The sequence below is a fragment of the Aquarana catesbeiana genome, linkage group LG03 (assembly GCF_042186555.1).
Source record: "Aquarana catesbeiana isolate 2022-GZ linkage group LG03, ASM4218655v1, whole genome shotgun sequence".
NCBI classification, from domain to species: Eukaryota; Metazoa; Chordata; class Amphibia; order Anura; family Ranidae; genus Aquarana; species Aquarana catesbeiana.
In genome coordinates, this window is record NC_133326.1 from 132338836 (window position 1) to 132613119 (window position 274284).

The 274284-nt window shown below is 43.3% G+C and overlaps 1 protein-coding gene across 10 annotated transcripts; it reads left to right on the top strand.

The window, feature by feature from the left end:
• The first annotated feature begins 69102 nt into the window (after positions 1–69102).
• Positions 69103–242842, top strand: SBF1 (SET binding factor 1). Of its 10 annotated transcripts, XR_012242804.1 has the most exons (45): positions 69103–69274; positions 150119–150204; positions 161902–162033; positions 163278–163400; positions 165916–166026; positions 166192–166215; positions 171463–171568; positions 172128–172260; positions 176712–176820; positions 180797–180910; positions 187245–187322; positions 187808–187921; positions 188020–188148; positions 188243–188341; positions 192426–192630; positions 192835–192947; positions 195188–195337; positions 195497–195565; positions 195764–195919; positions 196370–196620; positions 196706–196878; positions 199378–199451; positions 200563–200758; positions 201026–201153; positions 201891–202066; positions 202427–202501; positions 205820–205959; positions 207883–208087; positions 209051–209247; positions 210444–210575; positions 219825–219902; positions 220470–220526; positions 220829–221010; positions 222334–222510; positions 222696–222797; positions 222918–223103; positions 223267–223393; positions 223498–223628; positions 224005–224232; positions 224505–224612; positions 224793–225007; positions 230935–231022; positions 235724–235855; positions 235956–239429; positions 239470–242842. XR_012242804.1 is itself a non-coding variant. In XM_073619267.1 (44 exons), exons 1-44 carry the CDS (start codon positions 69220–69222, stop codon positions 236052–236054), a joined length of 5763 nt encoding a protein of 1920 aa, XP_073475368.1. In that variant the 5' UTR covers positions 69103–69219; the 3' UTR covers positions 236055–242842. The 10 variants fall into 10 exon arrangements, 9 of the variants coding, with proteins under 9 accessions (XP_073475368.1, XP_073475370.1, XP_073475371.1 ...); XM_073619267.1 differs by having other exon boundaries at positions 235956–242842; XM_073619269.1 differs by lacking the exon at positions 220470–220526 and having other exon boundaries at positions 69104–69274; positions 235956–242842.
• Positions 242843–274284: the final 31442 nt, after the last annotated feature.

Here is a 274284-nt window from a genome sequence, read left to right on the forward strand (position 1 = left end):
TCCCTTTATTTAAGGATGCTTTTCTTCTTTTTGTTCCCCACTTGTTGTTGTTGTTTTTCTATTTTTCTATATGGGTTGTAGCTCCAAGTTAAGGTAAGCTTCAGCCCTTCCAACCCATGGCCATCCCATTGAAGGCTACATTGGAACTTTATGTGGTCTATTGCAGTGTACTATCTTTACATATCCACACAGACTGCCTATCTATGTGGCGCTACTGTCTACTATGAGGATACCTCCGGGAACCTAATTGCCATGGCTAGCATATGAGGACAACCTCGGGCCTATTGGTACTAACTTCCTTATTGCTTTGTATGTTTGGGTATTGCCATGCTCTAGTCACCTTGAGGGTGGGAATCTCTCCTTCCCTATCTATGCCATTGCTGCTGACCGGATACTAAGGTGGTTAAATATGATTTGATATCATGGAATGTACGGGGGTTGATCGATGGAGTGAAACGGGTGGTTCTGTTTACTGCACTAAAACCATTCTCCAATGAAGTGGTGTGTTTACAGGAAACTCATTTTCAATCCAACACCGTTTCATTGCTTCGACACCGAGGCTTTTTGACACAGTTTCACTCCATTCATATTAACTATTCCAGGGGGGGTCAGCATTCTTGTTTCCAATAATGTCCTGTTTCACTTGATACGATCCCAGGTCGATACCCAAGGCCGATATATATTCTTGCTGTGTAAACTTGCAGGGGTAGTGTGTATTATAGCTAATGTATACATTCCTCCACCCTTCTCTCCAGAGTGTCTGAGCTTCCTGGTCCAATTTATGGCTTCTCATTCTAATGTACCCATATGGGCTGTGGGAGATTTTAACAATCTTCTAGATAAAAGTAAAGATAAATTCATACCACAAGGGGTCAGACCCACGGTTTCTGTGGGCCCCACCCCATTTACCAGACTGGTCTCGGAACTAGGGTTGTGTGATGTGTGGAGGAATAGACACCCAGACGGGAAATGTTATTCTTGTTATTCTGCTTCACATAGGGGTTTATCACGATAGAGCGGTGCTTGAGTATTCCTCTGGCATTGTCAATGGTGCACCTGGTTGAATACTTTCCAAGGACTATCTCTGACCATTCACTGATGAGAGTACAAATCTCTATTGCGAAAACCACTGATACTAAATTATGGAAAGTCAATCCCTTACAGGTTTTCAGTACTTATTTTAGGGAACTATATGAATCCAAGGCTACTCCCACGGAGAATGAGAATGAGCTTGTACACTTCTTGGATCAGTGCACTTTGCCAACACTGTCTGTGAAGGGTTGTAAACTGCTCAATGAACCCATCACCACTGAAGAACTAAATGAGGCCGTTGCCACTATGGCTAACAGTAAGTCCCCGGGGACCGACGGACTGCCTGAGGAGTTGTATAAACGCTATGGTGAATCCCTTTTACCTACACAATTGGCAATTCTGAATGATGCAGTTCGCAGGGATGCATTACCGGCTTGTATGAGAGAGGCCATCATAGTGGTGCTGCCTAAGCCGGGTAAGGACCCCTTGCTTCCTGATTCTTACAGACCGATCTCACTAAGCCTGGGCTTTTACACCTTGATCAGTCGGGCTTCATTCCTGCTCAGTCAACGGCATTGAATGTTAGACAGCTATTTTTAAACATACAGCTGCCGGTAGATAACCCAGGCAAAAGGGCAGTGTTCTCACTTGACGCTGCCAGAGCTTTTGAGAGCGTTGAGTGGAGATACCTATGGGCGGTCCTGTGCAAATTTAAAGTTGGGAAATCCTTTCTTGCCTGGATTCATTTGCTATATATGGCTCCCAGTGCACAAATCTGCATTAAGGGGGTGCTATTTGAGGCTTTCTCATTACACAGAGGGACTAGGCAGGGATGCCCGCTGTCCCCCTTGCTCTTCGCCCTGGCGCTGGAACCTCTGGCAGCCTTGGTAAGAGCATCCCTTGAGGTGGTGGGCTTCGTAGAGGGGAGAGGGTAGGCAAACTCTCCCTCTATGCTGATGACACCCTGATATACCTTGGAGATACCATGGGGTCCCTTGCAGCTTTCATGCGACTTATTGAAATATTTGGGCGGTATTCAGGCTTTGCCATTAACTCACTTCGCTATTTCCATTGGATCCTTTACCTAGCCCTCTCCCTCAAATAGCTTTGCAGTTGGATGTGGTTACTTCATTTAAGTACTTGGGGATTACTGTGATGAGGGAGGCTGGAGATTATATAGCACTGAACCTTAAACCCATCCTGCAAAAATTCAAGCAAAAGAGCACCAGTTGGTGTAGATTACCCCTTTCTGTTACGGCAGGGCCAACCTCATTAAAATGGTCTGGTCCCCCCAGTTGCTGTATGCTCTACACAATGCCCCTGTATGGATCCTAAAATATTGGTTTGACTGCATAGACTCACAGTACAGGGAATTGCTTTGGAAATATGGTGTACCGAGTATTAAACTGACTACCTTACAATATCCCAAAGACCAGGAAGGGATGGCGGTTCCTCATTCTCTCACATACTTCATGGCCGCCCAGTTGCAGCATTTGACTGGCTGGGACCTCCCTATTGCGACGGACTTCTTGACAACCTTACTGATACAATCTTTAGTGGAGTTCTCGGCCTTGTCTCAGCTGGAAATGGGCCTGCTGGAATTACCTTCCCACTTCCCAACGGTACAGTTGTTGTTAAAACTATGGACAGAACTAAAGCGCAGGGTGGGTCTTACTGGCTTTCTCCCATGTACTACCTATATTGTGTAATAGGTTCTACAAAGAACTGGCTAAACTTGTAAATTGTTCAACCTGGATAACTGCTGGAGTTAAATACTTATGACAACTTTTTGTGGGGCAAGAAGAGAAATCCTTTGACCAACTGTGAATAGAATACCCCTTGCTCCGCAATAGGTACTATATGTACATGCAACTGCGTTATGCCCTCAGGGTGCAGAGTATGACATCTAGGTTACAGGTCGAAGATTCTACATTCCTTCAGGATATTTTCTCCACCTCTGGTAAGAAGGGGATTATATCTAGGATATATGCTCTGTTGTTGTATATTCAAGCCCCAGATTTGTTACCTTGTAGAGAGAAGTGGAAGATGGATGTGGGCCCCATGGATGAAGATACATGGGAACAGATCTTGGTGAATGGCCCCCTGGTGTCAGCAGCACACAAATTATCTCACCTCTTCATCCACCATCGTGCATACCGTAGACCGGTTCAATTATATAAGTGTGGCAGACGAGATTCTCCCATATGCCCGAAGTGGAAAGCACATCAAGGTACTCTAATCCATATGCTATGGCGATGCCCCAAACTGGTGAGATATTGGCAAGATGTGATTCAAATGATAAATAATATATATCAGGCTCAACTTGACTTTAACCCAGTTACGTGTCTGTTGGGGGGACTGATGGAGGACCTCTACTATCTATCCACTCATATAGCGCACCTTGACTTGGAGTAAAAACCCTTTTTATTTTCTTTACCGTTATGTGTTCTCTTTACATGAGGTTTAGATTCTTATTGTACCCATCACTGTTTGGAAAGTGTAGACTCTCTGCAAATAAGTTCATCCTTCATGTAGAGTAAAACTTATTTCTGAATATCTAATAATTGCCTAGGGCAGTCTATACTTGAATGTTTGTAACCTATATTTTTTTGTACAATAAAATTTTTCTCTGATTAAAAAAAAAAAGAATGACAGGCAGGAAGACATCTGCATGTCCCCAGACTGTATAAACGTTCCTGGAATTTACCCTACAAATTGCCAAAGAGAAGCAGTGCATGTATTGTTTTCCACTCCCTGGTCTATTCTTAAAGCAAAGAAGAAAGGATCGGCCCCACCGTACTTAGATTTTCCGCTAAGCTGCAGTGTCTTTCTGTGTGACAATGTGACAACAATTGTAAAGAAAAACACTGCTCCAGGTGACACACAGACAGCCTTGTATTATCCACATGTGGGTGCTCGCCACTGCAACACTGTATAACCTGAAGAAATGGTCAAACACCACTGCCGATCCATATGAACCATTTATTGTATAATCTTCAAAGGCAGACAGCACATAAAAGGATACAAAGTAGCTGCTGTTGACGCATTTTACACAAAGTTGTGCTTAATCATTATGATTAAGCACAACTTTGTGTGAAACTCGTCAACAGCAACTACTTTGTTTCCTTTTATGTGCTGTCTGCCTTATATTATAGATTATACAATAAATGGGTCATACGGACAGGCATTTGACAATGTAACAACCCCTGGGGCAGGCATGTCCAAAGTCCGGCCTGTGGGCCGATTGCAGCCCTAGTTTCGGTTTAATACAGTTCCACTGGTAATTTGGATATATATTTTTTGTGGCCCCCAACGAATCCCCGAGCGCTGTATTTATCGTTCAGTTTGGCAGCCTCAGAGGGGACAGGGAGGGGAGGCGGGGCGAGTGCCATCAGATTACATACAGGAGAATCTCCGGTTTACTAGACAGCCTCTGTAATAGGAAGTCCGGTCTTCTTGGCTGGCATTGGACAATTTTTCTGACTATCATAGGGGGTGGGACTTTGTATTAAAGAGGTCGCCAAGTAAACAGGAGATTCTCCGGTATGTAATCTGGTGGCGCTCGTCCCGCCCCCTCCCTGTCCCCTCCGAGGTTGCAGATGGGCATGGATCAGGCTGCACTGATGGCAATGATGAGGCTGCATTCATGGCACTTGTGAGGCTCCATTCACGTCAATGGTGAGGCTGCATTCAGAGGCTGCATTCATGTCAATGGTGAGGCTGCATTCATGTCAATGGTGAGGCTGCATTCAGAGGCTGAATTCATGGCAATGGTGAGGCTGCATTCATGGCACTTGTGAGGCTGCATTCATGGCAATGGTGAGGCTGCAGTCATGGCAATAGTGAGGCTGCATTCTGGGTACTTGTAAGGCTGTATTCATGGCAATGGGGAGGCTGCATTTATGGCAATGGTGAGGCTGCAGATGGGCACTGATTAGGCTACATTGATGGGCATTGACCCTTATTTTGCTTCACAGTTCTTTATTTAAAATTATTTTTTTTTTCCTGAAACTTCCCTCTTAAAGTGAAGGTGCGTGTTATACGCCAATAAATACGGTATATCCAAATAGCACGCCCGAGCTCATCCTTAGACTCTTCACCACACACAGCCACAAAGGCAAGAGAATTCTTGTTGGGCAGTGCATTAGTTTGTATTTATTTTTAATGGTTCAAAGCAGTGGCGGCTGGTGTTTTTTGGGGGGGCAGCAAACAACCCCCCGGCCGTTGGTGGAGCGGCACTACCCACTAACGGCACTTTTGGGGTGTCTCCTCTCTCCTCCTCCTGGCTCTAGATGTCCTCTCTCCTCCTCCTGATGCTAGGCGTCCAAAAGGATCGCCCGACTTTTTGGCCAATTGGGAAACAGGTTTCATACCTGCTTCCCGATTGGCCGGGAGGAGGATCATTCGCTGTTGCAACACACCTGGGTGGGTTCCAGACGCAATGCTCTGCATCCCGAGTCCACCCTATTTTGAAGCCTATTAGAGCCTATGGCTCTAATCAGGTTCTTCACAAATAACTCTGGTCGCTCTAATTCATATGCCCGGTGACCTGAAAGGGGCCAAACATATGAATAGAGGACGGCCGTTGATAGATTCATGCTATTCATTAATCTATCCACTGCATATAGGGAGTGGCGAGAATAGGGGGGGGTGCCGCCCCTGGTTCAAAGAACGTCAGGCAAAATGGTCAGCTCTCACGCGTGTTCACTTCATCAAATCTGGCCCTCTTTGAAAAAAAGTTTGGTCACCCCTGCCCTAGGGTAACCTTCACTTGAGAAAGTATATTGGGCAGTTGGATATTAAACAAATACAAAAGCAATATATGTCCATTGCTAAATAAAATTTGTCGCTAATAAACAAGATCTCAGATATGCATTAATTCACTGATTTCAGTAATATTTTGTTACAGGTTGTTTGTTCACTCAGGAATGACCCAATTCTTTTAAACCTGAAGTCCACGTAGGTATACACCAATCAGCCATAACTTAATATTGAGTAGGTCCCCCTTTTGCCGCCAGTACAGCCGTGACCCATGGAGGCATTTACCCCACTAGACTTCCGAAGGTATACTGTGTTATCTGGCACCAAGTTGTCAGTAGCAGATCCTATAAATCCTTTAAGTTGCAAGGTAGGGCCTCATTTTCAGACTTGTTTTTCCAGCACATCCCACACATGCTTGTTTGGATCGAGATCTGGAGAATTTGACGGCCAAGTCAACACCTTAAACTCATTATTGTGTTTTTCTGTTTAAATTTTTTTTTTTTAAGTTTCAAGAGAGTATGACAAACCATGGTTTGCCCACGCAGGGGCAATATTGAACAGGTACATACAAAAAACAGCATATGTACGTAGACTGATTAACATAACTGTATACTGTTACCAGGACCCAAAAGGGCCAGGGTAGAGGTAAAGTATCACAAGCTATACTGTATTGTACCCTAAAGGAAATCAGGCTTTGTCTAATAGTCTTCACATCAGGAATGAAGAGAAAAAGAAAGAGACAGAGGAGGAATAAAAAGGAGAAAGAAAAAAAGTGTGAGAGAGAGGCCCCAGGAGGGGGCGAGTACCATGGATGCGGGACCTGCACAAGCGAAGTTTACAGTCGACCATATCAAGTTTGGGGCAGGGACGGGCAGGAGTAAGTTATCCAAGGGTCCCAGACTTTCAAGAATTTTGCATGCAAATCCTTCAAAATACTGGACATCTAGGCTCGTCAACCATCAGGGTGGTCATCCTGGTTTTCACTCCCACAATCAATGGTTAAAAATCACGCCCGGCCTCCATTTTTAAACATTGAATATCCTTTGGAGCCTATGTGGGAATAGTTTGGGAGGCGATTGCCTGGCTGGAGAGTACCTGTTGATTCTATGGACCGAGAGGTGAGGACATTGCTTTGAACCGGTTCCACTCTTCTGTGTCCAGTACCTGAGCAGCATCCGATCCACACTCCATAGGATCCCAAGCCTGTTTGACCCCTTTGTCGTATGACACTTGGGGTCCACCGCAGCTGGTAAGAGTATTTATTTACCTCCGAAGTGTCATTGAAAATGACTACAGACAAGCCTCACAACACTTTCTTATAATTGAAGTCACCCTCACGGGAAGAACACATTATTCTACACCTCTGTGGACTTTATGTTACACACACTTATGCCCTGTACACACGGTCGGACATTGATTGGACATTCCGACAACAAAATCCATGAATTTTTTCCGACGGATGTTGGCTCAAACTTGTCTTGCATACACACGGTCACACAAAGTTGTCGGAAAATTCGGTCATTCTGAACGCTGTGACGTAAAACACGTACGTCGGGACTATAAACGGGGTAGTAGCCAATAGCTTTCATCTCTTTATTTATTCTGAGCATGCGTGGCACTTTGTGCGTCGGATTTGTGTACACACGATTGGAAATTCCGACAACGGATTTTGTTGTCGGAAAATTTTATAGCAAGCTCTCAAACTTTGTGTGTCGGAAAATCCGATGGAAAATGTGCGATGGAGCCTACACACAAGGTCCTATCACACATTTTCCGTTGGAAAATCCAACCGTGTGTACGGGGCATTACTGTGTTGCATACAGTTTTGTTGATTTATATTTTGTTTCATTACATTTGTTTTAAGTTTTCACTTTATGATTCACTTCATATTCTACAGTAGCGCTACGCTGTCACTTTATTATTCATCTAGAACCTTGTATGTTTGAGTGTTGGCAGCTTTTTAAAATTTATTTCACTTATTTACTATTGAATTTTTAGCACAGTCATTTCCCACACACTTACTGGGCTATAATTCACTTGACAGATATAAAAAGGTATGAGGCCAATTTCCGCTGGTGTGTGAAAAGACCCGGTATAGAGCAATGTAAAAGAGCCAGTCAGGCATATACATATATACACATACATATACTGTATGTAAGACATCCCCACTCTGACCACAATTCCAAAAAAAATTTGTCACTGCCACAAGGGTAAGCTTGGGCAAGCCTTGCCGGGACACAGTACCACCGCAGGAGCACTTTATATGCAGCCTCGATAGTGTTAGTATTGAATGAGCGTTTCGCTATCGTCGTTCAAGCCTTACTCCAGTCCTCCCTCTCAATACCCGAACCAAGATCCCGCTCCCATTGTGTCATATAGGAAAGGGTTGACAAATATGACCTACCATTAAGGGTGGCGTAAAGCATCAAAATAAGACCGGGGGCCCCCGGGGAGTGTAAACAAATATGCTCAAAATACATCTTATGAAAAGTAGGCAGTACGACGGAGAAATAAAATCCAGTTGCGCAAATGCAAATAATGGAAATGTTCCTGCCTAGGGATCTCGTGTGTCTCCCAGAGGGCCTCCTATGATTGAAACGAGCGCATAGTTAAAAAATGATGCACACCAGTAAAGCCATTGGAAGTCCACCAAGAGAAATATGTAACATAGATAAATGAGAAATCTGGGCTCCCAAATAATATTTAGCCAGGTTAGGGGGTCCCAGGACACCTTGCAACCTATGGGTATAGAGCGTTGATCTTGGTACTCTGGGGCGTTTATGAGCCCATATGAACTGAAGGACTTCTGTTCTGTAAAAGACGGAGATAAAAAGATGGAACGTGTATAGGGAGGGTCCAAACGAAATAAAGAACTTTTGGCAAGATAGTCTACTTGACTGCATGGATCCGGCCTATACAACAGAGAGAGAGGAATTGGCAAGAATGGAGAAGAGCGGTCAAGGAGCGTAGCAAGGGATAGTAGTTCGCCAAAAACAAGGTGGAATAGGAGGAAGTAAGTTTAATCCCCAAGTAATCTATTGAGTGGGGTGCCCAGCGATAGGGAAATTGTGTCAGTAAATGCGTGACCAGGTCAGCAGGGAGGGTGATACTCAGCACCGTTGTTTTGGAGAGATTTAGATGGAGTCCAGAGATAGCTGAGAAATGATCCAACATCGCATGCAAATTGGGAAGAGTATTAATAGGATTAGTAAAGACCAGGAGGGCATCGTCCGCATAAAAATTTGCTTTGTAATGGTTGCCCGCATAAGGAACACCGGTCATATTGGGATTATCCCAGAGGGCCATGGCTAATGCAAAAATGCAGAGTGCTGGTGACAGTGGACAGCCCTGCCGCGTAGCCTGGAAAATCATAAAAGGCGAGGAGAGGAACCCGGCATATTTAACAGAAGCCGATGGGAACGAATATAGGGCTTTAATCCAGGCCAGAAAGTCACTGCCAAATCCCCACCGCGTAAGTGTAAATTCTAAATAATCCCAGGAAAGCGAATCGAACACCATGTATGTGTCAAGAGACAATAAAAAGCCTGGTATTTTACGTTGATGTAAAATATGGATTAGATGAATAACCTTGCGGATATTGTCTCCTGCCTGCCTGCCTGCCTGGGACGAAAGCTCACCTGGTCTCTGTGTATGAGAGTTTGGAGGTATTTGTTGACGTGGGTGCTGAGGACCTTCCCCAGAATCTTCAGATCCACGTTCAACAAAAAGATGGGTCTGAACATCTGCGGCCCAGAGGCCTCGTCGGTTGTTTTAGAAATCATAGAGATAAAAGCTTTCGGGGAAGGGCTGAGAACCTTGTTTCATTGAGTTAAAATATGCAGTGAGGTGTGGGGTCAGGAGGGTAGCAAACGTCTTATAATAGAGTGCCGAAAACCCATCCAGACCAGGGGCCTTGGAGGGCTTTAGCGACTTAATGGCCCGGGCAGTGGTGGTGTGTCCATAAGGGCGCACGGGCGCCGCCCCCTCTCTCCAGCCACCCCCTCTTTCACCAATAGATAGATTCATGCTTCCCGCTTGCAGTTCACCCAGCTGTGTTAGAAAAGCAAATGAATATTTGCTTTCTTAACACTGAACCGCCTCTCCGCCAATCAGGTGCTCGGGTCTGTTACCTGTCACCTGATTGGCTGAAACTGCAGGCGCTGTGATTGGACGCCTATCAGTGCAGGTATTTGATGGGCACAGTGGCAGCATTTGATGGCACAGTGGCTGGGTTTGATGGGCACAGTGGCTGTGTTTGATGGGCACAGTGGCTGCGTTTGATGGGCACAGTGAGGCTGCAATTGATGGGGGGTTTTTTCAGAATTTTTTAGTTTGTTTGCGCCCCCCCCAAAAATGTTGAGCACCAGCCGCCACTGGGTCCAGGCAATCTCATGCTCAGAAAAATCCACATTAAAGAGATCACAGGCCGCTGTAGATAAAGAGGGGAGACCTAGATGCTGAAAGAAGCTCTTGGCACATTCTAGATCAAACGGGTTTGGCTTCCCATATAATGAAAACAAAAATTTGCAAACTCTCCCATGACCTTCGTTGGGTCAGAGGTAAGACCACCATTCCTGGCACATACCTTAAAGGGCCTGTGTATGTGACCCACAGAGTTGAGCTTCCTGGCCAACATAGGTCCAGGTTTATTGGCACTTGTGTAAAATTTATGCCTGGACCAGCACAAGGCCTTTTCAGCCTGCTCAGTGACAAGGAGGTCAAGATCAGTGGCCAAGGTGTCACGGGCCTTACGGTTGGCTACTCATTCCTTCCAGGCCTCGTCCGCCAGAGCCAGGAGAGAAGTCAACTCCCGTACCCTCTTTTCCCTGTCTCGTTTTCTAGAGGTAGTGATGTGGATCAGGTGACCCCTAATAGTGACCTTGTGAGCCTCCCATAGAGATACAGCTGAAGACACTGAACCCAGATTGTCAGAAAAGTAAGATTGAATATGAGAGTGTATCTGAAGACAGGGAGCCTGAGTGGTGAGCAGGGATTCATTCAGCCTCCACTGATAGGTAGGGCGAGAGAGATTTACAAGGTTCATCAGCAAGACCAAGAGGTCGTGGTCCGACCAGGTAGAAGTAGGGATAGAGATCCTATCCACTAATGACAGATGTCAGAAATGAGTGAATATGTGGTCGATTCTACAGGAGCTCTGATTTGGATTCGAATAAAAGGCATATTCCCGGGAACCAGGGTGGAGTTCCCGCCAGACATTCGCTAGGCCATAGTTCCGCAGGAGAGAGCATACGTTCTTTTCTGATGAGGTATCATAGGATGGAGCCGCCCCCCCCCCCCACTCAAGGAGCATCTGTCAAGGGAAGAGTTAAGCTCTAGGTTTGAATCTCCCATAAGGAGTAGAACACCCTTCCGGTGTCGCAAGATGACTTGCAGTAAGTGAGAATAAGAATCTATGTTGAAACCTATTTGGAGCAATTGTGTTCTTCAAACTATTTTTGCAGTGTGGCAGGGTGCATTATCCTGCTGAAAGAGGCCAATGCCATCAAGGAATACAATTTCCATGAAGGGGTGTAGTTTCTCAGCAACAAGGTTTAGGGAGAACATTGCCCTTACCTGCAAAATACCTTAGCTGGCTTGCCTTCTTCTCATACTGAATCTTGGTACCGTCTTTTCCCCCAGTAGGCAACGCACATGCATCTGGCCATCCATGTGATATAAAAGAAAACATGATTCATCAGACCAGGCCATCTTCTTCCATTTCTCTGTGGTCCAGTTTATATGCTCACTTGCCCATTGTAGAGGCTTTGGGCTGTGGACCCAGGTCAGCATGGGCACCCTGACAGGTCTGCCGTTATGCAGCCCCATACACAGCAAACTGAGGTGCCCATTTTTTCTGCTTTCAACACATCGATTTTAGGGACAACATGTTTACTTGCTGCCTAATAAATCCAACTGACTTTCAGATGCCATTGTAACAAGATAAGCAGTTATTCACGTGTCAATGGTCATAAAGTTAGGGCTGATTGGTGTATAAAGACAAGGATTAGTCCAGGATATTAAATATCAAAATGCTTTTTAACAACTAGTCTAGCTGTACTGTATGCATAGTTGGCAACATTGTAAAAAAAAATGTGGGACACTTTTATGGCTGTAGGTGGAGCCGTACAATAATTAGGGGGCGGGCATTCGTTTGTAGACGTGGCTTAGGAAAAAATACAAGTGCGGCACAAAGCGCGCTGCGGCAAAAAATGGGCGTGGTTTGCGCAACATAGTGGGCGTGGCTTAAATGGGCGTGGCTCAAGAGGGTGTGGTTAGAGTCTGAGATGAATGAGGGATGGAGAGGGAGAGAGGGGGAGGGGGGTTAGAGGGGGAGAGGGATTAGAGGGGGAGAGGGGGAGAGGGATTAGAGGGGGAGAGGGATTAGAGGGGAGGAGGGATTAGAGGGGGAGAAGGAAATGACGGACAGCAGCCCCAGATCCTACACAATAAAAATATGTGTATTCTAGAAAGTTTAACAATCAGCAGATAAAGATACTCCAAACACCTGGTGTTAGCACTTCAATCATCCCGGCACCATGGTTGTTATGGTGTCAGGATGATTGAAGTGCATTATTTCTATTATTACATTGTAATATAAAATGAAATCATTCAACTCACCATAGTGCAGAATCAGTGGGATCCCTGAGCTTGTCACTAGCCACTTCGCCTGCCACCAGCCGTCTGTCCTTGCGTCAGATGTCCCAGCAAAGTCCATCCTTGCATCAGGTGCCCCCAGCAGAGCACCCCTTACATCAGATGTCCCCAGCGGAGCCCCCCTCACACCAGGAGTCCCCAGCGGAGCCCCCCTCACACCAGGAGTCCCCAGCGGAGCCCCCTTACATCAGGTGTCCCCGGTGGAGCTCCCCCTCACATCAGGTGTCCCCGGCGGAGCTCCCCCTCACATCAGGTGTCCCCGACGGAGCCCCCCCTCACAACAGGTGTCCCCGGCGGAGCTCCCCCTCACATCAGGTGTCCCCAGCGGAGCTCCCCCTCACATCAGGTGTCCCCAGCGGAGCTCCCCCTCACATCAGGTGTCCCCTGCGGAGCTCCCACTCACATCAGGTGTCCCCGGCGGAGCTCCCCCTCACATCAGGTGTCCCCGGCGGAGCTCCCCCTCACATCAGGTGTCCCCGGCGGAGCCCCCCCTCACATCAGGTGTCCCCAGCAGAGCCCCCCTCACATCAGGTGTCCCCAGCGGAGCTCCCCCTCACATCAGGTGTCCCCAGCGGAGCTCCCCCTCACATCAGGTGTCTCCAGCGGAGCTCCCCCTCACATCAGGTGTCCCCGACGGAGCTCCCCCTCACATCAGGTGTCCCCGGCGGAGCTCCCCCTCACATCAGGTGTCCCCGGCAGAGCCCCCCCTCACATCAGGTGTCCCCGGTAGAGCCCCCCCTCACATCAGGTGTCCCCGGTAGAGCCCCCCCTCACATCAGGTGTCCCTGGCAGAGCCCCCCCTCACATTAGGTGTCCCCAGTGGAGCCCCCTCACATCAGGTGTCCCCAGTGGAGCCCCCCTTGCATCAGGTGTTTGTCCCCAAAGGAGCCCCCCCTCACATCAGGTGTCCCCGGTAGAGCCCCCCCTCACATCAGGTGTCCCCAGTAGAGCCCCCCCTCACATCAGGTGTCCCCGGCAGAGCCCCCCCTCACATTAGGTGTCCCAAGTGGAGCCCCCCTCACATCAGGTGTCCCCAGTGGAGCCCCCCTTGCATCAGGTGTTTGTCCCCAAAGGAGCCCCCCCTCACATCAGGAGTCCCACAGCGGTGCACCCCCCACCTCAGAGGTGTCCTAGTAGTCACGTGTCCGCAGCATGGCTAGTATCAGGCAGGAAGACGGCTGGGGGGGCTAGACGGAGCTCCTGCGTCGCCGCCCACCCTCCGCCCCGCTCTGCCTCACCCCGCCTACCCCCCCGCCCCGCTGCCAGTCTGATATGGAAAGGGACGGGGGGGAAGGCGGGGTGAGGCGGAGTGGGGCGGCGACGCAGGAGCTCCGTCTAGCCCCCCCCCAGCCGTCTTCCTGAACTTCATCAAAATGTCACAATCTCCACACATGCGAATTGGATGCGGAGAAACCTGTAATCCAATAGTGTGAACCCAGCCTTAAGTTGCTTAAAGGACAACATTAGAAATGCAAAATTCCCTTAAATAACATGTATGTGTTAACCTGCCTGTGAAGTGGCATATCTGTATGATGTGTACAACCTGCTATATACAAATAAAAATTTAAAAAATGCTGTTTAAATTAAAGGTAAATGACAGCTTTGGCCACTTATTCTGTTTGTAAACAAATAGGCTGGGGATTCCCTTCATCCATACGAGACTTCTATCCTAGATAAGAGTATGGTATGGATATTAAGAGGGAACACCATGTACAAAAGCAAGAAAATAAATACGTGGTGCCCCCAAATCTGTACAAGACCCTAATTTGAGATTGTAGCTTGGCTGCCCAAGAAAGCTGGCAGACAGCCGTGAACCCCCCAAATAATATGAAGCCACATGCCCATAACGTGGCAGGGGTACCTTGCTAAGGGGACCCCGTGGCAAAGCACTTTGCCCCTATGTTGATGGGAACAAAGGCCAGGGTTGTGGGGGTCTACAGGCAGGAGCTTATTGGAATCTGGAAGCACCCTTTACTATAAGGGGACCCCCAGATGCTGCCCTCCCTCATGTGAATGAGTAAGAAGTATATAGAACCCCTACTCATTCACACAAAAAAGTAAAAAGTACTATAATATCTGGATAGAGATACAACTCCACTGTTTGGTACCATAAAGGTCTCACTTGGTCGACCACTTTGATGTAGTTTCTCACACCTACTTATGGACTGTCCATGGGTTCATAGGGAAACTTATCATTTTCCATCTATTATTATTGTCACCAATTTTCTTAATTGTATACTGCATATGTTAACAGTTCTATTTTGTAATAATTTGTGCTACCCTACAATGTCTTATCTTGTTGTTCAAAATCTTAATAAAAAAGGTTGACAAAAAAAGTGAAAAGTAAATACACATAACTAGAGTTCTTTAATATGTACTTTATTTTAAAAAAAAAAATAATTAATGTAAATCTATCATCTATCACATCCTCCAGTAATCAAGATGAACAATGCCCCTTGACAAGAAAAAACTCCCATCAACATGATCTGCTTCTGTCGCTCACTCACTGCCAAATGACATGCCCTGGACCCCGCTGCTACAAAAAAACAAGTAGGCGGAGTCTTTCGGGTGATGTCATTGATCAAATATCAACATGAGTAACAAACAAATGGCCCCTGCCCCCACCTATAACTGGCCTTCACAGCAAGGAGCACATGGGAGGGCAAACGCATGAAAGACAAAAACAGAACATTCCATAGCTCAACTCACCAACCAGTCTGCCAACCGACCAAGTGAACCTGTCCAACAGTCTATGCTAAAAACAGGGGTTTAGTTAGCACACATTTGCAAACTCATGCGTAAGCTGCAAGGCCTCTTCACAGCACCCTGTGTATTGATTGCAGTCCTAACGCTACTGAATTTATAAGCGTATCCACATTGGAAGCACATGCATTAAATGGATAGATTAGGGGCAGGTGGGCCTGGAGGCAGCTCAATTCCCCCTTAAAAGAACAGGAGCACATTGGACACCCATCAATAGCAAGGAGCACATGGAAGGGCAAACGCATGAAAGACAAAAACAGAACATTCCATAGTTCAGCTTACCAACCAGTCTGCCAACCGACCAAATTAACCAGTCTGTGTTAAAAAACCTTTCATGTGCTCCTTGCTGTGAAGGCCAGTTGTAGGTGGGTCAGGGGCCATTTGTTTATTACTGGTGTAAATATGGTCTGGGGACACACTGGGCCCTTTGCTGCCACTGTGCTATTGCTGGGTGCCCAGTGTGCTCCTGTTCCTTTAAGAGGGATTGGGCTGCCTCCAGGCCCACCTGCCCCTCATCTATCCATTTAATGCATGTGCTTCCATTATGGAGACGCTTATAAATTCAGTAGTGTTAGGACTGCAAGCATACACAGGGTGCCGTGAAGAGGCCTTGCAGCTTACACATGGTTTGCAAATGCGTGCTAACTGAACCCCTGTTTTTAACCCAGACTGCTGGACAGGTTAATTTGGTCGGTTGGCAGACTGGTTGGTGAGTTAAGCTATGGAATGTTTTGTTTTTGTCTTTCAAATATGAACATGACCATATTTAATCATTGACATTGCCTGAATATGACCATTTGGTCAGTGATATCAGCACTAACCATGTTGCTTTGAAGATTTCTGACCAGCAAATGAATGGGGCTGGATAACATCACTGGTTAAGAACATGGCAGGTGCTAATACCTACTGCCTCCCTAACAACCATTGACAGGATACTGTCATATATAGCAGAAGAAAAAAATGCCACTACAGTATCTCACAAAAGTGAGTACACCCTCACATTTTTGTAAATATTTTATTATATCTTTTCATGTGACAACACTGAAGAAATTACACTTTGCTACCATGTAAAGTAGTGAGTGTACAGCTTGTGTATAACAGTGTATATTTGCTGTCCCCTCAAAATAACTTAACACACAGCCATTAATGGCTAAACCACTGCCAACAAAAGTGAGTACACCCCTAAGTGAAAAATGTCCAAATTGGGCCCAAAGTGTCAATATTTTGTGTGGCCACCATTATTTTCCAGCACTGCCTGAACCCTCTTGAGCATGGAGTTTGTCAGAGCTTCACAGGTTGCCACTGGAGTCCTCTTCCACTTCTCCATGATGACATCATGGAGCTGGTGGATGTTAGAGACCTTGCACTCCTCCACCTTCTGTTTGAGGATGCCCCACAGATGCTCAATAGGGTTTAGGTCTGGAGACATGCTTGGCCAGTCCATCACATTTACCCTCAGCTTCTTTAGCAAGGCAGTGGTCGTCTTGGAGGTGTGTTTGTGGTAGTTATCATGTTGGAATACTGCCCTGCGGTCCAGTCTCCGAAGGGAGAGGATCATGCTCTGCTTCAGTATGTCTTAGTACATGTTGGCATTCATGGTTCCCTCAATGAACTGTAGCTCCCCAGTGCCGGCAGCACTCATTCAGCCCCAGACCATGACACTTCCACCACCATGCTTGACTGTAGGCAAGACACACTTGTCTTTGTACTCCGCACCTGGTTGCCGCCACACATGCTTGACACCATCTGAACCAAATAAGTTTATATTGGTCCCATTAGACCACAGGACATGGTTCCAATAATCCATGTCCTTAGTTTACTTGTGTTCAGCAAACTGCTTGTGGGCTTTCTTGTGCATCATCTTCCTTCTGGGACGACAGCCATGCAGACCAATTTGATGTAGTGTGCATCATATGGTCTGAGCACTGACAGGCTGACCCCCCACCCCTTCAACCTCTTCAGCAATGCTGGCAGCACTCATACATCTATTTCCCAAAGACAACTTCTGGATATGACGCTGAGCACATGCACTCAACTTTTTGGTCAACCATAGCGAGGCCTGTTCTGAGTGAAACCTGTCCTGGTAAACCGCTGTATGGTCTTGGCTACCGTGCTGCAGCTCAGTTTCAGGGTCTGGGCAATCTTCTTATGGCCTAAGCCATCTTTATGTAGAGCAACAATTCTTTTTTTCAGATCCTCAGAGAGTTCTTTGCCATGAGGTGCCATGTTGAACTTCCAGGGACCAGTATGAGAGAGTGAAAGTGATAACATCAAATTTAACACACCTGGTCCCCATTCACACCTGAGGCCTTGTAACACTAATGAGTCACATGATACCGCGGTGGGAAAATGGCTAATTGGACCCAATTTGGACATTTTCACTCAGGGGTGTACTCACTTTTGTTGCCAGTGGGTTTAGACATTAATGGCTGTGTGTTGAGTTATCTTGAGGGGACAGACAATTTACACTGTTATAAAAGCTGTACACTCACTACTTTACATTGTAGCAAAGTGTCATTTCTTCGGTGTTGTCACATGAAAAGATATAATAAAATATTTACAAAAATGTGAAGGGTGTACTCACTTTTGTGAGATACTGTATATATGATGTGACATGAAGTTAACCTGCAGTGCAAAGAAGAGTTAAAGTGTGCAAACCTGGTCCACTTAGGAGCAGGTGGTGGTTAGAGGACAGGAATCCTCTCATGTATCACGCACTGGGTGATCCGGGCTCCCATGTAACATGGGCCAAGGATGTTCCTTTGGATTCCACAAGCCCTAACATGGATCAGGATAAATCACAGGGTCCTGTGTGAGGAGTACTCTGTGGTCAGCAGAATGACTCAGAATGGCATTGGGCCTGTATTTGTGCACATGAAGAGGGTGTGAGTGTGGGCACCAGAACTAATGGGTGGCCCTTCAGCTTTGTCTGCAAGTGGGGGCTCAGCTACACAATGCTGGACATGTGTATGAAAAATGGGCAGCCTGCTTTCAATGTGACTGTGGTGGAATCTCAAGACTGGATGAACAGCAAATGATATACCAGGGAAAATAGTTCACATGTTTGTATTTCAACTTTGTATTTAACTGCCCCTCTGAAGTTCAGTTTTAATCTTGCATGCTTTTCAAAGCTAATTACAAATAATTTAATCTTCCATGTCTCAAACTCTTATCAGTTTTTCATTTCATCCCACTACACTGCCTGGTGAGTTTAAGCAAAGGGCTGGGAATCTTGTTGTTTAACCACATCCAGTTACAGTAAAATGCACTGTGAAAATATACTACTGACCTTGCCTTCTTACTAGGAAAGAAAGCTGGGATTTTAGAAGGAAAGAATATGATTACAGGTGGAGAGCATCAAACTGAATGTCTGCAATGTGTTCTCTAGGCAACCTGGTGCCCTGGCACCACAAAAGGAATGTAAGTACAAAATGAAATAAGAGGGACTTGAGGCCTCCAAAGAGGCCAAGGGACTTTGAGGGTGCTCAATAGACAAAATAAATGGTAGCAAGAATAAAAAAATATATATACTTTATTAATAAATCTTATTAAAAAATCTTTTTTTAAAAAAAAAAAAGGACAGACATGAAACAAATAAAACTAATATGTTTCCAAGACAAGTCTATACAGATGTGATACAGAGCTTAATGTATAGACTTGTCTTGGAAACATATTAGTTTTGTTTGTTTCATGTCTGTCCTTTTTTTTTTTTAAAAAAAAGATTTTTAATAAGATTTATTAATAAAGTATATATATATTTTTTTATTCTTGCTACCCTTTATTTTGTCTACTGAGCACCCTCAAAGTCCCTTGGCCTCTTTGGAGGCCTCAAGTCCCTCTTTTTTCATTTTGTATTTAATATTGGGATGTGGTGTTCTTGTTTGATTCCTCCCCTCTATCCTAATGATAGAAAAGGAATGTAAGCACACCAAGTTTAAAAAAAAAAAAGTCAGAAAGGAAAGAAGAATAAATCAAGAGTATAATAATTAAAAGAAAATTGTTAAGTGTAACTAAAAATTATAGGTGATAAAAGACCAAAACTCAAGCAGTAATTCAACATTTAATCAGCTTTATATTACAGAACACATTGTCACTGATACACAACAAGTGTGTATGTGGCCAGTGTATGCTTGTAAAGATATTTGGCATAGCGTACTAAATATTTTAACTAAACACACGTCATACATTGCGTAGGCTATCTTTAATTGCGTTATACAAACAAAGTCCTGTTGTCCCAGTTCTCTACTTTACGGCAGGTTAGTACCACTGTAATAAAAGAATTAACTAGAATTCTTTGACCATGGTGATTTTTCTTACTGTTAAAAATAATAGATTTCAATGCAGAAAAGCACTATTTTACAATGAAAGTCTTCATATTTAAAAGCACTTTGCCAGAATGGTACTTTATTGAAAACATAAGCATAGTACAATAACATCAAATGACAGGGTGGTACGGATAGTCACAGCAGTATACAGTCACAGTAGTGCATGGCAAAGCCAAGAATGAGCAAACAATATAAAATAAGGGTAGACCCCAAAAAATTAAATATGAGGAGCATAAACGAACAAAACCCAAACATCAGATGAAGGAGGAAAAACACCATTACTGGGCCGTCCATGGCTGCCAAATCCTATCATACTTCTTAGGACAATTTCTGTTAATATATGTCAGTTTATACATAGGCAGTACAGCATTAATTGAACTCTCCCACAAAGCCACCAAGGGGGACTGGGGGTGCATTCCACTTACATAGTATTTATGTAACAATTTAGTGCAGTGAGGCCTTTGTGCATCGCCCTGGATACCCAGTAATGCTAACTCTGGAGACACTGGGAAAGACAGCTGAAGACGAACGTTAATAAGTTCAAAGACATCTGTCCAGAACTGCGCCACCCTAGGGGAACTCCAGAACACATGAAAGTATGTATCAACAGCTGCTTGACAACACAAGCAATCAGGAGACCTCTGAGACCACAGATTCTGGTGATAGGGGACTCAATTCTTAGAAGGACAAAGAGGGCAATCTGTGACAAAGACCTGAAGCGCCGAACTATATATTGTCTACCGGGTGCTCGGGTTCGGCACATCACGAATCTGGTGGAGAGATTACTGGGAGGGGCTGGGGAAGACCCGGCTGTCATGGTGCACCTTGGCACCAATGACAAAGTCAGAGATAGATGGAGTGTCCTAAAAAACGATTTTTGGGACTTAGAAGTTAAATTGAGGAAAAGGACCTCCAAGGTAGTTTTCTCAGAAATACTACCGATACTTCGAGCCACACCAGAAAGGCAGAGGGAGTTTAGGGAAGTAAATAAGTGGCTGAGGAGCTGGTGTAGAAAGGAGAGGTTTGGGTACCTGGAGAACTGGGCCGACTTCTCAATCGGTTACCATCTCTATAGAAGGGACGGACTGCACCTAAATGAGGAGGCTGGGAGTGAAGATGGCTGAAAAGTTAGATGGGCTTTTAAACTAGGCGACGGGGGGAAGGGTCCAGAGGTAGAGATAGTAAGGGCGGAACAAACTCCAGAGGGTAGTATTGGGGGCATTAGTGGTAGGTTGACTAAAGCACTTCAACCCGAGGTAAGCACAGTAACAAGTCCTATTTGCAACCTCAGAACACCCAATAAGGAGATAGTATGCGACCGGTCTAAACTACGTGGCATGTTCACCAATGCCAGGAGTCTGGCGGACAGGATGGGAGAACTAGAGCTACTGTTGTATGAGGAGGATTTAGATTTTGTAGGAATTTCAGAGACTTGGTTCAACAGCTCCCATGATTGGCTAGAAACCCCTCAAGGATATTCCCTATATCGCAGGGATAAAAAAGGGGAAGGGTTATGACTGTATATCAAAAATGATGTACAAGTGAATGCGAGAGACGACATCACTAACGGAGCAAGGGAGGAGGCGGAATCCTTATGGGTAGAGCAACAAAGGGAGGAAACTAAGGGGAAAGTAATACTGGGAGTATGCTATAGACCCCCTAACCAGAGGGAGGAGGCGGAAGCGGACCTCCTATCACAATTTGGATTAGCGGCAAGGATGGGAAGTGTCAATATAATGGGGATTTTAATTATCCAGACATAGACTGGGTGGAAGAAAGCTTGCATTCATCTAAGGCTCGCCAGGTCCTAAATGTCTTGCAGGTCAATTTCATGGGTCAGATGGTAAATGCACCAACTAGAAACAAAGCGTTACTAAACCTACTGATTACCAACCAGACAGAGCTGATCATGGATGTGGAAATATGGGGCAATTTAGGAAACAGCGATCACAGGTCAATTAGTTTCAGTATAAATCACACAAATAGGAAACATAAGGGGAATACAAAGACACTAAATTTCAAAACAGCTAATTTCCCTAAACTACGATCCTTGCTAGAAGATACTGAATGGGATAAAATCTTAGGAACAAAGAACACGAAGGAAAAATGGGTATGCTTTAAGAGCATATTAAATAAGGGTATTAGCCAGTGCATCCTAATGGAAAATACATTTAAAAGAGCTAATAAAAGTCCTGGGTGGCTTAACTCCAAGGTAAGAATACATATAAAAGCAAAGGAAAAGGCCTTCAAAAAATACAAAGCTGAGGGATCATCATCAGCATTCCAACTTTACAAAGAATGCAACAAGAAATGTAAGGGTGCAATCAGGGTAGATAAGATAGAACATGAAAGGCACATAGCGGAGGAGAGTAAAAAAAATCCCAAGAAATTGTTTAAGTACGTAAATAGTAAGAAAGGGAGGTCAGATCATATTGGTCCCATAAAGAATGATGAAAGGAATCTGGTTACTAAGGATGGAGAGATTGTGAAGGTATTACATTTATTCTTCTTTTCTCCTTCTTCTCTCCTCTTCACGAGGGAATTGGGGGGCTTCAGTAACCAAAACGTCACAGGAAGTACCCTCATGGCTAACAGAGGATAGAATTAGAACTAGACTTGAAAAACTTAACATTAATAAGTCACCGGGATCAGATGGCTTGCACCCGAGGGTCCTTAAGGAACTCAGTCAAGTAATTGCCAGACCATTGTTCCTAATTTTTACAAACAGTCTACTGACTGGAATGGTACCAGCTGATTAGAGAAAAGCTATGTAACACCAATATTTAAAGCGGAGTTCCACCCGTTTTTTAGTTTATTAAAAGTCAGCAGCTACAAAAAGTGCAGCTGCTGACTTTTAATAAACAGACACTCCCCTGTCCCATGGTCCAACGATGCGGCCGCCCAGAACCTTACTCCTCTCCCCCTCCTCTCCGCGGCACCGTCATAGCAACTGTGGGCACCCGGCCGTGACCGCTTACGACTTCACGGCTGGGTGCGCACTGCGCATGCAGTAAAATAATGCATTTGGGTGGCAAAAATATGAATGCAATCTATACACTGGGGGGAGAACCTCTGGGGGAATCTAGGATGGAAAAGGACCTGGGGGCCCTATTAGATGACAGGCTCAGCAGTGGCATGCAATGCCAAGCTGCTGCAAGCAAAGCAAACAGAATATTGGCATACATTAAAGGGGATTAACTCCAGAGATAAAACGAAAATTCTCCCACTCTACAAGACCCTGGTCCGCCCGCACCTGGAGGATGCAATCCAGTTCTGGGCACCAGTCCTCAGGAAGGATGTGCTTGAACTGTTGAGAGTCCAGAGAAGGGCAACAAAACTAATAAAGGGACTGGAGGACATTAGTTATGAGGAAAGGTTACAAGCACTGAACTTATTCTCTCTGGAGAAGAGACGCTTGAGAGGGGATATGATTTCAATGTACAAATACCGTACTGGTGACCCCACAATAGGGATAAAACTTTTCAGCAAAAGGGAATTTAATAAGACACGTGGCCATTCACTAAAATTAGAAAGCAGTTTAATCTTAAACTGCGTACAGATTTCTTTACTGTAAGAGCGGTAAGGATGTGGAATTCTCTTCCACAGACAGTGGTTTCAGCAGGGAGCATCGATAATTTCAAAAAACTATTAGATAAGCACCTGAACGACCACATTATACAGGGATATATAATGTAATACTGATATAAAATCACACACATAGGTTGGACTTGATGGACTTGTGTCTTTTTTCAACCTCGCCTACTATGTAACTATGAGGGTAGATTCTGTGCAATCTCTGGGCAGTGTAGTACACCCTATGCAAATATTTGTTTTGAATGAACTTGTCGCTAAAGGAGATAACTAATTTGGGGCTGTCCTCGAAACAGTCCTCCCGGTCTTCCCAGTCCAGGGTGGGGATGTCAGCCCTCCACTCCTCCCACAGCCTCTCCATCTTGGGAGACTCAATACTAAGTAAAGTCAAGTAAAGAGAGGAAAGTGGCTTTGGTAAAGACTCTTGAGCAAGGAGGTCCTCAATGGGATCCATCGCCAATGTGTGTGTGTGTGTGTGTGTGGGGGGGGGGGGGGGGGGGTATGTGAGAACTGAGCCCAGATAACATGACATAGGTTAAGGTAGCCAAAATACATCCATTTCGGTAACCCAAATTTGGTAGAGAGATCCCAAAAGGATAATATAAGGCACCAGCAGTCATGATATCCCGGAGTGTCTTAATTGCATAATGGTGTCATTTTTAATGTATGAACTTCATGATATACACACATTTTGTATTCCTTTTGACACTTTTTTGTTTATGAAATGCAATATAGCTGAGATATTGTATTGTGTTGTACAGTTTTACTAAAAAGGTAAACAGTAAATACCTCCAGAAGGCAAATGGTTATACTGACTACAGTCCTATTTGGCTAAACGCCTCCTGTACTGAACTGGCCAAACTGCACTTTGGGGCTATGTGGAAAGCATATGGGGTTACACACCTTAAGCAAATATTTCAGAATGGGGTGCTCCGGACCTTCACGGCTTTAGAGACAGAGTACAACTTGCCATCTTCAATGCAGTTTTATTACATACAACTCCAACATGCAGTTACAACACAAAGTAGGTCCTCGGAATGGTATCTATCACCGACCCCAGTGTTTAGTCTCATTAGGAATGTTGACTCATCTAGGGTTTTTATTTCACGATGTTATGCCATACTGTTACAATCCTATTTGAAGCAGCTTCCCCTGAGAGTGCGGGAAAAATGGGAGAGGGATGTGGGCCAGTTGGATAGGGAGCAATGGGAGGAGGTAATTCAGGTGGTGGGCACTTTCTCACTGAATGTATCACAAAGACTTACTCAGCTGTATATATTGTTGCGGATATACTATACGCCTCACAGTTGATGAACTTGCAATCTGAGTCCACATGCACATGTTGTAGACGTGATCATGAAGACCTCATTCATCTCTTATGGCGGTGCCCCAAATTGCACACTTATTGGGCTGGATTGGTGAATACTGTTAATTCAGTATTTAAAGTTTCCTTACCTCTGGACCCAACAGCTTGTCTAGAGTTCTATTCTAGGCCCGGAAATTGATTATGATTTACTGGAAGTCGGAGGATCCCTCAACGATATGGGAATGGATTCACAATACTGGGGAGGTATTACGCATGGAGAAGCTTATATATCAACATAGGGGAAGCACACTTATATACGAGAGATTATGGGCACCGTGGTTGGATGTTCTGGGGCTTGCCCCGGGGGATCTAATCATGGATAGATTACTTGGATTAAATCCTGCCTGAAAACCAGTCTACAAGGGTTAATGTAAAAGTTTTACTGGTACTTTCTGCCATTTATTATTGCTGTATAATTGTGTTATATGGATGCATTGCAATGTACCATATTGTAGCGTTGACACTGTATGTATATATATAATAAAAACTTTTTGTTGGATAAAAAAAATAAATAATAGTAAACAGTGCTAAAAATTCATTGTTATTAAAGTGCTGTCACAAATAATTTCCAAATTGTTCTAAAATCAAAATTATTTTAAATTCAAGATTATTCCTTCTGCTAAGTGCTTAAGCAAAACAATGTGCAATTAACAAATTCAGTTACAAAGTGCTCCAATCAAATAAATGTTTGTCCATTTTACTGTGTGCCCAAAACAAAGTGTGTTTAAAATGCTTATAAAGTGTCCAAATCTAATGTGGCTTCCTGAGGGTGTCTGGTGTTTGACACAATGTGTAGGGGCAGGACTTCTTGTCTGACATCACTTCTGCAGTCTGGAGCGCACTCTGGCTCCAGGAAGTAAGCAGAGCAGGGACCCTTCCCTGCACAATTTGGTTGGCTGGTTTTACTGAGTGCCAACACAGGCACAATATGTTGTTAGTGCATTTCTGTGTTTTCTTATGGACTATAAGATAAGATATATGATCTAAATAAAGAGGTATGCGATGATGATGATGATGTGCTGCAGCACTAACGTGGGTTTACTGTCCTGTGGCTGAGCAATTTCTGTGGTTGTTGGAGGAAGATTTTTCTGCCATAGAAGATAGATTATGTTTGATCTGTTTATTTTACAATAAGAGGTCAAATATCTCCAGTGAGTGAGCACTTTGGAGGGGGGTGGAGGAGCACGTGTGTAATGTGGAAAAATTGGCAAATTGGTTTTAACCACAAAAACTGCATTTGTTACACACAAGATGTCCTCAGGAAGCTATTTTTAGAGTCAGACTTTTTTGGACACTTTATATGTCCTTTTGATAGGCATTTATTCTGCTTTAGCTTTGCTGCGTTTTGGAGGTATTGCAGGTATGAGATATCAACACACACACACAGGACATGTGCCAAGCTTCATTAAAGCTTCAAAAAAAGCATCACCGAAGCATCATCAAAGCATTGCAGAAGCATCGCTGAAGCATCAAAAACACATAAAAAAAGCATGTTGAAGTGGTAGGCGTTTTCATTTGTGTTGAAGTTGAAGCGCTTCAGTGGTGCTTTCATGATGCTTTGGTGGTGCTTCAGTGATGCTTCAGTGGTGCTTTTTTGAAGCTTTAATGAAGCTTGGCAAATGCCCTGTGAGTGTGTGTTGAGATCTCATATCTAATTATCCCAGGAATCCCCCTGAGGAAGTCACATGACCCTGTGACATAATGGGGCATATGGTCAGACGAGACGCTGAGATTATTTTCGAAGCGACACAGAATTGTTGCAGTGTGGTGGATTTTTATAAATTCTATATGCTGTACATAGTTGGTGCACTGGAGCACCTGGCAAATGTGAGTTTGATATCATCTTTTTAATAAAAGTTAGTTATTTTAAAAAGGATATAAGCACTATTTGGAGGTCCTTTCTTTTTACATATACCGAGCAATGGTGGAGAAAAACTGACAGGATGCAAAGGAGGAAAGCACGTTTAATTAGTCCAAGGTGACTAAAAGGCTAATTTTGACCAAACTTAAAGTGATTGTAAGGGTAATTTTTTTAAATAACAAACATATACTTACCTCCACTGTGCAGCTCGTTTTGCACAGAGTGGCCCCGAACCTGCTCTTCTGGGGTCCCCCTCGGCGACTCTCAGATAACCTAAAGGGAGAAGCGATCTTCAGGGGGATTACCTTGCGGGCGTGTTCCCGAGTCCAGCATTCGACTTCCATAGAGGCCGAATGCAGGACTCGGCCTGCCCCCCAGCGCCCGCGTCATTGGATTTGATTGACAGCAGCAGGAGGCAATGGTTGTGATGCTATCAATCTATCCAATCAAGAGCCGGGAGCCCGTGGAGAGAGAGACAGCGCGTCCCCGCCGCCTGAATGAAGGGGTTCAGGTAAGTACGGGGGGGCCAGGGGGCCGGTGACTGCCAAGTGTTTTTCACCTTAATGCATAGGATGCATTAAGGTAAAAAAAACACAAGCCTTTACAACCCCTTTAATTGTGAGGTCACACATCATGAGGTGACATACCTAATGGGGGAGCCCTGAGGTGAATTAATATGAGGACTTTCGAAAATTCAGCAAGTCTTATCCTTATTTTGACTTTCACTTGATTGCACTGAAGTACTGGATCTACTTTAAGAAATAATATTGTTCACTCACTGATAATTATTATTGATCTTTGTGATTTACACATTAAGAGCGATGTGAAAATATTTATATTTTATGTTGTTTGATATCTCACAGCTATATTAGAGCAGCAATTCTTTTAGATATTATTTTGCATATTTGTATTGGGAGTGTGTTCCTTGCTGCCTGCTTTTGTATATTTTAGTTGCTTGCAAGATTTTATTTGAAGACACATGTTGATATCACATACCTGCAATTGCTCCAAAACAAAGCGTAGCTAGATCTGAATAAAATCCTCTCAAATGCTTCAGGTGCTTCAAGCGAGCTTTGTCATAGACTTCTATGGAGGCTTTGAAGCACCACTAAAGCGACATAGGGTATAATTTTTGAAGCAAAACAAAACAAACACAACGCGCGAACAGGACTGTAAGCTAACCATTTTATTTCGTGACAGGAGCTTTGATTGACATTCAGAGTGCTTTCAAAAAGCGTGTCCAGTGCCATGTTTTGAAGTGTAAGGGCTAGGTTACACTTGTTTCAAAACATGGCTTCGGACACGCTTTTTTAAAGCTCCCTGAATACCAGTCAATACACCTGTCACTAAATACAATGGTTAGCTTACAGTCCTCTTTACACCTTGCATTTGCTTTGCTTAGCTTCAAAAATTATACTCCATGTCGCTTAAGTGGTGCTTCAATGTGTCTTCAAAGCCTCCATAGAAGTCTATGACAAAATTCGCTTGAAGCACCTGAAGCTTTGGAGAGGCTTTAATTCAGCTTTAGCCTTGCTTTGTTTTGGAGGTATTGCAGGTATAAGATATCAACACACACAGGGCATCTGCCATGCTTCATTAAAGAGCAAGAAAAAAGATTACAAAATTAAAACATACGGAACTATGGTCAGAGTTTGCAGACTTCCCACCAGGTTCGCTGAATGTCTGCTGAACCAAACTTTGCCCGGTTTGCTCATCCCTATCCATGTGTACTAGCCTTAAACGTCAACTCCACTCAAAAAGGATATTTCTATTTTGGGTGAGCAGAAGTGGATTGAATCACCCATTTGATTAATATCCCTATTAGATACTCCAGTGGTAAAAACAAGATCCCCTTAATAATTTATCCCAAACCCTCCCAAACACTATAAGAAAAATGCCAAGCTTTCAAAATTGGATTCTCCAGCTATTGGTTAATTCTTGATTGTGGAAATCTATTGTGGGAGAATGACATCATTATTAAGATGCGTAACATTGGGAATTCTGGTGGGAATATTTCCACTGGGTTTCTAATGCCCCATACACACGATCGGAAATTCCGCCAGCAAAAGTCTGATGTGAGCTTTTGGTCGGAAATTTCGACCATGTGTATGCTCCATTGGACTTTTGCTGGAGGAATTTCTGCCAGCAAAAGATTGAGAGCAGGTTCTCTATTTTTCCAACTGAAAAAGTTCCTATCGGAATTTCCAATCATCTGTAGCAATTCCGACAAATTCCTACGCATGCTCGGAAACAATTCGACGCATGCTCAGAAGCATTGAACTTAATTTTCTCGACTCGTCATAGTGTTGTATACTTGACGGTCGAAAGTGCAGAGAACTTGTTGTGTGACCGTGTGTATGCAAGGCAAGCTTGAGCGGAATTCCGTCGGAAAAACCATCCAAGGTTTTTCCGACGAAAATTCCGATCGTGTGTACGGGGCATTAGAAATATAAGAAACCAGTATGCAATTCAAAGTGACCACAGCCATGTAAAACTGAAGTACCAGTTTAGCTAAAGCTTAAGAAGCTATGTTTAGGAGTAGGCACCCCATAGGCACCAGAGATCAGTTTTCGAAAGATAATATCTGTGTATCTGTAAATCACCATATCTCTCTCTCTGATAACATACTATATACGGTATATACAGGTTTTTAAGGCCTAAGATCAGTCGTATTACTGAACAATTACTTTAAGATGGCTGAAAAGACTGTGCATTTGATTCCATTGTAAGCAGTATAAAAATTGGAAGCGGAAGTACTACAGAAAATAAGTAATAAATTACAGATTTACTGGAGGTCTATTGTTACTGTTAATAATAAACAATTATTTCTTTATAATGAACCTGGAATATTTTACAAACTTTCCAGAGGCCATTAGTCAAAGGAAATAGGAAAACTAAATGTGTCATCATAAGTAATACTCTATTTTGAGGAACTTTAGACGATTTGCCTTGTTTCTCTAACCCGCTTTCTGAATAGTTTTTAATGCATATTGTTGACTGCAGTATACAGTAGTTTTAAAGCTGTACGGTCTAAAAGGTTTAAAAGAGCTAAAGCCACTTTCACACGGTATGTGTTTTGCAGATGCGCATTTCACGATTTTAATGTGCTTTTAATGTGTTTTTGGTGCATTTTCTGTGATCCAGTACACTTGTGAAACTTGGACATGTAACTCAAAAAACACACCGAAAACGCACCTCTTTTGAAAAGCACACCAAAGATGCAGTTTGTAGGTCTTTTCAAAATGCAGTGCAAATGTAGTGCAGCAATGTGAACATTTACAGGGGAAAAGTTTCACATGCTTTTGTAGTGCTGGAAATGTGTGTTTTAGCATGGCAAAAGTGCACCAGTGTGAAAGGGGCCTAAGTCTTACAACCCAAAAAGGTGTCCATCTCTATTAAATGATATGTTCATAAACTGTCTGGTGTTGGATGGATTTGGTAAAAATCTAATGTGGCTACCCACAACGGTTCAAGTAAACATGAAAGGGATGATGGGCTCCCTACCCAGCAAGATCCAATTGGCATGGGTATCCAATGGGAATTTAATATGGCAGTGGATTATGACATGGAATGATTGTTGCTCATTGGCCCAATAAGGAAGAATTTTAGTGTTTTCCCTGTGTTGACCTAGGTTTCCCTCCATGTATTTTGGTTTTCCTCCCACATTCCATAGACATGCTGGTAAATGAATTGGCTCATGCCTACACTGACCCTAGTATGTATATACTAATTGGTTATGCATATGGGTTATTACATTCTGCATGCCAGCCCAAAGCAGAGCAATTGAGGAGTGTTGAGGAAAGACCTATTGATCAATGTTATCAAAAAAATTTCCCCCAAAAAATCTATGGAAAAAGGCTTTCAAGCATATCAGACAGTGCCCAAAGAGGGCAGGTATGGCTGAACAAATATTTACATACATACATACATACATACAGTATATATATATATATATATATATATATATATATATATATATATATAGTACATACATAGTATTTTATTATTGATGTTCTTTACTAGCTCACCAAGCAAAGTGAATCATTTCCTTTCGACCTCAGCTTGGAACAAGCTTGTTCTGACTTGTGCAGATTGATTCGTTCACCCCTCGCCAGATCTTGCATGTGTGTCTGGTCAACTGCACTGAAAACAAATCCAGCACTATCCATGAAACCTCAAGAGCTAGCCATGCACACAAGGCATTTAGTCTGCAAATGTAAACACTTTCAAACAGTTTTCACAAAGGATAAATACGATAAAGGCAAACGATCAACATCCTTGCCACAGAAAATGTATATAAATGTATCACCCTCTTCTAGTTAGGCTGCTAGGTTAAATTTAGTTTTTGGCTTCACGGTAGCGAATGGAGATCTGATTGATTGCTTTGGTTTGTTCAAAGTTTCCTGAGCTGAGGGTTTGATTCCTCTCATCTGCCTCTGAAAGGCATTTTAAGAGTATAGGGCAGGGAGATTCAAATGACCAGCATCACTTACAATTCTACTTCCTCCACTCCTCTTCCCTTCTCTGTCGGGATCCCCCAAGGTTCTGTTCTTGGACCCCTTTTATTTTCAATCTACACCTCTTCCCTGGGTCAGCTTTCAATATCATTTCTATGCTGACGACACACAAATCTATCTCTCCACCCCTCAACTCACTCCATCAGTCTCCTCACGCATCACTAACTTACTAACCGACATATCTGTATGGATGTCACACCACTTCCTCAAACTCAACTTGTCCAAAACCGAGCTTATAATATTTCCTCCCCCACGTGCCTCTTCCCCTGACTTCTCTGTCAAGAGCAATGGCAAAACCATCCACCCATCCCCACATGTCAGGGTGCTAGGTGTTATCCTGAACTCTGAACTCTCCTTTCGGCCCCACATCCAATCACTTTCCAAAGCTTGCCGCCTCAACCTCCGCAACATCTCTAAACTACTTTCCTTTCTAACCAATGAAACCACAAAGCTCCTGATTCACTCCCTGGTTATCTCTCGCCTCGACTACTGCAACTCCCTCCTCATTGGCTTACCTTTAAATAGATTACCCCCCTTCAGTCCATCATGAATGCTGCTGCCAGACTCATCCACCTTACAAACCGCTCAGTGTACCTGTAAAGGAAGCTGTTATAAAAATCCTATTTTCTTTATCGTACATCACGGGACACAGAGCATCACAGTAATTACTGTATGGGATGTCCCAAAGCAATGCCATGTGAGGGGAGGGAGACACAAAAAAACAATGCCGACCGCCGTCAGACGTGAGGACCTATACTGCTGTCTGCAAAACACTGTGCCTGACCTGAATAATGACCTGATGGATCCACCTACAAATGGTCGATTTTGACGCTGCTTGCCCTCTTCTGGGGCCTTCTGGTAACACAAACAAAGTGTCCGTTTTTCGTATTTGAGCAGTTGCTTCCAGATAGAAATTAACCGCTCTTACTACATGAAGGGAGTGTAGTAAATTTTCCTCTGCAGAACACAGTTCTGGAAAAAACGAAGGTAGAGAAATATCCTGGTTCATATGAAAACTGGATACTACCTTATGTAAAAAGGACGGGCGAGGACGTAACACCACTTTATCCTTATGAACGATCAAGTATGGCTCTCTACAAGAGAAAGCTGCCAACTCAGAAACCCTTCTAGCGGAGGTTATCGCAACCAAAAACACCAATTTCCTTGTCACAAAGACCAATGGAGCATCACATATTGGTTCAAAAGGAGACTCCTGAAGGACTGACAGGACCAGGTTCAATTCCCATGGGCACAGAGGTGATTTAACCGGTGGATTTATACGCAATACTCCCTGTATAAAGGCCCAAACTAAGGAATGCGAAGCCAGAGGTTTTTGGAAAAAAACTGACCAGGCCGAGACTTGACCCTTGATAGTACTCAAGGCTAGTTTCATCTCTACTAACTATAGGAAGGCAAGAATTCTACTTATGACATACTTGCAAGGATGCCAACCCTTGTTTTTGCACCAGAAGACATAGGCCTTCCAGATCCTATAGTAAATGGCCCTAGAGGCCGGCTTCCTTGCATTAATCAGGGTAGTTACCACTGAGCCTGAAAGCCCCCGACGTCCTAGAACGAGGGCCTCAACAGCCAAACCATCAAATTTAGCGTTTGTAAGGCAGGATGGAACACTGGCCCTTGTGAAAGCAGATCCGGGTGGGACGGAAGAGTCCAAGGATCCCGTACTGCCATTCCCATGATCTCCGCATACCAAGACCTCCAGGGCCAAGCTGGAGCAACTAGGATTACTAGCTTCCATTCCCCTTTTAACCTGCGTAGAAGATGTGGAAGCATGCGAACTGGAGGAAATGCATAAATATAAAAAGTGAGAATTGATCCCAAGGAGTTACTAGGGCATCCGTTCCACAAGCGAGTGGGTCCCTTGTCCTTGACACAAAGCTGTCCAGCTTTCTGTTGAACCTAGACGCTAATAGGTCCACGTCCGGAGTACCCCACTTCTGACATATGGCCAGAAAAATGTCGGGATGCAGAGACCATTCTCCTGGAAGCAATTGCTGGCGACTCAAGAAATTTGCCTGCCAATTTTCCACTCCTGGGATAAACACCGCAGACAGGCAAGGAACATGCTCTAATGCCCAAGCCAGAATATGGCTTACTATTTTTGGGTGGCATGACTCTTGGTGCTGCCTTGATGATTGGTATAGGCTACGGCCGTGGCATTGTCCAACTGAATCCGGACAGGATAGTTCCACAATCTGCTTGTCCAGGCCCTTAGGGCCAGACGTGTTGCCCGAATTTCTAGAATGTTGATGGGCGAGGCCCTTTCGGACTCCGACCACTTCCCCGGACAGTGTTCCCTTCTAAGATTGCTCCCCAGCCCAAGAGGCTGGCATCGGTCGTCACTAGCCTCCAGGAAACCGGTATGAAGGTTTTGCCCTTCAGCAAGTTCTTGGCTAACAACCACCAATTGAGACTCTGGCGCACGCTTGGAGTAAGGCACATTGGGCAATCCAAATCCTGGCTTTTCCTGCTCCAAACAGATAGAATACTGTTTTGCAGTAGCATTGAATGGAATCGGTCATAGGGAACTGCTTCAAATGAAGCTACCATTTTCCCTAACAACCTCATGCAAAGGCGAACGAAAGGACTCTCCCTTGTCCTGACCGTTTGAGCCAGTTCTCTTATAGCACAAAATTTTGCCTGGGGTAAAAACAGTCTCTTGTGGGTTGTGTCTATAACTAGACCCAAATACTCCAGCCTTTTTACTGGCCGTAGGGATGATTTTTCTAGGTTGAGAATCCAACCTAAATGCTCCAGATATTTGACCGTGCTTGCCACATTCTGATCTAGCCCTGTTACGGACTGATCTATCAGCAGCAGGTCGTCTAGGTATGCCACTATCGTTATACCCTGGGCTCTTAATCTCGCCAAAGGTGGAGCCAGGACCTTTATAAATACCCGAGGTGCTGTGGCCAACCCACAAACTAAAAATGTTGCTTTTCTACTGCGAATCGCAGAAATTTCTGATGAGCGGGGAATATTGGAACATGGAGATAAGCATCCTTGATGTCTATTGACGCTAGGAGTTCTCCTCCCTGAAGAGTGGACACTACTGAGCGAATTGATTCCATGCGAAACGAGCGAATGTTTAGGAACTGGTTCAGCCCCTTGACATCTAAAATGGGTCGGACATCTCTATTTGGTTTTGGCACAGTAAAGAGGTTTGAATAAAACCTTAACCCCTGTTCTCCTAAGGGAGTTTCTATGATCACCCCTTGAGACAGCAGCCGGTCTAGTGCCTGGAATAAAGACCTTCTATTTATTATGTCCTTGGGAATGTTCGATCTTAGGAAGCAATACAGTGGAAACTCCCGAAACTCTAGCTTGTATCCCAGAGACACTGTGGAGATAACCCATCTGTCCTGGATTTCCTCCCACCAGGCTCCTAAAAACTGTCAAAGCCTTCTCCCCACTCGATCGAGTGGGGGCGCCCCTTCATAAGGAGGCCTTGGGACTTTGCTTTGCAGATTTCTGCCCCCAGGACTTTTTCTGGCCCTGTGTTTGGTTCTGAGGCCTTCCTCTTGGGGTTGACGGCGGAGGCCGTCGTAACTGCCTGGAGACTGTTGTCCCTGGTGACGGAGAAGCCGAACATTTGAAAGAGGGCAGCCTACTCTCTCTTTTCACTGGAAGAAGGGTACTCTTTCCACCCAAGATTTTCTGGATGTATTTATCCAAGTCATCCCCAAACAACCGTTCCCCATGAAAGGGAAAACCAGTCAGTAGCTTCTTAGAAGGCAACCCTGCTGACCAATGCTTAAGCCACAGAACCCTCTGCATGTGTACTAACAGAAGGACAAGGCGAGACGTCTGATGAATAGAATCTTTAATAGCGTCAAATGCAAAACAAAGGGCCCTAGGCAGTTCTGCCAGGTCCAGGACCTCTTCCCCTTTGACGACTTGTTTCACTTTGTCTTTAAGGGATTGACAAACGCCGATTGCTGCTACTGCAAGCTGTGCCACTGCACCGGCCATGGCAAATGAGGCTTTAAGCAATAACTCCAGCCTCTTATCCACTGGGTCTTTAAATACCTGAACATTGTCTACTGGACAAGTAAGACTTTGATTCAGAGAGGAAAACACAGCATCTACTGCTGGCACACTCCATTTCTTAGTAAATTTCTCCTCCATAGGATAGATCTGAGAGAATCTCTTAGAAGGGATAAAATGCCTATCTGGATGATCCCAGTCAGCATAAATAACCTGTTCCAGCAATGGGTGCATAGGAAAAGCGTGTGAACCTTGAGGAGGTTTAAGAGAACCCAAAGATGAGAAAGGAGCTTCAGTCGTCTCTGCTAAGGGTAATTTATTTCAGTGAGTGATTGAATTAGCAACCTTTGCAACTGTGAAGTTGAGAAAGACTCCTCTGGGACAGAGTCCTCAAATGGGGAACCATCCTCTTGCCCCCCTACAGGGCCCCCCAGGGGCACATCCGAATCCTGTACCCACTCCTGATCCGCAGATGACTGGTCCAGGACAGGGGAAGGGGACCTATTGCGCTTCCTCCCAGCCTGGGAGGAGCATGCGAACAAACTAGCTATCTTCCCCTCCAAACCAGCCAAGGCTGTAGCCAGATTATCCTTGGTGATGTATGCAGAGGCTGGAGTGTTGGAGGTAGCGTCAATGCCTGATGGATCCAATGGCTCAGCCTGGTCAGCCACTTCAGTACTGTCAGGGGAGGATGATACTGTGGAGGCATGACTAGGGTGCTCAGACCCTGACCTCTGTGCTTTTGTGCCCCTTCTCCCTGTTTTTGACCCTTTCTTTTGGGAATACATAGTCCTAAGCATACAGCAGAAGTGCCAGTAGCCAACACACAGAGCTTACATGCCCCTGGAACAGTGTCTGTGTCCCTCCGTCAGCCACCACTCTGTACACACCGCTATAGCTTTATGAGAAGCTGCCAGTCCGCGCCTGCGCCGTGAGAAACCGTGCATGCAGATCCACGTGCACGCTGGCGCTGTCGAGTCCCACCCCCCATGACGTCCTCTCTATTCATATAATATGAAGGAGGGAATGCTTGCGCCTGCACACGCGGCGATTTCACATCGGGAATCCCGGGGGGGGGGTGATGGGAGTCACTGGGGGGAGTATACTGATGGCTTGGATTCTCCCCCCCTTCTTCCCCCCTCGAGCGGCTGACGATAGGAGGATGGGAGAGCAGACTCCTCTACAGTATTGCTTGACACAATCATCCAAGAGGCAAGCATGGAATGTTTAACACTAGGTATGTCATATACACCCTCTAGTGGTTGAAAAAAAAACAGGCAAGACAACATCTACTCAATAAGAAAGACGTCCATAGGAATCTCCCAGGATCTTGTTTAACTTACCATTCTCGCCACAGGGTACTTACTGGAATACTCACAGTGACCCAATCTTCACCCATCACGACGGGTAGGCGTCATGCCAGACCTTCAAGGACGGGGTTCCCTTTGTATGTAGGGTCCACTGCCTTGAACCTGTACAGCGCCCTGCCAGAGCAAACCTGTGGTATAGCAATGTGACCAAGGTGTTGGATCCCAGGGCCCAGCTCTCTTAAGTGAAGCGTTACAGGCAAAACCTCGTTCTTCCGTACCGAGGCTCGGGTACCATCCACTTTGGCCTTTGTTTCTGGCTCTTTGAATGGATCCGAATGCGCAGTTCCTTGACCCTGACAGGACCATATAAGGAGCATTCTTAGCACAAACTTTAACCGTGACCAACAGCTTAGACACTGGCGAAAAACTAAGGTACTCCCTGTGTGTGAGGGGTTATATAGGGCAGGGGGCTTCCTGTCTTTGATTATGCCAGTGTCCATCACCTGAAGGTGGCTTATAACCCATACAGTAATTGCTGTGGTGCTCTGTGTCCCGTGATGTACGATAAAGAAAAATAATTGCAGGCTACTTACAGACTAAGCTTAAAATGACATATCTAAGATTTCAGTCTTGCAGATAACCTAATTGATAAAACAAGTAAGTCATTATAATTGCAGTTTCAGGGACCTACCTTCAGTTGTTTCACTAAGCTGTGTGGTCATCAGCATCAGTAGTCAGCCATAAGGGGCCCTGACTGGCTGGCTGGAGGTCATTATTCATTTGTCCATCCACTTGATTGTCCTCTTTCTTTGTCATAATTTTCCAGTCGTCCTTTTAAGTATTCAGTCAGACCCTTGCAAAATTGTGTCAGACACTGGTATTACAATACTACTTCATATAGGTGTACCCAATATTTTTACAGCATCTCTTCCACTAATGAGAAAACTTATCTCCACAACATAGGCGTGTGCACAGGGTGTGCCAGGTGTGCCTGGGCACACCCTAATCACCCTGTGTGACGCATATTCCCCCTGTTTAAACCCATGCTATTTCACCAAAGCCCTCTAACGGGGATCCTAAATAATTTGTGAAAAAATGTAAAAAAAAAAAAATTGTAAAAAATAATAAAAAATAAAAACTACGGACACCATCCATTGCCCTACTGACACCAATATCTGCCAAACTGAAACTATCCACTGCTCTACTGACACTGGCAGTATATACTGTATACACATATGCACACACACATATGTGTTTGAGCTTTGAGATTGCAATAGGCTGTGCACACCTATGCTCCACAGTCTGTTGATCACAAATAGTCTGCACTTAAAGCGGAACTTCACCTGGTTTTGACAGGTACCGGCTCCCACTTCCTATAGGATCACCTTCTCGTCATATCACATGCCTGACGAAGGGGTACTGCGTGACTCTTTCGTTTGTGATGTGATCATACTTTAATAAAGCAATTTGGACTCAATTTAAAGATCCGTGGTGTGCTGGCAAATATTTACACCGCAGCCTTCTGAGCGTCACATCACAGAAAGTTGAGGGACATTCATAAAGCGGAGCGCGGCTTGTGCGTGCGTAGTGGGAAGCCGGCTGTGAACCTGCAAGCAACCACAGCCGGCTTTCCAAAGTAAACATGCTGGTGCCTGGACCCAAAGCCCGCCAGTACCCCGGAACAGGTAAGTGTCCTTTTGTTAAACAGTATTTATAGCTGCTGACTTTTAATTTTAGTTTCTAATGTTAAGAACTGATCTAAAGTGGTTGTAAAGGCATTCTATGCATGAAGGTAAAAACAATCTGTGTGCAGCAGCCCCCCAGCCCCCCTTAATACTTACCTAAGCCCCCTTTCGATCCAGAAATGTCCACGGGAGCTTTGCCTCTTCGCACACTCTCACTCCTAATTTGTCTTTTGGCAGCATCGGGAGCCATTGGCTCCCGCTGCTGTCAATCAAAGCCGGTGAACCAATTAGGAGATGGAGGGGGCAGGGCTGAGCTGCAGCTCTGTGTGTGAATTGACACACAGAGCCGCGGGTCAGGAGCATGCCTGCTTGGGTGCCCCCACAGCAAGCTGCTTGCTGTGGGGGCACCAGGCAGGAGGGAGGAGCGCAGGGGTGGGACCTGTGAAGAGGTGGATCTGGGCTGCTCTGTGTAAAGCAACAGAGCAGGTAAGTATAACATATTTGGGGTTTTTTTGTTGTTAAAGAGGTTGTATACCCACAAATGAAAAAAAAAACCTGTAAGGCAAAGGCATAATGAGCTAGTATGCACCGCTTACTAGCTCATTATGAAATACTTAACTTAGAATGAAGTGTCGGCATTGCATCCCGGTCACCGCCGAGGGAGCTGACATTTTCCTCCGGGTTTTCTTCCGGGTTCGCAGCTCCGGCGCTGTGAGTGGCCATGTAGGTTTAGGAGATATTCATTTTACCTACAGGTAAGCCTTATTATAGGCTTACCTGTAGGTAAAAATGGGGTATACAACCACTTTAAACAAGGCTTTAATATAACTTTAAGGTAGAACTAATGGCAAAATGTATTTTTTCATTTTGGATAGACTAAGGAAAGGTTATAATCCCTGTCAGTCTTTTTTTTTTTTTTTTTGCCATCTGGGTCTCATTGGGGAGATTTGCCTTTCGCTTCCTGTCCCAATGCCCCAACAGGAAGTTAGAGGAAATCCCTTTAAAGTGAGGGAATTCCTGCTTGTCACCGGGGCCACCAAAACTAGTGTCCCCTTTGGAAGGTTTCCCATATGTTGCTGTTCTTCGGAAAACCCAAAATTAATGAGTTTTTTCATTTTCACTTTCAGTAATAATGGTAAACAGGACAATTAGAGAGGGTGAATTTCCCTAGCGTGGAAACAGACAACAATAAAGACTTGACAGGTGTTCTAATCCCTCTCCACTCTTTCCAAAATAAAATTTAAAAAACATTTGCCCTTAGTTATACTTTAAGCCTAAAGCATAGGATTGTCATGGGTATTCTTTAGGTTAAATAAAGACAAATAGAATACATAGGTTAGGCTATGCTTTTAAGTTTTTTTTAGAACACAGGACAGCTAATATTAAGCTTTGCTGCATTGTCATTATGACATGGGTTCATGAAAGTGCTTTTTATCACAGCATAAAAGAGATCTGGGATTTGTAATTTAATAGTGCCGTATTTCTTGGTTATGTAAAGTAAATGGTAAAAAACAATATAATGCATTGTTGCGTAACAACATATATGCAGTTATTGAGGCTTAAATAACTGACAAGACTGGCTAATACAGGAAATAGCTATACATCATCTGTCATAAGGGAGATTACCCTTATTCTATGGGCAACATGAGGTTTCACCTTCAGACTTATTTTCTATTCAGACCTTTATGCAAAGCATCATGAGGTTAATCCTTCATTGTTCATCTGGATTTTTCATGGTCCATTAAACACCAATTTCATTGATAGAGATGGCTGTTGTGTCCACCTCTTGTGTACATGTTTTATTTGAACTAACCTCCCAATAGACACAATTACATGTGCTGCTTAATACATTATGTGATCTCAAAATAGTTCTGTTTTTGCTTAGTTGAGCGAGTGAGTCTATTACTGTTATCCCTTCAAGAAGATGGATGTTAAAGACCTCAACAGTTCTTCTATCAAAGATGCGATTTTAATACGGCTGGCGAGAAATGTGACGTTGCCCTTGGAGGACGCGATATGGTTCAAAGATACTCTAGACCAGGGTCTCCAAGCTTCCTTAAGAAAGGGCCAGTTTAATGCTTTTCAGACTTTAGGGGGGCCGGACTGTGGTCATTGAGAGTAGAAAATGCCCCAGCATCCACGGGAGTCCACAATGTCTCAGGGTTGGTGGTCAGTGGGGTTATAAGCATGTTGTCAAGAGGAGGAGGAATAGTGCCCCATCATTGATGTTTGTGGCAGGAACAGTGAACTATCCTTGTTTTCAGTGAGAGGATTGACTCCCCATTATTGGTGTCAGAGGGAGGAATAATGCCCCACTGTTGGTGTCAGTGAGAGGAATGATGCCCCATTATTCGTGTCAGTGGGAGGAATAATGCCCCACGATTGTTGTCAGTGACAGAAATGGTGTCTGATCGTTGGTGTCAATAGAAGGAATAGTGTCTCAAGGACTGGACAAAGGCAAGCAAAGGGCCACATCCGGCCCTCGTCCGCAGTTTGGAGACCACTGCTCTAGACAGATCTTAATTAAAAAAAATTTCTGTGATGACCGTTGCCACATACAAACTGATCTGGGTAAATCCAAGATTTTTGCTCTGCTGCAAAATGTCAAGTTTACATCAGCTTTCATGGAGGAAGCCTCAGTTGACATCTTTAAGCATCTGGCAAGGGTGACGTAAAGGTCTGCAGCAAGCAAGAGAGCCCTCTGGTTAAAACCATGGCTAGCGGATCGAGCCTTTAAGCATGGCAGGTGTAAAATACCCTACAAGGGTCACTCTTTAATTGGCAATAAACCGGAGATGACGACTTACTGATATTTTACTTTCCTGATGAGCTCTATTGCAGCATAGTATCCTGCCCTGTAGAATTCAGCTAGTGTGTCTGGGGATGGGTACAAATGTATAGATAAATGGTCCTATGGGGTAGGGGGGAGGAGTCTAACCATGAGTATGCTGCCACGGCGCTCACCAGGTAAGGAAGTCTATGGAAAGTATGAAAAAATGTTTCGGTTTTGTTGTGTATTAAAAATTCTCTGTAAACCCTTACTATTAAAGTGGTTCCAAAGGCAGAAGAGTTTTTACTTTAATGCATTCTATGCATTAAGGTAAAAAAACTTTCTGGGTCCAGTCCAGCCCCCCTAATACCTACCCGAGCCCCATTTTGAACCAACGATGTGCATGAGAGCAGCAGCTCTCCCGGTTCTCTCTCTCCTCATTGGCTTACATAACCAGTGAGACAATAAGATGTAAGCAGGGGCCCAAGCCATGCTCTGTGTGTGAATGGACAATGTCCACTCACAGGAATTTGGCTCGGAATTGAGCCTGCTCGAGTGCCCCCATAGCAAGAAGCTTAGTATTGGGGGCACTCGGCAGGGGGGAGGAGTCAGGACTGCTGGCGGGGGACCCAAAAAGAAGAGGATCGGGGCTTCTCTTTGCAAAACAATTGCACAGAGCGGGTAAGTATAACATGTTTGTTACTTTAAAAAAAATAAAAATAAATACAACCTTTAGAATCACAGAAACCTTCTTTAGAAATGAATTAATAACAATTATATGAATAAAAAAGATACACTCAAAAAAAAATTGATATCAGAAGCCCCCATCACATCTGAAGTTCCTCCTTGACATCAAATCCTCCCCATCATATCAGAGCCCCCCCTCTTCACATCAGAGCCTCCCTTTACATAAGAAGCCTCCCCATAACGTTAGAGCCTCCTTTAACATCAGAGTTCCCTTTTCACATGAGAAATCCCCCCTTTACATCAGAAGTCTCCCTATCCCCTCCTTTACAACAGAGTTTTTCGTTTACATCAGAACTCTCCCCATTCACATCAAAAGCCGCTCCAAAAAGCGGTGCAAAAGCGCTGCTTAAACAGCGGTAAAGGGCCGCTAAAATGAGCTGCGCTTTTCCGCGAAAGAGATTGCGGCCTCAGTGTAAAAGAGGTCTTAGTGAATGTGGTGGAAAATCACTTTTCAAAGAATACCTTATCACGTGCAAGGAAAATAAAGAGAAAGCAAAACAAAAAAGGGTCTGTTTGCTTGCACACAAGTCTTAGTAGAGCGTTACCACTGGATCATCATATACTTCCTTCTGTTGCAACATAATGTCAATTTAAAAAAAAAACAATAAAATAATATTCAAATTTTACAATTAAAATGTTACCAGAAGCAGAGAATGGGCTATATAACAAGAATGGGGCTATGAAAATGTAGGTCAGTTAAATGGGAGGAGAAACTGTCCAGAGCTGGTGAGGGCAAGGCAGATGGCATATTTTGTGTACAACACGTACAACGAGCCGAGAGAAATGAAGTTCTATAGCCAGTGTGGCTCTTCTGCTTGATTCCGAGCATGTGTGGAATTTTGTGCGTCCGAATTGTGTACACACGTTCGGAATTTCCAACAACGGATTTTGTTGTCGGAAAATTTGAGATCCAGATCTCAAATTTTGTGTGTGACGGAAATTCCGATGAAAAATTTCTGATGGAGCCTACACACGGTCGGTATTTCCGACAAGCTCCCATCGAACATTTTCCGTCGGAAAATCCGACCGTGTGTACAGGGCATTAGAGGAATATTGTTCCTCTGCGGCCTCCGTAAGTGTCATGAGGCGAGCTTTGGTCCAATTGGACACAGCCCTGACGGCCATCCTTAGTATTAGCAGTGCTAATAAAAAGCAGACTCCTGCTGGGGTTGGTGCGTATCTTGCGAGTGGCTAGAGTAGGGAAAGGAGCCATGCTGATGAGGGGACAGAGAGTTAGCCCTAGGGAAACGTTCCTGCTTGAGGAGGGATTAAGGACCAATGCTTCCTTCATCATCCTCTGATCTTCAGTGGTGTGTATTGGGACTTTCACCACTACCCTGCCTGTCAGCCACCCCTCTGTAGGTTCCGCCCTGGTAACCTAACTTATACCTAAGTACTTCCATGCTGCTGGACTCTGTCAAGGTATCACCAACCTCTCTAAAAGCAGAAATACTTGCTTCTCAACTGTGTTGCCAGTGTCACTGTGTTTGTGGATACCATATTGTTTGGAACTGTTACCTCAAGTGTGTGCTGCAGTTGCCATTATACTAGTGTTAGTGATATGCAGATCACTGTTGTCCTGTTGACTGTTCATCTACAACCCTACAATAGAAGAATCATTGAATCATTCAGGACTCTGTGGGGATATTTACTAAAGCTGGCGCACTCAGAATCTGGTGCAGCTGTGCATGGGAGCCAATAAGTTTCTAACCTCAGCTTGTTCAATTAAGCTATGACAATAAAACCTGGAAGCTGATTAGTTTCTGTGCAGAGCTGCACCAGATTTTGCACTCTCAAGTATTAGTAAATCCCTGTCAGGGCTGGGCTCAGCCCTTCCTTCTCTGAGCTGGCCGCTCAGCTGTCGGCTAATTTCCAGCTCCTATCTCTCCACAGTGACTCACCTGTTGATGATATCCCACTTGTCAGTCCTGCCTAGTTAAGCCGTCCAGTCCAGATGATCTCTGCCTTCGCCTTGGTCACATCTCTAGAGACGCTCTTCCTGTTAAAGACTTGCTTGGCTGACATTCCTTCTGGCTCCAGATCCTGCTTGCTCTTCTACTACGCTGTTCTCTGGCTCCCTGACGTTTTGGTTTGTCTGACTATCCTTTCCGGTTCCTCTGGCTATGTTTTGACTACATTTACTCTGCTTACCCTTTTATTATTATTATTGTGATTTAACTGTACTTCTGTCTCAGTCATGGTTTCTGACAGTAGGCGAAGACCATGAATTCAAAAGATGCAGTCAGTCCACTTGTTGGTAATATTTTTTCCAGATTGGATGAGCAGGATCACCGCATGGATCAGTTTGCCATGGCGTTACAAACGCTCCTGAGTCGCACGGTTTACCTGGAATCTCCCACTGTGGCTGCTCCGGTACAACCTGCTGTTGCAACCCTGCTGCTGCTCCAGTCTGTGTGCAGGCACCCGCCTCAAGTATTACCTCTATAAGTAGTATGTCTGGTTCCGCTCCGCTTCTCCAGCGATTTGGGGGTGATCCAGTTCAATGCAGAGGGTTTCTCAACCAGGTTGAGATATACTTTGAGATACTGCCCCAGGTGTTTCCCACAGATAGAAGCAAAGTAGGTTTCGTGATATTTTTGCTTTCTGAGAGAGCCTTGGCCTGGGCAAACCCTCTATGGGAGACGCTAAAAACCTGTTGTCTTGAGTTACCCTGAGTTTGTGACTTCTTTTAAAAGGGTATTTGAGGTTCCTGGATGCTCCACTTCTGCTGCCAAGTGCTTCATGTCCATCAAACAGAGTACGAGAACTGTTGCCGATTACGCCATTGAATTCCGTACTCTGACAGCAGAGGTTGCGTGGAACAATGAGGCCCTCGTGGCTGCTTTTTCTCATGGTCTCCCGGATAGCAGTCCAAGATATACCCACTGAGCTGGAGAAGTTCATCACGTTTGCCATCCTCATTGACTCCAGACTCAGAGAAAAACTCTCTTTTAAGGAGCGCTTGCAGAAGCCTCCTGTACATTTGTCTCCGAGCTTTGCAGTCCCACCCTTGCCTCCCTCACCTCCCATGCCTCCTAGTACCGTGTCGGTCAGTGAAGATGAACCCATGCACTTGGGCTTCATGCGTCTCATGCATCATGCAGATGAGAGAACCCTTAGGAGGAGGGAGAGATTGTGCCTTTATTGTGGCCAGGCAGGTCACTTTTTGAAGTCTTGTCCTACCCGTCCAGGGAACGCCCGAACCTTGAGGTCCTGTCACGGATAAGCCCCTGGTTTCGGTTGCTCTTTCTTGGGCTGACTCGTCCATCTATATACAGGCACTAATCGACTCTGGGGCTGCAGGCCTGTTCATTGATGCTGCCTTTGTATCGAAGCACTCGATTCCGCTGCAGCTGCGTGACACTCCACTTGCCATTGAGGCTCTTGACGGGAGACCTCTACAGCCTGCCCCTGTGACTCATGAGACTTTTCCGTTGTCCATGGCCGTAGGGGCTCTTCACCATGAGATAATCCAATTCCAAGTTATTTCCTCACCTAAGTTTCCGCTGATTATTGGTTATCCTTGGTTACAGAGGCACAACCCCTCTTTTGATTGGCTCTGTGCTGAGGTTCTCTCCTGGTCGCTACAATTCAGTAAGACATGCTTCCAGAAGGTAGCCAAGGTCCTGTGCACCTCTTCATTCTCCTCCCTGCCGGAAGAGTACCGCGATGTTAGCAATGTCTTTGACAAAAGTCAAGCCAGTAGTTTGCCTCCACACCGGTCGTATGATTGCGCAATTGACCTTCAACCTGGTGCCATACCCCCTCATGGCTGGGTTTACCCTTTGTCGGTCTTGGAGGATAAGGCCATGGATGAGTATGTTGCAGACGCACTTTCTCGAGATTTCATCCGCAAATCTTCGTCTCCTGCTGGTGCTGGTTTCTTCTTTGTGAAAAAGAAGAGTGGTGAACTGAGACCTTGTATTGATTATAGGGGTCTCAATTGTTTCATGATTAAGAATGCCTATCCGATTCCATTGATTACAGAGTTATTTGACTGCCTTTAACTGTACTTCTGTCTCAGTCTGATTCATGGTTTCTGACAAGCCCTCCTGTGTGTCATTCCTCCTCTTTGGGTACCCATTTCCTGGACCCACCCAATCCCTGGCCCCACCCACATGTGCTAGTTCATATATCCTGTTCATTACTGAGCTGAAAAAGTGCATGGGGAAGCATCGCTGATTGAGCACCATGCCTCCCTATAACCATATGTAGTGCTGGTAGATTTTTATTCTACCGCTGATAGGTAAATCTAGTGGGTCACTTGTTAGAGGAAGTCAGATTTGCCTCTGTTCCAGCTTGGCTGAGTTGCATGTGGTTCCACACTGTGCCGGTGGGTGTCGTAGTCACCATGGGCCAGTGTTGGAAAAGCAACGTGTTGAAGTGTATGAGTGCTCCTCTGTCCCGGGAGTTCGTTTTCAGCCACCTGCTGGCCCTCCTGGCCGACAGGTATGTGTTAAGAGTACCACCTCGTGGTCCTCCGTCTGGGGCCTACCACAGCAGCAGAGGAACGGTCCTGAGCTGTCTATCCTGAGTGAAGAAGCTGGACAACCGAGAAGATCCCAGGGGAGGACCCGTCATGGAAGGATCATGCAGAGTGCTGGTCTGGAGAGGGGCCTGGTGACTCGGTTGGAGGACGTATCTTTAAGTAATCTTACTGCATAGTACTGCCGGGTTGGCTTAAAGGTTCAAGTACTGGGTCTGACATTCATCGTAAACCAATACATCCTGTGGCAGAGGATTGTACGGGTTTCATTCCAAACAAGTCTGTGGCAGAGACTTTTGTTCGTGCTACGTACTGGCTGCTAGGCAAGTGAGAGATGTCTATCCAGGCGGGCAAAGATTAAATCCCACAAAAAGGGGAGACTATTCAACTACAAGTGTTCAATTCCAAAGAATGTTCTGAAGAATGGTATTTGAGCTTCCCTACAGCTTTCCTTCTGCCGCTTTCCTGCTACTTCCTTTATTTGTTCATTAAAACATTGGAAAAATATACTCGAGTGTTCAGTGCTTGCATCGTCCAGAGGTAAACTCAGCGGAACCCTAGACCCGGTGCCGGTGAAACAGAGGTATCGAGAGTGAAGGTAACAGCCCGCTTTAAACCAGCAGCACCACCGAGAGTTATTGCTACGCATACATAATCATCCCTTTTTATGTATGGTATGTAATAGTGTAAATAACAGATTTGAGCAATGTCTATGTATCTTGTTTTGGGCAGTGTTTCTGGATTTCGATCTGACTGGGAACTCCCTCTGCACGTTAAAGAGGAACTGCGGTCTGCTCACATAATTTGTAATGAAAACATCTTTGCCATTCTGAAGCTTCCCTCCAATCACTTTGCATATTATTTTATATATACTGTGATTCTGTACTTGCCAAATATGCTGCAGAAATCTCCCTCCACTGAGTCTGGCTGCAACCATTTTAACTGTGGGCAGCTGAAGCTGCTGCCTGTTCACGTCCTGGATTTACACAGACACACAGAGGCACACCTCCAGCTCTGCAGCTCTCATTGGCCCTCTTATGACTCACCTCCTCTCCCTTCCTGGCAAACGCTCAGGAAAGTGAGAGAGAGAGAGCTATGCATGATGTCGAAAGCCTAGGCTTTTTACCAGACAAGAAAGAGGAAGTGGGCTGTATAAGGTATTTAAATATTTAAATATGTTTTACTATCCAAAGTTAAAACAAGGGCAGAAGATTTAATAGATGGAAAGCTGAAAAAATGACTGAAGTTCAAGCTTTTCGATAACCTATGTGGTCTTGTCATTGAGGCTGCGAGTCATAGGAAGGGGTGGCATGTAGGTTTGTACAAATAGCCCCGTCCAAGCCTCTAATTTATTCAGTATATGTGTACAATATAAACCATTATGGACAATATCAACCATCCAGTAAAATATATAATAGACATGTAGTTCCTAGTTTTTACCACAGTGTGTCACTGTTGTACTAAAAGTGATCTCTGAATTCGTTTGCATATCCAGTGAGCTAAAAACAATAAATTATACATAGATAAAATAATTATACTTTACACTTTGTATTAACTTTGCTCCTATAAATTAACACTAATACATTTTCATTCAGTTTGTTTATAAGTAAAGATACACAGTTTTCCTACCTAAAGATTTTCATTTTAATTACAGTATAAGGCTGGGTTCACTCTGCAGACGGATGCGGCTGACAGCAGGGGGTTCGGTACACCCCTGTTCTCTGTTTCAGGGATGAATCAGGCCTGAATTTTTGCCTGAATTCGGACCTGAAATGGAGCCAAAGACGTACAGGACTCTTGTGCAATCCACTCTATAACCGTTCTGGTGATGTGTGAACCGGCTCCATAGAGAGCCGCATAATCTCCTGACGTCCGAATTGGATGCAGAGAAATCCACATCCAATTCGCAATAGTGAGAACCAAGCCTAAAAGAACATTTTCCATTTTTAAAGCTGGAGTTTAGTTTTTGTTTTTTTTTTTTTTTTTTGGGGGGGGGGGGGGGGGGGATACAGCAGCAAACACATGCAGGTGGATGTATCTGGCAAAAATATTTCATTTAATTCCCCCTTCATAGCTGCCATACATTGCCCTGATCGGCTGTTTTCCGGTGCTGCGTGGGTTAACAGCCACTACTAAGAAAGTTTGTGCCACTGTGTGTGTTTCTCCCACTTCTGCCCTCTCCGCCATTCATATTGTTCATATTTCTATTCTCCCACAATGCATCAAGTTCACTGAATGGATGGTGGAGCAGGTAAATGACAGGATCTCCGCTGCCCATCCACAGAATGCGATGCACTGTGGTAGAATAGTAATACAAGCAATATGAATGGTGGAGGGACAGAAGGGGGGCAGGTGAGCGGACTAACTTCTCTTAATAGCAGCTGTGTCTGTTAACTCCACAACTTCCAACTTTTGAACTTGACAAAGAGGGACAGTTTGTAAAGGGGTTGAATGTGAGTTGCAGGAAAGAAAACCACTCAATTCCCCCATCAACACAATCAGAGCTGTACCAGCCAGGAGAACACAGTGATTACTGCTAGTGGGTATAATAGCTGCTAGCAAGAATAACATGTAAAATTCAACAGGCTGGTTATATCCAAGTTCATCTATTGATCAACTTGAATACATTCATCCTGCCCATAAATGATTCGAATCTCAGCCCGTCCCTGCTGCACCAGCCAATATTTAAACTGTCTATGGCCAGCTTAAACTGTATGTAAACCCTCACATATACCCAGTGAAGTGAACGGCCACAGATGATACACAGAGATGAAACAAACCTCCCTACACAAGTTTTACATGTATATCTGTTGTCTTCAGCTTTATATATTCTTTAGAAAGTGAACATCGTGTTAGAATTTTTACTTCCTCTTTAAGCAGTGGGAGGGGAGTCTTGGCATACAGTGTGTGACAGCTGATTTGAGGAAAGGCACCCCCCCCCCCCCTTTCACATAGGCAGAGGAAGAAAGAAACGTGCAGAGCTGTGCTGTGAATAAACCAGCTCTCTGCTAATCTATTTATAGCAACCTCCCTGACACACATTTTCAGCTGCTTTTATCCCCATGTCGGAGAACTTGTCAGAAGTTATCATGCTGATAACAGAAAAAAGGAGCAGCAGAAAGACATGGGACTTGGGAGAGAGATAAGAAAACACTACAGATATATGTGCTCAGGTCAAATTTAATGAATCGGGTTTACATCCACTCTCATGGTGCTGGAAAACAGACACTCAGAGCAGTATCCAATGGCTATTAAAGTGGAGTTCCACCCAAAAATGGAACTTCCGCTTTACGTAATCCCCCCCCTCTGGTGTCCCCCTTCGGTGTCACATTTGGCACTTTTCAGGGGGGAGGGGAGAGCTGTACTTGTATAATACCTGTATAAGCCAGGTATTTGCTCCCACTTCCGGGCATAGAGATCCGCGGGTACCCGCGGATATCTACACCATATCCGGCGCTTCCTCCGTCCCCCCGGCTGTCTTCTGGAAGACACACAGGTCCCAGAAGACAGCAGGGAACTATGGGATTGCGCAGCGCGACTCGCGTATGCGCAGTAGGGAACCAGGCTGTGAAGTCACAAGGCTTCACTTCCTGATTCCCTTACCGAAGTCGGCGGCGCCTCCACCTGAGAGCCGAGGGACAGATCGGCTTTGGGTGCCGACATCGCGGGCGCCCTGGACAGGTAAGTGTCCATATTTTAAAAGATGCAGTATTTGTAGCTGCTGACTTTAAAAAAAAAGAAAATCGTCAGGACCTCCGTTTTAAGGAGGCACTGCAGGGAAGATTTTTACAAGAAGCAGCAGCCTGAAGCTACTGTAATATAAAACCATTACAAATTACAAATGTATTTGGTGCTATAAATAAATAACAAGGAAAACGATGGGGTAAAGTTTTGATCATGGGGGTATTATAGAAAATGCATGTAGAAGTGTGGCAGAAGTTCAGAGACAGGAAGAGGACAGGCATCCCTGCAGTGAAGACGTCTCCAGGATCCAGCTGCCTGCATAGCAAGGGACATACTTCATTACAGGTGATATATATGACTTAAGCTCTGGGGATTTTTGTTTTTTTCAGCTTAACTTCAGTGTTAAGACAGTTGGCCACAAATCTTCAACACAGGAGGGTAGATTTCATGTAAATAAAGGAGGAGCTCACATTTCTGACATTTCACCCAGCTATTTAATGGGGACAATTTTAATTAGACCTTTCATCTCTGCTTTTTCTAGCACAAACATAACATAAAGAATGTTTATCTGTGATGAAAATTGCTCGTTTTAAAAATAAAATTGTGCTTAACGTGATATTAAACCCAACCTTTTTACTTTCCCCTTTACTGAAGCATATAAAGCGATATTCAAGCCTTGTTTTGTTTTTTTATAAATGACAAACATGTTATACTTACCTGCTCTGTGCAGTGGTATTGCACAGACCGGATCCTCCCCTTCTCGGGTCCCACACAGACGCTCCTGAATCCTCCCTCCTGCTAGGTGCCCCCACAGCAAGCAGCTTGCTGTGGGGACACCCAAGCAGGTGCACTTCCCGAGCCTCGACTCTGTGTGTCCATTCACACACGGAGCCGTGGCTCGGCCCCGCCCCTCCATCTCCTGATTGGCTCACTGGCTGTGATTGACAGCAGCCAGAGCCAATGGCTCTGGCTACTGCCAACAGCCACTCAGCAGTGTGAGTCTCCGAAGAGGCAAGGCTCTCGTGGACATCCCTGGATCGTGATGGGGCTCAGATAAGTATTAGGGGGGCTGCTGCACACAGAATGTTTTTTACCTTCATGCATATAATTCATGAAGGTAAAAAACGTTGTGCCTTTACAACCACTTTAATATGTGTTAATCATTAGTACCCGGAAAATCTTCTACAACTATGCCTTTATCGAGATATACAGTACATGTTGGTTTCAGGCAATGGCATCCCTCATACACGTGCAGTTCACTCTGTATTCATGACACACTGCCTGTGCCATGATTGCAGAGATAGCTGTGCTGTGATGGCGACTCCCGTGCGCATGCGTGGGAGCGGTTTCATCTTGGCCTCGCCATTCAAGTGGCCAGGGGGCGTGAACATGGAAGGAAGACGGGGCGAAGATGGAAGCACTGCATATACTCTTACCAAATACCCCTGACAAAAGTGCTTAAACCAGAAACGCGTCGGGTACCGGAGACCACTCTTTACCGGAGCGTAAAATTAATTATGCAAATCATGTAACCTGTCGTGTTTTTGGTCTTTTCTTTTTTTCTTCTTTTTTTGATTTTTTATATTCTTTGATATGTCTTTTTAAGCCAACAATCATTTTATGATCAAACGATTTTATGTATACTTAATAAATATATTTTCTAATCTACCCATGTGTGGTTGTTGCCTACAAAGTCCCAACGAAGGGGGATTTTCTTTTCTTGTTAAGATGGAAGCACTAAGAGCAATGAAGGCTTAGTGATTTGGCAGGTAAGTCTCTGTCATAATGTGATAATATGCTGTGCCTACTCTCACATTATGGCATAAACCACCCTTAAAGAGGAGATTCATACTGCTTTAAGCGTGAGAAATAAATACTGGAAGGCTTTCTTTTCCTCTTCTGATACTTGGCATGGCTTGTCATGACCACCCTTTCTCAGCTGGGATGCTGGAAATTGTTAGAAAGCCTAAAAGCTGCTTGTGAGTCAGAGCTCTGCGGGGTGTTTGTGGAGTGATATATTCCTCGTACCAGAAGAAGAAATCTCTGCCTCTTGACATTTTATACATCATGTGCAAATTACTTGCTGACATTTGTATAAAAAAAATATGGAATCCTACTAAATTGTAGATACTTCTACACAAATGTCATGAGAAGAATATGTAGTGAGAATGGTTCACTGCTCACCTCCTTACGGTTCCCTGTAAAGCGAGCAATGGGGCAATTAAAGGTTTAAGATACTAAACCAGTATGGGCTCTATTCATTTTTTTGCTTAGATTTAAAACCGAATTCTAGGCAGATACAAAATCAGCACACAATAATGCAGTTCTATAAATGAAAAATACCACGCTAGATACCAAAAAAAGGAAAAACAACTAAAAATAAAAGCAGCAGCTAAAAAATGTGAGATACACACAATTACAAATATAAAGTTAAATAAAGCAGCATTAAGAAAAATAAAAAATAATAAAAGAATATATAATAGCGATGTGAATAAAGTCAAGAACAGACACACACAATGAATGTGTGTGAACTCCACACACAGCAACCTATGTGTTAGCAAAAATAAATATAATCCATATATTGCACACTGGTAATATTCTTGTGAACACCTCTCAAGAATATGTGCACCTCCACCACATAGACTGTGTGCTTACCAAAAGGCAAGCTCTAATGAGCCTGCGGCTAAATACCCAGCCAGGGCCTCTGTCCGGAAGAGTGTTGAATATCCATAGGAATTGATTGGGAAGAATCTTGAACTAAGCACCAGACCACCAGGGAAACTCAAACATCAACCGCCAGGGGAATAGATCAAGTGTTACCCAAAAAATGTAAAGAGACTCACCATAGTGTAAAAACGTACCATATAGGTTTATTAGGGTTAAGAGATTGCACTTACAGAAATGCTGGTAATAATGGTCAAGAAAAGAGACGGCCGGCTTGCGAACACACGTCCACAGTGTTACAGCACGATGACGTCAGCATGTCAAACCTCCCGACGCGTGTTTCGTCACAATCTGACGTCGTCTAAGGGGAACGGGCGACGCACATCACGAGGCTTAGGAGGCGAGGACCCAGTCCTCCTCTTGGGGAGGAAATAAAGAAATACATTCGGAATTATAAAACTTTATTTGATAAAAACACAACATATCTAAAAATTTTAGAAGGCAAAGAGAAAATTGGAAACGTAAAAAAGGGGGTTAAACAATACAGAATTGCTAAGATCTCAGCGAGGATAGAAAAAATTGTATTTATACCAGAACAAAGGGACAACCTGTAATAATTTAATAGCAAATAATCCGCTGGTTTATATGGTGGCAAACATATCTAAATGAGGCACCAATCACAGGCTCTCCCATGTTTGAATGAGGCATCAAAATCAGGCTCACATGGGATAAAAAGGCCCTTTCAAGATCAGTAGGGATACGTGTCTCCCGGAATTAGACAAAAATTGTAACTAGGGGGACACGGAAATTGGTTCAACCATGCCTCTAGTGGTAAGAGTACGGTACTTAACGCACAATGTGTGATGAAAACGATAAAATAAATATATATATAACACACTGGGAAAATCACATAAAGAGGCAAGAAGTAATTAAGTTAGCATGTAAAAAATGAATTCAAATGAAGGTCTTCGGTCAAAAAAAATGGGATTGAAGATATATTATAGTATATTTGGGAAAAATGTGGCCATCCAAGACTCACACCAAGTTCACAACGGTATTTATGTTGATAATACCACACACCCAATTTAACATTCAATATATAAATATTTATGCCAGTGTCTATATCAGTGTAATCACACCATCAAGAATTGTCAATAAATGCATTCGGATCCACATCCACATTAAGCCCAAAAGAAACATAGCACTTAATCCTATGTATCCAGGACATTTCTAATCTGGAAATGCCACGCACCAAAGAGCTCCCTCTCCATTGGGGACTAAACTTGTAAATCCCTAAAAAAATTGTTTGTGCGGGATTTTTATCATGAGCTGTTAAATAATGTTTTGAAACTGAGTGTTTAAGGAAACCATTTTTTATATCAGTAATATGCTCATTGAGTCTCACCGAGAGGGGGCGTTTGGTCCTGCCCACATATTGAAGTCCACAAGGACATTGGAGCAGGTAAACCACCCCCTCGGTGGAACAAGTAATGAACAGTTTGATCAGTTTGATTTTATATTCAATGGAGGTGCTAGATGAAATTAACTTTTGTGTTCTTCTATGTCTGCAACCATTAAGAGAGCACATCCTACACCTCCTACATTGGTAGAAGCCAATTAAATCCTGAAAAAAACCCTCTTCATAGATGGAGGGTTGAGAATGTTAGGTGACACTCTATCTTTAAGGGAAGGGGCTCCCTTGTAAATAACCTGAGGTTTATCGGGTAAAACTGCTTTTAAAGTATGATCGTTGCCCAGAATGTGCCAGTGTTTATTAATTAGCTTCTTAACATTCATGTGTTGCATGGAATAAGTAGTAATAAAGGGGACTGAGGGTACTCTATCTGTGTGGGCGGGCTTCTGTTTAAGCAAATCTCCTCTATCCATACCCGCAACTTCTTCAAGGGTATTCCTCAGCAAATCTTTTGAATAGCCCTTTTCTGCAAAATGCATGGGCAGAGTCTCTGCTTGCATTAAGAACTCTCTCTCATTTGTACAATGCCATGAATACGTTCTACATCCATGAATACGTCAATAAGACTTTAAAAGTATTTTTAAAAAGGAAAGCAGTATAAGTACCTGAATTTGATTTGGGAACAGCCTCTTGCAGTCCCTGTGCTGCAGAGCTTAGAGAGGGGGAGAGAGAAGCAGCATGAGCAGCCAGTCAGATTTACTGCAATACAAGGAGCATGCTGATAGTAGGAGAGAATAGAGTGGCAGAGAGATGAGCTCATCAGTGTGCTGCTTCTCCTTTCCCTGTTCAGTCACAGGGTGGGGGTAGGCAGGAAACCTGTAAATGAAAGTGAAACTGCTGCAGAGATAGTTCAGGTTCCCTCCTCTGCAAAGAAAGGTTGTGCTGTGTGGCAAAGCTGTGTATCTATCAGGATTGGATGGACAGAAATGCAAACATTTAGGTAGGTAAAACAGTTCACTTATTTTGTATTTGTATTTGTGTTTTTAGCTGTTTGTCTGGAGTTCAGCTTTAACCACTTGCTGACCACCCTGTAGCACTTTTACTGCCCTGGGTATATATATACTTGATTCTGCACTTCTGCCTGCAGGGGGCATGCGAGTGCCGCTGGCGGGCCGTATTTGCTGTAATAATTTACAGTAAAGCCAATCTGTGGGTCCCGGGGACTCAATGTCCTCCAGCACTCAGCAATTGTCTGTAAAACACAGAGAACTGAGATATGTAAACAAGGCATATCTCAGTTCTGACAGGGGAGAAGGGACCGATCCTGTGTCTCTGCAAAGCAGAGACTAGAATCAATCTGTTCCCCTTGTGAAAGCAGCACACTGTGTACACAAAAGCACTGGTTAGGCACACATTTAACTCTTGGATCGCCCTAGATGTTTAACCCCTCCCCAGCCAGTGTCATTGGTACAGTGACAGTGCATATTTTTAGCACTGATCACTGTATTAGTGTCACTGGTTCCTGCAATGTGTCAAAAGTGTCAGTTAGTGTCCGATAGTCCACCGCAATATCGCGGTCCCACTATAAGTCATCAATCGCCGCCATTAGTCGTATAAAAAAAATAACAATTCCATAAATATATTCCATAGTTTGTAGACGCTATAACGTTAACGTAAACCAATCACTATATGCTTATTGGGATTTTCTTTTTGCCAAAAACATGTAGCAGAATACATATTGGCCTAAATATATGAAGAAATTAAATTTTTTTTAAATTTTTTATTTTATTGAATGTGTTTTTTAGCAGAAAGTAAAAAATATTGTTTTTATTTCAAAATTGTTGGCTTTTTTGTTTATAGTGCAACAAATAAAAAAAACAGTGGTGATCAAATATCACCAAAAGAAAGCTCTATTTGTGGAAAAAAATTCATACATTTTATTTGTGTACAGTGACGCACAACCGCGCAATTGTCAGTTAAAGTGACGCGGTGCCACATCGCAAAGAATGGCCTGGTCATGAAGGTGGGTAAATCTTCCGGAGGTCAAATGGTTAAAACTGTAGATTTTATGGCTTGACATTTCATTTGAGAGCACAAGCAACTGTGACAGTTTTATTCACGCCATGCCTTTAACCACTTCAGCCCCAGGAGATTTTTACCCCCTTCCTGACCAGAGCACTTTTTGCGATTCGGCACTGCGTCACTTTAACTGAAGATTGCGCGGCTATGCAACTTTGCGCCCAAACAAAATTGATGTTTTTTTTTTTTGCCACAAATAGAGCTTTCTTTTGGTGGTATTTGATCACCTCTGCGGTTTTTATTGTTTGCGATATAAACAAAAAAAGAGCGACAATTTTGAAAAAAAAAATAGCTATATTTTTTACTTTTTGCTATAATAAATATCCCCCAAAAATATATAAAAAAAAAAAATTTCCTCAGTTTAGGCTGATATGTATTCTTCTACATATTTTTGGTAAAAAAAAATTGCAATAAGCGTATATTAATTGGTTTGCGCAAAAGTTATAGCTACAAAATAGGGGATAGTTTTATGGCATTTTTATTATTATTTTTTTTTTTTTATTAGTAATGGCGGCGATCTTCGATTTTTATTGTGACTGCGACATTATGGCGGACACATCGGACACTTTTGACTCTATTTTGGGACCATTGTCATTTATACAGTGATCAGTGCTATAAAAATGCACTGATTACTGTATAAATGACACTGGCAGGGAAGGGGTTAAACACTAGGGGTTAAGTGTGTCCTAGGGAGTGATTCTAACTGTGGGGGGGATGGGCTACAACTCACATGACAGCGATCACTGCTCTCGATGACAGGAAGCAGTGATCTTTGCCATGTCACTAGGCAGAATGGGGAAATGCCTTGTTTACATAGACACTTCCCCGTTCTGCGGCTCCATGACACAATCGCCAGGAGACTGGCGGACATCGAGTCCGCCGGTCCCATGGGCAAGGTCACGCTGTATGCGGCGGGCGTGTGCGCGCCTGCTAGCCCCACCAATTAAATGGGACGTACAAGTAAGCCCATTTGTCCACCGCTGCCATTGTGCCAACGTATATCAGCGTACAGTGGTCGGCAAGTGGTCAATGTAACTGTTTTAGGAAATGGTTAAATTGATTCATTTAGTTCCGCGTTAAGGGCAACTTGGCACATAGCCTGGTCCCTTTCACATTCTACTGCAAACAATACTGATGGCTTTGTATCCATGGCACTCCTTAGAGGCTTGCTCAAATTTCATGTAGGGTGTGTAGTGAATTGGTGAATGGCGCCACCACACAGTCACTGTAAGATAGAGATTTTCACCAGCACACCTTGGCATCTAGATCTTCATGTGATGCCTGTTACTTTATGTGAATAAAGGACAGGGTTATCACTATACTAAAGTGTCCTGGTGTAGATCCTTACTGTATTTTATCATAAAAACAAAAGACCCCAAAATATGAACTTTACTTGGTGATTATATTGGGCTGTACCCTAAGACCTCCTCTTTAAAGCACAGCTCCGCCCAAAAGGTAAAGGTCCGCTTGTTTGCACCCCCCTCCCCCCCTCCACTGCCACATCTGGCACTTTTTTTGGGGGGGGGGGGGGCAGGGGGTACCTGGTTTGGCCCCCCTCCTTCCCCCACAGTTTTCTGGGACACATCACAGGTCCCAGAAGACTATGGGACCCTTTACAAGGCGCAGCACTACAAAGCTCCTAATCCACTCCCTGGTTATCTCTCACCTCGACTACTGCAACTCCCTCCTCATTGGCTTACCTCTACATAGACTATCCCCCCTTCAGTCCATCATGAATGCTGCTGCCAGACTCATCCACCTTACAAACCACTCAGTGTCTGCTACCCCTCTATGCCAATTCCTCTGTCTGTCCTCATGTTGTAAAGCGCTGCACAAACTGCTGGCTCTATATAAATCCTGTATAATAATAATAATCAGTAAGTATAAGCAGCACATGTTACATACTTTACACTTCTTAGGCACACCGTTAACCCCTTGATTGCCCCTTAACCCCTTCCCAGCCAGTGTCATTATTACAGTGTACAGTACTATGACTGATCACTGTATTAGTGTCACTAGCGATGTCAGTATCAGTTAGTGACCCTCCCAGCCAATGCCTGTTAGCGCCAGATTGCCCACCACACTATCACAGTCACACTATAAGTTGCTGATCAACACAATTACCAGTTCTTTAGCTGCTTAAAGGTGTTATAAAGGCAAAAAGGTTTTCTTTTTATCTTAATGCATTCTATGCATTAAGATAAAAAGCCTCCTGTGTGTGTAGCAGCCTCCCCAGCACCCCCCAACACTTACCCTGAGCCCCAGCTCTCTCCAGCGATGTCCACTATTCCCTTGGCCGTCCAGGTCCTCCTGGTTGCCTGGGGCACAGCCACGCCTCCATTGGCTCCCGCGGCTGTCATTCAAAGCCAGTTAGCCAATCAGGGGAGAGAGAGGGCGGGGCCAAATGGCAGCTGCATGTCTGAATGGACACACAGGGCTGCAGCTCAGTTCGGGTGCCCCCATAGCAAGCTGCTGGTCTATGGGGGCACTCATCCGGAGGGAGGTGCCAGGAGCAGCGAAGAGGGACCCTAGAAGAAGAGGATCCAGGCTGCTCTGTGCAAAACCAACTGCACAGAGGAGGTAAGTATAACATGTTTATGTATTTTTTTTTTTTAAAGTGAGACTTTACAATCACTTTAAAAAAGAAGTACGGGATTTTTTTTTATCCCAGATTCATACTTACCTAGATGGATGCAGCATTGGACCGATGCTGCATCTATCCCCCGCCGCCTCTTCACTGAGAACCAAGCATGGCTCAATTCTCTCAGCTCCCCCGAGCAGAGAGCTGCTGCCTGTCAGTCAGCACATCCCCTGCTCTACTCCTCCATGCTCACTGGAGCACTGAGCTGTGGAGGGGCGGGGAGCGGCAGTCTCAGTGGCTCGCTGAGAGGCTGAGACGCCTATCAGTTCAGGCACCTGGCGGATCCAGACTTCCGAAGTCGGGATGACACGGTGCCTGGACTGATCCTGGTGACATCAGCAGAGAGCGGACTTCAGACCACTCTCTGCTGAAAATGGGTCACAGGAGTGCAAAACGAATTGCACTCCTGTGACCCATAGAAGAATGAACTCAGGCTGGACTTCTCCTTTAAATTCCAGTATATATACTATCATGTACCTGGTGACAGAGCCTGATATGATGAGGAAGGCCTCTCTCACACCTCTGACTCGGGGCCCCTGATAGTGTAAACAGAAGGCGCAGGAGTGTAGAGTGGTACGAGTGGCTGTAAGTCTTGCTAGCAGAGCAGGTGTCCACAGCAGGCAGGGGTACTCACCAGTGGTCTCCAGTAAAACAGGCAGGCTGGGTGGCAGCTGATGAGCAGTAAACTGAAGCAGGCCCTGTACTGGCAACAGCAAGCAGGCGAGGCCATAGGCGTGTGCACAGGGTGTGCCAGGTGTGCCACTGTCAGTATATACAGTATGCACATACATGCATATGTGTTTGAGCTTTGGGGTGCACACCCTAATGCAATAGGCTGTGTACACCTATGGGCGAGGCATATACTGGTAGCAGACAGTGGATAAGCAGACACAGCCGGATGGCAGGCAGATGCTGGTGACAGCAGGAGGAATAGCAGAGTCAGGCAGACCAGGTCATACACTGACAAGACATATCAGGTACATAGGCACAGGCAAAAGCATGGTCAAGGTACAAGCCAGGTCAGTTGTAGATCAGTGGAGCAGCAGCAAATTGGTAGGCAGAAGTGGTGGTCAGAAGACAAGCGGAGGCCAGTACAGGCAGAGTTCAGGTAGTAGTCAAGACGAGCTGGGTCAGCAACTGGAGTCAGGACACAGGATCACAGGTTCTCAAGACACACACAAGGCTAAAGACAAAACAGCACTGAACATGAGCACTCACTTAGTTTAAATAGCCCATTTGGCGCAACCATCTATCACGGGTGCACGTGAGCATGCCAATGCGCGCACGTGCATTCTCATATGCTTGAGCATGTGCCCAGTTTCTATGTCCACAAGAAGGAATGTAGATTAGCCTGTGAAGATGCACAGAAGTCCGCCCAGAGAAGCCATCTTGTCTACTGGCATGCCAATCCTGACAATATACAAAGACATGTAGCAGAATACATTTTGGTCTTAATTTATGAAGAAATTTGATTTTTTTATTAGATATGTTTTATAACAGAAAGTAGAATATATATATATATACCGTATATATATATATATATATATATATATATATATATATATATATATATATATATATATATATACAGGTGTGCTCATAAGTTTACATACCCTGGCAGAATTTATGATTTCTTGGCCATTTTTTAGAGAATATGAATGATAACACAAAAACTTTTCTTTCACTTATGGTTAGTGTTTGGCTGAAGCCATGTATTATCAATGAACTGTGCTTACTCTTTTTAAATCATAATGACAACAGAAACTACCCAAATGACCCTGATCAAAAGTTTACATACCCCAATACTGTGTATTGCCCCCTTAAACATCAATGACAACTTGAAGTCTTTTGTGGTATTTCTAGATGAGGCTCTTTATCTTCTCAGATGGTAAAGCTGCCCATTCCTCTTAGCAAAAAGCCTCCAGTTCCTGTAAATTCTTGGGCTGTCTTGCATAACTGAGGTCAGGAGACTGAGATGGCCACTCCAGAACTTTCACTTTATTCTGCTGTAGCCAATGACAGGTTGACTTGGCCTTGTGTTTTGGATCATTGTCATGTTGGAATGTCCAGGTATGTCCCATGCGCAGCTTCCTGGCTGATGAATGCAAATGTTCCTCCAGTATTTTTTGATAACATACTGCATTAATCTTGCCATCAATTTTGATTAAATTTCCTGTGTCTTTGAAGTTCACACATCCCCAAAACATCACCGATCCACCTCCGTGTTTCACAGTAGGAATGATGTAACTTTCATCATAGGCCTTGTTGACTCTCCAAATGTAGCGTTTATGGTTGTGGCCAAAAAGCTCAATTTTGGTCTCATCACTCCAAATAACTTTGTGCAAGAAGGTTTGGGGCTTGTCTCTGTGTTGTTTGGCGTATTGTAAGCGGGATACTTTGTGGCATTTGGGTAGTAATGGCTTTCTTCCGGTGACTCGACCATGCAGCCCACCTTTCTTCAAGTGCCTCCTTATTGTGCATCTTGAAACAGCCACACCACATGTTTTCAGAGAGTCCTGTATTTCATATGAAGTTATTTGTGGGTTTTTCTTTGTATCCTAAATAAATTTCCTGGCAGTTGTGGCTGAAATTTTAGTTGGTCTACCTGACCGTGGTTTGGTTTCAACAGAACCCCTCATTTTCCACTTCTTTATTAGAGTTTGGCATTCTCAATTCCTTGGATATCTTTTTATATCCCTTTCCTGTTTTATACAGTTCAACTACCTTTTCCCGCAGATCCTTTGACAATTCTTTTGCTTTCACCATGACTCAGAATCCCGAAACCTTCAGTGCAGCACTGGATGAAAGATGCAAGGGTCTGTCAGGAGTCCAGAAACTCTTTGACCTTTTATACACACACACACTAATTACAAGCAAACAGATCACAGGTGAGGATGGTTACTTTTAATAGCCATTCAAGCCCCTTGAACTTGTGTGCATGTTATCAGGCCAAAATCACCAGGGTATGTAAACTTTTGATCAGTGTCATTTGGGTAGTTTCTGTTGTCATTATGATTTAAAAAGAGTAAACACAGTTGATTGATAATAAATGGCTTCAGCCAAACACTAACCATGAGTGAAAGAAATGTTTTTGTGTTATCATTCATATTCTCTGGAAAAATAGCCAAGAAATCATAAATTCTGCCAGGGTATGTAAACTTATGAGCACAACTGTATATATATTTAATTTTCAGTCTTTTATATTTGTTTATATAATAAAAGAAAAACCCAGTGGTGATCAAATACAACCAAAAAAAAAAGCTCTGTTTTGTGAAAAAAATAAATTTAAATTTAATTTGCTTTCAGTGTCGTATGACCTCGCAATTGTCAGTTAAAGTAGCACAGTGCTGAATAGCAAAAAATTGCCTGGTCATGAAGAGGGGTAAACCCTTTAGAGTTAAGCAGTTACAATAATTCCAGAACTACTTTGTATGTAAACATATTAAGCACATTACAGTTCAGATGGACCGAACGACATCATCAGGGTGTGCTGGACTATAAAATATTTCTATTTGCTTTGTCAGTACATATTTAGACAGTAAGATAAAATAACGTAGCAAAAAAAGACTTTAATGTGAATCTAACCCGATATCTTGTGACTGCATTCTACAGAGGCATTTCTAAAAAGCCGAGGCTGTTACTGGAAGTGAGGACTCCTGGCAGCCATTCCCATGTCAGGGCACCATGTGTACATAGCCCTGGAATATGCATGCTTTGGTCACACTGGAAACGCTTCACAAGGACATGCAGCTACACGTGACATTGTCACAAGGATTTAAAGGTGAACTCCAGGAATTATTCGAATTGCATACTTATGTTGGTCCAGCTTGGCATAATATAAGTACGCATGTCTAATTTCTAATGGGCCGCTGGGAAAGCAAGAAATCACTGTAGTAGTCAACATTACTACACTAATAGCCAAAATCTTTCAGGTCCTGTGCTGAGTGGCTACTTCTCTCCAACTGACCACAGCGGGTCGCTCACTTACCTTGTACTTATTTTAATAAATACAAAGTATTCTATGATTGGATGAAGTTTGGAGGATGGGCAGTGACTTTACGGTCTCCACCTCATCCAATCAAAGAATGCTTTCTAATTTGAAAAACAAATACAAAGGCTTTTATTAATGGTGGTGGTGCAGATTGAGCGCCCCCCTGTGTTCAGTGTTTAGAGGGGAAGTGGTTCGCACAGAACTCGAGCAGAACCTGGAAGATTGCAGTTATCACTGTAGTAGCACTGACTACTACAGTGATTTCCATCTTCCCTAAAGGCCCAACAGTTATGAGTAATGCACAGGGGCGTAGTAGAGCTGCACGATTCTGGGAAAAATTTGAATCACAATTTTTTTGCTTGGAATAAAGATCACGATTCTCTCATGATTCTCGTGACGTAACATCAGCTTTCACATTATACAAAAAAATTGGACTAACTTTACTGTTTTTTTTTTAATTCATTAAAGTGTATTTTTTCCAAAAAAATTGCATTTGAAAGACTGCTGCACAAATACAGTGTGACATAAAATATTGCATCAACCACCATTTTATTCTCTAGGGTCTCTGCTAAAAAAATATACATAATGTTTGGGAGTTCTAAGTAATTTTCTAGCAAAAAATAATGATTTTAACTTGAAACCAACAAGTGTCGGAAAAAGGTTTAGTCTTTAAGTGGTTAAACTTCCCTTATTTACAGACTGAAGTTCATTCCTTTGATCTAAAGAACAAATTGTTACAATGTTTATAGTTAGCTCAGCGGCTGAGGAATGTTGTGAAACTTGGCAGACTGCCTGTTTTTTTTTTGACAGCTGTCAACTTCAGCAGAGAACTCTGCATATAATCAGGAGAATGCTTTGTTAAGATCGCGAGGGAGAAAGAATTGTGATCTTGATTCTTAATGATTAATTGTGTAGCTCTAGGGCGTAGTTACAGGGGTCGCTTAATGGGCATTGTTAGGGGGCATTGATTAGCACTGATAGGTGGCACTTATAGGCAGCACTGATGGGCATTGATAGGTGACATTGATGGGCACTGATAGGCAGCACTGATAGGTGGCACTGATGGGGCTGCACTGAATCAGTGCACTGATGATCAGAGCCCTGATTATCAGTGTAAACAATGTACTAACATATGAATATAAATATAGCGCTCGCAAACACAATGGGTGAAAAACAATAGATGATGAACAAAACAAAGTCCAAATAAAGTGACTAAAAGTGCTCCAATCCAAAGTAAAGGAAATATAAGGTGCTTCAGAAATATTCAGGTGTGCAACACCCCCTCATGTATCCCCACTCACCAGATCAGAACGACCCCCAGCTTTTCAGTCTGGTGGGTCACTTAAAGCTTGGTAAAGATATCCTGGGATGGCGGATATGGTGTCAGATCATCAGGTCCAGAATTCCTTTATGAAGTTTGTCAGCCAGAGAACAGATACCCAGAAGTAAAAAAGAATGAAACTGATTATGAAGTACAATTAAAAAAGGTTTTGTTGTAAAAGGGAGTGGGTACTTACAAAAAGTAAGATCAAACAAGCCTCAAACATGAAGCTGTGAGTGTAAAAACGCTGTTCCTGGCGTGCGTTCCACGGGACCGTAAGTGACGTCAAATAGCGTCAACCGGAAATAGCGTCAACGTTTCGCCCTCCCACAGGGCATCATGAATGTACTAACAGTCTTGCTGGCTAACGGCTCTCCTTTCCTCACACATACACAGCGTGGGAAGAAAGGACTACAGATAACTGGCAAGTCTGTTTACATGTAATCAGCTGATCACATGGTAAAGGGCCGTTGTGGTTGGCCCTTTACCGTGATCTGTGGTCAGCTGTGTCACAGAGTATGCTGGATGCATGCCCCAGGCAGCACGTGGGATGTAGGGTTCAGGGAGGATGTCCATGGACGCCCTCGCAGAACTGGAAGCCCAGGGCTCGGATGGAAGGGGGGAGTCAGGGGGGGGCCCTTCATGGTTTCTTGCACCGGGGGCCCTGAAAGTTCTAGTTACGCCTCTGGTAATGCACACATACATTGTACCAAGCGGGACCAATATAAGTATACAATACAAATAATTCCTGAAATTAACTTTAACCCAAGCCCAGGCAAGAGGATGGTCTGTAATGTATATTGTATGTGCCGCACACATACAGTACGTCACTTGGTGGTCGATGTTTATGTACGGAGAACTTGGAATTGTTACTCAGAATTTGTCATTCCAAACTCGGATTTTGGAACTCGAAATTTTGCATTTGTAATCCGAAAATTGGAATTTTGAATTCAGAACTGGGAAATCAGAAATTGTAAATTGGAACTTGGAATTTTGGAATTCACAACTTGGAATTTGAAATTGGGGATTTGGAATTGGGAAATTGAAACTCGGAACTTGGAGTTTGGAATTCAGAACTTGGAATTCGGCGTTTGTAACTTGCAGTTTAGAATTCCGAACTCAGAACTAAAAACTTGGAACTTTGATTCCAAAACTTGGAACTTGAAATTGGGAATTTGGAATTCGGAAACTGAAACTCAGAACTCAGAATTTGGAATTCAGAACTCGGAATTTGGAATTATAAAATTGGAACTTGGAACTAGGAATTTGGAATGTTGGACCATTGGAGCTTAGATGAGTATCTGTCCCTTTAGTTCCACTTTAAGGACTAGTTTACACCAGATGCAGTCCAGTGTGTTTTTAATCTGCATCAAAAAGGCATGCACAGTGTTTTCTATGTATTCCAGTGGCCCTAGTTCACACCAGTGCAGTGTGTTTAAGTGCAATCAATCAAAGTATGTGGCAAAACGCATTGGAAACGCACCAGAATGCATATAAACATAGCAGAATAGCATTGGAACACACGTCTGGAATTAAGATGAAGAAAAAAAGGGGGGAAAAGCATCAAAAACATACTGGAATCAAAAACGCATGTAAATGCACATGCAGAAACATATCCAGAACGCAGAAATTATGTGTGTACCTGAAGATCTTAGGCTTCCCCCTCGGTAACTCAGAATTTGGAATTTGAAACTCAGAATTCAGAACTTGGAGCTAAGAGATTCGGAATTTGGAACTCAAAATTTTTGATTTGGAATTGTAAACTGTCACACAGTGACCAGTGGCTGTGTCCAAACAGCTGCTGCATCCCTGGGACACGAATGGGACAGCCTGCACACGGATGCATGGATCACATCTGCAGTCCCTGTATGCAAAGATAGCACTCAGCATAGATGTACACAGAGCTACGCCCCTGCGTTTGAGGCCAACGCATTGCACAGTGTACTTTCTTCTCCTCTAACTTTATTGAACTATCAAAACGACATTTCACTCATTTCTATGCACAGCAGCTCAGTTCAGGTGAGTGTTAAAAATTTGTGAAAACAAAAAAATGAAATATATAAAATATGAAATAAGGATTCAGTATCTATGAAAATAAAAATGAATCTTAAAAAACATAAAAGAGTTCTCAAAGTGTAATAAAAAATTCCAGCAAGATGAAATGATTTCAGCAAGATAGGATGATCCAAAAAGTTCCATCACCAAGGAGATGAGAGTTTCCATGTGATTATCAGATTATTACCGAGTGATTATTACATGGAAACTCTCATCTCACCTGTATTGTAATCACCCCTCCAGTACTCATTTATTTTATTTTGTTTTCACTGAATACCATTTTGATGCATTTGTGGTTCATTTGGGACAAGCATGGCTTTTGTATTTGTATTCTTATATTTACTATGAAGATATCCAATGGTTTTGTCACTGCTGTTCATGTATTCTAATTAGTTAGCGCAGTATACCACCTTACTTTACAGCAGCTCAGGGATACTAAAAGGAAAGACAGAATGGAATGCCCATAGACTTTAAAGCGGAGGGCCACCCTAACATAAAAAATTGCATTAATATTCTTAAAAAAATAAAAATTTGAAAAATTTTTTTTTTAACTTACCTGAAACCCCTGTTGCTAGGCAGTCTTCCTAATCTGCCTCTTCCTATTCTGAGGCGCTTGCTCCTCTTCGGCGAGCGGCCCTGTTGCCTTCTGGGGCTTGTGTGTTCCCCAGAAAACAATGGGGCCATTCACAAAGCGCCGTGCAACTCGCACATGCGCAGTAGGAAACAGGCAGTGAAGCCGCAAGGCTCCACTGCCTGTTTCCCTTCGTTAAGATGGAGGCGCCGGCAGCCGATCCGATGGACGGATCGGCCTCGGTGGGCCAACATCGCGGGCTCGCTGGACAGGTAAGTGTCCTTATTAAAAGTCAGCAGGTACAGTGGCCGGAACACCCGCGGCCGGAACACCCCTTTAACAGGAAAATGGAATTCCCATAGGGAATAATGGAACAAAATATATCAATTAGTGACAGACATATAAAATGAACATCGCCACTGATATTTATATTTCAATATTTTTATTGAAAAAAAAAAACTTCAAAGTTTAGAATAACCAGACACATTGCCAGAATGGCATCAATTTTTCAAATCGCCACATCACAATACAGAGAAATAAAAGGTATGGCCATAATACATATCTATCATCTATTACAATAACAGTAACAGAACGTACTGTTATTGTAAAAAAAAACGAATGGGGTTTAACAGTCATCTCCCAGCTGTGGTGTGGAGTACCCCTGTATGAAGGGATGGTAGAGATCCAGGGTCATGGGAAGTCCTGGTTGCGATCCCTGGGACAATCTCAGGACTCACAGTCGTATGAGGCCCCATATGTGATCGACTGTATGGTGTATAAAATTTCTGGAAGAGAAAACAAGTAATGTAGAGAAGAAAAGAGAGAAGAGAGGGAGAAACGAGGGAAAAGAGGGAGATGAGGAGAGCGAGGGTCATCCTGGAGTTTACTACAGCGTTGAAATGTAATCGATCCACGGGTCCCATATCTTGTTAAATTTCTTGGTTTTATTACAAAGAATATGGGTGAGTTTGTCATTAATCATAATCCAATTGAGTTTACGTTTAATCTGGTCAAGAGGAATTACAGACTGTTTCCAGTGTCTAGCGATTGTGATTCTCGCGGCCAACAATATATAGTTTTACCGATTTTTTGTGTGTTTCGTCAGGTAGTTTGTGAAAGAGAGCGGCTTCTGGAGATCTGCAAATGTTTACCCCCATCACTGAGTTGATTAAATTGAAAATCCGAATCCAAAATCTAGTTACGAGGGGGCATTGCCACCAGATATGGTGCATCGTCCCCAACTGTCCGCATCGTCGGTAGAAGTTTGGCGAAGTACAAGGATGCATCTTAGCTACCCTAGAAGGTACCAAGTACCAACATAGGAGCCCTTATAAGAGTGGTCCCCAGGGGCGTTGCTAGGTCTACAAAAGATCTGGGGCTAGAGCCCATAGCAGCGTAGTAAAGAAAGTCATACGCTTGTGTGGGCATACACATGTATATACAGTAATATACGTGTGTGTGTGTGTGTGTGCATATATCCCCAGAGAGCCCCCCTACTAACATCAGGGTCCCCAGAGAGCCCCCCACTTACATCAGGGTCCCCAGAGAGCCCCCCTTTACATCAGAGTCCCCAGAGAGCCTTCCCTTTACATCAGGGTATCCAGAGAGCCCCCCTCTTTAATCAGGGTCCCCAGAGAGCCCTCCCTTTACATCAGGGTCCCCAGAGAGCCCCCCTTACATCAGGGTCCCCAGAGAGCCCCCCTTACATCAGGGTCCCCAGAGAGCCCCCCCTTACATCAGGGTCCCCAGAGAGCCCCCCTTACATCAGGGTCCCCAGAGAGCCCCCCTTACATCAGGGTCCCCAGAGAGCCCCCCTTACATCAAGGTCCCCAGAGAGCCCCCCCTTACATCAGGGTCCCCAGAGAGCCTCCCCTCCCCTTGGGGACTCCTGCAGAGACTCGGGGCTATGGGCCCCAGATTCGGGGCTATAGCCCCAAAAGCCACCCCCTAGCAACGCCACTGGTGGTCCCCATAAGAGTGGTATTAATGGAAATTTTGGATAGCTGATAAGCAATATCTTGCCATTCAGTCAGATCAAAGGTAAGGTTCAAATCCCTTTCCCACTGGTCCATATAGGCAAGTTTTGAATCTGGCTCAGTAAAAGAAGTATATATCACAGATATCTGGCACGACATGTCAATTCAAATGTTGTAAGTGTAAGGGGGGCCTCCCCACTGATATTTAAAAGTAGATTTTCTGAAGATAACATTCTGTCACTAATTGAAATATTTTCTTTCCATTACTCTCTATGGGCATTCCATTTTGTTCCATTATTCTCTATGAACATTCCATTCTGTCATTCCCTTTAGTATGTCCCCAGCTCAGTTGGCCATTGCAACTTTCCTCCAAGATTCACCTATTTTTTTAATAATTGAAAGCTATGTGAATCCCAAGAGCAAAGATGGCTAAATAGCCCCCTGTGTGTTTCACATTACATGACATGCATGCATTCTACACGAAAACTGTTTCCTATTCCAGTGCTCAGTCGGCGGTTTCCGGGAAATCTCAGCACTGATGAGCAAGGCTGGCCCCTGACACTTGGCAGCCCCTCTTATCATCTCACACGTCACCGCCCCCTAAGCCACGCCCAATAACACTGTTACCGAAGCAGCGGCTCGCACATGACAGCGCCCAGAAACGGCCACGCCCCCTAATTAGCTTATTGCGCGACCTCCCCCCACCCCATTCTTTCGCTAGCCCCGCCTTACTGCCATCTCTAAGTACATGTTCGGGGAAGTCCTCACCATTGACGTCACGTTCTACGCCCTCCTCCTGACCCCGGCCCGCCCCCTTACGTCACGCCAGTAGACCCCACCCGGTCAGTCCTGATTCGTGCATGCGCAATACCGGGCCGGTGCTGGCAGGAAAGATGGCGGCGGCGGGAGGAGTCCGGGGTTGAGAGAGCGGCCCGGGGAACGGGGACATGGCGAGATTGGCAGATTACTTCCTGCTGGTGGGGTATGACCTGAACAAGAGAGGTGAGGATGGGCGGGGCTGAGAGTGGGGGGAAAGAATGTACACCCGAGGGTGGAGGAGGGATACCTGGAGGATGGAGGAGGAGAGGGGCTGACAGAGCCCAGCACCATCCTCCGCTATACAATCACATACATATATCTGTGTATATATCTATATAAATCACAATCTGTATATAGAGGGCTGATGTGTGTCCCCAGCTAGTGCCATACAATGCACAAGGCTCAGATTGTCTCCTCCATGTCATTCCTGGTACATGGAGTATGTATGCCCACTGTGATCTTATTCCTGGTACATGGAGTATGTATTCTCACTGTGATCTTATTCCTGGTACATGGAGTATGTGTGCCCGCTATGATTACATTCCTGGTACATGGAGTATGTATGCCGCTGTGATCTTATTCCTGGTACATGGAGTATGTATGCCCGCTGTGATTACATTCCTGGTAAATGGGGTATGTATTCTCACTGTGATCTCATTCCTGGTACATGGAGTATGTATTCTCACTATGATCTTATTCCTGGTACATGGGGTATGTATTCTCACTGTGATCTTATTCCTGGTACATGGAGTATGTATGCCCACTGTGATCTTATTCCTGGTACATGGAGTATGTATGCCCACTGTGATCTTATTCCTGGTACATGGAGTATGTATGCCCACTGTGATCTTATTCCTGGTACATGGTGTATGTGTGCCCGCTATGATTACATTCCTGGTACATGGAGTATGTATGCCCACCGTGATCTTATTCCTGGTACATGGAGTATGTGTGCTCGCTGTGATTACATTCCTGGTACATGGAGTATGTATTCTCACTGTGATTACATTCCTGGTACATGGAGTATGTATGCCTGCTGTGATTACATTCCTGGTACATGGAGTATGTATTCCCACTGTGATTACATTCCTGGTACATGGAGTATGTATTCCCACTATGATCACATTCCTGGTACATGGAGTATGTATGCCAGCTGTGATCTTATTCCTGGTACATGGAGTATGTATGCCCGCTGTGATCACATTCCTGGTACATGGAGTATGTATGCCAGCTGTGATCTTATTCCTGGTACATGGAGTATGTATGCCCGCTGTGATCACATTCCTGGTACATGGAGTATGGATGCCCGCTGTGATCTTATTCCTGGTACATGTATGCCCGCTGTGATCACATTTCTGGTTGGTACATGGAGTATGTATGCCCGCTGTGATCACATTTCTGGTTGGTACATGGAGTATGTATGCCCGCTGTGATCACATTTCTGGTTGGTACATGGAGTATGTATGCCCGCTGTGATCACATTTCTGGTTGGTACATGGAGTATGTATGCCCGCTGTGATCACATTCCTGGTACATGGAGTATGTATGCCCGCTGTGATCTTATTCCTGGTACATGTATGCCCGCTGTGATCACATTTCTGGTTGGTACATGGAGTATGTATGCCCGCTGTGATCACATTTCTGGTTGGTACGTGGAGTATGTATGACCGCTGTGATCACATTTCTGGTTGGTACGTGGAGTATGTATGACCGCTGTGATCTCATTCCTGGTACATGGAGTATGTATGCCCGCTGTGATCATATTTCTGGTTGGTACATGGAGTATGTATGACCGCTGTGATCTCATTCCTGGTACATGGAGTATGTATGCCCGCTGTGATCACATTTCTGGTTGGTGCATGGAGTATGTATGCCCGGTGTGATCACATTTCTGGTTGGTACGTGGAGTATGTATGCCCGCTGTGATCATATTTCTGGTTGGTACATGGAGTATGTATGACCGCTGTGATCTCATTCCTGGTACATGGAGTATGTATGCTCGCTGTGATCACATTTCTGGTTGGCACGTGGAGTATGTATGCCCGCTGTGATCACATTTCTGGTTGGTACTTGGAGTATGTATGCCCGCTGTGATCTGGCCAGCAGCTCCAGGCTATATGAAAATGTATGAAAACCCCAATTGATGCCATTATATATCACTGAATATGTTTATAGCTAAGAAAATCGGGTTCTGTTAATGGTTTTTTACCTCTAGATGCCATCAGTGACAGCACTTCCTGTTGTAGACTGACAACGCAGCGTTTTCATCCTGCCATGTGATCTTCAGCTGGGACCATGCATGCCTCCTGCAGACCAAATTGTCAGCTCTGCAGCCAAGCAAAGGAGTGCATTAGAGGCTGACAACGCCAAGCCATTGCTAAGTAATAAGGAACAGTCAGCCCACCGTGTGATCTCCTTCACTGGGTCTGCCTATCTGGTTTGCACATGCCTCCCGCAGACTCGACAGTCAGCTCTGCAGTGAAGTGAAGCAGCTTGCACGGCAGGCTGACAACACTGCTGCTAATTACAAGGCAGTGGCTTAGCATTGTCAGCCTCCAGCAGGAAGTGCTGTCACTGGCAGGATCTACAGGTAAAAAACTTTGCAACAGGAAATGTCATTTGCTTAACCTCATATCTGCAGAGGCAAAAGGATGAGCTTTAAAGCCCACATACTGCACTTATGTGTCATTGGGCGGCCCATGTTATGTGCCGAGAGCGCTCTCCCAGCACAAAGACAGCTCTTGGTCCAGATTACAGATCAGTGACTGGCTTCTGATCATGTGACCACTGTGACAGCGGTCCGATGATTGTCGATCCTCCCACCCAGGGGCATTCTGAGATGGGAGCTAAAGCAGGCCTTTAGAGCTTGTTTACACAACCCATGTGGTTATATGCGTTGGTAATGTATGTTAGCAGTCCATTTTTTATATATTTTTTTATTTTCTTCTGAGTTGCTTTTGTGTTGTGTTCACGTGCGTTCCAATGGTCGCATGATTGCCAATTCTTCCTGCCCACGGTCATTCACGACTGTTAAATGCTGTTGTGGGCGGGGTTTAAAAGGGGTTAAAAAAACTACAGTGAGGCATAATGAAAAACATACTTAAAAAAAGGTTGTGGATGTACTTTAATATTCCACATATTGGTGGGGGGAGGGTAAACCCCGAATACCCCACAATATTGACTGTTATTCATGTATTCCTGTGAAATGTAACCTCGCAGTTGGATCCGTGCTGAAAGCATTCACACAAGCGTCATATGCTGATAGGTTTAGTGCTTGATGTGTTTTACCCTAGTTAACACTGAATGCGACTTTGAAATCGTACGCCTTCACTTGAAATCGCACGATTTCAAAGCTGCATGTCAGTGTGACTTCAGGTGCGACTTGGCTGACATCTGTGTGACTTCATGCACAGATATCTATGCAAGTCGCACTTGAAATCGCTAAAAGTAGTGCAGGATCTACTTTTTCAAATCAGCTTTGCACCGTTCCATTGGCGACAATAGGGTGCGACTTGTCATGCAATTCGACCTGTCAGATCGCATAAGTCGCACCGGGGTGAATGAGGACTTAAAGCAGAACTTTACCTGGATGCAGGGCATAAGCTTTATTGCTTGCCCTATCCCCCGCTCCAGAACTGTGCTCTTCTGTCTGAAGCTCCGGTCTGTGGGCGGTCCCTTGGCCTTATCTCATACAGTGCAGGGCTATTAACCCTTAAGCCTGAAATGCCTTAACACGGCAGCAGAACTGGATTGTTTGCATGGATGGAGGGACCCTTCTAGGGCCAGGAATAAAGTATTAGACCCCATTCACATGGGGCGTACTATAGCGTATGCTCGTGCAAGGACCCATGAGGATGCCCAGGCGTTCCATGCATCCCTATCTCAGCAGTCCTATTCAAGTCAGTTGGCACTCAGTGGCAGCACGGACACGGCTACTACTCTGTACAGACAGTATGCGCTTGAGGCAGTGCACTGGCAGGGATGTCAAATTGGGAGCAGCGGTTGTGTCCAAATATACTTGAATAGGACAGGATGCACACAAAAACCTATATGCAATAGTGCGCCCCAGGTGAATGAGGCTTGGCGCCTTATCCCTGCCACCTCTAGGCTAAAACAGCATTTAACCTTGCAAGATACATTTATCTAATTCCCGGAATTGAGCTTTTAATTATGGGAACCCGACAAGAGCAGTACTGTAGAATGTGGTTATAAACATGTATGACTTCTGGACATGTGTGTCCTGTGCAGACACCATGGGTTTGATTTACTAAAGGCAAATATACTGTACACTGCAAGTGCACTTGCTCCAGAGCTTAGTAAATGAGGTAAAGCGCCACATTGCAAAGAATACCCAATCACACGTAAATAAAAAAACAGCATTTTTTGTAGCACATGATTGGATGATAGAAATCAGCAGAGCTCTCCCTCGTTTCAGGTCTTCTTCCTCTCATTTCAGATCCTCTTCTTCCTCTCATTTCAGATCCTCTTCTTCCTCTCATTTCAGATCCTCTTCTTCCTCTCATTTCAGATCCTCTTCTTCCTCTCATTTCAGATCCTCTTCTTCCTCTCATTTCAGATCCTCTTCTTCCTCTCATTTCAGATCCTCTTCTTCCTCTCATTTCAGATCCTCTTCTTCCTCTCATTTCAGATCCTCTTCTTCTCCTCGTTTCAGATCCTCTTCTTCTCCTCGTTTCAGATCCTCTTCGCCTCGTTTCAGACCTTCGTCCCCTCGTTTCAGACCTTCGTCCCCTCGTTTCAGACCTTCGTCCCCTCGTTTCAGTCCTTGGTGCCCTCGTTTCAGTCCTTGGTGCCCTCGTTTCAGTCCTTGGTGCCCTCGTTGCAGTCCTTCCTCCCCTCAGATCTAGAGCAAGTGCACAGTATATTTGCCTTTAGTAAATACACCTCCCCATCTCTTCGCCTTGGGGTTGTCTGGAGCTCTCCCTTTGATCACTCATCCTGGGGGTGTCTGTTCATTTCACACAATCAGTATGATTTTCTATTACTTTGGCTTTCTTTTGTGTTGCATTTTCTCGCTTTTGAGCTAATTGGGATTAGCTTCTGCCTAGCACCAGGCCTTCTTGGTATTAAAGTTTATCTGCAGGTATCCCCCCCCTTTCTAAGGAAGGGTTAGAATCTCTGTCAAGTTTTTATTGCTGTCTCTGTAACCTTTTGGGGAGCTTTATACTCTTACCGATATCACAAGTAACAACCATCTAAACTTGTATTTACACTTGAGCATGTTTATGTGATTTTGGAGTGTATTTTGCACCAGGTCTGTTTAGGCTTGAGAGATTGTGTTTCAGCAAATGGAAAGCTAGTCACTAGGAGGAGGCGATTGTTTGGCTCAAACTGTCGCCATAAGGCCCCATTCACACTTGTGCAACCTGAAAGTCGCACGACTTTGCAGCGACTTGAAGCAATGACTGTGTAATCTTGAGGTATATGGACATCAGGTTGCATCAAAGTCTGACCAAAATAGTACAAGGACTACTTTGAAGTCTGTGTGACTTGAAGTCGCACAGATATGAATGGTACTCATTGGAAATCATGGGGTACAACTTGTCATGCGACTTTGCAGTCCCAAGTCGCAGGACAAGTTGCACAGTGGCAAGTGTGAATGGGGTCTAAATATGTTCAGGCCAAAACTACAGCATCATGCCCCAAAAACGTTTTCTGAATGTTGAGTGACAGATGGATTGGTCATAATAGAATAACATGGAAATCTGGTGTTGAGTATTAAAGATTACTCGGGTGTAATAGGGGCTTGGGTCTCATTCACATGTGCGGCCAGGGGGGCTGTAGAAGACTTGCAGTTGTACCACTCCCCGACTGCTTACATAAACAAGGGCATGCAGCCGCTCAGGGCTGTGCACATGTCACAATGAATTCTTTGCCTGAATGGGTTGCATTCAAGGGATTGGGGCTGTGGTGTAGTGGGTTGGCATTTTCAGGGTTAAAATGGGCAGTGAGGAGGTGACATATTGCCTCCTCCTCCTGTCAAATGCCTCTGAAAAATCGATTTACCTCTGTTTCCCTTCTGTTGTAAAGATCTCTCACTTCCTGTTGAGTCAGGAGACAGGAAGTAAAGAAAAATCTCCCCAAAGGGACACAGCAAAAGGAAAAAATAAATGAAAGGGGTTTTACCCATTCTTTACTCTGTGCTTTACCACTGGGGGAGGAAAGCAATTTAGGAGACAGATGGCGATTTTCACAAGCTCCAGCATGGGGAGATTTGTGGAATTTGGGAAGCGTGAGGGGGTTTATCTTTCCATATACGTATACTATACACATTGTGTTGTTATAGTAGTTATTCTGACATGTTCGTTCATTCCGCAGTCTTCCTGTGTCTACGTCTCCCTCATTCCTGGCCTTAATGTTTAGGTTTGCTGAGGCCTCACGCCTCCCTGTGTTCCCTGTTCTGTGTGTTGACAGCCTCTGGCAGTTACCTTGCTGGAACACGGCGAATTTCACTTCTCCAAACATACTTCATACTTTCAGCTTCCTGTCTAATCAGGTGCTCTGGGCTGTAAGGTAATAACAATGCAAAACAGTTTCCAAGAGTCTTGTTTGTTAAAATGCGGCTTAATAGTGACACTAGAAGGACTCACTGCTGCCTACCAGGGTTTCAGATTTTTTTATGGGCTCTGGACTGTGGTCTGAGGAGGACGGTAATGCTGCACAGTGCTCTAGATGGTGTTCTGAGGAGGCCTGTAATGCTGCAGAGTGCTCTAGATGGTGGTCTGAGGAGGCCTGTAATGCTGCACAGTGCTCTGTATTGTGGTCTGAGGAGGCCTGTAATGCTGAACAGTGCTCTGGGCGGTGGTTTGAGGAGGCCTGTAATGCTGCACAGTGCTCTGGGCGGTGGTCTGAGGAGGCCTGTAATGCTGCACAGTGCTCTGGGATGTGGACGGTCTTCGTGAGTAGTGGGACTCTCGTTGGGACTCGGTAGGCCTGTAATTCACAGTGCTGCTCTGGTCTCTGGTAGTCATCTTTGTTTGAGAACTCGGAGGCCTGTAATTCTGGCTACACTTAGTTGCTTGCTTGCTTAGTTGGCCCAGGAGGGTAAACGTCCCTGCCTCAAGTTTTCGTTCCTTAACGAAAACTGAATTGATCTTCATCAGTTTTCGCGAGTGGACGAAAATGTGCTGTACTTTTCATTAAGTTTTCATCACTGTAAAAATGGCGCTGACAAAAATTTTGTCAAATGATTTCGTTGTGGAAATTAACACTGGCACTGGGAGACACAATGCTGATCCTGGCGCATGGCACTGTCTTGTGTTTTTTTTCTTAAACACAAGATATTTCACTACAGTGCTACTTGCGTTACTACCCTCTGCGCTGTAAAAAATGACTGCATGCCGGACTTCTTTTCAGCACAAACCAGGGCAAGTCTGGTGTGAACTAACACCATTGGAAACATGCCATTTTGCTTTGTCTGTGCCTTTAGAACTACACTGGAAATAGTGTGCATTAAGGTGAAAAACCGTGAGGGTTTACAACCCCTTTATACACAATGTGGGAGGGATATTGCATGTAAATTAATGGAGGCTTTGCCTCCCTTTTATTCTAAGACACAGGCTGGAGGGGTGTGGCCCCACACCATGTTCTTTCCACAAAATAATAAGGATTGAAAGTGATTGTAAACCTTCCTGTTTTGTATTTTTAAAAAACAAACATATCATACTTGCCTCCACTGTGCAGTTCGTTTTGCACGGTGTGGCCCCGATCACCCTCTTCTGGGGTCCCTCGGCGGTTTTCGCGGCTCCTCGCATCAGATAACCCCCAAGGAGAAGAGCTCTCCCAAGAGGTTACCATGCGGGTGCGCTCCCAAGTCCAGTATTTGCATCCATAGACACGAATGCTGGACTTGGCCCTGCCCCCATCATTGGATTTGATTGACAGCAGCGTTAGCCAATGGCTGCAATGCTATCAATTTATCAATCAAGAGCTGGGACCCAGTGCAGAGAGGGAGAACGGGGGGGCTGTAGGGCCAGTTACTGCCAGAAGTTTCTTCACCTTAATGCATAGGATGCATTAAGGTGAAAAAAACTCTATTCATTTCAAATATATATTTGCATGATAGTTTAACCACTTGCTGCCACCCACCGTCAAATGACGGCTGGGCGGCGCCACTCTCGTTCTGGGTGGACATCATATGCGGTCTCCCAGAACCACCGCTCTCGTGCGCCCCGGGGGCGCACAAGTGCCAGCAATCAGTGGCCATCAGTGATGCCAGTCAGTGCTGGCTATCAGTGCTGTCCATCAATAGGGGTGCAACGGATCAAAAAACTTACGGTTCGGATCATTCCTCGGATCAGGAGTCACGGTTCGGATCATTTTCGGATCAACAAAAAAAAAAATCTCCCCCACTGTAATATCCACAATCTCCCTATTGGCAGGGTGTGGCAGAGTATTGGCAGAGTATTGCAGGGTATTGGCGGGTATATTGGCAGGGTATTGTAGACTATTGGCAGGGTATGGCAGAGTATTGGCAGGGTATGGCAGAGTATTGGCAGGGTATGGCAGAGTATTGGCAGGGTATGGCAGAGTATTGGCAGGGTATGGCAGAGTATTGGCAGGGTATGGCAGAGTATTGGCAGGGTATGGCAGAGTATTGGCAGGGTATGGCAGAGTATTGGCAGGGTATGGCAGAGTATTGGCAGGGTATGGCAGAGTATTGGCAGGGTATGGCAGAGTATTGGCAGGGTATGGCAGAGTATTGGCAGGGTATGGCAGAGTATTGGCAGGGTATGGCAGAGTATTGGCAGGGTATGGCAGAGTATTGGCAGGGTATGGCAGAGTATTGGCAGGGTATGGCAGAGTATTGGCAGGGCATTGCAGAGTATTTGCAGGGCATTGCAGAGTATTTGCAGGGCATTGCAGAGTATTTGCAGGGCATTGCAGAGTATTTGCAGGGCATTGCAGAGTATTTGCAGGGCATTGCAGAGTATTTGCAGGGCATTGCAGAGTATTTGCAGGGCATTGCAGAGTATTTGCAGGGCATTGCAGAGTATTTGCAGGGCATTGCAGAGTATTTGCAGGGCATTGCAGAGTATTTGCAGGGCATTGCAGAGTATTTGCAGGGCATTGCAGAGTATTTGCAGGGCATTGCAGAGTATTTGCAGGGCATTGCAGAGTATTTGCAGGGCATTGCAGAGTATTTGCAGGGCATTGCAGAGTATTTGCAGGGCATTGCAGAGTATTTGCAGGGCATTGCAGAGTATTTGCAGGGCATTGCAGAGTATTGGCAGGGCATTGCAGCAGGGCATTGCAGAGTATTGGCAGGGCATTGCAGCAGGGCATTGCAGAGTATTGGCAGGGCATTGCAGAGTATTGGCAGGGCATTGCAGAGTATTGGCAGGGCATTGCAGAGTATTGGCAGGGTATTGCAGAGTATTGGCACTGCTGCCATCCGATCTTTCCCCTCCACTGTACAGATCAGTACACAGAGGGGAAAGAGGAACCGGAGTCATGACATGACGCCGGTTTGTTACAAGTGATCGCTCCGTCATTTGACGGAGCGATCATGTGCTAAACGGCCGTCGGGTGTACCAAGATGGCCGCCGCTCCGGAGCTAGGCCAAAGCCGCGGCCTTTCCTCTGGCCGAAGCCACAGAGCGGATCGCGGGTGTCCCGTACGGATCAACCTCCGCGGATCGGATCAACCTCCACGGATCGGATCACGGATCGATGGCGATCCGTTGCACCCCTATCCATCAATGCTCATCACTGCTGCCCATCAATGTCACCCATCAGTGCCATCACCTACATACATAAATTAGAAGGGACAATATAAACTAAACAGTGTGATTTAATATCACTTTAACTGGAGTAGACAAAGGCATAGTGGAGACCTAGCTGTGTATTCTGGCAGGGGGTGCCCAGCTAACAAGACTTGATTATAAGTGATGGGATTGGGGCCAAAATCTAAAAAAAAATGCTGCGGCAGGCTGTAAAATTTTAAATAAAATGAAAATTTGAGATGGATATTTGTTCTTAGTTATGATTTACATGTGGTCTCCTACACACCTCTGAAGGTGCTTGTTCCATTAATTTGATCTTAAGACCTCAATCACATGGGTGTACTATAGCGCACACTTGTGCGGGGGGCCACGTTTGCTCGCATAGGGATGCACAGGGGTTCCGTGTATTTCCGTGGCTAAGTGATGTTGCTCCTAATTTGACAGCCACGCAAATGCGTGGTCCTGAACACATAGCTGTCAAAGTGGGAGCACCGGCTGTGTTTGTGCAGCCTCTACATCCTAAATAAAATGAATGGGACTGCCTGCATGGGGAAGCACAGAACTCCTGTGCATCCTTTTGAGGGCAAACAGTCTTGCATGGGTGTATGCTATAGTACATTGATGTAGCAAGGCCTAATACTGGACTGTTTTCTGACACCAGGGCTCTTAAAAATAACTAATCAGATTCCAGCTGCCATGTTATAAAGCGCTGCGCAAACTGTTGGCGCTATATAAATCCTGTATAATACTAACAATTTTGCAAATTAGAAAATTCAACTTTTCTTTTCATCTGCTCCATTTGACCTTTTTTATCAAAGCATCTGAAACAGAAAAGCAAAAAACAAAGTTAGTCTTGTCCAGGCAAGCAATTGATTATCACTCTCATTCTTCTGCATTCAGAGACTGGAAGGGGAGCATTAGGCTGCCATGGCAACAAGGATAGATTTTCTGTCATAATCTTCAAATATGTAAAAGTATGGCGTAACTTTGGAATGGCTACCGGTAGAAGATGGTGACCTGCTGCAGAACACACAGAATTTACACATCGCCCTTCTTGATTTCTAGTAAACGATTCTTAAATTACACTCTTTTTTTTTTTTTTTTTTTTCTAAAAAATGCCAGTTGCTTGACTGTTATGGTTGTCTACAGAATACAATCACTGACCTGTAACAAGGATCTCTAATAATAAGCAGTGCACAGTGCCAAATAGAAAAGTATATATCAAGTGATAACAATAAAATCGGAACTAAGGCTGAAAATACTCCCTTCTGCTCGACGATCTGACATCCACGAGGTTCCTCTCCCCGTCTTCTTCTGGGTGCCAGGCTTTTAATCAACTTGTATGACCAATGTGGGATGATGTCACCCCTTCCCTTGCACAGTAGTTCATTCATCCCAGCACAGACACTGTGCCAAGAAAGTGCCCTGAGCTGCACATGGACAACTATAAGGGCTTGTTCACACTAGTGGTTTGGGGGGACAGTAAACCCTGCGGTTAAGGCACACTTTTACTGCCCTCCCAACCAATACCCCCTTTAGCTGCAGAAGCAGTGTCCATTGGATGTACACATGCTGTGTTTGTAATGCTTTGCTTCATGGCCAGGGCAGGAATTATACCCCCTGTCGCTTTCAGCAGGTGTAGCGCCCATACATGACCCATTCAAGTGAATGCCACTCTGCAAGTGGTTGTGGCACGCTGATCCAGGGTTCAGGGGGTCAAAGCAGGCATTGAGGAGGTGCCTGTCAAATGCACTCTGTAGAGCAGTCTAGATGTGGATTGCTCTTCTTGCTCTTCAACACTATTGTGAATGAGCCCTAAAGAAGGCGGTGAAGAGGCAGATAAGTTTGAGATTGCAGAAGAGACGTGGCATGCCTGCTCGCGGTTTGTTATTTATACTTTAGTTCCCCTTGAAGGTGTATGTAAAGAAAATCTTTTTTTTAGTTTTGAATACAGTAAGGAAAGGTTAGACCCTCAGTCAAGTTTTATGGCTGTGTTCCCACTTTGGAGATTCATCACTTTATTTGTCTTGGTGACTAATTGCTGAGACAAAGCAATGGAAATCCAGAATTGTAGAGTTGTCACCAGAACCAGAGGTGGGGATACGTCTTCCAATGGGGACACCTGTTCCAGTGACAGCTGTATAATGGGGAAATTCCCCTTTTTTTGGGGGGGGGGGGGTCGCCTCTTACTTCCTGTTGTGTCTCCAGGACATGAAGTGAGGGGAATTCTTACCAACAGCAACACAATTAAAATACAACTTAGTGCTCTAAACAAGTACCAAATCCAGTTACTGTGATACTCTGGGATGCTCAAGCCTCATAAATAAACAAAAAACTTAACCCTCCCCAACTGAGCCAAATCTTCCCTCCTTCCTTTGTATCTCACACACTCCCCTCCAAGACACTGCAGCTCACAGTGGGAGGGTTTCATTAACACAGCAGTGCTGTCCATCCAGAAATCAGAGGGCAGAGCTAGGTGTGGCCTGGTGCTGTTTAGGCTTGTGAATCAGCAGTGACAATGCTGACGGCCACGTCCCTTGCTATATCTTCTCCTCCCACTGTAGTGCATGTCGACAGACTATGTGTGAATGACAACTATGCTCCGAAAGCTGTCCATTCCTGTGTAAAAGGAGCCTAAGGCCCGGTTCACACTAGTGTGGGCCGTGCATCCTGTGTTTACTCGGGCACGGTAGCCCATTCATTTGAAAGCATTTAAGTCGTAAACACTTTTTCTGCTTATGGCTCCCGTCCCATAAAAAAAACCTTGATTCAAGTTCGGTAATTGGAGTTGTCAAAAAAAAAAAAAAAAAGTTTTTTTTTTTTGGACACTGCGCTGGTCCTGAGGAGCTGCGGGCAGGAGCTTTTAGGCGAGGCCCTGGCTTTGGCGTAGTCCGCAGCGTCCGGCCTCGCGGGCTAGGCCGAAGCCGTGGCCTCACCTAAAAACTCCTGCCCACAGCTCCTCAGGACCGGCGCAGTGTCAGCGCCGGTCCTGGGGAGCTGCAGGCAGGAGTTTTTAGGCGAGGCCGTGGCTTCGGCCTAGTCTGCGGCGTCCGGCCTCGCCTAAAAACTCCTGCCCGCAGCTCCTCAGGACCGGCACAGTGTCCAAAAAAAAAAAAAAAAACTCGATTCGAATCGTGAATCGAGTTTTTTTTTTTTTTTTTTTTTAAATCGCAGATTTTTTTTTATTTTGAGAAAATCGCCCAGCCCTAGTTGAATGTAGTCAGTGTGAGAGGTAGGGTCACAGTGCAATGGAGTGAACATCAAGTTCTGCTACAAATTGCGACAGAGATGCAGCGTCCGGCCTCGCGGACTAGGCAGAGGCTGCGGCCTTGCCGAAAAACTCCTGCCCGTAGCTCCTCAGGACCGGCGAAGTGAAAAAAAAAAATCTAAAAAAATCGATTTTGCTTAAATTTTGAATCGATTTAACCTCTCAACTCGATTCAAGATTTAAATCGATTTTTCCCCCAGCCCTACATTCAACTGCCCGCACACTAGGTGGCGCTTCTGATGTGCGCGCACCTGGCCCATGTTACTGTTGAGGTATCGGACCATTCACAGAACTTTTTGGACACACCTCGTATGTAACTATGTTGGGGTCAAAGGTCATGCTTGGAGTCGAAGTCAGGGTCAGTGTATTTTAAGTAGGATTAAAGGGGGGGGGGGGGGGGATTTTTAATCTAGTATCAGTTGCAGTGTGTTTTAAGTAGGGATGCACCGATACCATTTTTTTTTTTGTACTCGCTGATACCAATTACCGATACCTACCGCAACTGTTTTGTTTTAAATTCAGCTGTCAGCAATGGTACAAAGCATTGAAAAGTTATTTACAAATGAAATAAATAGATTTTTTTAAATGTTGCTACTTTTCAATGTGAAATGTGTGAATATAAGTTAATGTATATGTGTAAAATATTCACTAACAAAGCAAACAAACAAAAATGTTAATTGTTTATTGTTTATAAAATAGACGTGAACAAAAAAAAAGAAAAAAAACGGAAAATAATTAAATGGAAGAGAATAGGGAGTTAATTACGCCTGATTAGAGTAAATTAAGGGTTAATAAGGGGTTAAACAGAGGAACATTTGTTCATCCCTTTGATCTGCAAATGAAGAAACGGAAAGATTCAAAAAGAAACAATGGAGGTTATTTACTAAAGGCAAATCCACTTTGCACTACAAGTGCAAAGTGCACTTGAAATTGCACTGAAAGTGCACTTGGAAGTGCAGTTGCTGTAGATCTGAGGGAAGGAAAATCAAAAACAGCATTTTAGCTTGCACATGATTGGATGATAAAATCAGCAGAGCTTCCCCTCATTTCAGATCTACCCCTCAGATTTACAGCGACTGCACTTTCGTAAATAACCCCCAATGTTTCTTTTTTATTTTAGTGTTTCAGCGGCTGAGCAATGTTGTTAATTAACATTGCCAACTGCTTTTTTTTGACAACTCCAATTACCGAACTTCTTTAACACTTCAGCTGTCAACAGGGGAGACCCACTGACAGCTCAAAGAACCGAGCCTGAAAGTATCGGTTTCCGGTATCAGTGCATTTGCAGGAGTACCGATACTTGTGCAAATACTCGGTATCGGCACCAATACGAGTATTGGTGCAACCCTAGTTTTAAGTATAGTGAAAAAAAAAAAAAGCAAAACGTGCTCTATGGTTCCTGGTCCCTACTGTGGATACAAATTGTGTTCAAGCATTAAGATTTTGTTTTACTTTTATGATGAAGGAGTTAAAATTTGGAAGGAGAATATAAACATATAAAATAAGGTATGGGATTAAACTAACTCACCCATTTTAATGTGTGGAACCTAATATAGGGCTGTAGGGATCTGAATAGTGAGAATGCAGACAATATATTCGTAGTGATGTATTGATTATTTATTGTATTGTTTGCTGTATGGGCCCCTGAGAATTTGAAGATTCTGGGCAGATTAGATGACTTGATATGCTTTGATGCCATTGAAAAGATCTAAAAATATAGATTGCGTTTTTCTCTTCACTTTCTCTTTCCAAACTGGTTATTCCTCTTGCATTGCTCTTGGTATTAAAGGTATGCATCGCGCTTCTTCTTGTATGTTAAAATTAATGCTTTCCTGACCACCTTGGTTGGTGCCATAAATACCATTATTTGTTGAGGACATCAGTTGAAACACAGCAGGTCGAGGAGAAGCACCTTAAGGTGGTTGTAAACCCCCCGATTGTCACTTTTACCTATAGGTAAGCCTAGAATAAGGCTTACCTATAGGTAGTGGAAATATCTCCTAAATGTGCACTGTTTAGGAGATATTTACCTTGTAGTGCGCCGATGATGTCATGGGCGCAATGTGCTGTGAAGAAACGGACCTCCGTGCCGTTTCTTCACTCACAAGTGCCATGACTGACGGAGTCCGCTGCCCCAGGAACAAAAGGGGTGAGGATGCGGGAACAGTGTGGGCTTCATTTGCAGGTCAGTGCCACATAATGGGCTATTATGCGATGCATAGTAGCCCATTATACGTTTAATTTGCAGGGAAAAAAAGAGGAAGTAAAACTCATCAGGGTTTACTTCCTCTTTAATTGGGAAGTAATTTACCTATAAAGCTGGGTACACACTATAAGAAATTTGTTCGCCCGATTTCCTTATGGTGTGTACCCAGCTTTACTTTATGGCCATGCTTTCTTTTGGATTCCTAAAGGCCAGTCCAACTGAAACTGATATCCTATTTTGGGTTCATAGCAGCCCGTGTGACTTCTTATATTTCTCCTGGTGAGATCTCCGACTGTCGCTTCCTATCTCTGCCCATCTGTTTCAGCTCTTTATTATAATGGATTCTCTTTCACTGCTGTGCTTTCCATTTAGTTTATATTATGGAGCATGCAGCAACAGAAGGACAAGTATTATTTGTAATGCCTTGGTATGGACGGATAGACCAAGATCAAGAGGGTTCTTGCCATGAGTGCCCTGAGAGATGAAAGATGTCATTAGATAAATCAGCCTACTGGGTTATTACCTTTTTGTAGAATAATTATTTTATATTATTACATAAGTGCCATATGTTTGATAATGTATACAGTATCTCACAAAAGTGAGTACACCCCTCACGTTTTTGTAAAGTTTTTATTATATCTTTTCATGTGACAACACTGAAGAAATGACACTTTGCTACAATATAAAGTAGTGAGTGTACAGCTTGTATATATATTTGTTGTTCCCTCAAAATAACTCAACACACAGCCATTAATGTCTAAACCTCTGGCAACAAAAGTGAGTACACCCCTAAGTAAAAATGTCCAAATTGGGCCCAATTAACCATTTTTCCTCCCCAATGTCATGTGACTCGTTAGTGTTACAAGGTCTCAGGTGTGAATGGGGAGCAGATGTGTAAAATTTGGTGTTATTGCTCTCACTCTCTCATACTGGTCACTGGAAATTCAACACGGCACCTCATGGCAAAGAACTCTCTGAGGGTCTGAAAAAAAAGAGTTGTTGCTCTACATAAAGATGGCCTAGGCTATAAGAAGATGGTGTTAAGTCTGTCTTGCCTACAGTCAAGCATGGTGGTGGGAGTGTCATGGTCTGGGGCTGCATGAGTGCTGCTGGCACTGGTGATCTACAGTTCATTGAGGGAACTATGAATGCCAACATGTACTGTGACATACTGAAGCAGAGCATGATCCCCTCCCTTCGGAGACTGGGCCGCAGGGCAGTATTCCAACATAACGACCCTAAACACACCTCCAAGATGACCACTGCCTTACTAAAGAAGTTGAGGGTAAAGGTGATGGACTGGCCAAGCATGTCTCCAGACCTAAACCCTATTGAGGAGCTGTGGGGCATCCATAAAAGGTGGAGGAGTGCAAGGTCCGACTCCTTAACATCCACCATCACGGAGGAGTGGTAGAGGACTCCAGTGGCAACCTGTAAAGCTCTAGTGAACTCCATGCCCAAGAGGGTAAGGCAGTGCTGGAAAATAATGGTGGCCACACAAAATATTGACACTTTGGGCCCAATTTGGACATTTGTATTTTAGGCAAGGCAGTAGGTGAAATTGAATACAACAAAACAAACACTCTTGCGCATAAATATGTAAGCCAGACACTTCAAAGTTCAGGATGGACGGTAGCTTTCAGCCTTGTTGCCCTCAAGGATAGGAATATCCTAGCAATCAAACAAAAAACAAAAGAGAGAGGGAGCACCGGCCTTGTGCATTATCCTTAAAAAAGTTTATCAAAAAAGAACACATAAAAACTACTACTCACAAGGGTAGATTAAAATCACGCTTTAAATGATCTTTAGGCTAGTGGTGATCTATCCACTGATGGCAATCTCCAGATCCTACGGACTGCCATCAGTGGATAGATCACCACTAGCCTAAAGATCATTTAATGCGTGATTTTCATCTACCCTTGTGAGTAGTAGTTTTTATGTGTTCTTTTTTAGTAAACTTTTTTTAAGGATAATGCACAAGGCCGGTGCGCCCTCTCTCTTTTGTTTTTAGTAGATTTGATTGGCTATAGGTACAATGTAATCTGAAATTTATTTTGAAAGCAAACTATAATTGTTTTGTGTCAGTTTAATTAAAGTGGTTGTAAACTGTCAATTTTTAAAATATTTTAAAAAAATAACAAATGTGTCTATACTTACCTGATGGAATTAAAGTGGAAAACCTTAAAGTGATTTAAACGATCACCTTGTAAAACAACCTATTTAGTTTAAAATAGAAATGAAAGGCAAAACATTTTTGTATAGATATAAATAAACATTATAAATACCCTTTTTCTCCTTTTTTTTTTTTTTTTCTTTTTTTTTTTTTTTTTTATAAATTATCACATTCCCTCTGTTCTCAGCTGCATAAGAGCTGGGGGAAGGAGAAGCATCAGCACATTGAGCTTTCTAGTGAATGGCTCTGCAGGGGGGGTGGGTCAGGACAAGTCTGATCTTTGGAGGAGAGTACACTATAGCATAGCTAGAGAACTGACCACGGTGTGCTCTCCTGCATAGTATGGTCAGTTTCTAATAGGAAAGCAGAGGAACTAGCAGGAACACCCGGTATTGCACACAAAGGAAGCAATACAAAAAGAAAAAGATATTTGCTCATACAAGTACATGGTACAGCAGCCACATTATCAGGAATATGAAATGTTGTGGGTAACAAACACTTTAAGGCTTTACAACCACTTTTCCAAAGGGCAGATAAGAGAAAAGCGTGCCGGAAAAATGCAAGCACTTTTACCATGAATTCGCATTTTTTTGACCATTTTACCATGATCTACTGTGCTTATGGTGTGTTTTCCATAGGTTATCTGACTTAAAAACTGCATCAAAAATATAACATGGGTGCCAAAAATGGCAGACAATAAATTCATTTAAATTGATAATATGAATTAAAAAGTCAAATATAATACAATTTTTATATATAAAAATATAAATATTTTTTAAAAACCGTAGTTTTCGGCCAAGTGCATCCTGCGTTTTTGATTTTGCCACCAAAATTTCCATTCGGTGCACCTTTTAGTGGTAATCCCTGATATGATATAAATTCCGGTTGTTAATGCTGAACTCCAGCTTTAAACCTGGTACACACAGGCTGAAAATCGACTGGTTCAACAGAAACTGGCGGACATTCGGCCCATATGTACAGCAGCCTGTCCGCTAGAAGCTGGCCGAACATCTGGCTTCTGTTGAAGGGGCATGCTGGAAAAACAGTAGCCGATCTGCATCCAATCTCTGACCAGTGTGTTTTTGGTGTGGGGAAGTCCCCCTGGCAGGACACAATAGCTTAGCGGGGAAAGCACTGTATGAACATTGCATAGTTAATACAGCGAGCGCCTCAGTTTTTTTTTTTTTTTTTTTTTTTTATTTAGCCGATGGGTTGAATTAAAAAAACCTGTCAGCAAGTACTGGGCTTTACTTTTAGTCTTGTGTAGTTGCACAGGCTCCTCCCCCTTTTTTACATTTTTTTAAAACTTTTTTTTATTGCTTATTCTATTTTCTTTGCATACTGTGAGTTTTTATTTAAAATTTCTTAATCATGTTAATGAGAGCAGCAACCAGGGGAGGCAAAATATAAGAGGATTAAACTTCAGCTTTAACACAGAGCACAGAGTAGGCAAACCATGGAAAGCTCCATTTTGATAGGGCGACAGAAGTCAAAGCCCATATTACTCTCTGTTCCTCTGTCAGTACAAGCAAAGTGTCCCCGTGTTGTATGTAGTCACTGTGTGTGTCTGCACCCTTCTCTGAGACTACAGCGTGATGTGCGCAGTTTGGTGTCACATGGTTCAAATCCTCAGTGATGTAATACCACCTGGAAATGGTGCCAAGAATATGGGGAAATGTAGTATCCCCAGTTGTTCAGGGGACTTCCGGAATGCAAGTTGAAGAGCAGATGAAACCCACCCACCACATCCTTTTAGATTTACAGCAATAGTGCTGACCAGTGGCTTAAAATGCAGTTTTATTACAATCTACAAAGGTGAGGCACATTTTATACATGACATTAATGTAAATGGAGTTGAGTAGAGCTAGTTCATTAAAGCGGAGTTCCACCCGGAAGTGGAACTTCTGCTTTAAGCACTCCTTGTACCTGTACCTGGTGGTACAGGTACTTCCTGTCCCACTTCCTGCTTCCGTCACTTGGCTGCCTAGGTGGCGACTCCTCTCCCCCAGGCGGCCCCTCTCTCTCTCTGCAATCTTCTGGGACACGTCACAGGTCCCAGAAGATTGCCTGGCCACCAGGAGAGCGCAGAGTGACTCGCACTTGTGCAGTGCGCGCCCGGCTGTGAAGTTGCAAGCTATCACAGCTGGGTGCCCATGGTAGTTATGATGGCACCGCGGAGAGGAAGGGGAGAGGAGCGAGGCTTCAGGCAGCCGCATCACTGGACCCTAGGACAGGTGGGTGTGTTTATTAAAAGGCAGCAGCTACACTTTTTGTAGCTGCTGACTTTTAATAAACTTACAAAACAATGGAACTCCATATAGATTACAGAAGGATAGACCTTAGTTGTACTTTAAAGTGTTAGTTTACCTTTATGTTTAAAAGGTACTGTACTTACCTCCGGTGTTGCCGAACTGTCAGCACTGCAGCCGCTCCATCGGTTTGGGGGATTTGAAATCGCCGCTCATCTCTCTTCTCCATTAGCACTTCCAGGACAGAACAGATGGATTCCAATTGGTCAGGGGAAGGGCTGTAAAGGGTATTCAGTGTTCACCTTTTACATTTGTTCTGTGAGGGTGAATTAACCCTTTAGGCCTGGTTCACACCTATGCATTTTTTAGTGTGTTTTCAGTTTTGCAGAAACACACTACAGTCCATTTAACATGGTTTCCTATAGGTCACATTCACATCTGTGCATTTTTTTGGAAAGGGCCAGGGACCATCAGGTTGTGTTTTTGGTTCCATAGACTTAAAGGGATTGAAAACGTGTATTGAAAAACGCAAAATGCATTAACCGCAATCTGCATAGGTGTGAACCAGGCCTAAAGAAGAATACTGGATATTTCTGCCTAATGGATAATTGGTGGTGTCTTGCAGTGCAAGGCTTCATTCAGACGGATGTTGACATTTTGTTCTGCATGCAGGCTGTGTTTGTTAATACTCCTGCATCTGTTCCGAGCTGCACACAGGCAGGCTATAGAGGTGGATGCAGGAGAAGCTGCTGATTGGGTACAGCCATGTGTCACCATTTGACATGTGTGTAGGAACGGGTGCATGGATCTTTATGGGTGTCAGTGTCCATCTAAATGAAGCCTAACCCAGAAACCCTTTTTTGACTCAATTACTTGCCATCATATGGTGAAAATCTCATAGTATTAGCATACCAATTTAATGATGCATGTTTTTTATCTGTAAACGACTGACAATTTAGATGATTTATTTAGATTCTGCCCAATTACTAATGTGGTACGTAATGTCAACTTCGTGATTAAAGACTTGGAATGCAAGATACTTTAAAAATATAATCATGGCCTTTACCATGATGACTACCTTAGTAGGCTGCTACCTTTTTGTGTAGTACATCTAATTAGTTTTACAGGGATGTTCGTAGCATACATTACTGTCGTCAGGCATGCAGCTGTCACCAAAAATAGCTCTGGTCCCGTTTCTGGTTTGGTGTGCTATGCTGGCGACGTGTGTGTACTAAACAAGCCAATCCCTTTGAAACAAACTGGATGCAGTTAGAAATCGGTGAGTTTATAAAGGGATGTAAGAGTTTCTGCTGAGTTTTCTGTGTTTCCTAAAAAAAGAAAAAAAAACTGTGTCCTGTCCACACCACAAAATTGTAACGCACCAATTTATGAGGCTGCAGTTACATTGGCCATTGCAGTCCCAGCTCAGTCATTTTACGTACACAACTACTATGACTACATACACAGGATGCATTTGTACAGTGAAAAGTGATACTATCTAGTTGTGGTGACTGCATCTTTTAACATGAAGTTCCTGGTTGCTATACCGATCATTTGTATTCTTGTTTTTTTCAGTGCTTGATGTTTTGTTCTGTAATGAAATGATCATTGTGTGGCCTTGTGTTTATATCCTGTGTATGCTTAGCTGCGTGAGGCAGAATGCCTTTTATAGTAGAGGATCTTTCTGGCTGGGACCCAAATTGCACCTGTGAATCAGGTTTAGACCAGGGTTCGGGATATGATTTGAGCAATTCATTGAGTTTTACAAGCATATAGTTTTTACCTTTAAACATGTGATCTCAGAAAGTTTCAGGCCAACCAATAAGATATGCACACTAGGCCACCTTGAGACTGTTGCTGCTTACATCTGAGGACACCATGTTGTACGCTGTCTACTTGATGCTTTTCTTGTTCAATATATTTTGTTAAAGTTTTACAGTACAAAGCAAGAAATGTAAACCAGTGTGTGTACATTTTATAATTGCATAGCATAAATGAGGTCTTCATTGTGAAAGAGAGATTCCAAGGTATCTTTTGACCTTTTCATAAGAGGTGAGAATGGGAGTATCAATGGTAGATAAAACCGTTCAGCCATGAAAACTGTGACAAATGTTAGTCTTTAACCTCTTTGCGCCAGCGCCTCCCGGTCCTTTATGAGGTTTCCGATGCCGGGCGGTGGGGTTTATGATTATGTGACTGCTGCAATTGGCTGTCACGGCAATCACATGGACAGAAAGCTACTGATCGCAAGAAGCAAATGGGAGCTTTCCGTTAGCCGCCAGTAACTGTGTGGGGGGCACGCACTCTTGGCACAGCTGTGTCTACAAATTGGTGCGCAAATATGCAGGTGCTCGATGCCAAGGCCCACCTGCCAAGAGCTTGCATACTTGCGTACTGCTGGTGCCTAGGGATTAAAGTGGACCCTAAACATAACTAGTCTTAAAAATACTCAGCACCCCCCCCCTCGCCCCCAACACTTATGCAAACTAACCTGTGTAAATAAGATGTATATGCTTACTTATTTTCAGCCTGCTCCCGTCTGGGCACGTGATCTGGCACCCCCATGTCGCTGTAATGGAGAGGAGGGATTGCAGACAAAGGCTTGGGTCAAAGACTTTAGAAGCCATTGTCAAGTGCTCTCTCCTCTCCCCTGCAGCCACCACTGCCTGACACAGGGGATCCCATGACCGAATTGTAGTCCATTTTATTTTTGAAATCTTTAATTTTTTTATTATTATTATTTAAGGTACTTATATAGCGCCCTCAATTTAGGCAACACTTTACATATACATTGTACATTCACATCATTTATATTATTATTTATTGTTTTTATATTCTTTTAACGTGTTGTAATCTTTTAAAACCTTCTTGTTGTTGGGAGTCTCTATATATCGACCAGGCTGACCAGACATTATGGAATTTTTCTTTGTCTTGATCAGGGGCTACTAATCCATCCATTTGCCTTTTGTCATTAAGTATCTCTAGCTATTCCGTTAATGTAGGCTCTCCAGAAGATTTCCAGTATCTAGGAATCGCTTTGCAAGCAGTGAAAATAAAATATTTTAACATAGACCCCTTGGCCACTAAAAGCGATTATGGAGGGGCAGTTAAAGATTAAATCACCAGCTCTGTCTGTAAAAATGCATCCCCAAACCTACAGAAAACCTCTAGTGTGCTTTACTGTTGCCTTCAGATCATCCATGATCATCCATGGAGCATTCTCCAGCCCGACAGCAGACAAACTGCCTCCTGTTAGAGCCACAAATTTCCACATATTTTTCATGAGCCCAGAGCCATTTTCTAACCCCCTCCTCGTGTTTTGTGTGTAGCTGAATTGTCTGGTTGGTTTTCCACATTGGGTGGATGACTTTTAGTTTGCAAATCTTCCATAAAGACAATTTTGTTAGGGCGTTTTTGTACTGTAGATGAGTATATTCGGGTATGAGCTAATAGCAGTGCTGGAAATCATCTGATTTTGAAGATTAAGTATGAAGTATTATTCATTTGCTGCACAGTTTCAATGGCCAACCACTGTGTTTCCGGTCCTCAACCTTGCCCATTACTTGGTTCCTTTGAAGAAGAGCTTTAGAAATACCTGTGTACCACAAAATTTACATTTGGGCAAACTTTGGTAATGTAGGATGACCACCTTGTATCTTTTGTTACGCTCACCTTTGCTATGTGCAAGATTTGCTACATATACAGGCAGCTACCTCATCTTTTTTTAGTATGGTTGTTCCTTAGCCATTTGTATTACTTCTACACAACTGTTTCTATTTCAGTTGATCAGTTTGGGCCAACCTTTGTGTTATGCCATAGATTGTTGGCATCAGTTTGTTGTATTTGCGTAGCCAAGCACTGCTGAATGTTCACATGATTTATTAACTAGGAAGTCTTTACTGTGTTTTGGGTTTCTTCTAAAGTTGAACTCCAGACAGCTAAAGAGGCATACATTAATGCAGCTCCTTCATTAAATATTGTGTTTTTTTTTTTTTTTAAGTTTTAGTACCTGAATTTGACTGGTATATTACTCTTTTGCAGTTTGCTGGAAGGTCTATACCAGGGATATGCAATTAGTGGACCTCCAGCTGTTGCAGAATTAAAAAGTCCCATGAGGCATAGGAAGACTCAGACAGCCACAAGCATGACCCCCAGAGGCAGAGCATGATGGGACTTGTAGTTTTGCAACAGCTGGCGGTCTGCTAATTGCATATCCCTGGTCTATACAAAAGACTCGGCAAGGGGAGAGAGATGCACACTAGGAGCAGTTAGGTGTGCTGCAGTGCATAGAGCTTTGCTGATTGGAGGGACAAGCAGAGTGTCAGAGGGATGCGCTGCTTCTCTTTTCACTATCCAATCACAGGACTGGGTTGGGGGAGAAGGCCTGTAAGTTAAAGTGAAACTTCAGCATAGAAAGATCGGGTCCCCTACCCCGATAGATAGGGCTGTGCAATGTCACAGAGCTGTGTATGTTTCAGTACTGGGTGAACAGAAATGAAATTCCTTTGGCAGGTGAAACACTTCTATTGTATGTATTTCATTTGTGTATTTAACCGTTTCCTTTTGTATTGCCTCACTTTTGCAAAAGTAATGTTTTGAATATAGCTAAAATATATTTCTATTGAAACACTAGTACAGAAAACATAACCAAATAAGTCAAATATGTTACTAAGCTAATGTAAAATGCCTTAGGGCCGATTCAGGTGTGTTAAGGAGCAGTAAACTGCAGGTTTTTCCAGAACGTACAGCATTGTGTCTGGGTGCCATTTATTTAGAATGACACCCCAACACCCGATGAGAATAGTGGGCAACACCCAAGCCTAGCATTAGAAAAAAAAGTCATGTTGTGTGCCTTAAGGCAATGCACTTTAACCTTTGACAAATCATAACAAAAGTGTGATGCTCTGTACTGTATGTTATCATAGTATGCAGCCATGTGGACTTGTATGATGACATTTCCATTCGGTGGGTGCCTTGGCCCTGTGTCCTAAAACTAACAAGGAACCTACTTGGTGAACCATTGGTTTCAGTGTTGTTCAAGCTTTGGCATAGTACACCCTGTGAATGTATGTATACCCTGACGCCTCTGATGCTGCAAAAGGTGGGGACCCTTCACATGATGGACGCCGTGGCCATTTTTATTGATTATGTGAAGCGCTTATTGTTTGACTTACACGTGAGTGTGCATTTTTAAATAAAGGATACCATTGATTTTAGAACGTATTGCACTATGATACTTTTGTGAGGTCAACCACAACAGCATTGGAAGGGGATGTGTTCCGATTAATCTTCAAGAATCGTTATCGCGATCTTGACTAAAGTGTTTCACAATTCTTTCTATGCAAAGAATTCTCTCTGCTCTTCTTAAGCCATAGCCATCAAAAGAAAGGAAGAGAAAAACTGGGCAGTCTGCCAAGAATCAAAACACTTTTTATCAGTTGAACTTAAGTATAAACATTGTAACAATTTGTCAATGGAATAGACTTTGTGTGTAAGTGGAAAAAAGTTTAACCACTTAAAGCGGAGCGCCGCCGACAAATACTGCAGCTGCTGACTTTTAAAACATGGACACTTACCTGTCCAGGGAGCCCGCGATGTCAGCACCCGAGGCCGAAGCGTCTCTCCGTCCTCGGGTGCTGCCTCCTCCATCTTCGGTAAGGGAATCAGGAAGTGAAGCCGTGCGGCTTCACTTCCTGGTTCCCTACTGCGCATGCGCGAGTCGCGCCACGCAATACGAATGCTCCCTGCTGCCTCTGGGACCCGTGTGTTTCCCAGCAGGCAGCGGGGAGGGAGCAGGAAGTGGCGTAAATAACCGCAGATTCTGCGGCTATCTACGCCGGAAGTGGGTACAGATACCTGTAATATACAGGTATCTGTACCCCCCTCCCCCCTGAAAGGTGCCAACTGTGTCACCGGAGGGGGGAGGAACCTGATGAGTGGAAGTTCCACTTTTGGGTGGAACTCCACTTTAAACACTAAACCTTTTTCTGACATTTGTTGGTTTCAAGTTAAAATAATTTAAATTACTTAGAACCTCCAAACATTATATATATATTTTTTTAGTAGACACCCTAGAGCAGGGGTCTCCAAACTGTGGCCCGAGGGCCAGATGTGGCCCTTTGCTAGCCTTAATCCAGCCTTTTGGCACTATTCCTCCCACTGACACCAACAATGGGGCACTATTTCTTCCACTGATACCAATGATGGGATACTATTCCTCCTACTAAGAGGGGCACTACTCCTCCTATTGACCACCAACCCTGAGGCCATATTTATTCTTACTGATGCCGGACCCAGGACATTTCTACCCCCAATTCGGTCCTCCTAAAGTCTGAAGGACAATAAACTGGCTCTTTGTTTGAAAAGTTTGGAGACCCCTGCCCTAGAGAATAAAATGGTGCTTGTTGCAATATTTTATGTAACACTGTATTTGCGCAGCGGTCTTTCAAATGCAATTTTTTTGGAAAAAAATTACTTTAATGAATAAAAAAACTAACCAGTAAAGTTAGCCCATATTTTTTTTTGTATAATGTGAAAGATTTTACGTTGCGGGAATTGTGAGAGAATTGTGATCTTTTTATTCTAAACAAAAAAAATCATGATTCTCATTTTGGCCAGAATCGTGCAGCTCTAGGATGTGTGCTTTGTTGCTGGTGATTGGAGATCTACACGGTTGTCCTTAAGGTACTTGCTTTCTAATCCCTGCTGGAGTTTTCTATGTGAAGTGGTTACAGTTCCTTTGGATTGAGGATTCCATCTGATGCCTACCAAGTGAGTTTGACCACTATAATTTGAGGGTCCACTCCTTCCGGTAAGAGGAATTGCCGGATCACAGTGGTGTTGTGTGGTTCCATCTGTCACACTGAGGCTGGTGCTGGGATATTTCTTTCTTCTGGCTTGTTCTCTATAAGGACTTTATGTCATGTTATACATTCCTACTTATATCATGCGCTGCATGTTATTGTGATATATTATTTATTTGTAATCAACAAATGTAATGTTAGCTGCTGATTTATATTCTTTATGTAGTTAGCACAGATTAGTTTTTGTTATAGATATTCTGTGGGCGTACTTGATGTTTTCACTCTGTTCATCAGGGAGGTGCTCCTTGTGATTGTCTAAGCTGGCATGTATTTGCTAAATTTGTGTATACTTTCTGTAACAATTAGCCTGGTCTTCTTGTAATGTACTGCAAGTTAAGCGCAAACATTTTTTATGGAAACTGGAATGATGCTAAGCCATCGTAGCCATGTTTTACATGATTTGTTTATTACAAATTAATTGGAACCCGAAAACAGTATAAGGACAGACTTTGCTCCTCTTACAGTGAGGGAAAAAGTATTCGATCCCCTGCTAATGTTTTTTTTAAAAAAATCAAAACAGATTTTTTTTTTTTAAAAATCAAAACAGATTTTTTTTTTACATTTTTCTTCTTTAATTTTTTTCTTTTAAATTTTTTTTTAATTTAAATCAGATTTTTTTTGATTTTTATCAAATTTATTTTAATAAAATGCCTTTGGAGCAAAAATCTATCCAAAGAGTTTTCTATTTAAGATACATTAGTAATTTAGTTTATTCAGCATGAAATGGAGCTTAGTTATGTAGCATGAGGCTGTATATTCTGCAAGATTTCCATTTTTGGTAAACTCATTCATTGAATCCAACATAACATGCTCTGCATTGATGCATTCACACAATTTCATTGTAACCATGAGATAATCCAAAGTTCAGGAATATTCATTTATTCCATTGTTTTATAAATCATTGTACACTACAAACTGTATGATTGAATCGGTTCTGATATTGCTGTTTTACTAACCTGACAGCTTATTCTAAATATGAAACCTTCATTTTGTTTGCAAATATTAAAGATTCTAACTACTAGCAAGAATAAGCTTACATTTAAAGAGCACCTGTCATTTCAGAGCCATCATGACAGCGCCTGTTAGCGGGGGCATCCACTCACCTGCTGCCACCACGTCCCTCGCCTTGTTGTGTCACTGCCGCATCACCAGCCGTCCCATTAAAGTGAATGGGACTGTCAGTGAGACAACAGCGGGTCAGAGGAGGAGCCACTGCAGGACAGAGATGACAGTTGCTCTTTAAAAATTATGATTTAAGTCGAGTTGATTTAAATCAAGCCTTTTTACTAGTGATTTAAATCGACTTGTTTTAAATAAAATCCAGTGAGAGACAGAATAACAACAAAAATATCCAGAAAAATTCATTTAAAAAAGTTATAAATTGCTTTGAAATTTGACCCCTTCGCAAAACATGACTTAGTACTTGGTGGAAAAACCCTTGTTGGCAATCAGAGGTCAGACGTTTCTTGTAGTTGGCCACCAGGTTTGCACACATCTCAGGAGGAATTTTGTTCCACTCCTCTTTGCAGATCGATCCTCTCCGAGTCATTAAGGTTTTGAGACTGACATTTGCTAACTCGAACCTTCAGCTCCCTCCACATATTTTCTATGGTATTAAGGTCTGGAGACTGGCTAGCCCACTCCAGGACCTTAATGTGCTTCTTCTTGAGCCACTCCTTTGTTGCCTTGGCTGTGTGTTTTTGGGTAATTGTCATGCTAGAATACCCATCCACGACCCATTTTCAATGCCCTGGCTGAGGGAGGGAGGTTCTCATCCAAGATGTTATGGTACATGGCCCCGTCCATCCTTTCCTTTTCATGCGGTGAAGTTGTCCTGTCCCCTTAGCAGAAAAACACCTCCAAAGCATAATGTTTTCACCTTTATGTTTGATGGAGGGCATGGTGTTCTTGGGGTCATAGACAGCAATCGTCCTCCTCCAAACACAACGAGTTGCGTTGATGCCAAAGAGCTCAATTTTAATCTCATCTGACCACAACACTTTCACCTAGTTCTCCTCTGAATCATTCAGATGTTCATTAGCAAACTTCAGACGGGCCTGTACATGTGCTTTCCTAAGCAGGGGGACCTTACGGGCGCTGCAGCATTTCAGTCCTTCACAGTATAGTGTGTTACCAATTGTTTTCTTGGTGACTATGGTCCCAGCTGCCTTAAGGATCATTGACAAGATTCTCCCTTTTAGTTCTGTGCTGATTTCTCACCGTTCTCATGATCGTTGAAACTTGAGGTGAGATCTTGCATGGATCCCCAGACCAAGGGAGATTGACCTTTATTTTGTGTTTCTTCCATTTGCGAATAATTGTACCAACTGTTGTCACCCTCTCACCAAGCATCTTGGCGATGGTCTTGTAGCCCATTCCAGCTTCATGTATGTCTACAATCTTGTCCCTGACATCCTTGGACAGCTCCTTGGTCTTGGTCATGGTGGAGAGATTGGAATCTGATTGATTGCTTCTGGGGACAGATGTTTTTTATACAGGTAACGAGCTGAGATTAGGAGCACTCCCTTTAAGGAAGTGCTCCTAATCTCAGCTCGTTACCTGTATAGAAGACACCTGGGAGCCAAAAATCTTGCTAAATTTGATAGGGGATGAAACACTTATTTCACTCATTAAAATGCAAATCAATTGATAACTTTTTGACCTTTTTTCTGGATATCTTTGTTCTGTCTCTTTGTTAAAATAAACCTACCATTAAAATTATAGACTGATCATTTCTTTGTCAGTGGGCAAACATACAAAATCAGCAGGGTATCAAATACTTTTTTCCCCTCACTGTATAAGAATGCCTATTCTAAAGGCAGGAGAGTAGATGGTGCCATTTTAAAACTTCAGGAATTACTTTACAGCAGGTGTGTATTTATAGAAACGGTAAGAACTAGTAAGAACCATGTCTTGTTTTGCATTGTGTCTTTGATGGAAGCTGCCATCTTGGCAGAGGGGTCGAGTTTTGCTTCATGTAAAGCCCATGAATTGTGGTATGTTGACTAATGGGGCATAGTCAAACAGCAGCAGGGGAGATGGAGGTACACAGATTTGCAGAATGAATGAAGCAATAAGCAGCACAGTAGTAATCTCACCAAATTTCCCTCAAATTATTGTGACACTAGACATCTGAGGCAGCAGTGACACTGATGCAGTGCGGATTTCTGTGCTTTTCCTGCATTGAATCAAAATTGCACTCCGTTTGTGCGAACAGCTCTGGGTATTTGTTAAGTTAATGACACCCCAAAATCAGTTCACAAAACGCACTGTGATTTGCAGATTTGTGAACGCCCATGTGATGGGATTCCAGTGTGGCAAAAATAAATAAAAAAAAAAAGAGTCCTGCACCATTTTGGTGCGGATGTGGTGCGCTTTGAGCCACTGCTGCAGAATCACATGTGCTTTGCGCAGGAATGCAGTGCAAATCATATGCGATGTGCCACACAGTGTGAACCGAGCCTTGGCATACTCACATGTCAGGAAGTACAACAGTATTTTTCAGGAGAAATTCAAGATAAAAAGTAGGCTGTGCAGGGTACAACCTAGCATTTGTTCTCCTTCTAAATTCTGGTCCACATTAGGTGTAATCATGGAAGTGCAGATGTCTTCTCAAGAATGAAAGAATGATGGTAGGATGAGATGTTTGCTTTTTCTGTAGCACTATACTAAAAAAGCAAAGCCTACCATGTTCTTCAAGTGAAGTGTAAGAGCAGCACATGCTCATCCAACTTGGATTGTCTTTATATTTATATTTTAGTGGTTTGGTTTAAATCTACTTGAATTATTTCAGTGGGAAACTTGGACTGGTAACCATGGCCTACACTGTGTGGTACCATAGTCCTAGTTAGTGGAGCCATGCAGATGTACAATGCTTATCCTTCTCCTCATAGGACAATGTTTCTCAATTCCAGTCCTCAAGGCACACCAATAGGTCATGTTTTCAGGATCTCCCTCAGATGAAACGGCTGTGGTAATTACTAAGGCAGAGAAACTGATCAAATCACCTGTGCAAAATAATGGAAAGCCTGACCTATTGGTGCACCTTGAGGACTGGAATTGAGAAACACCTAGGCCCTAAAGGAGAATCCATTTTCCTGTAGGCTTACATGTAGGCTGCTTCTTCATTGCTATAGTGACTTTGAAGAGCAACAAAGCTGCTCCTGGTCCTACTTAACTGAAGCAGGGCCTACCGTGATACCCAACTGAAGTGTAAAAGCAGCACATGTACATCTATCTTGGACCGTGTCTTAATATTTATATTTTAGTGGTTGATTGAGTTTAATTCTACTTAAATTATTTCAGTGGGAAACTTGGACTGGTAACCATGGCCTACACTATGTGGTGCTCCAGTTCTTCTATCCAGCAGGGTCATGCAGATGCTCATACTTATGCTTATCCTTTTCCTCATAGACCCTAAAGGGGAATCCATCTTCCTGTTGGCGGCTTCTTCGTTGCTGTGCTGACTTTGAGGAGGACCAAAGCTGTTCCTGGTCCCTTTTGACTGATCTGAGGTACACTATATTGTCAAAAGTATTGGGATGCCTGCCTTTACATCACAGGTCTCAAACTGGCGGCCCTCCAGCTGTTGTGAAACTACAAGTCCTGTCATGCTTGTAACTGTCAGCCTTGCATTACCTCATGGGACTTGTAGCTTCACAACAGCTGGAGGGCCGCCAGTTTGAGACCCCTGCTTTACATGCACATAAACTTTAATGGCATCCCAGTCTTAGTCCATAGGGTTGGCCCACCCATTGCAACTATAACAGCTGCACTTTTCCAAATCCATTTTGGTGAGGGGGATTATGGTGTGGGGTTGTTTTTCAGGGGTTGGGCTTGGCCCTTAGTTCCAGTGAAGGAAACTCTTAAGTGTCAGCATTACAAGAAATTATGGACAATTTCATGCTTCCAACTTTGTGCGAACAGTTTAGGGATGGTCCCTTCCTGTTCCAACATGACTCCACACCAGTGCACAGCAAGGTCCATAAAGGCATGGATGAGTGAGTTTGGAGTAGGGGAATTTGCCTGGCCTACACAGAGTCCTGACCTCAACCAGATACAACACCTTTGGGATGAGTTAGAGCGGAGACTGCGAGCCAGGCCCTCTAGTCCAACATCAGTGCCTGACCTCTCAAATGCGCTTCTTGAAGAATGATCAAACGCTCCTAAACCTTGTAGACAGCCTTCCCAGAAGAGTTGAAGCTGTTATAGCTGCAAAGGGTGGGCCAACTCCATATTGAACCCAACGGACCAAGACTGGGATGCCATTAAAGTTCATGTATGTGTAAAGGCAGGCGTCACAATACTTTTGACAATATAGTGTATGTTGGATAGGTTTAAGTAGAGCAAGTTTTAGTAAAGTATTGTTAGCACTTAAATTCATGTGCTTTTATTTATATTTTTTAACATTAGTGCAGACAGAGCTGACCAGCACATTTTTTTTTTTTTACTCCAAAACAAATGTAAACCATGTGAATAAAAGACAACCACAGTGAGCACCCCTGGCAGTGTCATAGCTTGTTTGCACATGATCTTGTCATGCAGTTTGTGGTATATCATAATTCAAATAATTTATGGAATGACCCCATCCAGAGTCTAAGAAAAAATATTGTTTTCCATTTCAGAGAATTTCTTTTAATCTTCAGTAGGCCTTTGACATTTTCCTCATTGGTCAACTTCCTGCGAAAAAGCGACATGTGAAAAATGTAGATGTTACGGTCTTGAATTTAAGCATAGCTGTTCTCTGTAGTTACTGGATAAAAAAAAAATGCATAGCAGTTTTATCACTTTTTCGAATAAAATACAGCATGCTTAGAATATCGCAATGAAATGATAACATAATCTATAGTTGCCCTGTGGTAATTTACCGTGAATGCAGTCAGTTTGATCACAACAAGCTCTGGTTTAGACACCATTTTGTATTGTGTAGGACACATGTGGTAGCTAGAACAAGAGAGACTAAAAAATATGGGACTTTATGGGCACCGTATCAATGACGTGGTAGATAGGATTTGCATATAAGTAATGGATTTGTCTATGGGATAACACATTCACTTAGTTTATATAAGTACAAAAACTCTTTTTAATCAGATGACATTGGTGTTTTTTTTTTTTTGTTTTGTTTTTGTTCTTTTGGTCGTAGGTCTTGCATAAGCTAATTGTTGTGACATGTAAATAAGCAATTTAGCCATTTGCTTGAAGATCTGTTAATCGGCTCGAACAGTTCAGCCTGGGACAATGACTACACTGGGATTTTGTTTTCTTTCTCTGGCTCTTACACACTATGTTGTGGATTTAATAAAGTAGTACCAAAGCCTCGTGTTTTTGTCATAAATGCATTAGGACAGAGTAGTCTAGCAGTGGACAATTACTGCTTGTTGAAAAAGTCCAGAAATACTTACAATTGGAATGTGATAGCTGTGGGCAGTGACGGGTCCCCTTTTATGGAGACATTAGGCATCTAATAGAGTCTCAGTTTTCAAAAATAAAATTTCAATCTTTTATACCTAGGTCATGCCCAATATATATACCTATACGATGCCCCCAGAGCCGATGCGAGTGCCCGGCGGGGGCGCGTGACCGCCGGGCACCCGCTATCGCTCATTACAGAACGAATTCCCAGTTCTCTCAGGGGAGATGAGACAGATCGCTTGTTCATACCAAGTATGAACACCGATCTGTCTTTTCCCCTAGTCAGCCCCATCCTCTTACAGTTAGAACACACACAGGGAACACAGTTAACCCCTTGATTGCCCCCTAGTGTTAACCCCTTCCCTGCCAGTGTCAGATGTTTTCCCTGCCAGATTGCTGTAAAAATGTGTTGAAAGTGTCTGATTTGTCCCCCGCAATATCGCAGTCCTGATTAAAGATCGCAGATCACTGCCATTACTAGTAAAAAAAAAAATAACAAAAATGCCATAAATCTATTCCCTATTTTGTAGACGCTATAACTTTTGGCCCAAACCAATCAATATACACTTATTGCGATTTTTATTGTTTACCAAAAATATGTAGAAGAATACATATCTACCTAAACTGAGGAAACTTTTTTTTTAATTAATTTGGGATATTTATTATAGCAAAAAGTAAAAGATATTGTGTTTTTTTTTTTTTTTCCAAAATTGTTGCTCTTCTTTTGTTTTATAGCGCAAAAAATAAAAACTGCAGAGGTGATCAAATAACACCAAAAGAAAGCTCTATTTGTGAGAAAAAAAGGATGTCAATTTTGTTTGGGTACAGTGTTGCATGACCGCGCAATTGTCAGTTAAAGCGACGCAGTGCGTAATAGCAAAAAAATGGCCTGGTCATTGAGCAGCTAAATCTTCCGGGTCTGAAGTGGTTAAACAAGAAGCCATAACCTAGATGGGTGTATGCACAGTGTGTGATGGCAGAATGCCCTTCTGGCATCGCACACTCTGCACACTGCACAGGTGGGGCTGAGTCAACACCACAAACTAGTGGCTGTCCGCAGCTGCATTGATAAGTGCATGACCAGTTGGAGGAGTTCTGTTGTCCTCTCTGCTGTCAACTGCTGAGACAAGGTGGGGTGGAGACGAGGGGCGGTGCCGCAGCAGCAGGAGAGCTACGAGGGCCATGTAAAATGGTCTTGTGGGCCGGATTCGGCCCTTGTGTTTGACTGATGTAGAGGGTTGTGAGTCCTTATTCTGTATACCAGGACCTATGTGGTTTGTTTACCATGCCATTGTTCATTTCCACTGTATTATGAAAACTAAAAGTAAAGAAATGATTAAAAAAAAAAATATATAAAATGTGATTCGGAGCAGGCCTTCTTCTTCCATTGCTCCGTGGTCCAGTTTTGGTGCTCACTTGCCCATTGTGGGCCTCTTTGGCTGTGGATACAGATCAGCATGGCCGCCCTGGCCGGTCTGTGACTAGGCAGCACCATACACAACAATCAGCAATGCCCTTTTTTTATGCTTCAAGTTCAGGAACAACATGTTTACTTGCTGCCGAGTATATCCCACCGACGTTCAGATGCCACTGTAAGAAGATAATCCGTGGTACTCACTTTACCTGTCAGCGGGCATAAAGTTATGACTGATTGGTTTATAACGAAATACTTTCTACGGTATACTTAACAGACAAAAGAGAGCAAATGAGCAGTTAATAGTTAGGATTTATATATAACTAAAAATGCAGCTACTGTTTTTTTTAGAAACAAACATTCTGACTTCTTAGGTTGCTTAATAGAGCTTCTGGGCGCCCTTCATGTAAACTATAAGATTACAGCTTTATCATACAGTCAGGTTACAATCTTTTATTTACATTTTACGTTGGTACGTTTAAAGCCAAACTTCGCAAGCAAAAATCTTTGATTTGTAATATAGTCCTTAAAATATAACTAAAGGCAAAACTTTTCTTTAGTTTTGGGCAGGGTGAAGAGGGATTAGAACACCTGTCAGTTTTTATTGCTGTCTGTTCCCCCTTGAGGGAGTGTTGCCCTCTTTTTGTCCTGTTTACCATTACCAATACCAAAGTAAGAGCCCTTTCACACTGGGGCGGCGTCGGCGGTAAAACGCCGCTATTATTAGCGGCGTTTTAGCGTCGGTATGCGGCCGCTAGCGGGACGGTTTTACCCCCCGCTAGCGGCCGAGAAAGGGTTAAATACCACCGCAAAGCGCCTCTGCAGAGGCGCTTTGCCGGCGGTATAGCCGCGCCGTCCTATTGATTTCAATGGGCAGGAGCGGTAAAGGAGCGGTATACACACCGCTCCTTCACCGCTCCGAAGATGCTGCTGGCAGGACTTTTTTTACCGTCCTGCCAGCGCATCACTCCAGTGTGAAAGCAGCGGCACTTTCGGGTCGGTTTGCAGGCGCTATTATTAGCGCAATAGCGCCTGCAAACCGCCCCAGTGTGAAAGGGCTCTAAAAGAAAATCCCACATTTTGAGTTGTCACATAAATGGGAATAGAGGGAAAATGTTCCAATGGGGACACTAGTTCTGGTGACCCTGGAGACAACCAGGGATTTCCTCTCACTTCCTGTTTTGGCTATGGTACAGGAAGTAAAGGGAAATCTGCCCAATGGCACACATGGGGACAAAGACAGGATATAACCCCCCCCCCCTTACTCTATTCAAAATGAAAAAAAAAACTTTAGTTCTACCTTAAAGTGAAGGTCAAGTAAAAAATAGTCCATGTTTAAACTGTTACTTTTCCACTACTCTTATAAATGCTGCATACAGTTTGTAAGAAATCTTAAATACCATATACCTTAGATGTGATAAATACCACTAAGCTTTGGCTCCTGAGTATAAATAAGCAACTGCTGTGGCTGGTAGGAGGGAACTCTTTTGTTTTCCTACAACAGCTAGGGCAATGGAGGCCAGAGAAGACTTCACGGTTTTGTGTAACTGTCTTGTTACGGGTGCTGGCTCACCCGTATAGACAGGCAAAGGATTATACATTTTATGAATAAATATATAGATTGTGTGCAGCAAATGCCTTTGCAAACCCAGATCTTACCAAGCAGTGACATCACTGTGCTGTGCAGAGCTGTGGGAGGGGCCCAGCAGGTCAGTCCACTACAGATTGCCTGCAGAAAACTACAGGAGGAGGCGGAGACGAGACCAGTCACTGTGCATAAGCAGGGAGCAGCAGTGACCGGTCTCTAATACAGAAAGGTAAAGCTTCACATTGGATTACAGCACAGATCTGGAAGAGATGCACAAAGCACACAGAGGTTAACCTCTTCAGCTCCGGAAGGTTTACCCCACCTCATGACCTCAGGCCATTTTTTGCGATATGGCACTGCGTTACTTTAACGGACAATTGTGCTGTCGTGCGACACTACCCAAATAAAATTGATAACCTTTTTCTCCCCACAAATAGAGCTTTTTCTTGGTGGTATTTGATCACCCCTGTGGTTTTTATTTTTTGCGCTATAAACAAAAAAAGACAGACAATTTTGAAAAAAAAAAAAACAATATTTTTTACTTTCTGCTATAAAACCTATTCAGTAAAAACGAATTTCTTCATCAATTTAGTCCAAAATGTATTCTGCTACATATTTTTTGGTAAAAAAAAAATCCCAATAAGCGTATATTGATTGGTTTGTGCAAAATGTATAGCGTCTACAAACTATGGGATAGATTTATGGATTGTTTTTTATTTATTTATTTTTACTAGTAATGGCAGTGAGCTGGACTGCGACGTTGCAGCGGACAAATCGGACACTAAGAGCCCTTTCACACTGGGGCGGGCGTCGGCGGTAAAGCACCGCTATTGTAAGCGGCGTTTTACCGTCGGTATGCGGCCGCTAGCGGGGCAGTTTTACCCCCTGCTAGCGGCCGAGAAATGGTTAAAAACCATCACAAAGCGCCTCTGCTGAGGCGCTTTGCCGGCGGTATAGCCGCGCCGTCCCATTGATTTCAATGGGCAGGAGCGGTGAAGGAGCGGTATACACTCCGCTCCTTCACCGCTCTGAAGATGCTGCTAGCAGGACTTTTTTTACCGTCCTGCCAGCGCATCGCTCCAGTGTGAAAGCCCTCGGGGCTTTCACACTGGAATGAAAGCAGCGGCACTTTCGGGTCGGTTTGCAGGCGCTATTATTAGCGCAATAGCGCCTGCAAACCGCCCCAGTGTGAAAGGACCCTTAGTGACACTTCTGACGCATTTTTTTGGAACCAGTGACACTAATACAATGATCATTGCTAAAAATATGCACTGTCACTGCACTAATGACACTGGCAGGGAAGGGGTAACGGGCATTTAAAGGGTTAAATGTGTGCCTAAAATGTACTTACTCACTGTGGGGGAGGTGCTAGTATTATGGGAAGGAAGAGATCAATGTTCCTGCTTTGCAGAAACACAGGATCGCTACCTTCCCTACTGACAGAATGACAGTCTGCCTTGTTTACATAGGCAGACCACCGTTCTGCTTCTGTTCCGAATAATCGATGGGTCCCGCCGGACATCAAGTCTGCCAGGCCCGATGCTTGGCTCTCGTTGTGAGCCGCCTTGCCGCCGTATATGTACAGTATACAGTCGGCAAGTGGTTAAAGTTAGAATACGCATGACCCATACTCCAGGTTTTCCCTACTGCTCGAGTGAGGAAAAGACTGAAGGGACATGGATGTCGTATCTGTCCCATTCAATTTCCTCTGATTTTGTAAGGGATATGTTCACTTGTCCCCTGCGGAATGGACACCGCTCTTCTGAAAGGACCCTAAGGGGTATCTGAGCACTGATTATAAATGGGGGTATCTTCTTTTTAAAAGCAAAGAATGGAAATATTTTAACCACTTTAAGACCAGCCAGGTTGGCTCTCCTGGGTGAATTGCCGTCATTGTACGTTGGCCGTTTTAAGAGCTCTAGGGGGAGCGCGCGCACCGCCAGGGCCGATGCGCGTAGCCGGCGGCCACGATGTCTGCCAGCCACCAGTGATCACTCCTGAGAGACAATGTAAACGGACAGATCCCTGTTCTGTCAGGGGAGGAGAGACCGATCTGCTGTTCCTAGTGATCAGGAACAGCGATCTCTCCTCCAGTCACTACACTCCCCCCACAGTTAGAAACCCCTCCCTAGGGAACACTTAACCCCTTGATTGCCCCCTAGTGTTAACCCCTTCCCTGCCAGTGACATTTACACAGTAATCCGTGGCTATTTTTAGCACTGATTGCTGTTTAAATGTCCCAAAAGGTCCCAAGCGTCTGATCTGTCTGCCGCAATGTCGCAGTCTCGCTAAAAAACACTAATCACCCCCATTACTAGTAAAAAAAAAAAAAAAATCATAATAAAAATGCCATAAATATATCCCTTGTTTTGTAGACGATTTTTACCAAAAATATGTACAAGAATATATATTGGCCTAGTCTGATGAAGAAACTTTTTTGTTTTGTTTGTTTTTTTTACATTTTTTTTTTGGGATATTTATTATAGCAAAAAGTTTAAATTTTTTTTTTTTTTTAATCAAAATTGTCGGGTCTTTTTTTTGTTTTTATAGCGCCCCCCCAAAAAACACAGAGGTGATCAAATACCACCAAAAGAAAGCTCTGTTTGTGGGGAAATAAAAAGGACATAAATTTTGTTTGGGTACAATGTTGCCTGACCGCTCAATTGTCAGTTAAAGCGACACAGTGCCGTATTTCAAAAAATGACCTGGTCATTAAGGGGGTAAATCCTTCCAGTCCTTAACTAGTTAATGTACTAAACAAGAACTGGAATAGCAACATGGATCTTGGAAGATGGCTCTTCTCTGTATAAACCAGATCCATGCTTATGTATTTCCTGACTCAGTTTGAGTGGAGAATGCCTCTTCCTATCTCACAGCAAGGTCAGGAATGTCTGTGACATGGACCAATGAAGGGAGGATGTATACATAGTTTGCATACTTCTGTTTGCATTTATGTAAACGTCTCAGTTGTGAAGACATATTTATGTTACATGAAACTACACTTGACTTATTCTTGTTCTAATAAGGATTGTTCACTTTCTGATACTGGAACTGTGATTGGACGTTCGAAAAGATTGACATGGGCTACTTGTGCAGAAATCTGGAAATGTTTGTCGTCAGTTCAAAATGACACTAAATGTGTTTTCTCTGTCGATCATCATTTACGTAAACCTTAAAGTTGAACTCCAATCAACATTGATTATCTGTTATCCCCAGGCTGCTAGTATTAATAAATAGGAAAGTATCATATTTACTTATTTTAAACTTTGTTTTTTACATTTCTTGAGTTATTTCCTGGTTTCCATGCCTAACAAATAATGTCATACATCCCAGGAGTCTTCAGGAGGGGTTTTCTCAAGTTCTGGATGTGTCCCAAACTGGTCAGATATTGGCGAGAGGTGGTGACCACAATCAATGGAGTTTACTCTACTCATATTGATCTGGATCCTAAGACTTGCTTATTGGGTTTCCCTGATGAGGAGCTATTTCCAAATGAGACCTTACTACCAATTAGATTCTTGTTTATAGCTTGTAAGTTAATTGTTATAAAATGGTTGTCTCCTAGTATTCCATCATTTTGAGGAATAACGTTTTCAGGTAAACGACACTCTTTTGGTGGAACAGATCTATCGCAATAGGGGTATACCGAATAAACTAGGTAAACTGTGGGAACCGTGGATATCGATCCCAGGCCTGATTCCTTCTTTTCTGGTTTCTCTTAGAATATTGTAATGTGGTCAACTTAGTGGAGCTGAAAGTATCCCTTGTATATGACAATTTAAACTATACTGGTGGGTGGATAGGGGCTGCCCTGGGTTGTGTGGATTTTTTTTTTTCTTTCTTTCTCTTCTCTTTGTTCTATTTTTTTTCTTTTAATGCATATTGATATGTTGGAGGCTGTTCGACATATGATACTGTGAAATAGTGTGTACATATTTTTTAGAGCTTGGTTTATATACCATTATGGTTAACGAAGGGCTAGAAGTTTAAACGTGTATGTGTGTGTGTGTGTGTGTGTATGTATGTATGTATGTATGTGTATATATATATATATATGTGGAAAAGAGGGGAAGTTGTGTTTTTTTTTTTTTTTTTGTGGTGCTTGTCTGTTGTATCAATGCAAAAGGATAAATGTGAAAAAAAAAGAATTAAATAGCGTTTTTTGGTGACCAGATGCAGTGAAGATCTGCTTTAACCACTTCAAAACAGGGCATTTTCACCCCCTTCCCGCCCAGACCAATTTTCAGTTTTCAGCGCTGTAACGTTTTGAATGCCAATTACGTGGTCATGCAACACTGTACCCATTTTTCCCCACAAATAGAGCTTTCTTTTGGTGGTATTTGATCACCTCCTGCGTGTTTTTTTTTTTTTTTTTTTTTCTGCGCTATAAACAAAGAAGAGCGACAAGTTTGAAAAAAAACACAATATTTTTTACTTTTTGCTATAATATCCCATTAAAAAAAAAAAATCTCTGTTTAGGCCGATATGTATTCTTTTACATACAAAATAGGGGATAGTTTTATGCCATTATTATTATTATTTATTTATTTATTTTTTTAAACTAGTAATGGCGGCGATCTGCGATCTTTTTTTTTTTTTTTTATCTTGACTCTGATTACTGAATAAATGTCACTGGCAGGGAAGGAGTTAACACTAGGTGGCGATCAAGGGGTTAAATGTGTTACCTAGGGAGTGATTCTAACTGTGGGGGGAGGGGACTGACTTGGGGAGGAGACATCGGGAGCAGTGATCAGTGTAATGACACTGCTAGCCCATCCCCCTACAGTTAGTAATCACTCCCCTAGGACACACTTAACCCCTCCCCGCCCCCTAGTGGTTAACCCCTTCACTGCCAGTGTCATTTACACAGGAATCAGTGCATTTTTATAGCACTGATTGCTGTATAAATGACAATGGTCCCAAAAATGTGTCAATGTCCAACATGTCCGCCATAATGTCGCAGTCACAATAAAAATCACTGATCGCCGCCATTACTAGTAAAAAAAAAAAAAAATATTAATAAAAATGCCATAAAACTATCCCCTATTTTGTAAACGCTATAACATTCGCGCAAACCAATCAATAAACCCTTTTCGCGATTTTTTTTTTTTTTTTTTTACCAAAAATATGTAGAAGAATATGATTGGCCTAAACTGAGGAAAAAAAATATTTTTTTTAATATATTTTTGGGGGATATTTATTATAGCAAAATGTAAAAATAATGCGTTTTTTTTTCAAAATTGTCGCTCTTATTTTGTTTATAGCGCAAAAACTAAAAATCGCAGAGGCGATCAAATACCACCAAAAGAAAGCTCTATTTGTGGGGAAAAGAGGACATCAATTTTGTTCAGGAGACACGTCGCACGACCGCGCAATTGTCAGTTAAAGCGACGCAGTGCCGAATCGCAAAAATGCTCTGGTCAGGAAGGGGGTAAAATCTTCCGGGGCTGAAGCGGTTAATTACCTTATGAGGCCTGACTGAAAAGCTCCCAGGGGTTGCATCTCCCCATCCTGCCTGGTTGCTAGGACATTGCTAAGGCAATCCCAGCTGTTATTGTTTACCTCCACCAACACAGCAACGAGGTCTCAAATTCTGAGCTCACAGCTACTGCATCAGGGGCAGAGAAGTGCATGTGAGGGTGTTTTTGAATTGAAGAAAGAGCTCGCTCCTGCGAGGGCGAAAGGGAACAGTAACATCTGCGAGTGTCTTGGCAACAAGGCAGGACAGAATGATGCAATTTATGAGAGTTTTTCAGGCCTCATGAGGTATGTAAATGGCCTACACCTATAGCAAGGGCATTATTCAACTTTGGTCAAAGCTGCTAGGTTTGTTTTTATCTGTAGGCATCCCTTACCAGCGTAGGCAGTTTTTTGGTAAAGATGAACTAACCTTTTAACTTAGCATGCGTGTTGAAAGTTTAAAAATATATAAATCCATATAAATATCAGATTAATATGCAAACACCAACTCGGAAAAGAAAAGTTGAGCCCACTTTTGACTACCATGACTACCATGCCTCGTTAGTGATAATGGAAGTTAAAAACAGAAGTTCAATCTACCTACCCCGGTGCCAAACCCCCCCCCCCCCCCCAATTATTGGGCATGTGCAGATGCTCCCTTGGCCTCTGCTCAGCCTCTGGGTCCTGATAGAGCCCGTAGGAATATCTCTGCAGGTGCAAATGAATTTCCTTGCACATGCAAAGACAGGAAAGCTTTCAGACTTCCCAGCTAGCAGTCTTCACACGGGAAACACCGTGTTTGTGCAGATGACCAGGGAAATCGGTGCATGCGAAGTGTGCCACAGAGCTTTCTCAGGACCCAAGCCCTGCGGCACAACTGTGCACACGGAGGGGGTGAGGAGACCTTCTCGTCTAGGCCTTGTGCTTTACAGCAAAAAAAAAAAGTATTTAAAAAAATCAAAATCAAAATACATTGGTAAGGTCCGCGTTAACTTTAAAAGTCTCACCTTAGAGCAAGGACCACAAGGTGTCCTAATCAGACAGATCTCCTCTGTAGGCCTCTCCAATGTATTTACTTTGGGTATGACTTCTCTGACTCCTGGGCTAGGTCTCACAGGTTTGTCTTCCTACATCTTGTCCGATAAGGGTACCCTATTGCTTAGTAGTGATTGGCCTACAAATAAGGAAAGTCAGGCTCCTAGTGCCCAGTAAAACTAAATTAAGAGAGGCCTACAAATAAGGAAAGTCAGGCTCCTAGTGCTCAGTAAAACTAAATCAGAGAGGCCTACCAATAAGGCTTTCCTGGCTAAAAATGTGTTAATAGCGGGGGCTTTGTGGGGGGGCTGATGTTAGGGAGGATTTTTAGCATTCTCTACATTGAGGATCTGGATCACTTTTGTTGGAAGGTATTTTCCGGAGACTAAGGTAACCTGTGTTGAGGGAACATGGGCTACTATTGTTGACATTGGAGAATGTTCGTTGCCTGGCTGTCTCTGGCTTGAGTAGTTCAAGCCACTATTCTATAACAAGTATACAGCTAGTGAAGTCAGAACTGTTTGTATACTTGTTCCAGTTCAGGGGCAGCCACTGGGAGGAGGCATCAGCAGAGTGTTCCATGTCAGTTCCTATTGTCATAGGCACTCCTTTCAGGACTAATTCATCTAAAGAGCCCCTTCCCTACACACAGCGTGTGTGCATGGTCTTGGGAGTCACAGTAGCCACATTGTTTTGCTGGGAAAGAAATCAATGTATTCATGAGTGTATTGGGACAGTACCAGCACTACAGGCTGCTAAGCTGTTAACATTCAGCAGAAAAAACACCAGACAGCTTGTGTGGGAAGGAAGCAAGTGCTGAGAATCTAAATGGGGATATATGGAAACAAAGTGAGGGGGAGGTCTTCTGTAGTCCAAAAGGGAGGAATTCATGCTGGACCCATACCACTGCTTGGAACTTCAGTGCAGCAGAGGCAGAGTAGAAGGCCCAGAACAGAAAGCCAAGAGATCACTGGATTTCTGTCAGATTTAACCATTTTTTTTCTGTACTCGTAGGAGTAAAACTTGGGAAAACGTGCAGGTATTGAATAGAGCTAATGCTTAAAGTGTTACTAAACCCACAACAGTTTAGTCAGTCTGTATATGTAGTAAAGAATGCTTGTTATACTAACTGTGGAACTTAAGGGGTTAATCTGTGCATTGTGTAAAAAAGGCTGTTTGATCCTGTCTTCTCTGATCCTCCCCTTCTTTCACAATCTCCTCAGATATAACAGAGTCTTGGGGAAAGTTGCACATGCTCAGTTTGGTGTGTATTGCTAAAGAGTTTTTGTTTCTGCTTGGAAGGTAGCATGTGATCAGCACAAGGCCAATCAGCACTGTCCAGACAGAGGGTTAGGGGGCCTGCAGCCTCATAGGACAATCAGGAGAGAATGAAAATTCTTCTTACAAGCTTTAACCAGTGCTCAGCCAGACATTAATATAAGTCACAAGACTGCTTTATACTGCTGATGAGAAATGGTATTTAGCAGTTTATATTTACTAAAATAATTGTGTTTCCATGTTCTGTGCACTGTGGGAGACCAGATACAGTAGGCAAAATCAGTATTGAATACGTCACCATTTTTTTAGGTAAATCTATCTCTAAAGGTGCTATTGACATGACATTTTCACCACATGTCGGTAATAACCCATTCAATCCATACATGCAAGGAATCCAAAACAAATAAGTTCAGAAATTTAAGTTATGTGTGATAAAATGGAACAGGTATTTAGCAGTTTATATTTCCATGTTCTGTGTACTTTGGGAGACCAGATATAGTGAATGCAGGGTCCTGGGTTTAGTAACACTTTAAGGTTTTGTTTTGCCCACACATACACAATAAGAGACACTAAAGGCCTTTTTTAAATAACAGAGCAATGATGTTGCACAGAAAAGGTTGGTTACTTCCTCTTCTAGCAGTCCCCCGCTGGCGTTGTCAGCTTCGTTCTTTTTGGGTGCCTCTTGCAGTAAGCCAAGTGGTAAAGGTGGCACTCATGCATGCGCACTGCTGAGCCGGGCTGTGTGCATCCATAGACACACACAGGACCAGTAAGCCATGCCCCCCCTCTCTCGTCACAAGAGTATGGCTGACAGCAGGAGGAATCTGTGGCTCCACTGCCCTCGGATTCTCCTGGGCCCAGTTATAAAGTAGCGTTATGACCTTATTGCATCCATACTGCTGCTTTAGAAAGAAAACACTGTGCATTTAAAAAGCACTGCCCCATGTGTGTAGATGAAGAAGAAAAGTGTCAGGAGGAGGGGAATCAACTGTCAGTCATGTGACTGGCCTCTCTTCCAATCGCGGATTGATCTCTGCAGTGTTGGGCACCGCCGGCTCCACACAGTAGCTTGCATTTTGTGCGGTGTGTGGGCGAATCTCTGTAATGTACTGCAGATATCCACTCTCCTCTATCAATGTAAAAAAAAAAAAAAAAACCCAGTGGATTTGCTATTACTACACTCAAATTGTAATTGGAACAATAACACTTTTGTCTACTCTCTGCCTCCAAGGTTTCCGGTCATTTCACTTCAGATAACTTCTTCATTCTTTATTGTAAATGTTTGAATCTGAGTGTCACCGATTTTGTTTCTTGCAGCATTCTGAATATTTTTCAGTATAATATACACCAGAATTATTTATTGCAGGCTCTGTACTTATATGGGAGATTTACCCTCTATATTTGTCCTGGTGACTTATGCCGCTGAAAAAGAGATGTAACTTCCAGCATTTTACTGTTGTCACTTGAACAGGGTATATCAATAGGGATATGCATTTTGGTGAAAACCAGGATGAGAATTTCCCTTATTTTGTAAAGATTTCCTGTTGTGTGTCTGGAATAAGAATAGGCTCGGGCGGTTCGGATCGAAGCTGGTGTTCTATCAGAAAGCCGCTCCCCGTCAGAAAGTGCAATGGAAGTGACGTTCCGTTGCGGCCATCTTGGTACACCGCGCACTTGGCCACACTAAGCGTACAGTCTGAAGTTGCAAAGCGGACATCTTTTTACACCGACTGAAGTCTTGCATTTTACACTTATTTTTACCAGTAAACTGAGCTTATATCATGAAATACAGGATTTTGAAATCTGTCAAGTTGTGAGATCAGCAGGCTTGCCGGTGCTTTTAAAATTCAGCATCAAAACACTGTCACGGATTTCAAAATACTGTATTTTCTCTATATAAGCTCAGTTTACTAGTAAAAATAAGTGAAATGAAAGACTTCAGTGGGTGTAAAAAGATGTCCGCTTGCTGCCTTCTGACTGTAGGCTTACTGCAGGCAAGTACGGGGTGTACTAAGATGGCCGTGACTAGACGTCACTTCCATTGCATCTTCTGATGGGTAGCGGCTTTCTGACAGGACACTGGCACTGCACACCCCCAATCATAGGCAGCATGTGTATGTGCATCTGCCGGTCGGGAAAAGCCTCATTGCCTATGATTGGTGGTGTGCAGTGGCGAGTTCGATCCGAACACACCAGAGCCCATCACTACAGCCTATCCCCTAGTTGTGCCCTGGAACGAGACATAGAGGAAAACTCTCCAAATGGACACAGGCAGCAAAAAAAAAAAGGAGAATGCTTTACCCAATACAAGTCTTGGCTGTACATGCACTTTAAAGTTATACAAAAGTCTTTGTTTTTTTTTTTTTTTTTTTTTTTTGTTAAAGCAGTAGTAAACTGCCGAAACCCCCCCCCCCCTCCCCCCCGCAAGACAATAGCATGATGTGCTATTATGCATACTAGCACATTATGAAATACTTACCTTCGAACAAAGCTCACCCGGTCACCGCCGAGGGGGCTGACATGTTCCCTCTGCGTTTTCTTCTGGGTTCGCAGGCTCCGGCGCTGTGAGTGGCCAGAGCCACGATGACGTCACTCCTGCGCATATGCATGGTAGTCCTCCGTTCCGGCAAGTTGCGGCACGACCAGCCGGACCTTCAGCGCGTATGCGATTCTGACGTCAAAGGCTGCATGAAAGGTGAATATCTTCTAAAACATTGCAGGTTTAGGAGATATTAATTTTACCTTCTTAAAGGCTTACCTGTAGGTAAAAATCACCAAGCAGGGTATACAACTGCTTTAAAAATAACAAACATGTTCTACTTGCCATTGGAATTCATTAACGCTCAAACGCTAAACATGTTTATTGTTTGGGTTTCACTGCTCTTCAACTCCCCTCTTGAACACGCCTTTTTGGTGTTTTTTTTTTCTTCGGCCTGTAATGGGCCGTACTCACGATCAGAAAATCATATCAAGAAAATACGGCTTTCAAATCGATCGTACGATAATCTGAACGTTAATACACAGCTTTCAAGGGCCAATCACAACCGTTCATCTGATGGGACAAACACAAACATTTTTCTTGTATGATACCAGATTGTACCATTTTTGTTTAATCAGTACAGTTTTCATCTGAAAATACAATACACTTCTGAATGTTTGTTCTGTCATATGAGAATTTTCGTAACTTTAGTAACCTCTTCATTTTTGATATGAGATTAGCATGCAAAAAAAAAAATAATCTCATCGTGTGTACCAGGCATTAATGCTTCTCTTCTAATACGACTGTAAATGCCTGTGTGTGCATGGACACAGGGGTTGATTTACTAGTGGAGAGTGTGAAATCTGGTGCAGCTGTACATGGTAGCCAATCTGCTTCTAACTTTAGCTTGTTCAATTAAGCTTTGACAAAAAAAAAAAACAAAAAAACGCTGATTGGTTTCTATGCAGAGCTGCACCAGATTTTGCACTCTCCAGTTTCAGTAAACCAACCTGATAGGCTCACACAGAGGTAGTTTTACAGGCTGAAAAAAAACCTCTCAACACCTGTCACAATGGCATTTTGTAAGCTCTGTGCATGAAGACTTGTAGTGCACTCACTTTGCTAGTCTGAAAGTTCACTTTTTTTTTCAATGTCAACTCACTGAACAGTGGTGATGATTACCCCTCTAATTAAGAGACTGAAGGTGGAGAGGTGACCCAGGGAGATGACATACTTAATGAGGGATTGTGTTGTGTCATTTGTTTGGCTGTACAATGTGGAAATCTGTTAGTCAGAAGATTGGCAGTGCATATTACAAATCCTTTTGGAATTTCTCTTTTTAAAGTGTTACTAATCCCACAACAGTAAAATCAGTCTGTATATGCAATAAAGCATGCTTGTTATACTCACTGTGGAACCTAAGGGGTTAATCCTGTGCATTGTGTACAAAGGCTGTTTGATCCTGTCTTCTCTGATCCTCCCCTTCTTTTACTGTCCCCAATCCATCTACTGATAATACAGAGCCCTAGGAGGCATTCTGCAAATGCTCAGAGGTTTTTTTGGGGGGAAGGTGCATGTGATCAGCACAGGGCCAATCCCCGCACTGTCCAGACAGAGGGTCAGGGGTCCTGCAGCCTCATAGGACAGTTAGAGCAGAATGAAAACTTCTCCTACAAGCTTTAACCAGTGCTCGGCTGGACACTGATGGAAGTCACAAGACTGCTATATACTGCTGATGAAAAGGTATTTGGCAGTTTATATTTACAAAAATAATTGCATTTCTAAGTTCTGTGTACTGTGGGAGATCAGATCTAGTGAATACTGTATTAAAGTGTATTGTATTTGTACTGTCTATTCTCAAGTTGCAAAGCGCTCCGTAAACTGTAGGCACTATATAAATCCTGTATAATAAAAATAATGCAGGGTCCTGGGTTTAGAAAAACTTTAAGGAAAACCCCTCACTTCAACGTTTTTTTTTTTTTAGTGTTCACTCTCCCAGGCCGAAGGTGCAGCCGGTTCATAAGGGGCGCCGGACTCATAGGTTTCTATGAGTTAATTTTTTTAATTTGATTTTTTTCAAGCCACATGATTAGAGCCTGAGGCTCGAATTGGCTTGAAAAAGCTCTGCACCCTGAACCCACCCACTTGTGACACTAGCAAATCATTCACTATTGTCTTATGGCTTCTCCTCCCTGGCCAATGAGGACAAGAGGCAGACCAGGTTGGCCGGTAGGAGAAGCCGTGGAGGGTTGAGTGCGGACCTGCGATGGGGGGGGTTTGTTTGCCGCGCCCCCCCCAAAGTTTAGCACCAGCCGCCACTGCTTCCAGGAGAGTACAGTAGTCCCATGTTTCTGCCTGCTTTGCAAGTCTAGCTACAAAGTCAGACAGGGCACCCCCCACCCCCCTGGCTGTTCAACAACATAGCTAGCAAAGAGATGGCTGCCTGATAACTATGGCTTGTCTCGGCTCCAAACACTTCCAAGACAAGTGGCAAGAGAAATGCAGAGAGACCAGAGGTTGATACTAAGGCCCGCCTTCCCTCTGCATTCCTCTTGCTGTCTTACTGCGGCTTGTTTCAGGCAAGTGCTTGGAGTAAAGACAGCCACCAGTTATCAAGCAGCTGTCTCCTCGCTTGCTACGTTGTTGGGCAGCTTCAGGTGGTGGAGGCCACCCTATACGACAGGGATATGCAATTAGCGGACCTCCAGCTGTTGCAAAACTACAAGTCCCATCATGCCTCTGCCTCTGGGTGTCATGCTTGTGGCTGTCAGAATCTTTCTAGGCCTCATGGGACTTGTAGTTCTGCAACAGCTGGAGGTCCTCTAATTGCATATCCCTGCTATACGACCTTGTAGCTAGGCTCACAAAACACATGAAAACATGGGGGAAAAAATTTTCATATACTTTGTCCCCTGGAGGACAAAACATAGAAAAATGTATTTTTAACCCTTCAAAGCATAAAATTGATAAACCAAAGGGAAGTGACATCACGTAAGAAAAATATTGCAAGTGGACCTATAAATGACAGAAATCAGCAGTAGGTTAAGTGGTACCATCAACTGGGCTCTTGCATGTCAAGCAGATGATGTTTTCTCAGCCAGGAACATTATTCAATGGAAAGAAAAGTGTTCACTGGCGTCTGTGACTCATGTTTAATGCTATAGAATACTGTTCCTTAAATTAATTACATGTTAGGAAGACGATCGTATATAAATGAAGCCCCCTTTGGATAAATTGTTTCACATTTGGCAAAAGAACAGCAGGTGCAGGCTATAGTGCCAAATCTGTCAAGATGCGGAGGATTTCGATTCGGAGTTAACTCTTAAACTAAAGAGGAAAGGCTTTGAGGAAGTTTAGTGCTGACTGTAGTATGACTATTGTAATATGTGAAAGGGAAAGAATAGGGTTAATCTCAAAGCTATTAAGATGTTTGCCACAGTGATCATCATTATATATATAAAAAAAAAAATTCAAGATACCTCAACTAAAAGACGTAAGTGGTTGGTTTAATTCTAATGTTTAACCACTTCAGCCCCGGAAGATTTTACCCCTTTCCTGACCATAGCACTTTTTAACATTTGGCACTGCATCGCTTTAACTGGCAATTGCGCGGTCATGCAATGCTGCACCCAAACTAACTTTGCGTCCTTTTGATCACCTCTGCGGTTTTTATTTTTTGTGCTATAAACAAAGGAATGGCAATTTTGAAAAAAAAAAATATTTTTTACTTTTTTGCTATAATAAATATCCCCAAAAATGTTTTTAAAAAACAAATTTCTTCATCAGTTTAGGCCAATATATATTCTTCTACGTATTTTTGGCAAAAAAATCGCAATAAGCGTATATTGATTGGTTTGCGCAAAAGTTATAGCGTCTACAAACTATGGGAAAGCTTTATGGCATTTTTATTTATTTATTTATTTATTTATTTACTAGTAATGGCGATGATCTGCGATTTTTAGCAGTACTGAGACATTGCAGTGGACAGATCGGACATGTTTGACACATTTTTGGGACCATTGACATTTATACAGCAAGCAGAGCTATAAAAATACACTGATTACTGTGTAAATATCACTGGGAGGGAAGGAGTTAACACTAGGGGGCGATCAAGGGGTTGAATATGTGTTCTCTGGCTGTGTTCTAACTGTATGGGGAAGTGACTGACTGGGGGAGGAGACAAATTGTTTGTTCCTACTAGGGTTGTCCCGATACTGATACTAGTATCGGTATCGGCACCGATACCAAGCATTTGCCCGAATACTTGTACTCGGGCAAATGTTCCCGATACTTCACCCGATACCTGGACTGTCAGCAGTGATAAGTGAGTGGGGAAGTTACAAGCTTCCCCCCTCCCCCCCTTTCAGCTGCTTTAGTGAAATGATCTGTACAGCGGTGATCGGTGCTTGTAACTCCCCCACACACGATCACCGCTGACTGTCACTGCATCCTCCTCCAGTCCCCCTCCATGCCCCCTCCGTTCTGCTGTCCCCCTCCTTTCTTCCTCCGTGTTCCCCGCCGTTCTGCTGTCCCCCTCCTTTCTTCCTCCGTGTCCCCGCCGTTCTGCTGTCCCCCTCCTTTCTGCTGCTGTCCCCCACCAGTGTCCCTCTCCATGTTCTCCTCCTTCCTTTGATGTATGAACAGAGTCCGTGATCACTGACTCTGTCCATTCACATAACTGAAATATTGTAATCTCCTGTGATTACGATGTGTCAGTTTATGAATGGAGAGGAGCCGCTGTCTTCTCTCCATTCATTCTCAGTGCAGCTGAGGCTGCAGAGAAAGGGACTGGGGAATCTCTATCCTCTGTCTCTTTCTCTGCCTCAAGGGGGAGATTTCAGGGGTCTGTTAAGACCCCTGATACCTCACAAAGCCCCCCAACAGGGCTGATTAAAAAAAAAAAAAAAAAAAGGATTGCAATAAATAATAAAAAAAAAAAATTATTGTAAAAAATAATAACAATTAAAATAAAAAACACACAGACACCATCCACCCCCTCCCTCCCTAAAAAAAGAAAAAAAAGAAAGCATTGTAAAAAAACAAAAAAAAAAATTGAAAAAAAAATTGTAGAAAAACCACTGTCACGTGACATTAAAAAAAAGCATCGGGTATCGGTGAGTACTTGGGGAAAAAAAAAAGTATCAGTACTTGTACTCGGTCTTAAAAAAAGTGGTACCGGGACAACCCTAGTTCCTACTTAGTAGGAACAAACGATCTGTCTCCTCTCCCCTGACAGAACAGGAATGTGTGTGTTTACACACACAAATCCCCATGCTGTCTCTTGTGCCCACGATCGCGGGTGGCCGGCAGGGGATCGCGTCCGCTGGCCTTGTGCAAGAGAACAACGTACCCATACGTTGTTTTGCCGAGCTGTGCCATTCTACCGATTGTATATCGTGATTTTTAACACTACAATGGACCAGTGTGAAGACATACATAGAATTTAAAGGGATACATTTTTCTTTCTCTAAGACCTCTTTCAGACTGAGGCGCTTTACAGGTGCTATAGGGCTAAAAATAGTGCCTGCAAAGCGCCTCTCCTCTCACTCCAATGTGAAAGCCCGAGTGCTTTCACACTGGAGTGGTGCGCTGGCCGGATGTAAAAAAAAAAGTCATGCAGGCGGCTTCTTTTAGGCGCTTTAGGAGTGTACACCGCTCCTAAAGCACCCCCGCCCATTGAAATCAATGGGCAGCGCCAGCAGGCTCTTTTAACCCTTTCTTGGCCGCTAGCGAGGGTGAAAAGCCCCGCTAAAATGACGGTAAAGCGCTGCTAAAAATAGCAGCACTTTACCGCCAATGCCCCCAACGCCCCAGTGTGAAAGGGCTCTTTAGGTGCCAATATCAGCTGACAATAAATTGATGATATTCATTAAAAAGTCAAATATAATTATATATACAAATATATAAATATTTTTTTTAAAAAACTGTCGTTTTCGAAAGTGCATCCTGCATTTTCACTTTCAGCACCAAAATTTACAACACATTACATCACTTCCGAAGTTGTATTCTGTCATGCGAGAATTTTCATAACTTTAGTAACTTTACATATGAAACTAGAATGCATAAACAAAAAAAAAAAAAAAAAAAACGGACGATCATCCGTTTGACATCCTATGGTGTGTACAAGGCTTTAAACTCTTGTCCTTGTATTGTTTTCAAGGAGATTTTCCAGTGCTTCCTAAGACGGGGAGTGGGCACCTGTCTACATCAACAGTACAGTATGTGTGTACATTGTGAATGGTGGCCTGGCACATAAGCACATAAACTTGGTTGACAAATTTCATGTTGGAAGTGTTTTCTGCTATACTTGTAGATGTGTCTGGGATTTGTACACTACATTTTTTTCAAGCTGTCTGCAGATGGGGGGGGGGGGGGGGATTTAAAGAATCCCCATGCTAGAATTAGGATTTTTTTTTAACTCTAAAATAATTATTTTATAATCGTTGAGGCCAAATGAACCAGATTTTGTCTGTGCTTTAAATGGGACCTTAAGCCTTTTTATGAAATTTTGCAGGTAGGTAGGTGAGAGACTTTTTATTTAGCATTGGAAGGAGTAGGGAAAGGTTAGGACCTCTGCTAGGTATTGCTGGGGAGGTTCGCTCTCTCTGTGTCTTAGTGACCATTGTCACCTGAACAGAAAGTAATGGGAAATCCAAACTTTTATTGTTGTCATCGGAATTTCCTCTTATTTCCTGTTGTGTCTTCAGGGGCCTGACAAAAGTTCTAGCTATTCCTTGCATTATCCAAATGTAAAAAAAAAAAAAAGAAGCTAATGTTGAAAATGACAGTAGCATGTTATATTCAATTGTTTTAAATCTGCAGCTTTTATTAAAATAATACTTGACTTGGTGATCCTGCCACAAAGGTCCTTGTTCAGGCACTTCCTGTTTTGGGGTGACAGCGGTTTCCAGATTGTGCGCCTGTTGTTGTCACCTTGTCATGTGCGCCTCTATTGGACACTGTAAGTGGCGGCACTCTCATTGCACAGACAGGGTCCACGTTTGTCAGCTTTAGGAAGCCAAGCCAGAGCAATGATGTGCAGCTACCCCTGGACTTCGTATTAGTGGACAATCCGTGTGGGTGGTGCGCGGCTGTTTAATTTGGAGCAATAGCTGTGTCTGTGCAGCCGCTGTGGTCCCTATTGACATGAATGGGACTGCATGCATGGAATACCTGTACATCCCCCTGCAGGCAAACATGGCCCACACACAGGCTTGCTCTTAAAGTGGAACTTGAGTCATTTTTTCATCTTTCCATCTATTAAATCTTCTGCCCTTGTTGTTTTAACTCTTGGGTAGTAAAACATTTTTTTTTCTGCCAGTAAATACCTTATACAGCCTACTTCATGCTTCTTGTCTGGTAAAAAGCCTAGGCGTATGACATCATGTACAGCGCTCTCTCTCACTCCCCTGAGAGTCTGCCAGGAAGGGAGGGGAGATGAGTCATAAGAGGGCCAATGAGAGCTGGAGTGTGTCTGTATAAATCCAGGAAGTGAACAGGCAGCAGCTTCAGCTGTCCACAGTTAATATTATTGCACCCAGACTCAGTGGAGGGAGATTTCTGCAGCATATTTGCCAAGTACATTATATATAAAATAATATGCAAAGTGGTTGGAGGGAAGCTTCAGCATGGCAAAGATGTTTTTAGAGGCGCCCTACCTGATTAGCAAAAGGAATAACTGATCCAAGTCCACTAGTTCAAGGATCCTACCCGATCAACAGCCATTTCTAGCCCTGAGCAAACCATACATAGCAAGAGGGTGATGGGTTCAAGAGGTCAGGAGAAGCAATCATTTTATATATTGATTTTGGATATTTTTGTGTAATAACTCCGACTCCATTACCAGATTTCAGACCTCAGTGACCAGCCATTTGTGCATGAAAGCATCCCAGTGTCTCATTTCATAGCAAGGAGTGACAATTTCTACAAGGAGCCACTAAAGCTTGTATATGAATACGTGGCTGGGGTTGCGTGGAAGTCTGTAAATTGGGTGAGATATGCGCATCTGCCGTTCTGTGCTGCTGATGTAATATTGCTATTCAATAAACTGCTCCTAGTAACACCAACATTATTCCCGCTTGTCAGTCAGTGCTTGCCTTGACTGTGTTTTTTTTTTTTTTTTTAAATGCAAGTAGTGTAAGTACCTGTAGATGACCTGGTTATCAGCAGCCTGTATGATGTGGGATCCTCCGCTCAAAGAGGGGCTTAAACCAGAGTGCTTGTGTCTCATTACCTCCAGGAAGAGAAGAGCCCCAGGTGCTGGCTGAATTGAGTAAGCACTTGGTGTAAGTGCGAAACGCGTCAGCTATTTTTGTACCACCCCACAGTCGTGTTCTGTGTACCCCATGATCATGTGTTTTGAATAAAAAGACGGATTTATCCATTCCGGTGTGCGGCTGTCCAGGTCTTCTTGTTCTCTTCTACTTGTATCAGCAGCCTGTAGTCATCATACAGCAGTCATCATACAGCAGTATAAGGAGCCAATCCGTTCATGTGTTGATGTATGCTGATAGGAGGAGAGAGCAGGGTGACAGAGAGAAGAGCTTATCACTGTGCTGCTTTTCCTTTCACTGTCCATTCACAGGCTGGGGTGGGTCCAGAAAGATCCCACATTTAAAAGAAGTGGAATGAATATGACACAATATGAATATTGTGTCAAAAGCTTTTTTAGTTGTTTTATCTTTTTAATAGGCTGCACATTCTATTTTCAGAATTTCTCCAACGGGGCTGTAAGGGCAACAGCATTTAAATTACAGTTTAAAGTGGTTGTAAACCCTTTTGTGTGACTTTTACCTATAGGTAAGCCATAAGGCTTACCTATAGGTAGTGGGAGTATCTCCTAAACGTGCGCCGTTTAGGAGATGTTGCCCTTGTAGTAGTGCGCCAGTGTTGTCATTGGTGCATGCGCTGTGAAGAGACGGACCACCGTGCCGTTCCTTCCCCCAGCGCGTGCCGTGACTGACGGTTCCTGCGTGCATGCGTGGGAGTGACTTAACGCGACTCTGGCCAGTCACAGAGTCGGAGTCCGCGGCCCCGGAAGGAAGAGGGGAGAAGATGGACGCGGCATGCACAGGGGACATTGTGGGCTTTGTTTGCAGGTAAGTGTCATATAATGGGCTAGTATGCAATGCGTAGTAGCCCATTATGCTTTTAATTTGCAGGCCTTTCACACTGAGCCACAGGCAGCGTTAGTGGTAAAGTGCCTCTAGTTTTAGTGGCGCTTTACCGCTGTTTTAGTGGGTGCTATTCGGCCGCGATTAACTCTGCTAGCGGCTGAAGAAAGGGTTAAATGCGCCCATGTAGCGCCAAAGCACTTTGCAGGTGCTTTGCAGGCGCTTCAGCAGCGGTGCCAATTGATTTTAATGGGCAGGGGCAGTTTAGGAGTGGTGTATACACCGCTCCAAAGATGCTGCTTGCAGGACTTTTTTTTAATGTCCTGCCAGCGCAGCGCCCCAGTGTGAAAGCACTGGCGTTTTTCAGGCGCTTTACAGGCGCTATTTTTAGCCCTTTAGCGCCTGAAAAACGCCAGTGTGAAAGGGGTCTTAAACAAGTTTCTCCTTTTATTTTTTTTATATACATTATAAAACATATATAATAAAAACAAGCAAAAGTGGCTGAACGGTTTGTACAAGATATTACATTGTAGCCGACCCCAATTTTAACCCAGACAGGGCTGTGTACATCTAAATTCTGCCTTACTTCATTTTAGTCCTCTGATTGGGTAACCCAACGCGTTTCAAATCTTTATCTTCCTCAGGGGTAGGGATATGCCACTATATCAGTTGTACATAGGCAGTTTATTCAGCCAGTTCCTAAAATCCAGATGTCTCATCTCTAGTCCTCCAGGGCACACATCTCCACATCAGATCCCCACAAAGATCACGTGGGCCAGCTCAGACCAAAAACAGGCTTAAAGTGATAATAAAGGCAGAATTTAAAAAAACAAAAACAAACATGTCATATTTACCTGCTCGGTGCAGTTGGTTTTGGACCGATCAGCCCCGATCCTGCTCTTCTCGGGGGGGCCCGCTGGTGCTGCTGGCGTTTAAAGGAAACCTGTACTGAGAAAAGTTTGGTGGGTGATATTGTTGGCTTTCTGAAAATGCTGTTTGCCTGGCTGTAATACTGATGATGTGGCATGATTTTATTGCAGAATTGCATGTCTCGTCTGAATTAAAGAACCTGCCTGTAAGCAATTATTTATTTATTTATTTTAGCCTTTAGTTTTGCTTTAAGTATAAAGATAAGGAGTTCTGACTTCTCTCTGCTACATTCTTATTCTGTCCTGAACAGTCAAGGTTTGAAGCCAGGCAGCTAATGTTTACTGAAAGAGACCAATGGCAGCCCACACATTTCTCTTATGACTGGGGTACTTAAAGATGTTTGCTTTTTTCTTTTATTTCACAGTTGAAGAGCTTTTCTGTGGTTCTTGTTGCTAGGAAATATAACTTAACTTTTACTTTATTATTATTCAGGATTTATATAGCGCCAACAGTTTGCATAATGCTTTACAACATGGGGGCAGATGGTGCAGTTACAATACAATTCAATACAGAAGGGATCAGAGGGTCCTGCTCGTTAGATACTTAACTGCTTCAGTCCCGGAAGAATTTACCCCCTTCCTGACCAGAGCGTTTTTTGCGATTCGGCACTGCGTTGCTTTAACTGACTTTTGCGCAGTCGTGCTACGTTGTACCCAAACAAAATTAACCTTCTTTTTTTTCCCCACAAATATAGCTTTCTTTTGGTGGTATTTGATTGCCTCTGCGGTTTTTATTTTTTTGCGCTATAAACAAAAAAAGAGTGACAATTTTGAAAAAAAAAGGAATATTTTTTACTTTTTGCTATAATAAATATATGGAAAAAATATATAAAAAAACATTTTTTTTCCTCAGTTTAGGCCGATACGTATTCTTATATATATTTTTGGTACAAAAAAATCGCAATAAGCATTTGATTGGTTTGCGCAAAAATTATAGCGTCTACAAAATAGGGGATAGTTTTATGGCATTTTTATTAATGTTTTTTTTTTTTTTTTTACTAGTAATGGCGGCAATCAGCAATTTTTATCGTGACTGCGACATTATGGAGGACACATCGGACACTTTTGGCGCTATTTTGGGACCATTCACATTTTTACAGCGATCAGTGCGATTAAAAATGCACTGATTACTGTGTAAATGTGACTGGCAGTGAAGGGGATAACCAGGAGGGGGCGCTGTAGGGGTTAAGTATGTCTTAGGGAGTGATTCTAACTGGGGGGGGGGCTATGTGTAACACCACACTGATCACCGCTCCCGATTACAGGGAGCTGTGATCCAAGTCAGTGTCACTAGGCAGGACGGAGAAATGCTTGTCTAATTCAGCATTTCCCCGTTCTTCCTCTCCGTGAGACGATCGCGGTTATCCCCGCGGACATTGAATCTGCGTGACCTGCGGTCGGACTCACGGAGGGCGCGTGCCTGCTATCCGGATCTCGCGAGATTACGTACAATAACGTGATTTCGCGCAGCGGAGCCAACCTGCTGCAGTAAAACTGCGGCGGCTGGTCCGCAACCGGTTAATGATGAGCTTTCATCATACAAACCAACATAATGCTGGGTAACAGTATGGTTTTCATTGCATAATGAACACAAAGGGTGAGATTTACTAAAACCTGGTGAGCACAGAATCTGGTGCAGCTGTGCGTAGTAACCAATTGGCTTCCAGGTTTTATGTGTCAAAGCTTAAAGCAATAGCAAACCGCCATTTTTTTAAAATTTGAAACCTGCAAGGCAAAGTTACAATGTGCTAGTATGCATGGCATGCTAGCACATTATGTGAAACGTACCCTAAAACAAAGCCCTCCAGCCGCACGCTGTCACTGCTAATGGGGCTTTCATCTTCACCCGGTCTTCCTTCCTGGTTAGCGGGCCCCGGTCCCTTGATTGAACAAGCCGTGATGACGTCAATCCCACGTATGCATGGGGGAGCCGCTGTTCACGGCACAGGGCTCTGAAGGGTGGGCACCATATGCCCTTCCTTCAGAGTGAATGAGCCGGTGACATCACCAGCAGCTTCACAAGTAAATATCTCCTAAATGGTGCACATTATTTACTGTACCTATAGGTAAGCCTTATCATAGGCTTACCTATAGGTAATAATCGTCTATGGGAGTTTATTCCCACTTTAATTAAACAAGCTATAAATTTAGAAGCTGCTTGGATAACTCTGCATGGCTGCACCAGATCCTGCAGTTTTAGTAACCCCCCCCCCCCCTTTCCAATTCTCTTATGGGTAACAAACTACACTTCTGTAGACACAATTTGGCAAGCTTAAAGTGATTGCAAACCCTCACCGCATAAAACAATCCATTCAGTTTAAAATAGAAATGAAAGGGAAAACATTTGTATATAGATATAAAAAAATATAATTACTTTTTTTTTTCCTTTTTTGTTTCCTTTTTTTTTTTTTTTTTTTTTTTTAATAAGTAATCACATTCCCTCTGTTCTCAGGTGCATGAGCGCTGGGGGAAGAGGAGCGGCAGCACACAGATCCTGCTAGTGAATGGCTGTGCAGGGGGTTGTGTCAGCATAAATCTGATCATTGGAGGAGAGCAGGCTGAGCTCCCAGCATGGCTAGAGAACTGACCATGGTGTGCTCTCCTGAGTGTGGTCAGTTTTGAATAGAAAAACAGAGGGACTGGCAGGAACACCAGGAATTTCACACAAAGGAAGTAATACAAGGAGAACAGGATACTTTTTCATACAAGTGCATGGTACAGCAGGAACATATCAGGAATATGAAATGTTGGGTTTACAAACGCTTTAAAGGATAGCCTCTCCACTATCTATTGTGAATAATGGTGTAGGCTAGGCTTGCGGCAGCACCAGGGGACACACTTGAGTTAATGGGCATTGATAAAACCATTTCCTTTTTCATGTTGCTCATTCCAAATTGCTGGAGAATCTTTGCAATAGTAATGATCCTTTTCAACCCTTGCACTCATTATCATTTTTATGCTCCTATGTTGCTTAATTAATATTGCATAATGCTGAGTTTTGTTTTATTACTTAATTTAGAAGTTTATGGCCACATTTAGAGCTAGTGAAGTTGGGTGTTACTCAGAAAGGCACACGGGATGAGTTTGGGGTGGGGTGGGGAGGTTTCAGAAAGCAGCGGAGGAAACTTTAAAATGAAAAAATATCAGTGCAGCGAAATCACGTTGACAATATAGTGAAAAAATTGGGCGAAAAACCATATATGAATAACAACACCCAAACCAGCGCGGGTATGAAATTAATAACAACACATAAATCATAAAATAGTGCCAAACATTATATAATAAAGAAAAAAATATTTTTTTGATGGTGCGATTCTTCTGTGTACACTGTAACTCCAACACCGTGCCTTCCTAAAGTGCAATTTTCTTATTCCTTGTAAACAGTGCTTCCCCCAAAGTGACACATCGTTTTCTATGCATTTAGTGCTCATGCGCACGTCATCAAAAAATTCCTGATGATGTGCGCATGAGCATGAAATGCACAGAAAACGAGGCTTGAGACACATGATACAGGAGCTCTCACTTCCACTTCCAGCTGAAATGCACGCCGCGCTTCCTGCTTCACGATCCGAGTGACGGACCGGCCCCTGCCTCATCCTTCAGCTGAGCTGCCATCCGCTGGACTGTAATAGCATGTAAGTGCTTTTAAATAAAAAGACAATATTACACTATATTGCCCTCTCTGTGGCTCGTATATGGGGGAGCCAATCTTTACAGATATAAGAATAAGGAACTTTGGATTGGCACTTTAAAGAGGAAGTAAACCCTGATGGGTGTTACTTCCTCTTTGTTTCCCTGCAAAGGTAAAGCATAATAGGCTACTATGCATTGCATAGTAGCCCATTATGTGACACTTACCTGCAGGAGAAGCCCGCGATGTCCCCATTTTCCTCGCTAGTAGCGAGCGTCCATTCTTCGCCCATCTTCCTTCCGGGGCCGCGAACTCCAGCTCTGTGACTAGCCAAAGTCGCGTGACGGTGCGTGACGTCACTCCCGTGCATGCCTTTAACGGCATGACCCGAGCTAGAAAGGCAAAGCGTGCCCTTTCTAACTCTGGCGCATGCACAGAAGAAATCGCCCTATGGCGATTTGCAAATATCTCCTAGACCGTGCAGGTCTGGGAGATATTTCAAGCACCTACAGGTAAGCCTTAATCTAGGCTTAGCTGTAGGTTAAAGTGGTTGTAAAGGGTTTACAACCACTTTAAAGTGTAACATCTTGAGGAATACCATCTATTGATTGAAGTTTGATCGATATGTGAATGGTCGTTTGGAGTGAGATTTGGCTTGGAGGACCCTGTTCAACCGAGGAAGTTTTCATTATATTACATGCCTGGTGGTCACTTTGTGGCCAGAGATATCTGGTGAGCAGATTTATGTGTCACTTCGGGTGAAGCACTGTTTACAAGGAATAAGCACGTTGCACTTTAGGAAGGCACGGTGTTGGAGTTACAGTGTACACAGAAGAATTACACCATTAAAAAATTATTTTTTCTTTATTATATAATGTTTGGCACTATTTTATGATTTATGTGTTATTATTTCATACCCACGCTGGTTTGAGTGTTGTTATTCATATATGATTTTGCGCCTATTTTTTCACTATTTATGCTTTATTAGTTTCTACTAATTTCTTGGTGCAGCATTACACTACTGTTTGTATTAATATTGGCGCCGTTACTCATTTTTATATTTTCACATTGACAATATAACTGAGTGAAATCATAAACAAAAATGCAATAGCTGATATGGTATATAACAGTGTCAAAGTCCCAAATTAAAATGCTCCACTGCTGTGCTTGCTCAATGTGATAGTTCATATAGCAACATCCAATGTGTTCAGTGACCACCACCTCCAGATAAATTGCCTGTTCACCTTCAGTCTATGACATAGGTGATACTGGAACACTCCTGCAAGAATCGTCCCTGAAACCCGCTACTCCACGTCTTATGTCTTGATCAATCATGTGACATATTATAGAATAGAAATGGAGAAACCATAGTGCCACCTGCTTCAAATATTTATTAAAACTGAATAAAGGGAATAAAAACACTCACATAAATATGTGCAAATACAAGCATATATTCAGCTCACCACGCTGATACAAAAGTAATGATGTCACAGACAACGGCTCCTCCCACCCGTATGCGTTACTCCCCCCCTAATGAGCTTCTTCCAGCTTTTAACAAATACTAAAATATTGGTTTTAGGTTGAGTGGTTCTTTAAGTTCCCTTATAGTTTCCATGCATTATAAGTGTTCTAGTTGAAATGAAATGTCAGTGCTATCTTTAATTACAGGGAAGTTTACACTAGACATTACACATTTCTTACATATCAGAAATTATATACTTTTTTAGTCTTACGCAAAACTTTAGGGCCTGTTCACACCAGGTGCATTGGGACTGTGCAGCCTTGCCCGGGACAAAAATCATCATGCCAGTTCACTCCACTGTGTTTATTCATCAGCGTGTAATGCAGTCCATCACATCACATCACACCACATCACACCACACTGCAACCAACAGAACTAAATAAAATGCCACTTTGTGACATCTCAATAAGGTCTGCCCAAAATAAAGTAAACAGTGCAATGCTCTATTTACAGTGTACCTGCACTGCTGTCTTCACACTGCTCATCAGCGGCTATGTTCTAACACAGCTTCTAGTGTGACCAGGCTTTTAGGGCCAGAATCACAAACCCTGGACCAGAGATTAAAATTCGGATGAAAAATTGACAGCCAAGACAAAGGTTTATCGCTCTCATGCAGATTGCTATACCTAGTCTGAGAGGAGAAGTCTAAGGTTAGCAGCCTTAGACGGTTCTTTCACACTACTCCAAAAGGCCATAATGTTGAATCATGTGCTCAAAAATCATTTAAAGCTAGACGATTGTGGCCGCTGTGGTAAAAATTAGTTCCTCCTAACATGAATATAGGCCGGATGTGTTTCCCGCTGAAAACTGATAAATGGTGAGGGAGTAAAAGAAGCACTTTATTGTTCTCCAGTAATCTACAGCCTAAAAATGTTATAGAAGGAATGTGTATGTGGAAAATATGTCTTTGAATATAGGACAGATCAGTCTATTAAAGGAGCCCTCAGACACTTTTAAGAAACCAAGGAACATGTGCTTCTATAGTTCATAGAGAAAAAAACTGCAGATTAATGGCAGTTACTAAAAAGGATTTTCCTCCACCCCAAGGAATGAGGTCTAAGTCATCCTTGCCTAGATGAGAATGGAGGCAGGGGGCAGACAAGAAAACAACGTAAAAAAAAAATAAATAGAATTAAAAAAGGGGTGGGGAGAGTGATGTAATAGTGCAAGGTTCTTTGGCTCTAATGGTTTGCTTTAAAGCCCCCTCCCCCAATCTCACCCCTTCTGATCGATGGATTAAAAAAAACTATTCTAAATGCCCTTTGTTGTTTTGCCTTCTTTGTGTCCTCCATGTCAGTACCTGCATTACCTGGACACTTCCTATTGAATGTCCATTGGCTAGGGTCTTCTTAGAATCCTGAAAACGGCCGTCAGTTGTGAAGGCAAACAGCAATTCTGGGCTCCCTGGTACTACTGGGGTCTCGGTCCCCTGGACCTGGAAATGGCAGAAGTGAGGGACCTGAGGGAGGATTTTTGAATGAGGGGAGCTTAGTAGGGTGGGTTAGATGGGAGAGAATGGTTGCTCAGAGTGGGGCTTAACTGAACTGTCGGGTTGTCTGTGTCTTCATTACTTTGGAATCACTGACCTAAAACAAGTATACATATTGGGAAAGCCATTGTGAAGTCATCAAAACTGCTAGTCTACTTATTTTTAAAGTATTTTCTGTTAACTCTCTTGTTAAGTTTCTGCAGTTGTAAATTTCTAATGACCTTGGCTATTCAGGCTGGACAAATTCTAGGAACCTGAAAGGCTAGCACTCATAATCTCCTCGTAGTATTGCCTCCAAAAATCATGAAGCCCTTGTTACCACCCCCTAGGAGGTCATAAGGGGTTGCTGGAAATAGGTAGCATCACTTCCTTGGGCTGTGCAGCACTACAATGTGGAAAGCACAACCTGCATTTATAGTGAGCAAATCTAGTTCTCTACCCCATCCCTGTGCAGATACCTTACATAATTACAAATTATACAAAGACGCACAGTTTTTAAAGCATGGACATGGATTAGCATGTTTTACTTTAATCGCTTTAACCTGTATATTTCAAAAACATTACCTAGACCTTAACATATTGTCAAATTCTAATAGTTACATGATAAAGCAGGTGCACCATTAGCTGTACTTGAGCACGCCACATTTTTTTTTTGTTCGACATGCTATTTGAGATTCTGAGTCATAAATGTGTTCTTTTAAATAGAAGAACAAACAGCCAATCTGTCTGCATCTAAAGCGTAGATACAGTCTCTCTGTTTCTCCTGTGCTGATTTCCTGTCTTCATGCTACTGCAAGCTCCTGTGCTGAATTGGACTGAATGCAGGGTGGGGGCTGTAACAGGAACTTCTGGGGGGCCCAGTCCCTTTTCCTGCATTGAGGTTTGCTGCTTGTGGTGATTTTCAGCTTTTTGAAGCGATCACTTGACCCATTGCTGCTGTATGCAACACTTAAAGCATAGGATATGCAGGAAACTTGTATATTCTGTGTAAGCCACAGGCCAAAACTGTATGTAATCCATCAACTTTACTACACAGTGCTAAATGGTCACAGTACGTAGGAATGACGTAATGGTTTGATAACTACTAAAGCCTGATGTGCTTGGTCCTGTGTTAAGAGAATTGTTCACACCTCAGCCTCTATTGTAATGTGTTTTCACTGTCACTTGTGCTCTCTGAACTGTACTCTTAATTTCTTTAGGGACTATGTAGATAGCCTTTTACAATGAGATGTTGTCCCACCTTCATTGTGATGAGATGTTGTCCCACCTTCATTGTGATGAGATGTTGTCCCACCTTCATTGTGATGAGATGTTGTCCCACCTTCATTGTGATGAGATGTTGTCCCACCTTCATTGTGATGAGATGTTGTCCCATCTTCATTGTGATGAGATGTTGTCCCACCTTCATTGTGATGAGATGTTGTCCCACCTTCATTGTGATGAGATGTTGTCCCACCTTCATTGTGATGAGATGTTGTCCCACCTTCATTGTGATGAGATGTTGTCCCACCTTCATTGTGATGAGATGCTGTCCCACCTTCATTGTGATGAGATGCTGTCCCACCTTCATTGTGATGAGATGCTGTCCCACCTTCATTGTGATGAGATGCTGTCCCACCTTCATTGTGATGAGATGCTGTCCCACCTTCATTGTGATGAGATGCTGTCCCACCTTCATTGTGATGAGATGCTGTCCCACCTTCATTGTGATGAGATGTTGCCCCGTCTTTATCACAATGTTTGACACCGTGCAAACTATCAGAATAGAATACGTTTCTTTTCTGATGCTTTGCACTGCACTTGGCAAAACAAGTCAGACAAAATGTGCACACTGAGGGACCACTGCTGGTGGGGTTTGATGAATCCCATTAGCGGGGGTGGTGGTAGTGAGTGGGGGGGCTGGCACCACAGGTTCACAGAGCACAACCTGATGCAATAGGGCTTGGATGGCCACTTAAATAGCAATCACAACATAAGCCCTTATAGAACCATCAGTTAAGATGGCCATGTAGACACCCTAAAATGTTCAGGAACACCCAACTTTCCCACAATAAACCCACATCCTCCCTCTTCTTTCCCTCTTTTTTTTTGTCTCCCCCCCCCCCCCCCCATCTTTCTCTCTAGCTCCCCTACCCTATTATCCATATACCCACTTCACCCTATGTAACCAGCGGGGCAAATAGTTGGCCCATTTGTAATTGGGAGAAAGACCTCCACCCCTCACTGCTGCCTATTAGAAAACCCCTCTCAGGATGACCTCCTGGACACCTTTTTTTTCAGCCATGGACCACCAGGGAACTTTGACACTGATGTGTTTCCAACCAGCATTTATTTACTGTATATTATTTTGAAGTGGAAGTAAAGTAAGATCTAACTGAGACTAGGTTTACACTGCCGCGATGCAGCGCACTTAAATCACATGCAATGTCTGTGCAGTGCCATTCGTTTTGTATGGCTCAAATTATTCCACATCCGCACCAAAATAGTACAGGACCCCCCACCTTTTTTTTCCAGCACTGGAATTGGATCAGATGGGTGTTCACGCCCATGTGATCTGATTGAGGCAATCACAATGCGTTTTGCAAGCTGTTTTGGAGCGTCAGTAATTTTAACATTGACCGCAGCAGATCGCATGAACGCTGTGCGATTTCAATGCGGTTTGGGAAACGCACAGAGTTTGCTGTGTTTTCTATATCGCATATGTGTGAACCGAGGCTAACGCTAAACCTACTCCCACCCCTATTCTAAGCCTATTCTATCTAACCCTGTAAAGAAAATAAAAACCGCAGTGCTTGCATTTTTTTTATGCATTTCTGTTGGTTTTTCCTGCAAGACAACACACAGCTCCCAGAAAGAAATGTGCATCAATGCAATGCAACATGGGTTATATGCATAGGTGTGCATATGCATTTTTGCCAGTGTTTTTGTGTTTCCAGTGAGTTTTGCACCTATGAAAAAAGGACATGTGACTCCAAAGCCGCATCAAAAATGCAACGGCGGGTGGGTTTTTGCTGCGTTTTTGATGCGGTTTACATTCATTTCAATGGAAAGATATGTTTTTAGTGTGCTTTTTTTTACCACTCCAAAAATGCAACAAGCAGGTTTTTGCAAAAAGCAGCGGACCCGGTTTCTACCAGTAAGGTAGAAGTGATTTGAGAGGCTGAACAGCCAATGATTACTTCTACGGGTAGTAGCGCCACCTTTCCTGGGCTTTCCCGTTCGAATGCAGAGCCTGGGAGCACTTCGGGTGACGGCTGCACAGAGAGAGTGGAACTGACCTTGTTCCTCCCTCTCTGTGACCCGAAAACTGGAAGCGATCTGTTTTGCCGTTCTGTTTACCTGGTCGCTAGTGGCCAGCAAAGCAGCTGTTCAGACAGATCTGTGGAGTCTAGAGGAGAGATATAGGGACTAATAGACCCCAGATCTCTCCAAAAAGAGGACCTGTCACGGCCCATGCTGTCACAAGGGATGTTGTTTATCCCTTGTGATAGCAATAAAGTTAATTCAAAAAATAAATGAAAGACCATGTAAAATAGTTTTAGATAAATTCTATATTAAAAATAATAATAAAAAAAAATAATCAAGTGCTCCTTATGCGTTCGCATTTGCGCATACGGAAGTCCCACATGCATATTTAAAGGGTGATCGCACCACACATGTGAGGTATCATCTCTAATGTCAGCAAGCGCCAGAGCTCCTCTGTAACTCTAAACTGGTAACCTGTAAAACATTTTAAAGCGTTGCCCGTGGAGAATTTTAAGTACCATAGTTTGGCGCCATTCCACGAGCATACGCAATTTTAAAGCATGATGTGTTGGGTATTAATTTATTGGGCGAAACATCATCTTTCACATTTTACTAAACAATTGGGTATTATATTGTGTTTGTGTGCAATAAGATGAATTAATTCATTTTTTTCCCCAAAACAATTGTGTTTGAAAAACTGCTGCGCAAATACTGTGTGACATAAAAAAAATAGCAAAACCCATCATTTTATTTTATAGGGCCTCTGCTAAAATAATAAAAAAAAAAAAAAAAAAAAAAAATATATATATATATATATATATATATATATATATATACACACATATATATATATATATATATATATATATATATATATATATATATATATATATATATATATACACATATATATATATATATATATATATACACATATATATATATACACATATATATATATATACATAATGTTTTGGGGTAATTTTCTAGCAAAAAAGGGTATATTATTACATGTATGTAAGAAGTGTCAGAATTGGCTTGGTTGGCAAGTGGTTCAAACTAGAAAGGAAACTTTGGGCTATATAGATATTGGAACTGATGGAATACTGCTGCTTTTTTTTACACCGTCGGAAGTAGTCAGTGTCAGGTATACGTAACTTTATGCTATTTGTGTTTTAGCGGTTGCACCCTAGTCAAACATTCTTCAATGATGTTGGTGTGTGATGCTGAATCATGATCTTAAATCCCTTCCAGGATGAGATAATAAGATCCAGAATAACAGGCTCTGCCTGAGACAGCCACGTTGTACTGGTGACAGCCCTGGCACGGCTCTGTGCATGGAACACTTTGTACACAGTGCACTCCTTGGCTCAGTGTGTATTTTCTGAGCAGGGCCTTCAGTGAATAACATGCCTGGTCCCGGGAGGAAATGTAGTGATGTACCGCGGCTCCTGACTACTTTATGTGTGACTTGGATATTTGATTGTCCTGGCAGTTTTGCATGTTGTTTTGTACTACAGTTAAACCTTAGATTGAGAGCGTTTTACAAGATGGGCAACATTTTTAAATAAATTTTGACTTGATATACAAGCGATGTCTTGATTTACAAGTACAGTGAAACCTCGGATTACAAGCATAATCCATTCCAGGAGAATGCTCGTAATCCAAAGTACTCACATATCAAAGCGAGTTTTCCCATTGAAGTCAATGGAAACTAAAATAATTTGTTCCGCATTTACTTCAATGGGATGCAATACCGTATGCGGCCAGAGGCGGGGGGGGGGGGGCGTTGGAGAGCCTTGGAAATGGCTGAAAAGGCCCAAATACACTTTGGCTGACCTCGGCAAACCTCAGAAAGACTTCCTACCCGAGATTTGCCAAAGGTCAGCCGTGCTGTACTCGGGTCTTTCCGTGCATTTCCGTATGTGACGTTCGGCTCTGCTCAGCTCCAGCGCCCTCCCACCTCAGGCCAAAAGCGGTACTGCACACCGCTTTGGCCTGAATCATGCTCATTTTGTGATACAACACTTGCAAACCAAGTTATGATTTTTAAAAATACTGTGCTCGTATTGCGAAACGCTCGTTAACCGCGTTACTCACAATCCGAGGTTCCACTGTAGCTTCATGTCACAACTGGGTATAAAAGAGAAGAGAGGCGCCTCTAAGTGTAGCAATATGGTTCAATTTAATGAAGGTACAATATTCAGCAACTCACATGGTTGATTATTAAAACAGGCACATCTAAGTATGCAGGCATCCGGGTAAAGTTGTCCACATAGACTATCCTCCGCACCGCCATCGACGTCATCCCTTCCACGCTGCGCTCGGTGAGCACTTCAAGCCTCGCTTTCAGAACGCTCCACTGCAGGGTAGTCTTCCCGGTCATGATTGCAGACTGACAACGGTGAGAGCCGGCGGTGCGGAGGACGATCTGTGTGGACAGCTTTATCCCGGATGCCTGCATACTACTTAGAGGTGCCTGTTTTAATCATCAACCTTGTGAGTTGCTAAATGTTGTACCTTCATTAAACAATATTGCTACACTTAGAGGCGCCTCTCTTCTCTTTTATACTATGTAGCTCCTGCTGGATTTTGCTTCTAATCCCCTTGTGGAAGCTTCCATTTGTGGATGGACATTTTATGGTTACACAATCTATCACATTGCTATAATCTTTTTATATAAACTGAATGATTTGTGAATAAATGGTTGTGGAACAAATCATTTGAGTTTCCATTATTTCTTATGGTGATATTTGCTTTGATATACAAGTGCTTTGGATTACAAGCATGTTTCTGGAACAAATTCTGCTCGCAATCCAAGGTTTTACTGTAGTTGGATTTACTTGTGGTACAGCATTGCAGAGTGTGTCTTCCCTGGATACAAGCCAAAAGAAGCACTTCATTGCAACACCTGATAACACTGTTTATACAGTTCTAAGCAGATTGCTGCTATCATTTCAGTGAAGCTCAGGTCAAACCCAGGACTTTGTGTACACAGGAGCTGGGCTTTTTCCTATAGACAGCAGCCTGTTGATAATGGGTTGCCACTTCAGTGAAATGTTTTACAACCCTGTAGAAGACATTTCATGCAGGGAAAATGAGTACATCTGCTGTTTTGAGCCTTGGTTCACACTGATGCGATGCGGGGCATTGCATGTAATTCGCACAGGAATCGCAGCACATTCCTGTGCGAATTACATGCGGTGTCTCTGGGGTGCGATTTGAGCCATGGATTTGTATGGCTCAAATCGCACCAAACTCATGCAGGACCCTTTTTTTTGTTCGCACCAGAAGCGGATGTTTCACTGCGTTTTGCAAACCGATTGCGGGGTATCGTTAACTTACCATACACTCCGCAATCGCATGAACGGATTGCCCTTCTGATGCAGTGCGATATTCGCTGTGAATTCGCACCGCATCTAGCGTGAACCATGGCTAAGGACCACCGCTTAGCAGAATCCTCATGGTTCAGAAATCTGTAGCGGCACATAGTTGTGTTTCAGGTATATCGGGTAAAATACAACATTAAGGGATGAGTATAAGGTGGTATCAGCCAGTTTTAATAGAAACCGTTCGACATTCGGGGACTGTGTGTATGGCAGTTTATCCTGACATAAGCTACCCGTACGTCCGGCTTCTGTCGAAGCCTCTGTTTTCGGTCTGCATGACCAAAAAAAGTCTGCCAATCAGCACTCTAAGCCAATGGCAGAGAGCACTGACCAGTGTGTTCTGGAAGGTGTGGGGGCATCCCCCTGTCAGAACACAGTAGCTCAGCAGGGGAGATCACTGTACTAATATTGGATAGTTAGTACAGGATCTCCTCTCGAGCATTCCAGTTTTTTTTTGTTCAGCACGCTGGGTTGAACGAAAAAAAAACAAAAAAAACTGATTGCGGTTACCAGGCTTTATTTCAGCACCCTAGAGCCACATATGTTGCATACAGCCATCTGTACAAATGAATATAGGGATACAGTTGTACAGCCGTGACCAAAAGTTTTGAGATTGACACAAATTGTAATTTTCACAAAGTTTGCTGCTGCAGTGTTTTTAGATCTTTTTGTCAGATGTTACTATGGTATACTGAAGTATAATTGCACACATTTCTTAATTAGCAAAGGCTTTTATTGACAATGACATGAAGTTTATGCAGAGTCAATTTTTGCAGTGTTGATCTCTGCAATTTGCCCTGGCATGCTGTCAACCAACTTCTGGGCCACATCCTGACTGATGGAAACCCATTTTTGCATAATCAATGCTTGGAGTTGGAAGGATTTGTGGGGGTTATTTTTTTTGTTCACCCGCCTCTTGAGGATTGACCACAAGTGCTCAATGAGATTAAGGTCTAGGGAGTTTCCTGGCCATGGACCTAAGATTTCGATGTTTTGTTCCCCAAGCCACTTGGTTATCAATTTTGTCCTATGGCGTGGTGCTCCATCATGCTAGAAAAGGCATTGCTTGTCACCAAACTGTTCTTGGTTGGGAGAAGTTGCTCTTGGAGGATGTTTTTGTACCATTTTATTCATGGCTGTGGCTGTGTTCTTAGTCAAAATTGTGAGTGAGCCGACTACTTGGCTGAGAAGCAACCTCAAACAAGAATGGTCTCAGGATGCTTTACTGTTGGCATGACACAGGACTGATGGTAGCGCTCACCTTTTCTTCTCTGGACAAGGTTTTTTCCAGATGCCCCAAATAATCAGAAAGGGGATTCATCAGAGAAAATGACTTTACCCCCCAGCAGTCCAATCCCTGTACCTTTTGCAGTATATCAGTCTTTCCCTGATGTTTTTCTTGGAGAGAAGTGGCTTCTTTGCTGCCCTTCTTGACACCAGGTCATCCTCCAAAAGTCTTCGCCTCATTGTGCGTGCAGATGCCCTCACACCTGCCCGCTGCCATTCCTGAGCAAGCTCCGCACTGGTGGTGCCCCAATCCCGCAGCTGAATGAATCAACTGTAAGAGAGACTCCTGGAGCTTGCTGGACTTTCTTGGGCGCCCTGAAGCCTTCTTCACAAATGCAGTGGAAATGTTTTTTATGAGATTCATTCATTTTCATGGCAAAGAGGGACTTTGCAAATAATTGCAATTCTTCTGATCACTCTTTATAACATTCTGGAGTATATGCAAATTGCCATCGTAAAAACTGAGACAGCAGACTTTGTGAAACTTAATATTTTTGTCATTCTCAAAACTTTGGCCATGGCTGTACACAGGTACACAACATGCTTAGGGACATATGCCCCTGGACGCAGACAATCAAGTCTAGAGATGTACGTCCATATGCGTACTTATGTTTATGTTCACAGCTGCATATACCCACATACAGCCGTATACTGTAATGTATTTCTACAGATGGCTGTATGCAACACTAGCTAGCCTACTAACACATGTGCAGTGTTCGTTCCATCTATGGCCAGCTGTAAGCCTCGTACACATGATGAGAATATCGGACGAATGATCATTTGTTTTTTTTTGTTTTTTTTACATGCTAATCTCCTATCGAAAATAAAGAGGTTACTAAACTTACGAAAATTCTCGTACAACATAATACAACTTTGGAAGTGATGTAATGTGTTGTATTGTAATGTATTTTTTCGATTCCGAGCATGCGTGGCCTTGCTCTTCTGATTATTTTTTAGACCAATACTGTACTGATTAATGAAAATGGTACGATCTGGTATTGTACAAGAAAAAGTTTCATGTTTGTCCCTTTGGATAATTTCCGAAGAACTGTAGTGATCGGCTCTTGAAAGCTGTGTAATAACGGTCAGATTATCGTACACTCGCTTTAAAAGCGGTATTTTTCCATATTTTCTGATCGTGTGTACTAGGCTTTAGTCATGTCTATACAGAATTATTTTTTACCAGCTAATTCCTGTCCCATAGTGAAAGCATTAGAGCACTGTGTTACTCTTTTATCTTACAGTGCTTAGATGTGGGAGGAATCTGCTTAAAGGGGAAGTGGTTTTGACACCTCTGTTATTCTGAAGAGGATACACTTACCAAAGCATCACAGGAAGAGCTGCACTTTGCTGGCATTAAAAGTCTGTGCACATGGGTGTAGGTTGTACATGTATTCCACCCAGCAAGTCACACATATGTTTTAATTGGTATTTGCCAATTTTGAATTTTTCTAATTTTTTTTTTTTTTCAAAAGTGTGGGTGTAGTGGTGCTTAAAGGAACCCTGTACTGAGGGAAATACAGTAGCTGCCATTGCTAACTTTCCTCTGTCAATGGTGTTTGCTTTGCTGCTTTTGCCTTCAGCACTTGTACTGAGCACAGCTCAGAACAAAGAGGTGTGTTGTGGGAATAATTATGGTCCTATTTAGCTTGCGTCTGTGAAGAGGCGGTGGCAATTGAGCGCAGCCATAGCTCAACAACTGACACGCCTACAAATTTGGCTTCAGTTAGGGGAGGAGTATAGAAGAAAGTAAAGAAGCAATTTTCTTTATAATACCTCTTGTAAATAAGTGGAGGGGCCAAGTGAGGTTATTTATACATTAAAGTGATACTATAGTCTTGTTTTTGGTTTTTTTCTTTGAAAGTAGCGAACATGTCATAATTATCTGCTCTGTTGCAGTGGTTTTGCACAGAGCAGCCCAGATCCTCCTCTTCTTGGGTCCCTCGCCGGAGCTCCTGGCGCCTCCCTCCTACCGAGTGCCCCCACAGTAAGCAGCTTGCTATGGGGCACCCAAGCTGAGCTGCAGCTCTGTGTGTCCATTCAGACACTGAGCCGTGGTTCAGCCCCGCCCCCTCTCTCCTCATTGCCTAACTGACTTTGACAGCAGCGGGAGTCCCTGGTGGCCGAGGCACTCGTGCACATTGCTGGATCAAGATGGGGCTCAGGTAAGTATTATGGGGGTTACTGCACACAGAAGGCTTCTTATCTTAATGCATTGAATGCATTAAGATAATAAAACCTTCTGCCTTTACAACCACTTTAAGCCCTCGCTCACACTGATGCGATGCGGATGCAAAGTGTAAACTGGGGCTAAAGCTGAATTCTCGAATGCCATTTATTTTTTTCATGCAATTTTGCTTGTTACTTTGGTCCAGATTGGTAAGAATGGCTGATCAGGCAAGTTAGAAATATTTAGTGAATTCCCCTTTGACCGCCATTGCCGGTGCAAAGATGATCTGGCATCATACTTCACAGTCTGCAGAATGACCATCAAATATATATATATATATATATATATATATATATATATATATATATATATATATATATATATATATATATACACAGTGGGGACGGAAAGTATTCAGACCCCCTTAAATTTTTCACACTTTGTTATATTGCAGCCATTTGCTAAAATCATTTAAGTTAATTTTTTTTCCTCATTAATGTACACACAGCACCCCATATTGACAGAAAAACACAGAATTGTTGACATTTTTGCAGATTTTCTTAAAAAAGAAAAACTGAAATATCACATGGACCTAAGTATTCAGACCCTTTTCTGTGACACTCATATATTTAACTCAGGTGCTGTCCATTTCTTCTGATCATCCTTGAGATGGTTCTAAACCTTCATTTGAGTCCAGCTGTGTTTGATTATACTGATTGGACTTGATTAGGAAAGCCACACACCTGTCTATATAAGACCGTGCAAGTCAGAGCAAATGAGAATCATGAGGTCAAAGGAACTGCCTGAAGAGCTCAGAGACAGAATTGTGGCAAGGCACAGATCTGGCCAAGGTTACAAAAAAATTTCTGCTGCACTTAAGGTTCCTAAGAGCACAGTGGCCTCCATAATCCTTAAATGGAAGACGTTTGGGACGACCAGAACCCTTCCTAGAGCTGGCCTTCCAGCCAAACTGAGCTATAGGGGGAGAAGAGCCTTGGTGAGAGAGGTAAAGAAGAACCCAAAGATCACTGTGGCTGAGCTCCAGAGATGCAGTCCAGAAATGGTAGAAAGTTGTAGAAAGTTAACCATCATTGCAGCCCTCCACCAGTCGGGGCTTTATGGCAGAGTGGCCCAACGGAAGCCTCTCCTCAGTGCAAGACACATGAAAGCCCGCATGGAGTTTGCTAAAAAAAAAAAAAAAACACCTGAAGGACTCCAAGATGGTGAGAAATAAGATTCTCTGGTTTGATGAGACCAAGATAGAAGTTTTTGGCCTTTTATTCTAATCGTTATGTGTGGAGAAAACCAGGCACTGCTCATCACCTGTCCAATACAGTCCCAACAGTGATGCATGGTGGTGGCAGCATCATGCTGTGGAGGTGTTTTTCAGCTGCAGGGACAGGACGACTGGTTGCAATCGAGGGAAAGATGAATGCGGCCAAGTACAGGGATATCCTGGACGAAAACCTTCTCCAGAGTGCTCAGGACCTCAGACTGGGCCGAAGGTTTACCTTCCAACAAGACAATGACCCTAAGCACACAGCTAAGATAACGAAGGAGTGGCTTCACAACAACTCCGTGACTGTTCTTGAATGGCCCAGCCAGAGCCCTGACTTAAACCCAATTGAGCATCTCTGGAGAGACCTAAAATGGCTGTCCACCAACGTTTACCATCCAACCTGACAGAACTGGAGAGGATCTGCAAGGAGGAATGGCAGAGGATCCCCAAATCCAGGTGTGAAAAACTTGTTGCATCTTTCCCAAAAAGACTCATGGCTGTATTAGATCAAAAGGGTGCTTCTACTAAATACTGAGCAAAGGGTCTGAATACTTAGGACCATGTGATATTTCAGTTTTTCTTTTTTTTAATAAATCTGCAAAAATGTCACCAATTCTCTGTTTTTCTGTCAATATGGTGTACTGTGTGTACATTATTGAGGAAAAAAATTAACTTAAATGATTTTAGCAAATGGCTGCAATATAACAAAGAGTGAAAAATTTAAGGGGGTCTGAATACTTTACGTCCCCACTGTGTGTGTGTGTGTGTATGTATATATGTATGTATGTGTATGTGTGTATATATATATATATATATATATATATATATATATATATATATATATATATATATATATATATATTACAAATAAAAAATATCTTACTGAGGCTGCACTGTTAACGAAATCTATAGACCACTGTGTGCTGGGAGCTTAGAAAGGTTCACATTCATACTGTCCTTGAACCATTCCATGTTTGCTGTGATTGTCAATTAAGGTATCAGGCATGACAAATAACAGTAATGGTATTGTCTTCTGTAACACAAACTTTAATTAGAAATTTCTCAGAGACCTTAATGCCTTAAGGTATATTGGATTCAAGCCAGGCATATTCTATGGCTTAGTCTGGCACAAAGCAGCAGATCATTTTTTTTTTTAATAGAGAAGCTCAAAGTGTGGGGTATGTTAACAAATATATTAGGATATCCTCCAACACATTCCCTAATTTCCTAACTGCAGCTCATAACTAAGGAATCTCACAATGTGGAAAACCCAACTGGCAATATTGGTTTCTGTGTGATAGGCCTGCCATACATACGAATGTGATGAAAAAAAAAAGTAGCTCTTATTAAAAACGTATTTAGTTAAGCCGTATTTGTTTTCCATATTTCATAGAATATTACCTAGCATATTACATAGCCCACCACGGCGAACAATGGGCATGGCCAGTGGGAGAGTCTGAAAGGAGGATTGAACAGAAACCATATAACCTACTTTCCATGTGTTTTTGATGCAGAAAAAAACGCACTGGACTGCATGTGGTGTGAACTGGCCCTTACTGAGGTTACCTTACAGAAGAACTTAATTAAAACCAGCAACTGTTGAGACAATGAGCGCTTTGGTCAGGTCTATGTACAGTTAGGATGAGTGCCATGCTCACATCAGAGTCCTCCCTCACACCCGCACAGGGCCACCTTCCATCGGTGTCCCCTTACACACCCCTTTTCACCCTAGTGCTTGGTGTGGTAGGCAGCTGGCAGGAAAAGGGCAGTGGAAAGTGGAAAAATCCACTTGTTGCCAGCAGAATAGTGAAATGCTGTGGTTGGCCTCAGATCGGACAGTGGGGCATGTGAATGGGCCAAGCTTTATGTGTGTCATGATATCATTGCACAGGTGTGCACCTAGACCTGCCCTGCTGATCTGAGGCCGAGCTCAGCAGTGCACCATTCAGCTGTCTCCGAATGGCAATAAGTAGATTTTTCATGGGCATTTTTCTCCTCTCTGTAGACGGTTGGCAAAACAGCTGCTCATTGAGTGGCTTTTTTTCAACATGTCTGTTCAACAGAAGTCGATTGTTAGATCGAATTCTGTTGAGCGGAAGTGGGCACACATGGATCATAGAGTATACATAGACACACAGACACACACATGCACAGTATACATACAGACATAGTCACACACACACACACTATACAAACACTCACAGCAGCACTTTTTATCTAAAAATCAGCCTGATTGAACACACTGCTGCTGTCTCCATCTCCTTGCATGCTGGTACATGTAGTGCCCCAGCAACTCACAGACACAGAAGGTGGTAATACAGGAGAGGATGATGATGTGCCTGTGTACTGGTGAGCAGGTAATGAGTAGGGAGGTGTAGCAGAGATTGGGGGAGAAGTTCAGGACATCCTTCTTCCAGAAGCAGTGCACTTCTCACATAGAATAAAGATCTAACAGCTTCAGAGACAGGAGGAGCCATGCTAGAGGAAACACATCCCCCCCCCCCTCCTCCTCCTCCTCCTCCTCCCCAGGGTAAGCACTGACAAGAATACACTTAGTTGAGATCAGCCAGCTTACCTTCTAGCAAGCTGCAGCCCGTCCCACACTGCAGGCTGTACACTCCTCCAGCAGTAAGGATTTCCTTCTCTGTAGTCAAATAAGCCGCGCTGGGGAAGGGGCCGGGTACAGTGTGTTCCTATTGGCTGAGAAGGCAGTGGTGAGGCGGGGCAGCTATAGCCTCAGGATTTTTACAGCAAAAGGATGTCGGTAAGGGACATTTCAGGGACAGATGTAAAAAAACACAGATTTTTACAAACTGTCACCTGCTTTTACTGAGGCTGGCAAACCTGATGGGGCCCCCTAGTGGCCCTGGGGAGTGCCCAAATGATCAGTCTGCCCCTCGTCTGTATATGCAGTGAACCATGCTTATTATACTCGCTGTGGAACCTAATGGGTTAATCCCTTGCATTGTGTAAAAAGGCTGCTTGATCCTGTCTTCTCTGTCCTCCCCTTCTTCCACAGTCCCCAATCTATTTGCTGATAGAACAGAGCCTTGCTCAGTTTAGTTTGCATTGCTAGAGAGCTTTTTTTCCTTTTTTTCTTGGGAAGGGTGCATGTGATCGGCACAGGGCCAATCAGCACTGCCCAGACAGAGGGTCAGGGGTCCTGCAGCCTCACAGGACAGTCAGAGGTGAAGTAAAACTCCTCCTACGAGCTTTAAAGTGATTGTAAAGTCTCACTTTTTTTTTCTGGAAAAATAACAAACGTTATACTTACCTGCTCTGTTGCAGTGGATTTGCACAGAGCAGCCCAGATTCTCCTCTTCTTTGGTCCCTCTTCTGTGCTCTTTGCTCCTCCCTCCTGTTGAGTGCCCCCACAGCAAGCAGCTTGCTATGGGGGGCACCCGAACCGAGCCACCTCTCTCTCCTGATTGACTTTGATTGACAGCAGCGGGACAGAGCGGCTCCCGCTGATGTATGTCAGCCAATCAGGAGGGAGAGTCTCGGACAGCTAATTTAATAATAAAATATAAATGTTATGCTTTGTTTAGGTAAATACTTGCAGCAGTGTTTTTTACATATCGGAACCAAGCGCAGAGTGTTCCTTTTGAGCACTGTGGGAGCCGATTTACCAAAATTGGAGGAGACAGAATCTTGAACAGCTTTGCATTGTAATTGGGGATGAGCTCAGGCGTGTTCAGATTCTAGCCCAAACCCACCTGAGCTATATTGAGCCAATAGTTTGTAAACGGGCCATTTCCTACCTGGTAATCTCACGTATACAAGAGGCATGTAAACATGCGGGAGTGGTGGATACCTCAGATGCTTATGATTGGCCCAGTACAGTGACAACTTCCTGCTGGGCTCTCAAAGGTGTTTTCAGATTAATATTGGAACGCGCTTAAGCTCATCTGTAATTGTAACAAGTCTCTCTTTCACTTCCTTTAGACCCCTTTCACACTGGGGCGGTTTGCAGGCAGTATTGCGCTAAAAATACCGCCTGCAAACCGCCCCTAAACAGCCTCCGCTGTTTGTTCAGTGTGAAAGCCCGAGGGCTTTCACACTGAAGCGGTGCGCAGGCAGGGCGGTGAAAAAAGTCCTGCAAACCGCTTTTTTGGAGCGGTGAAGGAGCGGTGTATTCACCGCTCCTTCACCGCTCCTGCCCATTGAAATCAGTGGGACAGCGCAGCTATACCGCGGCTATAGCCGCGCTGTACGAGGGATTTTAACCCTTTTTCGGCCGCCAGAAGGGGTTAAAACTGCAGCGCTAGCGGCCGAATACCGCTGCAAGAACGACGGTACAGCAGCGCTAAAAATAGCGCTGTTGTACCGCCGATGCCCCCACCGCCCCAGTGTGAAAGGGGCCTTATTAACCACTTGCCAGCCGCCGCAGTTTTACTGTGGCAGAATGGCACGGTTGGGCGAAACGATGTTATGTAACGTCGCTTCGCCCTGTGGCACGCTGCTCGCCCACGGAGCTGATGCGAGTGCCGGCGGTTGCCAATTTTTCAAAATTGTCGCTCTTTTTTTGTTTATAGCCCAAAAAACAAAAACCACAGAGGTGATCAAATACCACCAAAAGAAAGCTCTGTTTGTGGGAAAAAAGGACGTCAATTTTGTTTGGGTGCGACATCGCACGACCACACAATTGTCAGTTAAAGCGGCACAGTGCCGAATTGCAAAAAGTGCTCTGGTCAGGAAGGGGGTAAAATCTTCTGGGGCTGAAGCGGTTAAAGTGGAACCAGCCAGGATTGCCCCCGGGGGACCCCAGAAAAGGAGGATTGGTTTCTGCTATGTGCAAAAGAATTGCACAGAGCATGTAAGTATAACATGATTTTTTTTAACAACAAAGTTACAGCATCCATAAAGTTGGCCAAAAGACACGATAAAGTGGTGGGATTGTGCAGATATTCTCTGATGCATTAAGAGGAAAACCAGAAAAAGAAGAAACCAGTAGATTTGAAAGAAAACATTTGAAAAACTTTATTTGTTTTGCTTAGCTTTGTTAGGATTAATTTAGTGTCTAAAAAGTGCTGCATACAATGCAGAGCATAACAGAATCAGTATTGCTCGTTGAGGGACTCGTGGTTCAAAAACAGTTGTTATATTGCCACCCACAGGAGGATTTGGACACTGGCAAAAAAAAAAAAAAATGATGACCAGCTGGCATAGGCAGCTATCTGGATCGGCATATCCTCAGCAATTGATTTGAAGGCCAGGCTCATCTGTACTACTCAACTGTGTGGCTAGCCAGGAACATGTCATTAATGCATTGGACTCCGCATTGTGGCAATTTCCAGACCTTGGTGTAGTGTGTTGGTTAGCTGTGGAGCACATTCCGCATCCAGAACTGTGGCACAGCCTCCTAGTGTGGCTTAGTCTGATAACTCACTTTGTGAGTAGGCCACTTATGTCAAAATCAGGAGTTACCAGTCTATCAAGACCGTTGGACCCTGCTATTATTCTTATTTTCCATTGATTTACCGTGGAAGGGCTTGATGCTGAAGAAATGAGCAAAGACACAATTTAGTGGAGTATCTTGCACTGCTGATCCTGCCTACAGCTTCCCGCTACTGTTCTTTGTTGCAAGTGACCTTGTAATCCCCTACCATATGAGTCTCTCCTACCTCTAGCAGACGGTTTTTGAGTACCCAAGGTTTACATTGGTGCCCTGTGTTGTTTATTCCTTGCAACACAACTGGTCACATCCCAGACACGAGGGGAACAGTTCTGCTATAACAGGAGGTTCTTTGAACTTGCATTCCACTAGTGGCTTCCCTTTCCAAGGTCCAGATGGTGTTGAGGCACAGAGCCTCCTTTCTTCTAAAGGTGGCTTTCAGCCTTTAGACTCAGCCAGGGCATTGTTCTTCCATGTCTCTATCCAGCTCCATGGCAGCAGCAGATTTCTCATCATTATCTGGATGTATGTAGTTTGTGCTGTGTGGGTTTACCCTAAAGCCACTGCTTCTATTGGAAAGACTGACTTTTTGTTCTTCCTGATTGTTCCCATAAAGGGTAACCAGCTTCTCCTTTCCAGCATTTCTCGACAGCAGAGAGATCATCGTTCAAGCGTATGATCTTAAATCAAGGCAAAACTTTTTTTTTTTTGTTTTGGACAGAAAGGAGAGGGATTAGAAACGCTGTCAGTTTTTATTGCTGTCTGTGCTTCAGTTAAGGAGATTCACCCTCTTTTTGTCCTGTGTACCATTATCATTATAAGTAAAGGAAATCACAAATTTTGGGTTATCCCCAGAAATGTAAGTGGGGAAATCTTCTAATGGGGACACTGGTTCTGGTGACCTGGGGGGCTCCAAGAGATACCTATAACTTGTAGGGGTTTACTCTCACTTCCTGTTTTGGCTATGGGACAGGAAGTGAAGGAGAATCTTCAAAATGGGACACAGATGGTGAACAAAAATCTATCCAATTTTACTTGCCTTTCCGCTTGCTGCCATTATTTGCCTTTACTTTACTGTCCCACCACTGGAGTCATCCTTCGAAGCTCTGAGAAATCTCTAGTATTTCAAGGTATGGGGGAGAATCAGACTCGCTCCCGTTCTCCGTGTGATTCACTAGGCCCAGACCCCCGTGTAAGCTTGTAGCCTTTACAGAGTTTTTTTTTTTCTCTTCTCTTCTATGGGCAAACAGGGATTAAAGAAAAGATGTTTGATGTTTGTGTTAACTGTATTTTATTACTAGGGTTCTGTTGTCATTTTAAAAATATGTGATCATTGTCTTGGCAAATTATAATGTAGCAGGAATGTATTTTGTTCTTGTTATGCTCAGTATTTTCATATTCTTTTATTCAGGCAGTGGCATTGGACAGGGCAAGATTCTGCAGAGGTTCCCTGAAAAAGATTGGGAAGATAACCCCTTTCCCCAGGGTATTGAACTGGTAAGAGTAATGCAATAGTTTTCAGTATGTATAGCATGTTTTGTAAAACTATATAAATCATCATTTGTTTTAAGATGCATATATGCATGAGATCAACATCATGTAAGTCATTTTAATGTCATTGTTTTTATTTCTAACATTTAAAGTGTTACTAAACCCACAACCATAAAATCGGTCTGTATGTGCCGTAAAGCATGCTTACTATACTCGCTGTGGAACCCAAGGCGTTAATCCTGTGCATTGTGTAAAAAGGCTATTTCATCCTGTCTTCTCTGATCCTCCCCTTCTTCCACAGTCTCCCATCCATCCGCTGATAGTACAGAGCCTTGGGGGCAATCTGCACATGCTCAGTTTGTTGTGTAGTGCTAGAGAGAGTATTATTTTTATTTTTTTGTGAGAGTGTGCATGTGATCGGCACAGGGCCAATCAGCACTGTCCAGACAGAGGGCCAGGGGTCAAGCAGCCTCATAGGACGGTCAGAGGAGACTGAAAACTCCTCCTACAAGCTTTAACCAGTGCTTGGCCGGGCACTGATAGACCTCACAAGACTGCTCTAACTGCTTATGAGAAAAGGTATTTAGCAGTTTATATATACTAACATGATTGCATTTCCATTTTCCGTGTACTGTGGGAGACCAGATATAGTAAATGCAGGGTCTTGGGTTTAGTAACACTTTAATTATACAGTATATGCATGGTGGAAGCCATATTTGCTCATTCTATTAACACGTTCAAATAATTGCTGTGTTCTATAAGCCTGTATCAGGCATTCACTTAAAATATATTTGTTTATTCTTTTATTTTGCAAATTGTGTAACGTGTCATACCTATCTAAGCCCATTCCCAATCCAGCACTGTGCATGAGAGCAAAGACTCTGCTGGCTCTGTTCCTCCTCACTGGGCAGACTGATAGCAGGGAGAACCATTGGTTCCCGCTGCTGTGTGTTACATCCTCTGATGAGGGAGTGAGGGGTGGGGCCGAGCCGCCCTGTCTATGTCAATGGACACAGACAGGGCAGCTCAGGAGCGAGCCTGCACAAATGCCCCCATAGAAAGTGACCTTCTATGGTGGCACTTGCCAAAGAGGAGGCGCCAGAAGCGCAGGCAGGGAACCCCAGAAAAGGAGGATTGGAGCTGCTCTGTGCAAAACGACTGCACAGAGCAGGTAAGTATAACATGTTTATTATTTTATCCTAAAGTCCTAAAGTTTTAAAGTGGGAGTAAACCCAGTTTCAAAAAACACTTACATTCCCGGCTTGCTGGAAATGCTAACTTTCACATTGGTTGTGCTCTCAACCAAACTTTCAAACCATCCAATGACTGGTGTCATAACTGATCACATGTGCAGCATTATGGCAGTTGAAGAATTATTAGAGGCCAAGATGGCAGCTTCCTTAGGTAAGGAGGGTTTGCTTCCACTTTAATATCACTTTAAATAACTTTAGCTCCATGATGCTTTCTGCTTTCCTTGCAAATCAAGTCACCAGGCTGGGGGTGTTGTTTTTTGAGCAATGAATGCATTGTTGGCACTCTAAGAGCACAATTCCTGCAATATTCACACTTCTTATTACATGTAGACATTGGATAGATGTAACTTTGTGTGTGAGTGAGCATATGTACCCATCATTGTGTCCCTGTATGCTTACACTGGTGACATTAGTAGTAATTTAGTGGCTGTTTTTTTTCATTTTTACATTCAATCGGTAATCTCTGCCTTAGTTGCTTGCATTACTTAGGTCTTCTCTAACCATCCGTTTGCATTACTTGAAGTGTAATCGAGTGGGAAATGTTAGCATTAAGAAGTTAATTTTTTATTTTTTTCCCAAAAATGGTTTGCACTCAGATGGTCTCTAAAAGCAAAATCAATTTACATCATCTCATTACTGTAAATGCTCATCCTGTTCTAGTATGCATGGTTCACCAAGAATCAATGCTTTTGCGCATCCACTTGTATTCAAGAATGGCCATCTATCTCAGCAGGACTTCATTAGAAGAGCTTTTCTGCTTAGTGGTCTTGCAGCATGCTTTGATGTAGAAACAGGTTGGCGGGTCAAGTTAAATCATATTTAGAGTCCAGAACAAAAAATACATATATTTCAGCTTACCAGTCCTTAGATGTTGTGGCTGCATTTGTAAAGGCTTTTTTCCTTTTTTTTTTATCCTGCTTTTAACACACTTTCTATCCTAGGCTGACAATGCTTACTCAACATATTGAATCAAGAAACATCATTGTCACCCTAGAACAGGACTACAGAACACCACCATCTCTCTTCCATAGCACAAGTGGAAGTGTTTTGTTGTGCACGACAACAGCTGAGAACATTGTAACTATAACATCACAGCCAGAGGGCACAGGAAGTTACCATAAAATTTACAATTATATCATTTTTCAAATGTGCAGTGCTCCCTTTAAAAAAAGCAACACTAAATGCCTAACTCACTCAAGTGTATGCAAATCAGTATGTGCTAATAATATACATATAATCAGATTACAGTGTCAAGAATAGGTATGTGAACCCCTTGGAATTAACTGGCTTTTTACAGTTATTTGCCATAAAATGAGATTTGCTCCTCATCTAAGGCTGGCCATAGACGGTGTATAATTTGTGCGATTCCCCCATCAGCACAAACAGTGCTGGCAGGGGAATTCCCTCATGCTGAGCTATTATCTGCCCCCTGGGAGGGGGCGGGAGTGGGCAGAGGAAGCCTTCCTTGACAGGAGAAGACAGTGATTATCGCTAGCAGCTATAGCAGCCGCGTGCAATAATCCAAAGCAAATCCAACAGGCTGGCTGTACCCAAGTCGATCGATCAACTTGGTACATTCAGCCAGCCCATTAATGGTTCCAATTTTGGCTGGTTCTTACTAAACCAGCCAAGATTCGAACCATGTATGGCCGGCCTAAGTCACAATAGACAAACGGTATTTGTGTTTAAGACATGAACAATTCTACTTTCTCATGTCTTTATTGGACAAACCCATTAAACATTCACTGTCCTGGAAGAAATGAACCCTTGGCGTTAATAGCAAGTCAAACCTTCTTTGGCAGCAATGACTTCAAGCAAGCACTTTCAATAGCTCTGGATCAGACCTGCACAATGTTCAGGAGGAATTTTCGACCATTCCTCTTTACAAAAATGGCCTCAACTCAGACACATTTGTAGGATGTATGGTGTATGACTATCTTGAGGTCATTCCACAGAATCTCCATGGGGTTAAAGTCTGGGCTCTGACTGGGTTACTCCGAAAGGCGCATTTTCTTTCTTTAACGTACATCACGGGACACGGAGCAGCTATAGTAATTACTATCTGGGTTATACGCCACCTATAGGTGACTGGACACTGGCACACCCAAAAGACAGGAAGTCCCCTCCTATATAACCCCTCCCATACAGGAAGTACCTCGGTTTTTTCGCCAGTGTCTGCAAGGTGGTGGTCACTGATGTGATACATGTGCTCTTGGAGCATACTTGGAGGTCTGGACGGTTCTATTAAGAATTATGGACTTTAATCAGATCCATTCGAAAAAGCTGTCAGCCAAAATGGATGGTACCTGAGCCTCATTGGAAGGAGAGAAGATTCCTTGAGGTTTGCCTGTAATGCAGCCTTACGGTGCTGGACCCTGTGTAATGGAACCCTGTGCAGTGTTTGTTCTGACCAAAGTGCTTTCCTGCAGGGTGCTATACAGGTTCATGGGAGTGGACCCTAGATTAAGAGGGGCCCAGTCTCTGAAGGTTTTATGACAAAGCTCGCCGTGATGGGTGAAGATTGGACTCATGTTATGTTCAGAGTCCTGCAGCAGGAATAGTAAGTCTGCATTTGTTTGCAGTTTCTCTTTTTTTGAAAAAAAAAAATAAGAGTTCTGACTGTCTGTTCTACCGGTGGCAACTGGGAGCAGTGTGCTGTTTAATCATGCTATGTACTTCTTACTCATGTGGGCTGCTTTTTCTCCTTCAGCCACTAGAAGGCGCAGGCTCACTCAGTATGGCCTATTTTTATATAGGCAGGAAGGGCAGCCATGCCTTGTGGCAACAGGTTTAGTAGGCCTCTGGACACATAGCAGCAGCCCATGGATACTAACAAAGTGTGAGTACTTACTATGGGAGAGCTGTGTGACAGACAAGTCATGATTATATGCTGCATATTTACTGCTTATTTGGGGGGACCGTACAACTGTAAATCTATACACCCCTGGATGGTTAGCAGTTCACTTTAAAGTGTTGTTGCTGCTCTGTAGGCAGGTGCAGCATAGTATACATGCGTGCAAACTTGTTGCTTAAATGCATGTTTAAATATGCACGTTTGGAAAAACATGAGCATGGGTGCATTTTAAAGAGTTGTATCTCGAGTATAGTACATATGTGCTTGGCTAAATCCTGCAGGACTAGTATGGGGCCAACTGCAGTTAAGCAGGTGCTTACTTGAAAACTAGCTGGAATGCACGGTTGCTGGAATACAACTGAAGGTACATGTTTTTACATATTCGCATAAATATACATGGTTATACATGTTTGCATAAAGATACATGATCATGGTTGCACAAGGATGCGTGTTTATTCATGTTTGCATAAATATACATGGTTATACATGTTTTCATAAAGATGCATGATTGCATAAAGATACATGTTTGTATAAATATACATAGTTATTCATGATCGCATAAAGATGTTTGCTTTAATATACATGGTTATACATGATCGCAAAAAGATACATGGTCGCATAAAGATGTATGTTTAGACATATTTGTATAGATATACATGGTTTTACATGGTCGCATAAAGATGCATGTTTATACATGGTTATACATGGTCGCATAAGGATACATGATCGCATAAGGATACATGGTTGCATAAAGATGCATGTTTATACATGTCTGCATAGATACGTGTTGCGTAATGTTGCATAAACACGTTTCATAAACGCATGCTTGCTTATTGCGAAAATGCTTGTTTCCATGGGCGCATGAATGTGTGTGTACAGCGCACGCTTTCATATTTTGCCTAAATTCATAGTTGCATAAGCACATGCTTCCATAAACGCATGCTTCCATAGATGTATATTGCTTAAACACATACTGGCATGTTTTCATTTGTACTGAATACCAATGTTTACATTAAGCTGTATACATATGGGCTTATTTGCATAGGACTGCATGCATATGCTTTTTTTCCCTAGGTGCTTGTTTGCCTGGGGGCACATGCATGTATGCTTATTGACCTTGTACTGCATACATAAATGCACGATTGGCAAGAATAATTGTATACCTGCATGCTTGCATACCTAAGGGGTTGCATAGAGGTAAACCAAGATTGTTTTAGGCCTGCATCCTTGGAGAACTGTATATTAGGTTGGATAATATAGTTGCTGCGTTATTTACCTGTTATACCAGTTTAATGGTTCCAGGAAAGAGCAGCAGCCGGGGGAGCAGGGGCACCGCCCTCAGGTTCAGGGATCTGGCGGTGTCCACATCTCCCGATGGACAGTGGTGTCGGGTGCTTCTGAGGCACTGTGGTGTTTGGCATTTCAGTCTTTACTGTCACATTCATTTTTCGCCAGACTGCGGCCGCATCACCTTGATCATGCCTGATCTCAGTTGATCGAAGCCTAAGCAGGATCAAGCCTGGTTAGTATATAGATGGGAGACTGCCCGGGGATACCAGATGCTGTAAGCTTTCCCCACCTGGGTGAGGGAGGCATCTGAGGCTGCTGTGTGTTGAGAGTATCTCAGGCCAGAAAATCTTAGGGCAGTCTCTGAGGTGGTTTGTTCCATCTTTAGCTGGCAGAAACCTGGTAGGTTAAGTGCACATCTTGGTACTGTCTGGGTCTGTCACAGAGTCGTCAGTCTTTTGCCTTGCATTTGCTCTTGGAGCAGAAGTTATGGGCTCATTATTGTGAGACAATTAAATGGTAGCAGTTCCAAAGCCAAATAGGGATGTGAGGTCTATCTTAAGATCTCAAGCCGCTGAACAACCTTCTGTTTCAGATAGGCTAGACTGTTCAGTTGATGATCTTTCTGCAAGAGGTAGATTTTGTGGTCCATAATCATCTGTAAACGCACATCTTCATCTGGCGATTTGTTTCCAGGCTCATCAAAGATTTCTGTAATTGCATTGGAAAGCCATTTTTTTGTGAATCTTCCCTTTGGGTTGGCCACAGCTCCGGAGGGTTCACAAAGTGTCTAGCCCCAGTGCGGGGCTTGCTGAAGACACCTCAATACTCTTTACCGCAATAATCTTTGCTCAGGAAGCAGTCAATTCCAGGGGTTTCTTCGTTATATTTCTACAGGAGGAAGCTGTGTTTAGGTCAGAGCACGTTCTCTACATACAGCCCTACTCCAGGTCTTTGTAGAGGTTCATCCACTGTCTGCAACTTGAAGATCCAGACATTGCATTGCTGGAAGGCTCTGTTTCCGGGGTGTTGCAGAGCAAAAATTGGTGCTTGATATTCTTCCTTTTCAGGAATTTGGAAAGTAATAACCACTGATGCCTATCTAAGATGTCTCTCTAAGTGGACTTGAGGCTGGCAACAGTTCAGTGGGCTTGGTCTCCATAGGAGAGAATACTGTCCAATAGCTTGGAATTTTTGGCCATTATGCCTTTCTCTGGATTATAGGACAAACCTGTTGTAAGTTCAATCTGGAAATGCCTCTGCAGGTATATATATATATATATCAACCACCAGGGCGGCACCAGAGGTTATGCAACTCAGGGAGGTGTATCAGATTCTGTCTTGGACAGTACAAGTGCTGTCTCTATCGCCAATACATATTCCAGGTATAGGATAGTGGCAAGGGGGCAAATCTGCAGGGGAGTCTACTAGATTCCAAGTTCTACAACAGTTTGGGACAGGTGTGTCCGGGACAAGAGTCCCACTGCCAATAGGGGTACGTGTACTGGTAACACCTTAAGGTCTGGTTCTCCCTTATTTGTCGTTTATTTTCCCCGTTTCAGATTCTGACACATCGTTTGCGAAGAATCCATAAGGTGGTAACACTGATATTAGTGTTGGCCGAATTAGCCCAGGGGGGCTTGGTACACAGACAGACATAGCGAGTCTTGCGAGGGTTGCTCGTTGGACACTCCCAGTCCAGCGGGACCTGATGGTCTCGAGTCCTGTATCTCAGCACTGTTGAGCCCCTGGAAGCCTGCTTCGGGGAACTTCAATTACAGGACTTGAAAATAATTTTTTTGCCTGGGGTGAAGCCAGGAAGTGGCACCCGCAGAAATATGTGGGTGGGAGATTTTCTTTTTCTTTCTCCAATCAGTAGAGGAAAGGAGTTTGGCCTTAGGTACTGTTAAGGGTCAGAGTTCATCCCTATCCATTTTTTTCCAGGGGCCGTTGTTTCTCACTCCTTGTTTCATACCTCCTACAGCATGTAACTTGGACAGTCCCGCCTGTTAGGCCATTCTTGTGTCCTTGGGACTTGAATTGATCTTGACTGTCCTTGCAGAGGCCACTTTTTATACCAATCGGGGGATTCTCTTGGTCCTTTTATCTCAGAAGGTGGCTTCTTTGGTTGCTATCACTTCACAAAGTGGAGTGTCAGAGTTGGTGGCTCTTTCATGCAAGGATCCATTCTTGGTCTCGCATCATAAGGTGATGTTGCATCCTCATCCATTTTTTTTGCCTAAAGGGGTCCCTCTAGTTTTCACTTGAATCAGTAGTTCAGACGCTCAGGGTCTACTTGAGTTGTCGGCACAAGTCAGGAATCCTGGTTTGTGCTGCCAGAAGAGCCCAGGAAGGGCCGGCAGCATCCAGGTCAAATATTTAGCAGTGGATCTGCAAGTTTATGAATGATGCCTATGGTTTAAATGGCAAAAAAGCTCTTTTTTTTTTTTCTGGGGAGAGATTCTCTACCAGGTGTGGGAGTATCTTGGGCCATCCATCATTGGGCATCAGTGGCCCAGGTGTACAAGACCACTATTTGGTCTTTTGTTTATACATCTACGGGGTTTTTACCAGGTCGATGTCAATCATGTAGCCTTTGGCCTCAGCATATTACAAATAGCAGAGTAGCTCCTTCTTTGGTGGCAGTTTCTATGATAGTGTCTCCCTCCCCTCAGGGGCATTGCTTTGGGACATCCCAGATAGTAATTACTATAGCTCTAGATGTGTCCCGTGATGTACGATAAAGTAAATAGGATTTTTCCTACAGCTTACCTGTAAAATCCTTTTCTTGGAGTACGTCATGGGACACAGAGGTCCCTCCCCTCTTTTGGGAATTGCTTGCTACAAAACTGAGGTACTTCCTGTATGGGAGGGGTTATAAAGAGATGGGACTTCCTGTGTTTTGGGTGTGCCAGTGTCCATTCACCTATAGGTGGAGTATAACCCAGATAGTAAATACTATAGCTGCTCTGTGTCCCGTGATGTACTCCAAGAAAAGGATTTTACAGGTAAGCTGTAGGAAAAATCCTATTTTTCTGAAGCCAGTTTGTGATGGATTTACTTTGATGCTTAGGGCCATTAACCTACTGCATCACCCAACTTTTTTTAAGGTTCAGCTGGTGGACAGCAACCCTGACATTATCCTGACATGTATTTTGGTAAACTTGGGAATTAATGTTCACCCTGATGATGGCAAGTGGTCCAGGCCCTGAGGCAGTGAAGCAAGTCCAAATGTTGAATGTTCCCTTCACCATACTTCACCATTGGAATTATGTTTTGATCTTGGTAAGCTGTGCCCTTTTTGCACCAAACATAGTTCTGAGTACTCTTCCGGAACAATTTGACTTTTGTGTAAAGTGCCTAAAGCCACAAATCATTTTCCCAGTAGCATTGTGGTTTTCTAATCTACTCTTTGGAAAACGGGCAGCAATATTTTTTTTTTTTTTGGAGAGCATTGGCTTCCTTCATGGAGTTATGTCATAGACACCCTGCCTTCAAGCCTTTAGTTGTTGGGGATTCTTCTTTACCTCATTGAGGATTGTGCTTTGGGAGTCATCTTGGATGAGTGCCCACATAGAAAGAGTAGCCACAGTACTTAAAGGGGTTGTAAGCCTGCGTGTTTTTTCACCTTAATGCATCTTATGCATTAAGGTAAAAAAACACCTTGCAGTGAAAGCGACCCCCCTCCGTTTTACTTACCTGAGCCCCGTATTTCTGTTGGCGGAGACGTGCTCTGCCTCTCTCCACGGGGTCCCGGCTCTTGATTGGATAGATTGATAGCAGTGCAGCCATTGGCTCCCACTGCTGTCAATCAAATCCAATGACGCGAGCGCCGGGGGGAGGGGCTGAGTCCGGGTTTCGTGTCTATGGACGCAAATGCTGGACTCGGGAGCGCCCCCGCGAGGTAACCTCCCCGGGAGACTGCTTCTCCTAGGGGGTTATCTGATGCAGGGAGGAGCCGCGAGAGCCACCGGCGGACGCCAGAAGACGAGGTTCGGGGCCACTCTGTGCAAAACGAGCTGCACAGTGAAGGTAAGTATGATATATAATTTTTTTTTTTTTTTTTTTAAATAACAAACGAGCCTTTACAATCACTTTAAATGTCTACATTTATAGACAATTTGTCTAACTGTCGACTGGTGGATGCCTAAACACTTTGAAATTGCTTTGTATTCCTTCACAGCCTTATATGGATCAGCTGCTCTTGATCTTATGTCTTCAGAGAGCTCCTTTTTGCGAAACATGGTTCACATTAGCTGGTGTTTCTTATGAACCGCAATCTTAAAATGTTTGAGTGTATTTTATCAATCAAAGTAGCTCTAAACTATACCTCCAATTTACTTCATCAACTGGACTCCAGGTGTGCAAACTACTGACTCCAGTTAGCTTTCATTGACAAAATTAGTCTAAAGGTTCATTTACTTTTTCCTCCCAGCACTATGAATGTTTAATGGATGTGTTCAAAAAAGACACAGGGAATTAGAATTGTTTGCGTGTTTTCAGCTTCAGCGGATCGTATTTGTCAATTGTTGTGACTTAGATGAGAATCAGATCACATTTTATGGCAAATTACTGCAGAAAAAACGGGTAAAGTGAAGCTAAACCCACACTATTTAATTTACATTATCTCTTTTCTTTCAGCATGTGGATGATGGCACAAAATTCATTATTTTAATAAAAAAGCATTGAAGTACCTTTTTTCCTAATCAATATACAGCTGTCATATGACCCAGCTCTTTCTCAGCTTGTGTATGGAAACAGTGGCAGGAAGAGTGCTGGGCCAGTTAGGGGATGTGCACAGCTGGCTTTGCCTCTCAGCTGCACGCTGAGTGCCAAAGCCTGCTGTCGATCAGGCAGCTGGGTGTATCCCAATAATATGGTTGGGATTCTTCCAGGGCCTGGAATGCCACTGTGACGTCAGCCAACAGTAGGATAAATTCTGGGTCACATGTGTGCAAAGTAAATGCACTCCTGTGACCCAGAAAAACAATTATGTTTTGGCCATACTTCTCTTTTAAGGGTGTTCTATTTAAGCCTATGGGTATTAACCAGTTGATACTTTGGTACTTTGCCTGTCCAACCCTCCTTTCTGTGCAGGCAAGGGTTAGGTATATTGGTATTTGAACTGTACCCCAGTATACATCCTGTTTTCTTGACCTCCCTAGCTGTTGGTCTATGTTATTCTTCCAGTTATGGTAGATTGTTAAACGCCTTTTTTTTCTTTTTGATGGATAATGGGTTGTCCTTCACATTAGTTGAGGTGTGTCATGTAACCGTTTACCCTTTAATGAGTGGTGCTTACCTGTCTTGTTCTGGATTCTCTCTGGATCTCTCATTGGCTGTTGCCCACCCCTACAGTTGGGCTGCTTTTGGACATCCCAAATTCTCTGAATTACTACTTTTTCTGTGTCCCTCATTGTTGGACGATAATGAAAAGAAGATTTTTGAACTTGCCGTAAAAATATATTTTTCTTGAAGTCTGTTTGAGGTACACGGGTCCTGCTCCTCTGTGTTATGGCTCTATGAACTGCTTTCTCACCAAAGTGAGACATGACAGTTAGTCGTGGGGATCATACGGGACTGTGAATTACTGCCTTCCTGGGCCCCTCATTGGACTTCAAGATAAAGATTTTATAGTAAGTAAAAAAAAAACATTTTTTCCTAATTATAAAATTATGGTATATTCAGTTTTGACAAACTCTTCATTCTTCAAAGTGATATTAAAGCCTTTTTTTTTATTTTAATAACAAACATGTTATACTTACCTGCTCTGTGCAATGGTTTTGCACAGAGCAGTCCAGATCCTCCTCTTCTCGGGTCCCACGCCGGCGCTCCTGGCTCCTCCCTCCTGCTTGCTCTGGGGGCAATTAAGCAGGCGCACTCCCAATCAACGGCTGTGTGTCCATTCACACACAGAGCCGTGGCTCAGGCCCACCCCCTTTGTCTCCTGATTGGCTCACTGGCTGTGATTCACAGCAGCGGGAGCCAGTGGTGCCGCTGCTGCCAAAAGCCAATCAGGAGTGAAAGTCCCTGAAGAGGCAAGGCTCTCGTGGACATTTCTTGATCTAGAGGGGGCTCAGGTAAGTATTAGGGGGGCTGCTGCACGCAGAAGGTTTTTTTACCTTCATGCATAGAATGCATGAAGGTAAAAAAAACCTTGTGCCTTTACAACCACTTTAACACACGCATATATCACTATGTGAATCAGCCTATTCTTAGTATATAATATTCTGTATTTAGATATTTACTAGTAGTTAATTTTAAGTCTTCTGTGATCCCTGTTTGTCTCACACACCCTTTTTATTACAGTTTTGTCAGCCCAGTGGATGGCAGCTATGCGCAGAGAAGAACGCTCCAACATTCTTCATCGCTGTTCTGACAGACATCAATTCAGAACGTCATTACTGTAGCTGCTTCACCTTCTGGGAGGAGTGTGCACCGGTATGTCTTCTTTATCCCATTGCTTTGCACCCATGGTTCTCGTCTTCCTGGAATAGGTTGTTTCTGCTTGCATTGTCTGTAGCACTACACAAGGAAGTCTGTTCTGAGATTGCCTCATTGGACAGTAAGGACACTCGACAGGGAAAAGCAGCTGATGGAGATTAGCTATGAAATATAGCTTAAGTATAAATGACACAACAGCTTCAGCACCCAACCATTGTGAGAAAATTAAGAGGCTTTGGCATGCAAGGAAACAACTGGATTAACGTATTAAGTAATATTCAGAGATACCGCCTCAGAAGTTTTATCCCTGGCTAGATCCACTGCCTTGACATTGTATATTGTGGGATATAACAGTAGGTCAGGATTATTGCTGTGTCCCTGCTATGCCCCTTTGTGCTTGCTGTAAATGAAAAATGAGCCTGTGAATATTGTGTACAGAATCATCTACTCTTTAGCATTTGGCTTTGTTAACACAGGCATAATGAAGTGTACACCCGTGTAAAGGGACTGCACAGTATGCACAAGTGTTCCGTGCATCCCTGCAGGCAGCCCCATATATTTATTTATTTATTACAGGTCCATCAATTTAGCGATTTACATCTATATTAGATATTCACATCAGTCACTGCCCTCAAAGAGCTTACAATCTAAGGTCCCCAACTCACATTCATATATACACATATTAGAGCCAATTTAGACAGGAGCCAATTAACCTACCAGCATGTCTTTGGAGTGTGGGAGGAAACCGGAGTACCCGGAGGAAACACACGCAGGGACAGGGAGAACATGTAAAATCCAGGCAGGTAGTGCTGTGGTTGGGATTCGAACCAACGACCCTAGTACTACTAGGTGGAAGTGCTAACCACTTATGTCTGTCAGGATGCAGTGGCTACACAGACTCCCAGTTGGGCATCCATACAGGTGTGTGTGTCCCCAAACTCACACCGTCTAGGAGCAGCAACTGTGCTTGTGGAGCTGCTGCATCTCAGTGGTTTGGACTGCCTGCATGCAAATGCGCGGAACACCTGTGCATCCTGTGCAGGCAAAAACAGCCCTCTGCACACTTTAGTATGCTCAGGTAAACAAGGCCTTTATGCTAAAACGAGGCCTTTCTGGTAAAAAAAAAAAAAAAAAAAAAAAAAGAAATTCTTCATTCAATCTCAAAAAAATCTTAACACCTCCGATATTTATATTTTGGACATGATTTTCTGTGACAATTTGTCTGTAAATGTTTATATTAGAACCTTATTGATCAGAGGGATGGAGAAGCAGAAGAAGGTTCCCCCTTACCATCTACAACTCAACTGTATGCTCCTAAGACTTTGGTGCTTGTATCACGTCTGGACCATCCGGAGGTCTTCAGGGTGAGCAGTGCTTTGTGGCTTTAAATGACCTTCCATTTCTCTGTTTGGGATCAGTTGTCACACCTATGTTTTAGGAAAAGGTAGCTATATATTATCCTGTGTATAAGTTGGTAAGTTTCGTTTTCAGTGCATTTAGCAATGAAGTGTGTCGAAGTCGATAATGAAATGGTGAATATATAACGAGATACCTATTTTTTTTTTTTTTTTAAAAAAGCCCGTTTTGAACCTTGTGGCATGTTGAGATCTTAGCAGTTTTTACATTTTTTCTTGCCCCTTATAGTAAATGATGCCAAGAGGAAGGTGTGCTTTGCACTAGCTCATAAAAAGGGTCTATTCAGACACATACTTCACTTCCCTACCATCTCTGTTGAAGTAAAGCTGTTTGTGTGTATCTGCTTCTGCTTGACAGATGTTGGTCTAATGATTGACTTCTGCCAAGGGGACTTGTTTCAAAATTTTTCTTGATCGGTGACTGCAGATCAGATTATCCACCTAGATTGTGTGGATGGAGGAAGCTTTTTTTTCTTTTTTTTTTATATATTGTTTTGTTTTTGTGTTTTTGTATTGTAGCCACTAGCAATAATCTTCACCCGGTGGGGGTGGCAGACAGTTGCTCGGCAGGAGGGGTTCCTCTGTCAGCACTGTCTGTGTTGATGGGGGAAACGCGTGAATTTCTTTCCTGCAACCTGTGGTTGCAGGAAAGAAGTTTGCACCGTCTATGGCCTTCTAATAATTTATTACCTGGCTGGTTTGCTGACCTGGGGCAAGTATGCAGATTGGGAAACTGAGAGTCAGAAGTCTTTGATAGTTATTTATTCTGGACCAGTGACTCAAAGTAAAAAGTGAAACAAGCGGGTCCACAATTGCGGCGTCTGATTTTTTTTTTTTTTTATAACATAAGATTCCCTTTATGTTTTATGTATGACAAACATATGAACATTTGTAATAAGCTACACTGTTTATGAAAGTTAATTTAAAGTGGAACTTTAGTCAGAAAATTAAGTCCTGCTAGATCACTTTAGATTGGCCCCTTTTGCAGGTAAAGCTATGCAAAATGTTAAAAATAAGTGCCTATTAAAAATCCAGTAATACGCTCTCTCCCTGCTCTGCACATGCTCAGTTGCTCTCTATTCTTAGGCACTGTGCTGAATTTGTAGAGGCGGATCTGTTGACAGCCTAAAGATTCACTGCTGTTCAGGGGCTCTGGGCTTCAACAAAATGGCAGCCCCCAGCAAGAAGAGACAGGAGCAATGCTGGAGGCAATTTACAGCACTTTAATTTTGTTAGCATAATTATTAATGTAGAATGTACGTTCCTTGCTAAAGAACATTTTTTTAATCAATTTGTTATGGTTAAATTTCCACTTTAAGCACCTGTGTACTACATTCTATTCCAAGCCCAGAGTGGAATCCACGATTCTCTTTTGTGAGTTTGTAATGCAAAAAATAAATGAATAAACATTAACAAATTATTTTCCAACTAGCTAAACATACGCATTATGTGTTTTAAATAGTGTCAGTGATGAGGTATACATAAACTTACATAAACATATAGTCTTGCTCAAAGTTCAGTGACAACCTATTGACAAAGTAAAACATAAAATTTGCTTCCCCCCCCCCCCCCGCCCCCCCTGCATCAGTTTTTAAAATCAGACCTACATGCCTGTAGCGTTGTGAAGTGTATTGGCAAACAAGGAAAAAGGTGTGATATCTGATAATCTTGTATGTGCTTTGGCTGGGGGATGAGGAGAAATCTTTTGTTCCATCCCTTTTGTTCTGAAGCAGAACTAATATCTGCAGTACCCGCCTCGACTCCAATGTTTGCAAAGTCCCTCACCAGTGCAGACATCATCTTTCTAGATTCTTTTAGGTACTGGGTCATTTGATATCTAGATTGGCTTGTGCGGCATAATGTAACTGCACATTCACGAGAGTTTGTTTATCCCGGCACGCAGATACCGATCCGAGAGTGTACTCCGAGCTGCACAATAAACAGCCTTCCTGCTCTTAAATGGGTTAGTTCACCTTTTCAAAAAAAAATGAAAAGGCGAACTTACACCCTCACCCTCCCGAATCCCACCCCGTCGATCCCTGCTGCATTTACCTTCATAAGCAATGAGCTGTCAGTGCCCATGCAGCCAGTGCATAGGTGTGGGGATTTGAAATTCCCGCTGCTATTCCCCTTCTTTCTGTAGGGCTTCCAGGACAGATCAGAGTAATTCTGATTGGTCATCACTATCATGTGACCACTTTAACTTTAGCCAGTCAGAATTGCTCTGATCTGTCCTGGAAGCTTTACAGAAAGAGGAAAAAGGGTAGGGATTTCAATTTCCTGGAATGCTTCATACTGCGTGTGCACTGTAGTACAGTGGGGAGTTAGTAGGGTTGTTCACCTTTTCATTTAAAAAAAAAAAAAAAAAGTGAACTTCCATTTTATTTCTTTGTCTTCATTTCCGCTGCAATGCCTTGTATATTTAACAGAAAGCTGTACTGATGCAGCACATTTCACTTTGCAGGATTCCCTGGGCCTGATTTATACCATTCATACGGACGGATTAAGCGTGTCTCTGGAGAATGTTGTTGGAAATTTGCTAACCTGCACTGTCCCGGTCGCTGGAGGGTCCCAGGTCAGTGTTCTCTCCTGAATCTTTTACTCATTATTCCAGAGGTTTGTCACAAGGGGCTTCTCCTAGCATTCACTTTCTATCTCTTAGGACCTAGTAGTTGTTAGCTGCTTCAAGATTGTGTCTGTTGCTTTCTGACTCCGTGTTAATATGTTTTTTTTTTCCCAGTCTGACCTGGAGCAGGATGGTATGGTATGCACTTCATTATAATTCCTGCCACACTGCACACTGCCTGCTTCTCCTCTTCCATCACATCCTTTAATATGGGGGAAGCATCCTATCCCCAAGCACTAAGATTTCAATTAGACGTTTGGGAAGGCATGAGAGCCACTAACAAAAATGGAACCACAGAATTTGCTTTAAATCTTAATAAACATAAGAACAGAAACAACATTTATATAGTTTTAGCAGTTATTCATTATATTGAGAAAAGTTTGTAATTTCTGTAAAAATCCTATTTCTGAAGCCCCTTCCAAGAAGAGCAAACATCTACCTGCAACCTTAGTGCAACAGATCTAGAAAACTAGAGGAGATAGACATGACTTGACCACAGAAGCCAAACATGTCTGCCTTTTTGTTTTATACTGGCTGCAGGAATAACTGCTGTGATCTGATTGGTTGTTAAGCACTGCTGGGCTATAAAATATAAGGGGTTTAGCCAAATATTAAACTACTTTCCTTTAATAATAGTGAAGGGGTTAGGACCTTTCAGGTTTTTATTGCTTTCTTCTCACTTCATGTCCTGGTGATGGGGCAGAGGGACAGGAAGTGATATAAAATGACTCCGACTGAAACTGTACCTTCCTTTCTTGTTGACACCTACCCTCCATCTCCACTTTCCATTTTGTGTCTTGGTGTCACAGAGGTAAAAAGGTAGGAGAAAAATCTTCATGGATCACAGAAAGCAGTAGGAAACCTGACTGAAGTTCTAACCTTTCTGATGGTGTACATCTGCTGAACAATTTTAAATTCAGATAATATCTTTAAACCTTGAAGCATCTTGGCGATGCAGGTATGAATGTCTCCTGAGTCATGAAGTTCCTCCAAATACAAAAGGAATACATTAGTCCAAATTGTGTTGTTCTATTTTTCCTTTAATCAAATAATGAGAGGTAGCTCTCAAATTACAGCCATGACTGCTTTACCAGCAAATACATGGGTAGGTGTGAACACTGCTAAAATTGTTCACATTTTTAAGTCCTACTCTTCAGTTCCAAAATTACTTCTGCTTATGAAGTGTATGTCAAGCAATTTTATTGTTGTTTTACTTTAAAGAAGAACTTAATGAAATTACCATTTTTATTCTCCCATGCTGTGGGGCTGTGCCCTCACTGCACGGGTCAACTGCTTGTTTTGTCTGGGGGTGCAAGTAAAAGCTATACTTACCTGATCCTTCAGTCTTCCGTAAAACTGTGCTTCCCCACCTCCAGCAGTGGACTGCTCCTGCCATTCTCAAAAAAAGTGTAAGTTTATGGGCGTGAGGACGTCAGGAACAGTCCATTCACAAGACCGTTGGGCAGGAAAGGCAGGGACCAGTCTTGTGCTTGGAGAATCAATGGATTCAATAAGTAAGTATATCTCTGCTCCACAATCAAAACAATTTTTTTCCCTGAAGTTCTTTAAGAAGGCTTAAAGCCCCTATCAGGTTATTACTCCCTGTTAGAGAGATTTACGTTTACTTCCTGTCTTGGAGATGTAACAAGAAATGGGAAAGTGAACAAAATTTCCATCTTAGAATGTTATCACTAAAAACAGGTGTCTCCTTTAGAGGATTACATCCCTGAATGCAGAACGCCCTAAACATGAGTACAGTACAGCATTCAGCCTTGTCCCATGTATTTCAGCCTGCCATAGACTTTGGCTGCAGGCAACAGACTGGATGCTGTACCTGTGCCTCTATGGCACACAAAAACGCTGGTATTGCATGCACAGGTATTAGACTCTCCATGTTCTTAAACAGAAGCCGCGTAATAACCCGAACTGGACCTGGTATTAGCCTTTTGCAGTTGCTGCACAGTAGCTCAGACTGGGAGAGGTATATAACATATAAAGCCATTCTGTTGTGATGTAGTACTCATGTACTGATGAGGGACATGCTGATAGCAGAGATCAGGGTGACGAGAGAAAGGGGCTCCTCCATCTTCTATGTTTCCTTCACTGTCCAATCCTGTAGGAGAGAGCAGAGTGACAAGAGAAAGGGGCTCCTCCATCTTCTACTTCTCCTTCACTGTCCAATCACATGCTGTGGCAGAGACAAGGCATGTGTTACCTAACTGCAGCAATGAAAAACAGAGCTGTTCTCTCTGGTAGAGATGTGGAAATCCAAAATTCAAAAAAATTATATATTTTTAACTAGGCGCTTGTCTGGAGGTTAGCTTTCAGCTCCTAAAAATGATTATTATTACAGGTATTTTTTATACCGACAGTTTACGCAGTGCTTTACATATATTGTACTTTCACATCAGTCCCTGCCCTCAAGGCACTTACATTGTAAGGTCCCTACCTAACATACATACACATACTGGGGCAAATTAAACTATTAGCATATTTTTTGGCGTGTGGGAGTAATCACATGCAAGCACAAGGAGAACATGAAAACCCTATGCAGATAGGGTTGTATTAAATAAGTAGGAATACCGCGCTCAGACTATAACTCCTAAAAACCAAAGCCGCAACAATAAACCATCTAATATCTAATGGTAGTAATCAAAAATAAATCGATAGGGTTGTCCCAGTTCGGATTTGAAACCGATGACTCTAGTGCCACAATACGTTCTACAGCTACAAAACTTTGCCATTGCACAGCATTTAAAGTAGTTGTAAACCGTTAATGTCTTGAATGGGCCAATCATTTGCTATCACTAACCTCCTTGATATGTCCCAAAAGGTATTATTGCTCCCTTTTAACGTGACCGTGATTCCCCTGCATTGTCAAACACAGGGCGGCCAGTGGGCATGTACATTCTCTTCTACCACCTTCATTCATGAGAAGCATTTGATGTGTATATGTCACAAGAAGAAGGGGGGGGCCAGAATAGGTGGCGGATTTGGCTGGCTGGGGAGAAAAGGTACAGACAGAAAAGAGGGCTTCTGAATGGCTTGATTAGATAGTTGTTTACAAATCAGCCATTTATAAAGCTAAAAAGTGGATAATACGAAAAATAGATATCAGTAATCATAGAAATATAGGGAAGATTAGCATTTTTGCCTAGAATTACATTTTAATATCTTCATTGTGTACTCATTTTAAAAGGATTTCCACTGATGCATTTCAGTTAATGGTGAAGTCTGATTGATTGGCTCAGTCACCTACTCCGCCATTGAGATCTCCCTGCCATTGTTCCTGATTTTATACTTGTCTTGAAGTCTTGCTCCTCTTGCTAAAACAAATGTTTTTACTGTATCTGTTGCATTCTCCATAGTATTTAAAAAAAAAATTCCTTATGGGGACAATGTAACTTTCCTAATTGGTTCAGCAGATCTGGAATTTCACACACTGGGATCTCACTATTGGAGTCTCTGAAAGATAGAAGAAAAGTCATTTAATCACATATTTTACTGGAATGCCTGGGTCAAACAATTTAATGGGCCTAGATGAGAAAACATTTTTCTATTTTATATATAAAGAGATTAAAGTAGGCATGAGCATCTAGGTGGAGTATTAATAAAGTAAACCAGGCAACTGCATTGTTAAGCTAACGTCATGTTTCAAGGGGGTAATGTTTTATTTTGGCTTTGCCAACTTTGGGCCAGCATGTCTAAAAAGCCATCTGCAACTATTTCATATATGTTTGCTATTAGAGAAAAAATGATCATTGCACTTGGAAGTGTTTGCCAGGTGCACATTGTAGGTGTGATAAGGGGCAGGCCTGAAAGTGGCCATTCACTATACCAGGGGTCTCCAAACTTTCTAAACAAAGGGCCAGTTTACTGTCCTTCAGACTTCAAGGGGTCTGGACTGTGATCAGTGGGAGTAGAAAATGCCCCATCATTGGTATTATTTGGAGGAGGGGGTATTGTCCCATTGTTTGTATCATGGGAAGGAATAGTGCTCCATCTTTGGGATTAGTCAGAGGAAGATTGCCCTATCATTGGTATTAGTGGGATGAAGAGTGCCCCATTATTGGTATTAGTGGGATGAAGAGTGCCCCATTATTGGTATTAGTGGGATGAAGAGTGCCCCATTATTGGTATTAGTGGGATGAAGAGTGCCCCATTATTGGTATTAGTGGGATGAAGAGTGCCCCATCATTGGTGTTAGTGGGAAGAAGAGTAACCCCATCATTGATATTGGTGAGAGGAATAGTGCCCAATCATTGGGGTCAGTGAAAGGAACAGTGTCCAATCATTGGTGTCAGTAAAAGGAATAGTGCCCAATCATTGGGGTCAGTGAAAGGAACAGTGTCCTATTGTTGGTATCAGTGACAGGAATTATGAATTATCATTGGCCTCAGTGAGAGGACTAGTGCCTCGTATCAGTGGGAGGAATAGTCCCCAAGGGCCAGATAAAGGCAAGCAAAGGACCACATCCGGCCCCCGGGCCGCAGATTGGAGACCACTGCACTATACAATCTGTTTGCACAATCTATCAATAACTATGCAGTATGAGGGCTTGCCTGATTAGATGCAAATATGCAAAGGGTTGTTTAGGTTTGTCCTTTTTTTAAATATATATATAGTTTTGGTAAAGCTCAGAAATCGTACAAGAGATTGTATAGTGTATGGCCAGCTTTAAACTGAGCAGAGCTGCTTTTACTCACTACAAACTAAGCTGCTCACTTGAATTAGATCTCACTGTTAATAGTAGGTTGCTGCAATTCTGCCCTGCCTCTCTATGCTCCTGGTTTGATAAATTCCCTTGTTTATTCTCTGCTGTATAAGCCACACCCTAATGTTTTCCATCTGTCCTACACATATCTGTAATGGGAAAACAGCTTTGTCTGCACAAAGTTAGAATATACTCCATGCAAACTTAGTGAATGACCAGATACCTGCATGAAGTTATACTTGTGCTGATTTTATAGAGCCTTGTTAATAAAAGCAAATGTTTTTATATTTCTAAAGGTAGTTTTACCCTTGGGCAGTGTAGTTGTCAGTAGAGTAACACAAGAGCTTATTTACTCTGTTTAAGTTTTAAGATTGCATTTCATCAAAATTGACATAAGCATATTCCTCTTCAGCTACATGGCTGCTCTATTGCTGATCTTTCTTAGTAAATTGGTTTTCTGCTGTCCACCCTGACACTCCCTGTCCTTACTCACTTTCTTCTGAGCCTTATTGCTGTGTAAAATCTTCCATTACTCCCTCCAATCTGTGCCTTGTAGTATTTAGCATAATCTAGTATCTTTCCTTGTTCTGCCTTTTATCTTATACTGTAGGTGTATAGATATCACTCCTGTATTTGCAATATCTGAATGTTTCTATTGGTGCTATTTGCAGAGAACGATATCACTGGGGGCCGGGGATCGTCAAGTGATCCAAACCCCAATATGCGACTCTCTTCCAATCAGTAACTGCAGCGTGGCCCTGTTATTTCGACAGCTTGGTATGCATCTATATTTAGTCTGTAAATATCTGTTTGTGATGATTGTATGTCTTGTACACTTAGCCACCCAATATACATACAACCAGTATAGCCAAATGACGTATTACAAATGTGTTACATTTACAGTTAGCTAGATAGCATATTGTGTACTAATTTTTCTACATGTCTTCCTGTGGTAGTCATTCGTTGAGAAGCTGTAAATAATGTGAATTATGAGAATGGACATCTTATGTACTGGCAGGAGCATGCTTAAATACTTCTGGAAAACTTTGCTGTGACATCAGAAACTTGTGGGCTGTAAGTGATCACATAGAGTCACAGAAATCCCCCCATGCCTGCATACTATGCGACTATGCATTGCATTTATGCATTTACATGAGATCTAATGTAAATGGTTAGCTTTTGCCATTATGTGATGGGCATACCTTATTACACCCACATACTTGCTCCCACATAAGTGTCATTTGTCTACCTATAAAAGACCATCCAACCTCTCCTTTAGAAAATAATTGCAGTCTCTGCCTGTCTTCTCTTGGTTATAATTCCTCTCTTTTCCTAGGCATCACCAATGTATTGTGCCTCTTTTGTGCGGCTCTCACTGAGCATAAGATCTTATTTCTTTCCCGGAGTTACCAACGCTTGACAGAAGGCTGCAGAGCCCTTCTGGCTATAATGTTCCCTCTTAGATACAGGTACAGTGTTTCACATTATCTCATTAATATGTTTGTATCTATACATTTATTCTAGTGCTCATGCACTTGGGTTCCTTTGCCAGTGTGGCATAAAAAATGCCTGTATTCCTGCTAGAAAATCAATACCAAGCTATAATATGTAGCTATACGCTGTTCTAGGTGGTACTTGCATTCAGGATTGTACGCATTCAGGGATGTATGCCCCAAACACAGACATTTTGCATTTGGGGGAAATTGTTCCTGAATGCATATAGCGTTCAGTGTGAATTCTGCCCTGCCTCTCTATGCGCCTGGTTTGATAAATTCCCTTGTTTATTCTCTGCTGTATAAGCCGCGCCCTAATGTTTTTCATCTGTCCTACACATATCTGTAATGGGAAGACGGCTTTGTCTGCGCAAAGCCAGACTGGGCATCATTGTGGCGGCACAGGGCAATGTGTTTTTCAGCTTTCCTTGGGTTATGTGGGTATGCCTAGGAGGGGGAAGGGATACTGACAGCTGGAGTGAGTCTCCCAGGGTGACCATCTACTTGTGTTTGTATGCAACTATCCTCCCGTCTGTTTTTTTTTTAATTGATTGGTTAAGCACAGATCTCGTTCACACCATACGTGCATAAAAACTGCGCTGCGTTTACTTGTAGAGACACGAGTTTACATCAGTTTTCTTGCGCATTTCTGTGAGGTTTTTATTCATGTTGACATCAGTTTTGATGCGTCAGTTATGTGCCCCACAGTGTTGATGTCATGTTAGTTTTTTTTTCCCCACAGAAAACTGCATACACATTGCAGATTTCTGCACAGAAGTAATCTGCACGTGATACCAGGTGTGAACAGGGCACATACGGTAGAGAACAATTTTATCTTCTGTGCCCTTGCTGAACGTGTGCAGAAAAACGGACATCTCTGCACATGGTGTAAATGAGGTCCGAGAGTTGCCTCTTGTGAAATCTGCAGCGCCAAAGTGTCCGCCGCTGGGTTCCTGGCAGCAACCTCAGGGGCCCATATGTTTCTGTTACACCACCATTTTAGAAGAGGTGTTTTTTCAGAATGGGCTCCTCCTGACAGGGTGTTTGTTCCTCCTAAAAGGCTTGAGAAACTATCCGATGGAGGAAACGGTTACTAAGAGATGGTGTACCCCCTCTGTGGATGCAGCAGTATCTTGTCTTAACAAGAATCGCACTTTTTAGGCTATATGAGCAGAAGCGCCCATGTGCATGAGCCCTTATTATCCTAAAGATTGACTTCATAACACACATACCTAGGAACAAACAAACTAAACACATTTTTGCTGTGATATTGGTATGTTTATTCTATGTTTTTTTAGTCCAGTGGGAGTAGTATTCTATGGTTTTTTTTTTTTTTTTTTTTTAATTATTATATATAATCTTTATTTTAGTAACATTTTGTCATTGGGGGGGGGAATAAAGGAGGGAGACGATGTATAAATCTGTCATGGCCCCAATGAACACAGTAATAGCAGGGAGACATATCAATGTGTTGTGTTTACAAGGGTGCCCCTCCTTGTCCTGGACATTCGGTCCACGTGGACAAATCTCACTCCTTTGTGGGGAGAGAGTAGGGCGATCCCAATCATAAATTCATAAGGTAATGTATATATGACTCAAAGTGCATTAATAACATAAGAGAACTTGAGGTACCATGAATGGTCAGATATTGGATAACCGTTCAGGTGGCATGAATAAAGATGAAAACAAGAGTCTACCAAAGGTACTAAAAGAAAAGACAAAAAAAAATAAATAAAAACAAATAAATAAAAAAAAATAAAATTAAAATCACCAGGTTCATAGGCTGATTGGGCACATCCTATGTAGAGCTGCTAGTCGTTGGGAGTTGGTTCGCTTGGACAAGTCTCTTAAAGGAGGGATCTGCTAAGACCAGTAAAACAACGTCTAGGCTAGATGAAACTGTGGTCGTGTCATGTACATGGTTTTTCCAGGCTGGTCATGTAAGTTCAAATAATTCTCGGGTGCCTTTACAAGTAGCGAGCCAGTCGTCAGTCTCCATGATCTCCCCCACATTCCCAACCCAGTCAAGCTCACTTTTGAATGTGCGGGATTTTCCAATGTATTGGTATGAGGTGTTTAGCTGCATTGAAAAGGTGGGGGAGAGCACTATGTTTGTAGCAAGATATAGGCATGGGGGGGGGACATGGAACAAAAAGTGTTTTGGCGATGCTGGGAGGTCTATACCCAGGCCATCTGATTTATGCCTTCCAACCATAGACCAAAACGGTGTTAGCACTGGGCACTCCCACCATATATGGCGAAGTGTTCCCTGCATTCCACATCCCCTCTAGCAATGGTTGGAGGCAAATGGAGAGATTCTAGCTAGCCATAAGGGCACCCTGTGCCACCTCGATAAGAGCTTGTAGTTATTCTCTTGGGTCCTGGAATCTTCAGAACTTGAGTGGGTCAGACGATGTAGGTGATGCAGCTGCTCATCCGTGAATTCACACAGGAGGTCCCGCTCCCATTCTTTTATGAAAAGGGGCTTGGGGCTAGGTGTTGCTGTCTCCAGCATCTTGTAGAGAACTGAAATCATATGGGGTAGAGTGTCACCAACTGCCCATATGCGTTCAAATTCAGTAAGGTTAGTCCTAATCTCTGAGTTTCTGTTGCATATGGCTACGAAATCTGCTAGTTGACGGTGTCTCCAGAAATCAAAGGGGAAGCCACCATATCGTTCCCTGACGGTTATAAGTGCAGCCAGTGAATGACCTTCCACAAACCGTGCCAGGCTAACAACCCCATCGCTCACCCAGGTTCCAAGGAAGGATACCCGCTCCCCTGGGGGGAACCATGGACCCGCCTGTGGGGGGACCCGCCCACAGGTGCCAGTGGGGACGTCTGCGGTGCCAGTGCCAGATTGCTTTTCACTCTATCCCATACCCTCAGGGAGTGTATGGTTATTGGGGACACCAGGTCATAGAAACCCCTATCTCCTGTGGGGACACATTGAGCGTATGACAAATCACGGCACGCCATAGTCTTTTCCAGGAGGACCCAGAGCTTAAGGGTTGTGTGGAACCTCCAGTTGAGGACACGCTGCAGAGCAATCGCCTGGTAATATTGGAATACATTGGGTATACCTAGACCCTCTGTTAGCTTAGATCTGTGTAGTAATGCCATGGCAAGGCGTGGTCTCTTACCGTCCCACACAAACTTAATGAAGAGGCTGCGGAGCTCTATGAAGAAGCGCCGGGGTAAATGCACAGGTACCATCTGCAGGAGAAAAAGTATGCGGGGCACTATCGTCATTTTAAGGATATTTGTACGGCCAACCCATGTGAATGAGGCTCTGTCCCAGGACTGCGAATCTTCCTGAGTAGAGGGGCATAGTTATATGTGTATAGGGAGTCTAGTCGATCTGAATGCTGAACACCCAAGTATCTCATAGAGGGGGACGCCCATTGGAAGGGAAAAGATCCCTTCAGGGAGGAGGCCAGGGCTGAGGGAATTGTGATCGGCAGAATCTCAGATTTACCATAGTCAATTCGAAAGTTGGACGCTTCTCCATAGGCGGACAATTCCCCCATCAGGTTTGGCAATGTGACAAGGGGATCCGCTATATGAAAAGACATTGTCCGCATAGGCAGAATGCTTGTGTTCCAGAGAGCCCATCTGTACCCCTTTTAATGCTCGGGTTGGATCTGGCTTTTTGCAACAGTGGTTCCAAGACGCACAGGAGGGGTGAAAGTGGGCATCCCTGTCTCGTGCTGTTCCCGATAGGGAACACCGAGGAGAGACCGCCGTTCACCTTTACCTGAGCAGTAGGGGATGCGTTTAGCGCTGAGATCCAGCTTAGCATATGGGGCCTAAACCCATTCGCATCAATACTACATTAAGGAAATCCCAGTTTACGCGATCAAATGCCTTTTCCACGTCTGTGGATAGAATCAAATAGGGAGGCATATGATCGCCCGTGCGGGTCCAGTGGAGTTGAAGAGCCCTTATAGAGTTATCCCTAGCCTCCCGTCGATAAAAACTGTCTGGTCAGCATGTATCATCTCAGGAAGGAGGTGTTTGAGGTGGTTGGCAAGAATTTTAGAGAATACCTTGAGGTCCGTGTTTAGTAAAGAAATAGGGCGGTAACTCTGTGGTAGGGTCTTTTCCTTCTTTCGGGAGGACTGTGATGTGTGCCAGCGAGGCCCCCTGTGGGAGGTGCCAATTGGTAGCTAGGGAGTTAAGAAATGTGCTTAAAGGGCCTGGAGCTGATCAAAAAACTTTAAATAATAAGCCCTGGTGAAGCCGTCCGGCCCAGGGCTTTTTCCAGTAGGGAGAGACCTAACAGTGGCCAACAAGTCGGCTGTATTGATAGGGAGTTCAAGTCCTGCTTTCTGTTCTGGGGATAGATTGGGAAGACCTACTGAAGATAGGTATGTCTCAATATGGGACTTCTATATGTTTTTTCAAATGTTCTGTCTGTTTTGCAGTTTCACATATGTACCTATTCTACCTGCTCAGCTTCTTGAAGTCCTCAGCACCCCCACACCATTCATCATTGGAGTGAGTGCTCTCTTCCGGTCAGAGACGCAAGACCTGGTAAGAACTAGATCTGTGAATTACTGTACAGTTTAGGGGCCTATTTAGAAAGTTTGGCATATTATTCCCTTTATTTTAGTGCTGATCTTTGTTTGCTTTATATACACTCACCGGCCACTTTATTAGGTACACCTGTTCAATTTCTTGGTAACACAAATTGCTAATCAGCCAGTCACATGACAGCAACTCAATACATTTAGACATCTGAAACTGCTGATCTACTGGGATTTTTTACACACAATCATCTCTAGGGTTTACAGGAAATGGTCCCAAAAAGAGAAAATATCCAGTGAGCAGCAGTTGTGTGGACAAAATTGCCTTGTTGATGTTAGAGGAGAATAGGCAGACTGGTTCAAGATGACAGAAAGGCAACAGTAACTCAAATAACCACTCATCGCAACCAAGGTATGCAGAGTACCATCTCTGAACACACAACACATCGAACCTTGAAGCAGATGGGCTACAGCAGCAGAAAACCACAACGGGTGCCACTCCTGTCAGCTAAGAAAAGGAAACTGAGGCTACAATTTGCTCACCAAAATGGACAATAGAAGATTGGAAAAACTATTTTTGCTGCGACATTCAGATGGTTGGGTCAGAATTTGGCGTAAACAACATGAAAGCATGGATCCATCCTGCCTTGTATCAACGGATCAGGTTGGTGATGGTGTGAGGGATATTTTTTGGCGCACTTTGGACCCCTTAGTACCAACTGAGCATTGTTTAAATGCTACGGCCTACCTGAGTATTGTTGCTGACCATGTCCATCGCTTTATGACTTCAGTGTACTCATCTTCTGATGGCTCCTTCCAGCAGGATAATACACCATGTCACAAAGCTCCAATCATCTCACCACTGTTTTTTTGTACATGACAACGAGTTCTCTGTACTCCAACTACCTCCACAGTCATCAGATCTCATTACAATAGAGCACCTTTGGGATGTGGTAAAACGGGAGATTCGCATCATGGATGTGCAGCTGACAAATCTGCAGCAACTGCGATATGCTATCATGTCAATATGGACCAAAATCTCTGAGGAATGTTTCCAACACCTTGTTAAATGTATGCCACGAAGAATGAAGGCAGTTCTGAAGGCAAAAGAGGGTCCAACCCAGGACTAGCAAGGTGTACCTAATAAAGTGGCCGGCGAGTGTATATTATATATAAAAATGTGAAATGGAAAGCTGTGCTTACCAAGTATTAAACTGTAAAATGTAAAAAGTGTGTGTGTTGAGGATGGTGTTTTAAGTAGAATTCTGGGATAAACCTAGCTAATCCTAAAAATGCTCCCTCCCTCCTCCTAAAATCTATGTTACATAGTTACATAGTAGGTGAGGTTGAAAAAAGACACAAGTCCATCAAGTCCAACCTATGTGTGTGATTATGTGTCAGTATTACATTATATATCCCTGTATGTTGCGGTCATTCAGGTGATTATCTAATAGTTTCTTGAAGCTATCAATGCCCCCCGCTGAGACCACCGCCTGTGGAAGGGAATTCCACATCCTTGCCGCTCTTACAGTAAAGAACCCTCTACGTAGTTTAAGGTTAAACCTCTTTTCTTCTAATTGTAATGAGTGGCCACGAGTCTTATTAAACTCTCTTCTGCGAAAAAGTTTTATCCCTATTGTGGGGTCACCAGTACAGTATTTGTATTTAAAATCATATCCCCTCTCAAGCGTCTCTTCTCCAGAGAGAATAAGTTCAGTACTTGCAACCTTTCCTCATAACTAAGATCCTCCAGACCCTTTATTAGCTTTGTTGCCCTTCTTTGTACTCGCTCCATTTCCAGTACATCCTTCCTGAGGACTGGTGCCCAGAACTGGACAGCATACTCCAGGTGCGGCCGGACCAGAGTCTTGTAGAGCGGGAGAATTATCATTTTATCTCTGGTGTTGATCCCCCTTTTAATACATGCCAATATTCTGTTTGCTTTGTTAGCAGCAGCTTGGCATTGCATGCCATTACTGAGCCTGTCATCTATTAGGACCCCCAGGTCCTTTTCCATCCTAGATTCCCCCAGAGGTTCTCCCCCCAGTGTACAGATTGCATTCATATTTTTGCCACCCAAATGCATTATTTTACATTTTTCTACATTGAACCTCATTTGCCATGTAGTCGCCCACCCCATTAATTTGTTCAGATCTTTTTGCAAGGTTTCCACATCCTGCGGAGAAGTTATTGCCCTGCTTAGCTTAGTATCATCTGCAAATACAGAGATTGAACTGTTTATCCCATCCTCCAGGTCGTTTATGAACAAATTAAATAGGATTGGTCCCAGCACAGAACCCTGGGGAACCCCACTACCCACCCCTGACCATTCTGAGTACTCCCCATTTATCACCACCCTCTGAACTCGCCCTTGTAGCCAGTTTTCAATCCATGTACTCACCCTATGGTCCATGCCAACTGACCTTATTTTGTACAGTAAACGTTTATGGGGAACTGTGTCAAATGCTTTTGCAAAATCCAGATACACCACGTCTACGGGCCTTCCTTTATCTAGATGGCAACTCACCTCCTCATAGAAGGTTAATAGATTGGTTTGGCAAGAACGATTCTTCATGAATCCATGCTGATATTGACATGTTGATGTTGACAAACCTGTGGAAGAAAAATCTGCCTATTTTCAGGCCACTCCAGTCCAGGCACATGATCTGTCTTCCCTGTGTCAGCCAGCAGCAACTGCAGGGGAGAGGAGAGAATGCTGACAGTGGATGGAGCCATAGGAGCCTATCGGTGACCTCACTGCTCCCAGACATTGCCAGCCGCTGGCTGATACAGGGGACCGGACAAATACCGCCTGGGAATAGGAAGTATACAGATCTTTCTTACACAGGTTAGTCAGATTGGGTGTTGGGGGGGGGGGGGGGAATGTTTAAGACTAGTTAGGCTAATCCTGGAATTCTACTTTAAAATTGCACAGATGAGTGAAGAAAAGTTTCAGAATGGCAAATGTGGTCAAAAAAGCCAGCTCTCCAGTTTGTTGAAATCTTTCAGTTCAGCCAATGCGTGACAAAAATAGAAACGTAGAAGGTTTTCACAAATGTAAAGATAGATTTTTCTAATTAAGTTTCACCTGTGTCAGTACAGTAAAACCTTGGATTCAGAGTAACTTGGTTTGAGAGCGTTTTGCAAGACAAGCAAAATTTTTAAATAAATTTTGACTTGATATACAAGCGATGTCTTGATATACAAGAAGAGTCATGTCACAACTGGGTATAAAAGAGAAGAGAAGTGCCTCTAAGTGTAGCATAATGGTTACAGTTAATGAAGGTACAACATTTAGCAACATATTGCTACACTTAGAGGCGCCCCTCTTCTCTTTTATACTCTGTAGCTCCTGATGGATTTTGCTTCTAATCCCCTTGTGGAGGCTTCCATTTGTGGATGGACATTTTATGGTTACACAACCTGGTCACATTGCTATAATCTTTTTATATGGACTATAAACTGAAGGATTTATGAATAAATGGTTGTGGAACGAATCATCTGAGTTTCCATTATTTCTTATGGGGAAATTCGCTTTGATATACAAGTGCTTTGGATTACAAGCATGTTTTTGGAACAAATTATGCTCGCAGTCCAAGGTTTTACTGTATAGGATAAAAGAGAACAGTAGGGAAATGCCTAGTACAATTTTTTAGATAGTTACAAATGTGATTTTTAACATTGGACACGTAGTGTATTATATATCCATCGATGACCAATCAGAGAATCATTTATGATAATTGGTTTGTGTGCGGGTTACTGGCCTAGCAATATTAAGCATATGCAGCTGACAGAGTTGTACATCAGAAAATGTGCTTCTGTCAGAATTCGGATGCAGAATTTATGACTGATGATTATGAACAGGCAGATGTGTCATTGCTGATTGTTCTCAGTGAGAGATCTTTCTGTCTGTGGACAACCTGGTTCTCACCCTTTGTTTTCCTTGATTTTAAAACTTCTCTAACATTTCTCTTTCTCCTCAGCTTGATGTGGTGATTGCAGATTTAGACGGTGGCACTGTAACAATCCCAGAATGTGTTCAGCTTCCTTTGTTGCCTGAGCCATTGCTCCATTACACACAAGAGGCCTTGTCACGGGTAGGAGAAGCTTCTTTCTGGTCACCTTCATATACAGTATTTTTCTTGTTGCTCATCATCTCATCCTGGTCCTAAGAAAACGAAATGCCTTGCCCATAGGAATGTGTCAGTTCCCAGCTCTCATTTTTTTTTTTAGCACAGGTTAGAAAGTCAGCACAGCCATGTACATGTCATTGATTTCTCTGGACAATGCTACTGTTTTTCATTTGCACTAGCTTTTCAGTATCACCGTTAATGACTTTGTACAGACTACACCCTTAATTGCTTTGTGTGAATATGAATTCCACCACCTAGTGTTGTATTTGGCAGTATCCCAGAACTGCAGGGATGAAAAAGGTAAATGTGCTGCAGGTTGCCTTCCAGCAGGATTTCTTGGCAGACACATAAGGGAGCCTTTGCACCTTTGGCCGCCAATGCAACACTGGAAATAGTCAACAAAGGTAGAATGACTGCAACACTACAGAGTAGAAATACAGGGAAGTAAAATTATTTGTGGAAAACGTACTACACAACGTTGTTTTAGGGCTGGTTCACACCAGCAGATGGTGTGCGGTGTGATCTGACTGAGCTCAGCGCAGTGATTAAGCACTGAGGTCGGCGGATTGCACGGTTTGCTTTTTTAAAAAATGTTTTCTTTAATCTTACATCACAGTGCACAAAGCCGGTTATAACTATTTGGGTTATACACCACCTATAGGTTAATGGGCACTGGTAGACCAATTGGATTAATCAAACAGGAAGTCCTCCTCTATATAACCCCTTCTACACAGGAAGTACCCCAGTTTTTTGGCACTGTCTGACAGGGCTCTTAAGCACATGTGGACCGTTCAGGTCCGCCTGTTAGTTTTTCAGGCAGACCTGAACGGATGGTCCATGTACCTCTATGGAGCATTGGATGTCAGCAGTAAAATGTCCATTGACATCTGATCCGATTCGCTCTGCTAAATCCAGATGAATGGAAACCCTATTTTCCATCCGTCTATCGGATCAGATAAAAACGGACAGGCGAACCTGTTTCTTTCTCGAACATCACGGGACACAGAGCTACAGTAATAACTGATGGGTTATGTAGGTACCACTAGGTATTGGACACTGGTCACACCCTAAGCAGGAAGTTCAACCCCCTATATAATCTCTCCCCTTCCAAGGATACCTCAGTTTTTTCGCCAGTGTCTTAGGTGTTGGACGTGTAAAGATGTCTTGTGCTGAAGCTCCAAAGGGAATATTCTGATATCCTATACTGGGGCAAGCCAGGTGAACCGGATCCATTCAAAGTGTCCTTTCATGGCCGAATTGGATGGTACCCGGGCCTCGTGTCCGAAGAAACGAGGTTTTACCTGTAACACTTCTCTTTTTAGAGAGCTGGACCCCGCAGATCAGAAAATGGATTTAAATCTCCTAATTTCTGGCTGGGTGCTTTACAGGGCCAGAACTGCAGGATCCCCGTATTTGTAGGGGGCCCCAGTCTCTGACGGTTTTTTTAAACGGAGCCCACCTTGAGAGGTGAAGATTGGGTCTGTGTATACAGAACCCTGCGGCTGGATAAGGTAAGAGGAGATTCCGGAGAATTTTTGATTTCTAGTAGGTTTTCTCCTCTAAGGTAAATGCATGCTATGCTTATTGTGACCACCGGGGGCTGCCAAGAGCACATACCTTCTCATGCTGATCTGTCTCAGCGTTCGCTGCTGCACAGCTCCTCCGACCGGCTCCAGGTAGGATGGGATGGGGGGATTTCTCCTCAGGAATTTCCCCCCCAGGCTAGGGGGAGGCTACAGATGGGCTGTAAGGCGGTTTTGAACCGCACTGTCACCGCCGCCAGGCTGCCATTGCTCATGCAGGCCCCATCACTGCCGGCCTCCTCCTTCTTCCTCCACCCCCAGCCTGCCTCCAGGCTTGTCCCGGAAGGGTTTGCTAGCGCGGGAAGCGCTCATTTTTGGAAAATAGGGGGGGGGGGGCGGAGAGTCAGCACAGCGTCAGCGTGCTCAGACGATCACAGTGCCAGAAGCATGGCTATTTAAAGCACACTTTACAGGTGCTCTGAGCCTTGGAGGGACACAGAGCTGACGGTCGCATGTAAGGTGGGACACAGGCATTCTCCTAGGCTGCATTTACATTTTGGGACATCCCATCAGTTATTACTGTGGCTCTGTGTCCCGTGATGTTCGAGAAAGAAAATAGGATTTTTTATAACAGCTTACCTGTAAAATCCTTTTCTTTCGATGGACATCACGGGACACAGAGGTCCCGTCCCTCTTTTAATACACTTATATTGCTTTGCTACAAACCTGAGGTATCCCTGGAAGGGGAGGGATTATATAGGGGGTTGAATTTCCTGCTTAGGGTGTGACCAGTGTCCAATACCTAGTGGTACCTACATAACCCATCAGTTATTACTGTGGCTCTGTGTCCCGTGATGTCCATCAAAAGAAAAGGATTTTACAGGTAAGCTGTTATAAAAAATCCTATTTTTCATCCAATCCCCCATAAAGGAGAGCGGGACTCTGACAGGTCCGTCTCAGCACACCTAGCAGAGACTGACTTGTCATCCGCCGGCTCATCGTGAGAACGGACATTACTGTGTGAAAGAGCCCTAAAGGGATGAACCAGTTGTAGGTTCAATCCGGAAATGCCTCTACAGTGGCATATATCAACCACCAGGGCAGCACCAGGAGTCATGTGGTCCAGAAAAGTGAACCACATTCTGTCTGGGGCAGAACAACAGGGTTGTTTCTGTCGCAAGTACATACAGTTGTGCTCATAAGTTTATATACCCTGGCAGAATTTATGATTTCTTGGCCATTTTTCAGAGAATATGAATGATGAGACAAAAAATTTTTTCTTTCACTCATGGTTAGCGTTTGGCTGAAGCCATTTATTATCATTAACTGTGTTTGCTCTTTTTAAATCATTATGACAACATAAACTGCCCAAATGACCCTGATCAAAAGTTTGCATACCCCAGTTCATAATACCGTGTATTGCCCCCTTTAACATCAATGATAGCTTGAAGTCTTTTGTTGTATTTGTGGATGAGGCTCTTTATCTTCTCAGATGGTAAAGCTGCCCATTCCTCTTGGCAAAAAGCCTCAAGTTCCTGTAAATTCTTAGACTGTCTTGCATGAACTGCACGTTTTGAGATCTCCCCAGAGTGGCTCAATGATATTGAGGTCAGGAGACTGAGATGGCCACTCCAGAACCTTCACTTTATTCTGCTGTAGCCAATGAGAGGTCGACTTGGCCTTGTGTTTTGGATCATTGTCATGTTGGAATGTCCAAGTACGTCCCATGCACAGCTTCCTGGCTGATGAATGCAAATGTTTCTCCAGTATTTTTTGACAACATACTGCACTCATCTTGCCATCAATTTTGACCACATTTCATGTGCCTTTGTAGCTCACACATCCCCAAAACATCAGTGATCCACCTCAGTGTTTCACAGTAGGAATGGTGTATTTTTCATCATAGGCCTTGTTGACTCCTCTCCAAATGTAGCGTTTATGGTTGTGGACTTTGTGCCAGAAGGTTTGAGGCTTGTCTCTGTGCTGTTTGGCGTATTGTAAGTGGGATACTTTGTGGCATTTGCGTAGTAATGTCTTTCTTCTGGCGACTTGACCATGCAGCCCATCTTTCTTCAAGTGCCTCCTCATTGTGCATCTTGAAACAGCCACACCACGTTTTCAGAGAGTCCTGTATTTCACCTGAAGTTATTTGTGGCAGCTGTGGCTGAAATCTTAGTTGGTCTACCTGACTGTGGTTTGGTTTCCACATAACTCATTTTACACTTCTTGATTAGAGTTTGAACACTGCTGATTGGCATTCGCAATTCCCTGGATATCTTTTTATATCCATTTCCTGTTTTATACAGTTCTACTACCTTTTCCCGCAGATCCTTTGACAATTATTTTGCTTTCCCCATGACTTAGAATCCAGAAACCTCAGTGCAGCACTGGATGAAAGATGCAAGGGTCTCTCAGGAGTCCAGAAACTCATTGACCTTTTATATACACACACACTAATTACAAGCAAACGGATCACAAGTGAGGATGGTTACCTTTTTAATAGCCATTCAAACCCCTTTGTGTCAACTTGTGTGCATGTTTTTAGGCCAAAATCACCAGGGTATGTAAACTTTTAAACAGGGTCATTTGGGTAGTTTCTGTTGTCATTATGATTTAAAAAGAGTAAACACAGTTGATAATAAATGGCTTCAGCCAAACAGTAACCATGAGTGAAAGAAATGTTTTTGCGTTATCATTCATATTCTCTGAAAAATGACCAAGAAATCATAAGTTCTGCCAGTGTATGTAAACTTATGAGCACAACTATATTCCAGGTATAGAAAAATGGCAGTCATCAGGAACTAATGCCAGGACCACATGGGACCACCCTGCATCCTGAGACTTTTTTTTTTTTTGCAATCTGCCAATGTTGGGGAACTCTGCAGGTGGATTTACTGGACTCTAAGTTCTACAAGTTGGACAGGTTATATCTGGGACGAGAGTCCCACTAGCAATAGGGGTAGATGCACTGGTAACACCTTAGGGACCAATTCTCCCTAGTTGACGCCTTCGCTCTGTTTCAACTTTCTTTTGTAAAGAATCTGGGAGGTGGTAACACTGATAATAGTGTTAGCCGAATTAGCCCAGGAGGGCTTGTTCACACCATGTGCAGTGACCGGTGTGTTTTTCTACAACGGATCAATGCATGTCACTGCAAGCGCACATAGAAAACAATGGTTTTCTATGGGCTCCATTCACACCTCATGTTTTAGGCTTACGTGTTGCGTCAAAGTGCAATTTGCTTGCATTTTAACGCACTGCACATTATTGCAAGTAAACGCAATACAACTGAAAGTAAATATCTAAAAATAAATAAATAAATGTTTTTCGTATTTTGACCCTTCCAGGGACTTGTCTCTTCACAACATGAAATTGCATGCCCAGGCTCATAAAGACGCAATAATCTTGAAAATGCATGTTAAATGCACATCAACGCTTATGCATTTCCAATGCGCTGCAGTGCATTTTTAAGAGCAGTAAGGTGTGAAAGGACCCTAAAGATGCTTGTTACTGGGCTGTCATCCTGCAAATGGTTGCAGTACTTTGAGTCAGTCACCCAGAACAAGCAGTAATTTAGCATTTCATTAATGTGCTTTACAAATATGCTTAATGCTTCGATTGTTTCAGGACTTTAAAGGAAGCAGTGTGCTATTAAAATGAATGAGAGAAAAGGAAAAAAAAAAAAGCTGGGAGAAAGTCAGCCAGGCAAGGCAACCAGCATTTTCACAAGGAAATTAGCAGTAGCAGCCCCCATACTTATCTCTTCATAGGATTTTTCCAAGCAGTGTCCTATGATGATAACTATGACAAAAGCCATATAGTCTGAGTGTTGGGTGTAGGCAGAACCATGGTCTAGTGGTTACAGCTTAACAGAATTGTGAGATGTGTTTAGAGAACTGGGAGAAATATACAGGAATTTCCATTACTGACCTAATAACACTAAGGGGTTTGTTTACGAAAGGTAAATCCACTTTGCACTACAAGTGCATTGCAAGTGATCTTGGAAGTGCAGTCACTGCATTTTTGCTTGCACATGATTGGATGATAGAATCAGCAGAGCTTCCCCTCATTTCAGATCTACCCCTCAGATCTACAGCGACTGCACTTGTAGTGGATTTGCCTTTAGTAAATCAACCCCTAAGTGCCTTTCTTTCTCTGGCCTCTGTACTATGAGTCATTTACCTAAAACAAGCATGCAAATGAGAAAATCTGAGTAATTACAGCACTCCTAATTTGCATACTTGTTCCATGTCAGCGCTTCAGAAATGATCAAAGTTGCTGGCTCAATATGACAGCCAGCTAGCATTTTCAGGTTAGATTAGCATACCTAGTATGGGGTAAATGCTCAGCCAGTTGTGGTGGGCAGTGCATTTAAACTGAGAGGTTGATTTACTATAACTGGAGAGTGCAAAATCTGGTGCAGCTGTGCATGGTAGCCAATCGGCTTCTAACTTCAGCTTGTTCATTTAAGCTTTGACAAAACAACATCTGAAAGCTAATTGGTTTCTATGCAGAGCTGCAACAGATTTTGCATTCTTCAGTTTTAGTAAATCAACCTCTATTTGTACTACAGTCTGTACCATTAGTAATGTTTGCTGCTCTTTTAGCATCTTCTCTCATCATTTTTTCTTCTTTATCTCCTAATCTTTGCGTGTTTTCACATTGATTTTAATCTTAATAATGCTAACCAATGAGCATTTACTGAATGGACATCTGTACATTTTCAACTCTATTCATTTCAGTCAGACCGGCTAACATGCACTTTTCTTTATCAGGTCCTAGATCCTGCTCTTCAGATAGCCGATTTGGCATTCCCTCCCTCTTCCATCACGGCCTCCACTCTTAGAATGCAGGTAAATCATTTGTACCTTTTGTTACCATAAACAGTGCTTTTTAGCTTTGTCATATTGCTGCAGCGAGGACACAGGTAGTGACATCAACCAGATCCTAAGGTTCACTGACCTCTTGTCAAATAATTGCATACATGAACGTGAAGACCCTCACTCCAGAGCAAGCAAGGTCATGAAGGGATGTATAGGGACTTTGTAACAGGTTGATAATGACCTGCTCTAGGAGCACATGACACTTTTTTGTGGTTTGATTTCCATTTTTTAGGTGCTACTGCATCTATGGAAAGCATAACACTAATTCTGTTCCTTTGATATACTGGAGCAGCAGTTTCCAGTGCAACTGAAGCATATCTAGTTTTCAGGTTCATCATACTATACAGATACTGGCTATGTGATATAATAATATTATTTTATGCATTGCATGTATTAGCATTTTCTTGTAATGTTAGGACACCTGAGTTACGTGCCATTGCATTATTTTGTGGCAGGATATGGAAGTACGTGCTGTGTTCCTTCGTCTCTTTGCTCAGATTTTGCAAGGATATCGCTGTTGTCTGCAGTTGATCAGAGTACATCCAGAGCCAGTTATACGATTTCACAAGGTTAGTGTGGTCTTCTGTCATGAAGATCTCTCATATCATTTATTTTTGCTAGTGCCATGTGAATATCACATGTTATGACTTTGCATGTCCCATTCCAGGCCTCATTTTTAGGTCAGCGTGGACTAGTCGAAGATGACTTTCTGACCAAAGTTCTGGAGGGCATGGCTTTTGCTGGATTTGTCACTGAGAGAGGTCCCCCATACAGATCATTGGATTTGTTTGATGAGGTAGGCCATACATTTATTTCTAAGAGAAGGTAGCATTTAGCTGTCAAGCAAAATAATGCACTTCCCACTTTCATTACAATTATTTTTTCTTAAGCTGGTTGCGTATGATGTGAGGAAACTTCAGTACGAGGAGGGAAGTCAGAAATATCTCATGAAGTATATTCGGGACTTGGCCGAGAAGCTCTATCGAAATGTATGTGGTTATTTAATTATTATCATTATGATACAGGATGTCTACAGCAGCAAAATTTTGTGCAGCACTTTACGAAATTAAGGGAGGTCATTACAGTTATAATAGAATTCAATATATGAGAGCTTACAATCTAAAGCAGTGTTTCTCAACCTTTTTCCAGTCGGGGCACCCTTAAAAAGTATTTTCAGTCTTGAGGCACCCCAGTCCAAGGCTTGGATCTACGTTACTGTGTGTCGCGCAAAATTGCGCTCTTTCCTGACACACAGGCAAATGCTCTGCTCTTTAGGGGTGCCATAAATTCTTAATGGGACCCCACACATTGGAAAACATGGGGTGCTTTTGGTGCAGTGCAATTTAAAAAAAAAAAAAAAAAAAAAAAAACTCGGGGACTTCTTTCCCTGCATGTTTGTGGGTAGGTAAGCCCATTGGAATGAATGGGCTGCCCTACACGCAGCACACAGCCACACAGATGTGAACCAAGGGCTTGTTCACATGTCAGGTTGGAGGGGCAGTAAAACCACATGGTTGAGCTGTTTTTACCACCTCCAACTTCTCCCCCTTTAGCTGCAGAAGCAGCAGCTGAGGGTGTACACATGCTGTGGCTGCAGCTGGAGGTATACCCAGGGTGAATGGGGCTGCACTGCAACTACCCCGCAACTGTGTGGTGAGGAGGCAACATAATGCCTCTTTACCGCCAGTCAAATGCGCTTCTGAAAAGTGCTCTGTGCATGGATTGCTTTTCAGAGGAGTAACAGTCCTTGCTGCTATCACAAACAAAGCAGTTCTGATGACATACAGACACATGTACACACACACACATACAGACACGTGTACACACACGTACAGACACGTGTACACACACCCATACAGACACGTGCACACACACCCGTACAGACACGTGTACACACACCCGTACAGACACGTGTACACACACCCGTACAGACACGTGTACACACACCCGTACAGACACGTGTACACACACCCGTACAGACACGTGTACACACACCCGTACAGACACGTGTACACACACCCGTACAGACACGTGTACACACACCCGTACAGACACATGTACACACACCCGTACAGACACGTGTACACACACCCGTACAGACACGTGTACACACACCCGTACAGACACGTGTACACACACCCGTACAGACACGTGTACACACACCCGTACAGACACGTGTACACACACCCGTACAGACACGTGTACACACACCCGTACAGACACGTGTACACACACCCGTACAGACACGTGTACACACACCCGTACAGACACGTGTACACACACCCGTACAGACACGTGTACACACACCCGTACAGACACGTGTACACACACCCGTACAGACACGTGTACACACACCCGTACAGACACGTGTACACACACCCGTACAGACACGTGTACACACACCCGTACAGACACGTGTACACACACCCACACAGACACGTGTACACACACCCACACAGACACGTGTACACACACCCACACAGACACGTGTACACACACCCACACAGACACGTGTACACACACCCACACAGACACGTGTACACACACCCACACAGACACGTGTACACACACCCACACAGACACGTGTACACACACCCACACAGACACGTGTACACACACCCATACAGACACGTGTACACACACCCATACAGACACGTGCACACACACCCATACAGACACATGCACACACACCCATACAGACACATGCACACACTAGAGCTGGGCGATTTTCTCCCCAAAAAAAAAATTTACGGTTTAAAAAAAAAAAAAAACTGCATTCACGGTTCAAATCGAGTTTTTTTTTTTTTTTTTGATGGACACCGCACCTTCGGCCTAGTCCGCGGCGTCCGGCCTCGCGGACTAGGCCGAAGCCGCAGCCTCGCCTAAAAACTCCTGCCCGCAGCTCCTCAGGACCGGTGCGGTGTCAGCGCCGGTCCTGGTGAAAAAAGAAAAATCTAAAAAAATCGATTTGCTGAAAATTTGAATCTATTTGACCTCTAAACTCGATTCAAGATTCAAATTGATTTTTGCCCTAGCACACACACGCACACGCACGCACGTACGCACACACGCACACACATACAGACATACACACACACACATACAGACACATGCACGCACACACATACAGACAAATGCGCACACACATGCAGACAAATGCGCACACACACATACAAACAAAAATACAGTCACATGTACACACACACACACACAGACACACACTCACATGCACACACATACAGACACGTGTATAAAGCCCTTTTAAAACAAATCTAGCTTCTAGCACAGTACCTTTCCAGTTTCCTCATTCAGTCGGGTACTGGACTGTAGGGGGAAGCAGACAGCACAGTACACTCCCCAGTACTTTACTTTCACTTTGCTGAGGTTGACGGAGCTTCTCACAGTGCCGATATACAGTTCAGTCGGGGGACCGTGATATCGGGCTCATCTGACAGCCCTTCTCTCCCCTGATCCCGCGGCACACCTGAGAACCTCTGACGGCACATCAGTGGGCCGCGGCACACTGGTTCAGAAAGGCTGATCTAAATGGAGAGGCAAGTGATACAAAAACGTAATAAGTGTGGGGTGATGAATTGATTGAAAAAGTTGGAATTCAAGTTGTTAGGTAAAGGTGGGATAGGCTTCATTAAAAACATGATTTTTCAAGGATTGTCCGAAGGCAGACAGAGTAGGAGATAGCTGGATACATTGAGGTAAAGGATTCCAAAGGAAGGGAGAGGCTCTGGAAAAAGGTAGCCAGAGTGCATGAGGTTTTGGGAGTAGCAAAGAGGATAGTTTTAGTGATATTTTAAAATGAGGCTTGTGATGTAGCTTAGGGCAGAGCTGTGAATAGTTTTATATGTTGTAGTTAGTATTTTGAATTTTGTGTTGGGTGAGTGGAAGCCAGTAGAGGGATTGTCGATAGAGTTGATGGATAAGTTGGATAGAAGGATGAATTGGGCAGTAGCATTCATGATAGACCGAAGGTGCCATAGTCTGTGGTGAGGTAGGCCAACAAGGAGGGTTAACAAGGGAGTGACTTAGAAGCTTTGTGGTGTCACTTGTTAAGAAGGGGCTACTTTTGGCAAATATTGTGACGATAAAGGCCGCAAGATTTGGGCAGTGATTAGGTATGTGTCTGAAAGTGGGAGGCCAGAGTCCAGGATTACACTGAACACCCTGGCCTAAGGGGAGTGATTAATTGCAGTGCTGTTAATCTCAATGGAGGAGGTTAAGGGGGGTTGTGGCGGTGTAGGATATTATGAGTTCAGTTTTGCGTGAGTGTTAGGAAGTGGTGTGACAGCCATTCAGATATGTCAGTAAGTTGGTGATGAGTGAGTAGACAGAAGGGGTGAGCTGAAGAGTGGCGAGATGGATTGGATGTCATTAGCATAGAGATGGTTTTGCAAATCTCAGGCGGTTAACAAATGTCCCAGGGAGGAGGTGTAGCTAGAGAATAGAAGTGCCCAGAGAACACAGCCTTGGAGGATGCCTACAGAAGAAGAGAGAGGAGGTGATAGAACTGTACAGTAGGTGACACTGATGGTAAGCTGAAATAGGTAGAAGGGGGAACCAGGAAAGAGCAGAGTAGGTTCTGAGAAATTAGTACAAGGGTCATAACAAACCAACATGCACCTGATTACATGTTCAGCAATAATGCCAGAGCTGCGCTCAAAAATTTCCTGCAGTAGATTCCTGGCTCACCACTATGCTCGAATTCGGGGAGCTTTATCAAACTTTTTGTAGCCATAACAGTAACAAAGTGCTGTAGTGTATTGAGGAAACCTTGCTGAAACTAAAATAATTCTAGGTTGCAGAGCATTTTTATATTTCACTCTACATAATCTGTGGTTTTTGTTTCAGTTTCAACATTTTTAGAAGCTTTTTTTTTTTTCAGAATATTTTCATACCACAGTTATGTCTTATACCCAGCAGGCCCATATTCATGAATTGGTTAACTTGATTTATTAGTTTATTTTTTTTATGCTATGTATTTGCCTTAGGATTAGGAAGAGTGTAGTTATTTGTCTGTCTAATGTTTGATTGTGTTGTTTATTTCCTCTTTATCATTAGGAAAACCCTTACCCAGCTGTCAGCATGCATAAAGTACAACGACCAGCAGAGGGTAGTCATTTACGACCCCAGAACAAGCCTTTCCCTCTGCTGGATGAAAGCAGTATACAGTGGATCTTAGACCAGGCTGCTGCCAAGATGCAGAATGCACCTCCAGCTGTTAAAGCCGAAAAGAAATGCATGGTGCCTCCAGGACCACCCATTGGTTTGTAAATTGGTTCTCTTGGCACTTTATCAGACTTGTCCAAACATATTCTTGTGCCGTTTGCTGCACTTTTTATGCAGATTTTCTGAGTTTTTTTTTTAACCCACCCAAATTAATTTATTTTACTATTCTTTTTTTTTCTTTTTTTTTCTGTTTTTTTCTTGTAGCTTCCTTCTCTTATTATTTATATGTCTGTCATTGTAGAAGCAATAGTGGATCGAAACGGCAGTGCTCTGGCTAATAGCAACCGGCGGCTAGAAGTTGTGAGAAACTGTATTTCCTACATCTTTGAGAACAAAATGCTGGATGCCAAGAAGGTGACTACAAGTAGTTATTATATATGCGGGTCTATCTAAATTGTTTATTTTTATTTTTTATTTTACATTAATGATTAGGAGTGATGCATACATAAGTTTATATAAAGCAATGCTTCTTAATGAGTATTTGGAGCATTCTGCCTGTTGGAGAAATTTGTCTTCACTTGTGGAGAAAGTGAACTTAAATTACTCCACTGTAACCAGAACAGCTGCCCCCATTGGAAGATTTCACCTTATTGGGGACCTAGACACTAATGAAAGCCTGAATCTTTCCTGCTCTATCAAATACTAAAAGAAATGTTTTGGCTATAGATTCAATAGCTTCAGAAGGTACCAGTTGTTGTACATGTCCTTCAGTTATGGACAGCATACATTTCTAAGTGATACAAAGAATTTGGATTCCTGTACTAAAATGCCTCCTTAGTCACCTGTAGCCTTTCTCAGTAGTTGCAGCTCTGTTGGCAGTGTGTCAGTACATGCTTTTGTGTGGTTATCCTTCCACTACACAGGTCTGTAGGAAAACTGGTAATCATTTTTATTTTGCCACCAGATCATGTTGAATTTTTGTTTCTGGTTATACTAGTATATTATTCTGGAATCGAATTTGTATTTTTATGATTGGTCATTAAAGGACATGGCTGCAGGCAGAAAAAAGAGGTTCTAACTGTTCCCAACTTTCCGAATAAAAAAAATTGGCTAGAGATACTTCAAATTGAAACCTCACTTGCCCTTCTTAAAGTGGTTCTACAGGGTGAAGGGTTTTTACTTTCAGGCATTCTATGCATGAAGGTTAAACACCTTCTGTGTGTAGCAGCCCCCCTAATACTTACTCGAGGCAGATCTCGATCCAGCGATGTGCACGAGAGCAGCGGCTGTCCTGGGTCTCTTCGTCTTCATTGCCTAAGACAGCAGCGGGAGCCATTGGCTCCTGCTACTTTCAATCACAGGCAGTGAGCCAATGAGGAGAGAGCGGGGATGGGGCCAAGCCACGCTCCGTATGTGAATTGACACAGAGCAGCGGCTCAGGTGCCTCCATAGCAAGCAAGCTGCTTGCTATGGCAGCACTCGGCAAGAGACAGGTGCCAGCAGGGGACCCGAGATGAGGAGGATCAGGGCTGCACAGTGCAAAACCACTACACATTTATGCCTTAAATATCACTTTCATTTTTCTAACGTAATTCAAGTTCTCTAGTTCAAGCACTTTATGGTGCCTGAAAATACTAGGATTTAATTTAAAATCAATACCTGTGTTCCTGTGGAGCACCCTTGAATCCTAGCACCAGGTTGCATATGGGGCCTCAACTTCTTACCTAGTCTAAAATAAGCACTGCCTCTTTTAATATTAAATATATTTTCTCTTCTTCAAAGACCTTGTCCACACTCCTAACAACAACTTATATTAAGTGTAAGCAGCCAGCACACAAATTAATTAATTGTGCATAAAATTAACGTAAGTGCATATCGTGTGTGTGTGTGTGTATATATAATATATCCAGAAATCAGCCAGGAGCACCAGCGGGGGACCCCAGATGAGGAGTATTTTGGCTGCTTTGTGCAAAACCATTGCACAGAGCAGGTAAGTATAACATGTTTATTTATTTTTAATTTTTTCCTTTAGAATCACTTAAATCTCTGAGGGGCTTCACAAGGGCAGAGGAATTGATTTGAATACACAATATGTGTGTGTACGCTGTTACCTTCAGGCCTCAGGCACACAGGACATAAAAAACGTCACTTTTTCATGCATTTTACAATTTTTCTTTTCAGCCTCTCAGCACCCCACTTATGTTAGCCTATGTGTCCATGCACCCATAGGCGCTTACAGGTGTTATAAAAGAGGAGGATTTTAGAGGCTGAAAAATAAAATCACTTGCGCATTCAGGAGAGAAGCGTTTTAGCAGAAAAAACACTTGACATGCCTAAATGCCTGTAAACGTGTAAATACACATAGACGTTAGACACATTTAGCACTTGAGCATTCATTCGTTCCAGTGCCCGGAATAAATTAATATTCTGGCCTGGCCAATGGAATGAACGAACGCCCAAATGCCCTGGACACACTTAACACGTTTACAAAAGGTATGTTTTTCAAGCTGCTTTTCTCCCGCCAGGAGGAAAGGCATTCAGAAGAGTTGTCCAGTGTGCATGAAGCCTTAAAATGCTTTAGGCCAGGTCAGATTCAGAAGTATGGAGGTTGAGTTTGTGTTGATTGGGATTTCTTTTTTTTTCCCCTTTTGCAGTTGCACCCGGCAGTACTTCGGGCACTAAAGGGACGAGCAGCTAGACAGTGTTTGACACAGGAACTAAATCTTCACGTACAGCAGAATCGAGCAGTGTTGGATCACCAACAGTTTGATTTTGTTGTGCGTCTGATGAACTGCTGTTTACAGGTAAGCAGTTATTTTTAGCATAGATGTGTCATTTTTTTAACCTGAGTTTAACCAGGTAAGGTAGAAAGGTGTAGTTGCCATCATGGTGCGTACAGAGAAAATTACCCAACTACTCATCTTATGTACTATATTTATAATGTATTCCTTCCCTTTTCACAGGATTGCACTCCTCTTGATGAGCATGCTATAGCTGCTGCTCTTTTACCTCTCGTTACAGCATTCTGCAGGGTGAGTTTAGTAGTAAAACTCTGGTGTGTGTGTCTGTGCTTTACCTTCTCTAAAGCAAGAGTATTGACCATGTATTGACATTAAAAGGACATATCAATACCTTTTCATTATCAAAGGCATTTACATTTTCAGTTTTGTTTACTATATTATTTTTCTGTATATTTTCTTCTAACTATATTATTTTCCTCGTCTTTGCAGAAATTGAGCCCTGGCATCACACAGTTTGCTTACAGCTGTGTGCAGGAGCACCTTGTCTGGACCAACATGCAGTTCTGGGAATCCATGTTTTATGAGGATGTCCAAAACCACATTCGCTCCCTTTACCTAAGTTTTGAAGAGTCTTCACTGAACTCGGTAACTATTCAGTACCCCTGTTTTGTAATTATATTGTATAACATCACCTCAGTACAGTGATTTACACACTTGTGCATCATGAACGAATCTGTAAAAGGAGGAGATAGAATATTAATTTAATTACAGTGGGTATTTCTGCAGGAGGTGTAAAGATGTAGGCTTAGTTTAATTTAGACCCAAAATGCTACTATAAACTGGTATTTTGAGCCTAATAAATTCTTACATACAGTGTTTATCCATTGGGCAAGATGTTAGGCACAGCCATACTTTGATGGGATCTGCCTGTGTGTGGGGTCATACAGTTGCCACCCATTCCTAAAAGCTGTATCTGTCGGCTATAGAACCATGCCTTGACAGAATTTTAAAATCTTTTTGAAATAGAGTAGCAAGTGCCCCCTTTTGTGAGTGCTTCTTGTATTTTATTTATGTGCTATACTGTCGTTTTACAAGGATGAAGTGGAAGAACGGTCGGCACTGGAGCTGGCTGCAGAGCAGTGTCGGTTGTGGCCAACACTCCCACGCGAAAAACAGCTAGAGCTAATCCAGAAGGAGGAGAGCACAGTATTTAGCCAGGCCATCCACTATGCCAATCGTATGAGCTACCTCCTTCTACCATTGGATACTTCTAAAAATCGTCTTCTGCGAGGGGGAGCAGGCTTCGGAGATACTGAAAGTGTGTCCAACAGCTTCATTACTAACAGGTTAGACACTTTGACATGAAACTTATGGGGGATTTTTCTCCTGTGTCTTTTTGCCTGCTAAAAACTGTTCTTTCTGATTTTCCAGCATGGCAGGCAGTGTTGCGGAAAGTGCAGACACAGAAAGTGGGTTTGAAGAGTCAGAAAGTTCAGACGTGGCAAATTGTGTGGTCAGATTCATCACACGGTTTGTGGACAAAGTATGCACAGAGAGTGGTGTCACATCAGATCATTTGAAAGGTCTTCACACCATGATTCCTGGTACGTGGTACAAAGTCTTAAGAGTAGTAATCATGTTAAATGAAGCTGACTTTTCTAAATACCTCACTGTCAACGCATCAGGTTTATTGGAATACATATGGCAGGTCAATCTCTGTCATATTCATATAGGACACTATAATATAATGTGGTTATCTGCCTTTTTTTCCTAGTGCTGTATACGGACTTGTGTTGGCTTTCACTGTGTAATCTTTAAAAGAAAAGTGTGGGGTTTTTTTTGTTTTTTTTTTTAGATTCATACTTACCTAGGTGGATGCAGCATCAGACTGATGCTGCATCTTGTCCCCACCGCCTCTTCATTGAGAACCGAGCCACTGAACATCGCTGATGGCTCGGTTCTCTCACCTCCCCAAGCAGAGAGCTGCTGCCTGTCTCTACTGCTCTGCTCCTCCACGCTCATTGGAGTGCTGAGCTGTGGAGGGGTGGGGAGCGGCTGTCTCAGCGGCTCGCTGAGAGACTGAGACAGCCATCAGTCCAGGCGCCTGGCAGATCCAGACTTCCAGAGTTGGGATGGCATGCTGCCTGGACTGATTCCAGTGACGTCAGCGGAGAGCGGACTTCAGACCACTCCCTGCTGAAAATGGGTCACAGGAGTGCAAAACGAATTGCATTCCTGTGACCCATAGGAGAAGTCCAGCCAAACGAGCCCAGGCTGGACTTTGCTTTTAATTATGTCCTATTGCTAACTGATTCATTGCAGTCTATAAGTGGTTTAAATATCCTGATTATTTGGCTTGCTTTTGCGTAAAGGAATGTTTAATGGTCTAGATTTAATGTGAACAGCAGATCACTGAGCTGTAAGATTCTCAGTCACATGCAGTATGTTTCTAAAAAAGCCATGTTGGTACAGGAGATTTGTACCAGGGTCTCAAAGTGGGGACACCATGCCACATACACATGCTTTTTATGCCTCTAATCCCAAATATCCATGTTTTCTTAGACCCCTTTCACACTGGGGCAGTTTGCAGGCGGTATTGCGCTAAAAATACCGCCTGCAAACCGCCCCTAAACAGCCTACGCTGTTTGTTCAGTGTGAAAGCCCGAGGGCTTTCACACTGAAGCGGTGCGCAGGCAGGACGGTGAAAAAAGTCCTGCAAACCGCTTTTTTGGAGCGGTGAAGGAGCGGTGTATTCACCGCTCCTTCACCGCTCCTGCCCATTGAAATCAATGGGACAGCACGGCAATACCGCGGCTATAGCCGCGCTGTACGAGGGATTTTAACCCTTTTTCGGCCGCCAGCGGGGGTTAAAACCGCACCGCTAGCGGCCGAATACCGCTGCAAGAACAACGGTACAGCAGCGCTAAAAATAGCGCTGTTGTACCGCCGACGCTCCCACCGCCCCAGTGTGAAAGGGGCCTAAGTCTTGAGTTAAGTAAAACTCTGCCCACTCTTCTGATGGGTGCACCAAGGTTGGCATAGAAGTTGCAAATTTAAGCAGAACTAAACTCTCCAGTCTTTTATCGCCAAGAAAGCTGTCATCTTTGCCTCTTTTTGATCTGCAGTTGACATGGTACTACATGTGTGATCAGCTATGACACCAGCTAATTGATGGCTTGACAGTTTGGTTGAGCGTTAACATAAGCACACTAGTAACTATAACAATCAACTTTCAAAGCATGCAGTTTTGTATTAAAGCTGATGTGCAGGTTTACTTTCATTTTCAATAGTTAATTTGTCCAAGCTGGCCCAAACAAACTATTTCCTTCACTAACATGCACCCAGTGGGCACGCTGTATTAACCGTATCTAGCCTCAGCTACCTACAGCACTGTGTTCTGGGTGTGAGAAGAGACCTTCCTGTCTCACACCTGGAACAAAATAGCTTTGGGCTGAGTTGCACTCAGTCATTCATAGGCAGCTGTGTATTCTATCAATAAATAAAAAGTCGGAGAGGCATGCCGATGACAGCACTATCTCTGACTCTGCCAATCGGAAGAAGCTTTGTATTTATTGATAGAATCCAAGGCTGCCTATGAATGGCTGAGTGCCACTCAGCCCAATGCTATTTTGTTCTGAGTGTGAGACAACAAGGAACACAGAGCTGTATACTGTATGTAGCCTTAGTTACATACAGTTTATACAGCGCATCCAGCGGGCACACATTTTAGTGAAGGAAATAGTTTGGGCTAGCTTGACCCAAACAAACTATTTGAAATTAAAGTATACCTGGACAATCTGCTTTAAAGAATCCTGGCTTGCAAATCTCTTTTGAGACCTTGACTGGCGTTATTTGTGCAAGGGTGGAAACATCAGCTACACAGGTTGTGTTTGGTAACTGTAATTAGCAAAAGCCGTTTACTACCTTGCACAGTGTGATGGGAGATGGTTGGAATGTATAAATACATATGGTGATGATATATGTATTGCAGTTGAGGGCATTAAGTGTTGTGTTTTAGCATCACTCTGACAAACATGGTTGGTAAAGAATGATCTATGATGTATATAGTATACTTAGCTTATCCTTCTGTAACCCTGTCATAGATATTGTTCAGATGCACATAGAGACGTTGGATGCAGTACACCGAGAGAGTAAGAGGCTTCCTCCTATTCAGAAGGTGAGTGTCATCATTTTCTCCAGTCACTAAATTACTTTACCCATCAAGGCAGCTCCTCTTTTATGTCTGGGATGTAGAACTATGTGTTGGAAAGAAGATATAGTTTGAGGTTTTCCTTAGCTTTATATTCAGTTGTTACTTTGTTTGAGAAATACTTTTTACCATTTGCGTTCTGTCTCTTGTGTGTCTTAAATATTCAAAGTACAAACAAAGCAGCATACAAGATCTGTACAGATAGTCAATAGAGGAGACATGTGCATAGGCCAGTCTAACCATATGAATAGTCCATAACAACTGAAGTACATATAATCAGCAAACAAACATTAACATATTGGCAGTCGTTCAGGATCGTATTTGAACAACATAGCCCCATCAAGTTGGTGTAGGTGAAAAAAAAAACACACCAGTGTAGAAGTCTGATATCAAGACATGCACTAAGCAGTAAGGATGAGCCCAGGCGTGTTCGCAACCTGCACGTGCTGAGCATGCCAGGAAGTCGGCACTGCACAGCGCTAATCACAGGCATGGAGACAATTCTTGATCTCTGCAGCCGCAAATCAGGTAAATGTCTCACTGTCTGTGATAAGCGCTGTGCAGTGCCAAATTCCTGGCGGGCTCTGCACGTGCCGGTTGCAAACACGCCTGGGCTCATCCTTACTAAGGAGCAGGAGAAAGAGAGCATGAAGGAGAGTATTTACTGGTGGAGGGAAGACATGAGAAGAAAACACACAAAGGGGAAAGGGTATGGGGGAGGGGGGGGGGGAGCTGTAATAACCAGAGAATGACACAATCTCAATTAGCAGACAGAGAAGGGGCTACAGAGATTACTTCTGTCAATCCAGGCAGACCAAATCTTATTAAACTTTTTTGGATAATTTTTACTTGCATAGCTTAGTTTATACATCAGCAAAGCTGTATCCATAGTGGCACGCCAGGAGGAAACAGTAGGAATATGAGGTAATATCCATTTGTGGAGAATCTCACTGCGGGCATAATAAAAAGCATAGAAGATGAACAGTTTAACATAACGACCCAATTCTACCTCATCTAATATACCCAGGAGTAGTGTATGTCTTTAGTTCACATTTGTGTGCTTGTTTATCTCTTACAGCCCAAACTCTTGCGGCCCACATTACTAGTTGGTGAGGACTTGCTAATTGAGGGCCTCAGAGTTTACTTACTGCCAGATGGAAGAGAGGAGGCCTCGGGTGGCAGTCTTGGAGGTCCACCACTGCTTCCTGCCGAAGGGGCCCTGTTCCTCACTACTTACCGCTGCATCTTCAAGGGTACTCCAGTTGATCCTTTAGGTAACTAGAAAAGTGTCATAATAATTTGAAAGCCTATTTTACAAATGAAAATAGATCACCTAGTAATTAGCTGTCACTTTTTTCTTTATAGTTATAATGATATATTATACTTAAGACTTGTCGAAGTGCAATGAAAGTACAATTTCCACATATAAAATGCATGCTTTTATAAGTTACAGAAACATGTGAGCATAGATTTCATTGTAGAAAATACAGAATCTACATAATGACTTTACAGATATGAACAGAAGTGTCTTGTTTTGTCAGTGTCGGAACAGACGGTAGTGCGGTCCTTTCCTATTGCTTCTCTGACTAAGGAAAAGAAAATCAGTGTTCCAGCTCAGTTGGACCAATATGTGCAAGAAGGACTTCAGCTACGCTCATGTACTTTTCAAGTGAGTCTGCAATATTAATAATATGCTGCTTTCTGATCATTTTGCAAGTAGAAAGCTATAAAGTGATGTAATTCATCAGCTTTCCGACAGGTTTATTACATTAACTGGCCCCTGTTGGGCAAGTACTAGAGCTACAGCAGCACTGCTTGTGCTTTATCATCTGCATTATTTAACTTGAATATGTATCATGACCTCCTAGCTTTTTTCTGTCCAATGTGAACTTTGACATATTGGAGCAATTGAGTAAATGTTTCTGACATATTGGGGTTTATTTACTAAAGGCAAAAAGACTGTGCACTTTGGAAAGTGCAGTTGCTCCAGAGTTTAGTAAATGAGCAGAAGCTCTACTGACTTTCATCAACCAATCATGTGCAAGCAAAAATGCTGTTTTTTTAATTTTCCTTGCATGTGATTGGGTATTCTTTGCAAAGTGAAGCTTTACCTCATTTACTAAGCTCTGGAGAAACTGCACTTGCAGAGTGCAATTGCACTTTCCAAGGTGCACAGTCTATTGGCCTTTAGTAAATCAACCCCATTGTCTTTCATTGACTTAGTAGTCAATAAAGACCATCACCTTATATTTATTATTGTGCCTTTTATACATTCACTCTTCAGTTGTTGTGCACTGTACTGAGATGTCGTCTGCTGCAATAGCAGAAAGTAATCTTTTCTGATTAACATTTAAACATTTAAAACATTTAAACCCCTCATTTTTGTTTTTCTGTTATTGGCTCCAGCTCTTGCGAGTGGCCTTTGATGAGGAGGTTCCATCTGAAGTGTCTGAGGGTTTCCGCAAGCAACTTCACAAGCTTAGGTATCCTCAGGATGTTCTTGGGACCTTTCCATTGAGTGTTGGTCTCCCCCTCCCACTTGCTTCCCAACCCAGGACCAAGGACAAGAACCCCTCCATCAAGTAAGTAAAGGTTCTACTCCAGTCAATTGATTTAAAGCACAAATGTCCTAATATTCCTAACTTCAGCAACTGTGCAGAACTGAAATTTGTTTTGTATCCCTTTCAGCTTCTAATGAATGCTCATATAAAAATAAAAGGCTTTGTTTTATTGTATCGGGCCCCTCAAAGCTTCCTGTCATTATGCTTTTTTTCCTTAGTGTCTCTATTATATAAATTTTTCTCTGTATTGTCCATCTACTTCTCTCTTCCAACTTTCTAATGGAGGCTACATCTTATACCTACTCTGAAATATCCTGCTGTGTTCTGATCATTGTCGTACCTTAGGCATTTTTGTAAAGTGATCCCTGTGTTTCTCTGTAGCTCCCTTCATGTCAGTGACGTGTTCCAGGGTCGCCTGGCTGTGGGTTTATCTGTTGGCCTCTTCCATTCAGAAACGTAAGACCGCACATTTACACCCAGCCTGGTCATGGTCTTATGGTGCCAACCAAGCTTCTTGGTGTGCAGCTTTTTTTTAACTGATTTCTGTATGGGCAATGGAGGAAATGGTTAACAGTAAAATGCCTACTGGATAAGGAGATATGAGGAAGCTTTGTCCTTCTGTTGCATAGCATTGGGTGAAACTTGCCAACAATACTGTGTCATGGCTTCATTATTCTTACATTATTATTGTTGTGTAAACGATGTCTACTATAAAAATGTATAACAAAAACACACTCTGTGGCTTTCAGCGCCCTATAATTCCTAATCTATTTAAGTTTAGGACTTCATACTGTCTGGTGACAGTTGTTTTTCAGACTATGTATCTAGTTTTGAAGGGCCGATAGAGAATGGATTACAGGGAAGTAGAAATAATGAGAAGAATGGCAGCACATGATATACAAACAGTAATAGGGATAAAGCTCAAAAGAGGGTACTGAAATAATACTGCTCTACTAAATCACACATCACTAAGGATTCTCTGGTTCTTAAATCTTAATGGATCATTCAGTCATGCCACTGATCCAGTAATGGGTCCATTATGATTAATGCTGCATTATTCCATTGTGGAGGTCTTCTAAGGTATTCTAAAGAGCCATACATCTGTATATTCGAAAATCATTCATGATTATCATGTATTTACACTGTATTCTATTTTATATATTGAATATTGTGGAACATGTGACTATATTTATCGAAGAAGTAAAATTTTAAGCATTTACGATTAGTTGATCAGATTTTTTCAGCTAATTCTTTGGGTCATACAGACCTCAAAGCCATTGCATTTACATTGTATTGGTATAGTTCATTGATACCGTATACCAGTTTTACGCAACCCTTTCAAAACAGAGGAACCATTGAATTAACTGTTCGGGCTCAGGGAACCTCTGCTAAAAAAATGAATATATCTACTCATGATACATTAATGTGATGGTCATTGGGAAGAATACCTCTTACTCTTGTGGTCAGTGGGAAGATTTACCCCCTTACATATAGTTTAAAAAAAAAAGAAAAAAAAAAATCAGTGGCGTCAGAAGGAACTTGCACTATATGACCAAAAGTATTGGGGCACCTGCCTTTACATGCACTTTAATGGCATCCCAGTCTTAGTCCGTAGGATCCAATATGGAGTTGGCCCACCCTTTGCAGCTATAACAGCTTTAACTCTTCTGAGAAGGCTGTCCACAAGCTTTAGGAGTGTGTCTATGGGAATGTTTGACCATTCTTCCATTTGTGAGGTCAGGCACTGATGTGGACGAAAAGGCCTGGTTCGCAGTCTCCGCTCTAATTCATCCCAAAGGTGTTCTGTCGGGTTGAGGTCAGGACTCTGTGCAGGCCAGTCAAGTTCCTCCACCCAAACTCGTTCAGCCATGTCTTAATAAACCTTGCTATGTGCACTGGTGCACAGTCATGTTGGAATAGGAAGGGGTCATCCCCAAACTGTTCCCACAAAGTTGGGAGCATGAAATTGTCCAAAACGTTTTGGTATGCTGATGCCTTAAAAGTTCCCTTCACTGGAACTAAGGGGCCAAGCCTAACCCCTGAAAAACAACCCCACACCATAATCCCCCCTCCACCAAATGATTTGGACCATTGCTTAAAGCAAGGTCCATAAAGACATGGATGTGCGAGTTTGGGGTGGAGGAACTTGACTAGCCTGCGCAGGGTACTGACCTCAACCCGATATAACATTTTTGAGATGAATTAGAACGTAGACTGCGTTCCAGGCCTTCTTGTCCAACATCAGTGCCTGACTTCACAAATGCACTTCTGGAAGAATAGTCAAACATTCCCATAGACACACTCCTAAATCTTGTGGACAGCCTTCCCAGAAGAGTTGAAGCTGTTATAGCTGCAAAGTGTGGGCCAACTCAATATTGAACCCTATGGGCTAAGACTGGGATGCCATTAAAGTTCATATGCGTGAAAAAAAAGGCAGGCGTCACAATACTTTTGGTAATATAGTGTATCTGGGAGGCAGAAATTGCTCATTGCTCAAGGAACCCCTAACAACCTCAGGAGGAACCCTAGTTGAGAAACCATGCGTTATACTGCACATTAATTGTATACAATATATACTATTCATATGATCCTGTTGTATTAAGTGAAGGATTATAGCACCTACACTTCTGGTGGTATAAAGTGACCAACCTAAACCGTGTGCTTCATGCAGTACCATATCCATTTTATATCATTTGATGCTTTTTTTCTTTTTATCCTTAGATCTTTTAGCAAATACCCTTTAAGAGTAATGCTTACTTAGCCATATCTGATTGCACCTGGCTTGATCACCCATTGCTAATGTAACATGTCTAGCGCTAAGAGAAATTTTTACAATGGTAGAGTGTAAATTGGGTGTGGCTGTCACTACAGCATTATGTGCAAACAATGTGTTTGGATGAGACCAGTATACTTTGTACATAAACGTATCCAAACTGAATGTTGCTTGCATAGAATTAGAAGTGGTATACTGGAGGATGTTTATGAAAACTAGTGTGGGAATCTTTGCTGTTTCTCCAAGCAATTTAAGTATTATGAATGCTTTTTCACATCTGTTTGATGCACGGCATACTGTGTATTAACAGGGAAACCCATTATTCGGTAGTTCAGTTCAGATTGGTGCGATTTACATTAGGTGATCTTTGACAATGTGCTCTCCGATTCAGCAGCTCTGATGCAATGATAGGTGTGCTGTTTAAAACTCATGCATGACATTTACATTGCACTCTGGTGCTTTCTGACCTGTGCTTCCACCATGAAGATGTGAATTAGGCACTAGCAGTGTCATTAATTACTCCTGACTTTTTACTATCACTATGTTTGGGAAACCCCCGGAGCTGTCTGTTCCCTTCTTATAGGCAATATCATCATCAAGCATGTCCAAATACAAGCCTCTGGTGTGTGTTATTATCTGTAGAATATTATTAGATAAAGCATCTTTTTTTTGCACTGTATATGAATCAGTTTTCATAAACATCAGCTAGTATTCCACCGTAAGCGGGTACAGCTGACCTCAGCTTTGCGAGTTGCGTTTTCTTTTTCCATACAAATCCTGCATTTATTTGGCTACTCTTGCTGGTGTGGAAAGTGTAAGGTGTAATGGTGGACTGTTATTCTGCAGGTTATTGCACTCTTCTTTCTTTTGTTTTAGTTCACATTTTGAGTACATATATCAAGCTTTAACCCTTATGTCTCTGCAGTCATACGTCTTGTATTTACATCTTCATTTATAAACGTTTTTTCCTTTTTGTGGAATTTACTCTTTATTTCTTCAAGGACATTATCTAAGAACCTTGTGAAGAATGCCAAAAAGACAATTGGCAGACAGTATGTGACACGCAGGAAGTACAGCCCCCCATCCTGGGATCTCCGTAGTAGTCAGAACTCTTTGGAACAACAGGGTGATGATATTTCTGGTAGGTGTTCAGGTGTAAATGCTGAAGGATAATGGAATAAATACCAAGCAGCTGTTAAGAGGTTCTGAACTGTAAGCTCCTGCATTGCTGTCTAATGTCGCGAAAATGGGGACCTTCTTCCAACCTTCGATTTTCTAAGGCTGGCCATTGATGAGTCTTTTTTTTGTTTTTGTTTAGCCAGCGGGTTTAAAAAAAAAAAAAAAAAGGTGGATGGGGGAATCCTTTCCACTGAGTTATTGTATTCTGATGGCGGGGAGACTTCCCTGCCGTCAGAAAACACTGATTGGTGTTGCTGGCTATAGCCAGTGGTACTGATTGAGCGGTAACAATCCAACAGAGCGGTAGATTGGTAGATCGACTTCTGTACAATCACCCTGCCCATACGTGAAAATGTGACTGATTCAGCAGGCAATTTTATTCCACACATTGCCAGCTTAAGATCATTAGAAGACTCCTCAGTTTGCCATTTTTTTCTTGCAACCTACCATAGTCTTGAGGATGTAGGGTATCATTCTGGAAGTTTATTTTCACTCTAGTTTAATCAGTGGTGAATGCCTAGAGATGACCAGAATCCCATTACATTTTCTGGATATCAATTAGATTGTGACTTTGCTTCTGGGTTTCTGTGTACTTCTTCAAAAGAAATGGAGAGATAAAATTGAAAAAAAAATACTGCGCAAATGGTGAAAAAATTGAAATAAAAATATAAGAAAAGCTGCAGCAATAGATGTATAGGATAAAGTACATATTTGAAGACATCATAATAACATGCTGCACTAAATTCAGTTCTAGTGATATGAAAAACTAACTTGTGATGAGTATGACAGTGGAAACGGGCAATAAGATAATAATTTAAGAAGTGAAAAAACTCAAATATTATGAAATGATTGTTATAACATAAAGGTAGTTCAAGGTGAATCCAGAGAACATCAACACAGATCTTCTTTAAACCTTCAAACTGTGTTTCAAGTGTAGAGAAAGCATCATGTGTCATTACTACAGTGGACCTTGGATTATGAGCATAATCCATTCCAGGAGAACGCTTGTAATCCAAAGCACTCGCATATCAAAGTGAGTTTCCCCATAGAAGTCAACAGAAACAAAGCTAATTCGTTCCACATTGACTATTGTATGCAGTACCGCATGTGGCCAGAGGCGGGGAGGCACCGGAGAGACTCGGAGACCTTTCAGAGCCACTCGGATGCACCCGGAAAGCCTCAGAAACACTCGGGAACTGAGTGTTTCCTGAGTATTTAAGAGGGCATCCGAACGGCTCCGCGTGTCAACGGCGTCCCCCCCAACATCCGGCCAAATGCAGTACTGCACACCGCAGAGGCTTGAATCCTGCTTGTTTTGCGAGACAACACTCACAAACTAAGTCAGGATTTTTAAATAATAATAGTTGGTATTGCGAAACACTTGTTAACCGCGTTACTCGCAATCCGAGGTAAAACTGTACTTATATTATTAAATTATTGCTGTTTCTACTGTCATACTAATCACTAGTTACAGTTTTTCATATTGGTTGAATTGAATTTAGTGCTGCATGTTATTGTGATCATTGGCGAGATGTCTGTATTCAAAGCCAATAACTTACATATGTCTGATGTTCATACATCAGTACAGTGTGCAAGTACCCTAAATATCAGATATATGCAAAATGCCAATGTTGTGTTAGTAAATAACTTACATATGTATAACACAGTTTAGGTGTTGTTTAGGGGTAGGCACACATGTTAAAACTGCAAATTCTGAATTAACCATAACGCAAAAATTTTGCGGCGTACCTCATTTCAATTATAGATGCAAATCCATCTACAGTAAGCTATAGTGGAAGTAAATACTACTATTGTCACCTTCATTTATGCAAGATCTCACAAATCCTTTATGCGGAGTATATATTGTCATGGTTTCTTATTGCAGTATCTGAGGATATGGAAAGAAGTACACTGACCATTTCTACACTGAAGGCTCCTGACAAACAGGCAGGGGGTAATCTGGCAGAGAGAGCGTGCTGCCGTGACTACCAGAGAATGGGGCTCGGTACGCTGAGTAACAGCTTGACTCGTGCTAAAAATGAGCCATTTAGAATTTCAACTGTAAATCGCATGTACGCAGTTTGTAACAGGTGAGCTGTGTTTTCTGATGATGATTTTGTTTGACCTGTGCACTTTGATGTCAGTTATGCACTAAGATATTTAGTAGAATGTGTTTTTGTTCATTCTTTTTTTTTTTAAATTCTTTTTATTGAAAATTTTCACTGTGGAGGTACAAAACAGGGCAATTGGGGCATACCCCGGCCAATTGGTGCACATAGCCATGTGCATAACAGCGTACAACTCGCTGTGTATCTCAAAACGAAACATATCTAACTGTAGTTCAAACTTATTAACTAGCAACATATCTAATACCCAGTTTCAGCATGATAGGATAGTGACAGGATATATCCATTCCTGTAGGACCTTTCATCCCTCTTATCTGTCAGAGACGGTTGTTGCAAGAACAGCTGAGGTCGAGTGAAATCACTTGACCTCTGGACTAACACCACTACTCACTTGCCTGGGGTCTGGACCCCAACACTCAACAGGGCCAGGTAGAAATTCAGGGTATCTAACCAGGGCAGTCCCCAATAGGCTGATGGGACTCAGAGTCTGTCCACAAGTGCCAGACTTTTCATATTTTTGGGGCACCCTCGGGATAAATATGTTGCTTTGTATAGGGGTATAATTTTGTTAATAATGTTTTCCACGATGACAATGTAAGGGGGTTGGCTGACTTCCATTTTAGTACTATGGATTTCCTTGCATAAAATAGTAGGATACCTATTAGGGTGCAGATTGCTTTAGCTAATGCTAACTGTTCCACAAGGCCAAGGATACAGACACTAATTGTCAGGGGAATAGGTATAGTAGTCAATCCGTGAATAAATTGAGTTACCTCCCTCCAATATTCCTGAACCTGTGGGCAAGCCCAGAAAATATGTAGGAACCCAGCAGGGATAATAGAGCATCTCCAGCAAGCAACCGATGAGGTTTTTGTTCATTTTTAACTTTGTTTCCTTGTGTTTGTTTTTTCTGTCTTTATTACTCAGCTACCCGGGATTACTTATAGTGCCACAGAGTATCCAGGACAACACGCTACAGAAGATATCCCGCTGCTACAGGCAAAATAGATTTCCAGTAGTGTGTTGGCGCAGTCCTCGGACCAAAGCCGTTCTGCTACGCTCAGGGGGGCTTCACGGCAAAGGCGTAGTTGGACTCTTTAAATCTACAAATACCACCGCCACTGGTGAGTGCTCATCTTTTTTTGGTATGGATACTGGGGATGAGCCGAACACACCTGGGTTTAGTTCGTAGAGGTTGGACTGAACATATCAGAAGTTCAGATTCCACATCCTTACCCCATTGAAGTCAATGGAAGCTAAATCTGTCAGATCAATTCTCCATTTTTAAGGGTAATGGCTTTTAGTCTAGGGGGGAGGGGGAGTGCATGGGTGCTGGTCACTGCCCCTGGGAAACCTGTACCAATGCAAAAAATAAAAATAATTTTGCATTGAATAGTACATTTAGGAATGCTGAAAGTGCAACATTAAAAATGCACTATTCTATAAAAAAAAAAAAACCTTGGTGAGTCCCCTAACACCTGCTTCTGAAATGGTTAATTTACATGTCACTGCAAGCTTCCATTTTTTTTTCTTTGTAAACCCTCCTCCCAAAAAATACACACCAAACCCTCAAGGAGGAAGAGGGTCTGGTATGTAATTTGCAGGAAAACGTGCATTAACAGCCATTTTTCCTATATGTCACACTTTTGCTATGCATGTTAACCAAAAAACAAAAAGACAATGGGACTCCCCTCAAAATCAATACCAGACCCTTGTTTGTATCTGTTATGGATTTTGAGGGGAGGGCTCCCACACAAAATACAATGAGATGATGCCCTCCCTACCCACCAAAATCAATGCTAAATGGCCAATTTGGTCAGCGATGTCACCACCACCCCATCCATCTGATTAAGCGGCTGGAAATATCCTACCATGTAAGTAATTGGGGCTGGTAATGTTACTCTTTTTTAAGGACTTGGTGGTGCCTGCACCCACCGGCATCCTTAAAAAAGAAGCTTCAGTCCGTGTGTAAAAAATGGAAAAAATGAAGTCAGTCAGCAGGGGTTGCTGGATAGGGGGGAGAGCTATGTGGTCATAGCGGAGGTGGGGAGTGGGTACCTGTTAAAACTAGGTATCTGTAACCCCCCCCAAAAAAAAACATTACAAATAGAAAAGTGAAACTTCCCCTTTTGGGTGAAATTCAGCTTTAACAAAGGTTGACAGTGGGAAGATGTCATGTAGTAAATGTTCAGGCGTTTGAACCATAAGCTCATCCCTAATAAGTATATAAACTAGAAATGTGCATTGATATTTCATACAGTCGGTCTCATTTGGCAAAGAAAACCTGCCTTAAGTGTTGTGTGTACATCTGTGTTTGCAGGCCAATCTCAGACAGACTCTACTTCTTTGGAGCAAGAGAAGTACCTCCAAGCCATAGTGACCTCGATGCCTCGCTTTGCAGAAATGAGTGGGCGCAACACCCTTAGTGCATTCCCATCCGCACATCTCTATGGTGAGAGATCTTGTCTGACTGCCAGTGGCTGAAATAACTACCTTTGCATTGAAATTACATTCTAGAATTTTATGTTAACTATTTTTTTGGTGTACTGTTTCAACCGCTCTGCTTTGCAGTCCTAGGGTTCCTTCCTTTGGTTTGCACATAAGTCCTCTGCATGGCTTACATGGAAAAGCAGGAGAGGGATTTTTAGCCTCACAACTTCATGAAGCTTGCTGCTGGGTGTAGTTCTGTGGCCACAACATGTTTTATTTATATTGCAAAGTCCTGTGTGGATTTCTCACATAGTTACAGTAATTGAGTGACATGCTAATAGCCTGTTGTATATTTATTAAAATCTCACTATGCTAAAGCTACTGGTTCAGTGTATCTCACTAATATGTCACTGTCTGCCAGGGTGCGGAATCTCCACAGCATAAGAGCCTCTTTTATATCTTCCCGTTGGACCATAATCACAGCGTTGACATTAAGAAACTCTGCGCTTTCGCTCCATTTTTTTTTTTCTGTCCATTTTACTCTACATCTTGTGCTCTCATCATTGGCTCACTGAATGATAATCATGTGTGCTGAGTATTCAGTATGCTTGAGTCTGTAGACAGATGTGGGTATTTGCATATTTAGGTAGAGGGCTGTTATGATTCTGTTTCTAAAAGAGCTATCATACTGTACTTTAAAAATGTTTGATTCCTTTCCTGTTTCTTGCTGCATTAGTTGACATTAAACTGGATCTGTTTCCAGTCCTATCCGTATACAGATTAGGGGTGCGCATCTTCACTGGTCTCACGATTTGATTCAATTATGATTATCCTGTCCATGATTTGATTCGGCGATGCATCACGATTATTGCGCAAGTGCGCATGGTTAAAAACTTTTTATCCAAAAATTCAAGCAGTCAGAAAAACTCAATTTGGGTTGGCTGGGATCAGAGGCAAGAGGGGTGGCTGGGATCAGAGGCAAGAGGGGTGGCTGGGATCAGAGGCAAGAGGGGCGGCTGGGATCAGAGGCAAGAGGGGCGGCTGGGATCAGAGGCAAGAGGGGTGGCTGGGATCAGAGGCAAGAGGGGTGGCTGGGATCAGAGGCAAGAGGGGTGGCTGGGATCAGAGGCAAGAGGGGTGGCTGGGATCAGAGGCAGAGGGATGATGGTAGTGGAGGGATCAGTGACACTGGCTCTCACCTGCTCTGTGTCAGTTGATTCTCCCTCCTCCATGCTGCTTAGTACGTTTTCTCCTTCCGGTGCCTCCACTGAAGCCTCTCCTGATGTTGGGTCTCCTTGAGCTCCTTCCCCCTGCACTGTACTGGCTTTCAGCTCATGAGCTGACTTTTTGCTTCAGTGAAGGAGAGGGGCTTTATCCACCATGCAGGCTCTGCCTCTGTTTCTCCCGGAGACGCAGAGAACCGCACGGAGCGACGGATGATGTCACCAGACATCGATTTGGCCGACTTGCAGCATCGTGAACGTCTGAATCGCGATGCACAGATGCAACGATTATATTCAACACCCCTAATACAAACGGGGCTTGAGGCAGAAAACCGGGCAGCATTTGAGTATCAAATTTGCAGTCATAGATGTAAATATGTAATTGTCCTTTTATCTGTTTAAAAAAGAAGTTCAGGTTTCAGAAAATAATGTATACTTACCTAGGTGGCTGCAGCATCAATCCGATGTCCCCTGCCACTTCTAAGACTGAGAACTGAGAGATCAAACGCCACTGACCGCTCACTTCTCAGTCTTCAGTCTTCGGTGACTGCCAGCTCACAATCATTTTATTATTAATGGATGGGCACAGTGAATTGTCTTAACATCAAAGGACGTGAAAACAGTTTCCACTCAACCGCCATTCATAAACTGCCAGAACTAACACAACATTGGCATTTTGCATATATCTGATATTTAGGGTACTTGCACACTGTACTGATGTATGAACCTCAGACATCCATGGCAGAAAAATCACGCGGATGGGCTGTATAGCACTTTTGCATATTTGTGTGTATGTGTACACATGCATAAAAATATTCCTAGCTTTATATATTTTATTATACAATATAGTGTGGCATACATGCATATGCATGTAAAAATACTAACCAGTAACGCAGATTTCTGTTTTTTTTTTTTACTATACACAACACATGTTTTACTGTGTGTACAGCTACATTGAAAACAATGGTCTGCATTTAAATCAGTTTTAAAAAAAAAATGCATAAAAACGCTGTGTTTTTAGTTAGCAGTGTGCAAGAGTCCTTATGGAAATGTTCTAAAAACTTTAAAAAAAACATGTTTTTTTTTTTTCGTTCCTACATTACATATACATTTCTTGTTAGTTGCTGGGTTGCTGCAGAAGGAGCATTTATACAGTGACGTGTGAAAGTACTCAGCCCCATTGGTGTTTCTATTCTGTTTTTGTGCATTACAACCTCAAATTAATATGGATTTTTTGAGACTTTGTACCATGTTATGTACACAACATGCCTATGGTATCTCTCCGCTGATTTCCACTAAGCAGGCGGATGACAGGTCCCTGTCCCCTCTGCATGAGCGGACATGGACACAGCTCGCTGTCCATCTATGGGCTCTTGGATGGAAACGGACCGCCTGTCTGTTTTACACCTGACTGTCATCTGATCCGCCAGATGGATGGGGAGCCCCACCCGTCTATTTTTAGCAGACAGGATCGGATGTCAGCGGACACATGTCTGTTGACATCCGCCACGCCGTAGAGAGCAATGGATGGTCTGATCAGGTCCACCTGAAAAACTGATAGACAGATCCGATCGGCTGTCTGTGTGAAAGGGGCCTAAGACCTTTAAAGGTGCAAAATATTTTTTATTACAGTTGTGCTCATAAGTTTACATACCCTGGTAGAATTTATGATTTCTTGGCCATTTTTCAGAGAATGCGAATGATAACACAAAAACTTTTCTTTCACTTGTGGTTAGTGTTTGGCTGAAGCCATTTATTATCGATCAACTGTGTTTACTCTTTTTAAATCATAATGACAACAGAAACTACCCAAGTGACCCTGATCAAAAGTTTACATACACTGGTGATTTTGACCTGATAACATGCACACAATTTGACACAAAGGGGTTTGAATGGATATTAAAGGTAACCATCCTCACCTGTGATCTGTTTGCTTGTAACTAGTGTGTGTGTGTAAAAGGTCAATGAGTTTCTGGACTCCTGACAGACCTTTGCATCTTTCATCCAGTGCTGCACTGATGTTTCTGGATTCTGAGTCATGGGGATAGTAAAAGAATTGTCAAAGGATCTGCTGGAAAAGGTAGTTGAACTGTATAAAACATTAAAGGGATATACAAATATATCCAAGGAATTGAGAATGCCAATAAGCAGTGTTCTACTCTAATCAAGAAGGTAGACCAACTAAAATTTCAGCCACAACTATCAGGAAAATTGTTTGAGATGCAAAGAAAAACCCACAAACAACTTCAGGTGAAATACAGGACTCTCTGAAAACATGTGGTGTGGCTGTTTCAAGAGGCACTTGAAGAAAGATGGGCTGCATGGAAGAAGAAAGCCATTACTACGCAAATGCCACAAAGTATTCCGCTTACAAAACGCCAAACAGCACAGAGACAAGCCCCAAACCTTCTGGCACAAATTTATTTGGAGTGATGAGACCAAAATTGAGCTTTTTGGCCACAACCATAAATGCTTCATTTGGAGAGGAGTCAACAAGGCCTATGATGAAAGGTACACCATTCCTACTGTGAAACACGGAGGTGGGTCGCTGATGTTTTGGGGATGTGTGAGCTACAAAGGCACAGGCAATTCGGTCAAAATTGATGGCAAGATAAATGCAGTATGTTATCAGAAAATACTGGAGGAACATTTGCATTCATCAACCAAGAAGCTACGTATGGGACGTACTTGGACGTTCCAACATGACATTGATCCAAAACACAAGGCCAAGTCGACCTCTCATTGGCTACAGCAGAATAAAGTGAAGGTTCTGGAGTGGCCATCTTAGTCTCCTGACCTCATTATCATTGAGCCACTCTGGGGAGATCTCAAACGTGCAGTTCATGCAAGACAGCCCAAGGTTTCACAGGAACTGGAGGCTTTTTGCCAAGAGGAATGGGCAGCTTTACCATCTGAGAAGATAAAGAGCCTCATCCACAAATACCACAAAAGACTTCAAGCTGTCATTGATGTTAAAGGGGGCAATGCACAGTATTAAGAACTGGGGTATGTAAACTTTTGATCAGGGTCATTTGGGTAGTTTCTGTCATTATGATTTAAAAAGAATAAACACGGTTGATTGATAATAAATGGTTTCAGCCAAACACAAACCACGAGTGAAAGAAATGTTTTTGTGTTATCATTCATAGTCTCTGAAAAATGTCCAAGAAATTATAAATTCTGCCAGGGTATGTAAACTTATGAGCACAACTGTATGACACAAACAATTAAGACAAAAAAAATCCTAAGTATACTTAAAGTGTAAGTTCACCTTTACAGAAAATCATTAAGGTGACCTTAAACTGGACCCCCTCCCCACCAGTCCCACTGTATCGGAGTCCCGCGATCCCCCGCTGTCAGACACCGGGATGCTGCTTTGTACCTCTCAGCGCATATGGAAAAGAGGCATTCTAATTGGTCAGCACCGTCACATGGACAGTGCTGACCAATCAGACTCAGTTTAGCCTGTCTTGTCAGCGCTGCGAGGACAGCAAACTGCAGGGTTTCAAATCCCTGGACCAGTGAAGCAGCTTGCCGGTGTCTGACAGCAGGGGATCGCAGGACTCTGGTACAGCCGGGCCAGGGGGATGGGGAGGGGTCCTGTGAAAGGTCATCTTACAGATTTTCTGTAAAAGTAAACTTACACTTTAACTATTCAACCCCCTTTGCTATGAAACCCCTAAATAAGATGTGATGACCTGTCACATGATGTCATTATAAATATAATTTGCCTGTTCTGAAAGGTCCTTGAGCCTGCAACACCACTAACCTCCCTGGCGGTGTGATTACGTCAGTAGTTTTGAATATCAAAGCGGTACATTGTTTTGCATTGAGATTTGTTGTTTTAGATTGTAGGCCTGTAATTCTTAGTACTAACTCACATAATCTGTCCAAGCAAGAGTCTAGTAAACATCTCTGGTATGATAAAGTTTGAAACACAAAATCATAAATTATAATATAATAAACAATAATAATTTAATTTGATAATGTAATCAAACCAAAAACACTGAAATTTGTCCAAACAAGGGTGCAATATTACTAGTCGCTAATACTAGACACTGCATATTGGTTTAGTAAACATCCCGGGTATGAACAATTTTGAAATATGGGACTGCAAAAGTCTGGCGTCACAATCGGGACAATGGAACCTGTTTTCCTTTCTGATTTTCTTTCCACTGTCATCTCGCTTCAAGCAACAAACCACGCACGTCCTTGTAGGTGCTGAGTTTTTCTTGGTTGGTGGGATGTAGTCCATGAAGTGACGACCAAGTCAGGTGTTCCGGGTTGACAACGCCAACAGCGTGACGTCCAGCTCTATTCACAGCCATTGATGGTGTTTGGTGGTTCACAAAGATACGTTCGGCAGATTTCCAAATGAAGTCAGAATGAATCACAGGCTTGTCACTCTTTTTTTTTTTTTTTTTTAGCAGAATGTAGGCATTCCACAAGCATTGCTCAAGAAGATGCCTGAAGATCTTCTTGCTGTTCCCTCATTGCTGGGTAGAATGTCATTGCTTGGTCGACTCTGTCAACACCTCCCGTGGTTTTATTGTAGTCTATCACTACTTGTGGCTTCATGATTTCTTTCCCACCTTTCGTGCGTACCAAAACAGTGGAGGTATTATGAACTGTACTCATTAGGCACACATCTTCCTTGTCACGCCATTGCAGTGCCATCGTTTTGCCTTTCTGCCAGGCAACCATTTCTCCAGTCTTCAGCTTCTTATTGCCAAACATTGGTGGCATGTTGCTCTGGTTAGCCTTAACGGTTCCATAGGCACCTGTTTTGTTTTGCAGAAGAAACTCCTAAAGTTCAGGAGACGTATAAAAGTTGTTGGTTGTTACACAATAGTCCTGATTTAGCAATGGCTCAATGAGTGAAAGAACGGAAGATGTTGCCATTCCATAGTTGCTTTATTTTGGATTGCATTTTATTTCTTTTCCAGTGTATATGACTGAATTTCAAATGTAGCCATTTGACGATTCGCATAGCATGTATGATTTTACGCTGAGCCTTCCCTTGTAGGCCATTAGACTTTCATCTATGCTGAAATCTCTTTCTGTCACAGAGGCTCTGTGGAAATTCTTTAGAATCATTTGAGATAATTCCCAAATTTTCTTTAGTTTGGTGCAGGATGTGTAGTTTCATCAAATTCTTTGTTTTCGAACTGTAAAAATTGAATGATCAGGGAAAATCTGTACTCTGACATGACGTGCCAAAGAATGGCGTGGCAAGTAATTTATTTGTTCCAATACCACTTCTGCATGGGTTTCCCCACCACTCCCTGAAGTATTATTAGGCCCAGAAATTTCCAAATGTCATCTTTGGTCACTGGTTCCCACTTTCTGCTTCTTGGAAACTTCCGATGCAGAGTAGCTAATTATTGCTCTTTGTACCGGTTTGTCTCATTAACTGTTTTTTCAATAACCTCATCGGTCAGAAATAATTGTAAGTATGCCAAGGGGTTGTCGTGTTCAACATCTACTTTCATACTAGATGCTCCAATAAAACGGAATCTTGGGGGCGCTGCCTGATCCGTACCACAGTCAATAGAGCACCAAGTTCGCACATCACTGAGCTCAGTCGCAGAATCGTCGCTGTCATCGCTTTCAGTGTCTGCTGACGAATTTCCCTACGAATCACTATCGCTCAATTCTGCAAGTGATTTTAATTCACTATCGCTGTTTTCTATCTGGTCTAAAACCACTTTTGACCTAAAGGGATGCTTTTTGGATGCCATGGACGTTCTCAGGTTTCCAGGCAGAAAGAATGGTAGAAGTGCAGGCAGGGCACTGGACAAAGCACTAGGGACAAAACTGAGATGAAATGGTTTGATACAGTAATGTAATCCTGACCGATTACATGTATTGTGTGTGTGTCATGTTTTGAACTTTTTTGAATTTCCCGCCTGGTTGCACTCGCAGGGAAGGGAACCTGGAAGACTGATGCTGGCATCGGCCGGAGGACACAGAAGGAGGACATCAGGGGATCGTAGGGACAAGGTAAGTAACGCTACGGGGTTACCGCTTTTGGTACTGAAAATTAACCCCAAGCAACACTCAGGATTACCGCCAGGGAGGTTAAGCAAGCAACATGAAGACCAAGAAGATCTCCAAACAGGTCAGAGACAAAGTTGTGGATTATATACATCAGGGTTGGGAAAAAAAATCCCAAACTCCATTATAACAAAATGGAAAAAAAATATGGCACTGGCCACTCACCAAAACTCAAAGACCGGGCAAGAAGAGCATTTATTAGAGATGCAACAAAAACACCAAAGATAACACTGAAAAAGTGTAGATTCAGTGGAGGGTGGGGTATCTGTTCATAGAACTGCTGTAGGCCACAAACTGGGGCTTTATTGAAGATTGGCCAGAAAAAAAAAAAACATTGCGTAAAGAAAAACCTAAGAATACACACTTGGAGTTCACCAAACAGCATGTGGGAGACTCCCCAAGCACATGCCTATCATGGGAAACGCTATGTGTGACACAAATCCAACATTACCCATCCGCTTGAGCGCACCATTCCAACAGTGAAGCATGACGTTGGCAGCATCATGCAATGGGGATGCATTTTATTGGTGAGTATTGAAAGAAAGATGGATGGCACTAAAAGGGCATTTCCTGTAGAAATCCTATTTTAGTCTGCCAGAGATTTGACACTGGGATAGAGGTTCATCTTGCAACAGGACAATGACTCTGAACATACCACTCTACAGGGGTTTAAAAATATTTACAGTAAATGTCTTGGAATGGTCTAGCCAAAGCCCAGACCTCAATCCAGTTGATCTTTGGCATTACTTGAAGATTGTACACCAACGCAACCCATCTAACTTGAAGGAACCGAAGCAGTTTTGCCTTGAAGAATTGGCAAAAATCCCAATGGCTGGAGTACCAGTGGCTGGATGTGCTAAGCTGATAGAAACCTACCTTAAGAGCCTTGCAATTGCAGCAAATAGTTGCTCCGCAATACTTGTACATACTGTGTATTTTTGGATTCAATTTTTTTTGTGATTTAAAATGGAATTAGGAAAAGCAAAATACGCTGTCAGTGTTTCTGTATACTGAGCTGTGCATTTGTAATGCAGTCTACATTTACGGGCCCAGCCTGTGAAGCTGGAAGAGATCGCTTGCCAGGTAAGTCTATATAATGTGCTAATATGCTATGCATACTAGCACATTATGGCTACAAGCTCGTAGGGCCTGCTTAATAATTGTGTCACAAAAAATACTTTGCACGTTCCAAGTCATAGGCATGTTGTATACATATATGTTACAAAGCCTCAAAAATTATTTTAATTACAGGTTATAAGGCACAAAAACCAAGAAAAGCACCAAGTGGGGGGCGCGGGGTGAATACTTTTGCAAGGCACTGTAAAACCGTAAAATAATTTTATGTATTCTTTACTGTATTCATGCCAGTAGCTTTATTAGGCCATTTTATGAATATTTCCCGAGCTTGCAGTATCTTGTAGAGGGTGTAAATCAGGGGTCTTCAAACTACGGCCCTCCAGTTGTTCAAGAACTACAATTCCCATCATGCCTAGTCATGTCTGTGAATGTCAGAGTTTTACAATGCCTCATGGGATGTGTAGTTCTGCAACAGCTGGAGGGCCGTAGTTTGAGGATCCCTGGTGTAAATCCTCAACATTGAACACAGCCTTTGTGAGGTCTTAAGGCTGAGACTTTCAGAGCAGAAGGGTCACCCTCTGACTGAGGAGATAGCAGATAAATAATGGGACGTAAGGCCTTCCCAAAGTAGTGAGGTTTCACTATTTTTAACAATTAGAGCAGAGATTCAAAATATTATTCACAATCGTGACTGGGTCCCGCTAATGCTGTTATTGCTGCATGAGTTGACTTTACAAGATATAAAAGATGGGCTTTAGTATACAGTATATGCAAATAGTATAAGGTCTTTCTTTCTCATAAGGATTTTTTGAACAAATAAATAGAAACAAACAAGCAGGATAAGGATATCCTAAGTGGTGCTTTGAATTAGCTGAGCTTTGTCCAAGGAATGTAAGCTGGTGTTTCTACTGCAGATTCTCCTGACAAACGTCAACCAAAACTGGGTTCTCTGATGAAGCAGGTGATGGGAGGGAAGGAGGACGTTCGAGGAGGTATGATTCCAAATTGTTTGTCTGTATGGACATGAATGCATATGATGGTTGTGAGGTTATACTGAGCAGAGTGACCCGTGGTGCTTCGAGATTTTAGAGTGTAATGTGTTTAGTGCATTTAAAGAATGAATGCTGGATACAAGCGCCATTCATCTCAAATAATTTCAGGACCTCATTGTCACTTTGGCTTATTCATATATCTTTCCAGCATGCCTGGATAACCTTTCTGCTTATTTCACCTTGTTTTTCACATTCAGAGCTTCTTATTCATTTAAGTTTTGCCACATACTTTTCATTGGCTTTTTATGCTATGATTTCCGTCCTGCCCACTATTGTTATTTACTTTAGTAATCTTAGTCTTCATTTTTCTAGTGTTTTATATAGTGTATCATGCTGTAACAATCTTCCTATGCATAAGTTAAAATCACTGAATGGAGATATGGTCCCATTTGCCCTTCAGAATCAGAATTTACTGTTGTGTGCCAGTCATATACTGTTAAAGCTGCCTTCCCTATCCTCCCTCATACATTCTTCCTTGACACACATGCCACTTTCTCCTTGAACCAGGTTATTCTGTACGGGGTATTAAGCACCCCGCAGTGAAACGAAGTTATGCTGAGCAAGGTCAGTGCATATGTCGTGTTGACACCAGAGAATAAAATGAGCATTATATCCCTCCTTACCTTTCCCTTCCAGCAATAACTGCTCCAAATAAGCTCAATTGTTATTCAAAGTCTGACAGAAATACAATCTAATCTGCCTAATTACAGTTGGCATCCCCCCATTTCCCTTTTCTAATGTTTGCTAAGCTTGAGCTTAATGTACTGACAAGATGGTTCTACTAATAGGAATGATGGATGATTGCTGAGCCAATGACCTAAATCTCTTCAGTATATTATTTTTCTAATCCTTTCATATCCATATAGGTAAATGGGGCAGCATGCGTGGCACTGGGAGACTTAGTGCCTATGGTATGAACGCAGATGTAGGAACACGATTGGCTGCAAGAGAGCTTTTGACCACCCATCAAAATGGTGGACCCTCAGAGAGCGCATTGACCCCACGCAGAGCTGCACTGTACATCATAGGTGACAAGTCACAGCTCAAAGTAAGTCTTTTAAGGTTAAGTTGGCATAACCAGGAACAACCTCTAGTAGGGATGCAGCAATACCTATGTGTGTGTTTTTTTGTTTTTTTTTTATATTGAAAAAGGTATAAAACGGTGACAATAAACAATGCGCTCAACATGAGCACATAGAACAATAAGGTACATTTACAGTGCATTAATATTTTGCATAAGTATAATACAGCACTCTTTAAGCCAATCCTGATACACATGTTTAATAATCAATAACTTTGTGTTTCTTTGTTATCGTTATTTCACGCATTGGTTACAGTGAGATCAGAAGAACACCACGCATACCACACCTTGTTATATTTGGCTGGGCAACCTATGTGTTCAAAAATAAACTTCTCATAAGGCAATACCTGATTTACTAACCAAAGCCATGTACGTATAGATGGAGGAGTGGGCTGTGGGCATTTAAGTGCCACAGCTTTATGAGCCATAAATAATGTTTCCATTAACATGGTCCTAGTATGTCTCAGCCACAACTCTTCGTCTAGGACTCCCAACAAACACTCCAATGGGGATTGACAAAACTGCAGTTAATATCTCTGTCACCTGCTGCCAGTACCTCGCTATGACTGGGCAAAGCCACATAACATGTGCGAAGTCCGCACGTGGGTAGGTACACCTAGTGCAGGTAGGGGTAGGTATACGATGCGTTGCATGCAATTGAACTGGGGTCAGATATGATTGATGGAACATATAAAGATAGATCAAGGGACACAGATAAATGGGAGGAGATACCTGTTTTTTAAGAGTGAGTATGAATACCGATACTTGTGCTCAAGTACTTGCTGATACCAATTACCAATACCATGTGGTGCAAATTGAGCTCATACAAAATGCATCGCAAAGAATTGCATGTAGTTTGCACAGGAATGTGGTGCTATTACTGTCCGAATCACATGCGGTTTCCCGCACTGCTCCTGTGTGAACCCGGGCTGAAGTCACTATGACAAGCCTGGGTTCACACAGGAATGGTGCGGGAAACCACATGTGATTTGAATAGGAATCGCATCACATTCCTGTTCAAATCACATGCAGTTCTTTGCAATGTGATTTGAGCCCATTGATTTTGTATGGACTCAAATCGCACTGCAAAGGTATCAGAGAATTTGCACAAGTACTCATACAAATGCTTATTATGGGCACCGATACTGGTATCAGTGCAACCCTAACCTCTTGTATATAAGATTCAGTACTTTCAGCATATGTTGAAACTAAAAAAGAAGTGCTGATGCAGTATTATTTATATGTATGTTCTTTTCATTGATATGTGTGTTTCCTGTGCCTCTTGCCTAGGGAGTAAAGCAAGACCCACTTCAGCAGTGGGAACTGGTCCCCATTGAGCTTTTTGATGTGAGACAAGTGAAGGCCAGTTTTAAAAAATTGATGAAAGCCTGTGTACCTAGTGCCCCCTCCACAGACCCCAACCTGTCGTACCTACGCACACTGGAAGACTCCGAATGGCTTTTACAGGTCTGTCTGATGTACACATTGGAGTGCTTCTTATGACTTTTTTCCAGCATTTTCTGCTCTGTAAAGTATCTGCTGACTTTGTTTCCTTTGTGTTGGGTCTCTTTAATTCTTTTAATACAACATGATGTTTTGAGCGCTGTAGTTTCCTGATTTTTGACATTCATATATATGCTGATTCTTTTCAGATTCACAAGCTCCTTCAGGTTTCTGTGCTGGTTGTAGAGTTACTAGACAGCGGATCTTCTGTTCTGGTTGGATTGGAAGATGGGTGGGATCTCACTACACAGGTACTGGCATTGATCAGGTTCATTGTCCAATTCTGGTAACAACCTCATTTATTCTTATGACCTGGAAAGATTTACTGCAATGTTTTAAATGTATAAAGCAGCCTTCCTTTTTTTTTTTAGGTAGTGTCCCTAGTCCAACTGCTCTCTGACCCATATTACCGGACTATTGAGGGTTTTCGGCTACTCTTGGAGAAAGAATGGCTTTCATTTGGTCACAGATTCAGCCACCGAGGTGCACATACTGCAGCCAGTCAGAGCAATGGTTTTACTCCTGTTTTTCTGCAGTTTCTGGACTGTGTGCATCAGGTAAGTGTTCATTAATTTGTGATTAATTATTTTAGGACAGGATGGTGAGTTCTTTAGGGTGTGTGTTCCATTTGTAGTCCTTGTCTTTTTACATTTCTATTTCTTTTATGTGGTTCAGCCTCATTAAATCATGGAAAGTAAACAAAGCTTGCATTTTGTACAGATCCATTTGCAGTTTCCCTCTGAGTTTGAGTTCAGTCAGTATTATCTGAAGTTTCTGGCATATCACTACGTGTCAAACCGCTTCCGCACCTTCTTGTTGGATTCGGACTGTGAGAGAATAGAGAAAGGTGAGAGCAGCGGCTTGATCTTGGAGGAGTTTAGGTGTATATTGAACTATCTTGTCCAGTCTGTGAAATCACATTAACAGACTGTCACACTGTCTTCCTTCTAGGTGTTCTCTATGAGGAGAAGGGTGATCGAAGGGGCCCCCAAGTATGCAGATCAGTATGGGATTATATGGAACGGCTGAATAAGAAGAATCCAGTATTTTACAACTACATGTTCAGTCCTGAAGATGGAGAAGTAAGGACAAAAGAATACATTTTATTTGGGATCTCTGAAGTCTCATCTGAATGTCTATAATATATTTGTAGAGTGTGGTAGATTTGTGTCATTTTAGACCCCATTCACACTTGTACGACTTGTCCTACGACTTGTCCTATGACTTGGGACTGCAAAGTCGCATTACAAGCCATTTCCAATGATAACTATTCATATTAGTACAACTTCAATTCGTGCTGACAAAGTAGTCCCTGCACTACTTTGGTCCAACTTTGATGCGAGTTCAGGTTCATAGACCTCGAGTCTCCCTGAAATTGCGGCAAAGTCACGTCAAAATCGCGTGACTTTGAAGTCACTGTATTGTGAAAGGGGCCTAAGGAAATGTTTCATTCTATAGGTGCTGCGTCCATACAGTTCCGTGTGGGGTCTTCGCGTATGGGATTACTATACTCATGAGGCAATGAGTGAAGGGCCTTCATATGATTGGGAGCTTCTACAGGGACCCCGGCATGCAGAACCCGAGAAAACAGACAGTTCAGCCCCACAGACCAAACGCAAGATTATTTGGCCTTCGTATCATGCACCGCAGCGTGTTCAACCCGATGCCATCACATGCTTATTAGAGGTCAGATTATTTAAATACAATACCAAAGTGTGAATAATGTTTAAAGGGTTTGTTGTACATGCTGGAAAACTTGCAGAGACTTGTGAATTGGATCAAATGCTACAGTATTTTTCAAGCAATGTTGACTCGCTCATAAACGCTATACATACAGTATCTCACTCAAAATCTGAAGTAGTCTTTTTTTTCTTTCTTTGCTTGCTTGTCAGTATCACTAGGCAGAGGCAGATCTGTAATGTATATGGTAGTCTTACTGCAATATTTTCTGTTCACAGGAGTTGCAGTATTTGGAGATGGATTTGCGGCCTGTACCAGAGCGCTGGAAAGATGCCTGGGATAAGGTCAAAGCTGTCCACAGGACAGAGGTTCGACATGAGAGTCGAGTAAGTATATCTATCCAAGACTTTCTTGCTTGTTGTGTCCTTATGTTGTATATTGCAACATAACTGGACAGTGTGAGTTTTTCTGGTGGTTTTCTACAAATGTCAGTTACTCTGAGCAAGTGGAAGGACATTTGTTAGTATAGCATGACTAGTATTTTTCTTTTTCTCCCTCCAACACAGAAGTCAAGCGCTCTATTAATGTCATCAAATGTGTCCTCTCAGCGCCAGTCATTGGGAATATATCTCCAGGAGAGTGGTGTGGGATCTACGCTGAACCTGAGCTTAGAAAGTGGTCCAAGCACAACGAGTACGCCTACCAGTGCAGGGAAAATGGGGGCTCGCAACAGCACTAGCACCTTATACAATCAGTTCAACACTGCAGAGAGAGAAAATAGGTAATGACATTACAGTTTGCACTATAACACATATTCGTGTATTTTAGAGACTGTGGTAGCCTCTATGTATGCAATAAAATCTGACTACTTTGGAGATGAATGAGGTGAATTGCTTTGAGTCTGTTATAACAACTAATGTAGACTTGTAATGTGTAAATGTTTGTGCTGGATGATGTCAAATGATCAATTCATTACACAATTTGCAAGGTATCAATGCACTCCAAGACTCGGTTCACACTTGTGCGATGCGGGAACTCTGCAAATCCACTGCGGGTTACCGCATCGCACACCAGCCGAGCCGTTTCTGATCTTTGTTTTTGTTTGTAAGCACACTAACTCTATCTTGCTGACATTGCTTAACCACTTAAGGACCAGCCTCGTTTTGGATTTTAGGTGTTTACATATTTAAAACGGGTTTTTTTGCTAGAAAATTACTTAGAACCCCAAACATTATATATATACTTTTTTCTAACACCCTAGAGAATAAAATGGCGGTCATAGCAATACTTTTTTTTGCACCGTATTTGCGCAGCGGTCTTATAAGCGCACTTTTTTTGGAAAAAATGCACTTTTTTGAATAAAAAAATAAGACAACAGTAAAGTTAGCCCAGTTTTTTTTTTATATTGTGAAATATAATGTTACGCCAAGTAAATTGATACCGAACATGTCACGCTTCAAAATTGCACCCGCTCGTGGAATGGCGTCAAACTTTTACCCTTAAAAATCTCCATAGGCGACATTTAAAAAATTCTACAGGTTGCATGTTTTGCACTACAGAGGAGGTCTAGGGCTAGAATTATTGCTCTTGCTCTACCGGTCATGGCGATACCTCTCATGTGGTTTGACCACCGTTTTCATATGCGGGTGCTACTCACGTATGCTTTCGCTTCTGCGCGCGAGCTCGTCGGGACAGGACACTTTAGAAAAAAATGTTTTTTTTCTTATTTATTTTACTTTTATTACATTTATTTTTGCACTGTTTTTTTAAAAAAAAAAATTTGGATCACTTTTTTTCCTATTACAAGGAATGTAAACATCCCTTGTAATAGAAAAAAGCATGACAGTTCCTCTTAAATATGAGATCTGGGGTCAAAAAGTCCTCAGATCTCATATTTGGACTAAAATGCAAAAAACATAAAAAAAAATATGCCTTTAAGACATATGGGCGGAGCTGACGTTATGACGCTGCTTCCGCCGTCCAATGGTATGGAGACGGGTGGCGGCCATCTTAGCCTCACTCGTCTCCATACCCAGGCACTGAAAGGTCCCGATCGCCTCCGCCGCTACCGACGGCTCCGGTAAGCGGCGGAGGGTGCGGGAGAGCGGCGGGTGGCACCTCTCCCGCCGCCGATAATGGTGATCTCGCGGCGTACACACCATTATCGTACACAGAACCGGCTCCTGTAAAGATGGATGCCTCGGTTGTGGCAGCAGCTGCTGCCGTTACCGAGATATCCCTCTTCAAAGTACTGACGTATATGTACAGGAGCCGGTCGGTAAGTGGTTAACGTTCTCCAAACCCAGGGGGGGGGAAAAAAAAAAGAATATATCTTCTGTTCATTGAAGGATACAGGCAGATCTTTATGATGGATGGGATTGATGTTAGTACCTGCAGGAGAAGCATGCTAGGTGCAGTGCACAATAAATAAATAAACCTGCCCTTGGGGTGGCCTCCTGCTGGTGCACAAACCCCCTATCTGCAACATATAGCTCAGATTTTTTAGCTTAGTACTTAGGAGTCAGGACCTAGGATTCAATTTTTTGATGGTGCCCTAGGAGGACAGATGTCTTTTTTTTTCTGTTAAGAAAAGTTTACCCCTTTTTCTTACTAGCCATTTTGTTTCATTTTATTTATCACGATATTTATTGTTCAATCAAAATATCTACATGCTGCAGGGCTCTTTATCCCAGCTATCTGGATTGGCTAGTCCAGGGCGAAGTCTTGGAGGCTGTACCCGGACCCCACTGCACCAAAAATTGCAGGGCCTGCTTAGAATGTGTCACTCAGGCACTGGTCTCTTCAAGTGACGCTTTCAGGAACTTGGATGCTACTAGAGTGTTTTGTGACATCCCCACTACTGATAGGGCATATGGAGAATCCACTAGATCCAAACTGGCTGACAGTTTAAGTGACATAATTCCCGGGGTTCTTATTTAAATGTCTTCATTCAAGTCCAATAGTTCCATATGGAATTTACCAAGTCTGTTATAGCATACCTCCACCAAGCAGATTTTCTATCCTTGATGGACATGCCCCCATCTTTTCATCAAATAATACCATCTCTATTTTGCAGTGGGCATACCACACTACCAGTTTGTAGCCCTGCCATTTGTCCCAATTTTTGCTCTTTGAGTGTACACCAAGGTTCTGGCCCTTGTGCTGGCCCTACTACACTCGCAGGGTATTCCCATTCTGTTAAGGGAACAGTCAGTTCAAGTTCTGATTCTCAACTTGATACAGACACTCTAGACCCCAAAAAGGTTTAGTTGGATTCTAAACCTTCAAAAATCAGTGTTGGAACTGACACAACATTTTGGAGTATCTGGGTCTAGCTATAGACAGGACCCAAGCCAGAGTGTTTGTTCTGCAAGAAGACTTCCGACTTTTCACTTCCAGACTCTGTCCAATTCTGAAAATGTGCATGAGACTTCTAGGCTTGATGGAAGGGATCTTCAGTGGAAATGAGCACTAGACTTTGAATTCAGTGCTCAGTTCCATTACAGGTCCCAACACCACAGCAATTTGTTATGGGACAATATGTTGGTTCACTCTTTAGACAAGCCATTCTTAACCAGGATTCCTCTAGAAGTTGCTTGGGGTTTCTTGAACTATGGTTGATTGACTCCCATCTGATGGTGCCTGGATAGTTCCAGCGCCAGTACATAAATGATTTTTTTTTTTCAGCTGTCTGGAAGGGGGGACATTCTTATCACCACTGTAAATGGAACCTTTTATTCCTACTGGCTGCCAGTGTGTGGGGCATTTTTCCCACTTACTCCTGATTTTAGAAGGTGTTCCATGAGACCTGAACATTATTTCAAGGGTTCCTCTTCAGTAAAAAGGTTAAGAAAAGCTGCTTTAGACAGACCTATTTGACTGACATCCAAGACCAAGTTACTTCTGGCTTGGTAGCTAAGGAATCCAGCTATGGAGATGGTAAAATCAGAGTTGGTAAAACAGACACCAGTCTGGAGGCGAGTCCTAGACCCCTTCCAATGAACATTCTGGAGATCTGGGAAATCTAGCTGTCCTTGCCAGAATAGACACTCTGTCTACAGGGTCATCTGACCAGGATCCAGTAGGAAAACGCTACTGCAGTGGCGTATATCAACCATCAGGGGAGAACCAGATATCTTTCTGCAGCAACAGAGATAGAAAGGATTCTAGCCTGCGCAAAACTCCAGATTCCAGCCATTCATACACCAAGCATGGCAGACAAACCCTGGGCTTTTTTCTGATCAACAAAATCTCCTATCTTAAGGTGCAGTTTACCACCCTGCTACATGATTGCTGCCTTTAATGGCATGGCATACCATGCATTTAAAAGTTAGAGAGTCTACCATCGCACATGGATAGCTTACTTTGCTTGCTGCAAGCAAAAGAAGTTTTACCCAAGTGAATACTCTGTGGAATGAATGATAACCTTTTTGTAATCCGGTTAAGATCAACAGTTGGTCTTTAGTACCATCAATGGACAAATCCTGGCTTTTGCGGTCTTATTTCAGCGATAGCTAGCCCCCCATTCATTGGTTAAGACTTTTGTACAAGGTGTCTCACATGTGGCTCTTCTTGTTCAACCTCCCGTGACTGTTTACGTAACAAAAACACACTTCCAAATAATTAAACATTTTTTTGGCTTGTGCAATCCTCATCATATGTATTGTCAGTTGTATATGTAGGCGAATAAAATTCAGATTTACATATTTATTATGTTTATGATGACATCTATTAACCACTTCAGCCTCGGAAGGATTTACCTCCTTAATGACCAGGTCATTTTTTGTTACACGGCACTGCGTCGCTTTAACTGATAATTGCACGGTCATGTGATGTTGTATACAAACAAAATTTATGTCCTTTTTTCCCCCACAAATAGAGCTTTCTTTTGGTGGTATTTGATCACCTCCTGCGTTTTTTTTTTTTTTTTTTGCGCTAAGAACAAATAAAGACACACAATTTTGAAAAAAAAAACAAACAATTTTTTACTTACATATTTCTTCATCAGTTTAGGCCAATATGTATTGGTAAAAAAAAATCGCAATAAGCGTATATTGACTGGTTTGCGCAAAAGTTATAGCGTCTACAAAATAGAGGATATATTTATGGCATTTTATTATGTTTTTGGTTTTTTTTTTTTTTTTTTTTTACTAGTAATATGGTGGTGATTAGCGATTTGTAGCGGGATTGCAGCAGACAGATTGGACACTTTTGCCACTTTTTTGAGACCAGTGACATTTATACAGTGATCAGAGCTAAAAATAGCCACTGATTACTGTATAAATGACACTGGCAGGGAAGGGGTTAACACTCAGGGGCGATTAAGAGGTTAAGTGTTCCCTAGAGAGGTGTTTCTAACTGTGGGGGGATGGGACTGACTGGGAGTACAGAAAGATCGCTGTTCCTGATCACTAGGAACAGCAGATCTCTCTCCTCCCCTGACAGAACAGGGATCTGTTTGTTTACATTGCCAGATCCCCGCTCTGGCTCTCTGTGGAGCAATCGAAGGTGGCCAGCGGACATCGGCTCCAGCAGCGCGCGCGCCTCCTATCTCTTAAAGCAGCTGATGTACACTTACGGCGATTGGCACAGTCGTGCCAACCTGCCGCAGTATAATAATGACGGCTGGTCGGCAAGCGGTTAAAGTGGTTGTAAACCTCTGAAATGAAAAATTAAATAAAGCATATCCTTTTATAGTGTGTACTTGCCTTGATTCGGAACACTTGTCTTTCCTCTTCCGTATTCCTTCCTGTCCAGGTCTCCATGTTTGTGAAACAGTGGGGGGACATATATAGATTCTCCTACATAACTAGGCAATACTAAACAAGAGCAGTATGTTAAAAAATTCAGTGCAGACTCATCACTGTTATGCGCTGGGTGGTTTTATCTTTTCTAAACAAGAGCAGTGAAGCAGATTTATTGTAACTGGGCAGTATTTTTTATAACTTCCCTCTCAGCTGCTCACATAGCAATGCAACAAAGTAAAACTTGCCCCTGAAACTTCTTAAATTGGTTATAAAGGCACAAAAATAAAAAAGATGTCAAAGTTACCTGCTCTGTGCAATGGTATTACAAGCGTCACCTTACCTCCTATTCTGGAGTCCCCTGCCAGCACTGTCCACTCCTCTTCTCCAAGTGCCCCCCCAGCAAGCCGTGTGCTGAGGGAGCATCCATGCGGGGTGCGCTCCAGAGCCAGGCTATGTTCTTCTATAGACACACACAGTGTGGTTCGGAGACACCCCCTCTCCCTCCTTACAGGATTTGACTAACAGCAGCAGGTGCCAATGGCTCCCAGAGCTTCCTGTGAATACAGGAAGTGGGAGCTGTGATGCTGCAGATGGAACAGTGCTGGATTGGGAGAGGACTCGGGTAAGGGGGGGGGGGGACTGGTATTGGAAGGTTTTTACCCTAATGCAAAGAATGCATTATGGTAAGAAAAAAGCCTTTTGCCTTTAGAACCAGTCCAATTGTGCATCCTAACTGAAAATCTGCCTCTTTAGTGGAAAATCTGGCACAGGTTGCAATCACAAATTAAAATTGTTGCATAGACTTTGACTGGAGGAGTGATTTGTAGCTTAATTTGTTGCTAATTTGCTCAATAAATGTCTCTCAGTGTGCTGTGCAGTGCTTATGTCTCTGCATACTGAGCTTCATGTCACATGGCCATTGTAGAAAATGCTAGAATGGTAATTGGTCTTGTCATTCCAGGTCATATGAAGGGACTTTGTATAAGCGAGGAGCTTTTATGAAACCTTGGAAACCACGTTGGTTTGTGTTGGACAAGACAAAACATCAGGTAAAAAAAAAACAGAAATTGGTACCTTTATGCATTGTAGTTTATTTTATGTGGTTTGCACAGATTGATCCTTTCCATTAGCACAAGAAACTCCATTTCAACCTTATAGCTAAACCCGATAGTATTCTGCTGACAACTGGGAAAATGTCATTACCCTGCCATAGTTACATAGTAGGTGAGGTTGAAAAAAGACACAAGTCCATCAAGTCCAACCTATGTGTGTGATTATGTGTCAGTATTACATTGTATATCCCTGTATGTTGTGGTCATTCAGGTGCTTATCTAATAGTTTCTTGAAGCTATCAATGCTCCCCGCTGAGACCACCGCCTGTGGAAGGGAATTCCACATCCTTGCCGCTCTTACAGTAAAGAACCCTCTACGTAGTTTAAGATTAAACCTCTTTTCTTCTAATTTTAATGAGTGGCCACGAGTCTTGGTAAACTCTCTTCTGCGAAAAAGTTTTATCTCTATTGAGGGGTCACCAGTCCGGTATTTGTAAATTGAAATCATATCCCCTCTCAAGCGTCTCTTCTCCAGAGAGAATAAGTTCAGTGCTCGCAACCTTTCCTCATAACTAATATCCTCCAGACCCTTTATTAGCTTTGTTGCCCTTCTTTGTACTCGCTCCATTTCCAGTACATCCTTCCTGAGGACTGGTGCCCAGAACTGGACCGCATACTCTAGGTGCGGCCGGACCAGAGTCTTGTAGAGCGGGAGAATTATCGTTTTATCTCTGGAGTTGATCCCCCTTTTAATGCATGCCAATATTCTGTTTGCTTTGTTAGCAGCAGCTTGGCATTGCCTGCCATTGCTGAGCCTATTATCTACTAGGACCCCCAGGTCCTTTTCCATCCTAGATTCCCCCAGAGGTTCTCCCCCCAGTGTATAGATTGCATTCATATTTTTGCCACCCAAATGCATTATTTTACATTTTTCTACATTGAACCTCATTTGCCATGTAGTCGCCCACCCCATTAATTTGTTCAGGTCTTTTTGCAAGGTTTCCACGTCCTGCGGAGAAGTTATTGCCCCAAGAACATGCTGAAAACTATATACTAATAAGATATTTGCAGCGTGAAAAGAAGGGACAAAAGCTTCTCAAGAGACAAAAAGGAGAATCGGTGATAGCGGTGTACTACAGTCTCCATTCGTCCTGTACATGTCTCCTTCCCCCTGTTCTTCATCTCTGAGCACTCTCATGAATGAGGACGCTTGGGCACCCTCATTTGTGAGAAAATATGACATCATAGATGGGGTAGGATGGGTAGGGCGAGACATGGGTAAAACTTGGACAGGGTCAGGGCTGTGCTTTGCTATTTGCACAGTACCAGGAAGTGCCTGTGAGCAGCCACATTCACCTGTTCAAGCACACTGTTTTTGGTGAAGCACAGGAGAATTACTAAATGTCTGGATTAGACAGGTCGATTGGCTTCAGTATAAATCACACAAATAGGAAACATAAGGGGAATACGAAGACACTGAAATTCAAAGGAGCCAACTTCCCTAAACTAAGAACCTTGCTAGAAGGCATGAATTGGGGATAAAATCTTAGAAACAAAGAACACAAAGGAGAGATGGGTTTGCTTTAAGAGCATATTAAATAAGGGCATTAGCCAATTCATCCCAATGGACAATAAATTTAAGAGCGAACAAACATCCTGGATGGCTTAACTCCAATGTAAAAATGCTTATAAAAGCAAAGGAGAAGGCCTTCAAAAAATACAAGGTTGAGGGATCATCATCAGCATTCAGACTTTATAAAGAATGCAACAAGAAATGTAAGGGTGCAATTAGGGTGGCTAAGATAGAACACGAAAGACATATAGCGGAGGAGAGCAAAAAGACAGAGCATATTGGCCCATAAAGAATGAGGAAGGACATCTGGTTACAAAGTATGGGGAGATGGCGAAGGTATTGAATTTATTCTTCTCCTCAGTCTTCACGAGGGAATCGGTGGGGCTTCAGTAACAAAAACTGCAGTGTTTATCTTTATGACACATCACAGGAAGCACCTGCATGGTGCTTCCTGTGATGGACAGAATTAAAATTAGACTACGGAAACTTAACATTAATAAATCACCGGGACCAGATTTCTTGAATCTGAGGGTATTTAGGGAACTCAGTCAAGTAATTGCCAGACCATTGTTCCTAATTTTTACTGACAGTCTACTGACTGGAATGGTACCAGGGGATTGGAGAAAAGCTAATGTAGCACCAATATTTAAAAAGGGCCCGAAATACATCCCTGGGAATTACAGACCAGTTAGCCTAATATCAGTAGTATGTAAACTCTTGGAGGGGATGATAAGGGACTATATACAAGATTTTAGTAACGAGAACGGTATCATTAGCAGTAATCAGCATGGGTTCATGAAGAATCGTTCTTGCCAAACCAATCTATTAACCTTCTATGAGGAGGGGAGTTGCCATCTAAAGGAAGGCCCTTAGACGTGGTGTATCTGGATTTTGCAAAAGCATTTGACACAGTTCCCCATAAACGTTTACTGTACAAAATAATGTCCATTGGCTTGGACCATAGGGTGAGTACATGGATTGAAAACTGGCTACAAGGGCGAGTTCAGAGGGTGGTGATAAATGGGGAGTACTCGGAATGATCAGAGATGGGTAGTGGGGTCCCCCAGGGTTCTGTGCTGGGACCGATCCTATTTATTTTGTTCATTAAAGACCTGGAGGATGGGTTAAACAGTTCAATCTCTGTATTGGCGGACGATGCTAAGCAGGGCAATAACTTCTCTGCAGGTTGTGGAAAATTTGTAAAAATATCTGAACGAATTAATGGGGTGGGCAACTACATGGCAAATGAGGTTTAATGTAAAATAATGCATTTGGGTGGCAAAAATATGAATACAATCTATACACTGGGGGGAGAACCTCTGGGGGAATCTAGGATGGAAAAGGACCTGGGGGTCCTAGTAGATGATAGGCTCAGCAAAGGCAAGGCAAAGGCAAGCTGCTGCTAACAAAGCAAACAGAATATTGGCATGCATTAAAAGGGGATCAACTCCAGAGATAAAACGATAATTCTCCCGCTCTGCAAGACTCTGGTCCGGCTGCACCTGGAGTATGCTGTCCAGTTCTGGGCACCAGTCCTCAGGAAGGATGTACTGGAAATGGAGCGAGTACAAAGAAGGGCAACAAAGCTAATAAAGGGTCTGGAGGATACTAGTTATGAGGAAAGGCTGCGAGCACTGAACTTATTCTCTCTGGAGAAGAGAGGCTTGAGAGGGGATATGATTTCAATTTATAAATACCGTACTGGTGACCCCACAATAGGGATAAAACTTTTTTGTGAAAGGGACTTTAACAAGACACGTGGCCACTCATTAAAATTAGAAGAAAAGAGGTTTAACCTTAAACTACGTAGAAGGTTCTTTACTGTAAGAGCGGTAAGGCTTCCACAGGCTGTGGTCTCAGCAGGGAGCATTAGTAGTTTCAAAAAAACTATTAGATAAGCACCTGAACAACCACAACATACAGGGATATACAATGTAATACTGACATATGTAATCGCACACATAGGTTGGACTTGATGGACTTGTGTCTTTTTTCAACCTCACCTACTATGTAACTGCTGTTTCTAATTTGACATCGAGCAATTACAATAATGCATAATATAAACGTATAGAATATATATAGAATTCCTATATAGAAATAAAGGGTAGTTTTTCATGCTTAACTGGAATTCCACTTGAAGCTGTTCAACCAGCAGGCCGAATGAGAAAAAAAACTCACAGATCTTCATCCAAACAAGGGATGTGGATGCAGTAATCTCCTCACTGCTATTGTATTCTGACTGCAGCAATTCCCCTCTATCAGAATACACTGATCAGCGCTGCAGCAACTGATCAAATGCTGGTTTTCCAGCAGGATCGTTTGACAGAAGCCGATCTAATACTTGGCTGAGTGGGGTACACACATCGAAATTCAGCCAGTTCCTGCTGAACCAGCCGAATGTTGATAATTGTATATCCAGCTTTAGTCAGTCATCAGATATGTGTCCAATGTGGTGATTGGACTCATGGGGGAAGATTTACTAAAATTGGTGCAGCTGTGCATAGTAATTAATCAGCTTCTATGTTTTAGCCCACGTTCACATCAGGTCGTTTTGATATGTATTTGACTTGTCAGATCGGCGGCAATTGCACCGTCCGAATCGGTGCGATGGCGACTTTGCGGCGCGGCACTGATTCCCAAAAGTAGTTCCTGCACTACTTTTGGCGACTTCAGGGGAGATTTGAATAGACATCTGTGCATGAACCCACACAGATGTCTCTCAAATTGACCCTGAAGTTGGATTGAAATGCCGGTTTTAAATCGTGCGAGTTTAAACCGGCCCTCAGTGTGAATGTGGGCTTATTGTCAACGCTTAAATGAACAAGCTGAAGTTGGAAGCTGATTGGCTACCATGCACAGCTGCACCAGATCTATGTGCTCTAGTTTTAGTAAATCCTGTGGTGTGTGAGCTGTCAGTCTCCCATATCATTTCAGGGCAAAGATGGGGAAGAAATGTCCCCTTTTCACCAGAGTTTGCATGCATTTTATTGTCCTTTCATTGTGTTTTTCATAGGAGAAAAAGTTTTATATCATTTTTTCCCCCTTCTCTTAGCTAAATCTTGTTTTATAAAGAAATATCATTTCATTGTTGTGCTTTATTTGTACCTTCCTTTCTCCCCAATCAGCTGCGCTATTATGAGAGCCGTACAGACACTGAATGTAAAGGGGAGATAGACTTGGCGGAGGTGGAGTCTATCTATACTGGTACCCCAACACTGGGTGCTCCCAAAAATGTGGATGAAAGGTCATTTTTTGATGTAAGTATAAATGACAAATTCTCCTAATACTTTGCAGATATGATTTCTTCCTTTTCAGTTTTACAAATTTTCTAATGCATTCACCTTTTCTTCTCTGCAGGTGAAAACAACCCGGCGGGTTTATAATTTCTGTGCCACAGACCCTTTTCTGGCCCAGCAGTGGATTGACAGGATCCAGAACTGCCTGTCTGATGCGTGAGGCTTCAGTAGTAGTATCATCCAAAGACGTCAGGATGTCACTGAAGTGTTAGTAACTCTGGAGTACCACATGGCAGCTTAAACTGAACTGATCACCAGTGTCGAGTTGGTGTTTCCAGAGAGAGAACACATTAGCCTCTTTATACGTTTTCAGCAAGCTATATAAGCATCCAATGAGTCCTTTGAAGTCATCATAGAGCAACATGCAGACTATGGCTTACGGGTCTTCTGAAAAAGAAAAGATTTGTAGACGCTGTAACTGGCAAGAAATAATTCAGCCAGAGTATGCAGAGTTGTGCTTGGTATTTCCTGAGAACAGCTGTCAGCTCAGTGGCCCGGTGCCCTTTTAAATTAAAAGAAGAGAAGAAATGTCCTTAGTTGATGGGCGCCAAACACTTTTTTTATTCATGGCTCCCAACAAAAGTGATCTGTAATATCCTGGAAACGATTTGCATCTGGTTAGTCTTTTGAATGTTTACCTGTTGCTTATATTTGGTTCAGCAATCTTTTTCAATCTTAACTTATTTTGAAATGATAAATAGCTAGACAGCAGACCTACACATCCTTGTAACAAGCCTTGCAGGTAGAAGAGTTCAGCATAAAATGCATCTCCTAGTTACTTTTTAGTAAAAACAACCTTGACACCATCATTTTTTTTTTCATGGAGATCCATTATTTCTTAATAGAAGATGCTATTTGGCTGTAATGGGGCTACACCAAAGGGATGGACATTTGCACAAAGGATTTTTATTGTCCAGTCCTCACGCACTGGCCCCAGGAGGGTTGGAGCTTGAACTCTGAAGACTGTGACTTAGGAAACCAGGTGAAAACCACTAAGGATTTTATTACTACTTGTATGTAATAGGATTTTGCTTGCTTATCTCTTCCTGATGTATAGATTGTAAAAAAAAAAAAAAAAAAAAGAAGGGAGGAAATGTTATGTAAAACAGTTTCACAAAATAATATAAATATTCAGAAACTTCTGTTCATGAGCCCCAAGGACTTCTGGACCACATCGACTGTCACCAGGACTGTGAACGAAGCAGCTAGCCAGCTGTGCACTATGGAAGATCGCAGCAGGGACATCATCTTGTGTTTACTATGTGTGCCACTTGGATTAACAGGAACATTGTTAAACCGTTAATGGTATTTTAACTCTGTGGTTATTGTACTTCATTTAATAATAATTATTATTGTATATTGCTGTATATAGAGGAACGTCCAAAGCAGCATGATACTGAAGGAGAGGGTGGCTGGGAAGGGAATACTGAGGTTTTTTTAACTCTTTCACTGCAAAAATACGATCATATTCTGTTATTTAGCCCTGGTTCTTGATTCACTGTACACTAACTCAGCCAATCATGATTCATAAGCCATCTATTAAATCCTGTTTCTACACTGTTTGTTACACATAGATATGTATGTATGTATCAGGGCATTATTGAAACAGTTTTGTTTCCTCAAACAATAACCAGTCATTGAGGGGAAGGAAAAAGGTCAAGTATAAAAACCACTGTATAGTGTGACACCAGTATTTCTGAAAAAGGACTGTAAATAATTCCTGCATGCAAAAATTATCAGTTAAACCCACCTAACTGCTATTGTCCCAACCCCCCCAAACTAGTTTTGGAAAATCTGAAATTCGGTAATCTAGAGGATGAACTGATTAGTACAATGTATGTATTATTAGTCCATTTTATTATAAGGAGCTATGCCAAAAGATGGACAACTGCGTAAGAGAGCGTGAGGGACAGTTGTCAGCTATGAACAAATAGTTTAGTGATTAAACAGAAAATTGAAATTGCTAAAATGCATTTGACTAGAACAAAAACTTTAAATTTCAAGCCCAGAGTATAATGTGTGGATGAGAATTTAGGCCCTTTTCACATGGATGTTTCAATTGGGTCCTTTATTCAGCCGGATCTGATCGGAACCTCCCTTCCTCTCTTTGGAGCGGCAGGTGTAACTAGACGTGTACATTTACACCCGTCTACATCTAATCCCATCCTATCCAGATGGGGATCCATTCCCCTTCCATTCAGCTGATCAGATTGGATGGTATTCAGGTGTAAACAGACTGGCAGTCCATTTTACAACCAACTGCCCATAGAGGATGAGCGGTCTGTGTCTGTCCACTCTGCATAAGTGGAGCAGACACAGGCCTGTCATCTGCCTGCTCAACAGGGATCAGCGGACAGCTCCACTGATGAGCAAGCGGTTGGCAGCCTCAGTCCGCCTTGTGTAAAAGGGGCCTTATGCCCTGTACACACGGTCGGACATTGATCGGACATTCCGACAACAAAATCCTAGGATTTTTTCCGACGGATGTTGGCTCAAACTTGTCTTGCATACACACGGTCACACAAAGTTGTTGGAAAATCCGATCGTTCTGAACGCGGTGACGTAAAACACGTATGTCGGGACTCTAAACGGGGCAGTAGCCAATAGCTTTCATCTCTTTATTTATTCTGAGCATGCGTGGCACTTTGTGCGTCGGATTTGTGTACACACGATCGGAATTCCGACAACGGATTTTGTTGTCGGAAAATTTTATAGCCTGCTCTCAAACTTTGTGTGTTGAAAAATCCGATGGAAAATGTGTGATGGAGCCCACACACGGTCCGAATTTCCAACAACAAGGTCCTATCACACATTTTCCGTCGGAAAATCCGACCGTGTGTACGGGGCATTAGTCTGGTTACTGACAAGGAAGTTGCTGCCTTGGAATGCACTGACCATGAACTACAGATACAGAATACTTTACTAATCCCAAAGGGAAATTAAAGTCACACTGTGAGCAAAAAAAAATGTTTATGATGCAAACTGACAGTAACATTAGCACAGCCATGCATGTTTTTCCCCCTGTAACTTAGTTTTATTACCTGATGATCCTGCAATTAGGTCGGTTATCCTTTCAACTTCCTTTAACAGACTAAGATTTCCAGCAAAATTAACAGAGGGTTGAGACAAACTATGTAATACTAAGAGGAGCACTTACAATGGTTAGCTTTTATTCATTAAAGCGGACTTCCACCCAACAATGGAACTTCCGCTTTAAGTGTTGGTAACCCCCTGACATGCCACATCTGGAATATCATTTTTTTTGGGGGGGGGGGAGGAGCGGGTACCCTGATTTTACAGGCACCCAGCTCCCACTTCCTCCCCAGGGACCGGAAGGAAGATCACCTCTCCCCCCTCCCTGCAATCTTCTGGGATATGTCACAGGTCCCAGAACATTGCCCAGCCATTCACAGCACGGCTTGCACATGTGCAGTGCGCCCCCGGCTGTGAAGCCACAGCTGGCGCCCACAGTTAGAATGTTGGGGAGAGGAGCGGGTCTTCGTGCGCCCGCATCGCTGGACTGTGGCACAGGTGAGTGTCTGATTATTAAAAGTCAGCAGCTACACTTTTTGTAGCTGCTGACTTTTAAATGGGTGGAACTCTGCTTTAAGTTAAAACCTTTATCTGAAAAGAAAAAAAAAAACAATAAAAAAAAAAACGGTTGCTGTAACTGCTTAAGTGTTAGCTAGAGTTAGCTTTTTATTAGTTTCCTTTAGGAAAAGTGAATCTGAATGGTACATAGAACACTACCCTCTGTACAGGTTATCAGTGCTGATGTTCAAGGGTTGCTTTGTTGCTCCTCCATAGATAGTGTAGAAGTGAGCATAGCTACCAAAAGACAGAAAGTGTATTACTGATCGGATCACCGGGTAAAAATAAAAGACTATTTCAGCTGCTGCATCATAGGTGTTGGGAAGCTGTAATGTAGAATTTTTTTTATTTGGAAGTTTAGATAAGCTTTAAACATCTGTTACTGTAAAAAAAAAAAAAAATGTTCTCCCTTTCCTGTCATCTTTATTTTGAATTATAAACCTAACCCCAACTAAGAGATATTATCTTCTGGACATGCTCCAGCAACTGGTGTGTGTTTATTTTACTTTAATACATTGTCCTTTTGTCCTTTTTTTAACGCTATTCTTTTCATTATTGCTATAACCAATGAGGTGTCCAAGATAAAAGCCCTGTTTAAAGTCTGAACTCTGGGGAAACAGTTAAGCATGTAGATAGAGTTGTTTTAACCGCAAAAGGGTTTGTATTTCTCTCTATTCATTCCTGTGACCTACCTACCCCTGTCAAACCACACACCTAGCCTGAAGGAGAAGCAGCAGCCTGATGAGCTCTCTGTCACTCTGATCTTTCCTCCATTCAGCACGTCCCATGTTAGTACATGAACAATGCAGCACCACTGGATTCTGGTTTCTGGGGATTTGCAAGAGGGTGATAAGGAGTCACAGTGAAGTACCTAAAATATATATATTTTTTAAATACACTTTTATTGATTTGTAATGAACAAATACTTGAAATTTTTTTTTTTAATATTTGCCTGGAGTTCAGCTTTAATACTACCGCTACTTAAAATCTATTTTTACATTTGTAACTAATGGAAGATCATATTTATTTTCCCTTCTAAAGACCACCTCCCCTCAAATGTATCCATTTGGGCAGGAAGTACAGTATGCACAGACACCTCCTACAGCACATTTTCTCAGTATTTCAAGTATTAAGAGCAAGAGTTGCTAAAACATTGTCCTAACTCCTTAATGCAGTCATTCTATTTCATCTCCATTGAAATTGATAACAGTGTTGACCTAACAGCATCATTTTAAAGGCTGCCATTATGGTTAGTTTTAACATTAATATCCCACTGTGCAGAGATTTTATCTAAGTTTCTGGTCCAGGTAATAGTGCCACCGTACACCATAGCGCCAACGTACATTGAGGGAGATATACCAACAAGGGCATAGATCTCACACTACACACTACAGGAGAGGTCTCAAACTGGCGGTCCTCCAGCTGTTGCAGAACTACAGTTCCCATCAGACATTGCAAGGCTAACAGTTACATGCATGACTCCCATAGGCAGCTGGGGGGCCGCCAGTTTGAGACCCCTGCACTAGAGGCTCTATCTATCCAAAACATTTACTTTTAAAGCTCAATTCTAAGCAGAAAACACATTCATCCAGTTTTGCATTCATTAAAAGGGTACCTTTTCATGCAGCTGGCATATATTTTTAAAACTTAACTCCAGGAATCCCATCACTTTTTAAAATCTGACAGCTTATAATGGGTTAAGTCCAACAAGTTGTATGTCACCTTGTGGACTTTTCTCTTGTTGACAATGTACAGGTTTACTGAGCACAGGTATTGCAGCTATTGCCATACTCCCAGTGCGCTGCCAGGAGAGATGCTGCTTTCTCACAACAGCCACGCTGCCCGCTCCTCCCTTCTGTCAAGTCGCAGAAGGCTTTGTATTTTTGTGAATGGGTTCAGATCCTACATAACGGTCCATTATGAGAGGAGGGGCAGGCAGAGCAGCTGTCCTGAGGATCTAATGTTGGAGCTCTGGAAGTGTAAACAATAGGTATACTCAGCGCTCAGTAAAAATTTAAATAAGTCCATGAAGTGGCATACACCTCATTGGACTTAACCAATGGCAATTTGGCACAAAAAAAAAAAAGTGAATTCTTGAAGTTCTTTAAATCTTTATTAGCACCCTCTACGTTCTCTGTTTTACCTTACTGGAAAGAGCAAGGACAAAATGCTGAACTTTGCTGCATTGCAAAGTACTGTCATTTGTAAACCGAGAATATAGTTACAGAATGGTATAACAGAGATTACCTCATCGGAAAGCTCCTGTTAGTTCACTGAACAGTCGCTGGCTGGGGCAGGTCCTAGACCAGGCTGTATGGTTTAATTGCAGTGCAGTCAGATTACGGACCTGGCTGTGCCGTGTTGCTACCTTACCACTTGGGCTGAACAGAATTAAAAATCTTTATAAAAGAACTCATCAGTGTATTAGCTGTTTGCCTAGAGTTTAATTAAAAATGAGGTTTTGGCTGCCATTTCACACAATTGTGAGTCTACAACAACATCTATCCCTCTAGCAAGACTGTTGCCAGCCATCTTTATGCCACGTTCAGGGCCTGCTTGGTCAAGAAAGGAGTATTGGTTGGCCAATATTTTTCTACCTGAGTGGGAAACAAATGCAGATTTTAAAAGACTGGCTAAGTTTGAAGCCTTTGTTTGTATTACCATAATGCAGTCAATCTGCATATATATATATATAATATACATTTTTGCGTTTTGCTGCAGCAGGGGTTAAAATCCCCTGTGCTAGATGTACACTGTAGAGCCAGTCCTCTGCTTTCATATATAAGCCATAGGTCATGCAATCTGCACAATGCTTGTGATGCTCCCTGGTGGTTTTAGATCTGTGCTAGCCGAGAAGTTGATGCATTCTTACTATTTCAGAAATATTCATCCATCCATTTGGATTCGGTTTTTCCTGTCCCTTAAACACGCCATGGCTTACTTTTTCATACGGTTATCTAAAACACTCCTTAATCATTTGTTTTACTGTGCTAAAAGTCAAAATGAAAAAAACCTTCATAATTACAAGCAATTATGAATTTTTTAAAGCCTGTTTAAGACATTCATTTTAAACTAAAGTTTTGAAGTGTAGCTTACCCGATTGGGCATTTTTGCAGTGAAAGGGTTAACACATTCCTCCACATCCCGCCGCAGGAGTCTGAATTGCTCAGTTAGTGCGGCCATTTTAAGAGATGGATGCTCTTTGTACATAATACAATTCTCAGGCTGAAGCTTCCTGTTTTTGTAGAATACATCGGTTCTTGTACATTGTGTCAAACATACAGTCTTTGGTTTGTGCCTAGATATATGAAAACAGGAATATACCCAGAGAAATAAACTAACAAATGTTTAAAAATACTTGGCGTGCATTTTCTACTGGTAGAATTGACTAAAAAAAAAAAATATATATATATATATATATATATTTTTTTTTTTTTTTTTTTTTTGCTTAAAAGTGTAATATACAGCCGCTGCCAAAAGTTTGGAGAATGACACAAATATTAATTTTCACAAAGTCTGCTGCTTCAGTGTTTTTAGATCTTTGTCAGATGTTCCTATGGTATACTGAAGTATAATTACAAGCATTTTATAAGTGTCAAAGGCTTATTGACAATTACATTAAGTTTATGCAAAGAGTTAATATTTGCAGTGTTGACCCTTTTTTTTTTTTCTGGCATGCTATATCAACTTATGGGCCACATCCTGACTGATGTCAGCCCATTCTTGCATAATCAATGTTTGGATTTTGTCAGAATTTGTGGGGGGGTTTTAGTCAGGCCTGGACTGGCCATAGGGCACACCGCGCGTTTGCCGGTGGGCCCCTGTCCCTGGGCCGCATTTTTTTAGGAAGAGCGGCTTCTTGATGACTGGGCCGCACGGCGGGAGGTAAGCGGTGACCGTGGTCAGGACAGGGTTAACACAGACCGCGGCCGCTGCTCACCTCCCGCTATACGGGCTTTCCTACAGCAGGGCCAGGCACCAGCACACTTACGAGGTGCAGAAGGAGGCAGGAGAGAAGGCTCCTCTGACATGCAGGAAGGACCTGCACTGGACAGACACCTTGTGGGCTGGGCGCGCTGGAGCTATGGCTGCACTCGAGGAGACGGCGGCAGCCTCTCTCCTAACACCGGCCAGGACACTGATGGCTGCACAGGGAGGAAGGTGAGCACACTGGAAAAAAAAAAAATGTTCCAGTGCGTTATATCCCGCTCTATAGTGGCGGGGAAAGGGAGTGGATTTGGGCTTTCTACTTTACTGGTCTGGGGCTGTCTATTACTGGTCTGGGACTGTGTACTGGTCTGGGGTTGTCTATTACTGGTCTGGGACTGTGTACTGGTCTGGGGCTGTCTATTACTGGTCTGGGACTGTGTACTGGTCTGGGGCTGTCTATTACTGGTCTGGGACTGTGTACTGGTCTGGTGGGGCTGTCTGTTACTGTTCTGGGACTGTGTACTGGTCTGGTGGGGCTGTCTGTTACTGTTCTGGGACTGTGTACTGGTCTGGGGCTGTCTATTACTGTTCTGGGACTGTGTACTTGTCTGGGGCTGTCTATTACTGGTCTGGGACTGTGTACTAGTCTGGGGCTGTCTGTTACTGTTTTGGGACTGTCCGTGTACTGGTCTAGGGTTGTCTCTTTACTGGTCTAATATAATTTTTTATATTTTAGTTTACATGGTACGGTTTAATTAGCCATCCGGTTAAGCACAGAATTTACCAAACTACACACCTCAGAATGAATATCTGGTCACCAACCACCCTGCGAACGCCAACTCCACATCTCCGCCCTACTTCCCCCATGGATTGGGCTGCCCAGTTTAAAATGCCCGGGCCTATTTTTGTCCCAGCCCGGGCCTGGTTTTCGTTCACCATCTTCTTGAGTATTGACCACAAGTTCTCAATAGGATTAAGATCTGGGGAGTTTCCTGGCCATGGACCCAAAATTTCAATGTTTTATTCCCCAAGCCTCTTAGTTATCACTTTTGCCCTATGGCAAGGTGCTCTATCATGCTGGAAAAGGCATCAAACTGTTCTTGGATGGTTGGGAGAACTTGCTCTTAGAGGATTTTTTTTTACCATTCTTTATTCATGGCTGTGTTCTTGGGCAAAATGGTGAGTGAGCCCACTCCCTTGGCTGAAAAGCAACCCCACACATAAATGGTCTGAGGATGCTTTACTGTTGGCATGACACAGGACTGATGGTAGCGCTTACCTCTTCCTCTCCAGAAAAGGTTTTTTTTTTCCGAATGCCCCAAACGATCGGAAAGGGGGATTCAGCTGAGAAAATGTCCTCAGCAGTCCAATCCCTGTACCTTTTGAATTATATCAGTCTGTCCCTAATAATTTTCCTGGAGAGAAGTGGCTTCTTTGCTGCCCTTCTTGACACCAGGGCATCCTCCAAAAGTCTTCTCACTGTGCATGCAGATGCACTCACACCTGCCTGCTGCCAGTCCTGAGCAAGCTCTGTACTGGTGGTGCCTTGATCCCGCAGATGAATCAACTGTAGGAGACGGTCCTGGCACTTAGTAGACTTTCTTGGGCGCCCTGAAGCCTTATTTACAAATGCAGTGCAGATGTTTATGGGAAATTTTATTTTCATGGCAAAGAGGGACTTTGCATATACTCTAGAATATTATGAAGACTGATCGGTTGAATTGCAAATTGCCATCATAAAAACTGAAGCAGCAGACTATGTAAAAATTAATATTTGCATCATTCTTAAGTCTGTTGTGCCTTGCAACCGAACGTCTTCAGATTTCACATTACTGAGTAGCAAACACTGTAATGAAAAAATCAGATATTTTTTTTTCTTGCTAAAGAACTAGTAAGTATGTTAATTTGATATTGTTTCAGGCTTAAAAAAAAAAAGGAAATATACTGTTTGCACCAGTATATGGGCATGTAATCCCCATAGTATGGCAAGATCCTGGTACAGTTAAAGCGGAATTAAACCCAAAATCAAAAATCTAATATATTGCAACTTACCAATGTATCAATGTAACACATCAGTGTAAGATAAAAAAAAGGTTTACATAAATAAAAGCTGATCATTTTAAGCACCCCCGTCAGTGGTAAATAGCCCGTCTTATACCTGTACCTGCAAGAGAGCTTTTCTGTTGAAAAACAACAGACTTACTGACTGAATCACCAGTTAAAAATTTATCTGCGGGTTGTATTTCTTTCCTTTCTAAGAATTGGTAAGCTGCAATATAATAAATGGTTTCTTAATACTGCTTTAGGCTGGTCACAGACAATGGAGGTCAGCAGCAAAGACCTTACTGCCAGATCCCTAAACTTATGCCTTTGTCTTTTTTTTTTTTCTCAGAGTTTACAACCACTTTAACTTTTTGTTAGGACAGTACAGATCTACTTTACAATTGATAAAGGTATTTGCCAGAACATACAGGGTTAGCTATGGTAAACACTGAAAGAAAAATTAGGCAGGATTTTTTTTAGTCCTGGAGCTTTCAGAAAAAGATTTCACCTAAAGATTAGGGCTGGAGTTTACTTCCATTATTGTTCAGCGAGGAACACAGCTTGGTGATAATAAGCAACCTAGGGTTATAAATGCCATCTACGGGAGAATTAAAAGGTAGGTTGTTATTTTCCTCCTTTTTATATACAGTTGTGCTCATAAGTTTACATACCCTGGCAGAATTTATGATTTCTTGGCCATTTTCAGAGAATATGAATAACACAAAAACATTTCTTTCACTCATGGTTAGTGTTTGGCTGAAGCCATTTATTATCAATCAACTGTGTTTACTCTTTTTAAATCATAATAACAGAAACTACCCAAATGACGCTGATCAAAAATTTACATACCCTGGTGATTGTGGCGTGATAACATGCACGTAAGCTGACACAAAGGGGTTTGAATGGCTATTAAAGGTAACCATCCCCACCTGTTTGCTTGTAATTAGTGTGTGTATAAAAGGTCAATGAGTTTCTGGACTCCTGACAGACCCTTGCATCTTTTTTTTTTTTTTAATTCTCTTTATTGATTTTTAATAGATTTACAAAAACAGAACCTTGGGGCATTCCCCGGCTCAAAAAGTGCCATGTAAATCGGTACCCAACAACAGGTTATCTGCCTAAAACAGTGCTGTTATCGACAGAAAAACAGATAAAATACAAAACAAAAACTAGATATCACTGCTCAACCACTCCATTTGGAGAGATTATGAAAGGAGAATGTGCAACTCGTCTTCGATGGAGGTGAGGTTTCCCAAGAGGGGATTCTGGTACTAGGCCTAGGATATTAAAGGTTCAACTATAGGGGTGTCACAAGGGTCTTAGCAAGTGTTAGCACAGAAGGGGGAGTTAATGGGTGTCAAATATACCATCTACTCTTGAGTGGCATTAGTGGAGGCAGAGTCAAGCCATAGTTTCCATATTTTGTCAAACTTAGCAGTACACCCACGGGAGTGGTATGTGGCTTTATATAATGGTATTGTAGAATTGACCAGGGCTTTCCAAGAGTTCAGAGAGGGCGCATCAGATTGTTTCCATTTTAGTAATATTGCTTTACGGGCGTAAAAGAGTAGACGTCCTATGAGGGTCTTAGTTGCTGTGCAATGCGCTAAAGAGCCCAACCAGGCCAAGCAAGCAGACCGGTACAGTCAGTGGGATTGGGATTATTAACAGCGAGGTTATAAATTGCGTTACCTCTACCCAGAAAGAGTGCACGTTGGGACAGGACCACAACATATGACAGAAACCGGCCTCTAGGTTACCGCATTTCCAACAGCTAGGATAGGCCCCAGGATAAATTTTGTTCAGCCATTGCGGCGTTAAATACACCCGGCGTAAAATCCGGAATTGAATTAAACGGTCCTTCACTGCCACTAATTGAAGAAAAGGGTATTCCCACATATCCTCCCAGTCCTCTGTGTCTAGTTCAGGGAAGTCAGCCCTCCATTTATATTGGAGAGTTTCAAGCCCAAAATGTATTGATGGTAATAGTGCCTTATATATAGTGGATAGGGGTTTTACCAGCTCATCATTCCGGAGGAGGGATTCTAAAGTGGAGTGAAGGAGTAATGGTGGTTGAGATTCGAATTGGGAAGAGAAGGCATGTCTAAGCTGTAGATATCTAAAGAAGTAACAATTGGGTAAGTCATGGTTCTGTTTGAGAGTGTCAAAGGGAAGGATAGCCCCATCTTTACATATATGGTCGAGTACCTTAATGCCCCTTGTTGCCCATAAGCTCGGATCAGGTATAGTGTGGAACTCAGCGAGGAGCGGATTGAGCCACAAGGGGGTATCCGGGGACCATCTGTTTGGTTGTTTTATGTTTATAAACTTGCAATTGCCACACCTTTATCACTGAAGTCATAGAGTGTGTGAGAGTCACAGGCGCTCTGGGACCTCTGTGTAGTGCATGATTCAAAGGACTCCAGCACCACTGAGGTGTCTGTATCATCAGAGATCACCCAATTATGTGTGTGGACAAGTAGGGCTGCAAAGAAATATTTTTGGAGGTCTGGACAGGACAGGACAGGCCAGGCCCCCCTCCGTCCAGGGTCTACGGAGGATAGACTTGTTAAACCTGGGGGATCCAGACCTCCATAGGAATGAAGAGAGGATGGCATCTAATTGTGTAAAGAATTTTTTGGGTATCCATACTGGAGTGTGCCTGATGATGTATAGAAAAATAGGAAGGCACTTCATTTTGCATAGGTTTATTCTACCTATAAGAGATAGGGGCAAATTATCCCAAGCTCTTAGTTTGGATTTAAGGTTTGATAAAAGGGGAGTGAGGTTCAAGGCAATAAAATCTGTCACCTTGGGGGTGATGTTGATCCCCAGGTAACGGATTTTCGAGGCCCAGGACAGGGGTAATGAGGGGTTCGCCGCCTGCTCAGCCGCTGAGTCGATAGGCAGGAGTTGGGATTTTTCCCAGTTGACTTTCAGTCCAGATAAAATTGTAAAACGAGAAAAAATATTAGTTTTTCTCCATTGTTTTGGCTCATTTCTTGAAACAGAAATGACATTCTCAAAACCACATGGACAAATCTCCAAACCACTTGGCAATTGTTCACAACTGAATTGAATTTCTCACTCATTTCATCAAAATTGCAAATGTCTCAGTACATGTCTCAGTGTCTCAGTACATCTTTCAAATGGTTAAGTACAAGTAGCCTACATTTAGCACAATTTCCAAGTGAATAGATCTTGTTGATCTAAACTGATTGTCAATTCTCAGTCTAATGGTTGTTCTCTCCAAAACGTGTCAGCGTCATTTCATTGTTTAAGTCATCACATGCACAATAGTCTGTTCAATTGTCAAAATTATTCAGGAACATACCATGAATACCATATATGAATCTCTTGGAACATTTGATAAAATGATTACAGCAATTGATAGTCAGGTGCAACTAGAACTTGACTCAGGCTGGGTTCACACTGGTGCGACACGACAGCCGTCCTACTTTGGATCCGACTTTGCCCTGCGACATAAAGCCGGCATGTGTCCGACTTTCAATGAACGGGGATCCGACTTGGATCCCCGCCAATGCCCGGCATTGGTTGGTATTAGGGGGAACTCCGCGCCAAATTTTAAATGAAAAACCGGCATGGGTTCCCCCTCCAAGGGCATACCAGGCCCTTGGATCTGGTATGGACCTTGAGGGGAACCCCCTACGCCGAAAAAACGGCGTGGGGGGTCGCCCCCAATCCATACCAGACCCTTATCCGAGCACGCAGCCCGGCCGGACAGGAATGGGGGTGGGGACGAGCGAGCGCCCCCCCCCTCCTGAACCGTACCAGGCCGCATGCCCTCAACATGGGGGGTTGGTGCCTTGGGGGAGGGGGCGCGCTGCGGCCCCCCACCCCAAAGCACCTTGTCCCCATGTTGATGAGGACAAGGGCCTCTTCCCGACAACCCTGGCCGTTGGTTGTCGGGGTCTGCGGGCGGAGGGCTTATCGGAATCCAGGAGCCCCCTTTAATAAGGGGGCCCCCAGATCCTGGCCCCCCACCCTATGTGAATGAGTATGGGGTACATGGTACCCCTACCCATTCACCTAGGGAAGTGTCAATAAAAAAAACCACAGTACACAGGTTTCAAAATTAATTTATTGGGCAGCTCCGGTATCTTCTTCCGACTTCTCCCGGTGTTCCGCCTCTTCTCCCGGGCCCCGCCGCTATCTTCTTCCAGCTCTATTGCCAGCGAGGGGCCCGGTCTGCTGCCGCTGTCTTGTCGCCGCTGTCTCGCCGCTTCTTCTCTTCATCTCTTCTTCCGATGTTGACACGACGCTCTCCCCGGCTGGAATGCTCTCTGTGCGCTCTGCTCTGACTTATATAGGCGTGACCCCGCCCCCTTATGCCGTCACAGTCCCTGGGCATGCTGGGACTGTGACGCCTATATAAGTCAGAGCAGAGCGCACAGAGAGCATTCCAGCCGGGGAGAGCGTCGTGTCAACATCGGAAGAAGAGATGAAGAGAAGAAGCGGCGAGACAGCGGCGACAAGACAGCGGCAGCAGACCGGGCCCCTCGCTGGCAATAGAGCTGGAAGAAGATAGCGGCGGGGCCCGGGAGAAGAGGCGGAACACCGGGAGAAGTCGGAAGAAGATACCGGAGCTGCCCAATAAATTAATTTTGAAACCTGTGTACTGTGGTTTTTTTTATTGACACTTCCCTAGGTGAATGGGTAGGGGTACCATGTACCCCATACTCATTCACATAGGGTGGGGGGCCGGGATCTGGGGGCCCCCTTATTAAAGGGGGCTCCTGGATTCCGATAAGCCCTCCGCCCGCAGACCCCGACAACCAACGGCCAGGGTTGTCGGGAAGAGGCCCTTGTCCTCATCAACATGGGGACAAGGTGCTTTGGGGTGGGGGGCCGCAGCGCGCCCCCTCCCCCAAGGCACCAACCCCCCATGTTGAGGGCATGCGGCCTGGTACGGTTCAGGAGGGGGGGGGGCGCTCGCTCGTCCCCACCCCCATTCCTGTACGGCCGGGCTGCGTGCTCGGATAAGGGTCTGGTATGGATTGGGGGTGACCCCCCACGCCGTTTATTCAGCGTAGGGGGTTCCCCTCAAGGTCCATACCAGACCCAAGGGCCTGGTATGCTCTTGGAGGGGGAACCCATGCCGGTTTTTTATTTAAAATTTGGCGCAGGGTTCTCCCTCAAGAACATCTGAGCACAAGTCGCGTGCCGAAGTCGGATCATGCAAGACGGCAATCCGACCTTGATCCGACTTCAATGATAGTCAATAGGCTGAAGTAGGATCAAAGTCGGACCAAAGTAGTACAGGGAGCATTTCTAAAGTCGGAACGACTTGTGTCGGACCAGTTAGGACGGCTCCCATAGGGAAACATTAAATTTCACACGTCATGCGACATGAGCTCTCAATGTCGGAGCGTTTGTCGGACCAGTGTGAACCCAGCCTCAGGGTCCTTTCACACTGGGGCGGTTTGCAGGCGCTATTGCGCTAATAATAGCGCCTGCAAACCGACCCGAAAGTGCCGCTGCTTTCATTCCAGTGTGAAAGCCCAGAGGGCTTTCACACTGGAGCGATGCGCTGGCAGGACGGTAAAGAAAGTCCTGCCAGCAGCATCTTCGGAGCGGTGAAGGAGCGGTGTGTATACCGCTCCTTTACCGCTCCTGCCCAATGAAATCAATGGGACGGCGCGGCTATACCGCCGGCAAAGCGCCTCTGCAGAGGCGCTTTGCGGTGGTTTTAACCCTTTCTCGGCCGCTAGCAGGGGGGTAAAACCGCCCCGCTAGTGGCCGCATACCGATGGTAAATCGCCGCTTACAATAGCGGCGCTTTACCGCCGACAACGCCCCCGCCCCAGTGTGAAAGGAGCCTAACAAAGGAGGAGTCGGAGTTGGTCTCAGATGACCAATCAAACAGTATGTTTAGTTACCTGACAGGTGCTGTCCATGATTGTAAATGCTGCCAAACATGTATATATAGAGCTTGACCATGCAGGACCAGTACAATTTCTGAACATGGAGGCACCTGGCCAGTTACTGTAAATGAACAAGGGAAACTGCCTGCTCGAGGAAGAGGAAGAATAAGAGGAGTAAGGGTGAGTGGCGGTGGAATAGGGGGAAGAGGCAGAGGAGCACGAAGACACCATGCTGTCCCTGATGAAATTCGGGCCACAATTATAGATCATGTCATCAACCATGGCCTCACAATGGCGAAGGAAGGTCGCCGAGTGCAACCTAATGTGCCTCGCTCTACAGTCTTCTCTATCATCCAAACCTTTCGCAGGGAAAACAGGTATGTAGTCAGTCAATGATGGAATTATATAATGTATAGGACAGGACACTGCATAGAGCAACAAATATGTTTATTTACTCATTTACGTATTCATTTAGTGTGTATGTGTGTGTGTTAGGCCTACAGTATTACAGTATCTTACCTCAGTGGGATGTTACGTATGATACTAACAATAACAAGAAAAATATTGTAGAAAATAAACTATGGAATAGTATGGAATAGTTTATTTTCTACAATATTGATGATACAGTTTACAGTAGTATTCCAGTCACTGTGCAGTGATGCATTGGAATTGTGGTAAAGTTACTGTAAGTAAAACAACAATACGATTACATCGGTAACTCATTCTGTATGGAATACATAAGGTATAAATTACGAATGGAGTGTTGTCCTTAGAATTCTATGTTTAGGATTGGACGACAACCTGGCACGGGTGGCTGAGGAAAACTTCTCAATGAACAACAAGAACAATAGATCTGTAACATGGTGTTTGCAAATAATGCCATCACATTGAGACAGATCGGCACTGCAATCCTACAAGACAGTCATATTCCAAAATGTTACTCTATAAGCATCTCCACAATAGCCCGCATATTGAAGAAGCATCAGATGACAATTAAGCAAATTTACAGCGTACCATTTGAGAGGAAATCTGACAGTGTGAAAGAGCTGTGGTACCAGTATGTACATGTAAGTCAGTCACTGGTTGTCCATCAAGATAACCTTTTTACAACTACCGTAAGCAGTGGTTCCCGAAATGTATTGGTTTCAGTACCCACTTTACCTGATTTCTGAATCTAGGTAATCCAGGTATGAAAGTATTTGATTTACGTATCTGATTTATAAACATTTTGTCTAAAAACTGCAGTTTACTGTATGATGCAATTATCATTATAATCCTTATTTTGAAGAATATAACATACAATATAGTAAGAAAAAGGGTCAGAGAGCTGCAATTACAGTAGTGCCTCCCATGTAAATCTATCTAATACTGTGGGTTTTACTGTAACATTTCAGTAAGTCTACTCATTGATAATTTTTCCCCTCCCCTTTCTGTCAAATACCCCCTGTAGTACCTCTGCCTAGGGTACATGTACCCCAGGTTTGGAACCACTGGAATACTGGCCAGTAGTATATTGAACTTGTTTAGAACATTCCTATGTAACTGTCTGTAACTGTAGTGTATGACTCTTCTGTATGACTGATTTGATGTTTTCTTTTTTTACTCTATTGTAGAGAATAATGGAATTGGAAGGAAATGAGACCTCTCACATACTCGTGTATGTGGATGAGGCTGGCTTCAACCTGGCCAAGGGCCGAAGACCGGGCCACGGTGGATGTCCCAGGCCAGCGAGGGGGCAATATAACTATGTGTGCTGCCATTTCTGAGAATGGTGTGGCCACTCACATCCCCAGTCTTGGCCCATAGAATACACAGAAGCTCCTTATCTTCTTGGACCGCCTTCATTTGGATTTGATCCCTGAAAATAAGAGAGGTCTCCTGGGCCTCACCTACCACAATATATAATTGTATGGGACTATGTGAATTTCCACCGTGGCCTGCTTATGAGGGCCTGGTTCACTGCTCATCCAAGGATGGATATGGTGTTCCTACCACCTTACTCTCCTTTCCTCAACCCTATTGAGGAGTTTTTCTCCGCTTGGAGGTGGAGAGTGTATGAGCATCGAGCTCAAGATCAGAGGTCCCTGCTCGATGCAATGGATGCTGCCTGTGAGGATATTACAGGAGATCAGTGTAGGGGATGCTCTGATGAGATCCGATTGGCGGATGAAACGCGTCAGCATGATGCCATTACGCTACCCATAGCGTTCCCACAGACCTCCAGATCCACCCACCAGCCCAGGCATCACTGGCCTGTAATTACAGTAACATGGCCGTTTGAAACTTCCCGGGAAACGGAACGAGCGGAGGACTGAACGCTTTAGAAAACCCTGCTTTATTCACCGCATCTCCCTGGGCGTACACCTTCTACTTACCCTCAGTACGCCATCAAAGGATATGCACAGCTGAGGACCCGGCGGAGGACGGGAGACAACTCAACTAGCCAGCTGGAGACGGCATGAGCCTGAACTCGGTCCGGTGATGTGTCCTGATGCACCACAGAGTCAACACTGGGTGAGATCTAATCTGTTTGTGTCCTGGACAGGGGACAGTTGTCTCAATCAGTGCATCCACCCAGTATGTATGATTCACTAAATGAGTTACACTGCTTAGCCTGATTCAATCCGCTACGGCTCACCATATCCTGCAAACAGGAACTCCCATTCCCTGTCATCAGCGCTGCGAAATATTGATGGCCCAGGGTGATCTTACAGTAACTGACCAGGACTGCAGTATCCAGTGACCATGCTACTGTTGAGTCAGTACAGGGTCTTTCCATTTCTGTTCCCCCCATCTTCCCCTCCTATCCCCCCGGTTCTTCTTGTTCCTACATCTATGAGGACCTGATATCTAGGGCTACTGCATTACCATCCACAACCCCACATATCTCTCCTTTCACTTACCATCTGCTGTTATCATTTGATTTACCAGGACTTTCAGTTATCCAGCAGATGAAAATTTAGTATCTAATCTGAATTCATTCTTGTATATCTATGAATTCACATGAGGTGTGTGTGGTATATGTGAGTGGTGGCCATCTGTGTCTGTCAATGACAACGTTGTCATTTTTATATTGGTGATGGTACCTGTTTTTACAGTATATTATTGGATTGGTGTTTATAGTGTACTTTCAATAAAAAGCATTTCATATACGTTTTGACCATTGCATGTTCCTCCTTGATGAATTACCTTTCCCTTTGTTTTTTGTAGGGGATGGTTGCGACATGCACGCAGCTTCTTCCCTTGTTGCATCGCAAGGGAGGATATACGCTGCGATGTTGACGAGAATCTGTGGCCAGACAGACAGCAGCGTGTGGATGGGCAGGAGGGTGAGGACGGGGGCCAGTGAAGAGATGTTACAGTAGTTGTGAAACTCCAGCTTTATTTACAGCATTGTAGGCTAAATGTAATTTTCCTTGTTTTTTGTTTGTGTGTTTATATTTCCGTATATTATGCTGTATACATTTTCTTTTTACTCTGATGTATGGAAGTTACTTTGTGTGTGAATGATAATGGTTACAATACTGTAAAGTATTTTTTCCTTGGCAGTATGAGTGCAATGTGTGATGTAAAACCTTGGAGGCTACTCTTATCCTAAAATCTTTTTTTTTTTTTAGTTTTATACACAATTGTATTCAGTTAGCTAGACAAAAACTGTACAGTAACCATTGTCAATGAAGGACTGGGCTAAGACTGAAAGGTGGACATGAGGGATATTTCAATGGTCCTCTGCCTTAGAGACAAAACATCTAAACATTTTGACTTGCAGTGCTTACACAATGCCAAAGGGACAAAGCATTTTGGGGGCACTGACTATCTGAATGAGAAAGAAATTTATTTTTGACACATGAGTGAACTGTTTTGGGAAAGATATGAGCTTTTGAAGGTGAACCATGGTGTTGTGCTGAACCATCCAGGTTATTTTGGCAAAAGCACCAAGAGAGTTGAGAACGTCCGGTCTGTTTCAAGAAATGAGCCAAAGCAATTGAGAAGAATCTTTGCCATTTTGGTAGCACTGACTCTTTATATGGGAAAGGAATATGGTTTTGAAGCATGAGTGAACAGTTTTGGGAGAGATATGAGCTTTTGCATGTGAGTTATAGAGTTGTGCTGAACTGTAAGACTGTTTTGCCAAATGAACTTAGAGTTTTGAGAATGTCATTTCTGTTTCAGGAAATGAGCCAAAACAATGGAGAAAAACTGTAAGAGCTTCTCGAAGGGTGGGCCCAGGGTCGTTAAGAAAAAGCACCAAGTCATCGGCATATAAAGCTAATTTTTGAACTATGGAGCCCACTCGTATGCCTACCACAGCATAATGCCCCGTACACACGGTCGGACTTTGTTCGGACATTCCGACAACAAAATCCTAGGATTTTTTCCGACGGATGTTGGCTCAAACTTGTCTTGCATACACACGGGCACACAAAGTTGTCGGAAAATCCGATCGTTCTGAACGCGGTGACGTAAAACACGTATGTCGGGACTATAAACGGGGCAGTGGCCAATAGCTTTCATCTCTTTATTTATTCTGAGCATGCCTGGCACTTTGTCCGTCGGATTTGTGTACACACGATCGGAAATTCCGACAACGGATTTTGTTGTCGGAAAATTTTATCTCCTGCTCTCCAACTTTGTGTGTCGGAAAATCCGATGGAAAATGTCCGATGGAGCCCACACACGGTCGGAATTTCCGACAACATGCTCCGATCGGACATTTTCCATCGGAAAATCCGACCGTGTGTACGGAGCATTAGAGTTACGGATGGCAGTGGCTAGTGGTTCCATCACCAGGGCGAACAAGAAAGGGGAAAGTGGGCACCCCTGCCTAGTTCCCCGTTGTATCTGGAACTGTTCTGAGAGCATGCCCCCTAGTTTAATTTGTGCTGTTGGGGATTTGTATAGAATGGTGATTCATTTACAGAAGGTGTGGCCGAATCCGAAGGCTTGTAGTACTATATGCATGTAATCCCAAATGATGGTGTCAAAAGCCTTCTCCACATCTAAGGTCACAAACACCCTAGTCTGGGAGGAGGTTGGAGGAAGTTGCAAATGTGTCAACACTAGTCTCAAATTTATGTCTGTGGATTTTCCAGGCATAAACCCAGTCTGATCTATGTTGATAAGGGAGGGTAATACTTTAACCAATCTAGCAGCGAGAATCTTGGCCAGGATTTTTAAGTCATAATTTAGGAGTGAGATAGGCCTATATGAGGCACAAAGTCTCGGGTCCTTCCCAGGCTTGGGGAGAAGAACTATGTGGGCCTAAAACAGGGTAGGTGGAAGAGATCCAGTCTCTAGACAGTGCGTGTAGAGGGCTTGTAGTCTGGGGGCCAGCCTCTTTGCGTACGTCCTATACCAGTCTCCCGGTAGACCATCTGGGCCTGGTGTCTTGGCAGGGGGAAGGGATGAGATCGCCAATTCGATCTCCAAGGTGGAGATCTGGGCGTCCAGAGCCTCCACATCTTCCTGCTCCAGAGAGGGAAGAGAGAGATTCCGGATTTCCTCTGTCATGAGTTCAGTAGAGACAGGCAGAGATTGGCTATACAGTTCCCTGAAGTAGTTCCCAAATTCCTGAAGTATGGCTTTCGTGCCCATAATCGTCTCCCCGTCAGGTGTATGTAGTTCAGATACCACCGTCTGGTAACGTGGGTCAGCAACTAGATTAGCTAACAGTCTGCCGTTCTTGTCACCTGACTCAAAAATTCTACCGGCTAATAAAGTTACATCATTGTTTGTTAAGGTGGTATAATGGAGGTTTAACTCTCTTCTCGCCTGTGCCAATAGCAGATAGGCCTCTGGAGAGGGGCTACGTGCGAAGCAGTCGGCCGCTTCAGATGCACGGTCTTCGAGTTGTGAAGTCAAGAATTTATAGTCAGCCGTTGCCGCTTTGATGGCCGAAATGTAGTAACCCCTCGTGGTCGCTTTAAAAGCTTCCCAGACCGTCTCTACAGAAGCCGTATCCTCATTGACAGGCCAGTAAGAGTCCAATAGTGGAGTGACAATTTCTGCAACTGTTTCATCTTGTATCCACTGCAGAGCCAATCTCCAAGTGCCTGGGTCATTCCTCCCACTCACACCGAGGCGTATCTCCAAGGGGGAATGGTCTGATAGCCCCGTCAGGAGATAGGATGTCTCGGATAACTTTGAGAGAACAGAAGCACTGCCAAATGCCAGGTCGATCCTTGAGCTCGATTTATGAGATGAGGACAAGTGTGAAAAGGCCTTGGCAGAAGCGTGCCTCCATCTCCAAAGTTCGGTGAGGGCGAAAGTGTCAGCCCAGTGCCCGAGATCCAGGTTCCCCTTACGCTGTGTGTTAGAGGAGTCAAGGACAGCATCTAGAATGGAGTTAAAATCCCCCCCAATTAATATGTGAGCAGATTGGAAGGGTGCAAGTTTCTCATAGAGAGTGTATAGTATGGAGAAATCTACTGGGAGGGGGTAAATAGACATTTACCAATGCCCACAAAACTGTATGTATTTCCAGCAATAAAATGATATACCTTCCTCCAGAGTCTGTAATGAACCTTACAGGGAAGAGACTTGTTAATGAGTATTGCTACCCCTCGGACATAGGTGGAGTAGGTAGCATGAAAAGCTTGTCAGACCCATGCCCTGCACAAGGCTAGGACTTTACTGCCAGTCAAATGCATTTCCTGGAGAAACAATATATGAGGTTTGTGTGTGTTGAGGTATTTAAACAATAAGGACCTTTTGAATTTGTTATTAAGCCCCCGTACATTCCAAGAGAGCAGTGTAATTTCAGACATTAGTACACCTGTGAAAAAAATTGGTTAGCAGGAGTAATCAGATTAGTAAGTAAAGGTATGAAGACAGTTTCTGGCGGTCTAGTACACAGATAGATCCTGAAGTATGTATATAGAGAGAGCAGATGAGTGGTGAGCACACTTAAACTGTAGGGAGAAAGATCAACCCTACACATAACAAAAAACTCCCTGCCACGCAGCCTATTCCCCAATATAACTTGGCTTGTAGCTTGATCCCAAAACCAAAACAATAAAGTTGGTGACTTAATAGTATCCAAGGGGCATAAAACTAAGTGAATCACGACCTTGGAGTGCAGTCACAGCGCTCTATCAGAGTCCACAAATTTGTTCAATTTGTGGCTTAAACTCGTAGGGTAGCCCCTCCTGTTGGCATGCGTCCCATCTCGATAAGAGGGGACGGACGGTAATTCCTCCAGGTTGATGGAAAGCACCCGGTCTCCCACTTCTTAGAGAGAAGCCGTGGGGATCAAGTGTGAACCTCTTATTGATGTATCCTTGGGGAGGCTCCGGTGCTTACAGGAAGTCTGGTAGGATAGAGTTGGCAAGGATGTGGGAAATCGGTGCATCAGATAACTTTTGTAGGGAAAGTGCTTCAATGCAATTTGATCAGCCAGTCATCAGCAGCCGCTGGGTTGTTGAAGAACCGGATTGTTCCATCATGCTTAACCCGCAAACGGCTAGGGTAGAGCATGCTGTACTTTATGTTCTTATCTCTGAGCTGTCTACGAACATCATTGAAGGTTTTTCTCTTCTGCTGCAAGTCAGCCGAAACATCAGGGAAGAGGAGCACAGAGGCTTTTCCATATTTGAGTGCGGGATGTTTGCGAGCTTCAGAGAGAATCCTGTCCCTGTCCCGGTAGTTAAGGAAGCGGACCAGAAAAGGCCTGGGAGGGCTTCCAGGAATGGCACGGCCCGCGGGCAACCGATGGGCCCTTTCTACCACGTAGGTGGATGGGACGTCCGTAAGGCTCAGTAGGTTTTTAAAGAACTCCTCTGCAAATTAGGCCGGGCGATCCCCTTCCTCTTTCTCGGGTAGCCCCAGGACTCTGATATTGTTGCGCCTGAGGCAGTTTTCAGCGTCATCAGACTTTGCAACAAGGGACTGTACTGTGCGCTGCAATTCGGCAATGGAGGTGGCATGGGTGGCTGATATTCTAGACTCAGTTTCAGACATTCTCCCCCTCATTTTGTCGAGGTCATTCCTTATAAGGTTGCACTCCTCCGCAAGATGGTCGATGCGCACCAGCAGTGAGGTCCTGCTCCGCTCGATCGCAGCAAGGATCATGGCTGTACTATCAGGAGGCAGTGGGGCTGATATTTCCACCTCCGGGGACCCCCCAGGACCCATCTCCGCCAATAAAACCCGGAGTCGTCCGATCAGTGTGGGATCCAGCAACGGGGAAGGGGGCGGTGGTAGCCGGAGCGGTGAATTGACTGTAGTGGTTTTGGAATTCTTTTTCCCCTTTTTGGAGGAGGAGAAGGAGATCTGGTCAGTCTCAAGGGGGGAGCCTTATAGCGGCGATCGTCAGCATTCAGGGGGCTTCAATCTAGGTCTGCAGCAGGCAATGAGCACCAGGAGGTCGCAGCACAAATAGGCAGGTCGTGGTCACCAGCAGCCCTCCACCTCTCAACAATCCCTCCAGGTAGTGGGGGTAGATGGCTGGGTGTAGCAGGTAGGGAAGGCCCAGAGCTCAGGGACAGAGGCAGAAGAAGGATGATGTAACAGGGCCCCAAAACAACTCAGTCAGCCCACAGCAGCAGTCTACACAGGGCAGCTCGCCCGATTACAGTGGGTAGGATGGTGAGACAGATGAGAAGTGTCCACACTCCGGAGCCCGGAACCGGCCGCCCGCGCCGCACCTCCGTGGCGTAGGAAAGAGCGCTGTCTGGTAGGCTTCACTAGGCCGCACTAGGCTGCGACCGCGACGGACAGTTCCAGCGGCCCGGGCGGCTACCAGGCCACTTCAGGCAGATGGATGGGCAGGCAGGATGGCGAGGGGAGAGACCCTTACCTCGTGATGAGGCAGAAAACAGCTCCCTCCAGCAGTGCACAGGCTTGGAAGATGGCGGCAGCCGCGGACGTGCGGGATCAATGATGGATCCTCCAGAATACAGGCCCAGGACTTGGCAGAATGTAAAGAGGAACAGTTAGGTAGGTGAACTGGCAGTTTTTGTGTTATCCTGTGCATGGATGGCTTAGGATGGAGAGTAGGATTCCCGGAGCTCCTCACTAACACGTCCGCCGCCGCTCACATCCGGACACGCCCCCACCCTTGCATCTTTCATCCAGTGCTGCACTGATGTTTCTGGATTCTGAGTCACGGGGAAAGCAAAAGAATTGTAAAAGGATCTGTGGGAAAGGGTAGTTGAACTGTATAAAACAGGAAAGGGATATAAAAAGATATCCAAGGAATTGAGAATGCCAATCAGCAGTGTTCAAACTCTAATGAAGAAGTTGAAAATGAGGGGTTCTGTTGAAACCAAACCACGGTCAGGCAGACCAACTAAAGTTTCAGCCACAGCTGCTAGGAAAATTGTTCGGAATGCAAAGAAAAACCCACAAATAACTTCAGATGAAATACAGGACTCTGAAAAAAAAACGTGGTGTGTTTCAAGATGCACAATAATGAGGCATTTGAAGGATGGGCTGCATGGTGAGTCGCTAGAAGAAAGCCATTACTATGCAAATGCCACAAAGTATCCCACTTACAATACGCCAAACAGCAGAGACAAGCCTCAAACCTTCTGTCACAAAGTTATTTGGAGTGATAAGACCAAAATTTAGCTTTTTGGCCACAACCATAAACACTATATTTGGAGAGGAGTCAACCATGCCTATGAAGAAATGTACACCTGTCACGGAACGCCCCACACTCTGCTTGAGTGCTTCCGTCATATACCGCTTCCTAAGTTCTGGAACACGAGTCCAATGGATCTGGCTATAGGAACCCCAAGAACTAGACAACACCAGTCTTGGAGTACATCAGAACTGCCTTTATTTTGAGATCTCACAGACCTTTATACAGCAGGGATGACTCAAAGCTAACCTAATTAACATGACCTAATTTACTACAAAATGTACCCAGACCAGATGTCAGTCTTGTGGGCACCGAGCTTCACACATTAATACAATTAACAATACAAACAACAATCTCCCCCCTCCTCAGCCTAGACCATTCGTCTATTAGCCAGGGCTGGTGGCTAATGTGATCAGCTCTCTCAATTAACATAAACACATGTTGATAACACCAGCATCTCCTCACAGGATGTGTTCCAGCAGAATGAATCAGTCTTATCAGCAGGGGGCTGCTGGAGGAATCCCCCCTCCCTCTTCAGGGACACAAATCTACAGTAAGGAGTCCCCATACAATATATACATGACTGAGTCCGATTAATACAGTTCAGACTGGATTTCTCATTCACCTCAAATGCTAGGGCCCATAATCGGTGGGCAACAGGCTTGCACACAGTCCTCTCCAACAGCCTCCGCTCTGGCCATGCCCGTGACATTTCTCCCCTTTCGGCAGGAGACTAACACAGGAGGAGACCCCAGACGGGTTGACTCCGAAGTTAGTCCACAGCTCCAGTCCTCTACTGCCTGTACCCACACAGTACTCCAAACAAATCATCCCAAACAGTGCATTACTCACCCAGCCATCCTCTGCCTCTCTCAGAGAACATATCTGCCGCTGGCGAGAGGCCCGGACTGGCCCTTCTCCCTGGAATCCTTTCTGCCGCTGGAGAGAAGACAGGGGGACTGGGCTCACTCCATCCTGCTGTTGGGGATCTGGGCCGACTGCCCAGCATCCCTGGGGTATACAGGTGGGGACTGAAGCCCCATCAACCGACACCAGATCAAGCTGCAGTTGTGAGGTGATGACTGCAACCTCCTCACCTTGGGCCTCCACAATTGCTGCAGGTGTGGGGCAGAGGTCTTGGACCCTCTGTCCGGTTGCCAGCACTTCTGCTGGGGGTTTGCCAGGTGGTTCCTCCTCTACAGAAACGTCTATTAAATCCCCAGTCTCTGGAATTGGTAAAAGTGTGGGACAGAGGTCTTGGACCCTCTGTTCAGTTACCAGATCTTCAGCTGGAGAAGTTTGTTTTAACTCCATAGATGCTGCTGGCAGAAAATCACATGTCCCTGTCAGTGTTGTGGGAGAAAGGCCGACTACCTCTTCTCTCAGGAAGGCCGAAGCCACTGTTGGTGCTGGGCAGAACACAGTGAACTTTGGCAATGATAGCAGCTCTTCTGCTGGAGGCTCATCAGGTTGTTCTTCCTCAGCAGAAAAGTCTATCAAATCCCATGTCTCTGCAACTGATGTCTGGGAATAGAGGTTCACCATCTCCTGTCCATGGAACCCAGAAGATGTTATCATTTCTGGACAGAGGTTAGCAGAGCTCTGCCCTGTTGTCAGCACTTCAGGTTTGGGGACGGCAATCTCCGGATTTTCCACTGCCGATTCTCTGGCATGCTGCTGAACTTGTTCTAGCAGTTTCCTGTATGCCCTTTCCAGATGCTGTTCCTTCCTTAGCAAATGGTCCAGATCAGGTTTGAGCTCTGAGACCCCTGCAAGACCGAGCATAGACTCTCTATAGTCCCTCATGTCCTCAAGGTCAGGTTCCCCCTCATCGCCAAACATAAAAAGATCTGTAAGGTTCTCCCACAGCAATCCAGGGCCGCCAAAGTCATATCCCTCCGGAGAGCATTCTGTTGTCTCCCCTAAATATCCCTCCTCTGCGTGCCATTGCAGAGCCCGATAACGATTGTCCAGCTCTATCTCCTGCTGGACCAACCTGTCCAACTCAGTCACCCATTGCTCCTGGGGCTGCTCTCCCAGGAATGCCATCCGCAATGCCCGTTGGTCACTGGCCCGTTGCTCTTGGGTTGGAAAGCACTTGCCCTGTTTTATACCAGCGAGACGGAGGGCTCCAATCCAGAGCTCCACCCGAATCAGCTGCCTGAGCTCCAGGTATTCATCCTCAGACACAGTCCTGGTGTACGTTGAAAGGATGATCCGCAGCAGCCCCGGGAATTCTGATGCCAGGTCCATATCTCCGCTGGGGTGACTGAAGTCTGCTATGCTGATCTTGGATCCAGTTGGAGGTTTGGATGTCCCAGACTTCAGACTTCAGGAAGCTATCCCACTGCTGCCACCAATGTCACGGAACGCCCCACACTCCGCTTGAGTGCTTCCGTCATATACCGCTTCCTAAGTTCTGGAACACGAGTCCAATGGATCTGGCTATAGGAACCCCAAGAACTAGACAACACCAGTCTTGGAGTACATCAGAACTGCCTTTATTTTGAGATCTCACAGACCTTTATACAGCAGGGATGACTCAAAGCTAACCTAATTAACATGACCTAATTTACTACAAAATGTACCCAGACCAGATGTCAGTCTTGTGGGCACCGAGCTTCACACATTAATACAATTAACAATACAAACAACAATCTCCCCCCTCCTCAGCCTAGACCATTCGTCTATTAGCCAGGGCTGGTGGCTAATGTGATCAGCTCTCTCAATTAACATAAACACATGTTGATAACACCAGCATCTCCTCACAGGATGTGTCCCAGCAGAATGAATCAGTCTTATCAGCAGGGGGCTGCTGGAGGAATCCCCCCTCCCTCTTCAGGGACACAAATCTACAGTAAGGAGTCCCCATACAATATATACATGACTGAGTCCGATTAATACAGTTCAGACTGGATTTCTCATTCACCTCAAATGCTAGGGCCCATAATCGGTGGGCAACAGGCTTGCACACAGTCCTCTCCAACAGCCTCCGCTCTGGCCATGCCCGTGACATTTAGTTCTTGGGGTTCCTATAGCCAGATCCATTGGACTCGTGTTCCAGAACTTAGGAAGCGGTATATGACGGAAGCACTCAAGCGGAGTGTGGGACGTTCCGTGACAACACCATTCCTACTGTGAAACACGGAGGTGTTTTGGGGATGTGTGAGCTATGAAGGCACAGGAAATGTGATCAAAATTTATGGCAAGATGAATGCCGTATGTTATCAAAATACTGGAGGAAGGTGAAGGAGTGCAAGGTCTCTAACATCCACCAGCTCCGGAATGTTGTCATGGAGGAGTGGAAGAGGACTCCAGTGGCAACCTGTGAAGCTCCGGTGAACTCCATGCCCAAGAGGGTTAAGGCAGTGCTGGAAAATATTGGTGGCCACATAAAATATTGACACTTTGGGCCCAATTTGGACATTTTCACTTAGGGGTGTACTCACTTTTGTTGCCAGCAGTTTAGACATTAATGGCTGTGTGTTGTTATTTTGAGGGGACAGAACATTTATACTGTTATACAAGCTGTCCACTCACTACTTTACATTGTAACAAAGTGTAATTTCTTCAGTGTTATCGCATGAAAAGAAAATATTTACAAAAATGTAAGGGGTGTACTCACTTTTGTGAGATACTATATGTGCTTTGTCACCAACTGCCGTCACTGGCTGGTGTGAACGTTTAACGGCGTTAAGCTGGATTAACCCTCATCTATTACTCTCTGGGGCTGTATCTGTGTATGTGGCTGGGCCCGGTTTAAGCCTGAACCACCATTTCTCTCCTTCTGTTGGGAATTGTTACAGAGCTGTACAAAGCCTATTCTGGCTGCCAAGGACTGTTATATGGCTGAACTGCCTTTTTAAAGGATATTTACCTTGGAGAACATTACATCCGTTTTTAGGGTGGAACATGTACCCGCTCCTCCAGCCACTCGGCAATCCGAGGCCTCTGTGTGATAGCAGTATGATGAGAAGCACCCCATAAACAGGATGTCACTTTTTGAAAAGTGTGGTTGCGCAGGGCTCCACACATGGCCACATCATTCATTCTCAGAGTTCTGTGCATGGATAAACTACGAGTGCCAACAGCTTTGTGGCTGTCAGCTTGTAGTTCTTAGACCAGCTTCACACTTCTCCACTGATGTCTTCTAGCCCTCTCCCTCTGTTCTTCCAATGTTGACTCAACGCACTCTCCCGCTCTAATGCTGGGTGTGCGCTGTGTCACTACTCATATTGGCATGGGGCGGGTCACGTCTTCCAGAGGCCCCACCCCTTATGACATCACCGCCCAGGGCATGATGGGGCAGTGACATCACCCAGTGACCCCAGCCCATGCCAATATAAGTAGTGGCACACCACGCACCCAGCATTAGAGCGGGAGAGAGCGTTGAGTCAACATCGGAAGAAGAACAGAGGGAGAAGACAGCGGACAGAATGGGAACCAGAGAGGGCTAGAAGACATCAGCGGAGAAAAACCAGCAGAAGGGACGCCGGAGCTGCCTTAATAAATTAAAAACCTGTGTACTGCGTTTTATTTTTGACACTTTTTATTTTTTTTTTTTAGGTGAATGGGTAGGGGTACAATGTACCTGATACTTATTCACATAGGGTGGTGGCCACCTTGTTAAAGGGGGCTTTCAGATTCCGAAAAGCCCCTCGCCCCCAGACCCAGACAACCAACGGCCAGGGTTGTTGGGAAGAGGCCCTTATCAACATGGGGGCAAGGTGCTTTGGGGTGGGGGGTGCACCCTCCATGTTGAGGGCATGTGGCCTGGTATGGTTCAAGGAGGGGGGGCTCGCTCGTCCCCACCCCCTTTCCTGACCTGCCAGGCTGCGTGCTCAGATAAGTGTCTGGTATGGATTTTAGGGGGGACCCCACGCCGTTTTTTTCGGCGTGGGGGTTCCCCTTAAAATCCATGCCAGACCAAAGGGCCTGGTATGGTTTTGGAGGGGGAACCCATTCCGTTTTTTTTTTTTTAAATTTGGGGTTCCCATTCAAAATCATCAGAGCACAAGCCACATGCCAAAGTCGGATCAGTTAAGACCACAATCCAACTTTGATCCTACTTCAGCCAATTGAATATCTTTGACAACGGATCAAAGTCAGGCCAAAGTAGTGCAGGGAGCATGTCGAAGCGTTTGTCGTACCAGTGTGAACCCGGCCTTAATGAACTACCACGGTGCTGTTGAACGCTCTGGTAGTTCATCAGTTCTTCCTGTCAGTGTGAAACGGCCTGCCTGTACGATGTACAGACTGACAGGCTGTAGGAGTCCTTCATTGTACTAGTGATCTGCTGATCGCTGGTGCAAAACTGTCAAGGCTGCTGCTTAAAAAAAAAATAGGGACCAAATGGATTGCAGTGTCGCAGCCTGGGGTCACACAACTATCCTCTAATTCTCTTCTCATCTGTGAGTATCCCTGGGGGAGTGGGCTAGCTCTCTTTCCTTAAAGGGCAATCATGTCTGGTTCTAGCCCTATAGCTGCAGGCCATCTGCCTACTTTGCACACTAGGTTAAGCTTGGCGTGTGGCAAGATTGGGGAAAAAAAAAAAAAAGCAGAACGGTGTGAGTTGTCAGACATTTTAAACACCCCCAAGTTGTTACTGACACTATCTTTTTATTGAGGTTTTTGTCACAAATTTGGCTACACTTCCAGTAGTAGACCCATGTCTGAAATAAAGCTCTGATCATTCCTATAGAAGACACTACCTCCTTTAGGAACCCTACCTCAGATGTATCCCAATTACTAGATACTTGAACAGTCTGTTGCTATGAGAGCAGACATCCCGGATCTCAAAGGATACGCTCAGCATTAAAAAAAAAACAAAAAAAACAAAAAAACTTTTTTTTAACTTGGAGCCTGGGAAGCATTGCACCCACAGTCTGCTGCTGCATGACTCCTGCAGACCTGTCTGCTTGTACCGCATATGAGCAGGCAGATGCACACTGACAGGAAAAGACAATAAACTACCAGAGCTCTCAACAGCACCCTGGTAGTTCATTGAGACTACAAACTGACAGCCGCACAGGCTGTCGGGACTTGTAGTTTCCCTTTCACAGAGGACTGTGGATGAATGACATGGCTGAGCCCCGCACAGCCCCATTATGTTCAAATAGTGGGAGTGGAAACCTGTAGAAGGTGGCTGCCCGCTGTCACTGAGAGGCTGCAGGAACAGGTTAAATGTTCCGAAAGATGAACTTATCCTTTAAATTCAAATATGTTGATCACCCTGTGGCTCATAAACATTTGAGAGGTCATCTCAGATTCTATCACATTTGGGGGCTCCTCTGAATACCTTCAAGCCAAGGTATGCCTGCCCGAGAAGAATTTAATGAAACTGCAGTCAGGTTTTTCAACTTTAAAATCCCAATGTCTGCCCTCCCCGCAAAGCTGCATGCAAGTGCTGGTATCCACCTTTGAAGTGGTTCTTTTAGCTCAATTCCACCCAGGAGCCTTGCAATGTAATATTATTGCGACATGGTTGCTTATTATCAGTTTTGGTTCCTTAATGGGCTCAAGGAAAATAATAATTTTACGGCACATACAAAAATCCTATTTCTCTTTCTTGTTCATCAAGGTACACAGGACGTTTTGTATGGCCGGGTTATACTGCAGCCTAAAAAAAGGATGGGAAAAACACAGGTGCACTGCTTCTACCCTCCTCATGCCTTCTTTTTTTTCTAGTGACTTAGGAGGATGGACATCTTATCTTGCTCTAAGAAATATCCAACCTTCTGCTGTTTTTTTTCTTCAAGATTTCTCCTATATTGCTGCTGAGCAAGTCTCTCGATCCAGATCAGTCTTTCTTATGCCTGACTTTAGAGTGCCAGGCTTGACTGGACACATGAAGCAGCCTCAAATATGACCGTCAGGCACTGGACTCTGTATTGTGTTTTCTAGACCTTCATGTACTGGTAAAACAGACACAAAGAGGTTACTACTTTCAGAGCATGGCACTGCCTAAGCATTTGACCAATGAGGAATTGAACACCTCAAGTATTGCACATGTGTTCTATACTCTGTTCCCCACCATTCACTATTGAGTAAGCATCTTGCTGCTGCTTCCTCCCAACAGTGCTTTATCTCCTCAATGCACAATAGGAGTGTTGTACTGCCTGGCATGCTGTTGGGACTGCTTTGCTACAAAACTGAGTCGTGCCGACTAGGATGGGTTATCCTAGGCTGGCCTGTGTTCAATCATCAGTAGGCAACTATTGCAGTGCTTTTTACTTCAGGAAAACCAAATGGCCCTTCCTGAAATACAGACCAGCTATGAGAGGTGTCAACATCCACCATCAATCTTTTAATTATGTGGATTTCCTAATAGTAGCATCTGGGCCCTAGCCCAAATACACAGAAAACAGCATAATCATTTTTTTATATTCCTATTTTTGGAACATTGGAGGATACTTTGTAAACTATGAAACAAGTTCATGGGGTTATGTTGACCCACGGTGATGCTTTAATGTATTTTTTTTTTACTTTACATAATTTATGTTATACATCAATCTGTATTCATAAAAATACAACTAAATGAACCTGTTTCCAGTCAGATTGGCACGTGTGTATTAGAACTGTTTGAAAGGAACATTGTCTCTAAGGCATGGACTTCCATAAGGGCCTTAGTTTGCTTCAAGGTGGTCTTGCATCCCCATGCAAGTTTAAAGAAATGCAAAACCCACTTGAAGGAGGCTGACTGCAAGTCAAATGCAGCTGTCAATTTATTCTGAATTATCTCAGAAGCGCATCAAACTAATGCCATTGACACAACCCTAAATCTCATTGACAAAAGGAACTTGACAATGGAAGTCAAATATTTTGCAATGTTTTAAATCCATTAAAGACATTTTTCTCTAAACTCTCCCCCGCAAAAGTATATTTCTTGAAGCCATCATCCCTGCAAGGCAAGTGTCACTATGCAAAACCAGAAATGGTTCCTTGCAGGATAAGATGGTGTTGAGGCCCAGGACTTCCTTCTTACCCAAGGTAGTTACTGCCTTTCCCCTCAAACAGGACATTGTTCTCCTATCCTTTTGGCAGGCTCCAGTTCACCAAAAGGAAATGCCCCTTTAGGCTGCATTTACACCTGAGCATTTTCAGCTCATAAAACGCCTGAAAAACACCCAACAAGCAAAATTCTATTCATTTTAAGGGCACCTGTTCACATCTGAGCATTTTATCACCTGAAGCAAAATGCCGGAAAAACGTCCTAAACGCAAAAAAGAACATGAGCTCCTTTGGGGCAGATTACAGGCGTTTTTCTGCCTTTTACATTGGTGACCTGAACAAACTCACGGTAAAAACGCAGCAAAATCGTGAATGCAGCCTAAATGCCTGGATGTACGAGTCTCTCAGCCACTGTTTTCAGGATGACTCATCTCTTTTGTCATCCCAGATGAATACCATAGGGTGCACCCGTTTCTTATTCAACCTCTTCTAAGTTCTATCCTATTCTACACACTACTAGATCTGTGAGTAATTGCCAAAAAAAAAATCCTTTTTATGGAGTCTGTTGAGGGACACAGATTTCTGCTTTGCAACAAAATTGAAGTATGCTTGTAGTAGAAGCGATTATCCTTGGCTAGCCTATGGGTTTTTTTTTGTTTGCCAGTGTCCAATACTATGGTAGGCTCAGTAAAACCAGGTTAAAAACTTTTCCTAAATGGACTCCCAAAAAATAAAGTAAAAAAAGATTTTACAATAAGTACAAAAAAAATCGTATTTTTATTGCTCAAACCTACACTGAAATCGTAATTTTTAGAAACACCAGCTCTTTAACTGCTTGACGGCGGGGCAAGGCGGCTCTCATTCTGGGACGCTCACGTGGCGATTGTGCCGTGTTGCTAGGACACAGCGCAAGCCCAATCCCACAGATTTCTCCGCGTCTCTTTAACCATGTGTTCAGCTGTGTCCAGTCACAGCCGGTCACATGTAAACAAGGAAGTGCCGGTAATCTGCTCTCATCACCTCACACTGACAGAGTGTGAGGTGAGGAGAGCCGATCAGCATCTCCACGCAGGGGGACATCTAGGAATGTAATCGGGGTACTGATCATCACTGATTACAATATTGCAATAGAGTGTCACAAATCAGTGCCCACCATTGCCAGCTATCCGTGCCCACCAGTGGCAGCATACAGTGCCAATCAGTGCCCATTAGCGATGCCACCTGTAGAAGGTAATTCCACATGCTTGCCGCTCTTACAGTAAAGAACCCTCTACATAGTTTAAGGTTAAACCTCTTTTCTTCCAATTTTTTTTTTCTTTTGCAAAATCTTTTTATTACATTTTATTATCATACAAAAAAACTGCCCACACAGGGGCCAAACAATGTCCACGCAGGGGCATATCCTCTGGTGTGGCTACAGAGCATACCAGGGCACATCATTCAACATAAGCAAACTTAATTAACTATATTCCAACGGGGGAAGAGGTTTTAATTCAGGAAAATCCATGCTCTGCATTAAACTGACAGGATAACTGAACAGGAGATATTGGGTCAATTTGCTAACAAATTATAATCATAATGTTAATTTAAGAGTTGATTACCGTATCACTTGCCGTGGTATTATCATCCAGCCAACAGGTCCATAACTTTTCAAATTTTTGGGGGCAGCCCCTGTCCGAGTAGGTGTCTTTATAAAGAGGCAAACTGGTATTCACTAGGCTCTGACAGAATCTAACAGAGGGGGGAGATGACTGTTTCCAGGTCATTGTGATGGCTTTACGTGCATAATATAACAACAAAGATATTAGAATTTTCCGCACTCTGAGTACTGCCATTTGGTCCACTAGTCCCAGTAGACGTTTAGGATCATACGGGACACTAATCTTTGTGACCCTATTAATTATTTTCTTCTAATTTTAATGAGCGGCCACAAGTTTTGTTAAACTCCCTTCCGCAAAAAAGTTTTATCCCTATTATGGGGTCACCAGTATGGTATTTGTATATTGAAATCATATCCCTTCTCTCCAGAGAGAATAAGTTCAGTGCTTGCAATCTTTCCTCATGACTAATATCCTCCAGACCCTTTTTTTTAGCTTGGTTCTCACTCCATTTCCAGTACATCCTTCCTGAGGACTGGTGCCCAGAAGTGGGCAGCATACTCTAGGTGCGGCTGGACCAGAGTCTTGTAGAGCGGGAGAATTATCATTTTAACTCTGGAATGAATCTCCTTTTTAATGCATGCCAATATTCTGTTTGCTTTGTTAGCAGCAGCCTGGCATTGCATGCCATTGCTGAGCCTATCATCTACTAGGACCTCCAGGTCCTTTTCCATCTTAGATTCCCCCAGAGGTTTTTCCCCCGTGTATAGATTGCATTCATATTTTTGCTACCTAAATGCATTATTTTACATTTTTCTACATTGAACCTCATTTGCCATGTAGTTGCCCACCCCATTAATTAGTTCAGATCTTTTTGCAAGGTTTCCACATTCTGTGGAGAAGTTATTGCCCTGCTTAGCTTAGTATCATCCACAAATGCAGAGGTTAAATGGTTTACCCCATCCTCCAGGTTCTTTATGAACAAATTAAACAGCACAGAACCCTGGGGGACCCCACTACCCACCCCTGACCATTCCGAGTACTCCCCATTTATCACCACCCTCTGAACTTGCCATTGTAGCCAGTTTTCAATCCATGTACTCACACTATGGTCCATGCCAACGGATCTTACTTTGTACAGTAAACTTTTATGGGGAATTGTGCCAAATACTTTTGCAAAATCCAGATACACCACATCTACGGGCCTTCCTTTATCTAGATGGCAACTCACCTCCTCATAGAAGGTTAATAGATTGGTTTGGTTCTTCATGAATCCATGCTGATTACTGCTAATGATACCGTTCTCATTACTAAAATCTTGTATATAGTCCCTTATCATCCCCTACAAGAGTTTACATAATATTGATGTTAGGCTAACTGGTCTGTAATTCCCAGGGATGTATTTCGGGCCCTTTTTAAATATTGGTGCTACATTGGCTTTTCTCCAATCAGCTGGTACCATTCCAGTCAGTAGAATTGTCACTAAAAATTAGGAACAATGGTCTGGCAATTACTTGACTGAGTTCCCCAAGTACCCTCGGGTGCAAGCCATCTGGTCCCGGTGATTTATTAATGTTAAGTTTTCCAAGTCTAATTTTAATTCTGTCCTCCGTTAACCATGGAGGTGCTTCCTGTGATGTGTCATGAGAATAAACACTGCAGTTTTGGTTACTGAAGCCCCTTGATTCCCTAGTGAAGACTGAGGAGAAGAATAAGTTCATACCTTCGCCATCTCCCCATCCTTTGTAACCAGATATCCTTCCTCATTCTTTATGGGGCCAATATGGTCTGTACTCTTTTTTTTACTGTTTACATACTTAAAGAATTTTTTTTGCTCTCCTCCACTATGTGTCTTTCATGTTCTATCTTAGCCATCCCTATTGCACACTTACATTTCTTGTTGCATTCTTTATAAAGTCTGAATGCTGATGATGATCCCACAACCTTGTATTTTTTGAAGGCCTTCTCCTTTGCTTTTATATGCATTGGAGTTAAGGCATCCAGGACTTTTGTTCGCTCTTTTAAATGTATTACCCAATGGGATGCATGGGCTAATGCCCTTATTTAATATGCTCTTAAAGCAAACCCATCTTTCCTCCGTGTTCTTTGTTCCTAAAATTTTATCCCAATTTATGCCTTCTAGCAAGATTTGAAGTTAAGGGAAGTTGGCTCTTTTGAAATGTAGTGTCTTTTTATTCCCCTTATGTTTCCCATTTGTGTGATTTATACTGAAGCCAACTGACCTGTGATCGGTGTTACCTAAATTGCCCCGTATTTGCACATCCGTGATCAGGTCTGTATTGTTGGTAACCAGTAGATCCAGTAACGCTTTATTTCTAGTTGGTGCGTCTACCATCTGACCCATAAAATTGTCCTGCAAGACGTTTAGGAACTGACGAGCCTTAGATGAATGCGCGGTTCCCTCTGCCCAGTCTATGTCTGGATAATTAAAATCCCCCCCATGATGATAACATTTCCCATCCTTGCTGCTAATCCAAATTGTGATAGGAGATCTGTCTCCCCTTCCCACCCCCCAGGTTAGGGGGCCTATAGCATACTCCCAGTATTATTTTCCCCTTAGCTTCATCCCTTTGGAGCTCTACCCATAAAGATTCCACCTCCTCCCTAGCCCCCTCAGTGATGTCATCTCTCACATTCACTTGTACACTATTCTTGATATATAGGCATACCCCTCCCCCCTTTTTACCCTCTCTATCCTTGCAATAAAGTGTATACCCTTGAATGGTTGCCAGCCAATCATGAGAGCTGTTGAACCAGGTGTCTGAAATTCCCACAAAATCCAAATCCTCCTCATACAACGGTATCTCTAGTTCACCACCCATCTTGTCCGCCAGGCTCCTGGCATTAGTAAACATGCCATGTAGTTTAGACCAGTCGCATATTATCCTCTTATTGGGTGTTCCGAGATTGCAACTAGGACTTGCTTGCTACTCTACTTACCTTGGATTTATGTGCTTTGGTCAACCTTCCACTAATGCCCCCAATATTACCCTCTGGAATGTGTTCCACGCTGACTATCTCTACCTCTGGACCCTCCCCCCCATCGCCTAGTTTAAAAACCTCTCTAACTTTTTGGCCATCTTCATTTCCAGCTGATCTGCACCCTCATTTATGTGCAGTCCATCCCTTCTATAGTACTAGTTATTGACTGAGAAGTCAGCCCAGTCTTTCAGGAACCCAACCCCCTCCTTACTACACCAGCTCTTCAGCCACTTGTTTACTTACCTAATCTCCCTCTGCCTTTCTGGTATGGCTCGATGTACTGGTAGTATTCCTGAGACTACTACCTTGGAGGTCCTTTTCCTCAATCATAGGTGCATTTATGGGCACCTAATTAGTGCCCATAAGTTCAGCCTATCAGTGCCGCCTCATCAGCACACATCAGTGACAGCAAAAAATTACTTAGTTACAAAATTTACTGACAGAAAAAAAAAAAGTAAAAAACATTTTTCAAATTTTTTTTTGTAAAAAAAAAACCCCAGCAGTGATTAAATACCACCAAAAGAAAGCTCTAATCGTGTGCAGAAAATGATAAAACATTTGTTTGGGTACAGTGCACGACCGCGCAATTGTCATTCAAAGTGCGACAGCGCTGAAAGCTGAAAAATGGTTTGGGCAGGAAGGGGGTGTAAGTGCCCGGAAGGCAAGTAGTTAAACAAAGCAACAAGCATCCACAACATCTGAATAGCTAGAAAAGTGAAACATTGGTTAAACAAAATACAGTAAAAGCTTGAATTGCGAGCATAATTGTTCCGGAAACATGATTGTAATCCAAAGCAAATTTCCCCA

Bases quoted from the DNA above. Each gene is read 5' to 3' on its own strand.
- SBF1 (XM_073619267.1), top strand. From the start codon at position 69,220: ATGGCGAGATTGGCAGATTACTTCCTGCTGGTGGGGTATGACCTGAAC. The intron at 219,903-220,469 runs GTATGATTCCAA...TCCTTGAACCAG, and splicing joins GAAGGAGGACGTTCGAGGAG to GTTATTCTGTACGGGGTATT. The intron at 223,104-223,266 runs GTAAGTGTTCAT...CATTTTGTACAG, and splicing joins TTCTGGACTGTGTGCATCAG to ATCCATTTGCAGTTTCCCTC.